This window comes from Pelophylax lessonae (assembly GCF_965119305.1).
Source record: "Pelophylax lessonae genome assembly, chromosome: 2".
Lineage (NCBI taxonomy): Eukaryota > Metazoa > Chordata > Amphibia > Anura > Ranidae > Pelophylax > Pelophylax lessonae.
The window spans coordinates 552,085,656-552,304,011 of NC_138769.1; the positions used below are offsets into that span (position 1 = coordinate 552,085,656).

General features: G+C 44.4%; 1 protein-coding gene across 7 annotated transcripts; it reads left to right on the top strand.

The window, feature by feature from the left end:
- Positions 1-8,003: 8,003 nt before the first annotated feature.
- On the top strand, positions 8,004-214,583 carry PRPF40B (pre-mRNA processing factor 40 homolog B). 7 transcript variants are annotated; one of them, XM_082244918.1, is made up of 27 exons: positions 8,004-8,050; positions 21,935-22,015; positions 27,160-27,303; positions 32,692-32,763; positions 40,377-40,407; positions 43,009-43,028; positions 44,796-44,849; positions 51,966-52,076; positions 70,082-70,202; positions 91,374-91,401; positions 101,937-102,122; positions 105,965-106,076; positions 108,565-108,629; positions 114,176-114,340; positions 116,178-116,286; positions 125,692-125,842; positions 131,540-131,673; positions 147,399-147,513; positions 147,754-147,845; positions 173,652-173,768; positions 173,866-174,003; positions 185,713-185,808; positions 189,200-189,364; positions 189,686-189,788; positions 204,490-204,551; positions 204,635-204,802; positions 214,270-214,583. In XM_082244918.1, exons 1-27 carry the CDS (start codon positions 8,048-8,050, stop codon positions 214,360-214,362), a joined length of 2,736 nt encoding a protein of 911 aa, XP_082101044.1. In that variant the 5' UTR covers positions 8,004-8,047; the 3' UTR covers positions 214,363-214,583. The 7 variants fall into 7 exon arrangements, with proteins under 7 accessions (XP_082101044.1, XP_082101045.1, XP_082101047.1 ...); XM_082244919.1 differs by having other exon boundaries at positions 43,012-43,028; XM_082244921.1 differs by lacking the exons at positions 204,490-204,551; positions 204,635-204,802.
- Positions 214,584-218,356: the final 3,773 nt, after the last annotated feature.

The following is a 218,356-nucleotide window of genomic DNA, read 5'->3' on the forward strand; positions in this document are numbered from 1 at the left end:
GGGATTTGTTTGTTCCTTATGTCACTAAAAAAAGTGAAGTAAAAAAAAAAAATTAGAGTTGCACCCACGCGGTGGTTGTAAAGGCTGAAGGCTTTTTGCCTTCATGCATTTTATGGTATATGTTTTGTGTTATATTTAGATCTATTTGAAGTGAAACATGAACGCCTTTAATCAATTAACCCCTTTGTGTACATATAGATAGATTTTTGGATGTACTTCAAGGTTTTCTGTTACAGCATCCAAGGACTCTTTCCTGACTGGTACTGGATACTTCAAAATGGATATATTTTAAGGAAACATTTCCTCAAATCACTTGGTTATCTGTTTCATATTTTGAATTGCAAAGGAGGGCCAGGTCACTTGTAATTTTTGGTTATTTTACAAACAAAATGAGGGTGAAGAATCTGAAAGGGTAAGTACACAAGATATCCATGAGCTAATTTTAATTATATATTTAGACGCGTGTAATCTTGCTTCATATCCCTGGAGACCCCAGGTAGAAAAGATCTGTTAATATTCTTATTCCCAGTGCAAGGGAAGAAAATCAATTACAATTAGCATTGAAGAGTGTTTCTTTGTTATCTGTCCTTATTGAGCTGCAGTCTTTAAAGTATCTTTCCCAATTAGGATTTAGTTAATTCCTATATAGTGGGTGTTATCTATCATGTATATTTTATTAGACTGAAGTCTTAGAAGAACCTTTCTTGCTAAGCGGTTTCATAGTCTGTGCCACTCACCTCTTCGGAGGTATAGTATATTATAACACCTTATGATTACCTTTGAATATGCTGGGAATTCAAAGGATGTCTAGACCCCTGTTGCCCAACCCGCAGCCTCTTGGTGCTTATGGATCTTACCCCAAGCCCCTGTAGTACATAGTCAGTGTTTTCCATGCCTAGTTGCTTATTCAGACATGACCAGTGCATTACCTGCAACGGTATAAGGAAAACCATCCCTGGAGCTCCACTGTGGCTATGCTTCATGTGACTTGTGATGTAGGGTAACCCTGGAAATGCCTCCTCTCATTCTAGCTGGGTCCTGCACTAATGAAGATATAATTAAGGAACTTCTCCTTCCCAGGTTAAACCAAATTCAACTCCCTAATATTTGTCCCTGTATGGAAAAAAAATATTACTCCATGTAGTCCAGTGTTGTCTTCCCTTAAGTCGAAGTCCTCCTTGTGCTGTCCATCTCTGTGCTGCCATCTTGACACTCCTGTTTGGGGAGAAAAATACACATGTGCAAACAAATCAATGGGGAAAATGGAAATGCTGTTCTCTACATACCTTAAACCATTTTAGGCTCACTACTTTTAGACAATCAGCAACTCCCTTAGACTTCCAAGCAATTAGCCTTTTAGCTTGGAACACAATTGTTCTCACCCCAAATACATTTTTTAACATCTTCTAATTCTCTTATAAGACTCCTTAATCAATTCTCCCCTAGCCTAGAGGTCTGTGGTTTTTAAAGACATCACAGATTCATAGACCTCTAAAGACCTTTTAGAAAGAATAGGTTTAATTTACTAAAGGCTGTTTGCTTTGTATGGGAAGTTAGATGTTGCAGGTGAATTTGCTGGTGAGCTTGGTGAATATGGTAAAATTTTCACTTTGCAAATTATACTCAATCAATTGCAAGGAAAATAAAAAAAGCAGCATTTAGTGAGAAGATTGCTATGTCTCTTGCTACTCTTTATTAGGTTATACAGCAATGCTTTATATGTGTATATGTTCACCACTCATTATTTTTGTACACTTGCACCAGGGTTCTGGCTGTTTGGGGGTTTTCTTGGGTTATTTTTACAGCTCCTATGAAAATGCCCAGAAACCAGAGTGAAGCACCGTGAGTCTCTTAGGAATGTCCTAGCAACAAGGAAGGATGGGATTATGCGATCTCTGAGAGATTTTCATTCAAACTTCAGGAGGTACATTAATAGCCTACACCTATATCAAGTGGATTATTCAACTTTGGTCAAAACAGCACAATATTTTTTTATCTACAGATGCCCCTTACCTGCATAGGCAGTTTTTTTGGTAAAAGTGAACTATGCCTTTAAACTCTTTCGCTGCCACAGACATAAAAACTACACTGGTAGCAGTGGCCACCGGGAGTGTGTGTATATCTGACAAGCCAATGGACGGCTGTCAGATGGAAGCAATCAGGCAGTTGGGCAGCTACCCAATTAGTTCCAAACACCCCCAGTAATGGCTGTCCCCACGCACCCCTGCCATATATCCTGAGCTCCATGTACACATCAGTGTAGATAGGACCAGCATGGCGTGTGACGCTGGGTGGGGGGAGGGGGCAGAGTGGCCACCTCTCCTCCCCTTCTTCTTGCTGACCCAGAAGCGATGTGTAGAATGTAACTTTCTGTTCCCTCTTTCACTTTTCCCATCCTGTATGGCTAGGGTAGAAGCTGATGGAATGCAATCTGCATAGTATCAGCCTCATTGGAGAACAGGTGATACATCAGGGGTCTTTTAGACCCCTGGGGTCTCATTAAAGAAACCGGTCACCAAAAAATCATCACGTAGGGGACTTTTTGTTTCCTATGTGATTAAAAAAAGTTAAGTAAAAAAAAAAAAAAAAAATTAGAGTTGCACCCACGCATTGAAAGTGGTTGTGAAGGCTGAAGGTTTTCTGCCTTTATGCATTTTATGGTATAGGTTTTATGTTAAATTTAGATCTATTTGAAGTGAAAAATGAACACCTTTAATAAATGAACCCCTTTGTGTACATATAGATAGATTTTTGGATGTACTTCAAGGTTTTCTGTTACAGCATCCAAGGACTCTTTCCTGACTGGTACTGGATACTTCAAAATGGATATTGTAAGGAAACATTTCCTCAAATCACTTGGTTATCTGTTTCATATTTTGAATTGCAAAGGGGGGCCAGGTCACTTGCAATTTTTGGTTATTTTACAAACAAAATGAGGTAAATGAAGGTGAAGAATCTGAAATGGTAAGTACACAAGATATCCATGAGCTAATGTTAATTATATATTTAGACACGTGTAATCTTGCTTCATATCCCTGGAGACCACAGTGTACAGCTGTTCTTAACACACGGTATGGGGCTATTTGAAATAGAAAGTGTGAAATCAAACCAATATTACATAAATCATATATACATAATTGCATAGGAAAATAAATAAAAATTAAATTACAACATTTGCGGGGAATCAATTAAACCAACATCGCACAAAAAAATAAAAATAAAAAAAACTCATAAATGTCTCTTTGCTAGAAAATATCCAACATGTCTTCAACAGTGCTTCTTATACTTCTTCCAACCACCAATATAGTTTGAATGCATCTACTTGATTTTCAAGTATGTGATTGATAGATCAAAAAATAAAACTAATGAAATCATAAAAGTCTCTATTAAAGAACTGTTAATCGCCTCTTCAATAGTTCCTTCTATGCTTCTCCCAACCCCCAGTGCTGCGCATGCATCCATTTTGTACACCACAGTGCTGCCTCTCACCGGATGTACTCTCACCTGATAGCTTTGACCCCCAACTGAATGTAAGCTCAGAAAAATGCATGTGTCCCTTTTATAAGGATCCTCAAATATTCATCAGCTCCTACTGGAGGGGACGCCATGACATCAGCACGCAGCTCCACCCTACGCATTTTGTCATAGATGACGTCTTCCCGGGCACAGTGAGATTACTGTACAGTGTTTGCCATTTTTATCTATACAGCTGTTTAGGTGCAATTCTAATTCTTAATAAATTACCTTGGAAGTTTTTACACTATCGAAGCATTTTTTCTTTCATACTCCTGTCTATGATGTTTGGGGTGGTGATGTTTGGTCCGGAAGAAGACCAAGGGTCCTGGTATCCACAGGAGCGTGCTCCTATCAGCGCCTGCGCGATTTTCCTGAGGGCTATGTTCAAAGCTCAATAGACCTCGCTAGAGATAGAGGGCCAACCACATCTGGTAGGTGTTCTTGATTCTAGAAGTGGAGGTTTCATATTGCTGCTGGTGATTGATGTCTATTAATGAACTTTTAAAGAAGAATTTCTATTTACTCACATGGACTTTACTATACTATATATTTTTAGTTTTTTCCTTTCTGATATTTTGTCACTGTGATTTGCTGTCAGATATACTTATATATGACCAAAGAGAGTGCATCTGGAAGAAAGGACAGGAGAAGATAGAAGTGTCTGAGCGCTGGAGGGCTTCCTGTGAAGCCTGTTATAATGTGCAGATTAAAAATTTTACAGTGTGAGAGATGCGATTCCCCACACGTGGTTGCCTGGCTCTCCCACTCTTACTGGTGGGAGCTTGGGAAAACATTGGAAGGCTTGGAAACGGTGGGCGAAAGGAGAATCTTACTCAATCTGTTATGCCTGGAATGAAACTGGAAGCAACAAAGTCTCTGATGATGCTGCTTCGAACACAGACCGCGGCTCTTTGAGTTCCAAGACGGCATCAATATATGCCTATATACAAGAGGAGTATTGTGTAAGTGTGCAATCTGCTGTTACTAAGATTTTAACAATAAAAAATAGCAGCCCTCACAAATTCCACTCGCCTGCTCTCATTTTGCGAGTGGAATGATGAGGATGATGAGTACGGGCTGTGCTGTATGGGGAATGTATTAGTGCCTGCCGCCGCCGTTCACAGCGCAGCCTGCATTCTTTCGTACAGCTCCTCTCCACCTCCTGCACCTGGGACCGCCCCTCTCCTCCTCCTGAATGTCCCCGCCCCTCACAGGCTCGCAGCGCGAGCATCAGTGACGGCCGGTGCGTTGGCTTCAGAAAAGGGTGGACCCGGGGCGCAGAGCAGTGCGCCCTGAGCCCACCCATTGTGTGACAATATTGAATGAATATTCGCTATTGTCACACGGATCCTCCTCCTGGCCAATCAGGAAGCGGGTCCGAAACCCGTTTCCTGATTGGCCAAAAGGCGAATAATTGCCATTGGCCAAGGAGGACTCGGAGGACTCGGGAGACGCGGAGGATTGAGGAGAAGCTGCCGCTGCTTCAGGTAAGTGCACTGGTTTCTCTGCATGCTGTGGTAACTCTGCATTGAAAGGGGGCACACTGTGGTCACTCTGCATTGAAAGGGGGCACGCTGTGGTCACTCTGCATTGAAAGGGGGCACGCTGTGGTCACTCTGCATTGAAAGGGGGCACGCTGTGGTCACTCTGCATTGAAACGGGTCACACTGTGGTCACTCTGTATTGAAAGGGGGCACGCTTATGAGATATTTTACGAGGGCGTGTTTAGGGGCGGAGCAGGGTAGGGTTTGGGTGGGGCAACAAGTGGCGAGTAACTCTTAAGGCCTGGCTAGTAGCTCATGACTTGAAATTTTGAGCCCTCAAAAATAGTATTACACTATGGATATCTCCTGGTTCTATTTCCCATTAAACATATGAGGATCTAGTCCTATCTGCTGGGTAACAACAAGGATAAGTGGACCATCCATCTGAAAAACAATCCGAGGATCCAGACACAATGTCCATCACTATCTGGTGAGTGGGGGCACATAAGGAGGGGAGCATGGCACGGCACTGCACTGCCAACATCTGGCATAAGAATAAGCACTTTAAAAGGACTAACATTTTTTTACATGCACTTTGGCACTAAATATTAACTGCACTTTTAGAGTTTATAAGTTGTATGTTTTTTCATTACGATTAAGTCATTTGATCACATTGTTATTGGATAAACAGTATGTTAATAATACAAGTATTCACAAGGTTCTTTTGCTTAGACAGCGGTGGGTTCACATGTTATAATGTAAAAACTTTGTTACTTCCAGTTTCAGAGCTGACATTTCCTACATCCAGGGAAGCATGTATCTGAGCAGGTCTGTGCTTGATTACATGCTTTAGAGGGCAGGTAAGATCTAGAAGAAGGTAACGGTCATCTGCCCATTGCTATTACATGGGGGTTTGTTAAAGTTAGTTACAAATTTGAAAAAAAAAAAAAAAAAGTTAAAAATAAAAGCATAATAAAACTTAAATAAATAAATAAATGTGTTACCTGTTGCCCTGCACATTGCACACACCCGCAAATGCGAGCCCAATGTGCGCACAAGTATGTAAACCGCGATCACGCCACACATATGAGGTAAATATCAGAGTGAGAGCAATAATTCTAGAGCTAGAGCTCAGAGTTAGCTCTAAACTGATGTGTAGTAGACATATGTGATTCATTTCGTTACTAAGCAAAATTTGGATGGAATTTTCGTTGTTTCGAGTTTTCGGATGTATCTGAATTTTCGAATCACAATAGTAACGGATTTCAACAAATATAAAATAAAGTATAATGAAACAAATTATCTGAATTCGAAAAGGAATTTGAAATGGAAACACACTGCAATAAATACAGCATGGTAAACATTTGAAATAATATGATGATTCATGCTTTAGGTCCCTTTCACATGGGCGTTCCGTATGTCTGTATATCACCCCATCCGTTCGCGGGTGATATACGGACATAATGCATGTCAATGGGATTGCGGATGTCAGCGGATGACCATCCGCTGACATCCGATTTGCGTCCTTTCAGTTCTGTTCCATTTTTTGGAACTGAACAGAACCCTATTTTTTCTTCCGTTTAAAAACACAGAAAGGACGCAAAATCGGATGTCAGCGGTGTCATCCGCTGACATCCGCAATCCCACAGACATACATTATGTCCGTATATCAACCGCAAACGGATGGGATGATATCCGGATGACACAAATGTCTTCCGTGTCCGTGAAAAAAAAAAAAAAAAAAAAGCGCCGGAGCGGATCACAATACGGTCCGCTCCGTGTGAAAGGGGCCTCATAGATTAGACTAAAATAGAAAAGAAAAGAATAGAATAGAATAAAACAGAACAGAATAGAACAGAAAATAAAATAATAGAATAACACAGAATAGAAAAGAAAATAAAGGAAGAGAAGAGAACAGAGAACATTCTAAAACAGAAAAGAATAGAAAATAAAAGAATAGAATAACTTAGAATAGAACATAATAAAACAAAATAGAGTTTAATAAAATAGAAATGAATAGAATAGAATAAAACAGAATAGAATAGAAAATAAAATAATAGAATAACATAGAACATAATAAAACAAAATAGAGTTTAATAAAATAGAAATGAATAGAATAGAATAAAACAGAATAGAATAGAAAATAAAATAATAGAATAACATAGAATAGAACATAATAAAACAAAATAGTTTAATAAAATAGAAATTAATATAATAGAATAAAACAGAATAGAATAGAAAATAAAAGATTAGTATGGAATATAAAAGAAAAGAATAGAATGGAATAGAATAAAATAGAATGAATATAGCTTCTAAATTCGAATCGGTTTGAAAATAATGAATATATGAAACGAATTTGAATATACCAAACTAATTTAAAAAATGAACCATTCTAACATATACTACTATCTTTTTATTATAATTTCCGGGTTGGATGGGGGTGGGGTTAAGTACCTTTACGGCCCAAAATGCAGATTTTTAAATGTGTTCCAAAACTGAAAATATTGCTCTAGCACAGAAGTGGTTTAATGGGTTTTTATTTCAATATGTAGGATTTTTCCTGAAATAAAGCCACATCTCTGTTAGACTTTTGTGGGTTAGTGAAAATAAAAACCTGACAGGGGTTACACCCCTCCCTTATTTTATAACAAAATTGTCTTCAATTCTACTTCAATCAAAAATGCAAACCAGCTTGATGAGAAATGGCTTGCTGTGTAGTCAGCATCCAATGACCGTACAATGTCAGAGTGTATGGTGTGATGTAGGGAGCTCAGTGTGTATTTCATGGACGATGCAGACTGACAGCTGTCACTGATCTCCTCTCCATCTGCACAGCCCTGATCCGGGGATAAAGCTCTCTCTGGGTGGGTGACTCCTCCCCTCCATGCTCGGTGTTACACAGTAGCGGGCACTCTATGATTACACGGTGCCCGACTGGCATCACTCAGGTTACAGTACACAGGCCCCGCCCTCCTCGCCTCCTCTGCCAATGGCCATGCGGCTTGTTGAGGGGGAGGAGCCTGAGTCGGCTCACGGCTGAAGCAGGGATGGTGAGGGAGCTGTATATCGGGGTGCCGGGAATGCATGGAGAGGGGGGTGGTGTATGGCGGGGGGTGCAGGGCTTTATATGTGTGTGTATAGTGGGGGGACAGCACACAGCGGCTGTGGTGTAGAGGGCTTATTATGAAGGTAGTGTTGGAATACACAGGAGCCTTGTTCAGTGAAGGGACTGTGTGCACAGTGTATGGACATTCCCCATAGGACATTGCTAGATCTCCTTATATAAGAGCCCTGTGATCCTAGAGGTAGGCTGTGTATGGGGGAAAGTCATTGTACAATGTCACTGGACTGCAGGGTCATAAACAACTTCTATCACATCCTGAACCCATGACTGGCACAGGGACTGGGCACCTGGCTTTGCTGCAGGACTGCACAATGGGTTATTATTATTCTACCTCTCTTATAACCCCCCACCCTGTAACTCCTGTTAGTCCCTGTTTACACCTTTATTATTATTATTATTTTTACTCAGGATTTAAATAATGCCAAAAGTTTGTGCAGTGCTTTATAATATAAAGGGAGAGTCCAATTACAATACAGTTCAATACACCAGAGTGTTTCTATACCTAAGTGCAACATGCAGTAGAAGCTCCATTCTGTTCAATAGAGACTGATCATATCTCTTATCAGTACAGGCTGATCACATCTCTATCAATATGATTATATCTCTTATCAATACAGGCTGATCATATTTCTTATCAATACAGGCTGACCATATCTCTATAAATATAGGCTGATCACATCTCTATCAATACAGGCTGATCACATCTCTATCAATACAGGCTGATCATATCTCTATCAATACAGGCTGATCATATCTCTATCAATACAGGCTGATCACATCTCTTATCAATACAAGCTGATCATATCTTTTATCAATACAGGCTGATCATATCTCTATAAATGCAGACTGCTCACATCTCTATCAATACAGCCTGATTACATCTTTACCAATACAGGTTGGTCACATCTCTATCAATACAGACTGTTCATATCTCTATCAATATAGGCTGATCACATCCTAATCAATACAGCCTGATCACATCTTTATTAATATAGGCTGTTCACATCTCTATCAATACAGACTGATCATATCTCTATCAATACAGCCAGATCACATCCTAATCAATACAGGCTGATCATATCTCTATAAATACAGACTGGTCACAACTCTATCAATACAGGCTGATCACATCTCTATCAATACATCCTGATCACATCTTTATCAATACAGGCTGATCACATCTCTATCAATACAGGCTGATCTCATATCTATCAATACAGGCTGTTCATATCTCTATCAACACAGGTTGTTCATATCTCTATCAATATAGGCTGATCACATCCTTATCAATACAGGCTGATCACATCTTTATTAATATAGGCTGTTCACATCTCTATCAATACAGACTGATCATATCTCTATCAATACAGCCTGATCACATCCTAATCAATACAGTCTGATCGCATCCTTATTAATATAGGCTGTTCACATCTCTATCAATACAGGCTGATCATATCTCTATCAATACAGGCTGATCATATCTCTATTAATATAGGCTGATCACATCCTAATCAATACAGCCTGATCATATCTCTATCGATACAGGCTGTTATCTCTCTATCAATACAGGCTGTTATCTCTGATCACATCTCTATCAATACAGGCTGATCATATCTCTATCAATATAGGCTGATCGCATCTCTATCAATATAGGCTGATCACATCTCTATCAATACAAGGCTGATCATATCTCTATCAATACAAGGCTGATCACATCTCTATCAATATAGGCTGATCACATTTTTATCAATATAGGCTGATCACATTTTTATCAATATAGGCTGATTATATCTCTATCAATACAGGCTGTTCACATGTATAGGCTCAGTCACTAAAAGCTCAGAAAGGTACATGAGCTTTATTTTTGGAGCTTTTTTCCTTATAGACTTTAATGGAAGCATCTGTATTTGCGCAGAAGCGCTTTCACATGTATTTGCCCTGGAACTGTTCACCTCCAGTCTTCACCCACCCAGGAGCTTGTAAAACCGCTTGTAAGGCCTCATTCACATAGTAAAGCATACACCGGAGGAGAGCCATGTTTACCTGCATGCAGATGTACAGGTGATCCCTGCATCCCTGTGCAGGCAGTCCCATTGATGTCTGTTGGGATGCAGTGGCTGCACAGACATTGCTCCTGATTTGATATCCATATGGGTGCGAGTCCCTGAACACACACTGTCTGCATTTGGGGACACACACCTGCACCCACACAGATGTCATATTGGGGCAGATTTACTAAAACTGGAGCACTCGGAATCTGGTGCAGCAGTGCATGGCAGCCAATCAGCTTCTAACTTCAGCTTGTTTAGGTTTTAAGAATAATGCTGGGAAGCTGATTGGTTTCTCTGCAGAGCTGCACCAAATTCTGCATTCTCTGTTCTCAGTAAGTCTCTACCATTGCATCCTTTCAGCCACTGCAGTTGATTTACAAAAACTGGAGAGTGCGTGCCCTACTGCCCTATGTGCTCTTAACACTCCGGCACTTTTTTCCACCTTATCTGGCAGTGCCCCTTGATCCAGGGATACTGGAGACAGGTAATACAGTTCCTACATGACAACATGGGGTCCCCTCTGACTCTCTGCCCTAAATCTTGCTTGCTGGGTATTTTCCCTGATGGGGATCTGGACAAACCCACTACGACTTTTCTTCATGAGACTATTTATTGCCAGGCAGTGGATGCGCACTACACTGCCCACCCTCTCCTCCTGGAAACTGGAGGTCAACAATGTCCTGCCTTATAAACGCCTGATTTACATTAATAGGGGATGCCCTGCAAAATTTAACAAAATTTGGGACAGGTGGACCCGGGAACCCTCAGCGGGATAGTTGAGCGCTCTGGACTTGGTGTGGTGGTGTTGGCCGCTTCGGACTACCTCTCTGGTTAGGCTTGTCCTTGTGATGTGCCGATGTACCTGGCAGTGTGTGTCCCCCTCCCCTCCCCGCCTGATATTCGCCTTGATTGTGTCAGGCCAATACTAGTTATATTCTAAGTTATGTCTTATTCTTTTTTTTTTTTTTTTTTCATTTACCTACTGTATGAGTATGTTTACTTTTCAAAACGTTGTGCAAATCTATACTTGCTGTATGTTGCACCTTTCTTTTTTTTCAATAAAGTTACATTTTTGCAATAAAAAAAAACTGGAGAGTGCAAATTCTGAATTGAAACCAATCAGCTTCTAGGTTTCTTTTGTCAAAGCTTAGTTGAACAAGCTGAAGTTAGAAGTTGATTGGCTACGATGCACATCTGCGCCAGATTTTGCACTCTTCAGTTTTAGTAAATCAACCCCTCTGTATCCCAATTGTCAACAATGGGACTGCCTGCATAGGAATGCTTGGAACACCCGTGCATCTGAATGGAGGGGAACACAGCCCTCACCAAACATGCAGTTATTTACACCCTGCGTGAATGAGGCTTAAAACACTTAAAAAAAATCACATGCAAGTGCAAAATGAAACATGGAGAAGAAATACCTGTATAAGCATTGTTATAAGATCGCATTCACACTGAAGCGGCACGACTTCGGGGGCGATCTGTGAAGTCGCGTGCAGCGCGACTTCGGCACGACATGCACGGACTTCATAAAATGAATGTCTATGCAAGTCGCTCCAGGTCACCCCGAAGAAGTACAGGACCCTTTTTCTAAGTCGGAGCGACTTGTGTCGCTCCTATTAGAACCGTTTCACTCAATGGACCGCGACGGTGCACGACTTGTCAGGCTGACCAAGTCGCCTGACAAGTCGTATTAGTGTGAATGGACACTAAGTGCTTACTAGGTGTAAATGGAAGCGTGTTTACACTATGTGCTTTTAACCACTTTACCACCGGAGGATTTTGCTGTCTTCCGTCCAGGCCACTTTTTGCGATTCGGCGCTGTGCGACTTCAACTGACAATTGCGCGGTCGTGCCACGCCGTACCCAAACGAAATTTACGTCCTTTTTTTCCCACAAACAGAGCTTTCTTTTGGTGGTATTTGATCACCTGTGCGATTTTTACTTTTTGCGCTATAAACAAAAAAAGAGCGTTTATTTTGAAAAAATAACAATATTTTTAACATTTTTTTATATGAAATTCCCCCCAAAAAAGATGTAAAAACCAATTTTTTAAAAATTTTTTGGCCAATTTGTTTTCTGCTACCTATGTTTGGTAAAAAAAATCGCAATAAGCGTATTTTGATTGGTTTGCGCAAAAGTTATTGCGTTTACTAACAAAGGGAAAGATTTATGTCATTTTTGGTGTTTTTTTTTTTAACGCGTAATGGCGGCGATCTGCGATTTTTTTTGTGGGACTGCGACATTGCGGCGGACAGATAGGACCCTTGACTGACATTTTTGACACTTTTGGGGGTACCAGTGACATTACTGCAGTAATCAGTGCTATATATATGCACTGTTACTGTAAAAATGACACTGGCAGGGAAGGGGTTAATTTTATTGGAGAGGGAGGGGTTAATGTATGCCTGGTGCTTACTGACGTGTAGGGGGGGAGGTGACTGAGTGAGTCATGGACAGATTGGATGTCCAGCTATGCTGAACAGTCCGATCTGTCACTCCCTGTCACTATGGAGATCCGTCCGCTTGTGTTTACACAGGCGGGCGGATCTCCACACTAGATCCCCGGCGATCGGGGCAGAGCAGCGGCGATCGCCGCTGCTCCTCCCCTGGCCCGACTCCCGCTGTGAATGAAAACAGCGGGAGCGAGCCTCCGGCGGCGCGCAAGCGCCGCCCAGAAGGGGGAGTGTCTGACGACGTTAATACTACGTCCTCAGACGATAACGAGCCACTCTGCCACAGTAGTATTACTGTGAGCAGACGTAAAGTGGTCAAAGACATTTTTTCATACTGGAACCACAAAAGTCATCGCAAAGGCACATCCATAACTATTATTTTCTATGGGCGCTGTTCACACTGCAATGCTGCCTTCAGAAATAGCCTTTGGGAAGTGCAGCAGCATGTTTGCATTTTTCTGCAACGCACCAGAGATCACCTGATGTCAGCACCAATCACCGTACCATAGATAGATGAGAATGAAATGTCAGTTTGACATTTCAATAAAGGTAAAAGAAAAAAGAGAAACAATAGGGTTGATTTAGTAAAAACAAATAGACTGTGCACTTTGCAAGTGCAGTTGCTCCAGGGCTTAGTAAGTGAGCAGAAGCTCTGCTGACTTCCATTATCCAATCGTGTGCAAGTAAAAATGCAGTTTTTTTTTTTTTTTTGCACGTGATTGGATATTCTTTGCAAAGCGAAGACTTACCTAATTTACTAAGCTCTGGAGCCACTACACTTTGCAAAGTGCACAGTCTTTTTGCCATTAGTAAATCAAGCCCAATGCCTTCTGTTTTAAAAATGCAAGATACCCCCCCACCACTGGCATACAGCAGACTAGCTCACAATCTAAAACAAATTGTTTTTTCATGCAGAGACTGTGAATGTCGCCTTAGGGCTCATTCACACTCTGTGTGGTGACCTGCAGTTTTCTGCACAGAACACACTGAAAACAGTAAGGCTACATTCACATGTGGGCATAGCGGATCACGGGCAGAATCACATCGATTCTGCCCGCGATTCGGAATCATTGCAAATCGCGGGATGCCTGTGCGATGCCCGTGATTTTCAATGGCACCCCAAAAGGTTTAAGGGATGCTGTGGATTTCTTGTGCATTTTTAACCACTTAAGCCCCGAAGATTTTACCCCCTTCCTGACCAGGGGTTTTTTTGCGATTTTTTACTGCGTGACTTTAACGGACAATTGCGCGGTCGTGCGACACTGTACCCAAACAAATTTGATGTCCTTTTTTTCCCACAAACAGAGCTTTCTTTTGGTGGTATTTGATCACCTGTGCGATTTTTTGATCATGCGCTATAAACAAAAAAAGAGCGTAATTTTTGCAAAAATAACAATATTTTTCACTTTTTTTTATATGAAATTCCCCCCAAAAAAATGTAAAAATCTAAAATTTTTAACATTTTCGGCCAAATTGTTTTACGCTACATATGTTTGGTAAAAAAAATCGCAAAAAGCGTATTTTGATTGGTTTGCGCAAAAGTTTTCGCGTTTACTAACAAAGGGAAAGATTTTTGTCATTTTTGGTGGTTTTTTTTTTAACTAGTAATGGCGGCGATCTGCGTTTTTTTTGCGGTACTGCGACATTGCGGCAGACAGATTGGACCCTTGACTGACATTTTTGACACTTTTGGGGGTACCAGTGACATTACTGCAGTAATCAGTGCTATATATATGCACTGTTACTGCAAAAATGACACTGGCAGGGAAGGGGTTAACTGTATTGGACAGGGAGGGGTTAAGTGTGTCCTAGGGGCGTGCTTCTTACTGTACAGGGACAGGTCTCCTAGTGTAAAAACAAAGATCAACGGTTCTACATAGTAGAACCGTCTGATCTTCATTTTTACACAGGGGAGAATGACAGGCGGCTTGTTTACATAAGCCGCTCTGCCTTTCTCCCGCTGTACCGGCGATCGTACTGTGAACGGCGGACATCGGGTCCGCCGGTCACACGCCCGCACTCCTCTCTGAATGAGCCGAGGCGGGCGCGCACCTCAGCGGGCGCGCGCTCGCCCGCTATTGGCTCTAAAAGGAGTGACAGGCGAGTGACGTTAATTAACGTCACTCTGCCTGGCCGGGGCTGACCGCCGCAGTAAATTTACTTGCGGCGGTCGGCAGGTAGTTAACTTTACAAATCAAAAAAAGTATGCTTTCCTGCCAAAAACATAAAAAAATGCGAGGATGATGCACCACACACAAAGCCTATTAGTGGGAGAGTTTTAAAACAAGGGTTAAAACAGTAGGTAAATCCGAACAATTACCCTTTCCTGTTTGCTCAATATAATATTAAAATCTTGTGTTATATGTCTTTGATAAGTGCCAAAAAAGAAAACCTGTTGATCCTGCCAGAAATCCAGTGCTGTCCTGTGCACGCTGCAGTTCTTTTAAAGTGTGTTAAGGTAAACAGAATACTTTCACCCTATGTTATTTAGATGGATGGAGGCTGTTCCTCCACAGATACAGTACAATGAGTAAGCATTATAAACCTAGGATAGGAAGTGTGTTACTGACAGGATCAACAGGTCAAAATAAAAGAACTAAGCGGCACAGTGGTGTAGTGGTTAGCACTTTCACCTAGCAGCAAGAGGGTCGCTGGTTCAAATCCCAACCACGACACTACCTGCCTGGAGTTTGCATGTTCTCCCTGTGCCTGCATGGGTTTCCTCTGGGTACTCCGGTTTCCTCCCACACTCCAAAGACATGCTGGTAGGTTAATTGGATCCTGTATAAAAAATTGGCCCTACTGTGTATGTATGTGAGTTAGGGACCTTAGATTGTTAGCTCCTGGAGGGCAGGGACTGATGTGAATGTGCAATGTATATGTAAAGCGCTGCGTAAAATTGACAGCGCTATATAAGTACCTGAAATAATAATAATAAAAAGAAAAACGAACACAGCCACCATATCTAGAGACTGAAAAACTCCAATTAATAATGGGGGGAGTTATTTACTAAAACTGGAGCAGACAGAATCTGGAGTAGTGAATAGTAACCATTTAGCTTCTATCTTCAGCTTGCTCATTTAAAATAGTACTAAAGTCACATTTTTTAATGCATTCTCTGCATTAAGGTAAAAAAACGCCTCACTACCTGTTCCACCCCCTATCCCAAGTCCTTAAACACTTACCTGCCTCCATATCACGTCTCCAGTGCTGTCTTTAGCTCCATTGTCACTTCCTGATTCCACAGGAAAAACTGAAGGCAGTAAAGCCATAAGCTCTTGCTGCCGTCAGTCAAACTCCTCTGTGAGGGTGTGGTTTACTCACAATGTGTGTGTCTATAGACACACACAGCCCAGCGTGAGGGCCCAATGGGAGCGTGCTCGCTTGGGTGCCCCTTAGCTCTCAGCTCGCTACAGGAACCTACAGCTTTGGTGGGGACTGGGAGAAGAGGAGGAAATTGACTTTTCTGTGCAGTATGGTTGCAAAGAACGGATAAAGTATTACCTCTTTTTTACTAACCACTTACGGACCCCCCGCCACGTTTTTACGTCGTTACTTTGACTTTAAATACCAGGGTTATGGCAGCAGATAGCTGCCATAACCCCGGTATTTTTTTAAATGGCGGGCAGTCTACTTTAACATAAAAGTGGTCCCAGCGGCGAATTCGCTGCAAGGTCACTTTAATGGGCGGCAGGAGAGGGGGCACCCGGTCGTTTTTTCCGCTTTCCGGAGCTGTCGGTAACAGGGAGAACGATACAGTCCTTTACCCTTTAAGGCAGGAAGTCGAGTGAGGGCAAGCTGGCCCCCACTCGACTCTATGACCTTGGAGGACTGGAGCTAACATTGGCCTTAAAGGGCCCATTTTTTTCTTGATGAAAAAAATGACTTTTTTTTTTTTTTGCTTTTTTCGGGGAAAAGGCGACGGTATAACTCACGGTTATAGCTGTCCACGATCAGTGAAAGAGGAAACCGGGAAGCTTCCGCGTTCCACGGCCCTGGCTCCGAAACCCGAAAGTGACGTAATGACGTATGACTCCGCCCTAGTTACTACCGTCGCCTTTTCCCTGATTGCCATTGTTATTACACCAAGTGGTCCTCCCTCTCTCTCTTCTTGTCTCTGAGGAAATTAAGAGAGGAACACAGCGGAGAGACCCTGAAACGCTATATTTGTCCCACGGAATACACCACAAGCAGGTTGTATGAGAGGTGCGACACCTAGTGGGCACACTGGTGATCGCTACAAAAAGAAATCCTTACATCTGTTTTTTCACCCATTCATTTCACTTATTTATAATTTTTTCTGGTGGAACTTTATGGTCATTTTTCACCAAGAGGAACTTTATCTTATCTATTGATTTAACTTTTCACTGGTGCTATCACACTGTAAAGTATTCAGCTTTTCTGTTACAATAAAATTCACTAATTATACAAATTAGTTTTCTAACTTGATTTATTTGCACTAGCACTTTCACTTGTTTCTGCACGCCTTCTTGGGGCTAACAATTGGTCACAGCATTGACTACAACCACTAGTGCACTTTATATTTATATTTATTAATTTTATGATATATATAAAAAATCTAACTGTATCACGATTTATTTATTTGTACACTTGGCACTTTATCACTTGTAAGGTAGCGCCGTTTCAATCCTTTGCACACATCTCACTTTCTTAACCCTTAGGGGTTGGTTGTTGGCAGCTGACACCTCTGTGATAAAGAACACACACATTTACTGAAAATTCCATAGCGCTGGTCACCCCTGCTTACTAGCACATTATGCCATTGTTCTGCAGGGTTTTTTTTTTTTTTTACACAGGGGATACAACCGCTTTAAGTGGTTAAAAACAATTACATTTAATGTCAGTGTAAACTTTAAAAATGAAAGCTAGAAGCTGATTTGTTGCAATACACAGCTGTTCCAGATTCTGGCTGATCCAGAATCACATTTGTGTCACGTAAAAGTCACTAGATTTTGACACGACTTTGACGGGACTTGAAGCAATGCCTGTGTAATTTTGAGGTCTATGGACCTCAAGTCACTTCAAAGTCAGACCAATGTAGTGCAGGGACTACCTTGAAGTCGCACAGATATGAACAGTACTGATTGGAAATCATGGGGTATGACTTGTCATGCAACTTTGTAGTCCTAAGTCGCAGGACAAGTCGCACAAGTGGGAAAGGGGCCTAAGTAAATTCCGTTTAGTGAGTTTTTGTTTTTGGGATTTAGGTACACTTTATTAGATTAGTCATATTTTAATGGTGTATCATAACATTTTATTTGGAGCCTTTGCAGACAGTTTGTGTGAGCTGATATTACCATACTGAAATTCAATTCTTCCTTCCCTAGTGTTCGTTGGATTCCCTTTTAGTGACTTGCTTAGGGACATAGAGCTGACATAGCTGAGTGGTGACATGATGTTTGGATGCTATATATTTCCAGAGCTGTCTAATCTTTGATTGCAGAGTATTTCTGGTATTGTTTCACAGGTTCAGGTTCCAGTAATGACACTCAGTGCTTTTATTATTAGTAGTAGATGAATCCATGTAGAAGTAGGAGCTCCATATTATGCTTAGGAGCAAATGTGTGCATAGACAGTTGTTAGCAGTACACCGACCAATACCTTTTTATACGTTTATGATATGGGAAGGGTTAGCACCTTTGTGAAGTTTTTTTTTTTTTCTGTTCATGACTCCTTTGGAAGGATTAGGAAACATGTAAGCTGCCACTGTAGACCTTGCTAGAAAAAAAACACATTATGCTGTGGCTACATTTTATGTAATTTGCTGCATGGGATGGCGCGATCTTAGAATAATCATTAGAGATATACATGTTTGACAATATTTGCTACAAACAAATATCAGTAGCTGGGCATGGGCTCTTTTATTAACAGAATCCAGAAATACCATTGTGTCACTAGTACTTTAAGCACTCCCCACCACCCCTCCCCTGCCAGATTTGGTATTTAATCTTTTTTTGGGGAGGGGGAGTAGGTACCTAGTTTTGACAGGTACCCACTCCCACTACCGAGTGGGAGTTCTCCTCTCCCCCTGCCTCCCTGCAGCCTTCTAGAGCAGTGTTTCTCAACCTTTTTTCAGTCAAGGCACCCTTTAAAATTTATGGACAATCTCGAGGCACCCTTTAAAAATTGTGGACAGTCTCGAGGCACCCTTTAAAACTTATGGACAATCTCGAGGCACCCTTTAAAAATTGTGGACAGTCTCGAGGCACCCTTTAAAAATGATGGACAGTCTCGAGGCACCCTTTAAAAATTGTGGACAGTCTTGAGGCACCCTCTAAAAATGATGGACAGTCTCGAGGCACCCTTTAAAAATGATGGACAATCTCGAGGCACCCTTTAAAAATGATGGACAGTCTCGAGGCACCCTTTAAAAATTGTGGACAGTCTCGAGGCACCCTCTAAAAATGATGGACAGTCTCAAGGCACCCTTTAAAAATGATGGACAGTCTCGAGGCACCCTTTAAAACTTATGGACAATCTCGAGGCACCCTCTAAAAATGATGGACAGTCTCAAGGCACCCTTTAAAAATGATGGACAGTCTCGAGGCACCCTTTAAAAATTATGGACAGTCTCGAGGCACCCTTTAAGAATTGTGGACAGTCTCGAGGCCTACTCTCAAAGTGATGGACAGTCTCGAGGCACCCTTTAAAAATGATGGACAGTCTCGAGGCACCCTTTAAAAATGATGGACAGTCTCAAGGCACCCTTTAAAAATTATGGACAGTCTCGAGGCACCCTTTAAAAATTGTGGACAGTCTCGAGGCACCCTTTAAAAATTATGGACAGTCTCGAGGCACCCTTTAAGAATTGTGGACAGTCTCGAGGCCTACTCTCAAAGTGATGGACAGTCTCGAGGCACCCTTTAAAAATTATGGACAGTCTTGAGGTACCCCTATTCTAATAGTTTTACATAATGCAGCAACATCCACACGTCCAAGTAGGACACCCGCTATTAGAGGTGATTTATTCTTCGAAAGCAAATACAGATTTACAAAATGGTTCTGACTGGTATGCCTATGTTTTTCTTCTTCTTCTTGACTCAGTGTATTTAAAAGGCAGCCTTCATCCACATGCCAGCTTGTATACAATTTTTGGGCATTTCTTAGGCATTTTGCCAAGGCACACCTGAAGAAACCTCAAGGCACCCCAGGGTGCCTTGGCACCCTAGTTGAAAAAGGCTGTTCTAGACTAGTGTTTCTCAACCTTTTTTCAATCAAGGCATCCTTTAAAATTACAGACAATCTCAAGGCACCCTTTAAAATTATGACCAGTCTTGAGGCACCCCATTCTAAAATGTAAAAAACTATTCTAATAGTTTTACATAATGTAGCAACATCCACGCACACAGGCCACTCAGAGGTGATGTTTTCTTCCAAAGCAAATACACTTTTGCCCACTGGTACTGACTAGTATTCCAATGTTTCTCTTCTCCTTCAATTTCTCTCCATTTGTCAGCTAATGTCACCCCAGTGCTGAGGGTGAGGGGCACAGGAGGGTCAAACAAGGGTGCTGTGGAGGCAACCGACATCCTCCTTATCAACTGATAACATCATTGGTGTCTAGAAAGTCGTAATTGTGTATAATGAAAACCTGTTGCTTTCTGTAACTAAAAGGCAGCCTTCATCCACCTGCCGGCTTGTATACAATTTTTTAACAGTTTTTAGACGTTTTGCCAAGGCACCCCTGAAGAAGCCTCAAGGCACCACAGAGTGCCTGGGCACCCTGGTCAAAAAAGGCTGTTCTAGACTGCCGGACAAGTCAGCAGCCGCAACACAACTCATGCATGTGCATTGCACACCTGGCTGTGAAGCTGCAAGCTGTCACAGCCAGGTGCCCACAGTTGGAATGCCGGTTCCAGAGAGAGGAAAGAGAGAGAAACAACAGTTCGGGTGACCACATCATTGGATCATGGGACACAAAAATGACCAGAGCACCTCTTTAAGGACAGCAGCATTGTCAACTTGTGGAAAGGATATTACTTTTTAAGCTGTTACAGCAACTTTTTGTTTTTTCCTTTTGAGATATATTCCATTTTTACTTCTTGGTTGGGATACACGTGTTCCCAGCGGGGACAGAAACAGCAGTAAAAACTTGTTAGGGGTGCTGACCGTTCACAACTATATGCAAAACTAAAAATGGATTTAGATATACTTTTTTAGGTATACTGTATATACACTTTATTGTCAAAAGTATTAGGACACCTGCCTTTACATGCACATAAACTTTAATGGCATCCCAGTCTTAATTCGTAGGGTTCAATATTGAGTTGGCCCACCCTTTACAGCTATAACAGCTTCAACTCTGCTTAGAAGGCTGTCCAAAAGGAGTGTGTCTTTGGGAATGTTTGACTACTTCCAGGAGCACATTTGTGAGGTCAGGCACTGATGTTGGATGAGAAGGCCTGGCTCGTAGTCTTCACTCTAATTCATCCCAAAGGTGTTCTATAGGGTTGAGGTCTGGACTGTGTGCAGGCCAGTCAAGTTCCTCCATCCCAAACTCGCTCATACATGTCTTTATGGACCTTGCTTTGTGCATTGGTCTAAATCATTTGGTGGAGGGGGGGTTATGGTGTGGGGGGTTGGGCTTGGCCCCTTAGTTCCAGTGAAGGAAACTCTTAAGGCTTCAGCATAACAAGACATTTTGGACAATTGCATGCTCCCAACTTTGTGGTAACAGTTCAGGGGTGGCCCTTCCTGTTCCAACATGACTTTGCACCAGTGCACAAAGCAAGGACCATAAAGACATGGATGAGCGAGTTTGGGGTGGAGGAACTTGACTGGCCTGCACAGAGTCCTGACCTCAACCTGATTGAACACCTTTGGGATAAATTAGAGCGTAGACTGCGAGCCAGGCCTTCTCGTCCACATCAGTGCCTGACCTCACAAATGCGCTTCTGGAAGAATGGTCAAACATTCCCATAGACACATTCCTAAGCCTTGTGGACAGCCTTCCCAGAAGAGTTGAAGCTTTTATAGCTGCAAAGGGTAGGCCAACTCAGTATTGAACCCTATGGACTACTAAGACTGAGATGGCATTAAAGTTCATGAGCGTGTAAAGGTAGGTGTCCCAATACTTTTGACAATATTGTGTATATTTATATTCTTCAGGTTTTGCATACGCAGCACTTTGTACTTTTTTTTTTACAGTCTATTTTTTGCCCTTATAAATTTTTATAAAGTGCTGCATTAGGCACTGAAAAGAATTAGTAAAGTCAGACCATTTTATTCACAGTTTTATTCATAGTTTATTCACAGTTTTATTGTTGTGGTTTTTTTTTTCAGTCAGCACCAGACTCAGGAACAGCTCCGCCAGGCCAGTCTGCACCTTTTCCTACTGCTCCTCCCCTGATGCCTCCACCCTTTGTAAGTCTTCTTTTATACCTGCATATCCCACAAGTACAAACTGCACGTATAAACATAGTGTGCCCTTGTTATGCATTTTTGGTTATTTTCCTCTACATATTATGAGCTTTAACCACTTTACCACCGGAGGATTTTGCTGTCTAACGTCTGGGCCACTTTTTTGCGATTCGGCACTGTGCGAATTTAACTGACAATTGCGCGGCCGTGCGATGCCATACCCAAACGAAATTTACATCCTTTTTTTCCCATAAACAGAGCTTTCTTTTGGTGGTATTTGATCACCTGTGCGATTTTTACTTTTTGCGCTATAAACAAAAAAATAGCGACAATTTTGAAAAAATAACAATATTTTCAAATTTTTTTACATGAAATTCCCCCCCAAAAAATGTAAAAATCTAAATTTTTTTAAATTTTTGGCCAATTTGTTTTCTGCTACCTATGTTTGGTAAAAAAAATCACAATAAGCGTATTTTGATTGGTTTGCGCAAAAGTTATTGCGTTTACTAACTAAGGGAAAGATTTCTGTCATTTTTGGTGTTTTTTTTTTTTAACGAGTAATGGCGGCGATCTGCGATTTTTTTTTTTGCGGGACTGCGACATTGCGGCGGACAGATCGGACCCTTGACTGACATTTTTGACACTTTTGGGGGTACCAGTGACATTACTGCAGTAATCAGTGCTATATATATGCACTGTTACTGTAAAAATGACACTGGCAGGGAAATTTTATTGGAGAGGGAGGGGTTAATGTATGCCTGGTGCTTACTGACGTGTGTGGGGGGAGGGGACTGAGTGACACAGGGACAGATCGCATGTTCAGCTATGCTGAACCCTGCAATCTGACCCTGCCTGTCACTTAGGAGATCCGCCCGCTCTGTTTACACAAGCGGGCGGATCTCCACACTCGATCCCCGACAATCGGGGAAGAGCAGTGGTGATCACCGCCGCTCCTCCCCTGGCCCGACTCCCGCTGTGACTGAATACAGCGGGAGCGAGCCTCCAGCGCCGCGCGCCGCCGAGAAAGGGGAGTGTCTGGCGACGTAGGTCTACGTCGCCAGACGATAACGAACCACTTTGGTGCAGTAGAGCTCTAGTGAGCAGACGGCAAGTGGTTAAGTTACATAGTTACATAGTTTGTGGGGTTGAAAAAAGACATCAGTCCATCCAGTTCAACCTATGATGTGTGTGTGTGTTTGCTGTTAACTGTTTTAACTCTTTTACAATATTATTTTCCCATGCTGCAGCTGTGAAGAGATCCTACAAATCTACACAGAGCATTTTTATTGCTGTCATTATATGTAGAATTCCTTCCTAACACTAACTTTGTTAAAAAAAATTTCCCTCCACCCTCCTTCCACCTATGTTGCTTAAAATAAGAAAATTGTATACTGTATACCTGTTTTCAGCCTGTTCTGGTCTGGTCACGTGTCCTGCAGCTCCCGTCCCCCTGTGTCTTGTCTCGTCCTCCTCTCCTCTCCTTGAAGGGTTAATGGTGTTTTCATGCTGTATATTCTTCTCTATTTCTCATGTAGCTATCCTTGATTTATAGTCATAACATCTTGTTTGTTCAGATATGTCTGACTCTGCAGAAATAGTTTCATATGAAAATATAAGTCTGTTATTGGAATAATCTAATTTGGGTAGTATGCCAAAAAAGTATCATGTGATCCTGAGTCATACTGAAGGCTGTTTATAATTATCAGTATAAAATTATCACCAACCACACTGCCTCTTACCATCCAACTGATTAAATGTATCCTACAGCGGACTCAACCAGTCTCCTTAATCCCAGCCGATACTCCAATGGTAAAGATGGTATTTTCAAAATCCAGGGGAGGAAACTCAGTAAAGGCCCCTTAGTGACCATTCACCTCCTTTGCCACCTGGGTTCATAATACAAGATGAATCACTTTGGCTCAGCAAAACCTTCCTCCGTTTGCTCCCCAGATCGCTTAGCGTCCCCTGACTCCCAATCTCCTTAACCCCAGCCGATACTCCAATGGTAAAGATGGTATCTCCAAAATCCAGGGGAGGAAACTCAGTAAAGACTCCTTAGTAGCCATTCACCTCCTTTGCCACATGGGTTCATAATACAAGATGAATCACTTTGGCTCAGCAAAACCTTCCTCCGTTTGCTCCCCAGATTGCTCAGCGTCCCCTTACTCCCAAGTCAGGGGATGTCATAGTCATAACATCTTGTTTGTTCAGATATGTCTGACTCTGCAGAAATAGTTTCATATGAAAATATTAAGTCTGTTATGGGAATAATCTAATTTGGGTAGTATGCCAAAAAGTATCATGTGAGTCATACTGAAGCCAAGCCCCTTATTGCGAAATTAATTTTTCTGTTGTTCTAACTGTATCTAGGCTCGGGAAATTTCCTGAAATAAACGAAGGTGCTCTGACTCTACCCTCGTGTATGTCTCTGTGTGTTCCTGAATATTCATAGGGAGTCCATCTAGCCGTCCGGTTCAAAAGTCCCTAATACTCCTCTCCTCTTCTCAGCAAAATGGTAGCCAAGCCCACCTTCTCCTCTATTTGTAGCTAACAATGGCTGCTATGCCCGCCCCTTCCTGCATGATAACTGCCGGGACTTTGCCAGTTAACTGTTGGCTTCATAAAGGGGTTTTACACATTTTTCCTCTGTTTCTTTTCTTACAATCCATGTAGACAACAACTGAAAGAGGCATTCAAACCACTGGGTTAAGGTTACCAATGTAACCACTTTAATACAGTGCACTTTCACCCCCTTCCTGCCCAGGCCAATTTTCAGCTTTCAGCGTTGTCACACTTTGAATGACAATTGCGCGGTCATGCTACACTGTACCCATATGAAATTTTTATCATTTTTTTCACACAAATAGAGCTTTCTTTTGGTTGTATTTAATCACCGCTGGGTTTTTTATTTCTTACAAAAGAAAAAAGACAGAAAATTTTGAAAAAAACAAAGATTTTCTGTGAGTACATTTTGAAAATAAGTAATTTTTCTCCTTCGCTGATGTGCACTGATGAGGCTTCACTGATGGGCACTGATGAGGTGGCACTTATGGGCACTGATGAAGTGGCACTTATGGGCACTGATGATGATGTACTAATATGCCGCACTGATGGGCACTGATATGTGGCACTGATGAGCACTGATGTGCACTGAGAGGTGGCACTGATGGGTACTTATAGGTGGCACTGACGGGCGGCATTAATGGGCACTGACGGGCGGCAGTGATGGGCACTGACGAGCACTGACAGGCGGCACTGATGAGCGGCACTGATGGACACTGATGGGCAGCACAGATGAGCAGGCACTGACTGGCAAAACTGTGGACACTGATTGTGGGCACTGATGATGGGCACTGTGGGCATTGATGGTGGGCACTATCTTTGAGTTTTTCTGTAATCAGGGCACTGATGATCATTGCCCTGATTACCTTTTCTAGGTTCCCGTTTGAGAAGGAGCCGCTAATCGGCTCTCCTCGCCACACACTCTGACAGTGTGAGGCGAGGAGAGCCGGTAAACGGCACTTCCTCATTTACATGTGACCAGCTGTGATTGGACACAGCCGATCACATGGGTAAAGAGCCAAGTCATTGGCTCTTTACCAAGATCGGGGTTTCACCGTGTCCTAGCAACACGCGGGCGCGCTAGAGGCTGTATGACGGCGTCCCAGAACAATAGCCGCAACGCTTCGCTGTCATTTGATGGTGGGCAGGCAGGAAGTGGTTAAAGAGAGACTTTTTTTGTGGATATTTACCTTACAGTTATGTCAAAGTCAAATATTACTGTGCTGTCTTAGGAAATAAAATAGAAAGTTATACTCTGTTACCATCAAGGGGATTTGCTCCAAGGAAAGTCCTATGCCAATGGCTTCTGTCCCCTGCCTGCGCTTTAAAAAGGAGACATTCAATAAAATAGAAAAGCACTTGGTGTCAAGTATGGTGTCAATAGTAACCAACCAGAATCTTTTAATGGCTTACAGTGAAATTACACCCCAAACCAAAGATGTGTTATATTTAAGCGTATCAATCATTAGATATGGTGGCTGTATCAGTTTCTTTTTTCTTAGGCCTTCTTACCTCTGTTTTCACCTGGTCATCTGGCCAGTAAAACATCCACTGTATTAGAGTGCCTCCACTCTGGATTAATGAGAACAAGACAGCAGCATTGTCAGTCTGGTGGGAGTGGGGTGTTAAATATATTAGCAGTTTTAAATACACTAACAAATTGAAGCCAAACTCCGGCTCACACTTTATAATATTTTTTTTTTCCTTTTGGTATAAGGATATTAAAAGCTGATCATTTTAAGCATCCCTGCCAGTGTTAAATGGTATGTCTCAACTCTGTAACTGATACATTCTGCTGCAGAGCTTCTGCTTTTCAAAAATAACAGACTTGTTGGCTGGACCACCAGATGAAAATAAAAGAAATAAAGCCTAAAAAAAGAAAATGAATGCAGACATCACATCCAAGAATTGGTAAGCTGCAATATAATAAATGTTTGCTTTTAGGTTTAATACTGATTTAAGAGAATTGATTGATTGCTTTTGGTTAGTACACTATACTCCTATCAGAGCAATTGGAAAATTTTCAAGGTGACCATAGTGAGAAGATCTAACAGCCTTATGGCAAAGAAAGCAGACGCTTTCCTGTAACAGGTCTTAAAGTGTAACTAAAGGCAACATATACTGTATTTTTTTAAATGTTGGATAGAGTAAAGGAGGGTTATAACCCCAGTGATTGTTTTTTTTTTTTTTAGTCCCTTTCCCTTCACTTCCTGCCCCATAGCCAAAAGAGGAAGTGAGAGGAAATTCCTCCAAAGTGAGGGAATCACGGTGTGTCACCAGGGTCATCAGAACTAGTGACCCCATAGGAAGATTTCACCTCTATTAATATTCTGATGTCAACCCAAAATTTGTGATTTTCTTTTACTTTCCCTTTCGGTGAATATGGTAAAGAGGACAATTAGAGGGGATGAATCACAGTAACAGAAGCACAGAAAACAATAAAACTGCCAGGTGTTCTAACCCCCTCCACTCTATCCAAAACTAGTTAAAAACGTTTTGCCTTTAATTAAACTGTAATCAATTTCTTGTAGACCATATTCCAGATATTATCCTCCTTTTGACATTGTTTTATTGTTTTTTTTTAGATGCCTCCCCCTGGGCTTCCACCTCCATTTCCACCAATTGGATTGCCACCAGTTGGACAGAGGCCCCCCGCAATGCCCCCAATTCCACATGCAATGATGCCACCAATGATCCCTCCCATGGCAGTACCACCACTTCTTGCTCAGGTGTGAACTATAAATGTCATGTATGTGGTGTCAGAAATGTAATATTCTTAGTGAATTTTACAATGTTTGTGTACAATCCTTTATTATATTCTTTTCATGCTTATTTATTTGCAAGTTCCTTCCCTATAATGTTACTAAATGAAAAGAAATTGATAAACAGAGAGAAATGCTTCTATAGAAAGTAATGCAACAAGGAATGGACCAAAATGAACATACACTACTGTGCAAAAGTTTTAGGCAGATGTGAAGAAATGCTGTAAAATAACAATGCTTTCAGAAATATATATAATTAATATTAATAGTTTATTGTTATCAATTAACAAAATAGAAAGTAAATGAACAGAAGAGCAATCCAAATCAAATCAATATTTGGTGTGACCACCCTTTGCCTTCAAAACAGCATCAATTCTTCTAGGCACGCTTGCACACAGTTTTTGAAGGAACTCGGCAGGTAGATTTTTCCAAACATCTTGGAGAACTAACTACATATCTTTGGTGTATGTAGGCTGCCTCAAATCCTTCTGTCTCTTCAAGTAATCCCAGATAGACTCAATGTTGAGATCAGGGATCTGTGGGGACCAAACCATTATTTCCAGGACTCATTGTTTTATTTACACTGAAGATAGTTCCTAATGACATTGGCTGCACGTTTGGGGTCATTGTCCTGCTACAGAGCAAAATTTGGGGTCAGTCACATGTCTCCCTGATGGTATGGCATGATGGATAAGTATCTGCCTGTATTTCTCAGCATTGAGAACACAATTGATCCTGACCAAATCCCTAACTCCATTTGCAGAAATGCAGCCCCAAAAAGGAACCCCCACCATGCTTCACTGTTGCCTGCAGACCCTCATTATTGTACAATAATACCTTTGTGAACAAACTGCCTCCTGCTACAGCCAAATATTTCACATTTTGACTCCTCAGTCCAGAGCACCTGCTGCCATTTTTCTGTCCCCTAGTTCCTTTGTTTTTGTATATAATTGAGTTGCTTAGCCTTGTTCCCTTGACCACTTCTGGCCAGACCTCTCCGGACAGTAGATGGATGTACCTGGGTCCCACTGGTTTCCATCACTTCTGTGCCGATGGCACTGCTGAACATTTTTCGATGTTGAAGGGAAGTAAGCATGATGTGTCTTTCATCTGCTGCATTAGGTTTCCTTGGCCGACCACTGCGTCTACAGTCCTCAATGTTGCCCGATCGATGGTGTCCTCAATGCTGATAAATATACTGTAGGTAGATACTTATCCAACATGCCATACCATCAGGGAGGCGTGTGATTGGCTCCAAATATTCTGTGGTAGGACAGCATCCTCAAACATACAGCTAATGTTATTAAGAACTATCTTCAGTTTAAAAAAGAACAAGGAGTCCTGCAAGTGATGGTTTGGCTCCCACAGAGCCCTGATCTCAACATCATCGAGTCTGTCTGGGATTACATGAAGAGACAGAAGAATTTCTAAGGATCACTAATATCGATAATTGCATTTGTGAGGTGAATTGTAGACAATTTCTCCACCCCAAACTCGCTCATCCATGTCTTTATGGACCTTGTTTGTGCACTGGTGTGCAGTCATGTTGGAACAGGAAGGGGCCATCCCCAAATGTTCTCACAAAGTTGGGAGCATGAAATTGTCCAAAATGTCTTTGTATGCTGATGCCTTAAGATTTCCCTTCACTAGGGTGTATGATTTTTGGAGGGAGGTAGGTATGCACATTTATTGAAGACAAATTAGCGTTTCCCAACATTTGCTCTCCCGATAGATCTTTACTGGGCAATCTAGGAGAGGAGGAACTTAGGGAATCTCAAAAATCCTTGTTATGGATCCTTTTCTTTTATGCAAAAAAAAAATGATAATACTGCGGTGGAAGAAACCAGATCCTCCTAGTGTGGGTGCTTGGATTGAACTAATTATTAACGCATTACCGATGTGCAAATTGACATACCTTGCCAGAGGTTGTCCTAAGAAATTCAACAAACTATGGTCGGATTAGGTGAATACTGTTTCCGGTGAATTTAACACTTCGAGTAACAATATTTTCAAAAAACCTTGGGGCGGATTGAGAGTCTCTAGTGGGTATCCATTCTAAAGGTTTGTGTTTATTACCCTGACACAATATATTCTTTAGGTCTTCCCTTCCTGCAAGAATTTGATTGTTGTAACTGATTGATTTGAGCTGAGCGAATCACCAGTGGATTATTGTATGACCTTTGTTTTGTTCATTTTTTTTTTTTTGGGGGAGTAGGAAGGGAGGATAAAAAAATACACGATGAAGTATAATCCTATCTTGAATCTGAAATGAGTTGCTGTACTACTGTACTATGTTTATGTACGACAATATGTTATGTTATACATGGTTCTCTGTATTTTTCAAAAAACACCAATAAACTTACCTTTAAAAAAAAAAAAAAGAGTTCCCTTCAATGGAACTAAGGGGCCAAGCCCAACCCCTGAAAAACAACCCCACAACATAATCCCCCCTCCACCAAATGATTTGGACCAGTGCTCAAACAAGGTCCATAAAGACATGGATGAGCGAGTTTGAGGTGGAGGAACTTGACTGGCCTGCACAGAGTCCTGACCTCAACCCGATAGAACACCTTTGTGATGAATTCGAGCAGAGACTGTGCGCCAGGCCTACCCAACCACAACAGTGCCTGACCTTACAAGCATTCTTACTTACATTTATTCACACCTGTCTAAACCTTTTGCACAGTACTGTAGGTACAGTAAATGATATATAAACTTAAAGTGTATGTAAAGCCAAAACTTTTTTTTTCGTTTTAGAGTGAAGAATGTCCCCTGTCAGTTTTTTCTCATCTGTGGTTGCCACTGAAACAGATTTTCATATTGCCCTTACTTGTTATTCATGTGACAACTCAGAAAATTGTGGTTCACTGCGCTCTCCTGCTGTCACGTGAGGACGCTGACATGACATCACTGGTTGCTAGACGCCAGGCGGCAGGCCATACTAGCAACCAGTGTGGCCTTGGCAGCAGGTCAGGCAGTAGAGCCAGGCTGAGGCCCAGCACAGAGAGGAGAAGGATCATATTGGACTCGGGGGAAATAATTATGTACAATCAACACAAGACCTGGGGTTTTTTGGGGGCCCACTCGGGGCTATAGCCCTGGTCAGCCCCCCCCCCCCTCCCGACGCCACTTCCTATGAGAACTGTATTAACTGGTCTGACACAAGTCGGGTCTGATTTTAAAAAATGTTCCTGCACTACTTTGGTCCGTTTTCAGTCCCTTCAATATCATTGAAGTCGGATCAAAGTCATATTATCTTAACTGATCTAACTTGTGCTTTGAGGATCTTAACCACTTAAGCCCCGGTAGATTTTACCCCCTTCCTGACCAGGGGGTATTTTGCGATTCGGCACTGCGTGACTTTAACAGACAATTGCGCGGTCGTGCTACGCTGTACCCAAACGAATTTGACGTCCTTTTTTTTCCCACAAACAGAGCTTTCTTTTGGTGGTATTTGATCACCTGTGCGATTTTTTGATCATGCGCTATAAACAAAAAAGTGCGACAATTTTGCAAAAAATAACAATATTTTTCACATTTTTTTATATGAAATTCCCCCCCCCCCCCAAAAAATCTAAAAATCAAAATTTTTTTACATTTTTGGCCAATTTGTTTTCTGCTACCTATGTTTGGTAAAAAAAATCACAATAAGCGTATTTTGATTGGTTTGCGCAAAAGTTATTGCGTTTACTAACTAAGGGAAAGATTTTTGTCACTTTTGTTGTTTTTTTTAACGCCTAATGGCTGCGATCTGTGATTTTTTTGCGGTAATGCGACATTGCGGCAGACAGATCGGACCCTTGACTGACATTTTTGACACTTTTGGGGGTACTAGTGACATTACTACAGTAATTAGTGCTATACATATGCACTGTTACTGTAAAAATGACACTGGGAGGGAAGGGGTTAACTTTATTGGAGAGGGAGGGGTTAAGTGTGTCCCTAGGGGCGTGTTTCTAACTATCATTGGATGTGGCTAGTGGTGTAACAGCACAGATCTACGGTCCTACATAGCAGGACCGAGTGATCTGTGCTTTTACACAGGGGAGAATGACAGGCGGCTTTACCAGCCTGCCTTTCTCCCTCTCTACCCGACGATCGCGAGTGACCGGCGGACATCGGGTCCGCCGGTCACATGCGCCGGCTTCGTCGGGTACGAGCGGGGGCGGGAGCGCGCCTCCGGCGGCGCGCGCTCGCCCCCTATTCGCTCCCATGCTAGTGACGTACCGGTACGTCACTTTGCCTGGGAGGGGCTAACCGCCGCTGTATATAGTCTGGCGGCGGTCGGCAAGTGGTTAAAGGGGATAAGATACCTTTATCCAAGCATGCAGCCTGGCAGGTCAGGAAAGGGGGGGGGGTGGGGCATGTTGTTTTTAAATACTGGGAATTCATGCCCTGGTGGCATTTAGGAGATGCTTCAGTAGGGATTTACGGTATCTTTTACTTGACATACTGTAGAAGTCAAATTAAAGAATACAGCAGCTGAGTTGTCGAAAAGAGAGTAGTCTGTGAGTTTTTGCACGATTTGTAAGACCTGTTGCCAGAAGGGGCAAATCTTTGGACAGTCCAAAAAAATGTGAAATAGTGTTCCAGTCTGGGAGGCACATCACCAACATAAAGGGCTATGTCTAGGGAAGAGGGACGCTAACACAGCAGGGGTCCGATACCAGCGCGTCAAGATTCTGTAAAAGGTCTCCAGATATTTACTACAACGAAAAGATTTGTGCACAAAAAAAATTAAAAACATTTGATTCTTTTGGTCTTCCAAAATGGTAGTTTTAAGATCTCTCCTATTTGAGCAAATATGGCCGGGTCTTGCTGAGATGTGACTGCTAGTAAAAAAAAACATAATAAATGGATTGAGATTTCCGAATTGGCCTCTCTCCTACACAAAGATCTTCAAATGAAATAGGTTGTCTTCGGAACCTGGAATGGTCAGGAAGGGACCAGAGGATAGTTGCAACAGTTTACCTGTAATTTGTTATTGCTATCTGTGTCTCTGTTAAGGAGATTTCCCTTCTCTATTTGTCCTGTTTATAGTTATCATTAGAAGTCAAAGTAAAAGAAAATCCCAAATTTTGGGTTGCCCCCAGAAAAGTAATAGAGGGGAAATCTTCTAATGGGGGCACTAGTTCTGGTGACCTGGGGGTCCCCAAGGAATCCCCTTAATTTGCAGAGATTTCTTGTCACTTCCTGTTTGGCTGTGGTACAGGAAGTGATGGGAAATCTCAGCAACTGGACACAGATGATGAAAAAACCCGACAGAGGTTATAACCCTCCTTTACTCTATCCAAGATGCCTATAGTTCTAATTTAATTCAGTGATACGGCTGTTAACTTTTATTCTACTCCACAGCTTCCAACCCTGGTGCCACCATTAATGCCAACCATGATGCTACCAGCAGTAACAACCACAGCCTCTTCAATGGTGAGTATTTTGGGTTTAGTCTTTTTGTTATAGAAAAGTGGGTATCAAAGAAAAATTCCAGCATAGATACAATATAAACCTCTTGCAGGAGGAATTATTTCTTAATGCAGTGCGTCCTTATCCTACAAATATAAATTGTTGTTAAAATAACAAGATAATATTGCAGTATTTAATGTCCATAGATGGGAGAATGGAGGGGCGAGTACTCTATGCTTTTAAGAACAAATGCAAAAGAGTGAGGACTGTAATGTAAATATATTCTGCCACATGACTTTGAGGGATGGAGGAATAAACAGACAAAGGTTTAATGAGAGAGGAAAGTAAATAGACAGAAAGAATGGGTGGGAGGTTTGGGGAGTCCTGCACCTCCCTTGAGCAATGGTCAGTATGGTAATATCATAAATTAGTCATCCTAAATTCTTGCACGGTCCTAATGTAGATATAAACCTTCACACTTCAACAGAATCTCCAGGGGGCAGCTTCCACTTTACCTAATACAAGTCACTCCCTTACTCGCTGTAACAGTGCAGAATCCCAACTACTAGCAAGAGAACAGCAACAGAGTACCATCTTGCTGCTCAGGGCAGTGAGGGAGTGACACTGTTGGACAGGGTGAATTTGATTTAAATCACTATTAAAAAGGCCTCATTTAAATAAACTTGATTTAAATCCTAATTTTTAAAAAGCAACTGTCATCTCTGTCCCGCAGCGGCTCCTCCTCTGACCCGCTGTTGACCGACAGTCCTATTCACTTTAAAGAGATGGCTAGTTATACGACAGTGCATGTTATCTCAGCTTGCAGAGCTTGGGTTCATTAAATGAGTTTACCAAAAATGTAAATGCAGAATATACAGCCTCATGCTACATAACTAAGCTCCATTTCATGCTGAATAAACTAAATTATTAATCTATCTTAAATAGAAAACTATATTTAGATAGATTTTTTACTCCAAAAGCATTTTATTAAAATACATTTGATAAAAAATAAAAAAAAAATCAGATTTATATTAAAAAAATAAAAAATAAATAAAAAATGTAAATAATATTTTTATTCTTCCTGCTGTTGGAACAGGTGGCTGGATTCAAATTGATGTTGTCCCTGGTATGATTTTGCCAGAGACAAATTTACTGGTATGACATGGACCTAAAACAAATGTTTTATTAGCAAATATGATACAGGTATATGTACTGTATATGCCATGTCTTGCATATTACCCTTGGGGCTTCTTTTTCAATTCAACATGTATTATATTTTAAGGATATAAAGGAAACATAACAAATAATCTAAGAACAAGAGAAGTAAAAAGAACATTTGGGTGTTACTAGGCCCTAATGCAAGGCATGACATAAGATATGATGGGAGAAGAGACGCAATTGTTACACTGACATGTGCTAATGATTTATTTTTGACTATTTATTTATTTTTTTATATCTATTGTCAAACCAGCATGCCCATATGTTTGGATTTACTCACAGGTCAATTAAGTGCAGTTATTCCAAATACATCCTCTTGTCTAAAGGCCCGTACACACGTACCGATCGTCGGCCGAAAAGCTTCGGCCGACGACCGATCTGCCGATTGTAGGCTTGTTAGTATGATGCCTCCGACAGCCGACAGCGCACATTCGGCCGAAAAGAATCTGTCATGCAAGCATTAAAATTTTTGTATGCCGACACCAGATCGGCCGATTGTTCGCCAGTCAGTACAGAATTCGACCGACAGACCGCAGATTTGCAAGACTGGGCATGCTCAGAAAAGAAAAACACAGGGAAAGTTAACCATTACATGACATCACTTCTGCAGTCGGCTGTAGTCGGCAGACAAAATTCTTGTGCAGTCTTTTGCACTTTTCAACAGACACCGACAGCCCTGGACAAAAGACGGCCGATCTGTCGGCCGACGATCGGTACGTGTGTACGCTGCTTAAGACAGTTTGTGGGCTTTCTTAAAGTGGTTGTAAACTTCAAACATGAAATATGAACAAAGCATATCCTACTATAGTGTGTACTTGTCTCAGTTGGGAACAGACTTGTATAAAGTACTCGAAATTTCTACTTGAGTAAAAGTACAAGTGTTCGATCAAAAAGTGACTTAAGTAGAAGTGGAAGTGCTCGCAGAAAAAGTTACTTAAGTGGAAGTACTAAAGTATTCAACATTTTTTTACTTAAGTATTGCAAGTAGTTTTTTCAAAAAAATTGCTACTTAAGTACTAAAAGTAAAAAGTACCAGTAGTTTTGAAAAAAAAATTCTACTCAAGTACTGAAAGTAGAAGTAGAAGTACTGTGTTATGTAGTTATTAAAGAAAGAAGTCAAAAGTTTGAACATCATATTGTTTTTTATTATTTCAAATGATTTATTCAAATGATTAACCTAAAGGACAATCACAATTCCTTAGGCTGTAACTTTTTGTAAACAAAAAACAGATAAAGTATGTCCCTCCCTTCCCTTTTTAAAGCATCCCTCCTTCTCTTCCCTGCCTGTTTTTTTTTCTCCACAGATTATTGGTGCACAAAATCATATATAAACCAATGTGATATACAATACAACAATATATTCCAATAATGAAATAAAGGAAGAGTGTATGAAATCTAAGTCAATAAAAAGTCCATATATATAATGCCATAATACCATATATATGTGACAAAACAAGATGAATATAATTTCATATCTGCTGTTAATGGGAAAGAACGTCCCAACCAGGGCCGGCCTTAGGTGTTCAAGCGCCCTGTGCGAGCTGATCCTGTGGCGCCCCCACCAGCGCCCTGCACATTTTTTCTTGCACTTTTTTTGCACTTCATTTGACTTTTCTTTTTATGATCACTACAAACTTTGCCCCCCTTACATTAGAGACCCTCCTTACATCAGAGACCCCCCAACGGAGCCCCCCTTACAACAGAAACCCCCCACAGAGGCCCCACTTACATCAGAGACCCCCCACACAAAGCACCCTTACAGCAGAGACCCCCCAGCCCCCACAAAGAGCCCCCTTTACATCAGAGACCCCCCACACAGAGCCCCCCTTACATCAAAGACCCCCCACACAGAGCCCCCTTACATCAGAGACCCCCATACAGAGCCCCCTTTACATCAGAGACCCCCCCACACAGAGCTCCCCTTACATCAGAGACCCCCCCACAGAGCCCCCTTACATCAGAGCCCCCCCACACAAAGCCCCCCTTACATCAGAGACCCTAATACAGAGCCCCCTTACATCAGAGACCGCCCACACAAAGCCCCCCCTTACATCAGAGACCCCCCATGTTTCCCTTAACCAAGATGGCCGCCAGTGCCTCGATCGCACTGCGCATGCGCACGTGCCTCTACTGCGCGGCCGCCGGAATCCCCGCCTCCCAGCGCTGAGACGTCAGCGAATGGAGACAAGGAGGGGAGGAGCGGAGTGGCCGAAGGCCGACACACATGTCAGAGCGCCGAGAGGCGCATGTGGGAGCACTCCACGCCGGCCCAGCGGAAGCCTGGAGCGGAACAACGCTACCCAAATGGCCAGAGACCAGGTACCCATGAAAAGGGGGGGGTATCTTTACCTTTGCCTTCCTATAGAAAAGGGGAGGGGGGAAGGCAGAATAGGGAGGATAATTGAAAGAGTAGGAGAGAGCAGTAAGGAGGGAAACCAAACAAAAAAGAAAAAGGGAAAGGCAGAGAAAATTAACGAGTAACGATGCAGCACAAAAAAAAATATCGGAGTAGAAGTATCGAAATCATCGAAAAAATGTAGTGAAGTAAAAGTAGAAGTAGGAGAAAAAAATTCTACTGTAGGAAAGTACAGATACCGCATTTCGGTACTTAAGTACAGTACTTAAGTAGTTCTACTTCGTTACTATACATCTCTGGTTGGGAACACTAAGGGATTGATTTACCAAAGACAAATAGGCTGTGTACTTTGCAAAGTGCATATGCGCTCTGCAAGTGCAGTTGCTCCAGACTCAAGTAAATGAGATAAAGCTTTACTTTGCAAAAATACCCACTCACAAGCAGGGAAAATAAAAAGAACAGCATTTTTGCTTGCACATGATTGAATGAAGTAAGCAGGGCTTCTGCTCGTTTACTAAGCTCTCGAGCAACTGCTCTTGCAGGGTGCCACTGCACTTTGCAAAGTGCACAGTCTAGCCTTCAGTAAATCAACCCCTATGTGTCATTTCTGTCTGCTGCTTCATTCCTCTGCTATCAGCATCAGTCACGAGTCACTTCTGACGAGTTTTCCTGACACCAAGAGAAAAATGGGGACAGGAGAGGAATCTCCAGCTGATTGACTGCCTCATATCTGTTCCTGTGTGCTGTGTGAAGAGGGTGTGTTCCCTCCCTCCAATCAGCTCCCAGAGCTCTCCTCACTGAGCTCTGTAGAGTGTAACTTCAACTCTCCGCCCCCTTTTTTCTGACTGCTGAGACGAGCTTTATAAATTCTGCACTTTTGATGGCTGTAGACATGAGAAGACTGCAGATAAACAGGTACAACTTATAGAAGAGGATTTGTTTAACCTATGTGTATCACCTGAGGCCAGTCACTTCACTGGGTATATGTAAGGGCTTACAACCACTTTAACAGATCATTTTCAGGAAGAACTTGGTATTGCAGTAACTGTATATTGCTAATACATGTATTAATAGTACAAAGTACATAAATTTCCTTTTTTATTTCACATGCTTTCATTTAAATATTTCTTCGTTTGCACATGCTGACAAAGCTGTTCAGTAAATGTGAAGGTACAGTGCCTTGTGAAAGTATTCGGCCCCCTTGAACTTTGCGACATTTTGCCACATTTCAGGCTTCAAACATAAAGATATAAAACTGTAATTTTTTGTGAAGAATCAACAACAAGTGGGACACAATCATGAAGTGGAACGAAATTTATTGGATATTTCAAACTTTGTTAACAAATAAAAAACTTAAAAATTGGGCGTGCAAAATTATTCAGCCCCTTTACTTTCAGTGCAGCAAACTCTCTACAGAAGTTCAGTGAGGATCTCTGAATGATCCAATGTTGACCTAATGACTGATGATGATAACTAGAATCCACCTGTTTGTAATCAAGTCTCCGTATAAATGCACCTGCACTGTGATAGTCTAAGAGGTCAGTTTAAAGCGCAGAGAGCATCATGAAGAACAAGGAACACACCAGGCAGGTCCGAGATACTGTTGTGGAGAAGTTTAAAGCCGGATTTGGATACAAAAATATTTCCCAAGCTTTAAACATCCCAAGGAGCACTGTGCAAGCGATAATATTGAAATGGAAGGAGTATCAGACCACTGCAAATCTACGAAGACCTGGCCATCCCTCTAAACTTTCAGCTCATACAAGGAGAAGACTGATCAGAGATGCAGCCAAGAGGCCCATGATCACTCTGGATGAACTGCAGAGATCTACAGCTGAGATGGGAGACTCTGTCCATAGGACAACAATCAGTCGTATACTGCACAAGTCTGGCCTTTATGGAAGAGTGGCAAGAAGAAAGACATTTCTTAAAGATATCCAAAAAAAGTGTCGTTTAAAGTTTGCCACAAGCCACCTGGGAGACACACCAAACATGTGGAAGAAGGTGCTCTGGTCAGATGAAACCAAAATCGAACTTTTTGGCAACAACGCAAAACGTTATATTTGGCGTAAAAGCAACACAGCTCATCACCCTGAACACACCATCCCCACTGTCAAACATGGTGGTGGCAGCATCATGGTTTGGGCCTGATTTTCTTCAGTAGGGACAGGGAAGATGGTTAAAATTGATGGGAAGATGGATGGAGCCAAATACAGGACCATTCTGGAAGAAAACCTGATGGAGTCTGCAAAAGACCTGAGACTGGGACGGAGATTTGTCTTCCAACAAGACAATGATCCAAAACATAAAGCAAAATCTACAATGGAATGGTTCACAAATAAACATATCCAGGTGTTAGAATGGCCAAGTCAAAGTCCAGACCTGAATCCAATCGAGAATCTGTGGAAAGAACTGAAAACTGCTGTTCACAAACGCTCTCCATCCAATCTCTCTGAGCTCGAGCTGTTTTGCAAGGAGGAATGGGCAAAAAATTGCAGTCTCTCGATGTGCAAAACCGATAGAGACATACCCCAAGCGACTTACAGCTGTAATCGCAGCAAAAGTTGGCACTACAAAGTATTAACTTAAGGGGGCTGAATAATTTTGCACGCCCAATTTTTCAGTTTTTTATTTGTTAAAAAAGTTTGAAATATCCAATTAATTTCGTTACACTTCATGATTGTGTCCCACTTGTTGTTTATTTTTCACAAAAAATTACAGTTTTATATCTTTATGTTTAAGGCCTGAAATGTGGCAAAAGGTTGCAAAGGTCAAGGGGGCCGAATACTTTTGCAAGGCACTGTATTAGTGTCGGTTCACACTTCCGCGTTTGCGGAGATCGCATGTAATTCGTAGCGCACTGCTCCTAATTACATGTGATCTGATGTGCTGATGCGAGTTCAGCCATACACTTTGTATGGCTGAATTCGCACTGTATCTGCACCAAACGCGCACATGAGGCTTTTTTTGAGCCGCAGTAGAATCGGATCGCACAGTGGTTCACACTTGTGCGATCAGATTCTGTGCGTGCTTGCAGATTGCACTGCGATATGCGATCGCAACTGGGGGTGTTGTTAACTTTTAATTGACACCCCCTGCGTATCGCATATGGCAGTGTGAACTGCCAGATGTGTGGATGCGATGCGGGAACATGCTGCGTTCCCGCATCGCAGAAGTGTGAACCGGCACTTAGGGAATGAAACAATTTATAACAGTACCAGCATTGTTTTGAATGTTTACTTTTTATTCATCTAGTTGAAATCCTTTTTTTTTTTTACTTTACTTTTACTTTTTTACTTTTTTACTTTTACTTACTTTTACTTTTTGTTGCAACTGCTCATCCCAGACAGTGGTATGGATTGCCAGTCTCTGTCACTGTCTCTCTTGCTGTATAACTTGGTCTGCATGTAAATGTGGAGAACAATACGAGTAAAAATTGAGGGAAATAAAAAAAAACAAAAATTCATATACAAAATACTGTTGCTGTGTGTGTTAAAGTGTATGTTACCCCGACATTGGTATATGTCTTTGTTACCACTATCCTGTTCTCTTTGTATTGCTTCCTGTGTGTGAAATACCTGGTGATCCTGACAGTCCCCCTGCTTTCCTATTTCAAACTAACCATGCTAGGCATGGAAGAACATCTATCACAATGGGGTCAGTTTACTCCTTTGTATTCTACTTGGTAGCATGGTCTGCCTGTAATCTATTGATGACTTCTTTCAACAAGACCCCCTGCATAGCTAATTACAGGAAAGATCAGTGTACATTTGTTTCTCTGCCTCCTGTTGACATGCTCCTGCATTCTCCACCCCCACTTCTCTATAAGCCTCTTATGCAGACAGATAAGAACAGAGGTCATGTAATCACTTATAAATAAAAAAAATAGAAAAAAAGTATTTAGAATATATTGTATACATACAGTATATGTTTTGGGTTGTTTTACAATGTAAAGGTTCACATATACTTTAAGTACATACTGTGAAAGGAATGCATTTTTTTGTGACAACGATCCTTTAAGTTTCTGTGTACACAAGTAATATGTGGATTTATCTTTTGACAGGTGACAGCTCCAGGAATAGAGTCTGTCAGCTGTGAGTATTCTGCTACGAGGAAAGAATAATGGGGCCACAAAGGGAGAAATAGATACTGTAGACCTTTTCAACATTAAGTGAACATTTACAAGCATGTGCCATTTAACAATAGCGTGCCATGAACCATAGATCAGTCCCAATTACTGCATCTTCAGACCTTAGATCAGCCTCAGTTCCCTGTACCTTCAGACCGCAGATCAGCCCCAGCCCCCTGTACCTTCAGACCTCAGATCAGCCCCAGTTCCCTGTACCTTCAGACCTCAGATCAGCCCCAGTTCCCTGTACCTTCAGACCTCAGATCAGCCCCAGTTCCCTGTACCTTCAGACCTCAGATCAGCCCCAGTTCCCTGTACCTTCAGACCTCAGATCAGCCCCAGTCCCCTGTACCTCCAGACCGCAGATCAGCCCCAGTCCCTTGTACCTTCAGACCTCAGATCAGCCCCAGTTCCCTGTACCTTCAGACCTCAGATCAGCCCCAGTGTCCTGTACCTTCAGACTTCAGATCAGCCCCAGTTCCCTGTACCTTCAGACCTCAGATCAGCCCCAGTGTCCTGTACCTTCAGACCTCAGATCAGCCCCAGTTCCCTGTACCTTCAGTCCTCAGATCAGCCCCAGTTCCCTGTACCTTCAGACCTCAGATCAGCCCCAGTGTCCTGTACCTTCAGACCTCAGATCAGCCCCAGTTCCCTGTACCTTCAGACCTCAGATCAGCCCCAGTGTCCTGTACCTTCAGACCTCAGATCAGCCCCAGCCCCCTGTACCTTCAGACCTCAGATCAGCCCCAGTTCCCTGTACCTTCAGACCTCAGATCAGCCCCAGTGTCCTGTACCTTCAGACCTCAGATCAGCCCCAGTTCCCTGTACCTTCAGACCTCAGATCAGCCCCAGTTCCCTGTACCTTCAGACCTCAGATCAGCCCCAGTGTCCTGTACCTTCAGACCTCAGATCAGCCCCAGTTCCCTGTACCTTCAGATCTCAGATCAGCCCCAGTTCCCTGTACCTTCAGACCTCAGATCAGCCCCAGTGTCCTGTACCTTCAGACCTCAGATCAGCCCCAGTTGCCTGTACCTTCAGACCTCAGATCAGCCCCAGTGTCCTGTACCTTCAGACCTCAGATCAGCCCCAGTTCCCTGTACCTTCAGACCTCAGATCAGCCCCAGTGTCCTGTACCTTCAGACCTCAGATCAGCCCCAGTTCCCTGTACCTTCAGACCTTAGATCAGCCCCAGTTCTCTGTACCTTCAGACCTCAGATCAGCCCCAGTGTCCTGTACCTTCAGACCTCAGATCAGCCCCAGTTCCCTGTACCTTCATACCTCAGATCAGCCCCAGTTCCCTGTACCTTCAGACCTCAGATCAGCCCCAGTTCCCTGTACCTTCAGACCTCAGATCAGCCCCAGTGTCCTGTACCTTCAGACCTCAGATCAGCCCCAGTTCCCTGTACCTTCATACCTCAAATCAGCCCCAGTTCCCTGTACCTTCATACCTCAGATCAGCCCCAGTTCCCTGTACCCTTATACCTCAAATCAGCCCCAGTTCCCTGTACCTTCATACCTCAGATCAGCCCCAGTTCTCTGTTCCTTCAGACCTCAGATCAGCCCCAGTGTCCTGTACCTTCAGACCTCAGATCAGCCCCAGTTCCCTGTACCTTCAGACCTCACATCAGCCCCAGTTCCCTGTACCTTCAGACCTCAGATCAGCCCCAGTGTCCTGTACCTTCAGACCTCAGATCAGCCCCAGTTCCCTGTACCTTCACACCTCAGATCAGCCCCAGTCCCCTGTACCTTCAGACCTCAGATCAGCCCCAGTTCCTTGTACCTTTAGACCTCAGATCAGCCCCAGTTCCCTGTACCTTCAGACCTCAGATCAGCCCCAGTTCCCTGTACCTTCAGACCTCAGATCAGCCCCAGTTCCCTGTACCTTCAGACCTCAGATCAGCCCCAGTTCCCTGTACCTTCAGACCTCAGATCAGCCCCAGTTCCCTGTACCTTTAGACCTCAGATCAGCCCCAGTTCCCTGTACCTTTAGGCCTCAAAAAGACCCAATGCATGCAGCTTTATACCTCAGTTAAGCCTCAATTCCTGCACCTTCACACCTTAGATCAGCCCCAGTTTGTGCACCTTCAGGAAGACTGGGGGCTTTTACCTTCAGTGCTGATGCTAATGGATCAAATAGAAGAGGGTAGGCAGATGGGCTTCTTCACATAACAATGCCTGAAGCCACAGATGGGCCTAGGCTGGTACTGGGAGGAGGGCTGGCTCCTGAATCTCAAAGATTTAAGGGGGGCCTCTCTGAAACATCATGTTAAGTCATGATGCAGGGGAGCAGGTCATAACTTGAAATTGATGGCCCATAACAGCAGCACCGTATTTGTGGGGAGCAGGGGCCCAGCAGGAGCCAGTCTAAGCATGCACGCATACCATATGACAATCATTTTAGTGCTACTGGAAGTAACATCACATGCCCACTCTGGCACACTTGCCTTAGATGGCCTATCACTGCTGTAGAGTATGATGCAGCACTTTCACGAGAAATCATAGGATGTACTACTTTGATTTACTATTACTATAAACATTTTTTTTTTGTATGTGTATGTGTTTTCAGCAGCAGTGCCAGCTCCATCGGTGAGTACCTTAGTAATTATTCTACCTCTAATCACTGTATGTGTTTACTATTTATCTTTCTGAGGTTCAATGCATAGATAAAATAACTGCATGTTTACCATTTTCCCTGCCTCAGGGCTTGTGATTTACACCCTTCTGCCACACAGCACAATTGGGCAAATGACACACACATTTTCTGATTCAGTTATGCAACTTTCTATGTCACCTCTGTTTTTTCATCCTGCTTACTGGACAATGAATAATTTGCTGTCAAAGTCACCAGCATTGAAAGTTTGTCTGGGGCTGGTGATACTTCTAGGAGAGATAGAACGTTTCAACAGCACAGATTCAGAAAAAAAATCCTCCCACTCCACATGTCTGGATATCTGTGGCATCTTGCGGCACTAGAGTCCTGAAACACATCTACAGCCAAAACCTTTTTTTTTTTTTTTTTTTTAGTCTTTGGAAAGAGTGAGAAATAAAAAATCCTATATCAGTTTTTACTGCTTCTGTAGACCTATTGGGGAGATTTCCTCATGTTTCCTGTCCAGATTGAACCATATAATATAATAAACAGTAAAGCTGTTCATAGACGGTAGGAAACTTGGCCGGTTCAGCAGGACCAGGCCAAGATTTGAACCACGTATGAGCAGGCTAAATGTACCCAAGTTGATCAATCAATCAATTTGGGTACAACCAGCCTACCGGATTTTTACATGTGACTATCGCTAGAGGCTGTGTTCTTCAGGTGGGGATGGCTTTCCCCCTTTGGGAAAACACAATGGCTTGGTGGGTGGGATTCCCCTGTCAACACTGTCTGGTTGCAGGAAAGAAATTTACTCTGTCTAGGACTGGCCTAAGTGTGGGGAAATCTCCAAGAAAACCCAGATTGCAATAAAAACACTCATGTTAGTGCAGTAGGGGGAAGCTAAAACTCCTGCCAGCATTTTATTGCAGTCTTTTTTTGCCATTTGAGATTTTCCCTTTTTTCTGGCTGTAACACCCTCTGTATCCAAAACCAAAAAAATAACTTTAAAGTAAATTGACTTGAGTAAAATGTATGACTTTAGCGAAGTTGCATTGCATGGATTGTATTACCAATCAACTGATTTTTCTTGTTGCTTTAATGTTCGCTCACAAAATCCAGCGGCAGGCAAAAGTCGGGGATGGTAGCGGTCAGTAGTATAATGCAGGCACAGGCAGAGGTGATGGCAGGCATCAGATAGTAGATAGAGGTCAGGGCAGGCAATGGTCTGTAAGCATAATATAAAGGCAGGTAGAGGTTAGGGTGGGTGATGGTCAGCAAGCATAATCAACAGACAGGCAGGAGTCGGGACAGACTGCCTGGAGCAAAAGGTTCAGACAGGCAGAGGACAATAGGCTAACAGTCAGCAAGGTAAGAACAGAGGGTATTATGTGCAGTGCCAGCATAGTACAAAGCTATCACAAGCCCAGAGTCCTGGGCTTTAGATGTTTAAATAGAGTACCTGGGACACTGCGGCCAAGCAGAGAGGTGAGGAGTTGCTGCTAGCGCTATAGCTGGTGCCTGGCTATAGACAAAGGAAGAGTCAAGGAAGAGTGTGGCCATCGGCCATTCAGCATGGAGGAGGCTTTCCAGCAGACTGCCGGGAGGCTGTGATAGACTGCATTGGATTGCATCAGAGAGGTGTTGAGAGACATTCCTGACAGTTGCTCTGAACTGCTCTTTAATTCTTTCAGGACATAAATATTCTTCTGAATGTCGTTCTGAAATATTGTTCTAATGCAGTTGTCTTCTACTTTGTGCAGATGCCAAAGATGACTGTGGATGACAAGTCACCCTCTCAGGACATTCCAAAAAAGGTTTCTATTTGTTTTTGTGCACAGCATGTATTTCATTTTCAGAAACATATTATCTCTTTTGTACAGTACAGGATGCAGCACTTTACGTTAATGGGTTCTATGCAGGCTACCTTCAGATGAATGGATACTGGATACTAAACTTTGTTAGAGCCATCCCTACTGCACGCTCATATAACCTGACCCACTCCGCGAGACTCCAGTTTTTCAATAGGTCATGGACCTTCTCCTTTGGGGAAGTTTTTTTTTAGTTTACATCATTCCTTTCTCTTTTCAGACACTTATATCAAGGTCTTACTGCTTATTGCTCTAGGCTATCTAACAGTTTTCGGGTCGATAATACTTGGTGCTGTACTTTAAAGAGATACAGTACTAAAGTCTTGTTTTGTTTCCTTTATAAATAAAAAAACATGTCATACTTACCTGCTCTTTGCAGTGGTTTTGCACAAAGTAGTTCAGATCCTCCTCTTCTCGGGGTCCCTCGCCGGTGCTCCTGGCCCCTCCCTTCTGTCGAGTGCCCCCAGCTTGCTGTGGGGGCACCGGAACTGAGCCGCAGCTCGGTGTGTCCATTCAGATGTGGAGCCATGGTTCAGCCCCCCCCTCTCTCCTCATTGGCTAACTGACTTTGACAGCAGTGGGAGCCAATGGCGCTGCTGCTGTGTCTCAGCCAATCAGGAGGGAGAGACCCAGATGGCCAAGGCACTCGTCCACATCGCAGGATCAAGATGGGCTCAGGTAAGTATTAGGGGGACTGCTGCACACAGAAGATTTTTATCCTAATGCATACAATGCATTAGGATAAAAAAACCTCTGCCTTTAGAACCACTTTAAGGACTGTACATAGACCACACTGTGTGGGGCCGGTCTATAATGTTTGCTTCAGGCACTGGATCCTGCGTTAAGTGCTCACCCAGGCACGGAGCTCAACATGTGTAGTTAGATACATGGTGTTAAACAGGTCCAGGGACATGATCCATTTCTATGGTTCCCTGACCCTGAAGACTCCTTCAAGGCTATGCCCACCGTGACAGGCTAGGCCCTTGGCTTTACTGTTTTGCTTAATGCTCTTGAGAATGTACTTTGGCAAGTCTCCAGATTGTCTCTTTTCTCTGTACAATTGCCCAGGATCTTGTGTTAAAAAATTTGATCAGCTGAAAACGCTTGTAAAATGTGTCTTTTACGCATGCCTTTTTGATGGTGAATGCCTATTTGCGGAATCCCTTGGTAAAGCCATCAAGGAAGTCACTGAGAAAAAGGTATTTTTACCTCACAAGAAAAAGCTTAAGCCTCCTTCTCCTATGGCTACTACTTCTACTTGGCAAAAGGGACCTTTGCTCTCCCCAAGCCATCAACCTCCAAACCAAGGCTTAGTACTTTTTGTTGCAAGCCTTAGACCCCTATTTCAGCCAAACCTGTGGAGAAGCCCCACTCACAACAAATGGTAGCCCTCACTCCTGTCAGTGGTAGGACATCTGTTGGCATTTTCCTTTGTCCATAAAAGATTGCTTCCACATGCGGACCCTCAGATCCAAAAGCCCCTCAGTTCACTTCCGCATAAGGGTTCTGGGCCTAATAGTAGTCTCCTTTGAGGTAATTATCTTGTCCAGTTTTACTTCAGATCACTTCAGCTGCATCTCTCCACCTTGTGAAACAAACTGATCCACTCTCTTGATTGTTCTATGCATCTATCCAGCCAGACAAAGTTATCCTTGACATGAATCGCTAATTCTGCCATGGAGGGGGGAAAGTCATTCCTTCTCATGCCCAGGGAAAGTGGTGACATGGACGCTAGACTTACAGGCTGGGGTGGAGTTTACAACTTCCTAACTATTCATGGGACATAGTCCTCAGTGAAGTTGAAACTCTTCATTAACAATCTGGAACTGAACGCTGAATCCCCCTTTTGCAAGGTCACCCAGTTAGGGTGCAGTCGGACAATGCCACAGCAGTGCCCTAAATAAACCATTAGGGGTCACCAGAAATCAAGCTGCTGAAACAGACGTGATACTGTCCTGGGTGTAAATTCACATTCTAGCTGACTCTGCCGTCTACATTGCTGGTGTGGGCAATGGACAGGCTGACTTTCTAGCCTGCCAATGCCTAGATTTGGAGAAATGGTCTCTGCGCTCTGAGATCTTTCAGAATCTTTGTCTTAGGTAGACCAAACTGGACAACCAGTTGTGAACATCCTGGTTCCCAGGTTAAACAACAGGCTGAACATATTTGAAACCAGTACCAGCTACCTCCTGGCCTTTGTTATACACCTTCCCTCTGATAAAACTTCTCCTTTATGTGCAATGCAAGATAGAGGAGCTTCTGGTGACCCTCATTGCACCAAATTCGGCCAGAAGAATGTAGTACACAGACATACTGGTCCTCCAGTCTTTGCCTCTTGCAAGCAGACCAGCCTTGGTGCAAGGCCCTCTATTTCATACTCTATTTCAGACTGTCTTTGAAAACGCCCAGAGGGAGGGTGAAACGCGTTGACGCAACTTCTGGCACGGACTAGACGTATCGTCACTTCCGGGTTAAGCACTTCCTGGTCACACTGTGGAACGCACGCTAACTGCGGCAACCACGAGTTTGTGATAAATGCGATACCATTTTATTCTGTTTGTGAGTATGTTTTAAAACCTTTTATTTGGCAATAAATCATAAATACATACTTCACTATGTGCGGTCCTTTTATATTTTAATGTGGATACGGAGGCGGATCATACCCACTTCTATCCGAGGACATATGAATACACCGAATGATGGTCCCTAAAAGGAGGCTCTGTGTGGTATATACTTCAAGCGCTAACAATCTGGCATTGTGGTGAGTGGGGAACCAAGAGGGGTCACCATCCCCTTGGAGCACCTATAAGTTATTTCTGCACTTGAGCACTTTATTTGGATTTCTTCACAGATATCACAAGGACTATTTATTTACTTATTTATTTCACAAATATCACTAAAATTGTCATTGCAGTTTTTTATATGCTAGCGCTGCTTAATTTTGGTTTTATATATTTTTACCTAAGGTTTACTTAGAGTTGCAGCAGCTGCATACTTGCACTTATATATTTTATGCATTTTTATATATTTATGTCCACGTATTTATTTATTTAAAGAGAGCATTTATTCACTACTTTTTATCAAGTTTTGGTTCATTTATATTGTTTTATCATCTCACTAGCGCGGGAATTAATATAGATATTTCACAGGTATTTACTATTGCCCTGGTGTTGCAAGCTCTGACCGAGTGAGCTACACTTTTACACCAGGACCTGGAGGGGAAACCGCTTCCCCCTGTCTTTGCGGAGCTGGTGGATCAGTTGGTCCAGGGGCTACAGTTTATCTGTGATGCCTCTTGGATGCGGCTCCTTTGATTTCTAGGCTGTCTGTATCAGCAGTGGTCCTTCTGTGTATTATCTGGCTGAAATACTGGTCTGCGGACCAGACTTCTAAAAAGGCCTTATCTGATCTCCCCCTTGTAGGGGTTTGCCTCTTTAGAGCTTCCTTGGATGACATTGTTAATGGTCTCATAGGAGGGAAGAGTACTCTTCTTCCGCAGGCTACCAAGGGCAAGGAGCCCCGTCATAGACGTGGGCCATTCTCCTAGGCTCAGAAGAGGTTTTTTCATCCCTCAGGGTCTCAAGACTAGGGATCAAAAGTCAGGGCCTCCACCAGGGGTTGAAAGATGACCAGGTCTGGCAAGCCACGAGCGGGCTCTTCTAGATCTGCAGACAAGGCTGCTTCTTCTGCATGAAGGGGCACCCTCACCTGTATCTGGGGTGGGGGGACGTCTTTGCTGGTTTCCAGATCCGTGGACCTCCCTGGTATAGGACACGTCGGTCCACAAACTTATTCGGTCAGGCTACGAGATGGAGTTCAGTCTTATCCTCTGGAAAGGTTCTTCCATTTCAACCTGCATGTGTCCCCAGATCACTTATGGGTCTCCTTCGGCTAGTGCAAGACTTGTTCCTTCAAGGGGTGAATGTTCCGGTTCTGATTTCGGAACATTTTCAGGGGTTTTTTTTTGAGCAAACCTCTTTACAGTTCCCAGGAAGGAAGGCAAGGTACGTCCAGTTCTGGACCTCAAGGCGCTAAACTGCTGGTGCGAGTACAGAATTTCCGTGTGGAGTTCATTCACACGGTAGTGGCGTCCCTATGTCAGGGGGATTTCTTCTCGCTTCTATCGACATCAAGGACTCCTACATGCACATTCTACTATGTGCCGGTCACCAACGCTTCCTCTGTTTTGCCGTGGGCAAGGAGCATTTTCGGTTTACGGCGTGGACCTTGGTTTTGCCTCCGCGCCTGTCTGTCATTCCTTCCTAAGGTGGTCTCTGACTGTCATTTGAATGAAGACATTATGTTGCTTTCCCTGTGTTCGAGGCTAAACATCCAAAGGAAATTACCTTGCATGCCTTGGATGTGGTCCGGTCAATTAGGGTGTACCTTGCAGCTACGGAGTCTTTTAGGAAGTCAGACTCTCTATTTGGGCTCACGGACAGACCTCCCAAGGGGTTGTCTGCTACTTCTGTGACCATTTCCAGATGGATCAGACAGACGGTGTTTCAGGTCTATTGCATCAGGGGTCAGGTTCCTCCTTTCCCTGTCAAAGAGCACTCTACTAGGGCGCTTAGTGTCTCCTAGGCTTTCCGTCATCAATCATCATCAGTTTTGCTGTAAATTTACGGTTTTCCACACATATACTGTATGTATATACAGTTAGGTCCATATATATTTGGACACAGGCACAATTTTAGATTTCTTCAGGTATTTACTAAAACCTATTCAAGCTATAGCTATATAATGGACATGGAGTGGAATTGCACACTCTCAGGTTTAATTTGAGGGTATGTACATGAAAATCAGAGGAAGGGTTTAGGAATTACAGCTCTTAAGAATAGCCCCCCCCCCCCCTCTTTAAAGGGACCAAAAGTAATTAGACAATTGAATCAAAAGCTGTTTCATGGCCAGGTGTGGGCTACTTCTTGTTTTTTTATTCATCAGTTAGGCAGATAAAAGGTCTGGAGTTGATTCTAAGTGTGGTATTTGCATTTGGAATCTATTTCTGTGAACCTACATCATGCGTTCAAAGGAGCTGTCCATGCAAGTGAAACAGGCCATTGTTAGGCTTCAAAAACTAAACAAATCTATCAGAGAGAAAGCAGCAACATTAGGAGTGGCCAAATCAACAGTTTGGTACATTCTGAGGAAAGAACACACTGGTGAGCTCAGCTACATAAAAAGGCCTGGACGTCCACGGAAGACAACAGTGGTGGATGATCGTAGGATCCTCACTATGGTAAAAAAAAAAAGAAAAACAACATCCAGACAAGTGAAGGATACTCTCCAGGAGGTGGGCTTATCTTTGTCAAAGTCTACAATCAAGAGAAGACTTCATGAGAGCAAATACAAAGGGTTCACCACAAGGTGAAAACCATTTATAAGCCTGAAGAATAGAAAATCGAGATTAGACTTTGCCAAAAAACATCTAAAAAAGCCAGACCAGTTCTGGAAAAGTATTCTTTGGACGGATGAAACTAAGATTAATCTTTACCAGAATGACAGGAAGGTAAAAGTGTGGAGAAGGCTTGGAGCAACTCATGATCCATAGCACACAACATCATTTTTAAAACATGGTGGAGGCAGTGTGATGGCATGGACATGCATGGCTTCAAGTGGCACTGGGTCATTGATTATTACTGATGATGTGACAAAAGACAGAAGCACCTAGATGAATTCTGCAGTGTTTACAGATATACTGTCAGCCCAGAGTCAGCCAAATGCAGCAAAGTTGATTGGACGGTGCTTCACAGTACAGATGGACAATTATCCATAACACACTGCAAAAGAAACCCAGGAGCTTTTGAAGGAAATGAAGTGGAATATTCTGCAATGGCCGAGTCAATCACCTGATCTCAACCCAATTGAGCATGTATTTCAGAGCCTGGCAAAGCATCAGAAAGGAGGAAACCCAGTCTTAGGTATGGTCCCCATGGGTTCCAGACTTCAGGCAGTCATTGCCAGTAAAGGATTCTCAATAAAATAATAAAAATTAACCATTTTTTATGATTATATTAATTTGTCCAATTACATTTGAGCCCCAGAAAATGGGGGGGATTGTGTATAAAAATAGTTACAGTTCTCCTCCCCACACAAGAAACACTGCAGTTCACGTTCTCCTCGCTGCTAAACTATCTATAACGAGACGATGGAGATACCCAGATCCCCCGTCACTGAGGGAAGTAATAGAACTTGTCGATACCCACTGCACTTACGAAACCATGATGGCGGTAGCCAGTGGGAAGCTGGCGCAATCAAAACGTAACTGGCAACCATGGTCAGGTGGTTGGTCTCCTCCCCTGAACACAGTTAGTACCCAAGGGGGTGTCCAAGGGGAGCGAGTGACCCAGGCCTGATTAGACCTAGTTATCTTTGATGTTCTAATGATACATTTGCTGGCTTCTGTAACCTCTTAATGTTCTCTGCTTTATAAGTGTATCCCACTTTATACATTTTCTTGTTCTGGTAGTCTTGCACGACACCAATGTTGTACGCTTATATGTTTTCTCATTCTCACCCCCCCCCCCCTCCCTCCTCGTATTAGGGACTAATGTCCCCCAGGAACAGTCCAAGCACTGCTTGGGTAGGTTTATCTTAAGTGGTTGTGGGAGCAGCCCCTCCTCGGGCACAGTTTGCTCCCAGTGGGGTGCCTGGGGAGGAAGAGCTGCCTCTCTTGCTAACGCATGGACTTACGACCTTTGAGCACATGTTTGTACCCATGAACTGTTCCTGCATGTTATCGCACTTGTTATTGGATATGTACCCTTTTCTGAGTACTTTCAGCTACTGTTAACGCTGTTGTTATCTACTTGTTCTTGTTGAAAACCAATAAAAACCATTGAAACCAAAAATAGTTGCAGTTCCTAAAATTTGTACTTGATATTTACGTTCAACCCCTTGAATTAAAGCTGAAAGTCTGCACTTCAAATTAATTTAGATTGTTTAGTTTTAATTTTATTCTAGTGGTATACAGAACTAAAAGTATGAACATGTTGCCTGTGTCCAAATACATATGGACCTAACTGTATATATTTTTTATTTATTTATTTATTTTAATCTTAGAAATCCCTGTGGACAGAGCACAAAGCACCAGATGGACGAACCTACTACTACAACACAGAAACCAAGCAATCCACCTGGGAGAAGCCAGATGAGTTGAAGTCTAAACCAGAAGTAAGATTATTTGTAAATAGATGTGTGGCCTTCACCATTAAAGGGAGCTCAGACTAGTATATATTGAAAAGATTGCCCTTAGAGATCCCACACTTCTGACCTCTGTGGAATTACAACACAGGGTAAATAAGTATCTAAATATAGCAGTCCAAGAAAATAAAATCCAGGACACTCACAGTATGTTACTCTTCTTTATTTAGGCAAACGTTCCAAAAGGCTAAAATCAAGTAAAACACATCCAAATGAAGAACATTTCTCATGTAATTAGACACACGCTTTTTCAAGGCAGTTTCATCTATGTACTAAGTTCTTAAGGATCATAAGCAGGTTAATTCTGTATAATGATGATAATAAAATAATAGGCAAAAGCTGAGAGGCATAACTGTGTGTATACATGTAACATGCATCTGTAAATCTGCAGAGCACTCTTTACATCTGACTCAGCAGAGCCCCCCTTACATCTGAGTCTGCAGAGCCCCCTTTACATCAGTGCCCCCCTTTACAACACAGTCCGCAGAACCACTGTTACATCCGAGTCAGCAAAGCCCCCCCTTACATCAGAGTCTACAGAGCCCCCTTTACAGCACAGTCTGCAGAACCCCCCCTTACATCTGAGTCTGCAGAGCCCCACTTACATCTGAGTCCGCAGAGCGCCCCTTACATCTGATTTCACAGTGACCCTCCCTTAAATCAGAGTCCGCAGAGCCTCCTTACATCAGAGTCCACAGAGCCACCCTTACATCAGAGTCCGCAGAGCCCCCTTACATCTGAGTCCTAAGAGCCCCCTACACATCTAAGTCGAAAGAACCCTCCTACATCAGGGTCCGCAGGGCTCCCTTACATCAGAGTCCACAGAGCACCCCTTACATCTGAGTCTTCAGAGCCCCCCTTACATCAGAGCCTGCAGAATTTCCACTTACACTGTAAGGGGGATCACTGTGGACTCTGGAATGTAAAGAGGAACCCCGATTTAAGGTTGGCTCTGATGAAAGTGGGAATTCTGTGGACTCTGGTGTAAAAGGGAGCTCTGATGTAAGGGGGTCCCAAAGCCCCGCTTACATCAGAGTCCACAGAGCACCCCTTACATCTGAGTCCCTCTTACATTAGAGTACTCAGTAGGAGACAGGAGAGAGAAGGGAGCGAGGAAGGAGACATCACTCACGGTGGGTGGAGAGGCATCGGTTATTGATAGCTTTCCTCTTCTGACTGCTGGGATTGAAACTTCCCACCCACGCATCCCTTTTTCTGAGGCATAGCACTGCCAGGGATTGTGGGCTGGGCAGACACAGGAGGAGAGGGCAGAAGGAGGAGAAGCTGATCCTCTCTTTCTCCTCTCCTGTCCGTGCTGGGAGGGGGGGGGGGGTATTGTTAGTGCTGTCTCTGGACTGCATAATAGAGACACTCTCAGAGCCCTGTAGCCAGCAACCCCCCACAATGGCTGAACTGAAAAGAATGGCTGTTGAAATCCAGGTCTTAAAGGATAGAGGGATTTTTGAGTTTGTGGTTCCTAACTTCTAAAAGCAACAAAAGGCATTTCCAGGAAGATCTGTTATCATCTATTATGCTGCGCGGGCTTTGTGGTTCATCTTACGACATTGTGTGGACCTTTTATTTATTGTTTGTGGATTTTAGATTGGACTGTTCTGCGCTACACTTCCTTTTTATTTTGACTGCTTTTGAGGTTTTTGTGATCACCTTGAAGTGTTCAGATGGCATTCTATTAGTATCTATGTGTCCGCACTGATTGTTTTTTCTTACATTGTATCCTTTATTCCCGTTACTTTCAGCAGCATTCATGGATCTCTTTCAGTATTTGGAAGAAAGGTTAAGCTCAATGGAGTGGTAGATTTGTCTATGATGTTTAAGAAATTAGGTTTTATTTTTGAAAAGAAAAGCAAAGCCTGGTGGGCTATTGCATCTTTTGAGCGATATGCTAACAGTAAATTGGTACCAAGGCGCCTTAGATGGGATGTCCCACCCAATGATGGATTAATGGATGATGAATTACTACAGGAGTTTTTTGATAAAAAGGGTTAAGAACTAATGGATTTTTTGTTAAAAAGAAAACAAAGAAAGATGAGACTGATTGAAAAACAGATTATGGAAATTAAGATGAAAATGGAGCTCCATTAGAATTCATCAGATTTTCCTAAATTATCAAGTGAAACTTTGTTATCAAAATGGGATAAAGAGGCCCAGATTAAAAAGAAGGGAAAATGTATTACAGACTCTGGGTATTTCACACAGAAAGAAGTTTTTAATGGCAGGCCAATGTTCCCTTGTCTGAACAGTCAGAAGGTTATTTTTCTCCAACTGCAGCCAAAGTTGTGACTAAACATCACCCTTCCACCCCTAAACTTACTTCTAATCCTAGAACCCCATTACAGGGGAATAAATACTATGGCCAATCAGTGCAGCAACAGAGAGGACGAGGGGGCCCTGGTAGGGGAGGAGGGGATCAGGGATATGTCCCCCACCCACTGTCTTCTCATAGTTCCTACCATGGATATGAACCATGAGAACCTCATGGTTCATATCCAAGATGTTGGAATCATGAACGAAGGGGGGCACTCCCTGTGAGGGGCTGGTCCTCTAATAACCCTAATCCGGGGGGGGTTAGCAGTATAATAATTCCAAACACTCTGGATGGAGGGATAATTGCTATCAGGAAGTAGCCCCTGTCCTTGTTACCAATTGATACACCTACATAAAACAGACGGGGGGGGGGGAGAAGAGAGCGTGAGAAAGGAAAGCAGGAAGAAGAACTAAAAAGGAAAATACTCCACTAGAGGCTGGTGGGGAGGGCTCAGAAGTAGAATCAGTCAGGAGGGAGCAAAAGACTGAAGGCAGTTGTAGGGTCAGCAGCGACAGTAGGTCCACAACGTCAATTGGCGGGTCTGTGCGGGAAAACCGCAGACCAAACAGGAATAAACATAACCGCCAATCACGTTTAACTTCCGTAAAACTAAGAGGGGTATATGCTAATGCCAGGAGCCTAGCTAATAAAATGGATGAGTTGGAAATGTTAGTACATGAGGATGACATAGACCTTGTGGGAATAACAGAGACTTGGTTCGACCCCTCACATGACTGGCTGGCCAATATCCAAGGGTATTCGGTGTACCGGAAGGACAGGGTAGGAAAAAGAGGGGGAGGGGTATGTCTCTATGTCAAGAACAATATAAAGGTGATAGAAAGGAGTGACATTACGGATGGGATGAGCATGGATTTAGAATCTGTGTGGGTTGAACTCGATAGGGAAGAAGATAAGGGAAAAGTAGTTGTGGGGGTTTGCTATAGGCCACCTAACCAAGGGGAGGAGGTAGAGCTGGAATTTTTAGCACTAATGGGTAAAGTGGCAAAACTGGGATCAGTCATCATATTGGGGGACTTCAATTATCCCGACATTGACTGGGAAGAGGGGACTGCACACTCACAGAAGGCCCGTCTATTCACGGAAACCTTACAGGACAACTACATGTCACAGTTGGTGCATTCCCCTACCAGAGAAAACGCAGTCCTGGATCTATTGATCACTAATGACCCAGACATAATCTCGGAGGTAGGAGTCCAGGACAACCTGGGCTCTAGCGATCACAGGATGATCACATTTAGTATAAATAACAATATAACAAGGCAAGTGGGGAACATAAGAACCCTAAACTTCAGAAGGGCAAACTTTCCAAAATTGTACTTATTGATGGAAAGGGTAAACTGGGACCAAACCCTGGGATCACTGACCACAGAGGAAAAATGGGAATGCTTTAGGAACATATTAAGCAAATGCATCTTGCAGTGCATTCCTATGGGAAATAAATTTAGAAGAGACAAAGCCAAACCTGGCTGGCTAAACCGTAGCGTTAAAAAACTTATTAGGGGAAAAAAATTGGCCTTCAAGAAATATAAATCAGAGGGCACAGTATCGGCCTTCCAGCAATACAAGGAGGCAAATAAGAAAAGTAAACAAGAAATCAAGATGGCTAAAATCAACTTTGAGAGACAAATAGCGGAGGATAGTAAAAAAAAACCAAAGAAATTCTTTAAATATATCAACAGCAAAAAAACTAGGGCAGAGCATATTGCACACATAATTAACGATGATGGGAGGATGGTTACAGAGGACACTGAAAAAGCAACCGTGCTGAATGCTTTTTTCTCGTCAGTCTTTACGCAGGAAAAGGAGGGGTACACTGACCATGACTGTATGGTTAGTAGTAATACACAGGACTTGCCACTATGGCTAACAGAGGGGGAAATCAGGGAAAGACTGGATAAACTTAACACAAACAAATCACCAGGTCCGGATGGCGTACATCCGAGAGTACTCAAGGAACTCAGTAAGGTTATATCTAGACCACTGTTCCTGATCTTTGCTGACAGTATTAGAACAGGAGATGTACCAGGGGATTGGAGGAAAGCTAACGTGATTCCGATATTCAAAAAGGGCCAGAGGCATATCCCGGGAAATTATAGGCCTGTCAGCTTGACATCAATAATATGTAAACTTTTGGAGGGGATGATAAGGGACTATATCGTAGAATATGCTAAAGACAACAACATCATCAGCAGTAACCAGCACGGGTTTACAAATGGGCGCTCTTGTCAAACCAATCTCTTAGCATTCTACGAGGAGGTGAGCTGTGAGCTAGATAGGGGCAGACCAGTGGATGTGGTGTACTTGGATTTCGCTAAGGCGTTTGATACAGTTCCCCACAAGCGCTTAATTTATAAAATAAGGTCTGCAGGTATTGACAGCAGGGTTTGCTCTTGGATACGGAACTGGCTAAAAGGCCGTGTCCAAAGGGTGGTAATAAACAGCGCATACTCAGACTGGTCTGAGGTAGTAAGCGGGGTGCCCCAGGGCTCAGTCCTGGGACCAACCTTGTTCAATTTATTCATAAACAGCATTGAGGACGGGATCAGTAGTTCGTTATCAGTTTTTGCAGATGACACATAATTGGCCAGGGCAATAACTGCACAGCATGAAGCAGATATCCTACAGAATGACCTGGACAAAATTACGGAGTGGGCAACGACATGGCAAATGAGGTTTAACGTGGAGAAGTGTAAGGTTTTGCACTTGGGGACTAAAAACATAAAAACTCAATACACGTTAGGAGGGGAACCCTTGGGGGAATCAAAAATGGAGAAAGATCTGGGAGTCTTGGTTGATGATAGATTAGGCAACAGCATGCAATGTCAAGCGGCAGCTTCCAAAGCCAACAGAATATTAGCATGCATAAAGAAAGGGATGTATTCCAGAGATAAGACTATAATCCTTCCACTTTATAAAACTCTGGTCCGACTGCATCTGGAGTATTCTGTCCAGTTCTGGTCGCCAGTCCTCAGGAGGGATGTGTTGGAGCTGGAGAGAGCCCAGAGAAGGGCAACTAAACTGATTAGGGGGTTGGAGGACCTTAACTATGAAGAGCGGCTGCAATCGCTTGATTTATTTTCCCTGGAGAAGAGACGTCTGAGAGGGGACATGATAGCAATTTATAAATATCTTAATGGGGATCTCAGCTTAGAAAAAAAGCTGTTCATTCGAAGGAATTGCATGAGGACTCGAGGACATACAATGCGATTAGAGGAGAAGCGTTTTAACCTCAGGCAACAAGGAGGGTTCTTTACTGTTAGGGCTACAAGATTGTGGAATTGTCTACCACAAGAGGTGGTTTCTGTGGGTAGTATGGTGACTTTCAAAAGACTCTTAGACTTACATCTCAAGGATCAGGACATTAAGGGCTATGTTAGATGATTACAGTCACACACACCTACACAGGTTGAACTGGATGGACTATTGTCTTTATTCAACCTCACCTACTATGTAACTATATATAACATTAGCGGCTCGAGTTTGACCAAGGTCGAACTTAGGGCCCTCCTTGTTAAAGGACATAAGTTTGCTCCAGTGTGAAACTTTAACAAATTTCATACCTATATTAAAGAGGAAGTAAACGCACATAAAAAAAAACGAGAAAAAAAAAAAACCTGTAAAGACAAAGGCATAATGAGCTAGTATGCATTGCATATTAGCTCATTATGAAATACTTACCTAAAAACGAAGTCCCCGCAGTGTCGCCCACTCAGCAACAGGGCGGCCGACATGTCCGGCCGCCCTGCTTCCTTGTTCGCGTCCTCTGGCCATCTGATTGGCCGGAGGCGTGATTACATCACTCCCGCGCATGCGTGCGGGAGACGCCGTTCATGGCATAGGCTTCTGAAGGAACGGCATGGGTGGCCATTCCTTCAGAGCGCATGCGCCGATGACGTCATCGGCTGCATGCACTGTAAATATCTCCTAAACGGTGCATGTTTAGGAGATATTTATAGCACCTATAGGTAAGCCTTAATATAGGCTTACCTATAGGCAAATGTCAAAAATGTGGGTTTACAACCTCTTTAATATCAATAAGTTTGTTAGAAGTCTTAACATTAAAAGATACTTTTTATTTAAGCCTGCAGAGAAGGCTGGAAAACATTCTAACCTAGCAAACAAGTCTGTTTTTAATTCCCCCAATGTGGACAACAAACACATTGAGGTGTTAAAAAATATGGTGCTTGTGGATTTGGAAAGTATGGAAACTAAAAAAGTTAGAGACCCTTCCTTTATCAAGAAGGGCATCACCTCCCTGGAATCTAATAAGGTAGTAGTCATCCATCCTGTGGATAAAGGGGGAGGGTTGGTAGTGATGAGTAAAGTTTTTTTATATGGGTGAGATGGATCGGTTATTGGGAAATCAAAACACTTATCAATTATTAAAAGAAGACCCCATTTCTGAATATAAAGATGAGCTTCAATATCTACACTGCTCAAAAAAATTAAAGGAACACTTTGAAAACACATCAGATCTCAATGAGGAAAAATATCATGCAGGATATCTGTACTGATATGGACTCGGTAATGTGTTAGGAAGGAAAGGATGCAATATCATTTGATGGAAATGAAAATGATCAACCTATAGAGGGCTGTATTTAAAGACACCTCAAAAATCAAAGTGAAAAAGTGAAGCAGCAGGCTAGTCTATTTTGCTGAAATTTCATTGCAAAATGGTACTTAGTAGTTTGTATGGCACCTTGTGCTTGTATGCATGCCTGACAACATCAGGGATGGCTCCTAATGAGACGACGGATGGTGTCCTTGGGTATTTCCATGCAGATCTGGACCAGGGCATTACTTAGCTCCTGAACAGACTGAGGTGCAACCTGGCAGCATCAGATGGACCAAAACATAATGTCCAAGAGGTGTTCTATTGGATTTAGGTTAGGAGAGCGTGGGGGCCATTCAATGGTATCAATTCCTTCATCCTCCGGGAACTGGCGGCATACTCTCGCCACATGAGGCATGGCATTGTTGTGCACCAGGAGGAACCCAGAACCCATTGCACCAGCGTATGGTCTGACAATGGAGCCCAAGGAGTTTATCCTGATACCAAATGGCAGCCGGGGTGCCAGTGTCTAGCCTGTAGAGGTCTGTGTGTCACTCCATGGATATGCCTCCCCAGACCATTACTGACCCACCACCAAACCGGTCATGCTGAACAATCTTACAGGCAGCATAACATTCTCCACGGCTTCTTCAGACCCATTCACGTCTATCACATGTGCTCAAGGTGAACCTGCTCTCATCTGTGAAAAGCAATAATTTTCTTGAGCAGTGTAGTTAAGAAAGGTCTGAAACGGAAGGTTCTAACTAAGAAGGAGGGCACGTATTTGTATCCCAGTGCATGCAGGACACCAATTATATATTTTTTGCCAAAGATGCACAAAAATGCTCAGTCCCCTCTGGAAAGACCTATTGTGAATGGCATTGATTCGACGTCTAAAAGACTGGGACAATATATTGATTTCTTTCCTAAACCATTGGTTACTGAGACCAGACAATTTCTTAAAGACACAAAGAACGTTGTACAGATCCTAGAGTTGCCTGCCTTGTAGTAGTAATAGTATTTTGGTTAAAGCTGATGTCAGCTCCCTATATACTATTATAGGTCATCAGGAAGTCATATCTTCAGTAAGATGGGCTTTGGATAAATTTGACCTTTCTAATAGACATAAGTTCCTACTATAGTGCTTGGAATTTTGTCTCACTAGGAATTAATTTTGGTATGACAGTTTTTTCTCCAGATTATGGGTGTTGCCATGGGGGCCGGGTTTGCCCCTAGCGTGTCAAATTTATTTATGGCACTCTGGGAGGAGTAAACTGTCTTTCAGGACTGCCCCAGTCAACAATTGTGTTACAAACCTTACATCAATGTTTTAACTATGGTCTGGAATGGTGACATGAATAGTCATTTATGTTTGAGTTAAACAACAACAATGAAAGACTTTTCATTGTCTTGGAATATCTATACTTAACGTATGTTTTTTTTGGAAGTGTATAAAGAAGGGGATCATCTTAGGATACGCAATTATTTCAAACCCACTGATAGAAACTAGTATAGCTGCCATTATAAGACATTGTTGTGGAATATTCCAAGGGGTCAGTTTATCCGCCTTAGGTAAAACTGCTCCTCGCAGTTCGATTTTCAGGCACAATCTCAGGTCTTAGAAGAGAGGTTTCTTTAGAAAAAATACCAAAAAAGAGGTAAATCAGAGGGAGATTAATGCTATAGGTAAAATGGAAAGGAAAGGATTGGTCTCAGGTTCCAATAATAAGAAAGATCGAAAACATGAGTATAAGATCATTTTGGATTATAATATCAGCATAAACAATTGAAAAAAACATTAGTAAACACTTGGAAGTACTTCGGAGGAATAGGGTGCTGAGTACAGTTCTCCCCACCCATTCTCAATTAATTTACAGATGAGCCCCTACATTGGGAGACATGATTACCCCTGGTGTTATAGACCCGCCTGTTATTAAAGAAAATAGGGATTTTTTTCGTCTTTTTTGGGATTTTATGCCAGCGGCCAGTGCCCAGCATGTAGGCAATCTAAATGCAATATTAAAAAACTTATTGCAGTCTCCAATATGTTGGGAGGACGTCGAGACCGCTAACTGTTCGCATTGGCGAACATGTTAATAATATTAAAAAGGAATTAAGATCCCATAGTGTCTCGAAACATTTTAGAAATTGTCATGGTAGGGATCCTAGTGACTTTAGATTCTGGGGAACTGAGAGGGTTAATAGACATTGGAGGGGGGGGGGGGGGGTTTGTCCGACACCTTAGCCAGAGAGAATCTTTCTGGATTTAAACTAAAGTGATGACACCTGATGAAGATTTTGATTTGAATTGTTTTTATTCCTGACAAATAATATTTGTATTTAGTTTTTTTTTTTGTTTTTTCATTTTTATTTATATCACCTATGTGTAGGCAGTTTATTATTATTGGGTTTTGTTTTAGCTATTTGTATTATTGTGATTATTCATTGTAAAGGATGGCAATGGCTGTGTGTTCTTTTATGGTAGATTTTAGGTTAAGGAGGTTTATTTTTGACCCTTACCTATATTAAATTGTGAATTTGGTATATAATTTTGATTAAAAAAATAAAATTTCTTTAAAAGTAATACATTTTAGGGTATTTGAGGCAATTTCTGCATAGCCCCCACCCGTTTTAGGTTTCTCTTTATCAGGCTCGGTCAGCTGTTTTTACTAATCAGAGCTGACAATTGCAAATGAGTGAGCTGGCTTGAATGTTCGTATTCCTTGTGCTGGGATCACTCTGTTCTTTAGCAATATATGCATGTCGTTGATCGTTGTCATGGCAATATACTCCTTATAAGACAGGTCAGGTGAAGCCGTAGCTCCACCCTGCTGATGAAGTCCTATTGGACCTAACACGTACAGGGGAGGAGCTATGCTTGGATGACGTCACCCGCTGCAATCCTTGAGAAATGGACATCACTTTGCTTCATGTCTTAGAGCTAGTTTTGATCATTTTATATGTAGTAGATATTGATGTGTTTTAATAAAGCTTGGATTAGTTTTAAACAGAGAGCACTTAGATCTTCCTTTATTTACATGTGCCTGTTTGGATGCTTGGAAGATTTTTCCCGGCTGTACTAGTCATTATTTACCCCTAAGGGGACATGCGCTATTGAATCCCTGTTAGTTCAGGAAGGAGTCCCTTGATTAAGGTGAGCGAGCAAACGCCTTAGTGGAGGGATTGTCACACATATCGTTTGCTTCTGGATTCCTGTTTTCCCACATGTGGATCTCTCTTGCTGCTGCCTGGGCTTTGTGGTTTATCTTAGGACATTGTGTGGAGCTTTTATTTATTATTTGTGGATTTTAGATTGGACTGAAAGCCATAAGAAGTCCCATTTGCAGTTTGCAAGAAGCGGGAGGACACAGCGAACATGATGAAGAAGGTGCTCTGGTCAGATGAGACCAAAATTTTACTTTTTGGCCTAAAAGCAAAATGCTATGTGTGGTGGAAAACAAACACTGCACTAAACACACCATCCCCACTGTGAAACATGGTGGGGGTAGCATCATGTTGTGGGGATGCTTTTCTTCAGCAGGGGCAGGGAAGCTGGTCAGAGTTGATGGGAAGATGGATGGGGCCAAATACAGGGAAATCTGTGAGGAAAAACTGTTAGAGTCTGCAAAAGACTTGAGACTGGGGCGGAGGTTCACCTTCCAGCAGGACAACGACCCTAAACATAGAGCCAGAGCTACAATGGAATGGTTTAGATCAAAGCATATTTATGTGTTAGACTAGCCCAGTCAAAATCCAGAACTAAATCCAATTGAGAATCTGTGGCAAAACTTGAAAACTGCTGTTCACAGATGCTCTCTATCCAATCTGACAGAGCTTGAGCTATTTTACAAAGAAGAATGGGCAAAAATGTCACTTGCTAGATGTGCAAAGCTGGTAGAGACATCCCTAAAATGACTTGAAACTGTAATTGCAGCGAAAGGTGGATCTTTAAAGTATTGACTCAGGGGGCTGAATACAAATGCACGCCACACTTTTCACATATTTATTTGTAAGACATTTCGAAAACCATTTATCATTTTGCTTCCAGTTCACAACTATGTGCCACTTTGTGTTGGTCTATCACATAAAATCCCAATAAAGTTAATTTACGTTTTTTGTTGTAACTGACAAAATGTGTAAACTTCAAGGGGTATGAATACTTTTTCAAGGCACTGTATGTTACCCTGCATTGCTTGCTAAAAAACGGAGTACTCATGGAGTGCGATAGGGTGTCCAATCACTTAAAGCCAGCCTATAACCCAGGGTCTATAAATATCTGTACTGTGCTTCAAGATATGGAATTTACAGATAAGTGTAAATTCCTTTTATCTGGTGTGACAAATTATCTGTTTCTGAAAGCAATGCTAATATCCACACAACTTTACATGATTTACTTTTATCATATGGGGGTACACAGTGCATGACCCACAGCAATAATTCTCTTTAGGGGAGCATGATCCATAATTCTTCTTTTTTGCTGTTCAGATATTCCAAAAATAATCTAACTGATCCTTTTCACCACTCCATATAGAAATGATGCCACCCATAACAGATCCGTGTTCTTACATATTTCATGAACTAGTCACCTAATGAAATCACTGGTCACTAAAGAGAAAGGCAAACCTCTTTCTGTATCAAGTAATATAGCAAATCTTCAGCTGAGTGTAGGTTCACATCATTGCCCAGATGATGCATAAAAGGTTAAGTTTTCAAATGTCTTTTTCTCTTTAAAAATGCTTCTGCCTTACCACAATCTCCCCTTTCCAAACAGCATGCTAAAAATCAGACCACTGCATTCTGTGTGACCAGCAGCCTATCACCAGCAGTCCTACACATCCCCTGAACAGTCACAACTTCTCTACTCAATCAGCAGCACTCATGTTTCATGAGTAGGGAGCATAAGAGTTGTTGATTGAAGCTCCAATTGGACTTTAGGTTTAGGTTGCATACAGTGCTTTGTAGCTGGTTGTAAAGTTTAAGCTAGAGAGAGAGAGAGATAATGCTGAATCTGCCTTCCTAATAGACGTTTCAGCAGAAATTCATATTTCTCTTTCATTCATTGACGGACATAGCTCCTGATTCTTCTTAACCATCGGGTTATACTGCCCCCCTACAGGAGTTGTACACTAGGCAGAAAAACCCTTGAATATGCCTATGGGCAGTCCCAGGGGGTATACACCCACTCTCAGCTAGACGCACTTAGTTTTTTCTGCCGAGTCAGGAATAAGGACCTAGTTCCTTGCTGGGATCCTGGCAATTTTTTCATTCTAAATGACATTTTTTTCCTTTTTATTATTTTGTTCCTGTGAGAACTACTACAATCAAGTGCCAGACTGGGCGACAAATTGCATAATATAGATCCTTTGGTCCCTCCAGTCCGACCAAGCGAGGGCGTGCATACCGCAGCTCTGGCTTCGGCCTGAGTCACAGCGTTTCCTTCTAGCCGACAGTACCCACATTATGATGGAGTGGTGTCCTGTCTAGAGTGGTGCCCACCCTGTTCCTGGTGTGGTAAGTAGCTGGAGGGTTTTGGGGTGGACGTGGGCCCCTCCCTGGGATGGTCAGACCCCCGGGTTTCCCTCCCTTCCCCCCCAGCCCCTCTAAAATTTCGGTCACTGTGGGTCTTTAGGAACATTGTCGCAAACAGTGGGGTTATCCAAAATGCAGTGGTTGCTAGGCATTTTTATGCTCATGGTACCCTTATGAGGATTTACTGTGTAAAAGGTGGATGATCCCACCTTTAATGGACTCCCTGGTTTCCAGGTCAAATTGAGTTACCTTCATCCCGGTTGAGGAGTCCCTGACCTTTACAGGTCCAGCTAATAAGAGGGCGGATGCTCTGGCCCGCCATATGTGTGTTGTGGCTGGTTTGGCAATTAGGCTGGTAATTACTATTGCCCTGGTGTCACGAGCTCTGACCGAGTGGGCTAAGCTTTTATGCCGGGACCTGGAGGGAGAATAGCTTCCCCCAGTCTTTGCGCAGCTGGCGGACCGGTTGGTTCAGGAGCTACAGTTTATCTGTGATGCCTCTTTGGATGCGACTCCTTTGATTTCTAGGCTGTTTGTATCAGCAGTGGTCCTTCAGCGTATTGTCTGGCTGAAATGCTGGTCTGCGGACTAGACTTCTAAGAAGGCCTTATCTGACCCTTTTGTAGGTGGTTGCCTGTTTCAAGCTTTCTTGGATGACATCATTAAGGGTCTCACGGGAGGGAGAGTACTCTTCTTTGGCAGGCTACCAAGGGCAAGGAGCCCCATTGTAGATGTGGGCCATTCTCCTTGGCTCCTAAGTGGCCTCTTCATCTCTCAGGACTTCAGAATTAGGGAACAAAAGTCAGGGCCTCCACCAGAGGTTCCAAGAGGACCTGGTCTGTCAAGACACAAGTGGGCTCTTCCAGACCTGCGGACAAGGCTGTCTCTGCATGAAGGGGTGCCCCTACCCTTATCTGGGGTGGGGGGACGTCTTCGCTGGTTTCCGGATCCATGGACTTCCCTGGCAAAGTTCAAGTGAGTCCACAAATTTATTCGGTCAGGCTACAAAATCTAGTTCGGTCTTGTCCTCCGGAAAGGTTTTTTCCCTTCCAACCTGCACTTTTCCCCAGATCACTTACAGGGTCTCTTTGGGGCAGTGCAAGACTTGTTATTTCAAAGGGTGATTTTTTCGGTTCCGACTTCAAAATATTTTCAAGGTTTTTTTTTTTTATTCAAACCTCTTTACAGTCCCCAGGAAGGAAGGCAAGGTTTGTCCATTCTGGACCTCAAGGTGCTAAGCTGCTTTGTGCGAGTACAGAAGTTCCGCATGAAGTCCATTCACATAGTAGTGGCGTCCCTACATCAGGGAGATTTCTTCTCGCTTCTTTCGACATCAAGTACGCCTACCTGCACATTCTAATATGTGCTGGTCGCCAGTGCTTCCTCCGTTTTGCCGTGAACGAGGAGCATTATCAGTTTGTGGCACTGACCTTTGGTCTCACCTCTGCACCTTGGATTTTTTACAGGAGTGTTGGCCCCGGTGTTGGCATTGTTTGAGTCAGGGGGGGATCGAGGTACTGGGGTACCTGGACTATCTTCTTCTGTGAACGAAGTCTCCGACTGCGCTGAAGAACTACTGGAGATTGCTCTGTGAACCCTGAGGGAGTTTGGTGGGATCCTGAACATTCAGGAGTCTGTTTTGGTTCTGTCCAAAAAAACTGGACTATCTGGGTCTGACTCTGAACTCAGCCTCAGCCAGAGTGTTTCTTCCTCTGGAAAAACTCCAGACATTGCAGGAGGCAATTCACCTTCTGTTGTTCAGCAGAGGGTCATCCCTCTGGGCTTGCATGCGCATGCTGGCCCTGATGGTGTCCACCCTCAAGGCGGTCTGTTTGCACAGTTCCACACAAGATCCCTGCTAAATAAATTCTGGTGAAATGGGTCAAGGATCCACTATCTCTAGAGGTGGCTTTGCTTTCTGGCACTTCGACAGGAAAATCCTTCTCCTCCTGTACTGGACGGTTGTCTCCACGGATACCAGCCTGTCTGGATGGGGACATGCTCAGGGGGCACAGACATGCTCAGGGGGTCTGGACTCTGGCAGAGCCCAGACTGTCGATTATTGTACTGGAACTCCAAGCAATCAGACTTTGTCTGGCTCATTGGACAATCGTCTTCAGGGGTGTCTGGTATGAATTCATTCGGATAATACCACGGCCGTGGTCTATGTCAATCACCAAGGGGGCACAAGAAGTGTCCTGGCGGCTCGGTAAGTAGCCGGCATTCTAAAGTGGGCTGACTGATTCGTTCACGCCCTCTCAAACTTCTGCCATGACTCCTGTGCAGGATTCAGGCAGAAGGGATTCCGGTCATTCTAGTGGCTCCAGAGTAGTCTCGCCGGTCTTGGTATGCTCGGTATCTGGTACGGCTGGTCGCCGATGCTCCTTGGGGACTTCCTCTCAGGGAGGATCTGCTGACCCAAGGACCAATCTTCCATCCTGCTTTACAATAGCTAGCTTTAACCACTTGGCTGTTGAACGCGAGGTGCTGGAGGGTTGAGGTTTGTTTGAATCAGTGATTCCAATGCTTTTAAAAGCTTGGAAATCTGCTTCTAGGAAGATCTACCATTGTACGTGGAAGACGTACATTGCATGGTGTGAGTCTCTTGGAGTTCATCCTTGCTCCTTCTCAGTGGATTGGATCTTAACCTTCCTTCAATGGGGGGTTGAACAAAAATTGGCCTTGAGTACCATCACAGGCCAGGTATCCGGTTTTGGCGGTCTTTTTCCAACAACCATTGGCCACACACTCCCTGGTGCGTACCTTTTTTCAGGGTGTCCAACATTTGGTTCCTTCAGTGCGGGCTCCGTTGCTGCCCTGGAATCTTAATCTTTCAGCTCTACTGAAGAGTTTCCGTCTTCAAGCATCAGTGACACAGGTTTTGCAAGGCGGCCTGGTCTTCGGTGCACACTTTTACAACGTTTTTTTGTAAAGTGGTTGTGTTGGCATCTGTGGATGCTTCTTTTGGGCGCAAGGGTTTGCTGGCTGCTATTTAGAGGACCTGATCCTCTTTGAGGGTGTATTGTTTTTCAGGTGAGCTCCTGTGGTTTATGATCGAGCTCTATGTTACCTGGTTTGCTATGGTTAGCCTTGGGAATTTTTTTGTGATGTTTTCCCACCCCTCATGTTTACCACTGCTTTGGAACATTCCAGTGGTTAAGAAGAATCAACAGCTGTACCCGTCAATGAATGAAAGAGAAAATGTGATTTTTTGACTTGACACTGCTTGTAACAAAACTGAGTGCCTATAGCTGAGAGTGGGTGTATATCCGCTGGGACTGCCCATAGGCTAGTCAAGCTTTTTCCTGCCTAGTGTCTTACTTCGTTAGGGGGCAGTATAATCCAGTGGTTAAGAAGGATCAGGAGCTCGGTCCCTCAATAAACATCAGAGAAATGGATTTTACGGTAAATTGAAAATCCCATTTATGCAGCTACAGAAATATTAAAGTCAACCTGTTAATAAAATTTACACTTCACATAAACAAGTGATAAATATGTTCCTCGTGTTTAATTTACATACCCTACTAGGTGCATTTTGTGCATTTCACATCATTAATTCAAATATGCAGTCTTTTTTTTTTTTTTTTTTTTTTAAATCAGACCCTTTTTTGTAGGCTTGTAGTGAAATAACAGGATAAAGAAACACATTATGCACTCTAACAAGTGGTAAGTTTGATATGATATATGTGAAGATCAAATATGGTTGCCCCTATGTACATACAGTATCTCACAAAAGTGAGTACACCCTTCACATTTTCATAAATATTTTCTGATATCTTTTCATTTGACAACACTGAAGAAATTACACTTTGCTACATGGTAAAGTAATGAGTGTACATCTTGTATAACAGTGTAAATTTGCTGTCCCCTCAAAACAACTCAACACACAGCAATTACAGTAATGTCTAAACCGCTGGCAACAAAAGTGAGTACACCCCTAAGTAAAAATGTCTAAATTTGGCCCAAAGTGTCAATATTTTGTGCGGCCACCATTATTTTCCAGCACTTCCTTAATCCTCTTGGGCATGGAGTTCACCAGAGCTTCATAGGTTCCCACTGGAGTCCTCTTCCACTCCTCTATGATGACATTAAGGGGCTGGTGGATGTTAGAGACCCTTCGCGTCTCCACGTTCATTTTGAGGATTCCCCACAGATGCTCAATAGGGTTTAGGTCTGGAGACATGCTTGGCCAGTCCATCACCCTTACCCTCAGCTTCTTTAGCAAGGCAGTGGTCGCTTTGGAGGTGTGTTTGAGGTCTTTATCATGTTGGAATACTGCCCTGCGGCCCAGACTCCGAAGAGAGGGGTTCATGGTCTGCTTCAGTATGTCACAGTACATATTGGCATTCATGGTTCCCTCAATGAACTGTAGCTCCCCAGTGGTGGCAGCACTCATGCAGATCCCACCACACACGCTTGACACCATCTCAACCAAAAAAGTTTATCTTGGTCTCATCATACCACAACACATGGTTCTAGTAAACCATGTACTTAGTCTGCTTGTCTTCAGCAAACTCTTTGCGGGCTTTCTTGTGCATCATGTTTAGAAGAGGCTTCTGGGATGACAGCCATGCAGACCAATTTGATGCAGTGTGTGGCCTATGGTCTGAGAACTGACAGGGTGACCCCCTACCCCTTCAACCTCTGCAGCAATGCTGGCAGCACTTATATGTCTATTTCCCAAACACAACCTCTGGATATGAAGCTGAGCATGTGCACTAAACTTCTTTGGTCCACCCCCATGGCGAGGCCATGTGTTCTGAGTGGAACCTGTCCTGTTAAACTGCTGAATGGTCTTGGCCATTGTGCTGCAGCTCAGTTTCAGGGTCTTGGCAATCTTCCTACAGCCTAGGTCAGTGATGGCAAACCTTGGCACCCCAGATGTTTTGGAACTACATTTCCCATGATGCTCAACTACACTGCAGTGTGCACGAGCATCATGGGAAATGTAGTTACAAAACATCTGGGGTGCCAAGGTTCCCCATCACTGGCCTAGGTCATCTTTATGTAGAGCAGCAATTCTTTTTTTTAGATCCTCAGAGTTCTTTGCCATGAGGTGCCATGTTGAGCTTCCAGTGACCAGTATGAGAGAGTAAGAGCAATAGCACCAAATTTAACACACCTGCTCCCCATTCACACCTGAGGCCGTGTAACATTAACGAGTCACATGATGCCGGGGAGGGAAAATGGCTAATTGGGCCGAATTTGGACATTTTCACTTAGGGTTGTACTCACTTTTGTTGCAAGCAGTATAGACAGTAATGGCCGTGTGTTGTGTTATTTTTGAGGGGACAGCAAATTTACACTGTTATACAAGCTGTACACTCACTACTTTATATTGTAGCAAAGTGTCATTTCTTCAGTGTTGTCACATGAAAAGATATAATAAAATATTTACAAAAATGGGAGGGGTGTACTCACTTTTGTGAGATATTGTATATTACTAACAAACAATAGTTTTTTTATTTTATTCAGACTTTTTGCATATGTACATTAAAAACAGAAACACTACAGTAGAGCAACTGCTTTTTAATTTTTTTCTTTCAGCTTCTCTTGTCACAGTGTAACTGGAAGGAATATAAATCTGATTCAGGCAAACCCTATTATTATAACTCTCAGACCAAGGAATCACGCTGGACCAAGCCAAAAGATTTAGAGGAACTGGATGGTAAGAGATCTGCACTGATTCTGGTTAATCAAATGCACTACTTCTATTTTTCAACGACATGTTACAACATTGCACACCAGCATGTGCTGTCAGCGCCAGCAGATAACTGTATTCATACTGCACTGCAATGATTGCAGTGCAGTATGAATACAGTTATCTGCTGGCGCTGACAGCACATGCTGGTGTGTCCTCCTGTTGCTCTTAACTATTTACGATACATAGGCCAGTGTCACATGCAATTTTAAGATTTTTTTCAATCTTCCCTCCCTGCTAGTCATGATTCTTGTAGGTCATCGTTAGTGGCTGATATGTAAGTGCTGCCTGGTTTAACCCCTTTGCGATTAAGGGTAAAACAAATGTTAATGCAACAGTTTTCCAACCTTGCCATGTGTTAGTAAAAACATACATATCATCACAACTACTTTGTGCATCCAGGTGGATTATACCTTTTTTTTCTCAGGACAAACTGGGCTTTCATTTGGTGGTAAATAGTAATAGATATCTCCTGATTTTTTTTTTTTGGAAGAACAATTTACCAAAAATAGTAAAGAAAATATATATTTTAAAATTTAGCTGTATATTGCTTACTACTACCATAATCCACCACCAAAGAATAACCCAAAATAAATTCTCCTGTTCCAAATGATCGCAGAGATACCACATATGTGCATGTTGGTTGTTGCTTGTACCCGTAGTAGCCTAGAAACAATAGTGCACATTTTTTTTTTAATTTATTTATTTTTTTAACTAAAACATGCCGACACTAAGTGCTGGTTCACACATGTGCGGCTGCGGCGATCGCATGTAATGTCGGAGCGCACTGCTCCTTCATTACATGCGATCGGCTGTGCGGTGCGAGTTTAGCCATATACTTTGTATGGTTAAATTCGCACCGCACCCGCAGCAAAGACGCACAGGACTCACACTTGTGCGATCCGATCCTGTGCGAACTGCAAGATCGCACTGCGATATGCGATCAAACTGGGGGTGTCGTTAAGATTTCATTGACACCCCCAGCGTATCGCATATGGCAGTGTGAACTGCCAGGGGTGCGTTTGCGATGCTGGAACAGGCTGCGAATTCGCAGCCTTCCCGCATCGCATAAGTGTGAACCAGGGCTCACTGATACTAATTAAAAAAATGCTTTTTCTCTTACGTCCTCCGACAGTCGCCGCAATCTTCATATTCGTCACAATGGGGTATTAGACTTTGCTCCGAAGGAGTAGCTAGGCAACAGAATATGTTAACATTAAAGCTTTTAACATATCCCACCCCCAGGGGGTGGTCCCCTCAGTCAATACCCTCCTACTTCCTGCATCCATATCTCAGTTTCAATGTCTAGCTTGTCAGGTCCGAGGTGGAGGCTGAGGTTGAGGGGGTTGATAATCCTCCCCCTGGCTCGCCTGAAGAGCTTGCAATCATGGATGAATTGGTTGCTTCTATAAAACAAACGCTGCGTTTGCATGAACTGTGTCCTCCTGCTGCCCTGGCGGCTTATGGGACGCAGAAAAGACGCAAGACATCGCAGGTCTTTTCCTGCACTGATGATTTTCAGCGCGCTGTTAAGGAACAATGGCGCAATTTACGCAAGCCTTTTGCTGTGCCAAGTAGGTTTAGGCTGCGTTATCCTTTCACGCCTGCCACTGATGAACGGTGGTGTGTGCCACCCCCGGTGGATCACGCGATTGCAGTTTTGAATAAATCCACTGCGATTCCTGCAGAGGATACTCTGGTGTTCCGAGATGCCACGGATAGGAGAATGGAGTCTCTTGGCCGTCATACTTATTCTGTTACGGGTTCGATGCTGAAAGCTCTGTTTGCCTCTCTTATGGCAGCCCAGGCTGTCGCAAGTTGGACGCAGGTGCTTAGGCGCGTCTTAGTGGCTGATTCGGCCTCACCGGCGACATTGGATATGGTGGATCAAATCCATCAGGGTGTCATGTATCTGTGTGATGCGGACTTGGATTTAGTGCCGTTGGCTGCACGTGTACAAAGCGTGGCGGTGTTGTCTCGCCGCCTGGTTTGGTTAAAGTGTTGGTCTGTGGACCAATCTTCGGGAATCCTTGGATACGTTGATAAAGGGGAGCACGGGCGGTAAGAGCACTCTCTTGCCCCACTTCCCCAAGGCTAAGGGGGCTCCTGGTAAGAAACATACTAATTTTCGGCCTCCTCAGGGGTTCTTTCGTGCCTTTCGGTCGCACTACAAGGGCAAACCATTCAAGCTCCAACCAGCTGTCTTCCAGATGTTGTGCGCGAAGTGGGGTCTTCCAGATGTGGACCTGTTCGCGTCTCGTCTGAACAACAAGGTGAGAAGGTTCGTGGCAAGGACACGCGACCCTCGGGCAGACGCGTCAGACGCGTTGGTGGTCCCGTGGCATCAGTACAGACTGATGTATGCGTTTCCTCCGATTCAATTGCTGTCCAGGTTCCTTCGCAGGTTGCAATCGGAACGCAGCACGGTGATTCTTGTGGCACCGGACTGGCCTCGCCGGTCCTGGTACGCAGACCTCGTGAATCTGGCGGTCTACGCCCCATGGCGTCTACCTCTTCAAGAAGATCTCCTGTCTCAAGGGCCGATATTCCATCCTCCTTTACAGTGGCTGGCTTTGACGGCCTGGCTGTTGAGACCGAGGTCCTGAAGGCTAGGGGTCTCTCCCCTGAGGTCATTCGCACTTTGATCAACGCGAGGAAGCCTTCCTCAGGGAAGGTCTATTACCGTACTTGGAAGGCCTATTTTGCCTGGTGTGAGTCCAGGGGGTTTTCACCTCGCACGTACTCGGTTTCTTGAGTGTTGTCCTTCCTTCAAACGGGTGTCGACCAGCGTTTGGCGCTGGCTACGGTTAAGGGTCAGGTGTCTGCGCTGGCCGTTCTTTTTCAACGTCCTGTGGCTTCTAACTCCTTGGTTGGCACCTTTGTTCAAGGGGTGCGGCATCTGGTCCCTCCTAGGAGGGAACCTCTGCCTCCTTGGGACTTGAATCTCGTTCTATCTGTGTTACAACGTGCTCCTTTTGAACAGATCAGGGAGATCTTGTTGTCCATGTTGTCCAAAAAGGTCGCCTTTTTGGTGGCGATCACTTCGGCTCTCAGAGTGTCGGAGCTGGCGGCTTTGTCCTGCAAGTCTCCGTATCTGGTCATTCACTTGGATAAGGTGGTCTTGCGACCTAATCCTTCTTTTCTTCCGAAGCGAGTTTCGGAATTTCATCTCAATGAGGATATTGTCTTGCCTTCGCTTTGCGCGAAGCCTAAACATCCGAAGGAGGTGAGGTTGCACTCTTTGGATGTTGTTCGGGCGATAAGGGTTTACCTTAAATCGACTGAGTCTTTTCGCAAGACGGATTCTTTGTTTGTTCTTCCGGAAGGTCCTCGGAAGGGCTTGGCGGCGTCGGCTTCTACCATCGCCAAATGGATCAGACAGACCATTGAACAGGCATATGCTTTGCAGGGAAAAGTTCCCCCTATGCCTGTGAAGGCGCACTCTACTAGATCTCTGAGTACGTCTTGGGCCTGTCGTCATGGGGCTTCTGTGGCCCAGGTATGTAAGGCAGCGACCTGGTCGACCGTACACACTTTCACAAAATTCTACAGAGTGGATGTTCAGGCATCGGCAGATGCTTCCTTTGGCCGCAAGGTTCTTAGTGCGGCAGTTCCTTAGGGTCCCCTGTTTTGGACCCCTGGTGTTTTGGGATATGTTTTTTATCCCTGGGTTATTTGCTTTTCCTGGGTTGTTGCTCCTGTTGAGCAAGTTTTTTTCATGTTGCCCGGCTGGTTTCCTTCCTTTGGTAAGGTTCCTTTCTTTGATGTGGAGACTGCGTTGCCTTACGGCGTGGCTGCGTTTCCCACCCCTCATGTTTGCACTGCTTTGGGACGTCCCCATTGTGACGAATATGAAGATGGCGGCGACTGTCGGAGGACGTAAGAGAAAACTGAATTTTTGTAAAATCTTACCTGTAAAATTCCTTTCTCTGAGTCCTCCGACAGTCGCCGCCCCCGCCCCTCTTTTGGGGTTTGGTTGTATACTCTACTGCTATTCCACTGAAACTGAGATATGGATGCAGGAAGTAGGAGGGTATTGACTGAGGGGACCACCCCCTGGGGGTGGGATATGTTAAAAGCTTTAATGTTAACATATTCTGTTGCCTAGCTACTCCTTCGGAGCAAAGTCTAATACCCCATTGTGACGAATATGAAGATGGCGGCGACTGTCGGAGGACTCAGAGAAAGGAATTTTACAGGTAAGATTTTACAAAAATTCTGTTTTTAAAAAAAAAAACAATCCCGCCTAAAATATACTGACCATGACCTTTGACCCTTACTTGACTCAAACGCTAACTCTGGCACTGACCTAGATTAAACCTTGATTTACCGTAGCTATTTTTTTCTTTATTTTTTATCTTATTATTATTATTTTTTTTTTTTAAACACAGATTTGTTTATTTTTCTCTCCCTGCCAGGAGAGAGTGATACAGTGGTGTTAATTCACTAATGTTTACCACATGGGATTACATGGTCACTTGACAAAGGGCCCTTTCAAACAGTCCGCATCCGCCGACGGACTCTGTACTGCTCAGTGGGGATCGATCAGGCGGATGGCAGCTCCGTCTCCGCTCTGTGTGTGGAGATGGAGCTGTCAGATCCCCGCTGTCCTCTATGGGGAAATCGGGTGAGAACGGACCGCCTGTCCGTTCTCATCCGATCTCATCCGATCCGCTGGACGGATGGAAAATAGGGTTTCCATTTGTCCGGATTTCACGGATAGTATCGGAAGCGGATAGCAGCGGGTGTCAGCGGAGATGTCACCACTGACATCCGCTGCCCCATAGGGATGCATGGGGCATCCAATCAGGTCCGCCTGAAAAACTGACAGGCGGATCTGATTGTTCTTGTGAAGGACCATAATTTGCATAAACTATTGTATGCGGCAATTAAAGTAAATTCACAAAAAAAAAAAAGAAAAGATTATGCAATATTTATCACCAGGGTTTTGTTGGCAATATCACATGCAGTATTTGTCAGAAATAGCCTAGGGTCGTTCCCCCCCAACAGCTGGTTGCTAAGGATCGGGCCACGAAGTCAGCCGCAGAGTTCGTAACAACGGGTGACTCATCAGCTGACAATTAAAAATTATGGAAAAAAAACAGAGTGGGGTCCCCCCCCAATGCATACATAGTACCCCTACCCATTCACCAAAAAAAGCATCCAAAAGTAGTAAAAACTGTTTTTAAAAGAGACAGTTTTTGACAATTCCCTTTTCATAAAATAAAAAAAGGGTAGATCCATCGTCAATCATGACGCTGCCTCCACTGCTGGACCCGAAAAAGAAAGATAAAAAAATCGCTCTGCCATCTACTAGGGCAGATCAGGAATGCTTGGCTTGTCGATTGACAGTGCTTGTAGCGTGTCTTGTATAGGTAAGGGGCAATGCATGCTGGGTCAGTGACTTCACAAGGGGGGGTGCCACTAGGTGACATCGCCAGATGGCTCCGCCCTTACCTTTATACGAACCGTCAAATTGCAAGCGAGGCATTCGGCAGTTCGCCTGAGTTGACTACGGAGCAAATTTTTTTCTTTGGGGTCCGGCAGTGGCGGCGGCGTCATGATTGATGATACGTAGATCTATATTGGGGGACATTGTTTTTTTTGTTTAATAAAGGAGTTGTTAAAAACTGTCTCTATATTTTTTTTACTTTTTGACACCTTATTGGTGAACGGGCAGGGGTACCCCATACTCATTCACATGGCGGGGGGGCCGGGATGGCTTCCAGATTCCAATAAGCCCGCAAACCCTCACAACCACAGCCCAGGGTTGTGGGGATGAGGCCCACAACCCTGGTGCGTTGGAGCAGGGGGTTTGGGGGCCTCCCCTGCCTCAAAGCACCCAAAACCTCATGTTGAGGGCATGTGGCCTGGTATGGTTCAGGAGGGGGAGGCTCTCATTTTTCCCTCCCTTTCCTGACCTGCCAGGCTGCATGCTCGGATAAGGGTCTTGTATAGATTTTGATAGAGACCCCACACCCCATTTTTTTTTTAATTTAGCATGGGATTCCTCTTAAAATCCAAATCAGACCCGAAGGGCCTGGTATGCTTTGGAAGGGGTGAAACCCGAGCTGTTTCTTTCCATAATTTTTAATTGTCGACATTGATGAGTCATCCATTGTTAGGGACTTGGCGGCTGGCTTCCTGGCGTTCTCCTTAGACGCCAGACAGTTTCTGTCAAATATCACGTGATACTGCCAGCAAAACCTTGGTGATAAATATTGCATGTTTTTTCACTCTTGTCTTGTTTGTGACTTGGACGTAAAGCTTACCGCATGGTTTTTTTGACGATATTTGGTATGGATCGGGGGGGGGACGGGGGGGACACTCGCTAGTCCCTCCACCCCCTTTCCTGGCCTGCCAGGCTGCGTTCTCAGATAGGAGCCTGGTATTGCCTGGGGGGGGGGGGGGGGGAAGAGGGGGACGACCCACGCCATTTTCTTTTTACATTTTTCTGTTGCCGGCAATTGTATTGTATTGCCCACAATTTTAATGACTTTTCATTCATTTTTTACCTTAGAAAATGTCATTTTTGCTACAGCATGTTCTATACATGCTACAGATGCACAAGGGACCTGGTATGCATTGGGGGGGGGGGGGGGGCATGCTGTTTTTTTTTTTTCATTATTTTAATTGTTGGCATGTTTTTTTACATTCATTAACATACATTTAACATTCAGGGAACCTGCTGACAGCTGATAAGTTAAAGTTAAAGCCACATTTGGCACCTTTCAGGGGGGAGGGGGGAATGGGTACCTATTTTTGACAGGTACCTTTCCCCACTTCCGGGAGACAGCGCCGTGGCGCCTTCCCTTGGAAGTTCCATCACCTTTCTCCTTCCCCCGCCGCTGAGCCAATGAGAATGTGCAGCGCTCTTCATGCATGCGCAGATGGGAACTGGCTGTTAAAGGCTTCATTGCCCATTTCCCTTAGAGTGAATGGAGGCAGCAGCCCCTGGCAGCCAATCCGAAAATCGCCTGGGGTGCTGACATCGCAGGCTCCTTGGACAGGTAAGTGTCTATATATTAAAAGTCAGCAGCTACAGTATTTGTAGCTGCTGACTTTTGATTTTTTTTTCCACAGCTGGAACTCCTCTTTAAGGACTTGGTGCCCGGCTTCCTGGCCCACTCCTTAGCGACCAGCTCATTGTGGTAAATTACTGCATGAAAAAAATGCAGTAATTACTGCTTAATCGAATAAATACCACATTCAATATTTAACGTAAAAATTCTTAGTGAATTGCTCTTTCAAAACTGATTTACCGCAAGCACTATTTCACCACATTTTATTGGCCATTATTTAACTCTTAGTGAATTATCCCCAATGTAGCTCTGCCTCCATTCAGAGAGAAAGAAAACACAGGGACAGGCTGCACAGTGACTGATCACTGTGATAGCCAATCAGAGGTTATCACAGCGATCAGGTGACCTGGAACCAGGAGTTCCGGGTCCCGATCGTTAGTACGGGACCTGGGGCTCCCAGTGTGAGCCCGGTCTCTGTGCAGCGTTTTCACAGCACAAAAAGACACATACGCATATACACCCCATGGCAAAAAGCCCAGTTCAGTAAGGCTACATATATGGTTACTGGTTGGTGGGAAGGGAAGGGGTTAAATAGACTAAACACCATAATACATTTTCCAGGGGGTCCCCACTTACAATCCCTTTTGTTATTTTAACACTGTTTGTCGTTGTATCCCACTTTTTTTTTTTTGCAAAATACTGACTGATATATTTTATTTATAGAGGAAATAAAGGCAAAATCTTTTTATTTTGGATAGAGTAAGGGAGGGTCATATGCCCTGTCAGGTTTTTTGTGTGCCATTAGGAAAATTTCCCTTCACTGGATTTCCCTGGCCCATAGCCAAAACAAGAAGTGAGAGAAAATCCCTCCAAAACCCTGGTTGTCACTAGGGTCACCACATGACAAGAGAAGGTGAATCTCTGTAACGGGGGCACATACAGCAATAAAAACCTTACATGTGTTCTAATCCCTCTTCAAAAAAAAAACAACTTATATTTTAGCAATGAGATTTTTAGCTGTCTGGCAAGGCATGCTATTCGAGTGAGGGAAAACCTATTGGTGAAGTGTAATTTAAATATGTTCCTTTCCAAATGGTGGGCAAGACCCCCAATACATAACACAAAAATGTTAAAACCATAACGTTGGGGGTCACACATCTGCGGTGTGGTAATGCATGGGCTGCCTAACATACCAAAAAAGGTGCATGTAATATTTATTTGTAACACAGTGTGCACCACAACACATAATAGTTTGTTACTGTGCGCTGTGCTGCAATACACATTTGTTGGCAGGGTGGGTTGGGGTGTCATTTGGAAAATATGACACCGCAGTGCACCAACAGACAAAACGTGTTTCTCTTTCATTCATTGATGGACACAGCTCCTCATCTTCTTGACTATGTGGGCTATACTGCCCACTACAGGTGTAGGACACAGGGCAGAAAAGAACTTGACTATGCCCATGGGGCAGTCCCAGGGGGTAAACTCCCACTCTCTGCTATAGGTACTCAGTTTTTTTTCTGCCTAGTCAGTAAGGACCTAGTTCCTTGCTGGGATCTCTGATCCTGGCAATTTTTTTCTTTTTAAATGGAATTTTTTCCTCTCTTTATTATTTTGTTCCTTATGAGAATTTACAATCAATTGCCGGACTGGGCAACAGACTGGATAATCTAGATCCAGTGGATCCCCCCAGTCTGGCCAGCGAGCACATGCAGACCACAGCTTCACATTAGGTCGGCCGCGGCATAGCCCCACTGGACGGGGCTGGCCTGTAAGTTAAACATCTCGCGAGGGGAATACGACCACAGCGTTCCTCCTTGCCGAGAGCACTCACATTACCATGGAGCGGTGGTCTGTCCGCAGCACTGCCCACCCTGTTCCTGGTGGGGTAAGTAGCTGTTCCCCCTCTACCCCTAGAGGGTTTTAGGGTGGACGTGGATGATGGTCGGATCCCTGAGCTCCCCTCCTTCCCAGACAGCGCCTCCCCCTTCTCGGTGGTCTTCTGCAGAACTTAGTCACCCCCAATCTGTCCATTCCCCTGCCCATGGAGTGGACATACCATTTTAGGTCTGTCTGGGGTGTTAAGCTGGCGATGGGGGTGGGTGGGGAGCGCACCGCCGGCAACCAGACAATCAAACTTTGGGAGGGGGCTGGGCCCGGTGGGGGTGCCTGCCAGTGCTCCCCTTCCTGTTGGGATCGTTTTCAAGCTCCTGGAGTCCCCACCGGGAGCCGTGTGGTGCCACGCACGGCCGCAATTTTCTTGTAGCTTTTTATGCTACAGATCGGCGGCCATGTTTGTGTAGCCTTGGCGGACATTTTCTTGTGGTTTCCTATTGAAAATAGCGGCGGCCATGTTTTTGAACCGGATGGGCGGTGATCGCGGTGGGAGCCCCTCCTCAGCCTCTAGTGCTGATCCCTGGATATTTCTCTTCTTGATCGCTGCATGTTGTGCAGTTAGTTCGGGGCTGTAAGTGCCTGTTCGGTGGTGGTGAGTTTTTTTGTGGGGCTCTATCTCCTTCCCTCTGCTGTAGCAGCGGTGGTGCTCTGCGCTGAGCCTTGTGGTGCCACCAGCACGATGGGGTGTCCCTTGCAGTGTGATACACCTTTTTTGTGTGGGTTCCCCTCTCCATTAATGCAGTCCCTGGAGCATATTTTACCACCTGATCCCCTCTCAGAGGCTGTTGGTCCCTCCGGGTCCTGACAACTGACTGCACTGACGGCGGTCCTGGAGTCCTTGGTGTCCAAGATAAATTTGACCCTGGAAAAACAGGCTAGCAAAAAGCGTCCCCAGCCTTCACCTGCTTCCTCTGTCTCAGATCCTGAGGAGCTTCCTTGGATGACATCATCAAAGCCTCACAGAAGGAAAGAGTACTCTTCTTCCACAGGCTTCCAATGGTAAGGAGCACAGTGACAGACGGGGGCCTTTCTTTTCAGCTCGCAAGCAGCCTCTTTGTCCCTCAGGGTTTCAAGACAAGGGTTCTAAGCCCCTCAGGGCCTCCCCCAGGGGTTCTAAGAGGATCTGGTCTGGCAAGTCACAAGCGGGTTCTGCCAGACCTGTGGACAAGTTTTCCACTGCATGAAGGGGGTGCCCTCACCCGTGTCTGGAGTGGGGGGACGTCTTCGCTGGTTTCTGGATCTGTGGACCTCCCTGATACAGAATAAGTGGGTCAATGAAGTCATTCGCTCCAGCTACAAGATTGAGTTTTGATCTTGTCCTCTGGAAAAATTCTTCCCTTCCAACCTGCGCTTGTCCCCGGATCGTTTAGGGGCAGTGCAAGACTTGTTACTTCAAGGGGTGATTGTTCCCACTCTTTGGGGCAGTGCAAGACTTGTTACTTCAAGGGATGATTGTTCCGAATCTGACTTCAGAACGTATTCAAGGTTTTTACTCAAACATGTTTACAGTTTCCAGGAAGGAAGGCAAGGTACGTCCAATTCTGGACCTCAAGGCGCTAAACTGCTTTGTGCGGGTACAGAAGTTCCGAATGGAGTCCATTCACATGGTAGTGAGGTCCCTACATCAGGGGGAATTCCTCTGTTCCATCGACTTCAAAGACACCTACCTTCACATCCCAATATGTGCCCGCCACCAGCGCTTCCTCTGCTTTGCCGCGGGCGAGGAGCATTATCAGTTTGTGGCGTTACCCTTTGGTCTCGCCTCCGCTGTTCGGGTCTTCACAAAAGTATTGGCCCTGGTGCTAGCATTGTTGCGTCAATGGGGGATCGCAGTACTGGGGTACCTGAACGATCTGCTTTTGCTAGCAGAGTCTCCAACAGCTCTTCTGGACAACAGCTCTTCTGGACAACTTGGAGATTACTCTACGGGAGTTCAGATGGATTGTGAATCTACAGAAGTCTTCTCTGGTTCCCTCCACCAGTCTGGACTATCTGGGTCTGACTGTGGACTTGGCCTCAGCCAGGGTGTTTCTTCCTCTGGAAAAACTCCAGAAATTGCAGGAGGCAATTCAGCTTCTGCTGTCCAGCAGATGGTCATCTCTTCGGACTTGCATGCGGGTGCTGGGCCTGATGGTGTCTACCTTTTAGGCGGTTCCGTTTGCCCAGTTCCAAATGAGATCTTTGCAAAAAGAGATCCTGGTAAAATGGAGTAAGAATCCTCAGTCTCTAGACAATCTGATCCTGTTGAGCCGGAGTACGAGAGGGTCCCTGGATTGGTGGCTTAGTTCTCCGACACTTTGTCAGGGAAAATCTTTTCTTCCCCTGTACGGATGCCAGCCTGTCCGGGTGGGGAGGCGTCCTCGGCACGGATTGTGCTCAGGGGATCTGGACTCAGGAAGCGTCCAGGCTACCAATCAATGTACTGGAACCCCAAACGATCAGACTTTGTCTGGATCATTAGACGATTTGTCTTCAGGGGTGTCCGGTACAAATTCAATTGGACAATGGCACGGCCATGGCTTATGTCAATCACCAAAGGGGTACAAGAAGTGCCTTGGCTGCTGAGGAAGTAGCTATTATTCTAAGGTGGGCAGAACGTTTCATTCCTGCCCTCTCTGCTGTGCACATTCCAGGGGTGGAAAATTGGCAGGCGGATTACCTCAGTCGACAGGCGTTGGACCAGAGGGAATGGTCACATCATCCGGAGGTGTTTCATTAGCTGTGTCCAATGGGGTGCTCCCAAGGGGGATCTGTTGGCCTTTTGTCTCAACAGAAATGTACAGAGGTTTCTGGCATGGTCTCGGGATCCTTAGCCGACGCCACAGAGGCCTTAGTGGCTCCTTGGAGTCGGTATCATCTGAGTCACGCCTTTCTTCCGCTCAAACTTCTGCCGAGACTCCTGCGCAGGATTGAGGCAGAAGGGATTCCGGTCATTTTAGTGGCTCCAGACTGGCCTTGCTGGTCTTGGTATGCCCATCTGCTACGACTGGTCGCCGATGCTCCTTGGGGACTTCCTCTCAGGGAAGATCTGCTGGCCCAAGGGCCAATCTCCCATTCTGCTTTACAGTCGCTGGCTTTTAATGGCTTGGCTGTTAAAAGTCAGGTGCTGAAGGATAGAGGTTTGTTTAAATTGGTGATTGCTACACTCTTTAAGGATAGAAAATCTACCTCTAGGAAGATTTACCATTGCACTTGGCAGACATACATTGTGTGGTGTGAGTCTGTTGGGGTTCACCCTCTCTCCTTTTTGGTGGATTGGATATTGGCTTTCCTCCAACGGGGGGGGGGGGGGGGTTGAGCAGCGCCTGGCCTTAAATACCACCAAGGGCCAGGTTTCGGCCTTGGCGATTCTCTTTCAACATCCATTGGCCACACATTCCTTGGTGCGTACCTTTATCCAGGGAGTTTGACAGTTGGCTCCTCCAGTGCGGTCTTCATTGCCGCTGTGGGATCTCAATTTGGTATTGTCAGTTCTCCAGAAGCCTCCTTTTGAAAATATTCGGGAGGTTCTTGGAAGATGCTTACGTTGTCCTAGAAGGTGCCTGTTTCGTGGCTATTATTTCTGCGTGCAGGGTTCGGAGCTGGCAGCGCTATCTTATCATTCACCTTACCTGGTGGTTCACAGGGATAAGGTGGTTCTTCGTCCATGTCCGTCGTTCCTTCCAAAGGTCGTCTCTGATTTTCATTTGAATGAAGACATTGTGTTGCCTTCCCTCTGTCCCAGGCCTCAGCATTCTAAGAAAATTTAACCTAAAATACAGGTGCGCTGCTCTGGGTAAAATAAATGAATCTGAGTTGCAGCCCCCACCAAGTGCAAGCCCTCATAGACCTTGCCAAATCTGATAAATGAGAATCATGGAAAGTAGTGCGCTACTCAATCATCTCCTGTTGTGTACAAATAAAATCTATGTAATTATAATTAAATGTAGTGGAGGTTATGAATGCAACAACAATTACACAGTGACAAATTAAAATACTGTGAGGGGTGACAATATGAAATTAAAAATATGTATAAACATAATGAGATAAAATAAAATAAAATGATAAAAAAATCCAAACAACCTAATGGAAAGTGAATAAAGTCTATAATCCAAAATAGTGCAATAAGTGAACTTCAGACAATGACTGTGCAAACTTGTGCAAACTTATTAAATAGAAACGATGGGTGCGCATCCAATCCTTTCACCAGAGATACCGCAGGCAACCCTGTGTGTAATGGCCGCTCACCTCCAGCACTCCAAAAGTGTGCAGGTAGTATGACTGGGGATCTTCCTAATGCTCTTTTATCCTCCTATGGGCTCCTTTGGGCTGCATCAGTGTATGTTGTCTCCATAAAATATAGATGACAGAGAGTGCTTCATAGTTTAGTAAATTTGTACATTTATTTGGCAAACATAAACAAAGATAATGCACACACATTTGGTCTGTATAAAACAGGTGGTATACAACAGCTAGCTTCAAACGACGACACACCAGATGTAAGGCTGACTTCTCTTTCGAGCTAAGGATGATCAGCTGGGGGTGACGTCACTGGCTCCTCCTATTGTAACGCTCCTGCTTTTTTATTGTAAGCTGGATTTGCAGCTGCAGAATCTCCACTCAGTAGTCATGTAGAGATGTGTTGGAATACCAGATCCAACTCTCCAGACTCATCACTGTGGGCCTGTCTGCTTCAGCATACAGATATACACACACTCAATAAGATGTTCCTGGAGTGATAGGATGTATATGATAGTATGGAGGTGATGTGCTGAAGGGACAGGTGTGAGCAGTGACAGTAATGGTAAGCACTTGATAGTAATGTTCAGGAGAGTAGTAGATGGTAATAGGTAGAATGCAGATAGGTTAGTAATCATGTATGGTAACAGGTGGTAAGGACAGCAGATGACATATACAGGATAGACTAACCCAGTGCAAGGATAGATGGTAGTAGACTCAAGAGCTAGCAATCTATGTAACAGTGCAGATGGTAGAATTAGTATGCATAGATAGTAACAGTCCTTAATGTGCAGTAGATGATAGTGTAAGTTAGTTATGGAGGATTCCCCTGTGGGGTACTTATCACTAGTAAGGTTTAGTAAGTAGAGGGGTCCAGTAGTGAGGGAGTGATCCGGTAGCGAGATACGGGATCAGTAGCGAGGTTCCGGTCTGTTCCAGGTAAAGGCAAATAGCTGGAGGTTCCGACAGCAAGACAAGGCTTGTAAGCATGTAGGCACACATTGAACGAACAACGTGAGAGAGAACGCCGGCGATTGAAATAGCCGCTCAGCGGCGCTCAGCGATGAAGTCATCCGTCTTAAAGGTGTATGCGTTCCACCTAACTAGAAAGGTGGGACGCAATGTTGAAAGGAAAATGGTAAATAAGGGTACCAAAGGCACCAGAATCTTACAGTACCCCCCCTTTAAGGTCGGCTCCGGAAGGCCTATAGCACTGGTTTCTCCGGGTATTTCGAGTGAAACCTTCGTATAAGCCTAGGTGCGTGAACATCGGAGGTATCTAACCAGGTGTCGTCTTGGGGTCCATAGTTCTTCCATCTTATGAGATATTGGAGTCTTCCTCTGTGGATACGAGAATCCAGAATCTCCTTAATCTCATATTCTTCTCCGCCTTCAACTTGTACTGGAGGTGGAGGCAAGATGGTAGGCCTTATTCCTTGGTTAGGAACATGTGGCTTCAGTAGCGACACATGAAAGATGGGATGTATTTTGAGATCTGCCGGTAAGGTGAGTTGCACTGCAGCTTTTCCAATGAGTTTCTTAATGGGGAAGGGTCCCAGAAATAAAGGTCCAAGCTTTTTGCTAGGGATCTTTAATTTTAAATTTTTTGTCGATAGCCAAACGAGGTCCCCAATAGCATATTGCGGAGAAGGTCTTCTACGAAGGTCGTAGTACCTTTTTTGTTGACTATGAGCGTGTGTGATGGTGGTATTAAGTAAACCCAGAGAGTCTTTTATTTGGGTAAGATAATCCGAGGCTACTGGGTTACTTGATGGTAGGATGCGTGGTGGAAGAAGTGTGGGATGAAACCCATAGTTCAAGTAGAACAGACTTTGCTTAGTAGTACTGTGGGTTGCGTTGTTATAAGCAAATTCCGCCAGAGGGAGGAGATCCACCCAATCATCCTGTGGGTATGATGTGTAGCAACGCAGATATTGTTCTATACACTGGTTGACTCTTTCAGTCTGTCCGTTGGTCTGAGGGTGGTAAGGAGAAGTGAGCTTTCGCTCAATCCGTAGTATTTGACATAGAGCTTGCCAAAATTTGGAGATGAACTGTGAACCACGGTCGGATAAAAGAGTCTTTGGAATTCCATGTAACTTGAACACATGTTTCATTAGTAGTTCCGCTGTTTGTTTAGATGAAGGTAGTCTACGAATAGCAATGAAATGTGCCATCTTTGTCAGATGGTCCACTGACACTAGAATGGTATTAAATCCTTTAGAAGGTGGTAGTTCTACTATAAAGTCTAAGGACACAACTTCCCAGGGGACCTGGGGTATTGGTAGACTGCAGAGTAGACCAGATGGTTTTGTAGTGTCAATTTTGGACCTTGCACAGATGTCACATGAAGAAACAAATTTTTGTACAGACGTCTTCATATCAGGCCACCAAAACTGCCTGGTAAGCAAATTAAGGGTTTTCGTCATACCCATATGTCCTGCCATGGGCACATCATGTGATAATTCCAAGATCTTGGTGCGCATAGTAGGGGGTATGTAGAGTTTGTCGTTGTAATAGAGGAAGCCTTCTGCATCAGTACTTAGTTGTGGTGGAGGTGAATCCAATCCTATACTGTGCAAAATCTCTTCCTTCAGGGAACGAACAACACCAATAATACGTTCATAGGGTATTATAGGAATAGAAGGGATTTCGGCGCAGTTATCTTCGGTTAATCGTGATAGCGCATCCGCTTTTTTATTTTTGTCTGCAGGCGTGTAGGTCACTAGGAAGTTGAATCTTAGGAAGAATAATGACCATCGTACCTGCCGGTGGGAAAGAGTTTTGTTAGTCTGGAGGTATTGAAGGTTTTTATGATCTGTATATATGAGTATTGGTAATTGGGTACCTTCAAGTAGATGTCGCCAATTCTCCAGTGCCAGTTTTATGGCAAGCAACTCCTTTTCACCCACTGGGTAATTCACCTCTGGGCTGCTTAGTGATTTTGAGAAGAAAGCAACTGGGTGGAGTGGTGAAGTATTTGTTGGTCGTTGGGAGAGAACTGCTCCTACTGCCATATTTGACGCATCTACCTCCAGAATATATTGGAGGGATGGGTCTGGATGGCGTAGTATGGGAGCAGAAGTAAAGCTTGATTTTAACAAGCGGAAAGCTCCATTTGCTTCTTCTGACCATTTGAATGGTTTCTTTATACTTGTAAATTGTGTGAGAGGTCTCACAATAGCAGAGAAGTTCTTGATGAACTTCCTATAGAAGTTTGAAAATCCAAGGAATCGCTGTAATGCCTTACGAGTTGTTGGTATAGGCCAGTCCAGAATACAGGATATCTTGCTCATATCCATCTTGATTCCGGTTTTGGATATGATGTATCCTAGGAATAATATTTCTTCTTTATGAAATAGGCATTTTTTTAATTTCACGTATAGATTGTGTGCGAGTAATCTGGATAACACAAGTCTTACATGTTTTATATGTTCAGACAGAGATCGAGAATAGATAAGTATATCGTCCAGATATACCACAACACAGACATCAAGTAAGTCTCTAAAGATGTCGTTTATGAACCTTTGAAAAGCTGCGGGAGCATTACACAACCCGAATGGCATCACAAGATATTCGAATAATCCGTATCTGGTTCTGAATGCTGTTTTCCACTCATCTCCGTCACAGATTCGGATTAGGTTGTATGCCCCTTTTTGGTCCAATTTAGAGAAGTAAGTAGCCCCACGCACTTGTTCAATGAGTTCAGGGATGAGCGGTAAAGGATAGCGATCCTTTATTGTAATGGTATTTAATTGCCTATAATCGATAATAGTCCTAAGACTTAAATCCTTATTGCGGACAAAGAAAAGTCCTGCAGCTGTGGAAGAAGTAGAGGGTCTGATGAACCCTTTTGTCAAATTCTCATCCAAGTATTCCTTGAGATGAGAGAGTTCATCCTGTGAAAGAGGATAAACATGACCGAAAGGCAATTTGCTGTTAGGGAGTAGATCGATAGTGCAATCATAATCCCTATGGGGAGGCAACACTTGAGCATTTTTCTCAAGGAATACTTCGGACAGATCCTGATAGCATAGTGGTGCAATCTCGTCTGACACCACAGACAGGATCTTTCCATAAGATGGGAGGTTACACGTAATCTCACAATAGTGAGAAGGGAAAGTTAAAGTCCGTCTTTTCCAATCTATGATTGGTTGATGTGTGTGTAACCAGGGGAGTCCCAAAATAATGGGAAAATGGGGTGAAGATAGTATATCAAAGGAGGTGGTCTCCATATGAGACTCGTTAGCAGTGACAAGGAGTGCTTGTGTCTGATTGGTGATTGGACCAGAAGATAGCGGGATACCTTTAATGAAACTAACAGAAACAGGTTTAGGTTTTGAAATAATAGGTATTTTATTTAAGGTAACAAAACGTGTATCGATATAGTTCCCACAAGATCCTGTGTCGATCATAGCCTTGGTGGTAATCCTAGTCTGGTCCCACTGTAATGTTAAATGAACAAAGAGATAGGGTTTAGAAAAGGAAGTCGTTAATCCCCCTAGCAAGACATGTGAACACTCACCCTCTTTTTGGCGGACAAGGGGACAGACGCTTATCGAATGATCCGGGGATGCGCAGTAGATGCAGAGATTACTGGATCTTCTCCTGGCTCGTTCAGTAGTTGATAAAGGTGGGCGTATGGTTCCTACCTCCATAGGAGTAGGGTCAACGGCCGAAATCCGAGAAGGACTAGACAATGGCATTCCCATTTTCTCAGCCTTTCTTTCTCGCAGTCGCCTGTCAATGTTGATACTGAGTTGTATTAAGGCATCCAAAGTGCCAGGTAAATCCGCTCGGGCGAGCTCGTCTTTAACGGCTTCTGACAACCCGAGTCTGAACTGAGTTCGCAGAGATGTATCATTCCACCCTGAATCAAGGGTCCATCTTTTGAACTCTGCTACAAAGTCTTCTACAGGTCTCCTTCCTTGTTTTAAAGCCCTCAATTGGATATCAGCAGTACTCTGCCTATTGGGGTCATCATATAAACTAGCGAGTTCCGCTAGGAATAAAGGATAGGAGTTGAGAAGCTGATCATTTTTCTCAAAGAGAGAGTCTGCCCAGGCCCGTGGATCCCCCGTTAAGTATGAAATGATGGTACAGACTTTAATTTGATCAGTAGGGTAAGTACGAGGTTTTAGCAAAAAAAGCAATTGACATGCGTTTTTGAATTCACAAAATTTTTTCCGATCACCTGTAAACACTAGAGGAGGGTTTATTTTGGGTTCAGGGGGCTGAGCAGCAGTAAGCTGGGAAAGACGGGTTACCTGCTGTCTCAGAGTCTGATTGTCTTCTTTTACTTCAGTAAGAGCAAGTATTAATGCATTTACTTGTTGTGTTAATTGTGTCACTTGAGTGGGTAATTCTGCTGAATCCATTTTTTTATGGTTCGTTCAATCTGTAACGCTCCTGCGTTTTTATTGTAAGCTGGATTTGCAGCTGCAGAATCTCCAATCAGTAGTCATGTAGAGATGTGTTGGAATACCAGATCCAACTCTCCAGACTCATCACTGTGGGCCTGTCTGCTTCAGCATACAGATATACACACACTCAATAAGATGTTCCTGGAGTGATAGGATGTATATGATAGTATGGAGGTGATGTGCTGAAGGGACAGGTGTGAGCAGTGACAGTAATGGTAAGCACTTGATAGTAATGTTCAGGAGAGTAGTGGATGGTAATAGGTAGAATGCAGATAGGTTAGTAATCATGTATGGTAACAGGTGGTAAGGACAGCAGATGACATATACAGGATAGACTAACCCAGTGCAAGGATAGATGGTAGTAGACTCAAGAGCTAGCAATCTATGTAACAGTGCAGATGGTAGAATTAGTATGCATAGATAGTAACAGTCCTTAATGTGCAGTAGATGATAGTGTAAGTTAGTTATGGAGGATTCCCCTGTGGGGTACTTATCACTAGTAAGGTTTAGTAAGTAGAGGGGTCCAGTAGTGAGGGAGTGATCCGGTAGCGAGATACGGGATCAGTAGCGAGGTTCCGGTCTGTTCCAGGTAAAGGCAAATAGCTGGAGGTTCCGACAGCAAGACAAGGCTTGTAAGCATGTAGGCACACATTGAACGAACAACGTGAGAGAGAATGCCGGCGATTGAAATAGCCGCTCAGCGGCGCTCAGCGATGACGTCATCCGTCTTAAAGGTGTATGCGTTCCACCTAACTAGAAAAGTGGGACGCAATGTTGAAAGGAAAATGGTAAATAAGGGTACCAAAGGTACCAGAATCTTACACCTATGCGTTGCGTCACAGGTCACGTGACTTCTTCAGGGATCATAGACTGCATTCACTTTCCTTTTGATTGTTTGGGTTTTTTATTAGTTCATTATATATTTATCTCATTATGTGTATACATATTTTTTTAATTTCATATTGTCACCCAGCACAGTATTTTAATTTGTCACAGTGTTTTATATGCAATTGTTGTTGTATTCATAAGAAAATTGGATTGCATTCCCTGAATGAGGTTCGGGCAATCAGGGTGTACCTGGCAGCTACGGAGTCTTTTAGGAAGTCAGTCTCACTATTTGTCATCACGGATGGACCTCGAAAAGGGATGGCTGCTTCTGCTGCGATCATTTCCAGATGGATCAGACAGACAGTGATTCAGGCTTATTCTATTAAGGGTCAGGTTCCTCCTTTCTCTGTTAAGGTGCACTCTACTGGGGTGCTTAGTGCCTCCTGGGCCTTCCATTATCAGGCGTCAGTGATGCAGGTTTGCAAGGTGGCCACCTGGTCGTCTGTGCACACGTTCACAAAGTTTTATAAGGAGGATGTGTTGGCATCTGAGGATACTTCCTTTGGCCGCAAAGTTTTGCAGGCTGCTGTTAATAGGACTTGGTCCTCTTTGAGGGTGTTTTTAATTTTTTTCAGTTGAGCTCTAGTTGTTTTATGGTTGAGCTCCATGTTACCTGGTTGGCTATGTTTAGCCTTAGGAAGCATTTTTTCTTGCTATTCCCACCGCTCATGTTTGACACTGCTTTGGGACGTCCCACGTAGTCAAGAAGATAAGGAGCTGTGTCCGTCAATGAACGAAAAAGAAAATGGGATTTTTGACTTACCGTAAAATCCATTTCTCTGATGTTCATTGACGGACACAGCACCCACCCCTCTATGGAGTTTTTTTTTTTTTTGTTTTGTTTTTTTTTTTCTGACACTGCTTGTAACAAAAATTAGTACCTATAGCAGAGAGTGGGAGTATACCCCCTTTGACTGCCCCATAGACATAGTCAAGTTATTTTCTGCCTAGTGTCCTATTCCTGTAGGTAGCAGTATAACCCACGTAGTCAAGAAGACGAGGAGCTGTGTCCATCAATAAACTTGAGAGAAATTGATTTTACGGTAAGTCAAAAATCCCATTTTTCACACACTGTGGTAACAGGGGCAATACCACAGAAGATTAATGTGAACACAGACTTAAACGCTATTGTCTTGGACCTCCTGCTAACACATTCATGGAAGACATAAATGTCTTCCATCTCAGACCTATACTATACGGGGCTGCTCCTGGTGCAGATCCCCAATGTGCCAGAGTTCTGATTGTGTTCTGCCACCTTTTCACTAAGCACCACCCCTTTTGTTAATAGGAATGACTGTTCATGATAGAGACTATTTTACAGAATGTACATTTGTAAGATACCTTCTAGAGAAACTTTTTGCTTTAAGTAAAAAAAATTTATTATTATGTTCTATCATAATCTTATTAGCAAAATTACTATTGGTATCAAAAGTTTTAGATAGTAAGAATTGTCTATACGGACCCTAGGAACCAGCCAAGTCCTTATTCTGATTTCCTAATCTGCATTAGAGTAATTAAATAAAGGTGAATTTTGGCTCCTGTAAACAATACCAACACAAGTGCTTTTAATTCATAAAGTGCAGTGTCTGGAATATGTTTTTTTACATAAATATTGGTCTCTTTATAAGTGGATAATTGCTTCATTCAGATCATGTACAGCAGTATGACTAAAATGTATGTTTAATTTACAGTTTTGATAAAACAAGAGGAAGAAGCTGGGTGAGTGATGGATCATTATTAAATAATGGCAATGACCTGAATTTTTGAAAAATTGCTTTCATGAAGTCGGTTATCTTCTTATTTACAAAGTAATAGTATTTTTAGTCGAAGTTCCTTAACCACTTCTGGACCTGAAAGTTTTAGCCCCTTAATGACCAGGCCATTTTTTGTGATACTGCACTGCGTTACTTTAACTGACAATTGTGCCGTCGTGTGACGCTGTACCCAAAAAAAAATGAAGTCCTTTTTTTCGCAAAATTGAGCTTTCTTTTGGTAGTATTTGATCACTTCTGTGGTGTTTATTTTTTGCGCTATAAACAAAAAAACAGCAACAATTTTGAAAAAAAAAAATATATATATCTTTTTACTTTCTGCCATAACACACAGGCAATAAAAAAATATTTTTTTTCATCATTTTAGGCCAATATGTATTCTGCTACATATTTTTGGTAAAAAAAAAATCCCAGTAAGTGTATATTGATTGGTTTTCGCAAAAGTTATTATGTCTAAAAACTAGGGGATAGATTTTTGGCATTTTTATTTATTTCTTTTTTTACTAGTAATGTCGGCGATCAGCGAGTTTTTAGCAGGACTTTCGACATTGCGGCAGGCACTTAATTGACACTTTTGCACTGTTACTGTACTAATGACACTGGCAGGGAAGGGGTTAACACCAGGGGCGATCAAAGGGTTAAGTGTGTCCCTAGGGTATGTTTTCTAACTGTATGGGGAATGGACTGACTAGATGAACACAGAGACCCACGTTTCTAAATAGGCGGAACAAAAGATCACTGTGTTAATCTCTGACAGAACGGCAGTCTGCCTTGTTTACATAGGCAGACCGCCGTTCTGTCTCTCTGGGGAATGATCGCGGGTGGCCAGCGGACATCGCATCCACCGGATCCACTGATTGGCTCCCACTCAGGCTAATCAGCATGCGTGCCCCTGGCGGCGTGCACGTGCCCCCACTGGCTATTGCACAAAAATACGTACAAGTGTGTTGTTTCGAGCAATAGAGCTGACTTGCCACAGTATATGTACTGCTGGCTGTCAGCATGTGGTTAAAGTGGTTCTAAATACAGAAGGTTTTTTCCATAAACGCATTCCCCTTATAATTACTTGAATGCCATCGCGATCCAGCAATGTGCATGAGAGCAGTGGCTCTCCTGGGTCTCACTCTTCTCATTGGCACACACTGCTGTGGTAAATCACAGCCAATGAGCCAATGAGGAGAGGGCGGGCTGAGTTGCGCTGCGCTCTGTGTGTGAATGGACAATGTGTATTCACAGGAGCACGGCCTGTAAACTAGTCTGCTTGAGTTCCCCTCATTGCAAGAGGCTTGATATTGGGGGACACTAGGAAAGTGGTAGGAGCAAGGACTGCCGGCAGGGGACCCAAAAAAAAAAAGATCAGGGCTACTGCACAAAGCAGGTAAGTATTTTAAAGAAACAAAATGGCAACCTTTAGACTCACTTTAAGGGCTGGTTCATACTTTACTGGAGAGCTGTTTTTTTCTGCATAAAAAAAATGCACCTCTCCACAAGAGCCACAGAAAACAATGGTTTTCTGTCTGTCTGCCCCGTTCACACTTCCTCCCAGCTGTAAGCTGCTGGGCAGAGCTGTGCAGAACAATCCAACAAGGCTGCATTTTTCCATACCACTTTTCAGGTCTCTGTGTGCTCTGCATGTTTATGTGCGGTCACTCTACTCAGCTGAGCGCCATAAAAATGAATGGAATGTCACTTTATCACCAGTGCGTTGATCTGCATTTTACAGCCGCAGAAGGTCATCTACAAAACAATAATTTCCAGTGTGTCCTATTCACACAACAGATGTCAAAATGTATGTCAACGGATGTCAGCACATGTTAAAATGCGACTAAGATGGATGGAAATGTACATGCATTTTCTATACATTTTAGCGCAAGTCAGTGGGAGTTGGCTCTTACTAAAACTAGTGCACTAATGCAGCTGTGCATAGAAACCAATCAGTTTCCAGGTTTTAGGCTATGCTTACACTGATCCGACACGAAAGTAGTAAGACTTCTGATCCGACTTTACCCTGCTACTTCGTGTCCGACTTCCATGCGACTTCAGTGAACAGGATCCGATTTTGATCTTACTTTTAGATGAATGCCACTTGTCCTTTGACCAATCAAAACAATTGCTTTGCTTCTGGTATAAAGGAAACCTCACGCCGAATTTATGTTTTAAAAAACATGGCCCTCCTGATCCATACCAGGCCCTTCGAGTCTCGTATGGACCTTGAGGGGGAATCCCACGCATTTTTATTTTTTCAATTTTGGTGTGGGTTTCCACCCCAAGACCATACCAGAAGAAATTGGTGAAGGGAGAAGACATCACTAGAGGGAGAACACAGCGGGGGGAAAGACTGGAGGAAAAAGACAGCAGTGTAAAAGACCGGAGGAAGAAGACAGCACCGGAGGAAGAAGACACCTTGGAGCTACGACGGGGGATATTCTTCAATTAATAAAGGACTTGTCAAAAAACCATCTCTTTGCTTTTTTTAACACTACACCTTTATTCACATAGGGAGAGGACTAGGATCTGGGTGCTCTATCTTTAAAGGGGACTTCCAGATTCCGATATGCCCCCCTGCCCGCAGACCCCCACAACCACCGCCCAGGGTTGTCGGGAAGAGCCGTTTGTCCCCATGTGCTTTGGGATGGGGGGCACAGAGTCCCCCTGCCCCAAAGCACCCCACCATGTTGAGGGCTTGTGAGCTGGTGTGCTCCAGGAAGGGGGGGGGGGGACCAGTTAAGACAGGTCACGTAGGAAACCATTGATTTTGACATGTCATGTGACTTGTGCTTTGGAAGTCAGGGCACATGTCTGATCAGTGTGAACTGGCCCTTATTGTCAAAGCCTAATTAATAAGCTGAAGTTAAATGCTGATTTGTTACTATGCACAGCCACACCGGATTCTTTGCTCACCGGTTTTAGTAAATCTTCCCCTTTGTGACAAAAAAAAGGGGAAACAGCGCCCTCCCACCTTCTGCCGGCAGCTGCGATCACTACCCTCAGGGAAAAGCTGAACCTTTTTCTCTTCTGTGGTTAGGGTGAACCTACCCTTAGGCAGGTGTTTGTTTTCCATCATTAGTCTTTATTACCAAGGATATCAAAAGAGGGCCTATGACACACATTTTCAACATCTGCAAACCCCCCCCCCCCCCCAACCACCAAGTCTGAAAGAATGTACTGAACAAAGGAGTCTGAATCATGTTTCTGCTTCAATCAGGCATGGCTTTGCGCAGTGCCAACTTTAATGTGTCAATATACTTTCAGCCAACACTCTCCCATACTTTCCATTTGAATCTTCCAATCTACGAATGTGCCTGCACTCACAGCCTGTTTATGCACGCAAGGGCATTTAAGATTGTCTGGTAGTTATCTGAAGGGTGATACTGATCATTTTTGAGCTTCAGAAGAAATCATGATTGTACAGCAAAATTTTCCAGCATCCTGGAAAATATTTGTTGCATCAATCTGTTTGGTAAGTTGTGGAGAAGATCACATCCCAGCACACCTTCAGTGCAAGAAAATGCTAACCCATCTCTTGTTTTATCACTCTTGCTGAGACTTCCTCATATCTATTTTCTGCCTTAGTCTGTTCCTATGCTAAGCCTTCACATGCTTATTCACCAAGGATAGTTAATTTAAAAACAGAAAATACACTAAATCCTATTTCACTGACCTTATTACACAAAATTGGTGGTTTGACTTATTGCACTTTATGCATAAGAAATGCAGTTTGCACTGTTTCATTGGGTATGCTCAAAAACAATGCAGGATTCTTTGTATATACTAGGTGTCAACCTTTAAAGAAGTGGAATTAAAGTTGTGTGTATGAAAATGTAAGCCTGAGCTATTGAGCTTTGTAAGCAATATGCTTTTTAAATATAAAATAATGGGAAAGCAGATACCTTTGGACAGCAGCATTGCTAGTCTGGGGAGAGAAAAGTGTTAGACTAGCAGATTTAGATGGATTAACAAATTGAAACTGAACTCCAGCTGACACTTTAGAAGCACTAATTGGAAAAATGTTTTTCCTTTTGAAATAAAGGCGTTACAAGAAATAATTATAGCTGACCATTTTAAGCACCACTGTCAGTGGGTAAGTGGTTTGTCTCAACCCTCCAACTGCTACTTTGGCTGGACAGCTTGGTCTGTTAGAGTAAGTTGAAAAATAACAGACTAGAGGGTCATGGCCAAGCAATAGTGCTTTAAAAACGTTCTTTCTAAGTGCTCCACGCCCAGTCCCCAAGATCTCAGCTGATGTGCGCCCAATATCATCCTTCAGATGCCAAAAGGCCAAAAGGCTGAAAAGTAGCCAAGCATCCCCAGGACCCATTTACTACAGATCTGCTCTCTTACTTCCTGCCGCTACCTCAGAGGACCACATTGCCAGTGAAGAATAACATGGCGCAGACACAATAAACTTGGGGTAGAGATCCATTACCCGCTGCTGCAGATGTGGGAACAGTGGTACCAACAGAAACGCTAGCTCCATGTCCCTCCCTATCGGTGGCACACACTCAGCTTTGGGACTCTGCAGCTCCTTCAGAAGCTGCTCTGCAGTCTGACACCCTTCTCATCTCCAACAGTGAGCTCAAAACATGCTCACTGTATTCATAGCTGATCTTGACTTATTGGCAACCCGCATAGAGGCTGCTCTGAACAGGTAGCTAGATGAATTGGAACAAAATGTGTCTCAGACAGATCTCCAGAAATCCTCCAGAGAGAAGATAGAAACTTGGCTGACAGCTTTGGAAGCTTCACATATTATCCATCTACAAGCTCTTACTCAACTGCACCTTAGAGTCGATGATGGGGAGAATAGCAATCTCCGGGACAAGGTCCGGTTTAGAGGCATTCCGGAAGCTACCGCAGGTCCAGATCTGCTCCCCATAGTCACCACTCTTCTCAACCAGCTTTTGAACCGCAATCCTACCACAGAAATAAATTACGTACACAGGGTCGCTGGCCCCCAAGATGCGAGATAACCTCAGGGATGTACTCTGTCGTATCCGTTTTTATTGGCCTAAGGAAGAGGTTCTATGAAAAACCTGGGAGAAGAAATCACTTGATTTTGATGACGCCAGTATTACCTTCCTGCCTGACCTCTCCAATCATACATATGTGCCGTGAGATGCTTTCCCTGCTACAGCGGATCCAGAAGACAGAAGCTTCTTATAGTTGGGGTCACCCATTCCATCTGCGAGTGAGAAAAGACAGTCGCAGTTTTCACCTGCACTGATCAGACCATTCAGAGGTCCTGTTCACCTTCTTAGGTACCAAGCCTGTGGAGGTCCCTGAGTGAAATAAAACCAAATACATGCCATGTTCAGATGGCTTTACCTTACAATATTACCAGACATTTCCCACCTGCTAGCTCAACCATTCTTGGAGGCATTCAGCTCACTTCGGGATTAGTTTCTACTTTCTCCCTGACACACTCAGAGCTCCCATGGAGGAATAGAACACTCCAAGTTTGCCCATTTTCCCCTCAAAAATGTCTCCTTACCCTGGAACCCCTTCTCTGTCAGTTCAGGTCCAACCCAAACATTTCTGGTCTCTTGCCCTCCAGCGGTGAACATAAATTGGCAGGATATGCAGATGACTTACTATTTTTCATCTCTCTCTCTCGAACTTAATAACAGAATTTTCTTCATATGGCCATCTATCCAATTTCAAAATCAATCTTCACAAATCATAGGCCTTGAACTTGGGCATCCCCACACCTGACCTTGACACTCGTAAATCCCACTTTCCATTTAAATGAGCATGCCAACATTCCAATTACCTGCATGTACGATTAACTCAGACCCTTATGGGTATCTTCTCGATTGGAAATAGATCAAGATCTAGAGAAATAGAACTCCTCTTCATTTCCTGGTTTGGTCAGAACAGTATTCTAAAAACGAATGATCTTTCTAGGCACAAGAGTACAAACTCCAGACCCTTCCTATCTTGATTTTTAATACATTCTTGAAAGGGGTCAGAAGGGGTCACAGACTGAACTAAACCCTTATATCGCTAGCGAAACCAAGAGGTGGCCTAGGCTTTCCTGATACCCTAAACTACCTGAAGGCTGTCCACATGGCTTGAATCCAGCTTAAGCAAGCATTAGCTGAGAGACTTCCCTAGATCCATCCTCTCCTACCCCTTGATAGCTGCTACATTAAAACTTTTTCTATTAGATAGTTCTCTTCTCAGGGCGAATGATTCTCTCAACCTAAAATATTTCTAAAGGTAAATTTTTTTTACAAAAATAAAAAACATGGCATACTTACAGCTCTGTGCAATGGTTTTACACAGAGTATCCCCGATCCTTCTCTTCTTGGGTCCCCCGCTTGTCCTCATTGCACCTTCTCTTCATCCAGTGCCCCCATAGGAAGCAGCTTTCTATGGAGGCACTTATGCAGGCTCGCTCCTGAGCCCAGCTGCCTGCACTCATAGATACAGACTGCGGGACATGGCTCTGCCCCCTGCTCCCTCATCATAGAGTTTGATTGACAGCAGCAGGAGCCAATGGCTCCCACTGCTGATGATCTTCCCTGTGAGGAGGGAGAAAGTTGCTGTTCTCATGCACAATGCTGGTAAGTATAAGGGGGGGGCCTTGGGGGGAGCTGGATACAGAAGTTTTTTTTTTTAATTCATGCACACAATGCATGAAGGTAAAAAAACTTCAGCCTGTAGAACCACTTTTATGACCACCTAACCCTTGTTCAACATTGGGAAACTACCTACAACATTTTGTTTCCACTACAGGGATAAGGCCAATACCCAAGATCAAGGCTTTGTATGGCACTACAACTCAGGCACTTTCTACGCAGAATATAGAATAAAGAAGGAGTGTCAAACTCCTTCTCCTCTTCTTATGGAATTCGACAAACTTTGCATGTCCTCGGCCCTGATTCACCATGGACTATCGGTCTCCTACAAATTACTCCCCAGATCACCTTTCTCCTTTTTATCTATTGAAATGGGAGAAGGACTTCAGGAAGACCTTCAAAGAACAGCAGAAGGAGGGGATTTTGCAGCTCAATCAAGCTTCATCCATTTTGAGTAGAATTCAAGAAACTAATTTTAAAATTACCTTTTGGTGGTTAGAGTCCCCCAAGTTTTATATAGGCTACTCCCCAACACCTCTCTGTTGTTTTGGTGGTGTCGTCAACAGGAAAGTACTAAGCTATACATATTCTGGAGTTGCCTGGTGCTGCAGACCTTCTGAAAGAAAGTGGGTGACTGACATCAACCTGAACAATGACCCGGCTGCCTTCCTCCTGCATCTCGCCCAACTCTCGATGGAATGCTATAAGAAATCTCTGTTCATTCATATTCTAACTGCTGCTAAGGCATGTATTCCGCTTTTCTGGAAACAAACTAACGCCCCACCAATAAACTTCTTGTTCCGCAAAGTTAAAGAAATCAAGCTCATGGAGGAGCATCCATCAATAGGAGATAAGAATGGTTCATTAAAACCTGGTTTTACTGCCATGATTTTATATATTCTTTAAAATTTTGTGACCTAGTGGCATCTGCAGAAGTCTAATCTCTTTATATTGTTAAAGGCAAGCAGTTTTTTAAGCTTTTGAATCCTACACCCAGTGCTGATTCTTACACCCAGTGCTGACTCTATAAATATATGGGTACATGTACCCATATAATGGTATGGTGGAGTGGAGTTTATTTTTGCACTCCCCGCACCCAGCATTTAACCTTTCCTCCTCTCCTGGGATTTTTCCCTGTTGGGCCTTTATGCTTTCTAAATTCTACTTCTAAGTCCTCTGGACAGACTTTTTCTGCTCTTCTCAAGCATTCTTCACATGAGATGATTTGCACTTTCCAGCTGGCCATAGCCAGCAGTTTATTGTTTCTGTTTTACTTATATTGGGCACTGCCAATTCAAGAGATACTATCACCCCACTGTTTATTACAGAACAGCAATCCGTTACATTCTCAGACTCCAATGTCCTTGACTGAGCTTTCCTGGTTTAAAACTTTTTATTGCTGATACTACTTTCAGACAACCTACTCCTGATTGTTGTATCCATTCCTTCAGATTGATATAAATGTACGCCATCTGAATGTAAACATGTTTTCTAATATATGGCAATGCTAATCTTTTGCAGTTTTGTAAAAGCAAAATAAAGAATTTATATAAAAAATAGCAAATAATAAAAAAACAGCAGACTAACTGACTGGATCAATGGATAAAAAAGAGGAAAAAAGCATAAAAAAAAAAAAGAAAAGAAACCATGGCAGCCACCATATCTATGAATTGTTGAGCTGCAATTTAATACATGTTTGGTTTTTGGGTTTAATACAGCTTTAAATAATTTAAATTGTGTAATAGTCAAATAAAATATATACAAATATATGTTCAAAACCACTATATATTCAGTGCAATGTTATGTATAGCAACTCAGTTTGAAAGACTATCCCAAATTCCATAGACAGCGATTATTCTTAATTTTAGGCAGCGTAAAATGTTTTTACTGTTCCTGCAAGATCTGATAAAATTCTTCCCTTTTTATGCCTTTTTGTTATAAAAATACCTGTACCCTGATTGTTCAGGCCCAGTTCACAACTTGTGCACTTTAGGTGCGGTGTGTTAAAAAAAATTCAGCTTGTTGTATCTCACATTATATTGAGTTCAGTGGTAATGCATGGTAAGTGCACAACACCTAAAATGCATTCGTATGGCTCTCAATGGTAGTACAAACCCGATTCCAAAAAAGTTGGGATACTGAACAAATTGTGAATAAAAACAGAATGCAATGATGTGGAAGTTTCAAATTTCAATATTTTATTCAGAATACAACATAGATGATATATCAAATGTTTAAACTGAGAAAATGTATCATTTTATGGGAAAAATAAGTTGATTTTAAATTTAATGGCATCAACACATCTCAAAAAAGTTGGGACAAGGCCATGTTTACCACTGTGTGGCATCCCCTCTTCTTTTTATAAAAGTCTGCAAATGTCTGGGGACTGAGAAGACAAGTTGCTCAAGTTTAGGAATAGGAATGTTGTCCCATTCTTGTCTAATACAGGCTTCTAATTGTTCAACTGTCTTAGGTCTTCTTTGTCGCATCTTTCTCTTTATGATGCGCCAAATGTTTTCTATGGGTGAAAGATCTGGACTGCAGGCTGGCCATTTCAGTACCCGGAACCTTCTTCTACGCAGCCATGATGTTGTATTTGATGCAGTATGTGGTCTGGCATTGTTGGAAAATGCAAGGTCTTCCCTGAAAGAGACGACATCTGGATGGGAGCATATGTTGTTCTAGAACTTGGATATACCTTTCAGCATTGATAATGCCTTTCCAGATGTGTAAGCTGGCCATGCCACACACACTCATGCAACCCCATAACATCAGAGATGCAGGCTTCTGAACTGAGCGCTGATAACAACTTGGGTTGTCCTTGTACTCTTTAGTCCGGATGACATGGTGTCCCAGTTTTCCAAAAAGAACTTCATATTTTGATTCGTCTGACCACAGAACAGTTTTCCACTTTGCCACAGTCCATTTTAAATAAGCCTTGGCCCAGAGAAAACACCTGCGCTTCTGGATCATGTTTAGATACAGCTTCTTTTTTGGCCTATAGAGTTTTAGCCGGCAATGGTGAATGGCACGGTGGATTATGTTCACCGACAATGTTTTCTGAAAGTATTCCTGAGCCCATGTTATGATTTCCATTACAGTAGCATTCCTGTATGTGAGGCAGTGCCGTCTAAGGGCCCGAAGATCACGGGCATCCAGTATGGTTTTCCAGCCTTGACCCTTACGCACAGAGATTGTTCCAGATTCTCTAAATCTTTGGATGATATTATGCACTGTAGATGATGATAACTCGAAACTCTTTGCAATTTTTCTCTGAGAAACTCCTTTCTGATATTGCGCCACTATTTTTCGCCACAGCATTGGGGGAATTGGTGATCCTCTGCCCATCTTGACTTCTGAGAGACACTGCCACTCTGAGAGGCTCTTTTTATACCCAATCATGTTGCCAATTGACCTAATAAGTTGCAAATTGGTCCTCCAGCTGTTCCTTATATGTACATTTAACTTTTCTGGCCTCTTATTGCTACCTGTCCCAACTTTTTTGGAATGTGTAGCTATCATAAAATCCAAAATGAGCCAATATTTGGCATGACATTTCAAAATGTCTCACTTTCAACATTTGATATGTTATCTATATTATATTGTGAATAAAATAAAAGTTTATGAGATTTGTAAATTAGTCGATTCCTTTTTTGGAATCGGGTTTGTACAAAAGACTTATAGCCGTATTAGTCATCTAAAGTAGATACTGTGGATTTGTCATCTGTGTAACTATCATATTACTGCTTTAAAGATCTAATTACTTATATACCCAGAGTTCTACATTCCAAAAGTATCTAACGCATGGCACTTTTATTTTATGTGATAATATGATTCATACTATTAAACATAAATCACTGTTAGATGTACAGAAATAACCATGACCTCTTTCCTCTGTTAGAATTGACCACGAGAATCAGTCTGCTGCATCTAGTCCTCATTCTACAGCACCTTCTTCTGATATTGAAATGATACCTACAGAGGAGATAAGAGTCACCCAGCTCAGTGTTCCAGAACCCACTGACACCCCTGAGATAGAAGCTATGCAGGAAGACTCCACAGTTTACCAGAAAGAGAACTGTAATAGGTAATGCTACCCATACATTCATGCCAATAAACACACAATTTTAGAAATTGGCTTGCAGAAAAAAATTAAAAAAGAATTTGCCTTAATGGATGTTGAATCTAACAATAGGTTTAATTGTGTGCATCCTGAAATACACCACTGTTTTATAGAACCAACAAATGTTCACTTAATAGACTTAAGTTGTGTTCACTTCAACCACCCAGTCATGTGCAAGTTAAAGCCCTGTTTTTTTTTTTTTTTTTTCCTCAGACGTGATTCGAAAAGTTAACAGAACTTCAACTTCACTAAATTAAGTGAGCATTTTTTATTACTGTTGTAAATTAACCCCAATATCTTGGTGGATGTATGCTTTAAAATGAACTGTCTCCATAAATGTAAATGCAGAAATGCTCTGAACTGTTCGTTTTGGAGGCATATCTTGGATTTTGCAATGTCCTTGGCTCAATATGCTCTGTTAATCACAGGCTGGTGATAGTGAGCTTTATGCTGCCATCTTGATTGTGTGTGCAACAGATCTAGCAGCTGCAGAGATGTTGTTCTTGTGACGCAGAATGAGGGCTTGCTGGGTGCGCATTCATGCCCGTACTTTTTTAACTGCAATCTAACTATTCAATAAACAGACCATTCATATGACCATTCACAGTGTTTATGTGACTGATCTGTTTGCTAAATGGTTATGGAAGGATTTTTCCACATCGGCCTCTGCAGGATTTGTGACATCTGGGATGGAGAGGGTGGGAAATTTCTGCTTAAAAATTTTCCAATTACAGAAGTATTAGAATAGGAACAGTCTAAATTAGCAGAACAGCAAAACTCTCTGGCTGGACAAAGTGATTTTTTGTAAGCTGTCTGTCAGTGTTTACTATTACTCGCTGTGGTAAATATTTTATGTGTGGGATGTTCATTTTAAAATCCTTCAACGGCTCCCACAAATTCTGTTTTATAATAGTAACAAAAGGTAGGTGTCCATTCATTTAATTGGAAGTGTCATACATCACAGGACACAGAGGAGTTAGTAGTCATTACTTCATGGGTTATGCTGTCACACTCAGGTAAATGGATATTGGCCAAAAAAAAGGCAAGAATCCCCATCCAGGCATAACCCCTCCCGGCTCAGCTACAATTTGTGCTAGTTCTGAAAGTGATGAATGCTTTCCTGAGTATCTCTAAAGATCTCTTTCTGGGAGACTTTGCTCATACATTTCCTGGCCTGTTCTAACACTGCTACCTGTGCAGAGGTAGGCTCTGTCCAGAGCAGTCACTATGGCCAGCAGATCAAAAGCGACTGTACCTGGCCCTTGCATACAAGAGCAGGGATGGCCTTTAATGTCTGCCTTTCAGCACTGGAACCTCTGAAGTAAAGGGCACCCAGTGATCTCACTGACAGGGTTCTCTACAGGTCCAGGGCAGTGATAATACTGAAGGAGAGTCAAGTCCCTGGAGGCTCGGAGGGTCATGCACACTGCAATGGGTGAGATTTGGGACTACTGGGCCCTGATGCATGGACCGGTAATTGTCTCTGTGTTTGTGGAGTTGTGCAAGTCCCTCCTTAAAGTGTTCTCTTTGTGTGTGGTGTTTTAGGGCACAGGATGGCATCAAAGCGTGTTTTTTTCCCCTTATGCGGTGATATACAGGCTGTGGCAAAGTTTAAAAGGAGTAGGCCAGTCGGCTATTTTGTGTCCTTTTCACTTCTATAGGGATTCCTTGCCCACAGTGCTCAACAGCATCTGCCTGATATCTCAGCCATCCTACCTTCCCCATCCACTACCCAAGCTGACTTCTGTCCATCAGGGCACAGCAAATGCAGGGGCAGGGGCTGAAACTCCTCTCATCTATGTGGCCACTTCCTAATTGGTTACTGGCCTTTCATCCCTGAGCAAGCCAGAGCAGACAGAGGTTGGGAGAAGGATAATAAGAGCTTCCAGATTCCTTCAACAGGTAATTCATATTACCTTTAAATCAACACCCTTATTTGGTATCTCCACTGTTTTAGGGGCACAAGCCTCCTCTGTCTTTGTGTCGAAGGAGGAATTCTCTGCAGCCATTCATGGACTGTGAGATCAGCTCTTAGGACTTCTCTATATCCCCTTCTATGCTTTTACACAAGGATGAGGCGTTGGAGGACGTTTTTCTGGAAGAGGAGGAAGAAGAAGTGGAAACTGTTGGGGATTGAGAATGCTCTGTAGATGAGTCCTCTCAAGAGGAATCTCAGGGTCTAGGGCTGTCTCAGGCACAAAAGGCCATGGTATACTTCCTGGTAGATGTATTGAACTAACCTTAAGCTAGCATTACTTGAATCTTCTTACCTTAAAGTCCCTGTTTTTGCGTCCTGGCAGGTGTAAAAAAATGCCCAAGTCCTTTCCAGTGCATCTCATCTGCAGGAAGTGATGTGTGCTGTTTGTGCTCAGCTAGAGAAGGTGTTTTAGCCATCTAAATGGCTTGAAAGGTGTTTTTTCTCAGATGTTATTAGCTGAATGCATGGAAATTGACCCTTCTCCTTCAGGTGTTTCCAGAGATTTGTCTGTGGTGGGGCATGCCAAATGTACTTTACCTCCTTCCTCACCTGTTACATAGGATAAAGGTGGAGGGCATTCCTGATCACGCCAGCCTGGGAAAGAAGTATGTGGTATGCAAACATCGTAGACCACTTGGCAGGTGAGCTGTGGACCCATCCAGATAGCTGGACTTGCTGTCTCAGGTTCTGGTAATCCATTCTATTTTATGGTCACTGGCTTTGACAACCTGACTTTTGAAGCCTAGATCCTGAGAGACAGGAGTTTTGGCTCTGTCCTTTACAGGGTTGGAAAGTAGGCCTTCATGAAGGTGTACCGTCATACTTGGAAAGCTTATTTCACATGGTGTGAAGTTCCATCCTCAACAGCATGTTGTGTAGCATATTATCGCTTTTCTCCAATCTTGTCTGCAGATGTCCTTGGTTTTGTGTACCATCAATAGACTTGTGTTTTGTGTAACATCAATAATCTCAGCCTTGCCCATGCTTTTTAAGATATTTAGGATAAATGTTGCATCGCATTGGCCCATTTCACACGAGTGTCAGTACGTTCTGGGCCATTCAACATCAAGCTTCTGTTGTTCGTTAGTAAGGCAGCTACTTGGTCTTTTCTTCACGTTTATGAAGTTCTTCCAAGTTTATATTTTTGCCTCTGCAGGAGCCAGTTTCTGAGGAAGGCTCCTGCAGGAGGCTTTGTAAAGAGGTTCCTACTTTTCTTTTTGGGGATTTGGCCTTGTTGCTGTGTTGTCCACCCCTCAGATTCTTTGCCTTGGGACATCCCATGTAGTATTGATTATTAACGCCCCTGTGTCCTGTGATGTAGGTTTAAGAAATTCGATTTTTGGTTTACCTGTAAAATTGTTTTCTTGAAGTACATTACAAGACACAGAGATCCTTCCTCTCTGGCTTGTATTGCCTGCTACAGAACTGAGGCTTAGCTGAGCTGAGAGGGGTTATGCCTGGGAGAGAAGTTTTTTTTTTCTGGACATTGTGCGCTGTGATGAACTCCAATAAAAGGATTTTATAGTTAAACCAAAAATCATAATATATACAGTATAGGCAGTTGGGAAGGCCTTTGAAAATGTCTGAGACAAAAAAGAGATACCTTTTGTCCTCCAGGCTGAGAGATGAGAGCCCCATCCTGTAAAAAAATTAATTGTTACAAAACCAGGACAGGAGGAAAAGCCCCTTCATGAACAGTACTATCGGAGAGTAAGAGAGTAAGTATATGAGTAAGGGGGCTACACCATTCCCCATGGTTACCCATGATGCTTTTCCGTGTACTTTTTGAAAGAGGAAAACACTTGAATGCATTTGTTATGTTTTACAGTGATTCTTCACAGTTGGAGGATGGAAACAAAGTAGAACCAGAGGAGAAAGTTTACCATTGGAACACAAAGGAAGAAGCAAAGCAATTGTTCAAAGAACTACTAAAAGACAAGGTGGGGTGACAGTTGCAAGTGCAGACATTCTTGTAAAATGTACAAAATGGAGGTATATACTGTACAGTAAATAAAATGAATTCTCATCTAGCCGTCGGTCACACCAGTTCAACTTCAGGCATGACATACAATTTACAAATCGTACCTAAATAAGCATCCAATGTGTTTCTTTGGCAGTGTCTTAATAGATATGATTTCAAGTAGTACGATTTGAGAAGTTCATGCATTACCTTTTCAGGACTTTAGCATGATTTCAATGCCATAGACTATAATGTAAATCGTGCTGCAAATCGTACCTGTGTCTATATCAGCACTACTTGAGCCTGAAAGAAGTTAAATATGAACCCTTTACTAGTTAAACTTTAATTTATAACATCACTGTTCCTCAGTGTAACATGGACAGGCCCTCTCACTGAAGTAGCACTGAAGTGATAGCAAACCGTTACAAACCTCACAGAAGTAGTGCTGAAATAGTGTTGAAGTCAGACTTTAAATCACACTACTTTAAATCGTACCCGGTGTGACCGCAGACTCAATGATGAAAGGGCTGACAACAGCTGTTGATATTTGGCATAATGTAAAGTGAAATTTTTTTTACTCTGGCCGGATCTAGCAGAGTTAGTTTGTAAAAAAAAAAAAAAAAAAAAAAAAAAAGGTATGACTGTCAGAAGATCTTTCTTTCTTCTGATATTCCTGACTCTTTAATCATGTTTTATGGTATATATATATATATATATATATATATATATATATATACAGTGGGTACGGAAAGTATTCAGACCCCCTTAAATTTTTCACTCTTTGTTATATTGCAGCCATTTGCTAAAATCATTTAAGTTCATTCTTCTTCCTCATGAATGTACACATAGCACCCCATACTGACAGAAAAACACAGAATTGTTGACATTGTTGCAGATTTATTAAAAAAGAAAAACTGAAATATCACATGGTCCTAAGTATTCAGACCCTTTGCTCAGTATTTAGTAGAAGTCCCCTTTTGATCTAATACAGCCCGGAGTCTTTTTGGGAAAGATGCAACAAGTCTTTCACACCTGGATTTGGGGATCCTCTGCCATTCCTCCTTGCAGATCCTCTCCAGTTCTGTCAGGTTGGATGGTAAACGTTGGTGGACAGCAATTTTTAGGTCTCTCCAGAGATGCTCAATTGGGTTTAAGTCAGGGCTCTGGCTGGGCAATTCAAGAACAGTCACTGAGTTGTTGTGAAGCCACTCCTTCGTTATTTTAGCTGTGTGCTTAGGGTCATTGTCTTGTTGGAAGGTAAACCTTCGGCCCAGTCTGAGGTCCAGAGCACTCTGGAGAAGGTTTTTGTCCAGGATATCCCTGTACTTGGCCGCATTCATCTTTCCCTTGATTGCAACCAGTCATCCTGTCCCTGCAGCTGAAAAACACCCCCACAGCATGATGCTGCCACCACCATGCTTCACTGTTGGGACTGTATTGGACAGGTGATGAGCAGTGCCTGGTTTTCTCCACACATACCGCTTAGAATTAAGGCCAAAAAGTTCTATTTTGGTCTCATCAGACCAGAGAATCTTATTTCTCACCATCTTGGAGTCCTTCAGGTGTTTTTTAGCAAACTCCATGCGGGCTTTCATGTGTCTTACACTGAGGAGAGGCTTCCGTAGGGCCACTCTGCCATAAAGCCCCGACTGGTGGAGGGCTGCAGTGATGGTTGACTTTCTACAACTTTCTCCCATCTCCTGACTGCATCTCTGGAGCTCAGCCACAGTGATCTTTGGGTTCTTCTTTACCTCTCTCACCAAGGCTCTTCTCCCCCGATAGCTCAGTTTGGCCGGACGGCCAGCTCTAGGAAGGGTTCTGGTCATCCCAAACATCTTCCATTTGAGGATTATGGAGGCCACTGTGCTCTTAGGAACCTTAAGTGCAGCAGAAGTCTTTTTGTAACCTTGGCCAGATCTGTGCCTTGCCACAATTCTGTCGCTGAGCTCTTCAGGCAGTTCCTTTGACCTCATGATTCTCATTTGCTCTGACATGCATTGTGATCTGGAAGGTCTTATATAGACAGGTGTGTGGCTTTCCTAATCAAGTCCAATCAGTATAATCAAATTTAACATACCTACACCCCATTCACACCTGAGACCTTGAAACACTAATGAGTCATATGACATCGGGGAGAGAAAATGGCTAACTGGGGCCAATTTGGACAATTTCACTTAGGGGTGTGCTCACTTTTGTTGCCACCGGTTTAGACATTAATGGCTGTGTGTTGAGTTATTTTGAGGGGACAGCAAATTTACACTGTTATACAAGCTGTACACTCACTACTTTACATTGTAGCAAAATGTCATTTCTTCAGGGTCGTCACATGAAAAGATATAATAAAATATTTACAAAAATCTGAGGAGTGTACTCACTTTTGTGAGATACTGTAGGGGTGATATTTTGTCTTGAAAGCGTTCTTCATATTCACGTATATTATCTTACTAAGTTATATCAATCGTCTGCAGGGGGTTCCTTCCAATGTCTCATGGGAACAAGCAATGAAATTGATTATAAATGATCCCCGCTACAGGTAAGATTCTTGATGTGAAGATATTTTGATCACGTGAATCTACAATTATATTCATATGGCTGACCATACATGCTGTGGTATCTTTGGCCCCTAAATGAAGAAAAAAAATAGTTATTATAATACATGTGTAGCACCCTCCTAGGTAGGTGCTAGGTAAAAGCATTGTTGTGCTCTATCTGCTTATCAGGGGAGCCTGATCAGTAGTTTTGCCTGTTACATGTGTCCATGTGTGATTTACTTGGTCTGAGGGAGTGTCCCCACTGTATTCAATAGGGGAGCCTGTTGGACAGTGGAGGAAACCCAGCCAGTGACACACAGGCTTTTGTGGATGTCCCAGTGGGAGGGCACAACAGAGCTGCATCCTGGGATAGGTCATAAAAGCCAGGGATACATGTGACAGGGCGTCTTTGGGTGGGAAGCCAGGTCCTAGGAGGAGGGTGACGGTTTTTCACAGCAAGGAAGGTGGTCACAGGCAATCAGCCTAGTGGACCAAGTGGGTGATGCCGAGCCAGGAGGTTCAGGATACTGACAAGTGGAGCTGAAGGCAGAGCAACCCAGGGATTAACAGTGTCCGTGAGTAGCGGGAAGCTTGCCAGGGGTCTTCCCAGGAAGGGGACCACTCCAGTGGAGAGTCAGTGGACAAGGGGCTAGCATGCACGGGAAGTGAGAAAGGGGGTGCCAAGTCAGGACTCTGAAGAGAAATGAAGTCAGGAACCTATTTTCTACTTCACTTCAGTGGCAAGGTGAAGCAGCGGTCTTGCCGCACTCATTACAGTTAGTGTCCTCAGAAATTGTGCATAGTTCAAGTTGGAGGATCCCATTCAAGTTCTAAAATAAAACACAAAAACCACTTCCCCTGGACTGTTCATTGTCTGAGCCAAGTCTTATAGTGATGAGTTCTATGGACTGTTGCTATGGGTAACCCAGGGGAATCCACACTCAACAGCTCCCAAGGGGGCAGTGCTACACATGAGATTAAGTTCCTGTCAGTGGCAGGAAGTAAAGAGATATATATACTTTCCTGCATGCTTTTTACACAACAGAACAGTGATCTGGATGTGGGAGTTAAACTCCACTTACGTGAGGAAAAAATATACCTAATAAGAAAAAAACAATACAGCATATACAAATGCGACACAAATCATATTGTAATTTAATAGTTTTAAAATTACTTTTCATTTCAATCTGAAGCTCTGTAATTTTCAGTAAAATGCAATGCAATATGACAACTTGGAGGCATTCTGTACACAGGGTACAGAACGCCCCCCAGATATGTAATTTCCTGCTTGTGTGATTGGCTCACTGATTTTCCAAAAAGTCTGCACGAAGATACAAGTCAGATTTTTGGCATCCCCTGAAATTAAAAATGTTATTTTTGGTCAGATACTCCCAATGAGAAATCATGTCTGAAGAGATTTAGGCCTTGCAATTTGCCTCATTAGAACCCTGAAAGTGCAGCACCAGATTTATAATTATAAAGACACTCGCATTAGTTTCACTGGGCACATGGACACAGACAAACAGATATTTCTTCAGAATAACAAAAGGTAGGAATCTGCAACAAAGTTTTTTTTTTAAATCTCTGCAATGTACATTGTTTACCCAAAGGGGAATGATTTTTTCTAAACAAAAGTGGAGTTCCTCTTTTTTTTTTAATTTTTATACCTTCATTCCAAAAGGAAAAAAAAAATATTTGTTGTATCTACTGATTAAGTGTTAGCTGGAGTTTTTTGTTAGCTGGAGTATATCTTTAAAACCACTTGGATATAATTACTGCCTATGAGCACTGGACTTTGGTATATTGTTTGTGTTTAGCTTTTAGAGCATCTTCAGGCATGCACATTGAGACACCTCTGGTACCAGCTTATAAAGAAAAAAAATCATTGGAATCATGGAAGGTTTTTGTATCCCATCCAGCTGCGTCCCCTAAAAAGCCTCAGTCAACAGTGCCAATAGGTAGCTTATATATATTTATATATATTAGATTTTTACTTGAATTCTTTGTTTAATGTCCATGGACACCTTAAAACAATACATGACTGTAAGGCCCCTTTACACGGGCTTTCCGATCAGGTCCGCCTCTCAGTTTTTCAGGCGGATCTGATCGGATGCTCCATTCACCCCTATGGCAGTTGGTTCATTTTCATCAGATCTCCTCATAGAGGAGAGCGGGCCTTTGACATGTCTGTCTCTGCACAGTGAGCAGAGATGGACCTCTCATCCGCCTGCTTAGCGGGGATCAGCGGATTAATACCCGCTGAGCAAAACAGAGTCCCCCGGGCGGAACGTCCCGTGTGAAAAGACCCTATTTGTGTAGGTGAAGGTCATACTTATTACACTGAACAGTTATAAACGCAACTGTTTTTGCCCCCATTTTTCATGAGCTGAACTCAAAGATCTAAGACTTTTTCTATGTACACAAAAGGCCTATTTCTCTCAAATATTGTCTGTCTAAATCTGTGTTAGTGAGCACTTCTCCTTTGCCGATGTAATCCATCCACATCACAGGTGTGGCATATCAAGATGCTGATTAGACAGCATGATTATTGCAAAGGTGTGCCTTAGGCTGGCCATATTAAAAGGCCACTCTAAAATGTGCAGTTTTATGACACAGCACAATGCCACAGATGTCGCAAGTTTTGAGGGAGCGTGCAGTTGGCATGCTGACTGCAGGAATGTCCACCAGAGCTGTTACCCGTGAATTGAATCTCCAAAGGCGTTTCAGAGAATTTGGCGGTACATCCAACTTGCCTCACAACCGCAGACCATGTGTAACCACACCAGCCCAGGACCTCCACATCCAGCATCTTCACCTCCAAGATCATCTGAGACCATCCACCAGGACAGCTGCTGCAACAATCGGTTTGCATAACCAAAGAATTTCTGCACAAACTGTCAGAAACCGTCTCAGGGAAGCTCGTCTCCATGCTTGTTGTCCTCATCGAGTTCGTCATCGTAACTGACTTCAGTGGGCAAATGCTCACATGCGATGGCGTCTGGCACTTTGGAGAGGTGTTCTCCTCACGGATGAATTCCAGTTTTCACTGTACAGGGCAGATGGCAGACAGCCTGTATGGCGTCGAGTGGGTGAGCGGTTTGCTGATGTCAACGTTGTGGATCGAGTGGCCCATAGTGGCGGTGGGGTTATGGTTTGGGCAGGCGTATGTTATGGACAACGAAGACAGGTGCATTTTATTGTTGGCATTTTGAATGCACAGAGATACCGTGACGAGATCCTGAGGCCCATTGTTGTGCCATTCATCCACGACTATCACCTCATGTTGCAGCATGATAATGCACGGCCCCATGTTGCAAGGATCTGTACACAATTCCTGGAAGCTGAAAACATCCCAGTTCTTGCATGGCCAGCATACTCACTGGACATGTCACCCATTGAGCATGTTTGGGATGCTCTGAATCAGCGTATAGGACAGCATGTTCAGGTCCTGCCAATATCCAGCAACTTCGCACAGCCATTGAAGAGGAGTGAACCAACATTCCACAGGCCACAATCAACAACCTGATCAACTGTATGTGAAGGAGATGTGTTGCACTGCGTGAGGCAAATGGTCACACCAGATACTGACTGGTTTTCGGACTCACAGTCGGAGTGGATGCTTTGATGACTCCTTGGGAGGAGTATTCCCTGATGTATGCCTTTCCTCCAGTACAGCTGATATGGCGTTTGTTGCGCAGGATCCAGCTGGAGGGGAAACCAGTAATTCTGGTAGCTCCGGCTTGGCCGAGGATTTGGTATGCACAAATCCAGAGGTTGGCAGTGACGAGGGCCTGGGTCCTTCCATTGCTTCCGGACTTGCTCTCTTAAGGTCCGATATTCCACCCTGCTATACAGTCTCTAAATTTGATGGCTTGGCTATTGAAGCCTTAATCTTGGAAGAGCAGGGTGTGTCTGGCCCCGCAGTTCATACACTGATAAACGCCAGGAAGCCAGTCTCTAGAAATGTTTATTACAGGGTCTGGAAATCCTACATTTCCTGGTGTGAAGCCTGGAAATGGCATTCTCGCACATATATATTATCGGGAGAATTCTATCCTTCCTGCAAGCAGGGGTAGATATGAAATTAGCCCTGAGCAGATTTCAGCTCTATTGTTTTTTTCCAGGAACCAATCGCTTCCCATTCGCTGGTTCAAACCTTTGCTCGGGGAATATTGTGTTTGCTTCCACCAGAGAAGCCACTGTTGTGTCCTTGGGACTTAAATTTGGTGTTGGCAGTTTTGCAAAAACAGCCTTTTGAAACTCTGGGGCAGGTTCCCCTGGTTCTTTTGACCAAGAAACTGGTCTTTTTGATTGCAATAACTTAGTCTAGAAGGGTATCGGAACTAGCAGCTCTTTCTTGTAAAGTAATTCTTGATGTTTTATCAAGATAGGGTGATTTTACGTCCTCACCCAGATTTTTTTGCCCAAGGTAATGTCCGCCTTCTTATTTGAATAAGGTCATTATACTACCTTCTTTTTTGCCAGATCCTCACTCAGAGGAGTAAAAGTTATTGCATTCTCTTGATGTAATGCATGCACTTAAGATTTATTTACAGGAAACAGCTCAGATTCGTAAGACCGAGAACTTGTTTGTACTGCCAGAAGGCCCCAGAAAAGGAACGGCAGCCTCTAAATCTACAATTTCTTGTTGGATTCGCCAGGTTATTATCCAGTCATATGGTTTAGTAGGAAAGGTTCCACCTTTTCCTGTAAAGGCACATTCTACTAGAAGAGTGGGTGCCTCTTGGGCACATCCCCATCAAGCCTCTATGGCTCAGATTTGCAAGGCTGCAACCTGGTTGTCGGTGCATATGTTCACTCGTTTCTATAGAGTGGATGTTGGGACCCAGGAGGAGTCTGCTTTTGGCCGCAGTGTACTGCAGGCGGCGGTATAATCCTTCTGTTTAGGGTCAGATGGTGGTATTTTTTTGGTGTCCCCCTCCCCTCATTGCTTTGGGATGTCCCATATGTTATGATTTATGGCTCTGTGTCCCGTGTCCGGTACAAAAAGAAAAATGGATTTTTAATTCATACTTACCTGTAAAATCCATTTCTTGAAGTACATCATAGGACACAGAGGCCCCTCCCCTCTTCTATGTGGTCTTTTATTGCTTGCTACAAAACTGAGGTACTTCCTGTATCGGAGGGGTTATATAGGGGGTTGTCAATTCTGATTGGTTACCACTGTCCTTCACCTATAGGTGGCTATATAGCCCATATGTTATGATCATTCAAAAAATAGATTTTACAGGTAAGTAGGAATTAAAAATCAATTTATGCAAGTGTATATGTTAAATTTTCCATATTCAGTTAAGCGTATTTCTGTTCTCAGAATATGGAGGCATTACCAAGATTTTTGTCTGTTTTCATTTGCATCATGAAGCCACTCCCAAAAAATTCATTATGTTTGCTGTCTTACTTAGGTTTATGTTCCTAGATTACTATACTCCAGATATGAGCTTTATATATTACAGTGTAGTGTGAGGCACATCTGTCATTCTATTGTTTTCTGTGTTTTTGGGCAATGAGTTGAACTTTTTTCTCACAGTGCACTGCCCAAGTTGAGTGAAAAGAAGCAGGCTTTTAATGCTTACAAATCACAGCGTGAGAAGGAAGAAAAGGAGGAGGCAAGACTTAGAGCTAAAGAAGCAAAAGAGAGCCTACAGCGCTTCCTAGAGCAACATGACAAGATGACTTCAACCACTCGCTACAGGTGTGTATGCCTGGTTAAGTGTTTGTATTACTTATCTATATATTTACTATCATGACTGATTCACATGTGTAGCAGAAAATATATATTCCTATTTTCATATTTCACGTTCCCCAATTACTATTAACCCTCTTCTCCAGCCAACAGATAGCTTAGACCAGCGTACATGTCTAGTGAATTATCATATTTCTAATGAACTGGTCTCTAGTATGAACACAAGCATACTAGTGTAACGCTCCTGCGTTTTATAGTAAGCTGGATTTGCAGCTGCAGAATCTCCACTCAGGAGTCATGTAGAGATGTGTTGGAATACCAGATCCAACTCTCAAGACTCATCACTGTGGGCCTGTCAGCTTCAGCATACAGATATACACACACTCAATAAGATGTTCCTGGAGTGATAGGATGTATATGATAGTATGGAGGTGATGTGCTGAAGGGACAGGTGTGAGCAGTGACAGTAATGGTAAGCACTTGATAGTAATGTTCAGGAGAGTTGTAGATGGTAATAGGTAGAATGCAGATAGGTTAGTAATCATGTATGGTAACAGGTGGTAAGGACAGCAGATGACATATACAGGATAGACTAACCCAGTGCAAGGATAGATGGTATCAGTCCTTAATGTGCAGAGGTAGATAGTGTAAGTTAGTATGGAGGATTCCCCTGTAGGGTACTTATCACTTAGTAAGGTTAGTAAGTAGAGGGGTCCAGTAGTGAGGGAGTGATCCGGTAGCGAGATACGGGATCAGTAGCGAGGTTCCGGTCTGTTCCAGGTAAAGGAAAATAGCTGGAGGTTCCGACAGCGAGACAAGGCTTGTGAGCTTGTAGGCACATAGGCACATTGAACGAACAACGTGAGAGAGAACGCCGGCAATTGAAATAGCCGCTCTGTGGCGCTCAGCGATGACGTCATCCGTCTTAAAGGTGTATGCGTTCCACCTAACTAGAAAGGTGGGACGCAAAGTTGAAAAGGAAATGGAAATTAAGGGTACCAGAGGTACCAGAAGCTGTGGAGGAATGCGGCGCCGCACCGGAAGTGACGAGAGGGGCCGGTGCAGGCGCATTCTGGGAGAAGAAGACGCCGAAGAGGACTGCACCGGCTTCAGCTGCCCACAAGAGAGATGGAAACGCTGTGGAAGAAATTTTATAAGTGAGTATTTCTTCTAAAAGGTAAGTGCGAACCGGGACAGATCAGAGGCTAGCCATTGTGGAATGTACTAGCCCTGACTGTCCCGGGGGTATGTTTGTTGAAAAATTATTCTGTGCCCGGAACTCCGCTTTAATCTGATTTCAGTCATTTCAAAGCTGATTGAGGTTCTGTGTTGCTTTACCATGTAAATCTTTTGCTCTAAGCATTGTTCATATGGCAGTCCTTGCATTGCAGCTTTGTTAAATGCATCTGCTGGGGTGCAGTAGGATACAATCAGTGCTGATTCACACGTTTCAACACATCACAATGTTCTTTTTGTTTTTTAATGAACTTTATTGAAATGTCACATTTTTATCAAGTTCTATTGGCAGCAGTGTGGTGCGTGGTGGTGGATTGTGTCGCACTGCACTGCATTGAAAAAAAGTCGTACATGTTGTACCTTTTTCCTGTTAACATCACCAGAATGTGATAGTCTGAACCAGCCAAATAGGAGACAAGGCATTTGCCCTGTCTTGCAGTGGGACTGCACTGGAAAAGCTGTCCAATGCAGTTCTGCCTCACATGCTGCGAATAGACCCTTATTCTCGATAATTTGGTGAATAGTAAAACATTTCTTCATGCTATGGGTTATAAGTTACGTATTTTAATTTATTATAAAAAATTTATGGCTCAGTTCTCTGTTTTCACAGGAAAGCTGAACAGATGTTTAGTGATCAAGAAGTGTGGTCTGTTGTTCTAGAGCGAGATCGCAAAGAAATTTATGAAGATGTTCTCTTCTTCCTAGCAAAAAAAGAAAAGGTTATGATTTTTGATAATTATGTTTATACATTTAATTTGTAGAGTTTCTTAGTTTGTTCATTTATTATACTAAGTTGTTCTTAAAGTTAAAATAAAAAACAAAACATGTCCAGGTTTAACTAGTTGACAAAGAACCCTAAACCTACAAAGCCCACCAGAAAATGATAAATACTGAAAGTGTTGACCATTGCAATTATTTGTTAAATCACTAAGGCTAATCAATATGGAGATGAAGAAAATCTATGTCTTTACTATGAACCTAGTTTAGCACATTTGTTCACATCACCCTTTTGTAAACAGAAGTGATTGATGCCTACATTCTCAGGCCAAATTTAGCAGCATCAGCATGACAGCTTGACATTCGCACTTTTTAATTAAAAGCTGACAAATTAGCAAAAATGTAAACAAAATGTTTTGCTAATATTTCATTTGTTATAATTTTTAATACTGTATTTGTATCTGTAAGTTACAGTGACTGGTGGCATCTGCAGGCTGAACGATTGTTTTTATCATTTAGCCCTGGTTCACACTGAAGTGATGCAGGAAATGTACAAGATTCTCCGCATCCCACTGAATAGGAATCGCACAACGTAAATGCAATCTTCTGCGGGTGTCAATGTTTGATTAACGACACTCCAAAACAGATCGCAAAATGCATTGCGATTGCCAGAATCGCATCACATGGCTGTTCACACCCATGCAATGTGATTCAGGTGCGGGGAAAAAAAAGCATCCTGCACCATTTTGATGCGGATGCAATGTGATTTGAGCCATACATAATGCATGGCTCAAATTGCACCACACAGACATCACCTGTAGAAATGCAGTGCGATTCCTGTGCAAAACACATGCGGTGTCTGTAACGTACAATTGTGAACCCAGGCTAAATCCTCTAGCCTGCTTTTATTCACTGTGACAGCTAACAAAGTGATCACAAGTTCAGGAACCAATGAGTAACATCTGGGATCGAGAGCCATGCGTGTCGGCTGGGGGCTCCCAAAGGAAGGATATTTATTAGTACATTCCCAGCTTAGGGTATTGTGCTGTGAACATTGATATACGGATTGTGGATGGGAAAAGTTCAATTTTGCTGTCAAGATAGTAGTCACCATGTGAACAGCATTGTTTGATGGGGAACTTGAGTGATCATGTTGAAAGCACATTAGCCACATTAGCTCCCCCCTGCCTTTGCCAAGCTGGTGGACCACCTGATCCATGGGCTGCAGTTTATCTGTGATGCCTCTTTGGATGCGGGTCCTCTGATGGCTCGCCTCTCTGTTTTGGGAGTGGTTCTTCGACTTTTTTTGTAGGCTCAAGTGTTGGTCTGCGTGCGGATCAGACTTCAAAAAAGGCCTTGACTGATCTTCCTTTCCAAGGAGATCGCTTGTTTAGAGCTACCCTGGATGACATCATTAAAGGTCTCACAGGAGGGAAGAGTACTTTTCTTCCGCAGGCTACTAAAGACAAGGAACCTCGTTGTAGATGTGGACCATCCTCTCCACTCATAAGAAGTTTCTTCGTCCCTCAGGGTTGACTAACAAGGGCTCTAGGCCTTTCAGGGCCTCTTCAGGAGGATGCAAACAAACCTGGTCTGGCAAGCCAAGATCGGGCTTCTCCAAACTCGTGCACAAGGCTCCTTCAGCATGAAGGTGTGCCTTCACTGGTATCGGGGGTGGGGGGAAGTCTTCGCTGGTTTCCGGACCCGTGAACTTCCCTAGTGCAAGACAAATGGGTCCACAAAGTCATTTGGTCCGGCTACAAGATCGAGTTTCACTCTTGTCCCCAGGAAGTTTTTTTCTTCCAACTTGCGCCTGTCCCCAGATTGCCTACAGGGCATGTTTGGGGCGGTACAAGACCTGTTCCTTCAAGGGGTGATTGTTCCGGTTCCGACTTCAGAACGTTTTCAGGGTTTTTACTCAAACCTGTTTACAGTCCCCAGGAAGGAAGGTAAAGTGCATCCAGTTCTGGACCTCAAGGCGCTAAACTGTGTTGTGCGGGTACAGAAGTTCAGAATGGAGTCCATTTGAACGGTGGTGGCATCCCTGCGCCAGGGAGATTTCCTCGCCTCTATCGATATCAAGAATGCCTACCTTCACATTCCAATATGTGCCAGTCACCAGTGTTTCCTCCGCTTTGCTGTGGGAGAGGAGCATTATCAGTTTGTGGTGTTATCCTTTGGTCTCACCTCTGCTCCTCGGGTCTTCACAAAAGTGTTAGCCCCAGTGCTAGTCTTGCTTCGCCAACGGGGGATCGCGGTACTGGGCTATTTGGATAATCTCCTTCTGCGAGCGGAATCTCCCTCTGCTCTGGTGGACAACCTGGAGATCATAATACGAACGAGGGAGTTCGGCTGGATTCTGAACTTTCAGAAGTGTACACTGGACTCGGCCTTAGCCAGAGTGCTCCTTCCTCTGGACGTGCTCCAGAAATTGCAAGCTGCAATTCGCCTCCTGCTGTCCAACAGATGGTAGTCCCTCCGGACTTGCATAAGGGTCCTGGGCCTGATGGTGTCTACCTTTGAGGAGGTACTCTTTGCACAGTTCCATACGAGGTCCCTGCAAAGGGAGATTCCGACCAAATGGGACAAGACTCCCCAGTCTCTGGAAAATCAAATCTGGCTGAGTCAGAAAATGAGGGAGTCCTTGATATGGTGGCTCCGTTCTCCCGCTCTTCAGCTGGGAAAATCCTTCCTCCCCTTGTATTGGACAGGGGTCACCACGGATGCCAGCCTGTTTGGCCGGGGAGGCGCCCTCGGCAAGCAGTCTGCTCACGGGATCTGGACGCTGAAAGAGTCCAGACTACCGATCTATGTCTTGGAACTCTGAGCGATCAGACTGTGTCAGGATCATTGGACAGGTCATCTTTAGGGTTGTCCAGTGCGCATTCAATCGGACAATGCCACGACCGTGGCCTATGTCAATCACAAAGGAGGAGCATCCTGGCGGCTCTGGAGGTAGCCGGCATTCTAAGGTGGGCAGAATGGCTCGTTTCAGCCCTCTCCGCAGTACACATTCCCGATATGGAAAATTGGAAGGTGGATTATCTCAGTCAGCAGGCGTTGGACCACGGGGGTGGTCCCTTCATCCGGAGGTGTTTCATCAGCTGTGTCTTTGGTGGGGCACCCCCGAGGTTGATCTGTTGGCACCTCAGCTCAACAGAAAGGTGCAGAGGTTTGTAGCTCGGTCAAGAGATCCTCTGGCAGGCGCCACAGACGTGCTGGTAGCTACCCGGGGGTCAGTATCGTCTGATTTACGCCTTTCCTCCTCTCAAGCTTCTGCCCAGACTTCTATGCAGGATTGAAGCAGAAGGGATTCCAGTCATCGTCGTGACTATGGATTGGCTTTGCCAGGCTTGGTACGCCAATATGGTGCGGCTGGTCGTCTGCGTTCCTTGGATGCTTCCTCTTAGTGAGAATCTGCTGTCCAAAGGGCCGATCTTCCATCCTGCTTTACAGCTCTACAGTCTCTGGCTTTGACGGCTTGGGGGTTGAACACCAGGGGCTGAAGGATAGGGGTTTATCTGAATCGGTGATTCCTTCCCTGTTGAAAGCTAGGAAATCTACTTCTAGGAAGATCTACCATCGTACGTGGAAGACGTACATTGCGTGGTGTGAGTCTCTTAGGGTTCCTCCTTGCTCCTTCTCGGTGGCTCGGATCTTAACTTTCCTTCAAGGGGGGGGGGGGTTTGAACAGAAATTGGCCTTGAGTACCATCAAGGGCCAGGTGTCGGCCTTGGCGGTCTTCTTACATTGACCTTTGACTACACACTCCCTGGTGCGTACCTTTCTTCAGGGTGTTCGACATTTGGTTCCTCCAGTGCAGGCTCCATTGCCGCCTTGGGATTTTAACTTGGTGCTTTCAGCTCCTCAGAAGCCTCCTTTTGAAAATATTCAGGAGATTACCCTGCTTACGCTTTCCCAGAAGGTGGCCTTTTTAGTGGCTATCACCTCTGCGTGCAGGATGTCGGAACTGGCAGCGTTATCCTGTCGTTCACCTTACCTGGTGATTTACAGGGATAAGGTGGTTCTTCGCCCCTGTAAGTTGTTCCTTTCTAAGGTTGTCTCTGATTTTCATTTGAATGAAGACATTGTGTTGCCTTCCCTGTGTCCCAGGCCTAAACATCCAAAGGAAATTGCCTTGCATGCCTTGGATGTGGTCTAGGCAGTAAAGGTGTACCTGGCAGCTGACAGAGTCTTTCAGGAAGCCAGACTCTCTCTTTGTGCTCACGGATAGACCTCGAAAAGGGTTGTCCACTTCCTCTGCGACCAGACAGACGGGGGTTCAGGCCTATTCCATCAGGGGTCAGGTTCCTTCTTTCCCTGTCAAGGCGCACTATACTAGGGCGCTTAGTGGCTCCTGGGCTTTCCGTCATCAGGCCTCAGTGACACAGGTTTGCAGGGCGGCCACCTGGTCGTCGGTGCACACTTTTACAAAGTTTTATAAAGTGGATGTGTTGGCATCTGCCGATTCCTCCTTTGGCAAGGTTTTGCAGGCTGCTGTTTAAGAGGACCTGATCCTTTTGAGGGTGTATTGTTTTTTTCAGTTGGGCTCTGGTTGTTTGGTTGAGCCCCTGTTGCCTGGTTGGCTAATGTTTAGCCTTGGGAGTTTTTTGATTGTTCCCACCCCTCATGTTTAACACTGCTTTGGGACGTCCCGATGGTTATGAATACCACAAGTTGTGTGCATCAATGAACGAAAGAGAAAACTGGATTTTTCTATCGTTCATCGACAAACGCAGCTCCTTATCTTCATGACTCATAGGGTTATGCTAACGTAACCACGCCTATGTGGGCTGTCCCTGCAGGCATTACCCCTCAAACTCTGCTATCATCAAACAATTTTGTTCTGCCTAGTGTTAGGAATAGGACCTAGCTCCCTGCTGGGACTTCGGTCTTAGCTGTAACAGGGAAAGTTTGTGATTTTTTATTTTTTAACTAGTTAGTTCCTGAGGACCATGATCCATAGGAACTACAAGCAACAGCCAGCTGCAGTTTCTCACTGGATAATCTAGATCCTTAAGGTCTCCCAGCCTGGCCAGCGAGCGTGAGCATGTTATAGTCCAGAACTAGGCCTCGCCAAGACAGTGCCCTGATGGATGGGGACGAGCCTGCGAGCGGACAGTCTCGCTGGGATGCATCGACCTGGAACGCCCTGATTTGCAGCATCCCCTTGGCTGACAGCACCCCCATCCCGGGTTGGAGGTCATCTGTTTCAGAGTGGCGCCCATCTGGTACCGTGGTATGGTGAATAAAATTGTCCCCCCAAACACCCTTTGCGGTCGTGGGGCGGGCGTGGGCCCCTCTCTGGAATGGTCAGACCTTTGGGGCTCCCTCGGTTCCCTGGCACCCCGGAGGACTAATCTGATGTACCCCTTAGCATTCCCCTACCCCTAGCAGGTTTTACCTTGGGGGACGTTAATAATGCGGCCGCTATGGCACTTATTTATGGGGGGTGGATTGTCCTGGGTGGGTTCCTGGCTAGGGACCTCTAGATGCCTATTGTTCTGGGACCCCTTTGGGGGGTCCTAGAGACCGCATGGCGTGCCGTGGGGGCTGCCATTTTTCTGTGGTTCATGATCTCTGTTATCCCATTAATTTGCATGGGCAGCCATTTTCTATACTTCCCCACTGAGAATGTATGAGTGGCCATTTTCTTTAGGTCCGTGGGATGGACAGGCATGCGGCATGACTTGTAATGATAGAGGCAGAGCTTCTTCCTCTTCCTGTGCAGACAGTGTTAGTTTCGTTTTTACACTGATCAGGCTGGATGCTTCTCTGTGGTCTGGTAACGTTCCTGGGTTTCCCTGTGGGTTTGTTCCTCTTCTGCTCTGCTATTATTACATAATAATCAGAGATTGTGAATCTGCAGTAATATCAGTTTTGCGGTCTTAAAGGGACATTACACTAAATATTTTTATCTGAGCAATGGAGTCCCAGGATAAAAATTCACCTGCAGACCCCGTGGAAGTGACTGCGGGATCCTCCGGTTCATAGTCGCAGACAGAAATTGCAGTTTTTTTGCAAAGCCTGATGTCAAAAGTGGATTTTGTCATTTCTGGTACTGCCAGCTGCAAACGCCCTCCGCCCTCACCTCCATCGGCAGGGCCTTCGGACTCTGAGACAGATACGGTCGCCGCGGACGAAGACCACCTTGAGGGGTGGGTGTCTTCACATTCTGACGGTAAAGATGTCCTCATCAGCCGCCGCGCGAGAACGCGCATTGGTGGAAGCCCTAATAGTTTCTGTGCGGGAAACCCTAAAATTGTCTGGTGAACCTACAGCGTCAGATACGCAGGTGTCTTTTGGCTCCTGCAAATCCCGTAAATCGGGCAAGGTGTTCCCTTGTCTAGAATTGTTTCATACTACAGTGGATGAACAATGGCAACGCATTAAGCACATGTTGGTGGTTTCTAATCGTTTTGCACGTCGTTATCCTTTTGCGGAGGCGGTGTCCAATAGGAGGACTGTACCACCGAAAGTGGATTCTCTGGTGGCCAGGTTGAATAAAGTGACTCTGGTACCGGTGGAAGAATCTCCAACCTTTCCGGATCCTGTGGATAGACAGGTGGAATCCTTGTTCCGCCATGTGGTAGCAGGTCACATGTTAAAGGCTACCTTGTTTTAGTAGCGCAGACTGCTACTGAATGTGTGAAGTTACTGAAAAGTAACTTGGAAACAGCATGGCTTTTCCCTGCGGTACTGGAACTAATAGACCAGTTTACCCAAGCACTGGTGTTCATGTGTTATACGTACCTGGACTCAGCTTTGTTGGTGGCCAGGATGTCAGCAATGGGGATTGCTATAAGGCGCATGGTATGGCTGAAATGTTGGTCGGCTGACCAGGCTTCTAAGAAGGCTGTGACTAATCTTCCTTTTACAGGGGAGAGGCTGTCTGGATCCTCCCTGGATGAGTTGATCAAAGGTATCACGGGGGGTAAGAGCACTAATCTGCCCCAATTCTCTAAGGGCAAGGCATCGCGTACTAGGCGGGGGCCTTCCTTTACTGCTCACAAACGTCTTTTTTGTGCCTCTGGGTTGCAAGAAAAAGGTAAACCGTTTAAGTAATCCAAGAAGCCATGGTCAGGAATATCTAAGTCCGGCCAATCTTGATTGATTCTTTCAGGAACCCTGGACCTCCTTGATTCAGGACAAATGGGTTCACAAACTGTCCTGATTAGTATGCAAGATCGAATTCCGGTCTCATCCGTCGGACAGGTTCTTCCCGTCCAATCTTCAATTATCCCGAGTTCGGTTAAGAGACTTGCGAGGGGCGGTACACGACTTGCTTTTGCAAGGAGCCCTGTGCCAGGGCAAGTCCTTCCTTCCGTTGTTCTGGACGATGGTAACCACGGACGCCAGCCTGTCGGGCTGGGGCAGGGTGCTGGGGAAGCTCTGTGCCCAGGGTACCTGGACAATGGAAGAATCAAAATTCCGCTAATTTGGAGCTCAGAGCGAGCTCGAATCGCTGAAGGTGCACCCTCGCTTGTTTTCGATAGGGTTTTGGTCTTTTTGCAGAAAGGGGTTGAACAGCGGTTGGCTTTGGGTACTATCAAAGGCCAAGTTTCGACTTTTGTAATATATTTTCAACGCCCGTTAGCCAGTTGGCCACGCATGTCCTAGTCCGGACTTTTATCCAGGGAGTGCGCCATACTGCTCCTCCGAGGCGATCCCCGTTACCTCCGTGGGATCTACTGTAAATCTTGTGTTATTTGTTCTTCAAAAGCCCCCTTTTGAAACAATTTGGGATATTTCGCTGCTTTCTTTGTCTCAGAAGGTTACCTTCTTGGTTGCGATCATTTCTGCCCGCAGGATATCTGAATTGGGGGCGTTGTCTTGCCGCTCACCTTATCTGGTGGTGCGGTGGTGCGCAGGCATCGACCTAATCAGTTGTTCCTTCCTAAGTTGTTTCTGATTTTAATCTGAATGAAGACATTGTGTTGCCTTTACTTTGCCCTAAACCTCATCATCCTAAGGAGTATGCCTTGCATTCTTTGGATGTGGTTCGGGCGATCAGGGTTTATTTAGAGACCCCTGAGTCCTTTAGAAAATCAGATGCTCTTTTTGTCCTTACTGATGGACCTCGTAAGGGATTGACTGCGTCTTCTGCGACCATTTTAAGATGGATTAGGCAGACAGTGGTACAGCCCTATTCACTGAGGGGCCAGGTTCCTCCTTTTGCCGTGAAGGCTCATTCTACGAGAGTGCCTCTTGGGCTTTTCGCCATCAGGTGTCGGTGCTACAAGTTTGCAAGGCGGCAACTTGGTCGTTTGTGCATAAGTTCACAAAATTCTACGAGGTAAATGTGTTGGCATCCGCGGATGATCTTTTTGGCCTCAGGGTTTTGCAGGCTGCAGTTTACAAGAGAACTCTGTTTAGTTTCTCTTTGAGGGTTCAATTTTTTTCTGAGTGAGCTCCAGTTGTTCCTGGTTGAGCTCCATGTTGCCTGGTTGGCTAAGTTTAGCCATTGGGGACTTACGTTTTGTTTCTGCGTTGTTTCCCACCCCTCATGATTATACTGCTTTGGGACATTCCTGAGTCATGAAGATAAGGAGCTGCGTCTGTCGATGAACGATAGAGAAAACTGAATTTTTGTAAGCACTTACCCTATAATCCTTTTCTCTGAAGTTCATCAATAGACACAGCACCCATCCCCCTACTTCTGAGGTATGGGGTCTTTTGTCTTCTAAACACTGCTTGCAACTAAACTGTTTGATGATAGCAGAGTCTGAGGGGTTATGCCTGCAGGGACAGCCACCATAGGTGTGGTTACGTTTTTTTCCCTGCCTAGTGCCTATTCGTAGAAGGAGGAGCATAACCCTATGAGTCATGAAGATAAGGAGCTGTGTCTGTTGATGAACTTCAGAGAAAAGGTTTTTACGGTAAGTTCTTACAAAAATCCATTTTTTTGACTTACCGTAAAATCTATTTCTCTGATGTTCATTGACAGACACAGCACCCCCCCCCCCCCCCCCCCGGTGGAGTTATTATTCTCCTGACATTGCTTATTACAAAGCTGAGTGGTTATAGCAGAGAGATGGAGTATACCCCCTGGGACTTTGGCTCACTACTGTGAGCCACGCCCACACACAGTGTGAACCCAGCCTTAATGGAATACTACAAATGTGGCCGGACTTTGACATGATGTTTATTGTTCTTGTGGTCATTTCCATAGTGGATCAGCCCTGTGATTTATCATCTGCCTGCATGGACACACTGAATGAAAGCAGATACGTTGTGATGGCCGTTGCTGTTTTTAACAGAAAATAAATTGAATCAGACAGGCAATAGATATCACATTTTCATGTTAGAGAGGTTACTAATTGTACATTTTGCTTGCTTTGGGGGATTTTTTCAATTTTCTATTGCATACTGCATGCAGTAAAACCTTCTTTCTCCTGTCATATTAGGAACAGGCAAAGCAGCTAAGGAAACGCAATGTTCAAGCACTGAAGAATATCCTAGATAAGATGAGCAATGTCAGCTTTCAAACTACATGGTCAGAAGCCCAGCAATATCTCATGGATAACCCCATCTTTGCAGAGGACGACGAGCTGCAGAGTAAGTTTTCCCTCATAGATACAAAATAAAAGAACAAAATAAAAACCATAATATTCAAACATATTTATAACAATAAATAAGCTGCATTTGTATATTGCAGTGTGCCGTTATCCATCTCGGTATTACTGTCCTATGTCTAAGCTTAGGTTTGATAATCAACAAAATCTGTGCTGCTGGAGGAAAAAAGTCAAATAACACTTCCTTTGGTTATTTTTCTTCCTGACTGTATCTGTCTTAAATCATAGTCTGCTTTCAGTATTGAGCTCAGGCAGGAGACAGGATGGAAGTGCAGCCTGTCACTTAACCTGCCCCTTCTGCTCCAACAAAGAGAGAATAAAAGTAGAAAAACTGAAAAGAGGAAAACCTGTGGGGTATGGCTGCACTATTCAAGAGTGGAATTTCATATTATAACAAATATCCAATGTGACTCTCTTTTAAATGTGGAGCCATAGTTTAACCTAAGTTTCTGTATTTACTAAAGAGAAAAGTGCTCATGTCTTTCATCCGTGCTAAGCAGACACAGATTTTACAGCTGCTGTAATCCAGGTCTAGGACAGGCTAGACATTTTTTATGATACAGCCTGAAAACTGACCATCAACAGGATTAGATTGTGCTGCCTTTATTAACAGCTTGAAATCTCTGTTGATCTTATCATCTCACAATGCCCATCACAGGAGAAATCAAACGTCTGTTAGATGGCTATGCGCTATTTACCAGTAAGGCAGGCCATGATGATGATATGACCACAGGTTACAGGAAAGAACATCACTGGATTCCCTCATTAACACAGTCAGTGTAGATGGGGGAAATCCTCCCTTGGAGCTATTGTGTTGTCCTGGTAGGGGGTGTGGGGAGCTGTCCCTGCTGGGAGAAAACAATGATTATTGCTAGCGGCAATAATTGCATGTAAAAAATCTCACATGCTAGTTGTACCCAAGTCGATCAATAGATCGACTTGGGTACAATCAGCCTGCCCATAGATGGTTAGAATTTCAGCCAGTTCCTGCTGAACCGGCCGAGATTCGAAGCATCTATGGCTGGCTTAAGTCTTTAGTGCATCATTCAATGCTGTTACCTTAGTGTGTTTTTTAAATCAAAATGCAGTAATTTTTCTTCCAAAAAACTATAGATGAAATTGAAAATAAAAAACAATAATTCTCCTTCATTTATTGACAGACACAGCTCCTGGTATTCATAACCATTGGGTTATACTGCCCCCTTCAGGAGTAGGACATTAGGCAGAAAAAAATTCTGGCTACATCCATGGGCAATCCCAAGGGGTATGCCCCCTCTCTCTGCTATAGCCACTCAGTTTTTTTCTGCCTAGTCAGGAGTAAGTACCAAAATTCCTTGCTGGGATCTTTGGTCCTGGCAATTTTTTTTCTTTTTGGATAGAATTTTTTTTTTCTCCTGGATTTTTCCTGTGAGATCTACAATCAACTGCCGGACTGGGTGACGGGCTGGATAATCTAGATCACATGTGTCAAACACAAGGCCCAAATCTGGCCCTCCAGGTTATTTCATGTGGTCCTCACACCCAGGGCTTTTTTTAGCTGGAATGTGGGGGAACCCCTAATTCCTGCACTCTGTATGTAGCACACCCCTAAACTCTGCATTCTGTGCATAGGGAACCCCTGAACTCTGCACTATATATGTAGCGAACCCCTGAACTCTGGGGTGGGGTGTGGTTGAGTTTCTGCACTTTTTCTCGCTGAGAAAAAAAGCTGTGAATAAATTTATATAGTCTTACAGATACAGCCGGCCCTTTGAGGTTACCATAATGCTTATGCGGCCCACAATAAAATTTAGTTTGACACCCTTGATCTAGATCCAGTGGTCACCCCAGGCTGGGCAGGAGCGTGCGCAGACCTCAGCTCTGTGCTAGGTCAGCTGCGACATGGCCCCACTGGACGGGAACTGGCCTGCGTGTTAAACGCCTCGCGAGGTTGCATACGACCCGGTCTTGGCCCGAGTTGCAGCGTTCCTCCTGGCCGACAGCCCCCCTCCCATTTCGATGGAGAGGGGTTCTGTCTGGAGTGGTGCCCGCCTGGTTCCTGGTATGATGAGTAGCTGTCCCCCCTCTTTCCCTGGAGAGTTTTGGGGTTGGCGTTGGCCCCTCCTTGGGACAATCGAACCCCCGTGTTCCCCTCCTTCCTGCAGTCGCCCCCCCCCTTCTACATGCGCTGGGGCTGCTTGAATGGTCTGGCCACTTTCCTGGGGTGGGGGCAGGGCGCTGACTGGCGATGGGGGCCAGGAGGGTGCGCCACCGGCGGGTCGTATTGCTTTTTTCAGGTGGGCCCTGGTTTTTTGGTTGAGCCCCTGTTACCTGGTTGGCTAACGTTTAGCCTTGGGAATTTTTTGGTTCCCACCCCTCATGTTTAACACTGCTGTTCACTGTTCAGTACAGGGAAATAGATATAGCATATGTGTAAAATAATTACGACTCATGAAGTAAGTGCCTATACTCCAATAATACACGGTCTTACCCTGCTCTGCACACGCTCAGTTGCTCTTCATTTTTGGCATTGTGCCAAAAATCAGAGGCACTAGAGGCCAATCTGCCAACAGCCTAGATTTACTGCTGCTCAGGAGTTCTGGGCTTCAGAAAAATGGGAACCTCCAGCAAGAAGAAACAGGAACAATGCTGGAGGCAATTTACAGCACACACTAATTTTGGTAGCATAAATTTTATTGTGGAATGTATGTTCCTTGCTAAAGAACATTATTTTTCATCAAGTTATTATGAGTACAGTTCTGCTTTAAATTTAGCCATTTGTAGATTCATCATTAGAGGGACCAAACACTCAATTAGCAATTACTTTGCTGAGATAAGATCTCTGCCATATAAGGGCTCTTTCACACGGGCGGTCCGATCAGATCCGCCTGTCAGTTTTTTAGGCGGATCTGATCGGATGCCCCATTCAGCCCTATGGAGCAGCGGATGTCAGCGGTGACATGTCCGCTGACACCCGCTGCCAGCCGCATCCGATCCTGTCCGTGAAATCCGGACGGATGGAAACCCTATTTTCCATCCGTCCTGGGGATCCGATCGGATGGGATCGGATGAGAGCGGACAGGCGGTCCGCTCTCATCCGATTCCCCATAGAGAGCAGCGGGGGTTGTGACACCTCCCTCTCCGCACTGCAAGCGGAGACGGAGCTGTCATCCGCCGGCTCAGCGGGGATCGCAGATCGATCCCCGCTGAACAGCACGGATCTGCCTACGGAGGCGGACAGTGTGAAAGAGCCCTAAGGAGTGCATTGACTCAGACTTGCAGTGTGACAAGAAAAAGTGAAATACTACTATTGTGTAGCCCTAAAATGCAGGAGTCACCATATGTAACTGTATGTTTTTCCCTAGTGCATACATATTTTCAAATTATATACATAAATTTACATTTACAAACTATATACAGGTTTATTAATACATTAACACAATGGCAGAGATTGACTAAAACTGGTGCACTCAGAATCTGGTGCAGATGTGCATAGTAACCAATCAGCTTCTAACTTGCTTGTTCAATTAAGCTTTTGAAAATAAAACCTGGTAGTTGATTGGTGCACACAGAATCTGGTGCAGTTGTGCATAGTAACCAATCAGCTATGCACATCTGCACCATATTCTGTGTGTAACAGTTTTAGTAAATATCCCCCATTGATAACATTATATACATCAGTCTGATCTCTTTTACACATTTATCTAAAAATAATTGAAAAGACTGTACATTACCTTTATGCGATGACAGGAATTTATTTCTGTAGCTTTTTAACTGCTTGCTGACCAGCCGTAGTAAGTTTTACTGCGGCAGGTCGGCTCTGTCCCTTGAAACGACATACCTTGCACGGGACCGATAGCGGGGGCGCGTGCACGCCAATCAGCGGGTCCAGCGGCTGCGATTGTTGTCGCTCCCCATGGAGACAGAATGGCGGTCTGCCATTGTAAACACTGCAGACCACTGTTCTGTCAGTTATGAACACAGGGATCTTGTGTTCCTCCTATTTAGGAACATGGGTCTCTGTGTTCATGCAGCAAGCACCCCCCCAGGGACACATTTACCCCTTTGGTCGCCCCTGGTGTTAACCCCTTCCCTGCCAATGTCATTAGTACAGTTACTTTAAAAATAAATAAATATAAATCTGCGTTTAAAAAGGAAGAAGACCCATGTAAACTCTGCAGTTCAAAAGGACTTCAAGCAGCCAGCTAAAATGTATTGACAATACACATTAAAAATAAAAAGTTCATAAGCAGCGCTTAATAGGAAGATTCCTCCACCACCTTCAGTGCAAGGGCTAGCACACACCACCGCAATGTGATCTCCCAATCACCTTACCAAAAGGAAGGTAACAAGAGGGATATAGCATGTGCAGGCAGAGGATCCTCCAAAGTTCAAACCAATCCCAAATGCAGCATCATACGATCATCAGGGGTTGAACACTTGATCAGATCCCTCCAGCTCTCCACTCAGAGGAACAAAGGAAATCTCATGGTGCAGTATTTCTTAATAACATCCAGAATTTATTAAAATCGTACTTACAAGAAGCAGATAAAAAACAGGAAGTGTGCACTGATTACTGTAGTAATGTCACTGGTCCCCCCAAAAGTGTCAAAAATGTCAGTTAGGGGTCCGATCTGTCGGCTGCAATGTCGCAGTCCCATTAAAAATCGCTGATCGCTGCCATTACTAGTAAAAAAATACAAATAAAAATGACATAAATCTTTCCCCTAGTTTGTAGACGCAATAACTTTTGCGCAAACCAATCAATATATACGTATTGGGATTTTCTTTACCAAAAATATGTAGCAGAATACAAATTGGCCTAAAATGATGAAAACATTTGATTTTTTAATTCTGTTTTATTGGGAATGTTATATAGCAGAAAGTAAAAAATATTATTTATATCTTTTTTTGTTTAAAGCGCAAAAAAACTAAAAATCACACAGGTGATCAAATACCACCAAAAGAATGCTCTATTTGTCGGAAAAAAAGGACATCAATTTTATTTGGATACAACGTCAGCAGCGTCGTATCACAAAAAAATGGCCTGGTCATTAAGGGGGTAAATCCTACCGATCCAGAAGTTGTTAAAGAGGTTGTAAGCTTCAGAAAAAAAAATGAAAAAAAAAAAAAAACTGAAAGACAAAGGCATAATGAGCTAATATGCATCGCATACTAGCTCATTATGAAATACCTTAGAACGAAGCCCTCGCAGCACCGCCCACTCACCGGTGATACGGCCGACATGTTCAGCCGTCTTACTTCCGGGTTCGCGTCCTCCGGCCATCTGATTGGCCAAAGCCGCAATGACGTCACTCCCGCGCATGCGCACAGTAGCCGATGTTCACGGCATAGTGCTCTAAAGGAATGGCACAGGCGCCCATTCCTTCGGAGCGTATGCGCCAGTGATGTGACTGGCTGCATGCAAAGTAAATATCTCCTAAACGGTGCATGTTTAGGAGATATTTACAGTACCTATAGGTAAGGCTTATCATAGGCTTACCTATAGGTACAAGTTACAAAGGAAGCTTTACTTCCTCTTTAAACATTTTGCAACAAAGGATTTGCATACTCCCATCTATACTTGTATGACTCATATCCATTAATAACAATCATAACAGCAAATGCTACCCAACTCAGTAGAGCAACTCTGTCTGTATAATCCCTTAAATAACATAATATGCCTATTATATTGTGTTAGATATGGATAAAGAAGATGCCCTCATTTGCTTTGAGGAGCACATCAGAGCTCTGGAGAAAGATGAAGTAGAAGAGAAAGAGAAAAACCGTGTTCGCGAGAGACGCCAGCAGCGCAAAAATCGAGAATCTTTCCAGGTACATCCAATCTAAATTTTTGTGAATTGTCTAATGTTCCTTTGCAAACATTTTTAGACATTTCGGGGTTGCCAATTTAAAAATATATTCAGTAGTCAGTAGTGAAAACGCCAGAATTAACTGTGTATAATTTCCTTCTTGGAAGTAATTAGATGGTGGCTAGCATTTATGATATCATTTGATGGATCTGTTTCTTTGAAGATTGGATATAATCTGTGATAGCAGCTACCCTCTGTACTAATCCACAGGTGACAATGAGCATTTATGCTGCAATAACATGTAAATAGTTCCCAGCCAAATAATGAACAGTTGGTAACTCACAAGAAACACAAGGTGTCACCGTCCATGTGTGCTGTAGTGCATTATAGAAAACACAACCCGTATTACTTTTACCAAAAAATGCCTCTATTTGGTCTGCCGTGGAAATAAATAATAATGCAGTGTCAGGTGACTCACAAACAGAAATAATTTTGTTCAGCCATTTGTAAAATACGTGTAGTGAAATTCAGCACAGCAACAGGTCCAGGGCAGTCACCCCACTGGAGGGGAGTCAAGTCCTTGGAGGCCTTACTAGATGTGCCTGCCATGATGGGTGTAGAGTGGGCCTGGTGGCCCTGCTACTGGACTGGTGAGGGCCTCTGTGCTTTGTGGAGCTTGTCACATTTTTTTCTCTTGGTGTGCCAGTGCATTTGGGCTGTTTCTGGTTGTTTTTAGAGCAAAGCTTTTCACGGTAGCGGAGATCAAAAGAGGCTGGGGGCATGGTGCTTGCTTGATGATGTCGTACTTGCGTTCTGCACATGTTCTGCCACCAATTTACTGGTTCCCTGGGGCAGAAGAATGTGCTGCAGCTCCATGCAGTCAGCATCTCGACAGATCCCTCTATCAGTTAATGCAATGACTTCCCTAAAGTTTAAATTAGCTATGAATCTCTGCCCTTGACCGGTATTTCCACTGTCTTAGGGGTTCAGTTCTCTCTAAGTTTGTGTCCAGGGAGGAATTTTCCAGAACCATTTCTGGTTTGTGAGATCAGCGGTTCTCACTGATTTGGAACACCTGGGTTGCAAACATAGATGTTCTCTTTCTCCTCTTCCTTTTTGAAGTAGGGTGAGGCATCAAAGGAAAATCCCCTGTAGATAAGTCCTTCCAAGAGGAATCTCAGGGTGCAGGGCTTTCTAAGACACAGCAGATCACAGTGGTCTTCCTGGGAGGTGTGGTGCGCACTAATCTGACGTTACCATTGTCAGAATGCTTTTCCCCTAAAGTCACTGATTTTGGGCCCTGGTAGTCTCCAGTCCTTTACAGTGCACCCTCACTTACAAGAAGTGATGTATGCCCATTGGGCTTACCTGGAGAAGGTTTTTTCACAACTGAAGCAATTTGCTCACGATACCCCTTGGAAGAGAAATTCCACAAAAAATGGGATTCTCTGGCTATTGACCAGACTATTTCCTACTTGAATAAGACCCTGACAGTCCCGGTGGATGAGATGCCACTCTTTAAAGACATCACAGATTAAAGGCTACAGACCCTATTTACATAAAAATGGTCATACTGGCGCAAAGAACACAGGAGCTAATCCTCATAGGTGGTGGAGTGGGAATAGCAGGACAAATGCCAAGTCAATTAAAATATAATCCATCAAAGAAAAAATAAAATGAAAATGTATTCGTTCAAAGTTGATTGGAGATGTGTGATAGCTCTCTAAGACAGCTGCTTGTGTAGCAATGTTCCCTGAAGGGAGGGTTGTATCAGGATGGCCTCGGCGGCTGCAGCTGACCAGGACACGGCTGATGGATGTCAGCCCTTCCGCAGTGTAGCAAGGAGTTCACGCGACTTCTGGTATCATCAACTTTCGGGTGCAGGGGAGTTGCCAAGGCGATGCGTTTGCGGAGCATGCGGAAGCATGCTACACTCCGTAAGGGTTGACATCCTTCAGGCGTGTTCTGGTCAGCTGCAGCCGCCAAAGCCATCCTGGAACATCCCTCCCTTCAAGGAACATTGCTACACAATGCCACAAGCTTTGTTTTTTACTCAAGTGTGAGTACATGTATACCTTTGCCCAAATAAATACTTGATATGCTACACTTAGATGGCGCTTGTGTTTCCTACAGACCCCATTTAAGGTGTCCTTCTCTCTGGTGGTTGCAGTGGGAGTGTACCCAGTCCTTAAAAAGTACATCCACTCTTGTTGAGAAAAAAAAAACAATCGCCTCTGGGTGATCAATGTACACTGCAAGGATTTAAACAAATTTTGTTGCAGATTCCTACCTGCTTTCTGCCATGAAAAAATGGCTATTCGTTTGACCCATGTCTTTTGGATACTGATTCTAAATTAAAAGGCCTGTGTTCATTATAATCAGCAGGTGCACTGATGAGAAAAGTTGCAGTGTCTCTGTAGAAGTAAATAATCCTTATCTCAACTCAACTCAACTGAATTTTCTGTTGCAGAGAATGCCTACAATCTGACTTGTATCTCCTTGCAGACTTCTAGAAAAGTCCGTGAGCCAATCCCATAAACGGGAAAAGGACATTTTTGAGGCATTTTGTGCTCCATTGTTGTTCAGAATGCATTTGGGTTGGCTTATTGCAATGAGAGATGAGAAATTACAGTTGTGCAGATTGAAATGTTCAGGTACTCTCAATAAATTACAATGTTTGTGTAGCAGTTGTACTGTATATGTATTTTATTTTATTTTGTTATATTTACTTTTTTTTTTTTTTTGTACACAAAAGTGGAGTTACACAGGTCTGAGCGAAGTGCTCTGTCCCTGAGAATCAGACCCAGGCAGTAGGCAACCATGTCTTTCTGCCAAGTCATGTCTTTTGCGAAGTCTGCAAAACAGACAAGAACAAGTTAAGGCCCCACGAAGACAAGGGAGGCTGAACAGGCAGAACAATCCATGTGACACCCTTCACAAAGGCTTTAACCAATAAATGATTCCTTATAGGCCTCTGAAACAAAACAGCCAAGGCCTAAATCTGTCTCTTGATGGTACTTAAAGCAGAGAGACACCCAAAAGGGGATGTTCCACTTTGAGTACTCCTCCCCTGCGGCATTTGACATGCAATTTTTTTTTTGAGGGGGGGGGGGGAGTGGATACCTAGTTTTGTCTTCTGCTCGGATCGCCTAGGCCCAGGTCACATCACAGGTCCCAGAAGACTGCTAGACCATTCAGGAGGCACAGGACGACTCACACATGTGCAGTAGGCACCTGGCTATGAAGTCGCAAGCTGTCACAGCCGGGTGCCCACAGTTGAGATGCCGGTGCTGGGGAGAGAAGAGGGAGAGAAGGGATGACTGAAGTGAGCACATCACTGGATCCTGGGACAGGTGAGTGTGTGTTTATTAAAAGTGAGCATCTACGGTTTTGTTGCTGCTGATTTTTAATAAACCCAAAAACGACTGGAACTCCACTTTAAACTAATTGTAAAGCTAAAAAAATTGCATTGCACAGAAGGGCCCCTAACCTCCTATTCTGGTGTCCCCCTCCGGCGCTCTAGGCTCCTTCTCTTCCCCGAGTGCCCCCATAGCTATGATCTGCTGAGCTGTGTGCATCTAAGGAGGAATTTTGACTTGCCTATAAATTTCATATCTTGGAGTACACAGGACATGGGCTTGATATTTATGGACCCTGGGTTATAGGTTGATAAGTGACCCCCTGGTCGTTTCTTATATAATCAAACCCTACTCCTAGGTTTTGTATTTAGCAATGAAGAGTAAAACAGGATGGGAGGGGAACCTGTACACTGTTCTCCAAAATATGCAATTTCCAGGTAAGTCAAAATTTATTTTATCCTAATTGTATAGTACAGGAAACAGCCTTGATATTTATAGACCCTGAGATGTCCCCAAGCAATGAATGATTAGAGCAGGCAACAACTATGAAAACAGAATTGTGCCGAAAGGCCCAACAATAACAAGGGTCAACAGACCCAACTTCAGAGTGTCGTTGTGAGAACCTCAAGGCACAAAGCTGCGTCCGTAGAAGACTAGACTTCCAGCTGGGGGCCTTACAAAGCTTGGTAACAGAGGGTTGATACCCTAAGGGTCAGGCTGCTTCTCGATCTATTTTTTTCAGGTGGATTCATCAATTCATTTCTCAGGTCAGTGGTATCAAAGGCAGGGTTCCTCCTTTCCCAATTAAGGCTCCTTTCACACTTGTGCAACTTGGCATGCGACTTAGGAACCCAAAGTACTGTACATATCTGTACAATTTCAAGTCGCAGCGACTTCAAAGTAGTTCCTGCATTACTTTGGTCTGGCTTTTAAGCGACGTCACCGACCCAGCATTCCATCGGTCTATGACGTTACAAGGGAGCGGTACTACTCGGTGACGTTACTGGGTGGCCCCACCCTTTAGGTATTTAAAAGCTGTCAGACGGAGAAGCAGGCAGTCCGCGGTAGCGATTGTCTGGGCCAGAGGTTTTTCTTGTTTTTCATTTTCGTTCCTTGACAGACACAGCTCCTGATTTCATAACCATTGGGTTATACTGTCCCCTAAAGGAAAAGGGCACTAGGCAGAAAATAATTCTGACTACATCCATGGGCAGACCCAGTGGTATACTCCCTCTGTTTGCTATAGCCACTCAGTTTTTTTCTGCCTAGTCAGAAGTAAGGACCTATTTCCTTGATGGGATCTTTGGTCCTAGCAAAATTTTATAGATAGAAAACTTTTTTCCTCCTGGATTCCTTCCTGTGAGATCTACAATCAATTGCCGGTCTGGGCAGCGGGCAGGATAATCAAGACCCAGTGGTCACTCCAGTCTGGCCAGCAAGCGCGCGCAGACCTCAGCTTCATGCTAGGTTGGCCGTGACAAAGCCCCACTGGACGGGGGCTGACCTGCAAGTTAAACGCCTCCCAAGGTCGCGTACGACTGGGTCTCGGCCCAAGTCACAGCGTTCCTCCTGGCCTACAGCCCCCCATTTTGATGGAGAGGGGTTCTGCCTGGAGCGGTGCCCACCTGGTTCCTGGTATGGTAAATAGCTGTCCCCTCTCTCCCCGCTCCCCCCCTGGAGGCTTTTGGGGTGGACATGGGCCCCTCATTGGGACGGACGGACCCCGGGTTCCCCTTCTTCCCGCAGGCACCCCCCCCTCCTTGCCAAGTCTCTAACCCGGCCCCCCTCCACACTGGAGCTGTTTGGGTGGTCTGGCCACTTTCCTGGGAGGGGAGCAGGATGGTGATGTGGGGCCCGGGGGGGGGGGGTGTGCCGCCGGCGACCGGATGTTTGACTGTGCGGGGGGGGGTCGTATCTGGTGGGGGTTCCTGCCAGGTTCCCTCGTTCTGCCTGGATCTGTCCTTGAGGCCTGGTCTCCCTCCTGGGTCCCTGTAAGCCTCCTAGTGCCACGTGGGGCCGCCATTATGTTCTAGGCTGTGTGTTTCTATAGACAACGGCCATGTTTTTGTAGTCCGTAGTCCGGTGGCCATTTTGCGGTGATTTGCGATTGAAAATAGCGGCAGCCATGACAGTGGAGCCCTATGGGTGGCAATTTCGGCAGAGGAAGCCCCTCCTAATCCCCTGGTGCTGACTCCTGGATCTTTTCACTTCCTGGTAGCCGAATGTTGAGTGCAGATTATCCTGGTGGCTGCAGGTGCCTGTTTCTGCTGGGTGGCGAGTCTGGTGGGGTCCTCTCCCTTTCTGCTGAGGATTGTTTAGGTGCTCTGTTACCGATTGTGGGGTCCCCCTATTGACTCATGGAATCTTTGGATTTTGTGAGGGTAATATATACTTTTTAAGTGGTAAAAGACCTAAGCGATGGCCATAAACAAGATGTAGAAACCAGGCAGAGTAGAGTGTGATAGAGAACGCAATATTAGCAGCCAATTCTAAGTAGTGTCACCACATACATAAAAGCAAAGAAATAGTCAAAAAATGAATCAGCGCTTAATTAATCACATAATATACATGGACATAGCAAGAATACATTAGAGCTACAAAATATATAAATATTGATAAAATGATTGATAATAAAGTGATGTGGTGAAGTGCACTGTGCTAAAGGTGCAAATGAGTGAACCACAATAAATAATGATATAAAAACTTCAATCACTGAAAGGAAACAGATAATAAAGTGACAGTGAATCAAGGTGCACTGTGTCAAATCTGATTCAGTAAAAATCTGATCAGAAGAACATAAAAGTGGTAAAGGCACACTATAAATAAATAAATAAATAAGTGTGAAAACAGAAATATATAAAGAGAATAAATACCCCCAAAAAGCAAAAAAGCCGTGGGGGTAAAAACAGCAAATACTCCAAAGGTAAAAGTCCTTGTAAAGCAATAATAACGTAGTATACAAAAGTTCATAAAAGAGGCGATAATCTTAGTAATCTTAGCTGGTGTCTAAGCAAGTTTGCCAGATGTGTGGAAATTGGAATAATTTGGTAGGTGCGGGAAACTTAATCACTGCCATGGTGAGCATGTATCCATAAATAAGTGAAATGGCCGCTCACCTCCAAATAACTCAAAAAGAGCGTTTGTACCAATAGGTAGCAAGGTCTCCACTGTGGATGGATCAATCCGCTTTCCAGTAGCCAAAGGGGTCACTTCTATGACAGGCTCCTTAATCCCTTCTAGACAGCCAGCATCAAACATCAATGTATATATTGTCCTAAGCAGGGTTTGTGGCTCAGACCATAGATAAAAGGAAGGACTTCATAGTGTAGTAAGTTTGTAATATATTTATTAAAAAACATAGTAAACTCACATTTCAGAATATGAATAACAGCGTGGTAGCGTGGAAGTGGTATGGCGGTGAATGCCGGTAGCTTCTGGTCTCAGCCGAAGACCGGAAGTGACGTCAGACGGCTTCTTCCGACGCGTTGCGTCACAGCACAACGTGACTTTATCAACGGTCTAATATATACTTTTTAATATTTTAATAAATGTTTTTAGTGGTAATGCACTAGGTCGGTGCGCCCCTTTTCTTTTTGTTGTTGTTTCCCAGTTGGTTTCGGATACCCTTGATCCTGAGGGAGCAGCAAGACTACAAGTCTTACCCATTCAAGTCCGAAGTATCACTGTCATGAACCGGCAGGACTGGTGGTGGATCCTCTGGACCAGAGAGGCGATGGCACGGGTTGTACTAGAGGACCGGTTCTAAGCAGTTACTGGTCTTCACCAGAGCCCGCCGCAAGGCGGGATGGATTTGCTGCGGCGGTAACTACCAGGTCGTGTCCCCTAGTAACAACTTGACCCCTCTGGCAGCTGATATGGCGTGGTACACAGGGAGTAGGCAAGAGCGTAGTCGGACGTAGCAGAGGTCAGGGCAGGCGGCAAAGGTTCAAAGACGAGTAGTCGGTAGCAACGGGTTCGGCAACAGGCAAAGCAAACAAACACAGCAGGGAACGCTTTCTCAAAGGCACAAGGCACAAAGATCCGGGCAGGAAGCTGTGGGAGGAGAAGGTATTTATGGGTAGTGCACAGGTGAAGCCTAATTAAGTCAGCACTACCTCTCACAAACCTTAACCCTTAACAACCACTTTAGGCCAGGCACCAATCACTGGTGCACTGGCCCTTTGAATCTAAGAGTCCCGGCGCGCGCGCGCCCTAGAGAGCGGGGACGCACACGCTGAGACGCTGGAGTGCTGCCTGGAGGCATACGCTGTGAGCGCTCTGAGGCCAGCAGGGGGCCCGGAGCGCTCAGCGTAACAATCACTCTTCCCTCCATCACGTTACACTCGAGCGCAGGAGAATTGTTCTACTTTTTGAATTACATCAGTTGGCAGGCGTTGAACTATGGGGAGTGGTCCCTTCATCCGGAGGTGTTTCATCAGCTGAGTCTCCGGTGTGGCACCCCAGAGGTGGATCTGTTGGCTTCTCGGCACAATAGAAGGGGGCAGAGGTTTGTGGGTCAGTCAAGGGATCCTCTGGCGGACGCCACAGACACACTGGTGGTCCCGTGGGGTCAGTATCGTCTGATCTAAGCCTTCCCTACGCCTTCCTTCCTCTCAAGCTTCCGTCGGGCTTGGTACGCCGATCTGGTGTGGCTGGTCGCTGACGTTCCTTGGCAGCTTCCTCTCAGGGAGGATCTGCTGTCCCAAAGACCGATCTTCCATCCTGCTTTACAGTCGCTGGCTTTGATAACTTGACTGTTGAATGCCAGGTGCTGAAGGGTAGGGGTTTATCTCTAGGAAGATCTACCATCGTATGTGGAAGATGTACATTGCGTGGTGTGAGTTTCTTGGGGTTCTTCCTCGCTGCTTCTCGGTGGCTTGGATATTGACCTTCCTTCAACGGGGGGTTAAACAGAAATGGGCCTTGAGTACCATCAAAGACCAGGTGTTGGCTTTGGCGGTCTTCTTCCAGCGACCTTTGGCCACACACTCCCTAGTTCGTACCTTTCTTCAGGGTGTCCGACATTTGGTTCCTCCAGTGCGGGCTCTGTTGCCGCCTTGGGATCTTAATATGGTGGTTTCAGCTCCACAGAAGCATAAAAATATTTGGGAGATTACCCTGCTTACGCTGTCCCAGAAGGTGGCCTTTTTAATGGCTATCACCTCTGTGCGCAGGGTGTCTGAACTGGCAGCGTTATCCTGTCGTTCACCTTACCTGGTGATTCACAGGAATAAGGTGGTTCTTCGCCCCTGTCCGTCGTTCCTTCCTAAGGTTGTCTCTGATTTTCATTTGAATAAAGACATTGTGTTGCCTTCTCTGTGTCCCAGGCCTAAACATCCAAAGTAAATTGCCTTGGCAGTGGTCCGGGCAATTAGGGTGTACCTGGCAGCTATGGAGTCTTTCAGAAAGTCAGACTCTCTTTGTGTTCTTGTATGGACCTTGAAAAGGGTTGTCCACTTCCTCTGCAAACATTTCCAGATGGATCAGACAGACGGTGGTTCAGGTCTATTCCATCAGGGGTTCCGCCTTTCCCTGTCAAGGCGCACTCTACTAGGGAGCTTAGTGCCTCCTGGGCTTTCCATCATCAGGCGTCATTGACGCAGGTTTGCAAGGCGGCCACCTGGTCGTCACTGCACACTTTTACAAAGTTTTATTAAGTGGATGTGTTGGCATCTGCGGGTGCTTCTTTTGGCCGCAAGGTCTTGCAGGCTGCTGTTTAAGAGGACCTGATCCTGGCCGCTCGGAATACTATACTCAGAAATTGGGGTTCCCAACAATCTCCTAATATCACTGATGTCAAAACTGCAATACAGCGCAACTATACATTTAAACGTATGTTAGCAATTAATCAAGGTACTTGCATAGCCTTTGATAAAAGATGGACTTCATGGCTGAATGTGACAGGTAAATTCCCTTCAAATATTCCTTTCTACATGGAGATCAGAATGGTGTGGTGGGCCTCAGGGGAGCCCGCCGCTTGTACCCCCCTGCACAGTAAGTGCCCATGTAGGGTGTGGGGGGGGTGGGCCCCCGGGGGAACACTATCTACCCTTTTCCGCTAGAACATGGACAATATACTTAATGGTCAGTGTCCCGCTACTTCCATATGTATTCCCTTCCACTTGGCACTGTCCAACCACACGCTTCCAAGATATTGTGTTTATAACATTGTACCTTCCCTGTTTGTTCCTTTTTCACCACTGTATGTACATTGGTTTGCAATTGTTATTGTCTTTTAAAATCAATAAAAATTGAAACAAGAGGACCTGATCCTCTTTAAAGGTGTGTTGTTTTTTTCAGATGGGCTCCAGTTGTTTGGTTGAGCTCCTGTTGCCTGGTTGGCTAATGTTTAGCCTTGGGAATTTTTTGGTTGTTTCCCCCCCCCCCCCGCCCTCATGTTTAACACTACTTTGGGGCGTCCCAATGGTTAGGAATATCAGGAGCTATGTCTGTCAATGAACAAAAGAGAAAATTGGATTTTTGTTTTACCGTAAAATCCATTTCTCTGATGTTCATTGACGGACACAGCACCAACCCCTCTGTGGAGTTATAGTTCTGACACTGCTTGTAACAAAACTGAGTGGCTATAGCAGTGAGAGGGAGTATACCCCCTGGGACTGCCCATGGGTGTAGCAAGAATTATTTTATGCTTAGTGTCCTACTCCTGTAAGGGGCAGTTTTTTCAGTGCGGCGGGTGGCATGATTGATGACGGTTCTACTTCGGGGGGGACATTGTTTTTTGTATTTTTTATTCCTCCCCATAAAGGAATTTCCAAAAACCTGTGTACTGTGTTTATTCACTTTTTTGGTGAATGGATAGGATACTATGTACCCGATACTCATTCACATAGTGGGAGTCCGGGATGTGCGTCTGGTATGGATTTTGCAGAGATGTTTTTTTACATTTTGGTGTGGGGTTCCCCTCCAATTCCATACCAGACCCGAAGGGATTAGAGGGGGGACCCCACACCGTTTAGATTTTTCTTTTTTTTTAAGTGCCGGCATTCTTTTTTTTTATATTCAGCTGTTAGTGGGGAAACTCACTAACAGCTGATGAGTCTTCAGTTGTTAAGGACGCGGCGACTGGCTTCCCAGCCCGCTCCTTAAAAACCAGCTATTCTTCACACAGAATTTGAATTGGTTGATCAATTTTCGACCGATTTTTCTAAAAATGTGAAATTTGTTAGAAAATAAAAAAAACCTAAGGAATATTTCACTATTGCAAGTTGTACTCATTCAAAGTCGCATCAAAGTCCTGTTATGTCGCATGGCAATGTCGCAATGGAAATCGCACCAATTTTAAAGTCACGCAGGTGTGAAAGGAGCCTTAGGGCCATTCCACCAGAAGTTTTATTGCTTCCTGGGCTATTCAGCATCAACCTTCTGTTGTTCATGTTGGTAAGGCTGCCACCTGCTCTTTTCACACACACACTTCACACACTTAGTAAGTTCTACCAGGTAGTTTTCAAACGAGTACGATTAGGAAATTAGGATTTTTGGTTTACCTGCAAAATCCCTTTCTAAATTCTAATCCCTTTCTAAATTACATAATAGGAGATCCCTCCCCACTTGTCTGTGTTCCTGATTGCTTACTACAGATCTAAGGTTTAGCTAATCTGAAAGGGGTTTTGCTTGGCTGGGGATTCCTGCCTTGTGTTCTAGGCCAGTGTCCCTTCACCTAAAGGTGATAGCATAACCACTTGCCGACCGGGCCATAGCCGAATGACGGCTACAGCATGGTTGGCTTATTCTGGGAGGGTGTACAATGATGTCCTCCCAGAATCGCTCTCCCACATGCCCCCTGGTGCGCGCACACGGAGCTGTCTGTGCTCCCTGGGACCCGGCGCATCACGGATCTTGGTAAATGGCCAATGAGAGCGGCCCTTTACCACATGATCGCTCCGTCCAATGACGAATCGATCACTTGTCAACAAACCGGCGCATGTCCGGTTCATTTTTCGCCTCTCCTCGCACACTGTACACAACAGTCAGTACAGTGTGCGAGGAGAGGAGAGAAACTGCAGCTGCACACCTCCTCTGCCTCCTCCATACCTCAATTGTGCCTCATCTATGCCCCATCCATGCATCATCCGTGTCTCATCCGTGCCCCATCCATGCCACCTCAGTGCTCATCCATGCCTCATCCGTGCCACATCCATGCCTCATCCGTGCCTCATCAATGCCACATCTGTGCCCACCCATGCCATCTCAGTGCTCATCAATGCCACATCAGTGCTCATACATTCCACGCCAGTGCTCATCCGTGCCACATTGCTCATCCATGCCATGTCAGTGCTCATCAATACCACGTCAGTGCTCATCCGTGCCACATCTATGCCACATCAGTGGTAATCCATGCCATGTCAGTGGTAATCCATGCCACATCAGTGCTCATCCGTGCCACATCCATGCCACATCAGTGCTCATCCATGCTGTTATACCTGAAGGGTTTCACATGTACTGTCACTTTAAGGCTGGCTCCACCCAGGAGTGATGACAAGGGTCAAGGGGCAGAGTGGCCATCTTTAGACACATGTAGAGATGTATGATATGCAGAGCTGTCCTGTAATGCTGTACAGTGAGTCCTGAATAAACAACCGTTGTTCCAGACCAGAGTCCTGTGTCTCTCACAACACGGAGAATATAACAGTGGCGACGAGGATGGGATTTACAAGGTTACTATCCGTGTGAGAAAGGAAAGGAAGAAAAAAAACTCTGGATTGTCAGGAATACAAAACCCACAGAGCCCAGCAGGAAAATGTCATAAGATCGGGCCCATACCTTTTGCTGGGCTGTAAACCGGGGAATCTCGTCGTGTTCGACCCTCTTGTCTTGGGACTGCCGTACATGTTCCTGGACCGTTTGAGGGCGGAGCATATCCAAAACAGTCCATGGCTGCCGACCCAAAAGAAGTTCAGCTGGAGTTTTCCCAGTGGTTGCATGTGGTGTGGTTCTGTAAGCAGAAAGGAAGGAGTCCAGCTGCTGGGGTGGAAGGCATGCGGACCAATTGCGTCCTCGTTCTCAGCTGCCCGAATCCCTGACATCGGCTGCACCTCCAGTGTCTCAAGGATCTGCTCCTACCGGATCAGGAGGCATTGAGACTGATGCTTGGGGAGACTCTGAACTTTTGAACTCAGCTCCAACAGAGCCCTCCAGCCCTGGACCAGAGGTCTGCTCACCCTCTGAGCTAGGGAATCCCCTCTTGGCCCCGCCGGTGTCCATTCCGGCCAGCCCTGCTTCCTCCAGCCCCGAGTCGCTGGGTGCCCGTCCTCAACGACACTGTCGCCCCCCTGACCGGTTTCAAATGCAAGACCGGTTACGAGACTTTCGACGGGCCCGCCGAAAGTGATCCGCTGCCATTTTCTCCCCGGAGCTTCCCTGGAAGTTGTTCTCACATCCGGACATGGAAGAAACCATGTAAATCTCCTGAGTTGGAGGACTGTATTGGACAATTATGAGTACTGTTTTATGCCTGTTCTTGTTTTGTTGTTTTTTTTTTTTTGTTTTTTGTTTTTTTTTTTTAGGTATGGATGGAAGGTGTTATACCTGAAGGGTTTCACATGTACTGTCACTTTAAGGCTGGCTCCACCCAGGAGTGATGACAAGGGTCAAGGGGCAGAGTGGCCATCTTTAGACACATGTAGAGATGTATGATATGCAGAGCTGTCCTGTAATGCTGTACAGTGAGTTCTGAATAAACAACCGTTGTTCCAGACCAGAGTCCTGTGTCTCTCACAACACGGAGAATATAACACATGCCACATCAGTGCTCATCCATGCCACATCAGTGCTCATCTGTGCCACATCCATGCCATGTCAGTGCTGATCCATGCCATATCCATGCCATGTCAGTGCTCATCTGTGCCACATCCATGTCATGTCAGTGCTCATCCGTGCCACATCCATGCCATGTCAGTGCTCATCCGTCCCACATTAGTGCCACTACAGTGCCTCACAAAATTATAATGGGAAGTCAGGAAATGACGGTGCTCCCTGCATGTTGGGCCTCTGTATGTGGCTAGGTTGTGAAAAAGTGGCACACGTGGTATCGCCATACTCAGGAGGAGTAGCAGAATGTATTTTTTGGGTGTCATTTTTGCTATGTACATGCTATGTGTTAGAAATATCTTGTAAATGGACAACTTTGTGTAAAAAAAATGGGCTTTCATTTTATTTCGACATTTTCCAAAAACTTGTGAAAAAAAAATGACATGTTTAAAAGACTCATTATGCCTCCTAGATTATGTGTTGGGGTGTTTTCTTTCCAAAATGGTGTCATTTTGTGGGCGTTTCCATTGTCCTGGTCCTCCAGGGCCTTCAAAAGTGTGATAGGTTGTCAGGAAATGATATGTGTAATTTTTGTTCCTAGAACACCTGGGGGTGCTACTTGGATGTGGGGCCTCTGTATGTGGTCAGGCTGTGGAAAAGTCCTACACATGTGGTATCGCCATACTCAGGAGGAGTAGCAGAATGTATTTTGGGGTGTAGTTGCAAGTATGCCATTAAAATGTGTGAGAAATAACTTGGTAATATGACCATTTTGTGAAAAATAAAAAAAAAAGTTAAAAAAATCTTCATTTTGCAAAGAATTGTGGGAAAAAAATTCCATCTTCAAAAAACTCACCATGCCTCTTACTAAATACCTTGGAATGTCTACTTTCCAAAAAGGGTGTCATTTGGGAGGTATTTGTATTTTACTGGCTTGTTAGGGTCTCAAGAAATGAGATAGGCCGTCAGTACATCAGGTGTGATCAATTTTCAATGATTGGCACTATAGCTTGTAGACTCTATAACCTTCACAAAGACCAAACAATGTATACTTATTTGGGTTATTTTTACTAAAGATATGTAGCAGTATAAATTTTGACCAAAATTCATGAAGAAAAATGACTAAATTTGCATAATTTTAAAGTAAAAAACGAAGGAAAATTTATTTATTTACAAAATTTCTGGCCTTTTTTCATTTATAGCGCAAAAAATAAAAAGCCCAATTATGATTAAATACCACCAAAAGAAAGATCTGTTTGTGTGAAAAAAAGGATGACAATTTCATATGTGTACAGTGTTGGATGACTGAGTAATTGTCATTCAAAATGTGAGAGCACTGTAAGCTAAAAATTGGTCTGGTTAGAAAGGGGGTTTAAGTGCCCAATATGTAAGTGGATAACTAAAGTAGTCACGACTATAAACGTATCTGTTTCCTGTGATTTAATCAATAAAAGGGTTTTACAGGTAACCCTGAAATCCTAATTGTAAACCCAGAAAAAAAAACTAAGAAAAAGCAAAAAATAAAGCAAACTGGCTGAATTATTTATATAAATATTTTTTTGTTGAAGACCAATGCTAATAAATGAAAGGTCGATGGTTAGAAAATAGTAACAAGTGTTACCAGCAGAGGGCATTCACATCCACAAAAGATTTAGACGGTACTGTAATCCAACATACAGAGCCAAGAACAGAAGAAAATTGGTGGATGCGTCAGAGAACCATTTCCCAAACGTAACATTTCCTTTCATTTCCTTTGAATAGTCTGCAGAACAGTAACTTTAGAGTTTAATCTCAGTTTACTTGTAGGAGGCCAACCAGTCTGTCAGAAACAATATTTTCTTTTCTTTTCTGTTACTAATGTATAATTCAATTATTATTCGCTACAGAAAAGGTACTGTACATAAAATTACCATATGTACAGAAATCTACGTAAAAGGCTTCTGTTTCTGACCTCTCCTGAAAATTAAAGTTGCTTGACTGTCATGCTGATCCGGTGTTTTATGAAATTTTTTTGCTGCACTGAGCTGAATCCAGTGTGCAGATCATATGTTCATAAAGAGGAATTCTGAAAATTGCAGTACTTTTAAAATATGTTGGCTTATAAGGGTTTATGTCTAGCAAGGTGTTTACCAGCTTGGACATATCTCTTTTATTTATACTTTTACTGTGCGCTGGGAGTACAGCTATTGCTATACTTCTGACAGTGAACCTTCAGGCCTCTTATCCTGCTGCTGCAGATTCGCTTGCAGCCACTCTGCCCGCTCATTGAGACCTCCACAGCTCCATTTACTGACTGCACTTGGTAAATGTGAAATATTCATAGGGGACTGTATATTAAAACATATTTTGTGTGATTGTGTCAATTATTTTCACAGCAATTCATTTTCCTAATATGTGCATTCCCTGGCCTCGTTAGCACCATCTAGTGGCAACAATGTGGTATTTTTCTGATTGAGGTATATCAGGAAAATACTGCCTTTCAAAACAGAACTAATTTAGATGACTGGCAGGTGGATTGATATTTTCATCATTTCTGAGCTTTGTGATAGGTTTAAATGAAGGGAGAAAACTATTCAGTACTTTATTCAGCATTATATAGTTTGTTTATTATGTCTTTCAGGTGTTTCTTGATGAACTTCATGAGACCGGTCAGTTACACTCCATGTCTACGTGGATAGAGCTCTACCCTTTTGTCAACACGGACTCCCGTTTTGCTAACATGCTGGGACAGACAGGTGATTTGGCTGTACACATTTCTACATACACTCTTTTTTTCAGTCTATTAAGTAGCAAAGCTGTATTAGTGAATAGTGGTGTAACATTGCTGCCTGTGCTGATTAACATGGATTTGGGAATCACAAGCAGAGTAACTCATTTGTTAGATAGGAGGTTCACTTTAACACCAGTGCTCTCTTATTGCATTTTTATGTCTTTGTCATAATCATCCCAACTTTCTCATTCTCTCAATATGTCAGGCTCTACTCCTCTTGATCTGTTCAAGTTTTATGTGGAGGATCTGAAGGCTCGATTCCACGATGAGAAAAAGATCATTAAAGACATATTGAAGGTAGGCAAAACTTTTGTTCAAACTTTTTCCTTTTCATTTCTAAAGTATTTTAGCGTTCTTTCACCAAATGTAAGGATGATTCCATTTGTGTCCACCAGCTTGCTTATATTGCAGTGAATGGAAACGGTTTCTTTGATTATTCAAGTGTGCTACTGTACCGCCCCTTCATGTGAATTCAATACTATAAAATCTAATGATAACTATTTAACTATAAAATACACTGCCACAGTAAACGCTTAGGGCTCTTGCACACTAGTAGCCTCGCTAAATGCACAGCCACTATTGTGCACTACAAGGATACAGCACTGTTTGCTGTTTTGTTTTTTTGCTAAAACTTTATTCAAATTTCAAAAGTGATAAAGCATGGATCAAGTGGTCCACGTGGTTTCCGGATTAGTAATGTTACAAGTGATTACTATGCATACTGAAGACTGAATAATGCTCTGCTGACAAATTGTTGTGTTATTCCCCCGTTGTCACCTCATTCCCCTTTCGTTATTGCACATATGTCACCTAAACGTAAGTGAGATCACCTGGAGGGCCACACCTGAGCACCGGCGCCCTCTCTCCTCCTCGCTCCCGCTATCCCTTTTTCCGGCTTACTAACCCCTCTTCCTACCCTTCTCCTTTCCTTGTCGTACCTCCTCTTCCACCTTCTCTTTTCCCTCCCCCCCTCCCCCCTTCTCCTACCCATACTGCTTATATTCTCTCTCCCTACTCTCCTCCTCTTCCCTCTCTCTGTCCTCCCCTCCTCCTTTTTTTCTCTCTCTCTCTTCCCCCAATCCCTCCTCCCCCCTCCTCCCTCCTCATCCTCCCCCCCCCCCCAATATCGCATCTCCTCCTTTCCCTCTCCCCTCTTTCCCCTCCCTCCTCCCCCCCCCTCTCTATCATATCTTATCTCCTCCCCCCCTCCTTCCCCCCCCCCTCCTTACTTAAGCCCCCTATCGCTCTCCGTCCACCAATTCTCCCCATATCTCTTTCTCTTTTCCTACAACCAACTCCCCTCCTTCCCCTCAGGGCCCCTAGTGACCCTGTCTATAATATTTACATTCTGGTAGAGAGGTACGGTGCTCCCCAGTACGCTAACGTATAGAATTCATAGTGGACACGCCTGTGACCCGAATTGCTGGCATTGTTTCGGCTACAACTAACCTTGCTGTATTCATTGTATTTGATGTATCGACTTATGTAATGACATATGTTATGTTTGTATTCCTTTAAAATTAATAAAAAATTCTAATGGAAAAAAAAAAAAATTTCAAAAGTGACATTTCATTAGGTTTTGTTTGCTGTGGTGCAGTGTGGTGGATTGCGTTGCACCGCACTGCGTTGAACAAAAGAACTGCGCTTTCTACTTTTTTTAGCTCACATCACCCCACCACAGTGGTGTGAACTTGTCCCATGGTAAACAAGTAATTTTGCCTTGTGTTAGGACTGCTCTGGGCAATTGCAGTCCCAGTGCACCTGGTTTGAAAGGGTCATCCAAGTGTATTTAAAGCCAAAACTTTTTCTTCTTTCTTGTCCATTAACTAACATAGGAAATCTTTAACTTTTGAGTTATACTGCCATCAACTGAAGGATTTGACAGCCCAGGATAATCTCTCTCACTACCAGCATACTTTAGTTTCTTTGCTAGTGTCCTGAGGATGAGCAAACCTTGTAAACTTCAATTTGTTGGGCATTCTGAGAACTTGATGGGAAGTACAGTATCTCACAAAAGTGAGTACACCGCTCACATTTTTTATTATATCTTTTCATGAGACAACACTGAAGAAATTACACTTTGCTACAATGTAAAGTAGTGAGTGTACAGCTTGTATAACATTGTAAATTTGCTGTCCCCTCAAAATAACTTAACACACAGCCAATAATGTCTAAACCGCTGGCAACAAAAGTGAGTACATCCCTAAGTGAAAATGTCCAAATTGCGCCCAATTAGCCATTTTTCCTCCCCGGTGTCATGTGACTCGTTAGCGTTACAAGGTCTCAGGTGTGAATGGGGAGAAGATATGTTAAATTTGGTGTTATCGCTCTCATTCTCTCATACTGGTCACTGGAAGTTCAACATGGCAACTCAGGACAAAGAACTCTCTGCGGATCTGAAAAAAAGAGTTGTTGCTCTACATAAAGATGGCCTAGGCTAGAGGAAGATTGCCAAGACCCTGAAATTGAGCTGCAGCACAGTGGCCAAGACCATACAGCGGTTTAACAGGACAGGTTCCACTCAGAACAGGCCTCGCCATGGTCGAACAAAGACGTTGAGTGCACATGCTCAGTGTCATATTCAGAGGTTGTCTTTGGGAAATAGACTTATTAGTGCTACCAGCATTGCTGCAGAAATTGAGGGGGGTGGGGGGGTCAGCCTGTCAGTGCTCAGACCATACGCCGCACACTGCATCAAATTGATCTGCATGGCTGTGGTCCCAGCAGGAAGCCTCTTCTAAAGATGATGCTTCTGTCCCCATTCGGCAGCGGGGACTCCGATGCACGGGGCCAGCGGCTTCAATTGCCGCTGGCCACCCGCGATCGCTCCCCGCTCAGAGAGAAGAACAGTCAGCTGTTGTAAACACAGCTGACCATTCTTGTCTCTAGAATTATCACAGAGCACCTGTGATCCTTCTATATAGGATCACAGGTCTCTGTGATCATTTCAAAAGCACACCCCCCCCCCCCAGTTAGAAACACTCCCCTAGGCTTACATTTAACCCCTTGATCACCCACTGTGTTAACCCCTTCCCTGCCAATTTCATTATTGCAGTAACAGTGCATATTTTTAGCACTGATTACTGTAGTAATGTCACTGGCCCCCCCAAAAGTGTCAAAAATGTCAGTTAGGGGTCCGATCTATCCACTGCAATGTCGCAGTCCCGCTAAAAATCGCAGATTGCCACCATTACTAGTGAAAAAAAAAATTACAAATCTTTCCCCTAGTTTGTAGACGCGATAACTTTAGTGCAAATCAATCAAAATACACCTATTGAGGATTTTTTTTTTTACCAAAAATATGTAGCAGAAAACAAATTTGCCTAAAATGATGAAATAATTTGATTTTTCAATTTATTTTTTTTGGGGAGTGTTATAAAGCAGAACGTGAAAAATATTGTTTTTTTTTTTCAGAATTGTCGCTCATTTTTTGTTTATAGCGCAAAAAAATAAAAATCGCAGAGGTGATCAAATACCACCAAAAAAAAGCTCTATTTGTAGGGAAATAAAGGACATAAATTTTATTTGGGTACAGCCCCGCACCGCACGACTGCGCAACTTTCCGTTAAAGTAACTCAGTGCAGAGTCGCAAGAAATGGCCTGGCCATTAAGGGGGCAAATCCTTCCGGTCCGGGAGTGGTTATTAGTGAGAGACAGAATAACAACAAAAAAAATCCTGAAAAATGCATTTCTCTTTCGTTCATTGATGGACACAGCTCCTGATATTCTTAACCATTGGGTTATACTGCCCCCTACAGGAGTAGGACACTAGGCAGAAAAAAAGTCTGGCTATGCCCTATGGGCAGTCCCAAGGGTATACTCCCTCTCTCTGCTATAGGTACTAAGTTTTCTTCTGCCTAATCAGGAGTAAGGACCTGGTTTCTTGCTGGGATCTCTGGTCCTGGCATCATTTTTTCTTTTAGATTTTTTTCTCCTGGTTTTTCCTGTGAGATCTACAATCAACTGACGGATTTGGCAGCGGTCTGGATAATCTAGATCCAATGGTCACCCAAGTCTGGCCAGCGAGCACGCGCAGACCTCAGCTCCGCGCTAGGTCGGCTACGACATAGCCCCACTGGACAGGGGCTGGCCTGTGAGTTAAACGCCTCGCAAGGTCGCATACGACCTGGGTCTCAGCCCAAGTCGCAGCGTTCCTCCCGACTGACAGCCCCCCATTTAGATGGCGAGGGGTTCTGTCTGGAGCGGAGCTCGCCTGGTGCCTGGTATGGTGAGTAGCTGTCCTCCTCTCCCCCTGGAGAGTTTTGGGGTGCACGCAGGTTCCTCCAGGGAATGGTCGGACACCCGGGTTCCCCTCCTTCCTGTTAGGCAGCCCCCCTCACCTGTCCCCCCATCCTATCCCCCCCTTTCTACTAATGCTGGGGCTGTGTGGGTGGTCTGGTACATCTCCCGGTGTTCAGGGCAGGGTGCTATGCTGGTGATGGTGGCGGGGGGGGTGTGCGCCACCAGCAACTGGACAATCGGCGGTGCGGGGTGGGGTTGTACCTGGTGGGGGCTCATGCCAGGAGCCCCCATCCTGCCTGTGCCTGTCATGAGGCCTAGGGATCCCTCCTGGGTCCCTGAGAGCCTCGTGGTGCGGCACAGGGCCGCCATTTTCTTGTAGCCTGCGTGCTACAATGCACTGCGGCCATGTTTGTGTAGTCCTGCGGCCATTTTGCGGTGGTTTGACATAGAAAACAGTGGCGGCTATGACAATGGAGCCCTATGGGCAACAATTTTGGTGATGGGAGCCCCTCCTGGTACTGACTCCTGGATCCTTTCCTTTTCTGATCACCGTACGTGCAGTGCAGATTTTCCTGGTGACTGCGGTGCCTGGTTTCTGCAGGGTGGTGAGTCTGGTGGGGGTCCTCTCCCTCTCTGCTGAGGATTGATTGGGGCTCTGTGACTTGCAACTGGGTGTGCTGCCAGAGCGGTGGGGGTATCCCTATAGTAGTGTTTTACACTTTTTGACAGGAAGGCGGAGGCTGTGGCCTGCAATATATACACTCTGGCTGGTGCGGCACTGAGGCCGATATTCACCATTGCCCTGGTGTCGTAGACTCTGGCCGAATGGGCTAAGCTGTTGCGCCGTGACCTGGAGGGGAGCAGCCTCTCTGCCTTTGCTGGGCTGGTGGATCAACTGGTCCATGGGCTGCAGTTTATCTGTGATGCCTCTTTGGGTGCGGCTCCCCCTAGGCTCTCTATTTCGACAGTGGTCCTTTGGCGTGTCTTTTGGCTCAAGTGCTGGTCTGCAGACCAGACTTCTAAAAAGGCCTTGACTGATCTTCCTGTTTAAGGAGATCGCCTGTTTGGTGCTACCCTGGATGACATCATTAAAGGTCTTACAGGGGGGAAAAGTACCCTTCTTCCACAGGATACTAAGCGCCCTCCTACTCAGCTCATACAAAGTTTTTTCATCCCTCAGGGTCGACTGGCAAGGGATCGAAGCCCTTCAGCCTGGCAAGTCAAGAGCGGGCTTCTCCAGACCTGAGGACAAGGCCCCTTTAGCTTAAAGGTGCACCCTCACCCGTATGTTGGGTGGGGGGACGTCTTCGCTGGTTCTCGGACCCGTGGACTTCCCCCGTACAAGACAAGTGGGTCCATGAAGTCCTATGGTCCGGATACAAGATCGAGTTTCATTCTTACCCTCCAGAAAGGTTCTTTCCTTTCCACTGGCGAATGTCCCCGGTCCACTTACAGGCTCTCTTTGGTAGCGGTGCAAGACTTTTCACTTCAAGGGGTGATTGTCCTGGTTCCGACTTTGGAACGTTTTCAGGGGTTTTAGTCAAATCAGTTTACAGTCCCCAGAAAGGAAGGCAAGGTGCGTTCAATCATGGACCTTAGGGTGCTGAACTGCTTGTGCAGGTGCAGAATGGAGTCTATTCGCATGGTGGTGGCTTCCCTGCAACAGGGGGATTTTCTTGCCTTAAACAACATCAAGGACGCTTACCTTCACATTCCAATATGTGTCGGTCACCAGTGCTTCATCCGCTTTGCTGTGGGAGAGGAGCATTATCAGTTTGTGGTGTTACCCTTTGGTCTAGCCTCCGCTTCCCGGGTCTTCACAAAAGTGTTAGCCCAGATGCTAGCATTGTTACGTCAGCTGGGGATCCCAGGTCCTGGGCTTGGACGACCTTCTTCTGTGAGCATTCACCTACTGCGTTGGTGGAAAACTTGAAGAACTCCATACGGACCCTGAGGAAGTTCAGCTTGATTCTGAATCTTCAGAAGTCTGCCTTGGTTCCTTCCACTAGACTATCTGGGTCTGATTCTGGACTCGGCCTTAGCCAGAGTACTCTTTTCCCTGGACACACTCCAGCAGACGGTAATTCCTCCGGACTTGCATGCGAGTGCTGGGCCCGATGGTGTCTACCTTCAAGGCGGTCCTATTTGCACAGTTCCATACAAGGTCCCTACAAAGGAGATTCTGATCAAATGGGACAAGGCTCTGCAGTCTCTGGACAACCAAGTCCAGCTGAGCCGGGGTGCAAAAGGGTCCCTGGTCTAAGGGCTTCCTTCTCCAGCAGGGCAAATCCTTCCTCCCCTTGTATTGGACGGTGGTCACCATCGATGCCAGCCTGTCGGGGTGGGGAGGCATTCTTGACAGAAATTCTGCTCAGGGGTCTGAACCCTAGAAGAGTCCAGACTACTGATCAATATCCTGGAGCTCAGTGATCAGACTGGGCCTGGAACATTGGACAGATCATCTCCAAGGATGTCCAGTGCTCATTCAATCAGACAATGCCAAAGCTGTGGTTTATGTCAATCACCAAGGGGGCACAAAAAGTGTCCTGGCGGCTCTGGAGGTAGCCTCCATTGGAAGAGTCCAGACTGCCAATAAATGTCTTGGAACTCTGGGTGATCAGGCTGTGCCTGGGTCACTGGACGGATCGACTTTAGGGCGCTTCTGGTGTGGATTCAGTCAGTCAATGCCATGGCAGTGGCTTATGTCAATCACCAGTGCGGAACAAAGAGTATATTGACAGCCCTGAAAGTAGCCGGGATTCTCAGGTGGGCAGAACATTCGTTCCAGCCCTTTCCGCCTTACACACACATCTGGCAGGCAGATTACCTCAGTCGGCAGGCCTTGGACCATGGGGAATGGTCTCTTCATCTGAGATGTGTCTCTGGTGGGGCATCCCCCGAGGTGGATCTGTTGGCATCTCGGCTCAACAGAAAAGTGCAGAGGTTCCTGGCGCGATCACGGAATCTTCTGGCAGATGCCACAGACGTGCTGGTGGCCCCTGATTTATGCCTTCCCTCCTCTCAAGCTTCTGCCAAGACTTCTATGCAGTATGGAGGCTGAAAGGATTTCGGTCATCTTAGTGGCCCCGCATTGGCCTTGCTGGGCTTGGTACTCTGATCTGGTGCGGTTGGTTGCTGACGTTACTTAGAAGCTTCCTCTCAAGGAGGGTCTGCTGCCCCAAGGGCCAATCTTCCACCCTGCTTTACAGTCACTGGCTTTGGCGGCTTGGCTGTTGAAAGCCAGGCACTGAAGGATAGGGGTTGGTCTGAATCATTGATTCCAACACTGTTAAGGGCTTGGAAATCTACTTCTAGGAAGATCTACCATTACTCGTGGAAGACGTACATTGCCTGGTGTGAGTCCCTTGAGGTTCATCTTTGCTCCTTCTTGGTGGCTCAGATCTTGACCTTTTTTCACGGGGGGTTGAACAGAAATTGGCTTTGAGTACCATCAAAGGCCAGGTGTCAGCTTTGGCGGTCTTCTTTCAATGACCCATGGCCACACACTCCCAGGTGTGTACCTTTGTTTAGGGTGTTCGCCATTTGGTTCGTCCATCCAGCGCAGTCTCTGTGGCTGCCTTGTGACCTCAATTTGGTACTTTCGGTCCTCCAGAGGTTTATCTTTGAGAATCTTTGGGAGATTCCCGTGTTTAGGCTGTCTCAGAAGGTGGGAATGAAGACATTGTGCTGACTGGCAGCATTATTCTGTTGTTCACCTTACCTGGTAGTTCACAGAGAAATGAGAGTGGTTCTTCGCCCCTGTCCATCATTCCTTCCAAAGGTTGTCTTTGATTTCCATTTGAAGGAAGATATTGTGTTGCCTTCCCTGTGTCCCAGGCCAAAACATCCTAAAGAAATTGCCTTGCATGTGGTTCGGGCAAATAGGGTGTACCTGGCAGCTGTGGAGTCTTTTAGGAAGTCAGACTCAGTATTTGTGCTTACAGATGGGTCTCGGATAGGGTTGTCCTCTTCCTTTGTGACCATTCCCAGGTATATCAGACAGATGGTGATTCAGGCCTATTCCATCAAGGGTCAGGTTTCTCCTTTTCCTGTTAAGACGCACTCTACTTGGGCGCTCAGTGCCTGTGACGCAGGTTTGCAATGCGGCCACCTAGTCCTCGGTGCACACTTTCACAAAGTTCTATAAAGTGTATGTGTTGGCAACTGCGGGTGCCTCTTTTGGCCGCAAGGTTTTGCAGGCTGCTGTTTAGAGTACTTGGTCCTCTTTGAGGGTGTATTTTTTTTTTTTCAGATGGGCTCCAATTGTTTTGGTTGAGACCCTGTTGCCTGGTTGGCTACTGTTTTTAGCCTTGGGAATTTTTTGCTGTTCCCACCCCTCATGTTTAGCACTGCTTTGGGACATCCCAATGGTTAAGAATATCAGGAGCTGTGTCCATCAATGAACGAAAGAGAAAATGGGATTTTTGACTTACTTTAAAATCCATTTCTCTGATGTTCATTGACGGACACAACACCCACCCCTCTGTAGAGTTGTATTTTCTCTGACACTGCTTGTAACAAAATTGAGTACCTGTAGCAGAGAGAGGGAGTATACCCCCTGGGACTGCTTATAGGCGTAGCCAGACTTTTTTTCTGCCCAGTGTCCTACTCCTGTAGGGGCAGTATATACCAATGCTTAAGAAGATCAGGAGCTGTGTCCATCAATGAACACCAGAGAAATGGATGGTAAGTCAAAATTCCCATTTTCAAAAAAGTTCTAAATTTATTTGCATTTTAATGAGTGAAATAAGTATTTGACCCCTTCGCAAAACACGACTTAATACCTGATGGCCAAACTCTTGTTGACAATCACAGAAGTCAGACGTTTCTTGTAGTTGGCCACCAGGTTTGCACAAATCTCAGCATGGATTTTGTTTCACTCCTCTTTGCAGATCCTCTCCAGGTCATTAAGGTTTCGAGGCAGACATTTGGTAACTCGAACCTTCAGCTCCCTCCATATATTTTCTATGGTATTATGGTCTGGAGACTGGCTAGGCCACTCCAGGACCTTAATGTGCTTCTTTTTGAGCCACTCCTTTGTTGCCTTGGCTGTGTGTTTTGGGTCATTGTCATGCTGGAATACACATCCACGACCCATTTTTAATGCCCTGGCTGAGAGAAGGAGGTTCTCACCCAAGATTTGACGGTACATGGCCTCTTCCATCGTCTCTTTGATGCGGTGAAGTTGTTCTGTCCCCTTAGCAGAAAAACACCCCCAAAGCATAATGTTTCCACCTCCATGTTTGACCGTGGGGATGGTGTTCTTGGGTCATAGGCAGCATTCCTCCTCCAAACACGGCGAGTTGAGTTGATGCCAATGGTCTCATCTGACCACAACACTTTTACCCAGTTCTCCTCTGAATCATTCAGATGTTCATTAGCAAGACAGGCCTGTACATGTGCTTTCTTGAGCAAGGCTACCTTGCGGGTGCTGCAGGATTTTAGTCCTTCAGGGCATAGTGTGTTACCAGTTGTTTTCTTGGTGACTATGGTCCCAGCTGCCTCGATATTATTGACAAGATTCTCCAGTGTAGTTCTGGGCTGATTCCTCACCGTTCTCATGATCATTGAAACTCCACAAGGTGAGATCTTGCATGGAGCCCCAGACCGAGAGAAATTGACAGTTATTTTGTGTTTCTTCCATTTGCGAATAATCGCACCAAATGTTGTCACCCTCTCACCGAGCTGCTTGGCTATCATCTTGTAGCCCATTCCAGCCTTGTGTAGGTCTACAATCTTGTCCCTGACATCATCATCAACAGCTCTTTGGTCTTAGCCATGGTGGAGAGATTGGAATCTGATTGATTGCTTCTGTGGACAGGTGTCTTTTATACAGGTAACAAGCTGAGATTAGGAGCACTCCCTTCAAGAGAGTCCTCCTAATTATAGCTCGTTACCTGTATAGAAGAAACATGGGAGCCAGAAATCTTGCCGATTGATAGGGGATTGAATATTTATTTCACTCATTAAAATGCAAATCAATGTATAACTTTTTTGAAATGCGTTTTTTTTATGGTTTTATTTGCTGTTGTTCTGTCTCTCACTGTCAAAATAAACCTAACAATAAAATGATAGATAATTTTTTTGTCAGTGGGCAAATGTACAAAATCTGCAGGGGATCAAATACTTTTTTCCCCTCACTGTATTTAGTTACTTTTTTTTGTTACTCAAGTCTATCTAAATTTACTAGTGCATCTAACACTACCCTCTCCCCAGATTGGCAATGCTGCTGAGACACCCTAAGATAGGAAGTATGGCACTAGCCTAATTACCAGGTAAAAAAAAAAGCCTAAAAAAATTTAAAATGCAGCCACCGCATTTAAGTATTGGTAAAATGCAAAATATAATTTGGTGTTTTGGTTTAATTATGTAACCTCCGGAAGATTAACCCCACTCATAACCAGGCCGTTTTTTGTGATACGGTACTGCGTTACTTAAACTGACAATTCCGCAATCATGCAACGCTGTACATAAATTAAATTTATTTCCCACAAATAGAGCTTTCCTTTGGTGGTATTGATCAGCACTGGGTTTTTTATTTTTTGCGCTATAAACAAAAGAAAATTTATTAAAATAGAATTTCTTCATAGGCCAATATGTATTCTGCTACATATTTTTGGTAAAACAAATCCCATTAGGCGTATATTGATTGGTTTGCGCAAAAGCTATAGCATTTACAAACTATGGGATATATACTTTTTTTTTTTTATAATAGTAATGGCGTAGATCAACAACTTGTGAGGTGCTTTCACTGAGGGATGTGATGGAAAGAAAATCCATCACTTCTCCCCTGTCAGGACCAAGCCCTGTCTTGTTTACAAAACTCTATCCTATTTCTCTGCTCGACGACCTGCTGGTGCCAGCAGACATCCATTGGCCGGCATATGTGATTCTGCACAAAACAGCCATCCTGTAGCAGTAAAACTGCTATGGGGCAGTCGGAAACTGGTTAATACTGCTTTAATTTCCCGTACTGAAAGTACAACAGAAAGCAGGAGCAAAACTCTCCAATCTTAGGAAAATTCTCTTATTCCATTGTCAATGGAAAAAAGTCTCCCCATTGGAGTGACAATTCTATAAATTTTGCATTTTCTTTCTCTTCCAGGACTGGTGACAACGGTCAGAAGGATAAATAAATAGATAGAATCTCCCTAAACCTGAATACAGACAGCAATTAAAAACCTGACAGGGATCCAAACTTCTATCGACATTACCATGGAAATCGTACCTGGACCCCTTAGGGCAGGGATCCTCAAACTATAGCCCTCCAGCTGTTGCAGAACTACACATCCCATGAGGCATTGTAAAACTCTGACATTCACAGACATGACTAGGAATGATGGGAATTGTAGTTTCCTTAACAAACTGTTAAGTTTGAAGACCTCTGCCTTAGAAGGTATGCCTTCTGCCTCTCCATTCCCTGATGTGTCAGGGCCAGGGGTTGATGCAGAGCCCAGCAATACCTTATAGAGGAGGAGTTCCTAAAGAAGTGGTCTGTCCCCTTTGTAGACCCAGCCAATTTCTTGTTATAATTGTTCTTGTTAAGGACATCCCAATGATTAGAGACCCAATTGATAAAAGTCTCTATGGTCTTATTACTTCTTGCAGGTTGCCCTGCAACCTGCCATTGTAATCATGTCCATCTGCAAGAGCTTAGCTGTCTGGGTCAAGGTTATGTCCTGGGATCCTGGATATGTCCTGATGAATCTTTCTGCCTTCCTGCAAATAGAGCTGATATTGTTGGCCCTACTCTATTCCTTTGATGAGCTTAAAGATATTATATCCAGAATGGGCCTCCTTTAGGTACAAGTGTGAGGGACCCTTTGGCTTAAAAGTTGGTCTAAAAATTGAACAAAGTATGGCGCTCAACAGATAAATCACAGTAATAATAATAATGAATCAAATGGTGGAATGTGCTCCAAAATAAATAAATTAGAAATTCAAAAAAGTCTCTAGTGTTCCAATCATCAAAGTGTTAAGCCAGATAACAGTAATCAATGGAAAATTGCTTACCAGAAGTACAGGACCCCTTGATTATAGGGGGTCACAAGCGCATATAAAAATCCTCAGATCAGGGGCGAAACTAAAAAAACCTTTGGTTTTGGGCGGTTCTGGAGCTCGAGTAGAGAGTGATTGGCTGTTGGTGGATTACTGCCCCTATAAAGATGTGAAGGGAAGACACGGTCACATGATCCCCCTGATGACGTCAGCACAGACTGACGAAACGTACGTCGGAAACGTGAGACCGTAACTTACGGGTTGGTGGAGCGCAGCGTGGATAGCGGCGTCCCCATGCTCTGGAACTGAGATTTCTGCTTACAAGACGCTTTTACTGATGGATTGTAGTAAGTGTGATTTTATTTAATAAATGCTTTTTATCACGAATTACTGCACCATGAGAGCCCTTTTGTTTCCTTCCACTTATGACTTGGTCTTATATTGATCCCTGGTCTAGCTTTACACTCTTGATGGAGGGAGAGTATATGGTTAACATCACGATTCATTGGTGAAGTGATAAATCGGACTATGTGAGGATTTTATATGCGCTTGTGACCCCCTATAATCAAGGTGTCCTGTACTTCTGGTAAGCAGTTTATACTACCACTGGGTGAACGTGTGGAGGTGGAGGCTTTGAGAAATTCACTCCTATCAAGTCTGCGATTTTCCATTGATTACTGTTATCTGGCTTAACACTTTGATGATTGGAACACTAGAGACTTTTTTGAATTTCTAATTTACTTATTTTGGAGCACATTCCACCATTTGATTCATTATTATTATCACTGTGATTTATCTGTTGAGCGCCATACTTTGTTCAATTTTTAGTTTATCACGTTATCACGTTTATGTTGCAGCTCACAGAGTGAAAGCAATTTCACCATACATGTATATATCCACGTATATTTATACTAAATATAATTTTTCACATTCATATGCGCAGGTTTTGTTGGTGGCCCACACCAATCCCTTCCCTTGAAAGTTGGTCTGCAGTGCATTGGTGAAAGAAGCATCTTGTGCAAGCCCTTTGATGGGAAACTCCTCTATGGTAAATCCCTGGACAGCTTCATTAAGGATGTAAAAAATGCAAAACAGCGCTCGCAATAGTGTAAATATCAAAGAATATAAAAAATATATAAATTGGTGAAAGTGGGTACTTTAAATGGTATAGCAAATAATAACAGTAAATGCTTTCAGTTTCTAGAAAATTAAAGTGCAATAGTGCCACAACTAAATTGCAATAAACTTGTACATATAGTGCAATAATGCTGTATATAGAACAATCAAAATACAATAACAAGTGTTAAAGTGCAAAAAATAGGTAAACAGTCCCACTCAAGGGGCAGGTTCAATAATTTAATTTAATTCTGGTGCTGGTGAGTGGATCCCCAAAAGGGTTTTTGGAGCACCTTTCCACTGTGTGAAGAACTTTTAGCACCTTCTTTTTGAATTTCAGCACCTTATTGAAGCTGCACCTTGAGTGGGACTGTTTACCTAATTTTTGCACTTTAACACTTGTTATTGTATTTTGATTGTTCTATATACAGCATCATTGCACTTTATGCACAAGTTTATTGCAATTTAGTTGTGGCACTATTGCACTTTAATTTTCTAGAAAATGAAGGAATTTACTGTTATTATTTGCTATAGCACTATTGCACTTTATATTATTTAAAATACCCACTTTCACCAATTTATATATTTTTTATATTCTTTGATATTTACACTATTGCGAGCGCTGTTTTGCATTTTTTACATATTTTTCTTGGTTTTTACTTAGTGAACAGCAGCTGCAAAACACAGTTTATTGACCTTTTTTAGCGCGGGTTATAATAATTTATCTACACAGCCTTATTAAGGAAGTCACTGAAGGTGTAGGAGTCCTCCATCTGGGAAACTTTCTACTCCTCATGTCCCTCAGGTCTCTAGGTCAAAGGCAAAGCCTGGAACTTAGTTCCTCGCAGTGAGAAGGTGCTCCTTCTTGTCAGAGTGGAGGAGATGTCTGTTGGCATTTCTGGCTATCCTGTCCCAGTACATTTCAGATATTTGGCTTCGGAACGTTGTTTCCAGGGTCTACAAACTAGTATTTTGTCAAATGTAAGCATTATACCAGAAAAGGAGAGTTTTTAAAGTTTCTATTCAGACCTGTTTACGATCCTCAAAGCAAAAGGGGCAACCGCCCTATACTGGATCTTAAGGTTCTCAAAACCTTCTGGGTATAAAAATTCTGTATGGACTCCACCTGGTCAGGCATTGCTTTCCTCCATCTGGGAGACCTTCTAGTCTCTGTGGATGTCTACTTACATGTCTTCATTGTTTCTGACACATCAATGCTACCTGCGTTTTGCTCTGGGCACTCAACATTACCAATTTATTGTCCTTCTCTTTGGCCTTGCGACTGCACCTCAGATCTTCACCAAGGTGATAGCACATGTTCTTTCTCTGCTTTACTCTCTGGGCATATTGGGATACCTAGACGACTATCTTCTGAGGAAACAGAAGATTCAGGCTCTGTCAGTCAATGTCCAAGGGACTGCGCAGACCCTACAGAGATATGGATGGATCCTAATCTCCAGAAAACAGCAGTTTTTGGCTTGTCCGATATAGGCTTAACCAGCTTTATTCGCTGTCATTAGCTGAGTCTGTTGACCATTCCAGCTTTTGCTTAACCAGTTGTCATATTTATGCAAACTGCATTGCTGTTGCATTGATTGTCACCTGCATCTGATCACGTGCCCAATCAGGGTGCTTGCCCAGCTACTTAAGTCCTCCCTGTTTCCTTGCCAGATTGTTGTGCTTCACACATAATCCAGCCTGCTGTCCTGTGATACTTCTGGTTTGTTTGCTACTTGCACCATTATTGGCTTGTGACCCTGATTCTCTGCCACCTGAATTTACCCTGGCTTGTGACCCCAATGCTGACTCTGCCTTGTGATCTGAACTACTTGATTTCTCTTTCACTAAGATTTGTCTCTGATGTGTCACTGGTACATTCCTAACGGAATAATCTGGCCTAAAAGGAGACTGCCGCAACTATGCGATATCTGAGTGACCATGTTGCTTCCTTAATGGAAGCTGTTCAAAAGCACAGATGATTCAAGGTATACAGGCACAGTACAAGAAATACAAAACCAAGTAATGACTTTTCAATCAGAACTTTTAGAGCAGCAAGTAGCTACTGTCAGCAATCCTGAAGGCTTCCTGAATCAACGTTGAATTGATTTTCAGCTGCAAGCTTTCCGATTTGCTTCACAGCACTCTAGGACAGGCTTTAGAATTTATTTGCTCACTGATGAGGCCCTGACTTGGGTTTCCCCATGCTTGGAGCAAGACCATACTTTGCTGGGAAATCATGACAACTTTTTGGCAGCTATGGACTTGATTTTTGACTATCCCAATCAATGCAATTGCTGAAGCTATATTATTAAGCTTACACCAAAAGAAACATTCTGTAGGTGAATATGCTGCCCATTTCCATTGCTGGGTGTCAGATACCACTTTGAATGATGGTGCTCAGATTATTCACTTTAAAAAGGGGCTCTCTGAGCAAATAAAAGATGAGCTAGTCTGGGTGGATACACCAAGTGATCTTGACGCCTTCATCAACCTGAGCATTAAAATCTACAGAAGATCAGTGAGGACTAGATGTATTTTCTAAGTTTCAAACCATAGCTGAACTATTTTCCAGTTTTGAGCTAGAACCTGAGCCAATGCAGATTGGAGCAATTGGGGGATCTCTTTTTTTTTTTTTTGCCAAAAATAAACGTAGGCATGAACTAAATCTTTGTTTATATTGTAGTCAGTCAGGGCACTTCGTGCTTAGACGTCCACACAAACCATGAAGAACAATTACAGCTGCTGGTCAAAGAGAACTGTATACCTTTAGTGAACAAGTGGGGTCCATTATACAACCTTTGTTTTCCTTAGCACAATGAGAGCGCAAGGTTGTCACTCATCATCCACATTTTGTTAAGAAAAAGGACTAGTTATTCTCCACCACAGTGATGCTGGACTCTGGGGCTGGTTGTTATTTCATAGATGTGAAGTACGCGGAGGACAATTTGATCAGCCAGACATTTAGGCAATCTCCAATAAACATGGAGACAGTCGATCACCACTCTCATCTGGCATAACCACTGTTTCTCTACAATTAAATATGGAACATGTACATTAAGACATAATATCTTTCAACCTTATCCTCTCTCAGTTTGCTGGTATTCTGAGAATTCCATGGCTCTCAGTACATAACCCCACTATTGATTGGCAGGCCAAGAATTTTACTTTTTCATCAGATTACTGCCAAGTACATTGTCTTAATTAGTGAATGTAGCTCTAGTAAATGCCCGTTACTAGAGCTACATTCACTAATTAAAAAAAAAAAAAATTGCCCCTTTTTTACCAAGATTTTAATGTGTTTGCAGACCAATTAGCACCATACTGAGCTTATAATTGCTTATAAAAAAAAAAAAAAAAACGTTTGCCAGGGACTCTAATCCTGTATTTTATCTAATCCCTTTTAAAACCAGAACTGGAAGTTTTAAGGGACTTTCTACAAGAAAATCTTGGGGAGAGGTTTATCCATGCTTCAACATCCTCTGCTGGTGACTTTTTATTATTTTTTAAAAAGAAAGATAGGACCCTTTCGTCTTTGCATTGACTATAGGGATTTAAACAGTATTACTGTAAAAAACGTTACCCACTCCCGTAATCCCAAAGTTATTTGAGGATCTGGGAACAGCTAACATTTTCTTCTTTGGGTACATACAATCTTGTTTGTATTGGACCAAGAGATGAGCGTTAGACTGCATTCAGACAAGATTCTAGGAATTATGAATCCTTAGTAATTGGCTAGCCACACATAATTCAGTCTGATTTCACAATATCTGTTTAAATTCATATATAGTGGGTATAGAAAAGAATCATCCCCCTTTTAATAAAATCACATCTCTCTTTCGTTCATTGATGGACACAGCTTTCCTGGATTCTGAACCATTGGGTTATATTGCCCCCTACAGGAGTAGGACACTATGCAGAAAAAAGAACTTGGCTACGCCTATTGGCAGTCCTAGGTGGTATACTCCCCTCTCTGCTATAAGTCCCTAGTTTTTTTTTCCTAGTCAGGAGTAAGGACCTAGTTCCCTGCCAGGATCTCTGGTCCTGTTAATTTTTTCTTTTTTAAATGGCTTTTTTTCTGCGAGACCACAGCTCCACGTTAGGTCGGCCTTCCCTCATGTTTGCAGCTTGGGCTCCAGGGATCCCTCCTGGGTCCCTGGGAGCCGCATGTGGCAGCCATTTTGTTGTAGCCTGTTGTTTTCAATGGCCAGCGACCATGTTTGTGTAGTCCGGTGGACATTTTTCGTTGGTCCGACATGTTACAGAGCGGCGGCCATTACAGGGGAGCCTCTAGGCAGCGATCTCTGATGTGGGAGCTCCTCCTTTTTACCTGGCACTGACTCCTGGGTCTTTTTCTTTCCCTTGGACGTCGCATGTGGAGCAAGTGCTATCCCTGGTGCATTCAGTGCTTCTCTGGTGGGGTGGTCAGTCTAGTGGGGTCCCTCCCTCTCTCTGCTGGAAGTTGTGCTGTGCTCTGTTTGCTGGTGACCTGGTGGTTCTATCAGCGCGGTGGGGTGTCCTTTTGCAGTGCTAGACACTTTTTGTGGGAGTCCCCCTCTGTAATAATGGAGTCTCTGGAGCATGTTTCCCCACCTTACCCCCTCTCAGAGGCTGAGGGTCCCTCGGGGTCCCAACCATCCATCGATGCACTGACGGCGGTCCTGGAGTCCTTTGTGTCCCCGGGTGGAGGTGACTTTTGGGCAGCGGGCTATCAAAAAGCACCCCGCCCCCCCCCCTGCCTCATCTGTCTCATCAGATCCTGAATCTGACTCAACCGCTGTGGACGGGGCCCACCCTGCGGCATCTGCAGCCACGCTTCCTGAATTATCGGATAGTGAGGATGATTCCTCCACACCTGTAGCTGCGCATGAGAAGACGCTGGTGGACGCATTGATTGTATATGTTTGTGAAATGTTAAAAATGGAAGCTGCGGCAGAGATGGCTGTCCCAAGCTGTCTCGTGTGGCAAAAGTGTTTCCTTAGCCCTCCTATTTTGACAGATTTGTCGCAAAAGAGTGGTAGCATTCAAAACGTCCCTTTATGGTTCCTAAACGCTTTGCGGGGGAGGTACCCCCTTTGAGGAGTCCCCCCTTAAAAAGTGTACTGTTCCACCGGTGATGGACCCCCCTCTTTCTAGGTTGAAAAGGGCGACCATGATTCCGGTTGAGGAATCGCCAGCCTTTAACCACTTCCCGCCCGCAGTACGTCATATGACGTACTGGGCTTTGAGTGGGGATATCTGAATGATGCATCATTCAGATATCATTTTTTTATCTGGCAATTCCCTGCACTGTAAGAACAATCATAGCAGCTGTTCAGCCGGTAAAAGGAACCAGAGAGCGGCGGGAGGGGAGGGGGGGACCTCCCCTCCAGCCGCCCTCTGGTGCTTTTACCAGCTCGCCCGTGCAATTGGCGAGCCAGAGATGGAATTCGCCATTGGCGGAAGTTCACCATAGAGAATACCGAGAACCAGATGGTCCCTGGCAGTCTCTATGACTCTTGGAGGCCTGGGCGTGATGTTATAACGTCACGTCCGGCCTGGCAGTAAATACTGCCATGATGCGGGCTGAAGAGCCGAGATTGTTTTTTTTTCTTTTTTTTTTTTGATCTCAGGCGTTTAAGCCTGGAGGAGACATCTGGAGCCTTATTGACCCCAGATTTCTCCATAAAGAGGATCTGCCATGCACTATGTTTTCATTCCTTGTAATAGGAAAAAAAGTGATTTTAAAAAAAAAAAATGAAAAGGAAAAGTGTAAAAAAAAAAAAAATGTAAAGTGCCCACGTCCCCGCTTGCTCGCAGGCAGAAGTGAACGCATACGCACGTCGCGCCCACATATGTAAACATCATTCAATCCACCCATGCAAGGTATCAAAATGAACGGTCGAGCAAGAGCAACAATTCTAGTCCAAGAACTAGAACTCTGTAACTCTAAACAATTAACCTTTAAAAATTGGTAAAGCATTGCCTATGGAGATTTTAATGGAGAAGTTTGGTGCTATTCTAAAGCGTGACATGTTCGGTATCTATTTACTCGGCATAACATTATCTTTCACATTATACAAAAAAATTGGGCTAACTTTAGTTTTTTTGTTCTTTTTTAGTTCACGAAACAGTTGCAATGACCGCCATTCTATTCCCTAAGGTCTATGCCAAAAGAACATTTATAATGTTTGGGGGGCTCGGAGTAATTTTCTAGCAAAAAAATGTATGATTTTTACATGTAGGAGCGGAAGTGGTTAAGGATCCGGCTGACAGAAAAGTGGAGGCTGTGGCCCACAGTATGTTCACTGTTGCTGGTTCAGCTCTTAGGCTGGTCTTCACCATTGCCCTGGTGTCACAAACTCTGACCGAGTGGGCTAAACTTTTGGATGCGACTCCCCTGATCTCTCAGCTGTCTGTTTCGGCAGTGGTACTTAGGTGTGTATTGTGGCTTAGGTGTTGGTCTGCAGAACAGACCTCTAAGAAAGCTCTCACTGATTTACCTTTTTTAGGGCCGTCGCCTGTTTGAGGCTACCTTGAATGACATCATTAGGAGTCTCACAGGGGAGAAGAGTACTTTGCTTCCACAGGCTGGAAAGGGTAAGGAACCTCGTCGCAGACGCGGCCCATCTTTCTCGTCTCACAAGAATTTTTTTTTTTTTTCGTTCATTAGGATCCACTGACAAGGGTTCAAAACCTTTCAAGTCCTCCTTGGGAGGTTCCAAGTGGCCCTGGTCTGGCAAGCCGAGAGTAGGATTCTCCAGACCCGCGGACAAGGCTCCTTCAGCATGAAGGTACGCCCTCACTTGTGCCTTGGGTGGGGGGACGTCTTTGCTGGTTTCTAGGCCTGTGAACCTCTTTGGTAAAGGACAAATGGGTCCACAAAGTAATACCGTCCAACTACAAGATTGAGTTTCATTCTTACCCCCCTGGAAAGTTTCTTCCCTTCCAATATGTGTCTGTCCCCAGCCTGATTGCAAGTTCTCTTTTGGGCGGTACAAGACCTGCTGCTTCAGGATGTGATTGTCCCGGTTTCTGCCTCGGAATGGTTTCAGGGTTTTTACTCAAACCTGTTCACGGTCCCAAAGAAAGAGGGCAAGGTATGTCCGATTCTGGACCGGAAGGCCCTGAACACTGCTTTCTGCGGGTACAGAAGTTCAGAATGGAGTCTATTTGCACGGTAGTGGCATCCCTACATCAGGAGGATTTTCTTGCCTCTATCCACATCAAGAATGCTTACTTGCACATTCCAATATATGCCAGACACCAGTGCTTCCTCTGTTTTGCCGTAGGAGAGGAGAAGAGGAGAATTATCAGTGGCGTTACCCTTTGGTCTCGCCTCCGCTCCTCGGTACTTCACAAATGTTTTGGCCCTGATTCTGGTGTTGCTATGTCAGCTGGGGATTGCAGTACTGGGCTATCCGGGCGACCTCCTCTTGCAAGCAGAGTCCTCTGCTGCCCTGATGGACAATGTGGAGATCACTATACAGACCCTGAGGGAGTTTGGTTGACTTCTGAATTATCAGAAGTCTGCTCTGATTCCATCCAGAAAATTAGGTTTTCTGAGTCTGACTCTGGACTCAGCTCTAGCCAGAGTGTTCCTTTCTCTGGACAAACTCCAGAAGTTGCATGCTGCAGTTCATCTCCTGCTGTCCAGCAGATGGTCATCCCTCCGGATTTGCTTGTGGGTGCTGGGCCTGATGGTATCTATCTTCAAGGCGGTTCGGTTTGCACACTTCCATACTTGGGACAAGTGTCCGAAGTCTCTGGATAATCAGATCCGGCTGAGTCGGGAAACCAAGGGGACTCTGGTCTAGTGGCTTCGCTCTCCGACTCTTCGACAGGGCAAATCCTTTCTCCCCTTGTATTGGACAGTGGTCACCATGGATGCCAGTCTGTCAGGGTGGGAAGGTGCCCTGGGTCTGAGCTCTGCTCAGGGTGTTTGGACACTGGAAGAGTCCAGACTGCCAATAAATGTCTTGGAACTCCAGGTGATCAGGCTGTGCCTGGATCACTGGACGGATAGACTCCAGGGGCTTCCGGTGCAGGTTCAGTCAGACAATGCCATGGCAGAAGCTTATGTCAATCACCAGGGTGGAACAAAGAGTGTATTGGCAGCCCTGGAAGTAGCCAGCATTCTCTGGTGTGCGGAATTCTTTGTTCTGGCCCTCTCCGCCATACACATTCAAGGAGTAGAAAAATCTGGCAGGCAGACTATCTCAGTCAGGAGGCGTTTGACCAAAAGGAGTGGTCCCTTCATCCGGCAGTGTTTCATCAGATATGTCTCCAGTGGGGCACCCCCAAGGTGGATCTGTTGGCATCCCAGCTCAACAGAAAGGTACCAAGGTTTGTGGCAAGGTCACCTCTGGCAGACACCACAGACACTCTGATGGCCCTGTGGGGCCAGTATCGTCTTATCTATGCCTTACCTCCTCTCAAACTTCTGCCGTGGCTCTTGCACAGAATCGAGGCCGAGTGGATTCGGGTCAATCTAGTGGCCCTGGACTGGCCTCACTGGTATGTCGACCTGGTGCACCTGGTCACTAACGTCCCTTGGAGACTGCCTCTAAGGGAGGATCTCTTGTCCCAAGGGCCAATCTTCCATCCTGCTTTACAGTCGCTGGCTTGGACAGTCTGGCTGTTGAAAGCCAAGGGCTGAAGGATAGAGGTTTGCCTGGGTCGGTGATTCCAACACTGCAGAAGGCTAGGAAGTCTAGCTCTAGGAAGATCCACCATCGTACATGGAAAGCGTGCATTCCGTGGTGTGAGTCGAGTGGTGTTCACCCTCGTTTTTCAGTGGCTCGGATTTTGACCTTCCTTCAACTGGGTGTTGAGCTTCTTTCAGCGACCCCTGGCCACACACTTTCTGGTGCGTACCTTTGTTCAAGGGGTCCAACATCTCCCTTACTGCTGTGGGATCTGAACTTGGTGCTTTCAGTTCTCCAGGAACCTCCCTTTGAAAATATTTGGGAAATTCCCCTGCTTATGCTGTCCCAGAAGATGGCTTTTTTGGTGGCTATCACCTCTGCTCGCAGGGTGTCGGAACTGACGGCATTATCTTGTTATACCCCTTACTTGGTGGTCCGCAAAGATAAGGTGGTTCTTCGCTCCTGGCCATTGTTTTTTCCTAAAGTAGTCTCTGATTTCCGTTTGAGTGAAGACATTGTGTTGCCTTCCCTGTGTCCCAGGCCCAAACATCCTAAGGAAATTGCGTTTCATGCCCTGAATGTGGTTCGGGCAATTTGGTTGTACTTGGCAGCTACAGAGTCTTTTCGGTGGTACGACTCACTGTTTGTGATGATGGGCGGGCCAAGAAAAGGGCTGTCCGCTTCTTCTGCAACCATTTCCAGATGGATCAGACAGATGGTGTCTCAGGTCTATTCGATCAGGGGTTAGGTTCCTCCTTTTCCTGTCACGGCGCACTCTACTCTGGCGCTTAGTGCTTCTTGGGCCTTCCGTCATCAGGCGTCAGTGGTGCGGGTTTGCAAGGCGGCCACTTAGTCGTCGGTACACACTTTCACTTACACACTTTCACTAAATTCTATAAAGTGTATGTGTTGGCATCTGCGGATGCTTCCTTTGGCCGCAGTATTTTTTCAGGCTGCTGTTTAGAGGGTCTGTTCCCTCTTTGGGGGTGCAATGTTCAGGTGGGCTCCAGTTATTTTTTGTTGAGCTCCTGTTTGCCTGGTTGGCTATTGTGTTAGCCTTGGCATTTTTTTGTTGTCAAACCCCTCATGTTTAGCACTACTTTGGGACATCCCAATGGTTCCGAATCCTGGAGAGCTGTGTCCGTCAATGAACGAATAAGAAAATTAGATTTTCAACTTACCATAAAATCCATTTCTCTGAGTTAATTAACAGACACAGCACCCAACCCTCTATGGAGTTGTATTACTTCTGACACTACTTGTTACAAAACTGAAGACCTGTAGCAGAGAGGGGGAGTATACCACTTAGGATTGCATATAAGCGTAGCCAAGTTCTTTTTTCTGCCTAGTGTCCTACTCCTGTAGGGGGCAATATAACCCAATAGTTTAGAATCCTGGACAGCTCTGTCTGTCGATGAACTTTTACGGTAAGTCAAAAATTTAATTTTTCTTGCTTTCCAGCCTGAAATGAAGACAGACACTGGTTTTGTTTTATACAGCTGTATTTTCTCAGTGCAACTTATAACATCGAAGTGTAAGATATAACACCAACATGTAAAAATAAATCAAAACCAGAATCACTGAGTTTGAAAAAGGATCACCCCCTAAAAATAACTTGTAAACTTAATCAGGTGTAGCTAATCACCTTCTCTATGGCACACAAAGCCATATGACTTCCAGCTGTGGTAATTTTGATTGGCTCAGCATGAAAAGAGCTTTCCTGGAGCATTTCAGTCCCTGATAGTGCAACTGAATGTGGCAAGGCACTGTCAAAAGATCTAGGGGATATAGTTGTGGACAGGCACAAGTCAGGAGACGGGTACAAAAAAAAATTCAAAGGCTTTATCGATCCCTAGAAGCACAGTAAAGTCTATTTTTAAGAAGTGGAAGGTATTTGGTACAACACAGGCTCTACCTGGCTCATGACATTGTTTCAAACAGGATAAAAGAGCTAGGAGGAAACTGGTCAGAAAGCATACCAAGGGGCCTACAGCAGTTCTGAAGCAGTTGCAGGCTGTGGGGGCACTCAACAGGAGGCAGGAGCCAGGAGTAGCAAAGAGGGACCACAGAAGAGGAGGATCTAGGCTGCCCTGTGTTAAACCACTGCACATAGCAGGTAAGTATAACATGTTTGTTATTTTTTTTAAACGTGACTTTGCAACCACTTTAAACCCCATTGAAAATCTGTGCAGTCCACCAATGATCATCATCACATTTACCTGAACTTGAGCAGTTCTGCAAAGAGTGGGAAAATGTTGCAAAGTCTAGATGTGCAAAGTTAGTAGAGACATATACCAACAGACTTACTAACATAAGGGTGATCCTTTTTCCAACTCAGTGATTCTGTTTTTGAAATGTTTCAATTCTTCTGACATGTTGGTGTTATAGCTTTTACTTGGATGTTTTAATATAGTTGCAGTGAGTAAATACAGCTGGATAAAACAAAAACTGTATCTGTCTTCACTTCTGGCTGCAAAGCAACAAAACGTTATTATTTTAAAGGAGGGTGATTCTTTTCTATACCCACTATAGATTTTAAGGCTAAGTTCACCTTTAGCAACATGTTACACTCGTATTTAGGGTGTAACATTTTGCTAATCGCCAGTACCCCCTGTGACAGCGGGCAGGGGTTCCTCTCTCCTGGAGCTGCTGTCACATTTAAAATCAGCACGGCTGTGTGGGTTCTGGGAATTATTAAACTACAGATCCCTTCTTCCACCGCGGCAGACTGACTTGTAGTTCTCAATGGACTACGAGTGTGCTGATCAGCGCCCTTGTAGTCCATTGACACTTCCTGCAGCTCAACAACTGTCTTGCCTGTACCGAGAGCTGTATGAATTTTCTGCAGGAACCTGACAGTGCACTCTTGTTCAATGCTCTGCGGGCTCCTGAGAAAAAAATATTATAAATTCACATTTATTTTCTTGCAAAAACGTGCATTTATTATTTTTTACACAAAGGTGAACTTAGCCTATCAACTTTGCAGTGCAGAGGACCGACCAAACAACCCATACAGGTAGGCTCTTTGATAAATGTGAAATCTGATTGTAAGATAAAAAAAGTGTCAGGGGGTTGTTTTTTCAAAAGAAACTTACTTTAAAAAGAAAATTTTCCTTGACATATGATTTTTGACGGTTTGGCTAAAGGAAGTTTAGGGTTTATGAGGATAACAAGTCCTCATAACACCACAGTCACTCAGAAGCCTAGGTTTAGTGGTGTTACATCCCTGCTGATCTTCCATTAAGTGTGCAGTTTTTATGAAAGTAAAACTGGAATGTATTGTTAGCAAGTACATTTCCCTATTTTTTGTGTGATTTTGTAAAATGTTAAAGATAACTTGTAGTAAAGAGGTGTGGAGATTACGATTACTGAAAATGATAGTTGCCTAGCACACTTTGAGGCATTGACCTGGTACATGTATGCAAATCAGGGGTTCTAACTTTACTCTGACTTTTTAATATGCATGCTTGTTCCAGGTCAGGAGAGATAAACAGTTGGCATTTTCATAAGCTGGTAGCTGTGGCAGACCCTGTATTGGTTTCCTTTAAGTGCAAGTTTTACTTGAGAGGCCTGTCTAGATTTCAGTTTTGCTGCTTGCTATGGGTTATTAGCACACATAGAGAAATCTTGTGCGCAGTCATTCTAGTGTATTTCATTCAATCATATGTATTAACAAGCTCAGGTTTTATCTTCATAAAAAAATGCAGGAAGTCATCCAAAAAACGTTGTATTTTTTGGACATTAACTGGTCTTTATCAAGTTCAGATACCTGCTGCATTTTCCCCAATGTCTCGTTTTGTCTTCCAGTGCTATTTTATCTCTATATCTTGTTTAACTTTTATCCAAAACAGTAAGTGAGATTATTTGCCATTGCTTTTGACTACACATTGACCAATTGTAATGCCTGTATGGGTTTTATTTGCATACTATTATGGTATTTATATTTTTTCTACCGATAAAAAAAACATCCAACTAAACTTTAAGGGAAATGAATATCGTTTTTTGCATTACGTTCACGTACCAAAATCTTGGAAAATGCTTTAGATTCCTTTTACCATTTCAAAAAACTGTTTTTTTTTAAAGCTCACATGGAATTTTCTTCTGTCTGTTCTTTTTTCTTTAGGACCGTAACTTCAGTGTAGAAGTGAACACTACATTTGAAGACTTTGCTCACATTATCAGTTTTGACAAGCGAGCCGCCACACTTGATGCAGGAAACATTAAGCTAACATTTAATAGCGTAAGTGATTCCATGCATCTGCCAAGTGTGGAAAGTGTTAGAGGAGGCAGGATGCAGCGTGCGGGCAGGACTCATAACCCTGTTTAATTTGGCCTAGTTGCTGGAGAAAGCCGAAGCTCGGGAGCGTGAGCGAGGAAAAGAGGAAGCCCGCAAGTTTCGAAGGAAGGAAGCTGCATTTAAAAGCATGCTGAAGCAGGCGGCTCCTCCTCTGGAAGCAGACAGCAGCTGGGATGATGTAAGAGAACAGCGTGCTAATGACTCAAAGATTTTGACAGTTGGTGAAGTTGATTTTAGGCTTCATTCACACCATACGTACATAAAAACATGATGGAAAAAAACACACAGCTTTCACTTGCAGAGACATGAGTTTGCATCAGTTCTCTATTTGTTTTTATATGCACATTTCAGTGAGCTTTTATCAGCTTTTTTCATGCATGTTTTTTTTTTTTTATGCACAGACAGACATCACACTCTGTGTCATCACTTTCTTTTCTGTCCTGTTCACACCACAATGTTGATGTCATGTCATTTTTTTTTTTTTTTCTGAGCAGAAAACTGTATACACATTGCAGATTCCTGTGCAGAAAAAAATCTGCATGTGATACCATTGTTGTGGTGTGAACAGGGCACATAGAGAACACTTGTTTTCTTTGTGGCCTTGCAGAACGTGTACAGAAAAACTCATGTCTCTCCGCATGGTGTTAGCAAAACCTAACTCTCAGTCTGTTATTAACCTATTGTAAATTAATTTAAAGTGAAAGATTACTTGGCCTAATGCCCCTTTAGCCATTTCCATGGTTTCTTTAACCTAGTTCTATATATGTTGCACTGAGTGAATTCTTTGTTAAATGTTTTTCAGCAATTTTTAATTTGTGGCACTCTCACATTAATAAAGAGGTTTATTAAACTAAAGGCAAATCCACTGGAAGTGCAGTCGCTGTAGATCTGAGGGGGACATGCAAGGAAAATAAAAAACAGCATTTTTGCTTGCACATTATTGGATGATAAAAATCAGCAGAGCTTCTCCTCATTTCAGATCTTCCCCTCAAATCTACAGCGACTGCACTTCCAAATGCACTCGTAGTGCACAGTGGATTTGCCTTTAGTAAATAAATCCAAAAGTAGATAATGTTTATGTAAAGCCAAATTTAAAAAAAAAAAGTTTGCAAGCTTACCTAAGGCCGGCCATACATGGGACAAATTTCAAAATAATTTTTTTTTTTCGAAAATCTTATCTACTAATTTTGCACCATTAGTGGGCTGCAGCAACAGCCGATTTTCGTGTGGCCATCGAATTTGAGAGATCGAGCACGTTGGAAAACTTTTGAAAAACAAACGATTTTCTAATCAATGAGGGCAGAATTGTGTGAGAAATATAATAAAAAAGAAATGCTTATGAGCACAAGAAAAGAAAATTCCTGGAAAGAAAAGAAAATTCACGGAAAGAAAAGAAGATTCCCAGCCACGAAAATCCTTTTCTGTAGCAACATGAGGTGAAATTGAAGGCTTGGTTGGTCGAATTTTGAAAATAATGGTGGCACCATCGGATTACAAAGTGCAAGAAAGTTCTGAGTTTCTGTAGAAAATTCGGTTGGAATTCGACCCACATATGGCCTGCATTACACTAGCTCTTGAGAGCTTATTCTTTTTTAAATACAGATTTCTTTTTCCTGATTTTGGCTGGTGATATTGCCAGCATCTCGTTCTTTGGAACTTCCATATGGAGGATGACAAAACTGAATTAGTGTTAGTCTATGTCCAAGCAGAGTTGTCCCCCTAGGACACATTTTCTGTTGCTGCCTGCTAGCTTACTGCAGCCACACAGTGTGCCTCTCTTCACTGATGAAAAGTAAAAAAAAGGTGCGCAAATCAATAAGTAGAAGCAGCACTAGAAAAATATGTAAATGAAGTGAAAGTGGATAGTAATGCACTTCAATAGTAAACCAACAACATTAATGTATAAAACAATCAAATCTTGTAGGTGCAAAAATAGTGCACAAAATTGGAGGACTTCAGAATCATGTGTAAACAAAATACAGTTTATCAATTAAAGTCCATAATCAAACATGTGCAAATAATATGTTCAGTGGTGAGTCCACATTTAGATGGTGACTGTGTTCAAATTCCAACGTAGTGAATGGCCTCTTACCATGTGTTAGACAAAACAGAGCCTCCAAATAAACTTGACAATGTGATAATAAAATAACGCCCAGTGATAAAGATGGACTCTTACCAGAGATGATGGAGGTAAAAACTTCAAGCAAAGTAGGTAGATGATCTCTTTTTAGCAGGACTGAAGAGGTGGAGCACTCTCCTTGAGGATCCTCCAGATCACATCCACCCACAAAATCCAGAAAAAAACTTGGTGCGGCTCAAGATGAAATGGCCCAAAGATGCATTTCCAAAAGAAAGAAAGGGACTAATAGTGCATTATCCTTTAAAACCAAATGTAATAAAGGCAAATACACTTACAGCAATCCAAGTAAAAAGCAGAGCGGTATTGTGACAAAATGACAGCGAGACCAGCTCCTTCCGACGCGTTTCCACACAAGGGGTCATCTACTGGGACTGGAGCATAAAGGCGCGCTGTCAACCTCCATGTTTAAATAGCCGCATTTAATGTGCAAATCTGGTCCAGCTGCGGCATTCCGGAAGTCTGATGACATCACTTCTGGTTTCATGAACCGGATGTACTCATTCCACTTCCAGTTTAGCGATCCAGGATATCAACACTGACTTTAACCCAGGAAGGGAGACGTCAGCAAATTGTTGAACACCCCTAGTTTCTGCAAGATGTTAAATATGCAAACCTCTAGGGTGCAAAAATGTTCAGCCACACTTGCCACATCAAGAATATCCCGATGTAAAAAAAGGGGGGCAAACTTCAATTATGAATATGCTTATTATCAAAAGAATTGCCAAATATATAAATTTAAGGGGCTGAACGTGGCTTCCTGTACCATGAACAGCAAGTGCTCATACTCCTCCATGAACCGGAAGTGCTCACACTACTTCCGGTTTAGCGATCAAAGCTGTCAGCAGGAAAAAAGACATGAGCAGGATATTAGGAAACCTCAAATGCCCGCAAGATATTGAAATAAAAAAGCATTTATGGCTGGAAATACCCAGTCACATTAGTCCCATTATAGCGATCTGGTGCAAAGGGGATATATATACTGTACGTATGTGGAACAAATGTCACACAAATCAAAAATTATATGTAGATAGCCATACCGGAAGTGGACATATTGTATCAGGCATGTATACATTTAAAAAAATATTAAACATATGTATAAATTATACATATAAAGTGTATCATATTAAAAATGCACATAAAGGGGGGGCGTGACCGGATGTAGAGCGGACCAGACGTGCCTGCCTGGAGCTCCGGGGACCCTGACTAATCCTTCGTTTCACACATCCTTCACCCCGCTTCTGCCTGCCGTTACCGGACCTGTGGAGGGTCCGGACACCCGTGGGCTACGTCCGACATGCCCGGGAAGGGCAAATCCGCGGCCGCCGCTGCGAAACAGAAGCCGGCCTCCCCGCCGGCGGTGCCTCCGGACGCCATCTTGGAAGGCCTGCGTGCTCTACTTACCAACATGGAGCTCCCGGCGGAATCTGTTGCTGCTCCATCTGCATCCATCCCGGTCCAGGCAAGTGACACTGTCATGATTTTATCTGCCATTGAGCAGAGTAAGACTTCCTTATTGGCCAGGATCGATTATTTGGCGGAGGAGTGCAATCTTATCCGGGCTGACTTGGACAAGATTAGGGGGAGGCTTACGGACACTGAACAGCGTATCTCCTCGGCTGAGGACCTCACTACCCAGCATTCTGCCTCCCTTTCCTCCCTTCAGCACACAGTTCAGATGCTATTAGCTAAGGCAGATGATGCCGAAAACCGCCAGCGGCGGAATAATGTGCGGGTGCTGGGACTGCCTGAAGGGGCTGAGGGGGATAGGCCTGCTGATTTTGCCGAACGTTTTTTCAAGGACCTCCTGCACCTTACTGACCTGGCTCCCACCTACGTCGTTGAGAGGGCACATAGAGTCCCTACGGGCCGTGTGATCCCTGGGGCCCCCCCTCGCCCCTTCTTGGTCCGCTTCCTGAACTATCGTGACAGGGACCGTATACTGAGTGAGGCCCGCAAGCATGACACTTTGCCTCACGAAAACGCTGCAGTTCATCTCTACCCTGATTTCTCTGCAGAGCTTCAGAAAAAGAGGAAGACCTTTAATGATGTGCGGCGGAGGCTCCGTGAAAAAGAAATCAAGTATTCCATGCTCTATCCCAGCCGACTCCGTGTGCAACATGCTGGCTCTGTCAAGTTTTTTGATTCTCCTGATGACGCAGACGCTTGGTTGCTCAGCTTGCGGTGAGCTTCCTTGTCCCTACTCTGTTGGCCTTGCTGGCTGGACTCCCTGTTCCCCCCTCCGTCCCCCCTTTTTGAGTTGTCTTGTTGGACTGTAACTGGAGGGGACCCCCTCTCCCCGGATGATCTCTGACTCTCCACACCAATGCCCCTGAGTAGTTTTATTTTTTGCCCTTATTTTTTGCTATTTTCCCCCTTTTCTACATATGTGTCCCTGGAGCTGGGGCTGGTGACGGCCTCTATTGGACTTTTCCCACAGGATTGCTGTTCCTGGTCCTTGGGACTGTTGGGACCGTCGGCCGGCCTTGCCTCTGGTTAGCCCTCCGGCTACTCCCCTCCTGGCCTAGTGCCAGATGACTATTGGCTGGGCATTTTCCTAGTCGATAGTGTGTTGTTTTTTCTTCTAGGTTTTTGGGATGAAGTTGGCCTGTAGCACTGTTGCTCTCTGGCTGACAGGGGTTTATATGTGTTCTTGTTTATTGTCTTTTCTTTTTTGGTTTTTGGCTGCATACCCGTACTGTGTTTTACTATTCATTGTGCAATGTGCTATTTCACTGTGTGTCGCTGACTCCTTGTGGGTCGCAGTCCGAGCTGCTTGCTTCCCTGCACTAGATACTGAGGGGTGGCGTGGTTGGTCTCATCTGGCCCCTGGCTCCCCCGCCGCTGTTCCTATTTCTCCTGCCCCATTTTCTCTCCCAATGCTATGGCTGACCGCATTAAGGTGCTATCTTGGAACGTGCGGGGCCTTAATAGCAAGTTCAAGCGTGCTTTGCTATTCAAATATCTCCAATCCTCTAAACCACATGTGGTCTTCCTCCAGGAGACTCACCTGACGGGGAGTGCTGTATTGGCACTACGCAGGCGCTGGGTGAGTCATACCTTCCACGCCACCTACTCCACTTACGCCAGGGGGACCTCCGTTTTGGTGCATAGGGCCCTGCCCTGTCGTGTTGAGAGGGTTATAATGGATCCCAAGGGTCAATATGTTATCCTAGCTCTTGAGATTGCGGGTAAACTGTTTATTTTTGTCAACGTGTATGTCCCCCCACCTTTTTCTAGTGCTGTGTTGTACCACATTTATGATCGCTTGGCCGAATTCTCGACCCAGCGCATCTTTGTGGCTGGGGATTTTAACAACATCCTGGATGGTGACTTGGACACCTCGAATGCGAATCGCCAATCCTGCTCTGAGCTGTGCACCTGGGCCTCGACCTTGCAGCTCACAGAACTGTGGAGGTGGAAACACCCGCAGGATCGGTTCTATTCTCACGTGTCCTCGTCACACCACTCCGGCTCCCGTATAGATCTTGCATTCTGCTCTCCCTCAGTCCTGCCATTTGTGCTGTCGGGCGGCTACCTGCCCGCCGGTCTCTCGGATCACTCCCCGCTTGAGATTCAGCTGCGGCTGGGTGATCCGGGGGAGCGGGGCGGCTGGAGGCTGGGCTGTGGGTGGCTTCAGAATCAACGGGTGGTGGAGGGGGTGTCTGGTAAAATTGCCCAGTACTGGGAGGTTAATTACCTCACCACATCCGCCTTGGTGTGTTGGGATGCTTTCAAGGCCACTATTCGTGGCGACGATATCTCCGCTATTAAGGCTGCGCGGGTGGAGTGCGCCTCGGCGAGGACGGATTTGGAGGCAGTGGTTAAGGAGTCCGAGGCTGCGTTTGCCTTGGATCCCTCCCCTGAGGCGTACTCCTCCCTGGCCCAGGCTCGGAGGGCGTTGCACCTACATGTGTCATCGGCCGCTGAGGCGGAGGTGGGGTCGCTGCGGGCCAGGATATTCGAGTCCGGGGACAAGAATGGCAGGCTTTTGGCTAACTTGTCCGCGGACTCTAGGTTCCAGACGGTGGTTCCAGTCATACAATCTACGGATGGCAGTGTCCTTCAGGATCCTGCTGATATTCTCCTGGAATTTCGTAATTTCTATGAACGTGTGTACCGGGCAGACCCCCCCCCGACGGGGGGTCGGGACTTGGGGTCTCTCGGGGAGTTGGCGCTGCCCACTCTGGCCCCGGAGGACGTGGCTCTCCTGGAGGCGGACTTTACATTGGAGGAGGTCGAGCTGGCTATTCGCTCCCTCCCCCCTGGGAAGACCCCTGGTCCCGATGGCCTGCCGGGGGATTGGTACAAGATGTATATCTCTGAACTAGCTCCTAGGCTCTTGAAGACCTATGCATCTTGCCTTGACTTGGGAGCTCTCCCGGAGTCCATGTCTTTGGCGCACATAGTCTTAATTCATAAACCAGGGAAGGATCCTACTCTGTGCTCGGCCTACAGGCCCATTTCTCTTTTGAATTATGACCTGAAGATACTTATCAAACTGCTTGCTACCAGATTGATGAAGGTCCTTCCCTACTTGGTCAACATGGACCAGACTGGCTTCATGCCAGGCAAATCCACTGATATTAACATACGCAGAGTGTTCACTCATTTGCAGGTCCCAGCGGGGGCTCAGAGTACACGTGTGATGGTGGCGCTTGATTTAGAAAAGGCATTTGATTTGGTGGACTGGTCCTATATGATGTTAGTTCTGGAAAGGTTTGGTTTTGGCCCTGTTTTTTGTAAGTGGGTTGCCATGCTTTATGCTCACCCCAGTGCTCAGATTAAGTTGGGGGGGAGGCTATCTTGTCCCTTTTCGATCGCGCGGGGCACTCGCCAGGGGTGCCCTCTCTCGCCTGCCTTGTTTTCCTTGGCTGTTGAGCCTCTGGCGGCGGCTGTTCGTGGTTCCGGGGCGGTCGGGGGGATCCGGGTGGGGTCCTTGGAGGAAAAGTTGGCGCTTTATGCTGACGATATTATCCTTTTCCTCCGGGACCCCGGCCGGTCGCTCCGTTCGGCCCTGGATCTGTTGGCAGTCTTCACCACCTTGTCTGGTCTGCGAGTGAACTGGGACAAGTCGCTTATCCTTCCGGTGGACGCGGGGGCCCGTGCCCACGCGGACCCGTCCTTGCCCCTGTGTTGGACTGACAGGCTCAAATATCTGGGCATAGTGATATCCCCTGACATTCGAGACTTTTGTGACCTTAATTTATCTCCCTTGCTGTTGAAATTCGGGACCAAGCTGCGCTCCTGGGCTAATCTCCCCTTGACCCTGATTGGCCGCATTAACCTAGTCAAAATGAAGCTGTTGCCCCCTCTCCTATATGTGCTTCGTCACTCCCCAGTCTGGATACCGAAGGCCGTTTTTCGTCGGCTCCACTCTCGCATCCTTACTTTTATCTGGAGTTCTCGCCCTCCTAGGCTTCGACTGACGATCCTACAGCGACCCTGGACTCAGGGGGGACTGGCGTGTCCGGATTTTTTCCGTTACTTCGTGGCGGGGACTTTTGACGCATGCACACAACTGGCTGATCTCGGATGCCTCCAATGCTGCGGTGGCCCTGGAGGCGGGCCTGCTGGGCTCCTATGAGGCTTTACGTAACTTGTTGCTGCGTTGACCGAGGGCCCCGTACCCTGTCACTGTCTCGATGTTGGCAGTGATTAGGGCATGGAAGTTGCAATCGCCCTACATTTGTTTGGGACCTGGTCGGCGTTCCCCGAATTCCCCCCTATGGATGAATCCGGAGTTACCGGAGTTTTTCTCCATCCCGGATCCCTCCGTGTGGGCCTCCAAGGGCATTCTGTCTCTCTCTCACATCTGTCAGGGGGAGGAGCTTGCGTCGTTCGACCAACTGAAGGCCGATTTTTCCCTACCCAATTCCCACTTTTTCAGGTACCTACAGCTCCGCCATGCCTTCCACAAACAGTTCGGTAATTTTTCTTGCAACTTCACGCTAGCTGACTTAGAGGCCATTCTCCGAAACGAGACTTTAAAAAAACCGCTCTCCACTATCTATAGTACCCTGCTCCCCAGTGTGCACTCGGGGCTGGAGGTTCTGCAGGCCTTCTGGGTGGCAGAGGCTCCCGGCCTTGATGCGGAGGACTGGGAGGACGTCTGGGATTACCCATTCCGTCACCTGGTGGCCGCCAGGGACAGCCTTGTGCAGTTTAAAATCCTTCATCGGTTTCATCTAACCCCGACTCGACTGCACAGGGCCTTCCCTGATACGCCTGCGGTCTGCTGGCGCTGCGGAGCGCCGGACGCCGCGTATACACACATGGTTTGGCATTGCCCACCCCTGGTGGAGTACTGGACCCGGATTCTGGACTTTGTTGCTCGAGTGACCACCATCCGCGTGCCTCTAAAGCTGGAGTATTGTATTCTGGGGCTTGTGAATGATCTGGCCCACTCTGTAGCGTCTCACACTCTTTTAGGACTTCTGTTGTTCTACGCTAGGAAAATGGTGGTTCTCCACTGGCGGAAGCCTGCTGCACCCACCGTTTCCTCGTGGAAATCTCTTGTGAACTCAGTAATCCCACTTTACAAAGCAACCTATGCTAACAGGGGTTGCCCGCAAAAATTCTCAAGGGTGTGGGACATTTGGTTAGAGTCTGATGATACTACCAATGATGCGGGGGGCCCTGCTGTGTCGACTTAGGACCCCTAATTGTATTTGCTATTGCTAATTATTTCCCCTACATGCAGTGGACTCTGTTCAGATTTTCTTCTCCATTGGACTGTTGGACCTTCACGCAGTGAACGGATTGCTCCTGTCACCGGGATCCTTGTGTGTTGAACACCCTTATGAAGTAGCAGTTGGGTGCAGCCTTGTCTGGGGTTGTTTTTGCCTTTTGTTGCTGTGTATTTTATTTTATTTTATTTTGTTCTTTTTTGTTTTGTTGTTGAGCCAGGGAATGCCCAATGGCTATGTTTTTGTATGTTGTTCTTTTTGAAACAAATAAAAAGAATTTTCAAAAAAAAAAAAAAAAAATGCACATAAAAACATATTATATAAAATATATACAACATATATAAGAATATGCTAAAATATTAAAATATTTAAAATGAGAAAATTTGTAAATAGGAAAAGAGGAAGAAATAGTAAAGGAATTAGAGGAAAGAGGTCTGTTTAACCCTCTAAAACGGAATTCACTGATTATTAATGTGGGCATTTATATCCCATTCAACATTCATACCATGAGGCTGGTAGCATTTCAGTTCGTGGATCCAAAAGGTTTCTCTTCTTGAAATGCTACGCTTCTCTTCACTGTAGGCACAGCCTCAGGACCAGCCACAGTGTCTGCACCAGGGAGAATAGAATGGGTAGCCCTGTGCAAGCTTTCAAGCTTGTGAAAGAAGAGGTGCTAAGCACAATTATTTTATATTCTTAAAATGTAAGTTTAAGGCTGCTTTCACACTGATCCATTTTTGTTCAGTTAGAAAATGTATTTTTAATTCATACTTACCTGTAAAATCCGTTTCTTGAAGTACATCACGGGACACAGAGCCATAATCATAACATGGGTTATATAGGCCACCTATAGGTGAAGGACAATGGCAACCAATCAGAATTAATGACCCCCTATATAACAGGAAGTACCTCAGTTTTATAGCAAGCAATAAAAAACCCCATAGAAGAGGGGAGGGACCTCTGTGTCCCGTGATGTACTTCAAGAAATGGGTTTTACAGGTAAGTATGAATTAAAAATCAATTTTTCTTTTTGTACATCACGGGAAACAGAGCCATAATCATAACATATGGGACGTCCCAAAGCAATGCATCTGAGGGGGGGGGGGGGGGACACCAAAAAATACCACCATCTGACCCTGACCGGCCAAAAGCAGACTCCTCCTGGGTCCCAACATCCACTCTATAGAAACGAGTGAATGTATGCACCGACGACCAGGTCGCGGCCTTGCAAATCTGAGCCTAAGAGACTTGATGGCGATGTGCCCAAGAGGCATCTACTCCTCTGGTTGAATGTGCCTTTATAGGAAAAGGTGGAACCTTTCCTACTAAACCGTACGCCTGGGTATTAACATGGCCAATCCAACATGAAAATCATAGATTTAGATTTAGATGCTGCCAACCCCTTCCTGGGGGCATTCAGGCAGTACAAACAAGCTCTCGGTCTTACGAATATGAGCTGTTTCCTTAAATAAAATTTAAGTGCATGCATTACATCAAGGGAATGCAATAACCTTTCCTCCTCTGAGTCAGGATCTGGAAAAAAAGAAGGTAGTATAATGTCCTGATTTAAATGAAAGGCGGACACTACCTTGGGCAAAAAATCTGGGTCAGGACGTAAAATCACTCAGTAAAATCATCTTGATAAAAAATCAAGAATGGCTCTTTACAAGAAAGAGCTGCTAGTTCCGATACCCTTCCAACCGAAGTTATCACCATCAAAGAGACCAGTTTCTTGGTCAAAAGAACCAGGGGAACCTGCCCCAGAGGTTCAAAAGGCTGTTTTTGCAAAGCTGCCAACACCAAAGGACACAACGGTGGCTTCACTGGAGGAAGCAAACGCTATATTCTGTGGACGAAGGTTTGAACCAACGAATGGGAAGTGATCGGTTCCTGGAAAAAAAACGACAAAGCGGAAATCTGCCCTATAATTGTGCTCAGGACTAATTTCATATCTACCCCTGCTTGCAGGAAGGATAGAACTCTCCCAATGATATATGTGTGGGGATGCCATTTCCTGGCTTCACAACAAGCAATGTAGGATTTTCAGACCCTGTAATAAATATTTATAGAGACTGGCTTCATGGTGTTTATCATTGTATGAACTGCTGGGCCAGACACACCCTGCTCTTCCAAGATTAAGGCTTCAATAGCCAAGCCGTCAAATTTAGAGACTGTATAGCTCGGTGGAATATCGGACCTTGAGAGGGCAAGTCCGGACACAGTGGAAGGACCCAGGGCCTTGTCACTGCCAACCTCTGGATTTGTGCATACCAAATCCTCCTTGGCCAAGCCGGAGCTACTAGGATTACTGGTTTCCCCTCCAGCTGGATCCTGCGCACCAGAAGCGATATCAGCTGTACCGGAGGAAAGGCATAGATGTTTACATTGCTTGTGACAGCAATAAAAGTGATCAGATTTTTTTTTTTTTTTAAAACCGGTGTTACAATTTGGGGAGGTGTCCTTTCTTATAATTATTCCTGTTAACCATTGTCATCCGGTCAAATCCAGATAGAGGGAAAATCTTCCATTTGGGGAACCTGTTTAGATGATAATTGTTAATGGGGATTACCTTGAATAAGGCCTGGTTCACACCTATGCATTTTTATAGTGCATTTTCAGTTTTGCAGAAACACACTACAGTCCATTTAATATGGATTCCTATGGGTCACATTCACAACTGTGCATTTTAAGGAAAGGGCCAGAAATCTTTTTCTGGTTTTTGATTCCATAGACTTCAGGACATGAAGGAACACTTAAGGGACTCCTTACTTCATTATTGGGAAGAATTACCCCTTTACAGAAAGCTAAAAGGAACAGTGGTGTCATTGGTAACTTTTTTGAGAGGCAGAAATAGTCCATTGCTCAAAGAACCCCTAGTAAGCTCAGGAGAAAGCCTGTTATAGATGAATCACTGTGATCAGCTGGAGCAGAGTTACATTATTTACCATGTTTGTGCTTTTATTTCTATGTTGCATTTAAGGGTTGTCTCCTGGCTGCATGTCTGAGTGTCTGTTTAATTACTGGCATGCATCTAAAATGTTCTGTTCTGCTATCTATACAGGTCCGAGAGCGCTTTGTTGGAGACAGTGCATTCAATCAAATCACAGTGGAATCAGAAAGAATCCGCCTGTTTAAGGAGTTTGTTTTATCCATTGAGGTTTGACTGTTCTTTCAAATATACTCACACCTTTTGTTGCAGAAGATATAAAGTGCTGAATACATTTTTTTAATAAGAAAAAGAGTACTGTGAGAAGTGTTCTAACCCTTGGCATTCCGTTAGAAATTATATTTCATTAGTCTGACGTGACTACAATTAAGTACATATCATTGTCATTGCACTGTTAAAAAGGACTTAAACGGTGTATGCTATGGCCATAAAAGGCAAATGAATGGGACTTCAATAGATTGTATATTGCGCTGCCAGGCCGCAGGACGCCTAGGCGCAAGGAATATATAAGTGCCACATCCCACAGAATTAGGAATTTGGAAAGGAAAGAAAAATTGGACTTTATTGGCACTAGTAGTTAAAATTGTATATTTTATTAAAGAGTAATATAACATTTTTGACAGAAAGCCAAAGAAAAAAGAACAAACATATAAGCTTAAAAAAACAAGGCATACGGCCTCACATACATGTGCATATATGGTCACACATAGTGTAATATATGTAAATATTGAATGGCAATAGCGATAAAATACATCACATATTTGATATGCTCAAAAGATGGTTGCAGGAGGAAGTATTGAACCACCCCTGAAATCCGTCTATACAATGTTGATGAACAGACGTTGAGTGTATCCAGGTTGCCCTACATGTTTCGCTTATAAACATAAGCTTCCTCTGGAGCTAGTGGTACATGAAAAATCTGGGTAAAAAATCAGGTGATGAGTAGGTACAAGGTAGATAGAATAAACCTTAAAAGGTGTAGCAAACGACGAGGGGGTTTCTCTCTGAGACTGGAGTGTGCTGCCTATACGCGCCCAACTGTTTTCAGAGCTATATAATAGTATTTTTGAGGAAGCCCAAGAAATGTCTCCACATAACCAGGTACTATAATGCTGATAAAGGGCACAAAATTTAAAGCCTTGCAGAGGAGATCCTGAAGTCGGGATGCCAAAGGTGGCACAATGGCTCCAAAACTGGTAAAGCCAGGTATCTCACACGGCAGAGTCTCGCTCCAGTCCAAAGGAATGATACCCCCCCCGGATGGGGGATGCCGCCAACAATTGGGTACCCTTTGGCACTCACAAGCCATCCAGAGCAGCAAAGGTGTTTTCCTTTCCCTGCCTATTTTGACAGAATTGTCGCTAAAGAGTGGGGGCGAACAAAATGTCCCGTGGGGTCCCTATGTGCTTTACTAGGCGTTACCCCTATGAGGAGTCCCTTCTTAAGAAGTAGACTGTGCCACCGGTGGTGGACCCTCCGGTTTCCAGATTAAACCAGGCAACCATGATTACGGTTGAAGAGTCCCCAGCCTTTAAGGATCTGGCTGACTGGAAGGTGGAGGCTGTGACCCGCCATATGTACACTCTGGCTGGTTTGGTAATGAGGCCAGTATTTACCATTGCCCTAGTGTCTCAAACTCTGGCCAAGTGGGCTAAGCTCTTACGCCATGACCTGGAGGGGGAACAACTCCCCCCTGCCTTTGCCGAGCTGGCGGACCAGATGGTCCAGGGGCTGCAGTTTATCTGGGATGCCTCTTTGGATGCGGCTCCCCTGATGGCTTGTCTCTCTGTATCAGGCAGTGGTCCTTCGATGTGTCTTTTGGCTCAAGTGCTGGTCTGCGGATCAGACTTCAAAAAGGCCTTAACTGATCTTCCTTTTCAAGGAGATCGCCTGTTTGGAGCTACCCTGGATGACATCATTACTGTAAAGGTCTCAAGGGGGGGAGTACTTTTCTTCTGCAGGCTTCTAAGAAACCTCATCGTAGACATTCTTCTCAGCTCATAAGAAGTTTTTTCGTCCCTCAGGGTGGACTGACAAGGGCTCGAAGCCTTTCAGGGCCTCTTCAGGAGGATCCAAATGAACCTGGTCTGGCAAGCCAAGATCGGGCTTCTCCAGACCCATGAACAAGGCTCCTTCAGCATGAAGATGCGCCCTCACCGATATCGGAGGTGGGAGGACATCTTCGCTGGTTTCCGGACCTGTGGACTTCCCTTGTGCAAGACAAGTGGGTCCACTAAGTCATTCGGTCCGGCTACAAGATCGAGTTTCGCTCTTGTCCTCCGGCAAGGTTTTTTCCTTCCAACTTGTGCCTGTCCCCAGACTGCTTACAGGGCCTGTTTGTGGCAGTACAAGACCTGTTCCTTCAAGAGGGGATTGTCCCGGTTCCAACTTCAGAACATTTTCAGGGTTTTTACTCAAATCTCTTCACTGTCCCCAGGAAGGAAGGCAAAGTGCGGCCAATCCTGGACCTTAAGGCGCTAAACTGCTTTGTGCGGATACAGAAGTTCAGAATGGAGTAGATTAGAACGAAGGTGGTATCCCTGCGTCATAGGAATTTCCTCTCCTCTATCGATATCAAGGATGCCTACCTTCACATTCCAATATGTGCCAGTCACCAGCGTTTTTTCCTGTTTTCTGTGGGAGAGGAGCATTATCAGTTTGTGGCATTACCCTTTGGTCTCACCTCTGCTCCTCGGATCTTCACAAAAGTGTTAGCCCCAGTGCTAGCCTTGCTACGCCAACGGGGGATCGCAGTACTGAGCTACTTGGGCGATCTCCTTCTGCGAGCGGAGTCTCCCTCTGCTCTGGTGGACAACCTGGAGATAACAATCCGGACTCTGCGGGAGTTCGGCTGGATTCTGTACTTTCAGAAGTCTGCTCTGGTTCCATCCATGAAGCTGGACTATCTGGGCCTTACTCTGGACTCTGCCTTAGCCATACACACGGGCCGAATACCGGTCGACATATGCCCAGCTTCTGTCAGACATGCACGCTGGAAAACCAGCAGCCCACCAGCTCCTGATCAGCGCTCTCAGCCAATGGCTCTCAGTCCCCCTTTCAGTAAACAACAGCTCAGCAGAGAAGCAGGGGAGATTGCTGTACTAACGTTGGATTGTTAGTACAGTATCTCCAACCGGAGCTGACAGTTTTTTCCATTCAACTCGCTGGGTTGATCAGAAGAAAACTAATAGTGAGTACCAGGCTTTAGAACAATTTAGAGAGGTTCAAAACAAGTCTTCTATATACTGGTACAGAGGTATTAAATGTAATCCGTTATCTTGAGATAAAAGCAGACAATGCAAAAAGAGTTTTGAAAAAAAAATTTGCTTTATACATTATTTTAGCAACAGCGCTCAGAAAAAGAAAATTAAGATAATTCCTAAATGATCAAGCCAGGTTCTTCAGACCTCTGTTTGACCATGGCAATTTTAAATTGATAGTATTGTGCAATGCAGCAGTGGCTGATTGGCTTGCAGTGCTCGTTCTCCCTATGCAAATCACTGTACAGGAAAATTACTTGTTTAGGCTTTGGATTTTTATTATTTTAGCATGTGTATTTACTAGTAGAGCCTTTCTACTGGAGACATTTCTGTTTTTTTAGAATGAATATCAGCATCATCACTTAAAATGCAAGAAGCATTCAAAAAAATCCAAGAAACATCACCGTAAGCACTCTCACTCACAGTCACAGAGTCCTGTAGAACGGGTGAAAAAGAAGACTTTGGACCCATTTAATGCATGGGACAATCCTGGGACTGTGGAGAAGGTGAGAACCTAGTGTGGACCTAGTAATGGCAATCTATCACATAGCTAAATAACTGTTTTTGAACTGTTTTTGAAGCAGATTTATTGATATTACCCAGTACACAGCACGTGTTTGAGAATGGATGCCCTCTGAGAGAAAACAGGGACACAGGGGGTCATAAAATATAATTGTTATGTCTGATCTAGATGATTTTAATATCAATAAAATATAAGGTCTAATATGGTCTGCATAGGTATTTTGGTGTCCCTTTCTTTTTTTATTGTTTTATTTTTGCAGATTGTGACAGTTAGGTTGTTTATGTTGTCTATGCTATACCTGTAGGCTTCTGAAACTGATGAGGAAAACCATCAGCATCGACCACAGAAAAGAAAGAGGAGAAATAACTCGGGGTCAGGATCTGACATCTCATCATCACTTGATTCAGGTACATCCTGTTTGTGTGTCTTTGGTGAGAAGATAAGGATCAGTTCAAGGCATTATGTTCATGTTTCAAGTGTTCCTTTAACCACCTCCCACCCGCCGTATAGTAAAATGACGTCGGGCATGAGCTCCTTACGTTCTGGGACAATGTCGTATGGTGTTGCCGCTCTGATCTTGGTAAAGAGCCGATAACGATGTCCGCTTTGTCCAATCACAGCCAGTCACATGTAAACACGGAAGTGCTGTTTATCGGCTCTCCTCGCCTCACACTGACAGTGTGAGGTGGAGAGAGCCAATCAGCGCATCTCTTCGCAGGAGACACCTGTACAGGTAATCAGTGCCCTGATTATCAGTGCAGCCCCAGCAGTGCCCATCAGGGACAACAATCAGAGCTGCCTTTCAGTGCCACCCATCAGTGCCGGCTATCATTAACAGTAAGCACCGCCTATCAGTGCTCATCAGTGCCACCTATCAGTGCGGCATATTAGTGCTTCCTCATCAGTGCCACCTAATCAGTACCCTTTAGTGCCTCCTCATCAGTGCAGCCTATCAGTGCCGCCTCACCAGCGCACATGAGTGAAGGAGAAAAATAACATGTACAAAATGAACTGACAGAAACAAAGAAAATCCTTTTTGTTTTTTTAGGAAAAAAATAGAAACCCAGCATTGATTAAATACCACCAAAAGAAAGCTCTATTTGTGTGAAAAAAATGATAGAAATTTTATTTGGGTACAGTGTTGCATGACTGCGCAAATGTCATTCAAAGTGGGACAGCGCTAAAAGCTGAAAATTGGCCTGGGTGGGAAGGGGGTTAAAGTGCCCTGTAAAATGTGAATGCTACCTAACTCTACTACAGGACTATAATGTTTTTTCACTGATTCATTGCATATATCAAAGCCCCACTCCTGGCAAAATATGATCCCTATCCCACCCCCTTTAACCCATCCTACTTCACCGACTGGTCTCCTTTTCTGGATCCTGAAGGAGCCTCACCGCTGGACAGTCAATAGGAAGTGCCCGTGTCAATACCCAATGACAGTGCAAAAAAGACCCCACCAGAAATAAAACAGAAGAGGAAAGAGTTCAGGACTGAAGTGTCATGTGATTGTGACTTAAGGTAAATAAAAATGACATTTAGATAGATATTTTAATGCTGCCATCAGTTGGGGAAGGGGGGTATCTTTATCCCAAAAATAGGTTTTAATGGTATAGGAGACTGCAGGGCTTGATGAGAGAACGGGTTATTCTTGCAGGTAAAGAATTCATGTTTAAATTCCTTATGGGGAATTACCTTTATTCCTATACAATGGGCATAGAAAAGTATCACCCCCCCCCCCCCCCTTTAAAATAATGACATTGTGTTACTTTGCAGCCTGAAATGTAGACAGACAGTTTTTTTATCCAGCTCTATTTACTCATTGCATTTTATAATATCCAAGTAAAAGATATAACACCAACATGTCAGAAAAAAATAAAGTTGAAAAAAGAATCACCCTCTCCTAAAAATGAATTGTAAACTCAATCAGGTGTAGCTAATCACCTTCTCAATGGCACACAAAACCATTTGACTTTCAACTGTGATCAGCTCTGGTCATTTTGATCAGCTCAGCATGAAAAGAGCTTTCCTGGAGGATTTTAGTCCCTGTACTGCAACTGAAGCAAACAATCAACTTTGGATGTCAAGGCATTTTCAAAAGATCTCCGGGATAAAGTTGTGGACAGGCACAAGTCAGTAGATGGATATAAAACATTTTAAAGGCTTTATCAACGCCTAGAAGCACAGTGAAGTCTGTTATTAAGAAGTGGAAGGTATTTGGTACAACACAGACCCTCCCTGGATGAAAGGGAGGGGATGAAAGAGCCAGAAGGAAACTGGTCAGAGAGGCTACCAAGAGGCCTTTAGCAACGCTAAAGGAGTGGTCATTGTGTGCATGTGACAACAATATCACAAATTCTCCACAAATGGGGCTTGTGTGGGAGGGTTGCAAGAAAAAGCCATTCCACAAGAAAGGACACATGTAACCACCTTGAAGATTCTGAGATCACATGGAAAAGGTGTTATGGTCAGATGAGACTAAAATTGAATTATTTGGCCTTATCCCCAACTGATATGTCTGGCGTAAATCCAATACAACTCACCCTCCAAATAACACCATTCCTACAGTAAAGCATGGAGGTGGTAGTATCCTGTTATGGGGGTATTTCTCTGCAGCAGGGAACAGAGCACTTCCCAGGATAGAATGAAAAATGGATGGGGCAAAATACTATCAAATTCTTGAGGAAAATCTGCTGCCCTCTACCAGAAAGTTGTCAATGGGAAGAAGATGTCCAACATGACCATGACCCAAAGCACACAACAAAAATGACCACACAGTGGTTGAAGGATAAAAAGGTCAATGTTCTTGCATGGCCAAGTCAGAGCCCAGACTTAAACCCCTTTGAAAATGTGTGGAATGACTTGAAGACTGCAGTCCACAAACGGTCACCATCAAATTTAACTGAACTTGAGCAGTTCTGCAAAGAAGAGTAGGCAAATATTGCAAAGTCTAGATGTGCAAAGTTAGTAGAGACAAATTCCAACAGACTAAAGGCTGTAAAACAAAAGGTGGTTTACCAAAATACTGACACAAGGGGGTGATCCTTTTTCCAACTCAGTAATTCTGATTTTGAATTTTTTTCTGACATGTTGGTGTTACATCTTTCACTTGGATGTTATAAGCTATAAATACAGCTGGATAAAACAAAAACTGTGCCTGTCTTCATTTTAGGCTGCAAAGCAACAAAATGTGATTATTTTAAGGTGGGGGGGTGATTATTTTCTATACCCACTGTATATATAAGAACCAAAGATAAACATGCAAAAATAGGACTTCACAGATACAATTGTCAATACAAATACTGTCATCAAATCCATCATGTATATTCCAATATGATTAAAATGTGCTTTTTTTTCCTCAATAAAACCTATAGGGCGTGTAAAGGGCCAGGGACACCTGCCTTTACACGCACATGAAATTTAATGGCATCCCAGTCTTAGTCTGTAGGGTTTCATATTGAGTTGGCCCACCCTTTGTAGCTATAACAGCTTCAGCTCTTCTGGGAAGGCTGTCCACAAGGCTTAGGAGTGTGTCTATGGGGACGTTTGAGCATTCTTCCAGAAGCCCATTTGTGAGGTCAGGCACTGATGTAGGAAGAGAAGGACTGGCTCACAGTCTATGCTCCAATTCATCCCAAAGGTGTTCTATCGGGTTGAGGTCAGGTTGTGCAGGCCAGTCAACGTCTTCCACCCCAAACTCGCTCATCCATGTCTTTATGGACCTTGCTTTGTGGACTGGCCCAAATCATTTGGTGGAGGGGGAATTATAGTGTAGGGTTGTTTTTCAGGGCTTGGGCTTGGCCCCTTTGTTCCAATAAAGGAAACTATTAAGGCGTCAGCATACTAAGACATTTTGGACAATTTCATGCTCCCATCTTTGTGGGAACAGTTTGGGGATGGCCCCTTCCTGTTCCAACATGACTGCGCACCAATAGGCTTCTCTGAGCATTCTGTCTGAAGCAAATAGTAAGATTGTTTCAACTGTTGGGAGGCATGTGGGAATTGGCAGCCGAAAGCATGGGACATCTAAAAGTATCTGAACAAGTAAGAGGCCGGAACATTATAAGCAGCAGAAAGAGAAGTGAGGGGCCGCAGGGAGTGATTTGCGACTACTTGGGAAACCAGTTTAATTATATGCTTGGCCCAAACTTGTGGATCTGGTAATGTATAGAAATTAGCTAAATTTGGATTGCACCACAACAGAGTTTTCGGGGATATAGTATTACTATACCCCCTTTCCAAAGTTTCCAGGCCTTGAGAGTAGTAACCATAGGTGGGTTAAGAGGTAAGGGGCCTTGGGACCTTGGAAAAGAAGATGTTGGAGTGCCTCCAAAGAGTTCAGCACCATCACCTTCAAAATCGTGGAGGTATTGGACAGGTCAGGGCACGCCACCACCTAGCCGTTACCAACTGCGTGACTTAGAAATATTTGTGACAGTCCAGGAGGGCAAAACCCCCCCTGGAGGTGGGTCTCATCAAAGTGGCCAATTTGTATCTTGGAGGATGGGATCCCCACATTTGGGAGAAAAAGGATTTCAGAATCCAGTGAGGGAAGTATTTAAAAAGATAAGTAAATTTCGGAAGTATTTTTATCTTTAATACATTTATGCGCCCTAACAGGGATAAGGGTAAGTTCTCCCATGCTTTCAGCTGAGCCTTAATAGACTTATACACAGGGAAAAGATTAAGACGTACATACAGAACAGCACAATGGGATATGATCACACCCAAGTATCTGAATTATTCAACCCACTGCAATTGTAATGTTGGCAAGGCAGAGTTTTGGGCTTTGGGGTCAATTGGGAATAGCAGAGGTTTGAACCAGTTAGCCTTTAACTCTGTGATACAGAACACTTCCAGAGTCTGGAGGGCTCCATTCAATGAGGGACCTGCATCATTTAGGAACAACAACAAATTACCTCCAGCCAGGCAATCCTTATCCCCCCGGATGCGTGGAGAAACTCATAATGCCTTAGCCACGGGCTCCATAGCGATTGCAAAGGGGGCCAGAGAGAGAGGGCAGCCCTGCTGGTTGCCCCCTATACAGAGTAAATAGTGATAAACTGCCCCCAATCTAATCACAACTATAGGGTTCTGATATATTGTTTGCAGCCAAGGTATAAAAATCAGGGGGAACCCCATTAGTCTTAGAACTTCCCATATTTAGGGCCATTCAACGGTGTCAAACGCTTTCTCTATATCCAGAGATGACCACTCTGGAACCCATATTAGAATGTTGAGCTTGAATATTTGTAAATAACCTACGTAGGTTGATGTACGTGAGCCATGAACCCCATTTGATCTGCATCAAACACCGAGTGCAAAAGAACCTTCAATCTAGGGAGCTTAGTGAGAATCTTGAGGTCACAATTTGATAAGGCAATTGGCCTATAAGAGGCACAAGCAATAGTATCTTTGGAGGGTTTATAAAAAAGGACTACATGAGTCTCACTCATGGCAGAGGACAGCTTGTCGGCAGCTAGGCAGTAGGTAAATAGTGACGCCAGACATGGGGCAAGGAGTTCCGTTTGTTTTATAAAATTCTATGGGTAAACCATCCTGTCCAGGTGCCTTCCCAGTAGAAAAGGACCGCAGGACCATGAGGACCTCATCCGCAGAGATTGGGCGTACTAAAATGGATATTTCTCTTTATTTCATTAACGGACACAGCTCCTAATCTTAACTATTGGGTTATACTGCCCCCTACAGGAGTAGGACACTAGGCCGAAAAAAGTCTGGCTACGCTTATGGGCAGTTCCAGGGGGTATACTCCCTCTCTCTGCTATAGGTACTAGGTTTTTTTCTGCCTAGTCAGGAGTAAGCACCTAGTTCCTTGCTGGGATGTCTGGTCCTGGCAATTTTTTTCTTTTCAGATAGATTTTTTTTTCCTGTGAGATCTACAATCAATTGCTGGACTGGGCAAAGGGCTGGATAATCTAGATCCAGTGGTCACCCCAGTCTTGCCAACGAGTGCACGCAGACCTCAGCTCTGCGCTAGGTTCGGCCGCGATATAGCCTCGCCGGAGAGGGGCTGGCCTGCGAGTTAAACGACTCGCGTTGTCGCATACAACAGGGTTTTTGCAGCGTTCCTCCTGGCCGACAGCCCCCCATTTTGATGAAGAGGAGGTTCTGTCTGGAGCTGTGCCCACCTGGTTCCTAGTATGGTAAGTAGCTGTCCCCCCCTCTCCCCATGGAGGGTTTAGGGGTGGACATGGGCCACTCCTTTGTAGAGCTGCACGATTAATCGTATGAAAATCGCGATCTCGATTCACCCCCCCTGACGATCTAACCCTGAGATATGCTCGATTCTTTGCATAGCAGGGAGAACAGCTGTGGAAGAAAAAAAAAAAAAAAAAAGCCTCCCAGCAAACCAAAGTCTCCCAGTAACTATAAACAAAAATGATTACATTTGTATCTTTTTCTTCCCTCTGCCAGGGAGAAAGGAAGTTTAACCTCTTAAAGACTGGATCTTTTTCTGACATTTGTTGCTTGCAAGTTAAAATCAGTTTTTTTTTGCTAGAAAAGTACTTAGAACCCCCAAACATTTTATATATTTTTTTTAGCAGAGACCCTACAGAAAAAAATGGCGATTGTTGTAATATTTTATGTCACACTGTATTTGCGCAGCAGTCTTTCAAACGCAATTAATAGACTTTAATGAATAAAAAAAAAAAAAAACGTAACAGTAAAGTTATCCCAATTTTTTTTTGTTACACAGAGAATCGTGAGAGAATCGTGATCTTTATTCCAAGCTAAAAAATCGTGATTCTCATTTTGGCCAGAATCGTGCAGCTCTACTCCTTTGGACAGTCGGACCCCAGGGTTCCCCTCCTTTCTGTTAGGCACCCCCATTGTGGTCCCTGTGGGCCATCTCTCTCCCCACCCCCCCTTCACTTGCGCTGGGGCTGTGGGGTGGCCTGGTCCACCTCCTGGATTGGGGGGGGGCTTTGCCGGCGATTGGCTGTAGGGGGGGGGGTGTTCCTGCTGGTGGCTCCTGCCAGGGGCCCCCCTTCCTGCCTGTCTCGTTTTCTGAGGCCTAGGGATCCCTCCTGGGTCCCTGGGAGTCTTGTGGTGCCGCCATTTTGCTGTAGCCTGTGTGCTCAATGCATGGCAGCCACATTTGTGTAGTCCGGCAGCCATTTTGCAGTGATTTTGCCATTGAAAATAGCGGCAGCCATGATAGTGGAGCCCTATGGGTGGTGATTTTGGCAGTGGGAGCCCCTCCTCATCTCCTGGTGCTGACTCTTGGATCTTTTCACTTCTTGATCACCGAATGTTGAGTGCAGATTATCCTGGTGGCTGCAGGTGCCTGTTTCTGCTGGGTGGCGAGTCTGGTGGGGTCCTCTCCCTCTCTGCTGAGGATCGATTAGGTGCTCTGTTACTGGCGATTGAGTGGTGCTGCCAGAGCAGTGGGGGTGTCCCTTAGCAGTGTTTCTACACCTTTTTTGTGGGGTCCCCCTATTGACTCATGGAGTCTATGGAGCACATTACCCCACCTGATCCCCCCTCAGAGGCTGCGGGGCCCTCTGTGTCCCAGCCATAGATTGACGCACTCACGGCGGTCCTGGAGTCCTTTGTGTGCCAGGTGGAGGTGGTTTTTGGGCGATGAGCTAGCAAAAAGCGCCTACCCCCCCTGCCTCATCTGTCTCCTCAGATCCTGAATCTGATTTGGCATCCACAAACGTGGGTTACTCTGCTGCGTCTGCGACCACACATCCTGAGTTCTCAGATAGTGAGGATGATTCCTCCACTCCTGTAGCTGTGCACGAAAAGGCGCTGGTGAAGTCACTGATTGTATCTGTGCGCGAGGCCTTAAAGATGGAGGACGTAGCTGAAGCTGCGATGGAGGCGTCGGTTCCCTTTGGCACTCACAAGCCATCCAGAGCAGCAAAGGGGTTTCCTTTCCCCGCCTATTGACAGAATTGTTGCTAAAGAGTGGAAACGATCAAAGCGCCCCCTTGTGGTCCCTAAGCGATTTTCTATGTGGTACCCCTATGAGGTGTCCCTTCTTAAAAAGTGGACTGTTCCACCGGTGGTGGACCCTCCGGTCTCAGATTGAACAAGGCAACAATGATTCCGGTTGAAGAGTCCCCGGCTTTTAAGGATCTGGCTGACAGGAGGGTGGAGGCTGTGGCCCGCAATATGTACATTGTGGCTGGTTCGGCAATGAGGCCGTTATGTACCATTGCACTGGTGTCGCAAATGCTGACCGAGTGGGCTAAACTTTTACGTTGTGACCTGGAGGGGGAGCAGCTCCCCCTTCCTTTGCTGAGCTGGCAGACCAATTGGTCCAGGGGCTGCAGTTAATCTGTAATGTCTCTTTGGACGCGGCTCCCCTAGTCGCTAAGCTCTCTGTTTCAGCAGTGGTCCTTCTGCGTATTTTTTGGCTCAAAATGCTGGTCTAAAAAAAGCCTTGAGTGATATTCCTTTTCAAGGAGATCGCCTGTTTGGTGCTACCCTGGATGACATCATTAACGGTCTCACGGGGGGGGGGGGGGGGGAGTAGGCTAGTAAGTCATAGACATGGGCCTTCCTTCTTGGCTCATAAGACGTTTTTTCGTCCTTCTGGGGCGACTGACAAGGGATCAAAGCCTTTCAGGGCCTCCTCTGGTGGATCCAAGTGAACTTGGTCTGGCAAGTCGAGCACGGGCTTCTACAGACCCGCCGACAAGACTCCTTCTGCATGAAGGTGCGCCCTCACCTGTATCGGGGTGGGGGGACATCTTCGCTGGTTTCGGACCCGTGGACAAAGTCAAACGGTCTGGCTACCAGATCGAGTTTCGCTCTTACCCCCGGCAAGGTTCTTTCCTTCCAACTTGCACCTTTCCCCAGACCGCTTACAGGGTCTGTTTGGGGTGGAGCAAGACCTGTTACTTCAAGGGGTGATTATCCCGGTTCTGACATTGGAACATTTTCAAGTTTTTATTCAAACCTGTTTTCTGTTCCCAGGAAGGAAGGCAAGGTGCGTCCAATCCTGCACCTCAAGACACTGAACTGCTTTGTGTGGGTGTAGAAGTTCAGAATAGAGTCCATTCGCACGGTGGTGGCATCCCTGCACCAGGGGGATTTTCTTGCCCCTATCGACATCAAGGATGCTTACCTTCACATTCCAATATGTGCCGGTCACCAGCGCTTCCTCTGGTTTGCCGTGGGAGAGGAGCATTACCCTTTGGTCTCGCCTCTGCTCCGCAGCTCTTCACAAAAGTGTTAGCCCCTGTGCGAGCATTGTTACGCCAACGGGGGATCATGGTAATAGGCTACTTGGACGACCTCCTTCTGCAAGCGGAGTCTCCTACTGCTCTGGTAGAAAACCCGGAGATCACACCATACAAACTGAGGGAGTTCGGCTGGATTTTTGGATTTTCAGAAGTCTGCTCTGGTTCTGTCCACAAAGCTGGACTATCTGGGTCTGACTCTAGACTCGGCCTCAGCAAGAGTGCTCCTTCCTCTGGACAAACTGCAGGCTGCAATTCGTCTCCTGCTGTCCAGCAGATGAACATCACTGCGGACTTGCATGAGGATGCCGAGCCTGATGGTGTCTATCTTCGAGGCGGTTCCGTTTGCACAGTTCCATACGAGGTCCCTGCAAGGGAGATTCTGGGCAAATGGGACAAGAATCCGCAGTCTCTGGACAATTGGATCCAGCTGAGCCGGGGAACAAAAGATTCCCTGATATGGTGGCTTCGTTCTCCAGCGATTCGGCTGGGCCAATCCTTCCTCCCCTTGTATTGGACAGTGGTCACCACGGATGCCAACTTATACAGCTGGGGAGGCATCCACAGCAAAACTTTTGCTAATGGTGTCTGGACACTGGAAGAGTCCAGACTACCGATCTATGTCTTGGAATGCCCAGCGATCAGACTGTGCCTGGAACATTGGACGGATCTTCTTCAGGGATGTCCATTGTGCATTCAATTGGACAATGCAAAGGCCATGGTTTATGTCAATCGCCAGGGGGGCACAAGAAGTGTCCCGGCGGCTCTGAAGGTAGCCGGCAAGGTGGGTAGAACAGTTTGTTCCAGTCCTCCCCGCCATACACATTCCCAGGGTGGAATACTGGTAGGCAGACTATCTCAGTCGACCGGTATTGGACCAGCGTCCAGTGACCGTTGGCGTCTCGGCAAAAACAGAAAGGTTTGTCTGTGCAAAAACAGAAAGGTTTGTTTGTGGTTTGGTCACGGGATCCTCTGGCGGACGCCACAGACGTGCTGGTGGCCCCGTGGGGTCAGTATCACGTTACGCCTTCCCTCCTCTTAAGCTTCTGCCAATACTTCTACCCAGGATCGAGGCAGAAGGGATTCCGATCATCTTAGTGGCCCCGGACTGGCCTCGCCGGGCTTGGTACGCCGATCTGGTGCAGCTGGTCACCAACGTTTCTTTGGAAGCTTCCTCCGAGGGAGGATCTGATGTCCCAAGGACCAATCTTCCATCCTACTTTACAGTCGCTGGCTTTGACGGCTTGGCTGTTGAATGCCAGGTGCTGATGGACAGAGGTTTATCTGAGTCGGTGATTCGAACGCTGTTAAAAGCTAGGAAATCTACTTCTAGAAAGATCTACCATCGTACGTGGAAGACGTACATTGCGTGGTGTGAGTCTCTTGGGGTTCATCCTTGCTCTTTGTCGTGGCTCGTATCTTGACCTTCCTTCAACGGGGGGGGGGTTGAACAGAAACTGGCGGGGTTGAACAGAAACTGGCCTTGATCACTATCAAGTGATCTTCTTTCAACGGCCCCTGGCATCACACTCCCTGGTGTGTACCTTTCTTCAGGGAGTTAGGCACTTGGCCCCTCCGGTGCGGACTCCGTTGCTGCCTTGGGACCTCAAATTGGTGCTCTCAGTCCTCTAGAACCCTCCTTTTGAGAATATTTGGGAGATTCCCCTGCTTACGCTGTCCCAGAAGGTGGCCTTATTGGTGGCTATCTCCTCTGCGTGCAGGATGTCTGAATTGGTGGTGTTATCCTGTCGTTCAGCTTACTTAGTGGTTCACAGAGATAAGGTGGTTCTTTGCCCCTGTCCGTGGTTCCTTCCAAAGGTTGTCTCTGATTTTTATTTGAATGAAGACATTGTGTTGCCTTCCCTGTGTCTCAGGCTATAACATCAATAGGAAATTGCCTTGCATGCCTTGGATGTGGTCCGGGCAATTAGGGTGTACCTGGAAGCTACGGAGTCTTTTAGAAAGTCAGACTCACAATTTGTGCTTACGGATGGGCTTTGGAAAGGGTTGCCGCTTCCTCCTCTGCGACCATTTCCAGATGGCTCAGACAGACGGTGATTCAGGCCTATTCCATCAAGGGTCAGGTTCCTCATTTTTCTGTCAAGGCGCACTCTACTAGGGCGCTTAGTGCCTCCTGGGCCTTCCGTAATCAAGCTTCAGTGATGCAGGTTTGCAAGGCGGCCACCTTGTCGTCAGTCCACACTTTTATAAAGTATAAAAGTGGATGTGTTGGCATCTGCGGATGCTTCCTTTGGCCACAAGGTTTTGCAGGTTGCTGTTTAGAGGACCTGGTCCTCTTTGAGGGTTTATTGTTCTTGTCAGCTGGGCTCCAGTTGTTTTGGCTGAGCTCCTGTTTACCTGGTTGGCTATAATTTATTTAGCCCTGGGAATTTCTTTTTCGCTGTTTGTTCCCACCCCTCATGTTTAACACTACTTTGGGATGTCCCAATGGTTAAGAAAAATCAGGAGCTGTGTCCGTCAATGAACGAAAGAGAAAATGTGATTTTTGACTTACCGTAAATTCTAATTCTCTGATGTTCATTGATGGACACAGCAACCACCCCTTGGTGGAGTTGTAATTCTTCTGACACTGCTTGTAACAAAACAGAGTACCTATAGCAAAGAGAGCGCATACCCTCTGGGACTGCACATAGGTGTAGCCAGACTTTTTTTCTGCCTAGTGTCCTACTCCTGTAGGGGGCCGTATAACCCACTGATTAAGAAGATCAGGAGCTGTGTCCGTCAATGAACATCAGAGAAATGGATTTTACGGTAATTCAAAAATCCCATTTTCCTCATCTGATAACCAGCCAAGAGCGACAGAATCCACTAGTGAGTACCTGCCTGACAGTTAAAAAGTTGGTGGTAATGAAGAAGTATAAAGATGGGTATAATATGATCTAAGCTTTTCCAGTATATCTTCAGGGGAAGTAATCACACTGCCAAACTGGGATTTAGGTTCAGGAATCAATGTGAGGGGAATTTCATGCTGTGATAGCACAGCTAGGAGCCAACTGTTCTTATCACCTTGCTCAAAGAACATTTTCATTTAAAAAAGGTCCATTCTTGTGACCTTGGCTAGATTCAGATGAAGTTCCCTCTTGGCAGATTCAAGTAATTCAAAATTTTCAGCACTTTTTTTCAGCAATTTTAACAGCTTATTGAGTAAATACAATGTACCCCTTGTAAAAGCCTTAAAAGCATACCATTCAAAGTCTGGAGAGAAAGAACCCACATTAATATTCCTGCAAAGCATGGGGTGTTTTTCCAGAGATATGTGGGTGGGAGGTCTGGTGGGTTCCCAAATGCCACAGGGACCCATTATGATGGGTTAGAGTGCGAATAACTAACTCTAGGGGGCAATGGTCAGATAACCCACTGAATAAATAAATAACTTCATGGACATCCATTAGAAGGGAGGAGTTGGCAAAAGCCAAATCAATGCGGGATGAGGTTTTTTGTGTGGATGAAAAACCAGGAGTATGCTTGTACCGTAGGATGTTCCCATCGCCATGTTTTGGTGAGACTGGCAACCAGAGCCCAATTGGATAGATCACCCGAAAAGCTTTTAGCAGGGTAGGCCAATCCAAATTAAGTGGAGTTGAAATCTCCCATAATTAACAATTTAGCAGGGCAATGGGGGGTTATCTTGTAGTATGGTATATAGCAGCAAAGGTAAAAATGGAGGGGGAATATATAAGGCCGCTATCACATACTTTTGTTGCCATAACCTCATCACCACAATCACATATTTGTCATAAGGACCAGTATGCACATTATCAATTACACAAGGCAAAGGTTTGCAGAGGAGTATTGAAACTCTCCCGGCGTAAATGGAGTATGTGACATGAAGTCTTTTATATGCATGGATTCGTCAGCGCCATAATTGTGCTTCTCATGAAATGTGTTTCTTGGAGTAATATATAGGTAGGCCTGAGGTTTAAGATATTGGAACAATATAGCCCTTTTGGATTTTGAGTTCAAGCCTCTGACATTCCAGGATACAACTTTTATCATTACAAAGGTACACAAGGCCATAATAGTAAGAGAATCAATGTACTGGAGGCATGAAAAAATCTAGAGCAAGCGAACATCTGATGATCAGCAAAGAGTACAAGCCAACACCATGACATTATAATGATAAAAAATCAAAAGAAAAACAAAAATCGAAAAAAGAACCAAAGCACCACAGTGTAAGCCCTATCCATACCCGATACCTGACCCCATTCAAGAACAAGAAGGGCAGCAGGTAGGGAAACTTAATACTAAAACGGTTAACTAAAATGGCCACAATCAACACACTGTGTCCAGTGTAGATGGACCAGGGGATCCAGAAAACACGTCGTCAAGTAGGGAAAAGGGGAGAATATTCTTTGGGATCCCAAGTGATGCAGTCCGTTGAAAGAAGTTGGAGTAGAAGCATCAGGATGGCGCAGTTGAAAACTCCACTAGGTGGGCTCTCTTTATGTAAGGATATGTGCAGCAGCATCCCATAGACATAAATGAGAAGGTAACCCCGTGGAACACTTGCCTGCCTAATGGTACCCCCCCAAAAGACAGCAGAAATGTGTATATGCCAAAAAAATAAATAAATGAAAAAAAAAAAAATTTAGAAAACTTGTGTACTTGAAGTTTGACAAAAATGTCAACTGGACATCACTGTAAAGGGTAAGTAGATCCTGGACCTAACAAGTATCCAGCCAATGGAAGCTGTGTCGGGTGATTAAAAGAACCGTGTAAGGTCACCATCCATGACTCGGTGGCTGCTAGGTTTCCAAATCTTGATACCCTTCTCTCTTAGGCTTCTGCAGACTTCTGTGAACAAACCTCAACGTTGTTGATTTTTTGGAAGCCAGGATCCTATCACGGTCTAGATAATTAAGCATGCATAGTAGACAGTGCTTGTGCCAGAAAGATTTCGGTGAACTCCGTCTGGTCTTGATCTCTCTCCAGGCTCTGGTAAACCCAGGTTCTGCACGTTGTTGCGGCAGAGATGATACTCTATGTCTATTGCCTTTTCCTTGAGCACTCTCACCTGTAGCTGTAAAGCGTGGAGGTCTGTGGAATTCATCCTGAACATTTCCCTCCACCCGCGATATACGGTCCACCACTTCCAACAGGAGGGAGCGGAATTTGTCTAGATCTTGCCTGATCAGACCAATGTCTATCGCCAGGAAATCCATCTTGGCTGTGAGCGTCTCTTTGGAGGCAGTGATAGCTGCCAAGCTCCCTGCAGTTGTGGGGCCATCAGCCACAGGATCCCCTGGAGAGGTCTGTTGCCGCAGACATGGGTTCAGGCCTCGTGTCCAAGATGGCCATGGCAGGAGAGGGGCGGGGAGCACCAGCCTGTGTCCTCATGGTGCGCAGACGGCCAGAGACGAGCTATTCTGCCGCGGGGGGACTGAGTGTAAAAGGCAGGAACACAAAAATACAAAAAAAAAGGTGCCCAAGGATGAAGAAGGATGCCGGAAGGTTCGAAGCTGAAGCGCCGCACGTCTGGTCCCATTCACATGCCGGCCGGGCCCCCCTGTTGAGGTTTCTTTTAAGTAGAATTAGAAATATCAGGACCTCCATTAAGATTTTACCTTCACTTTCTGTCCCAATGGAAGTGGGCTCCGGAAGAGGACATTTCCTCAGCCAAGGGGCAGCACTTTATCCGCTTTTTTGTGATTTTCTAAACAAATATGAGCTGAGTTCTTGGATAAAATTGATAAATTATAAGGTTTTCAAACACAAACCCTGATCAGCCCAGGCACATTGCCCAATACCTTCTCTTTCTCATGTCTAGGGGCAAGGAATGTCATGTGGAAGTATGAGTTGTAGAAAGCCTTGTAGGATTGCTGATCCAGGGGATGCTGTTGCATTCTTACTGATATCACTTGTGTTTTCTCAGAACATAGCACCAAGAAATCCAAGAGACAGAAGAAGAAGAGCAAAAAGAAAAGGCACAAATCGGTGAGCCTACTGACATGGGGAAAGCTGGGTGTACGGTTTATGTTGGAGAAGGGATCAAAAAAGAATTGCATTTTCTTTTTTAGAACAGTCCAGAAAGTGAATCAGAAAATGAGAAAGAAAAAAACAAGAGAGAAAGAGATCAGGAAGGCGAGCAACTGAAAGAGAGAGCAAAAGACAGAGACCAAGATCTGGAGGTGGAGACTGCAGACGGTCATCGCAGATCATTTAGGCAAGCCACAAAAAATGAGAAAGTAAGTGAGTAATTCTGTACAGGACCACAAGTATGTACAGCTAAACTTAAATAGGAGTTGGTTCATTTTGGATGATTGTATTTAACAACAAAGAATCTGAGAAGTGTCAGGATACATTTGCCCAAGCGGTTTACCCCAGTTTGAATGGCAGTGGCAGGAATATGCCGTTTCCTACTGCTGTTTATGACACCTGTGATTGGCTAACTGCCCTACAGTGCAGCAGAAATTGATTCTTAGACCATGAGTTAGATGATTGGACACTGCCAAAAACTTTCTTGGGACTGCCCCCCGTGTAGCCATATAACCCTGCCTACTCCATGAGGCTCCAGTTTTTGCTGTTGTCCTTCGGTGATGGACCACTTCTGTTTTTGTTCACCAGATTTCCTTTCCTCTTGACATTTCCATCAGTATTTGACTGCTTATTGCACTATGGGTCACTAGCAATTTATGTAGCACTGCAGAGATCAGCAGACCTATCTCTGTTCCTTTGAGGTCTCATGGACCTAAAATTCCCTTTCTAGTTCAAGTGCTAGTTTGTGCTCAGGAGCTGTATCCCAACCTTGACATGGTTCTCTTCTCCAGAGCAATTGTTTCTTTTAAGACATACAAGGCCATCAGTTGTGCTTGGTATCCATCAGATCCACCATCCCTGTTCCTCCCTGCAGTCATCTAGAAAACGCTCTTGCTGATCATTGCCCTTCCAAGGCTCTGACACCTCAGTCTCACTCATCCACCCTAAGTGCTCTCCAGGATGATGGCTCCATTGTTTGCCCTGATGCCTTGTCATAGCACCCCATTGTGGACCTTTGGGACACTCAGGTGACTTTCTTTGGGGAAAATGATTACCATGGGCTCTAGAGATCAACGTCTTCCTGATGCCCCTAATGCCTCCAAGATTCCGCTGGATTTCTTTTCGTCAGGAATCTGCACTACAATACTAATAGCTTTAGACAGTTCTAACCAATATGGTTCTTCAGTTGAAGGGTCTCAAGCATGTTTGCCCTAATGTCTCATTCCTTTGGTCAGTGAGTTACCTGCTTCTAAACTGTTGCAGGACCTCTCTAATGCGCCCTCTGTTCTCCAGACTATTCTCTGACCTCAGCCCTTCCATTTGTGGTTGTGGATTAGGTTTTTACACAGACTGAATTGTCTGCCTCTGAGGATCAGGTAGTTCTTGGCCTGATGAATCAGTCCTCCAATTCTGGGGCTAGCGAGGACCTCTGTCCCTATCAGAATTCTCCTGTCATTGGAAAACACTCATCTCCTGGATATGTTCTAGAACAAGTGGTTCTTTCTACATTGCAGGATCATTCTCTGGTCAGGACACCGGACATTGCTGGGCAGTGTTATGGCACGAACATGCCTTTCCTATTAAGAAGGTAGAAGAGCCTCCTAAAAGAAAGTCTCTGCAAAATTAGCTGGTTGCTGGCCTTTTGCGCCCTCTGGCAAGCCCACTACCCTCACATTGTTCCTACGGAGCCTATTCTCAGTATCCTCTGAGTGAGCCTTTAGTATTTTCACAGTATATTTTAAGTCTGAGATATCTCTATTTGATGTTGCTGCACAGTCCTCAATGCTGGAAATACGGGATTCTGCCTCGTTTAACCGGCCTCTGAACTTATCCAAATCTTTCCTAATTAGGCTACATTCTAGGGTCAGATTGTCTATCTCCCCCATTAGGGTACTTTTAATGGCTTCTATGGCCGCTAAAATAACAGAGGTGTCCCCCCTCCATCATTGTACCTGGTAGCCTTGGTTGACTTGATGAAGCTGCTGCTGCGACGTCTATCACATCTGAAACAGGAGAAAGGTCAGGAATTGATGCATGAATTAATGCAGAAACCGATGCAGGGCAGTCACCCCCATCCACCTCTCTCTCTGGCTCTAGATCCTGCTCTCGCTCTGACTCAGTCTCCATGAGATGTCTCAGCTCCACCTGACCGGAGTGGGTTCCTCGGGCTTCAGCTGACCAGCTGACTGCTGCTCGTGTAACCGCCTGAGATTATCTCAGCTTCGGCGGAGGCTGCTTCCTGGATAATTGGCCTTTCGCTGGCATGAATCAGCAGGGGGGAACCCCCAGTCGCAGTGCACCGGTAAGCCAGCTATGCATGCCTGTCAGGCAGTACGGCGGGCGGGCGGCTTCAGATCGCTTCTATCCTGTGGTTGATGCGGATACTGACAAGCGGGAGTCAAAGCTCTCTCCCCCTCACGTCCTCACACTCTTGCTTTGACTGAAACATCAGTGGCATACTGTGTTGAATGGGCGCATAATGTTCCTATGGGCCCAATAATACAGAACGCACCTCCAAGGCCCTTCCTGGTGAGATTATTGAATTTTAGGGACAGAGACTTAATTCTAGCTGAAGCCAGGAAACACTCTCAACTTAAGTATCAAAATGCCACAGTCTTTTTTTTTCCTGATTTCTCACAAGAGATTCAGAGGCATAGGAGGTTGTTTGTTGAGGTCAAGAAGCAGTTGAGGGAGAAAGGCATTAAATATGGTATGCTATATCAAAGTAAGTTATGTGTCGACTGTGTAAGACGTGAAGTTTTTTGAATCTCCAGCTGGTGTATCTGATTGGATAAACTCTTTGACATCCTGATAAGCTTGGCTAAATATGGCGTTACTTCAGGAAGATTATGAAGGCTTTGAAATATATGAAGATGATGAGAAAGGGAAAAAAAAGAAGAAAAAAAATGGACCTATAAACGGTACTATAGCTTGTGTACAGCTCTACTGTTTGGGCACAGCATTCGGGGAAAGAAGGTAAAAAAGAAAAAGGAGGAAAAGGTAAAGGATTTTCTTTTTGTATTTTGAGGATCTTTTTTTCTTCTTGAGGATTGACTGGATTGGTGTGCTCGGGTCGAATCGGATCTTTGGACGGGTTTTTTTTTTTTTTGTGTTTGTTTTTTTCTTTTTTTTGGATTGTCTGAAAATAGCAATTCACGAAATATGAATTAGTTCATTAACTTTCAGGTAAAGAAATAAAGCTTAAAAAACTTGTAATATTTTGCATCCTGTGCTTTCAGGATCGTAAGTGGGGCCGGAGGAAATTTCTTTGTTTTTTTTTTATCCCCTCTTTTTTTGGGGTTTGGGTTTCAAGTAATACAGCCGAGTGGCCAACTGGGCTGGTAGGACAGGGATGGACTCCTGGGGGGGGGGGTTCTTTTGGGGTTTTTTCTTTTTTTTTGGAGGGGGGGTTTGGATGGCAATTTTGGGGGGTCCCTTTTTTTTCAGCTTCTTGCTCAGTTGATAAGTCAAAAGGTAATGTGGACATGTATGGCCTTGGACAATTTTAATTGTATCAGGCACCTATTTCATTCTATATGTTAATGGCATCTAGTATGGTATCAGATATAAAAATAATTTCCTGGAATGTTCGGGGATTGAATTCTAAATTTAAAGAGCATTGGTTCTCAAATATTTGCGCTCTCAGCGCCCACATATTATGGTACTATTGGAAACCCATTTATTGGGTAATAGAACTTTAGCCATGAGACATCCATGGGTGTCTAGGGCTACCCATGCCACATTTTCTACATATGCTAGGGGAGTGTCTATTCTTCTACATAAATCTTTACAGAGTACGGTAGAGGAGATTATTACTGACCCTGGTGGTCGGTTTGTGATAGTTGCACTTAATGTATATTCCCACCGGTTAGTGGTGGTGGGGGTATACATTCCTCCTCCATTTTCTAGTGAGGTTCTATATGAATTATTGGAGAAGGTGGCACCATATTTCCCAGCCCAGGTGTTGGTTGTGGGGGACTTTAACAATATTTTGGATTATTCGTTGGATACTTCAAATCCAGGCCGGGCAACCAACCATGATCTGAGACATTGGACAGAGACGGCCAGCCTTACCGAACTCTGGCGGTGGAGGCATTCTACTGAAATATATTATTCTTATTTGTCCCCGGTGCATGCCTCCTTCTCCAGAATAGATATGGCTTTTGCTGGAGCCTCTCTTCTGCCCTTTGTCTCGCACGCTATATACCTACCTGGGGGGGGGGGTCTCTGACCATACCCCTTTGCAGATTACTTTGCAATTCAGGCTTGGTGGGCTCAGGGGACCCTAGCATCTGGTGCCGAGTTGGATTGTGGAGCCAGCAGTGGTGAAAATGTTGAAGACACATATGGATTTTTTTTTGGCAGGAAAATAAAGGCTCTGCCACTCCACAAGGAGGGAACTACAGCTATATTACTCAAATCTCACTTCGGTTTCCATGCAAAAAAAAGGCATACAATGCATTTGAAATGGGCGACAAGAATGGTAGATTGTTGACCTTACTCACAGCAACCAGTATTCCTCAGACTGTAGTCCCGTGTATAGCTTCTCCTACTGGGGAGGTATTGACAAATAGGGAGGATATATTGCAGATTTTTAGGTCCTTCTATAGTACACTTTATAGCTCTTTACCGCCCTATGATATTGAGGAGCTGCGCGGTATCCTGCAGGCGTTAAATTTGCGTACGTTGTCAAAGGATGCCGGGAAACTTCTAGAGGTAGATCTAAGCGAGGATGAGATAGTTATGGAGCTTAAAAAATTTCCTGCCGATAAGGCACCAGGGTCGGATGGCCTGCGGGTGGAATGGTATAGGTGATACACTGTAATTCTAGTTCCTAGGCTGCTCTGACTTTATGCGGATTGTTTCCGAAAAGGTACTCTTCCGCATATTGTAGTAATACCTAAAATGGGCAAGGAACCTTCTCTGTGTACCTCATACAGACCTATATCGTTATTAAATGTGGACGCTAAAATCCTTGCCAAATCCTTAGCTACCAGATTGATGAAGGTTCTTCATCATCTTGTAACCTCAGATCAGACTGGATTTATGCCAAAAGAAAACTAGACATTAATCTGAGAAGGGTATTTACACACCCAGTTGGGACCAGAGCTATCCAGTGGTGGGGTATTGGTCTTTTTGGACATTGAAAAGGCCTTTGACTTTATAGATTGGCGATATTTGGCAATTGTACTTCAGGAGTTTGGGTTCGGGCCTAAATTCAGGAAATTGATTGATATCCTGTATTAACACCCTACAGCTGCAATACAGTTAAATGGCATGTTGTCAGAAAATTTCTCAGTGGGAAGGAGAACCCGTCAAGGTTGTCCATTATCCCCTGGCCCTTTTGCTTTAATGATGGAACCCTTGGCGATGGCTCTAAGAAACTCTTAGGAGATATAGGGGATCCAAGTGGGTAAATTGTCAGAGAAAATTGCACTTTATGCGGACGATATAGTTCTTTGCTTACGTGATTCGGAATCTTCTCTAGTGGCAGTCTTGGATATTTTGAATTCTTTTTCAAAATATTCAGGATTAAAAGGTAAACTGGAGTAAATCTCATATTCGCCCATTGAAAGTACCATCCCCAGGGTGTAGAGTCCCGGGTTCGTGCCCACTTGAACAAGTAGATAGGGTAAAATATCTTGGCCTATATATTTCTAATTCAGTTTCAGATTTTTTAACTTTAAAATTTTATTCCATTGCAGCAGCAGCTTAAGCACCAGATACAATCTTGGCAAAAGTTGCCTTTAACACTTATAGGCAGAAATAATCTACTTAAAATGAAATTTTTGCCACTTTTTTGTATATATTTAGAAATTCCCCTGTGTAGATTCTGAAATATATCTTTAAAGAGATTGATTGCCTTATTACCAATTTCCTATGGAAGGGTCGGCACCCCAGGATTAGGCTACAGATTTTACAGCAGCCCTGGAAGCAAGGGGGATTGGCGGTCCCTGATTTTTACCGATATTTTTTGGCGGGCCAGCTAGTGTTTGTACACAGGTGGTTCAGTAGCCCGGACGGCGATGCGGCTATAGCCTTAGAGGCGGCTATTGTTGGCTCCTATGAGGCTTTGTCATATCTTGGGATGCGGGGCTCTAGGGCACCATATCATTTTACAATCTCTATGAGGGCAACGGTGAGAGCATGGGAAGTGGCAAGTAACGATGAGGAGATGGGGGTGGGTGAGTAATTTCAACCTATACACCATTTTGGAGGAACCCTCCATTGCCACATTTTTTAACCTACTTGGATCTAGGAGGTTGGGAGATATTGTTGGGGAGGGGGGGGGGGGTACTGCAATTTGAGGTCTTAAAGGACAGGTTTAATCTCCCCAATTCCCATCTTTTATGTTATTTCCAACTTAGACATGCTTTCCAGGCTCGATTTGATACAGCGGGTTTTCAAGTTTGTCCTGGTGAGATGGAATCTATTCTTAGGAAGGATCCCTTGGTATAAACATTGTCTACTATATATAAACGTTTACTTAAGGATGGTTCGGAACACCTCGTGTGCTGCTGTGCAGTGTGGGAGAGGGTATCCCCGCAATTGGACGGAGATGATTGGCACGATATAGGGGACATAAATTTGACATAAATTTGTCCAGACTGGTATCTTCCAGAGATCATCTTATCCAATATACATTTTTGCACCGGGTTTACTATACCCCGGTCAAGTTGGCGAAAATGTACCCTGGACAGTCTCCTAACTGTTGGTGGTGTTCTTCGGTCCATGCAGATTTTGACCATATTTTTTGGGGATGTGTGGAGATCCAGGCATTTTGGAGGGGAGTTATGGAATGTGTAGCTGAGGTGACAGCTATTTTGGTACAGCCAATGGTGGAGGTATGTCTCTTAGGTTTAGTGCATATAAAAATGCTACCCGTACTCTTCTGACGTTTTTACCGTTCTATGCAAGGGAAGCAATAATTCTCTCATGGAAAAAATCTAGACCACCCACAATACAGGCTTGGAAAGCAATTATAAATAATACATTTTCGATGTATAAAGCCACATACATGAACAGGGGAATTCCGGCTAAGTTTAAAAAGGTATGGAGCTGTTGGATTGATAGTATGTCCACGGTATCTGATGACCTGGGCGGACCCTTTAAGTAGGGTTGGTCGGGTCAAATGGAACCTTTGACTTAATGCCTGGAATATATCACCATATTTGTTGGGCATAATAGATCATATGTCTGAGCAACGGGTAGACTATCTGGGGTTTTATTTATTTATTTTTCTCCCCCTTCCCTTGTTTTGGTAATGTATGTATTGTCCGCCCAATAGAGGGCAGTTATAAGTGTGTGTTTTCTATGTATTGAAATAATAAAAAGATAATTAAAAAAAAAAGGTAGAAGAGGTACCCGGCAAATGTTTGTTTGCCATTCTGTCGTTTTTTGCGTTACCTGCTGTAAATTGTGTATACAGTGACTTTTATGACACTTTCTCTATATTGCCCTGTATGTCTAGATTTCCAAAATACCAATAAACACTACTGAATCAAAAGAAGGTAGGAGAGATTTTGCCGTTACAAGAAATTGTGTAGATACTTGGATAAAACCTTGTGTTCTAGTCCTGTCCACTACATTCCTTTAAAATGCCTCACGAAGGCCAGTATTTCACAGCTGGTTGATTCTGAACATGAGAGCAGTCCATGATGTACTCCAGATCCTGTGTTGCAGGTAGAGTTTGTCAGAGGAGGACTCCATAATACTCTGGGCCATCTGCATACTGAACATGGTAGTTTCCTGAATCAGGAATCATCTGGTTGTACCAGAGATTGCTTTAAGGTCTCCAAATGATTTGTTCACCTGGCTCTGGACCCTACCTCCTTGGTTGCTTTGCAGACTTAAGGCCCGTACACACGATAAGAAATTCGGAAGGGAAAATTCGTCCGACGACCGATCTGCCGATTTTCGGATTGTTAGTATGGTGCTTTCGACAGCCGACTCCGACTTTTCGGCTGACAAAATCCTGATGTGCAGGCTATAAAATTTTTGTCCTCCATCAACACACGTCTGATTTTTGTCTCATTAGTACAGATTTCGATGGGGAAAAATCTTATGAGCAAGACTAGGCATGCTCAGAGAGAAAGAACACATACAAAGCAATCCAACACATGACATCACTTCTGAAGTAGAATTCTGTCATACGGGAAAATTTGTGTGCAGTCTAGAGCACATTCCAACCAACAGACACGCACTCTGGACAAAAGACGGACGACTGGTCGGCGGAAATTCGTAGCGTGTGTACGAGGCTTAAAGGAAGACCTTTCTAGTGATTTTCCTTGCTTTTGTTTTCCCAGGCAAATGTTATTCACTGTCCTGATGAGATTCCTGACTGCTGCTCTATAGACTGAAGCATTGTTGGATCAGGGGCATTCTCTAGTACTGTGACTCTTTAAGGCTCAGGAAAGGCAGATTTCAGCAAGTCCCCCCTTAGCCTTTGTCTGGGGGGGTGCCGTTTTTGGTTTTTTTTTACAATTAGGTGGGATTTGAGCTTGAGTCTTGGGCTCCATTGTATATGCACTCCTCGTTGCAGGTTTGGTGGGGGGATATAAATTTTTATCCCTCGATTCTCCTTGCATACAAAGCTACCATGTACCATATTTATTTTCTCATAACTATGTGGAATCAAATCCTAGTTCAGCCCTACCCATATGACCTTTCCATGTAGACCAGCTGCTCTTTTCTTGTTGACCCGATTTTGTTTGAGGTCACCCCAGTACTGCTTGGACCTTAGACGATGGGGGTACAGCTTGTCCTGAAAATGTTATTGTTGTTGTTCAGTCATGTCCAACTCTTTGTGACCTCATGAACCATAACGCGCCAGGGTTTTCTGTCCTCCACTGCCTCCCGTAGCTTGCTTAACTTCATGTTCATTGTTTCAATGATGATATCTATCCATCTTGTTTTCTGTTATCCTCTTCTCCTTTTTCCTTCCATGTTTCCCAGCATCAGGGTATTTCCAATGAGTCCTCTCTTTGCATTAGGTGGCCAAAGCATTTGAGTTTTAGCTTTAGGATGTTTCCTTCCAGTGAATATTTAGGGTTGATTTGCTTCAGGATTGACTGGTTTGATCTGCTTGCTGTCCAAGGGACTTTCAAGAGTCTTCGCCAACACCATAGTTCAAAAGCATCAATTCTTCAGCGTTCCACCTACCTTATTTATAGGGAAAATGTAATACTTAGTGCAAAAAAAAAAAACTTATATATATCACAAAATTGTATTGTTCGAAGGTGGTTTACAGCAACACTTCAGAAATTGAAACAATAAGAGATCTTTTGGGGTTGGGAAACATTTGGTGTGACAATTTGCTTTGCATGTAGTGTCTATATTTACAAAACTTTTATTTTATAGTGTCTATAGCCAAAACCTTTTTTTTTTTTTTTTTCAATTAAGTGGGGAAGGGTTAGATCTTCTGTCAAGTATTTTTTTTTTTTAGAGAGATTAGAGGTTTAGCCTCTATATTTGTCCTGGCCACAGTTTAATTTGTAAGACAGACTGCAAAAAAAAAAAAAAGGCTACTTTTCTCTATCGAAATTTAAAAAAAAAAGTTTTGGCTTTAGATATAAATTGTAAAATGTAGTACTTTGTTGTTCTCAAGGTAAAAATAGCTTTTCCTCTATTTAACATCACCCATTCTTTCTGTTTTTCATTCCTGCCTATGTTTCAGACAGGATGGGACACATCAGAGAGCGAGCTCAGTGAAGGAGAGCTGGAAAAAAGACGACGAACACTACTACAGCAGCTGGACGATGATCAGTAGATAGACATGCTTATGATATTCTGTTCACCCAAAACGACTTTTCCGAGTTGAAACCTTTAAATGTGCTTGGCACGTCACTGATTTTATTTAGTAACATAGTGCAGTCAGATGCCGTAACTAAATTCAGCGGAGTTCAATAGTATTCAGAGTGCAGATACTGCTTTCTTCTCTGCAGTTCTTAGTTACTTCTTTTTGTACTGTGTTACTAAACATAGTTTGGGGTTTTTTAAATAAAAGCAAATCCACTGGGCACTGCAAGTGCACTTGGAAGTGCAGTCGCTGTAGATCTGAGGGGAAGCTCTGCTCATTTCTATTATCCAATCGTGACTTACCATAAAATCCATTTCTTTGATATTCATTGACGGACACAGTTCCTGATCTTCCCAACTATTGGGTTATACTGCTCCATACAGAAGTAGGACACTAGGCAGAAAAAAAATCTGGCTATGCCTATGGGCAGTCCAAGGGGGTATACTCCCTCTCTCTGCTATAGGTACTCAGTTTTGTTACAAGCAGTGTCAGAAGAATTACAACTCCACAGAGGGGAGGGTGCTGTGTCCGTCAATGAACATCAGAGAAATGGATTTTCTCTTTCGTTCATTGACAGACACAGCTCCTCATCTTCTTAACCATTGGGACGTCCCAAAGCAGTGTTAAACATGAGGGGTGGGGACAGCGAAAAATAAATTCCCAAGGCTAAACTATAGCCAACCAGGTAAACAGAAGCTCAACCAAAACAACTGGAGCCAACCTGAAAAGAACAATACACCCTCAAAGAGAACCAGGTCCTCTGACAGCAGCCTGCAAAACCTTGCGGCCAAAAAAAGCATCCACAGATGCCAACACATCCACTTTATAGAACTTTGTGAAAGTGTGCACCAATGAACAGGTGGCAGCCTTGCAAACCTGCGTCACTGAAACCTGATGACAGAAGGCCCAGGAGGCACTGAGCATCCGAGCAAAGTACGCCTTGACAGGGAAAGGAGGAACCTGACCCTTGATGGAATAGGCTTGAATCACCGTCTGTCTGATCCAACTGGAAATTGTCGCAGAAGAAGCGCACAACCCTTTCGGAGGCCCATCTGTGAGCACAAATAGTGAGTCTGACTTCTTAAAAGACGCTGCAGGTGCCAGGTACACCCTAATCGCCAGGACCACATCCAAGACATGCAAAGCAATTTCCTTCGGATGTTTTGGCCTGGGACACAGGGAAGGCAACACAATGTCTTCATTCAAATAAAAATCAGAGAAACCTTTGGAAGGAACGACAGACAGGGCGAAGAACCACCTTACAACTGTGAACCACCAAGTAGGGTGAACGAAAGGATAACACCGCCAATTATGACACCCTGCGCACAGAGGGGATAGCCACCAAAAAAGGTCACCTTCTGGGACAGTGGAAGCAGGGGAATCTCCCGAAGATTCTCAAAAGGAGGCTTCTGGAGGACTGAGAGTACCAAACCAGAGACACAACCGATGAAAACACCTCCGGATGAAGGGACCACTCCCTGGGAATGTGTACAGCGCAGAGGACTAGAACGAAACGTTCTGCCTACCTTAGAATGATGGCTACCTCCAGAGCCACCAGGACACTTCTTGTGCCCCCCCTGGTGATTGACATAAGCCACGGCCGTGGCATTGTCCGACTGATTGCGCACTGGACATCCCTGAAGACGATCTGTCCAATGTTCCAGGCACAGCCTGTTCGCTCGGAGTTCTAGAACATTGATCGGTAGTCTAGACACTTCCAGTGTCCAGACCCCCTGAGCAGAATTTTTGCCGAGAGCGCCTCCCCACCCGGACAGGTTGGCATCCGTGGTGACCACTGTCCAATACAAGGGGAGGAAGGATTTGCCCAGCCAAAATGCCAGAGAACTAAGCCACCATATCAGGGACTCTTTCGTTCCCCATCTCAGCTGGGTCTGATTGTCCAGAGGCTGCGGATTCTTGTCCCATTTGCCAAGAAGCTCCCTTTGCAGGGACCTCATATGGAACTGTGCAAACGCAACCGCCTTGAGGGTAGACACCATCAGGCCCAGCACCTGCATGTAAGGAGGAAGGAGCACTCTGGCTAAGGCAGAGTCCAGAGTCCGATCCAGATAGCCCAGCTTTGTGGACGGAACCAGAGCAGACTTCTGAAAATTCAGAATCCAGCCGAACTCCCTTTGTACTTCGTATGGTGATCTCTAGGTTTTCCACCAGAGCAGTAGGAGACTCCGCTCGCAGAAGGAGGTTGTCCAAGTAGCCCAGTACCACGATCCCCCGCTGGCATAACAATGCCAGCATCGGGACCAACACTTTTGTGAAGACCCGTGGAGCGTAGGCGAGACTAAAGGGTAACCCAACAAACTGATAATGCTCCTCTCCTACGGCAAAGTGGAGGAAGCGCTGATGACAGGCACATACTGGAATGTGATGGTAAGCGTCCTTGATTTCGATAGAGGCAAGAAAATCCCCCTGATGCAGGCATGCCACCACCGTGTGAATGGACTCCATTCTAAACTGCACCCGTACAAAGCAGTCCAGCACCTTGAGGACCAGAATTGGATGCACCTTGCCTTCCATCCTGGGAACTGTAAACAGGTTTGAGTAAAACCCCTGAAAATGTTCCAATGTCAGAACCGGAACAATCACCCCTTGAAGTAACAGGTCTTGCACCGCCCCAAAAAGATCCTGTTCCGGGACAGGCGCAAGTTGGAAGGAAGGAACCTTTCTGGAGGGTAAGAACGAAACTCGATCTTGTAGCTGGACGGTATGACTTTGTGGACCCACTTGTCTTGTACCAGGAAAGTCCCCGGGTCCGGAAACCAGCACAGACGTCCCCCCACCCCCGATATGGGTGAGGTCGCATCTTCATGCTGAAGGAGCCTTGTCCGCGGGTGTGGAGAAGCCCGCTCTCAACTTGCCAGACCAAGTACATTTGGATCCACCAAAGGAGGGCTTTGATCCCTTCCCAGTTGCCCCAGGGGGACAAAAAAACTTCTTCTGAGCTGAGAAAGATGGCCCATGTCTACGAGGGTCCTTGCCCTTACTAGCCTGCAGAAGAAAGGTACTCTCCCCCCCCCTTTAAAGACCCTTAATGATGTCATCCAGGGTAGCTTCAAACAGGTGATCTCCTTGAAAAGAAAAATCAGTCAAAGCCTTTTTGGTCCGCAGACCAGCATTTGAGCCAAAAAATACACCGAAGGACCACTGCCGAAACAGAGAGCCTAACAACTAGGGAAGCTGCATCCAAAGAGGCATCACAGATAAACGGCAGCCCCTGGGCCAACTGATCAGCCAGCTCAGCAAAGGCAGGGGATAGCTGCTCCCCCTCCAGGTCACGGCGTAAAAGCTTAGCCCACTTGGTCAGAGTTTGGGACCCCAGGCTTTTCATGCACGGCTACAGGAGTGGAGTAATCATCCTCACTATCTGAGAACTCAGGGCACGTGGTCGCAGACCCAGCAGAGTGACCCAGGACCACGGTGGCCGAATCAGATTCAGGATCTGAAGAGACAGATGAGGCAGGGGGCACTTTTTGCTAGCTCGTCACCCAAAAACCACCTCCACCCGAGACACAAAGGACTCCAGGACCACCGTCAGTGCATCAATTGATGGATGGGACCCGGAGGGCCCCGCAGCCTCAGAAGTGGATCAGGTGGGGAAATGTGCTCTAAGGACTCCATGAGTTAATAGGGGGACCCCAGAAAAAAAAGGTGTAAAAACACTGATAAGGGACACCCCCACCGCTCCGGCAGCACCACCTGGTCATCAGTAACAGAGCACCTAATCGATCCTCAGCAGAGAGGTAGAGGACCCCACCAGACTCGCCACCCAGCAGAAACATGCACCTGCAGCCACCAGGATAATCTGTACTCCACGTGCGACAATCAGGAAGTGAAAAGATCCAGGAGTCCGCGCCAGGGGATGAGGAGGGGCTCCCACCGCTGAAATCGCTGCCCAGAAGGCTCCACTGTCATGGCCGCCACTATTCTCAATGGCAAACCACTGTAA

Excerpts from the sequence above, each read along its gene's own strand:
- PRPF40B (XM_082244918.1), top strand. Across the intron at positions 91,402-101,936 it reads AAACAAGAGGAAGAAGCTGG|AATTGACCACGAGAATCAGT; the intron begins GTGAGTGATGGA and ends TTCCTCTGTTAG. Across the intron at positions 189,365-189,685 it reads ATCCTGGGACTGTGGAGAAG|GCTTCTGAAACTGATGAGGA; the intron begins GTGAGAACCTAG and ends CTATACCTGTAG.